Source organism: Lissotriton vulgaris, chromosome 7, assembly GCF_964263255.1.
Source record: "Lissotriton vulgaris chromosome 7, aLisVul1.2, whole genome shotgun sequence".
Lineage (NCBI taxonomy): Eukaryota > Metazoa > Chordata > Amphibia > Caudata > Salamandridae > Lissotriton > Lissotriton vulgaris.
In genome coordinates, this window is record NC_141695.1 from 936,500,171 (window position 1) to 936,772,053 (window position 271,883).

A 271,883-nucleotide genomic window follows, 5' to 3' on the forward strand; every position below is an offset into this window, starting at 1 on the left:
TGGGGAGGGGGGGCAGCCGACCGCAGGGAGGCCCCCCCTGGGCGATTTGGGAGGGGCTGGGGGGGGGGGGTTAGTGGCAGGAGCATCGGCCATTTTAGGGTTGGGCTCTTTCTAGTTGGTAGCCCAAAAGGAGCCCAAGCATAAATGCTTTGGGCTCCTGCTCCCAGCCACCATTTTAGGTTTGGTGACCTGGTGGCTGGGAGCTTAGGCAGGAATTTTTTCTGTATTTAGGTTTTGGCGCTATTTTATTTAACCTTTAGTGTGCATTCATTGAATTTTGACTTACTGCCGTCATGGAGGATTTTAGAGTGTTGGAGGCGCTTTGTTTGCTCTCTGAGGCCAGTAGGATGGACCTGGTCATTTCCGGGGGGCCGGCGCGCCTTTCGCGCCAGGCCTCTGCTGGCGTTGCGGCGGCTGTGTCAGCTTGTACTTCACCTAAGAGGCGTTGGGCGTCCCCGGTAGGTGAGAGGGGCCGGTTCCGTATTCGGAAACCGGCCCAGTCAGCTGTAGGCCGGGGTATGGGCGGGGACGCCGCGGGTATGTCGTCCGTGCATGCGCAGTTTGAGGCGGAGGACTTCTCTTTGAGTGAGGCTGGTGTGGGGAATGTTTCTGAGGCGGCCCGTTCCCGTGCCCCGTTGCCTCTCTGGCTGGCGATAGAAAGCGCGGAGGCCGGAAAGGGAGCAGAAAGCGCTCATTTTCAATTTCGGCGGCAAACCCATTGTCAGAGCGGGGAACCGGCAGCTCATTTCTGTGCGCGCGAGGAGGCGCTTTGGCTTTGGGGTGGGAGTGGAGTGGTTTGGGGTGGGAGGGGAGCAGCAGGGTTTTCTTTAGTTTTCTCCGGTTGAAAAGCGGACTGCAGCGTGGCCGGAGGGCATGGGAGGCATAAATGTTATGAGGCAAGAGATTGTGTTAGGGTCAGGATGATCACATTTTGCTAATGTAGATGATTGTGGCACACAATATATGGAAGGGATAGAGGATGAATTGGAAGATGAGGGTAATGTAGGTCCCCCCGTTGTTATTTCCACCCCCAGCATATTTTAAGGGGGGTGTTTTGTCGGCTTTAAAGGTGATGGCGAATGGGCTCAAGTGGTAGGAGGTGGGTTGGCAAAGAAGAAGTTTTCTGGTTTTAGTGCACGGGACGGGAGTGTGGCATTTAGAGGCACCCGTGGAGAGTGCTGGAAGTTTTTGTTCCAAGTTTATTGTTAAGGGTGAACGGGGACCTGGAGCCGGCAGGCGGTGTTCAGGCGTGGGAGGGTATAGATACTTTTCCCTCTTGGTCGGCAGGATTGCGCTGCCATGGGTTGGTTGAACGGGCTGTTTGCCAGGCACGCCTGGAGAGTTTAAAGGATGTCAGGGGTCCGGTGGAGAGGCAACAAGAGGAGAGTGGCGTTCCTACAGGGGTTAAGAGTGGTGTTCCAGCTTCAGCAGTGGTAGTAGCCATGTTAGAATGGAGTGATGACGAGGTAGGAGGTGGTTATCCCCCGGTGGTAGGTACTGGCAGGGCTGTGCAGTTTGGTCGAGTAAGACGGCGGCGGGTTCGATGATTTCCAGTTGACAGGGGTCCAAGGCAGCTTTTGCTTTTAGGGAACCCAGCACACCAGTCCAAATTTTTTTTTCCAGGATACAGATCGCGCAGCGCAGCAGACTCGGTAGGACGCGGTTCGGCACAATTGCGCCGAGGTGAAGGGAGGGCAGAGCCTTGCGCGACACTTTCCATACCACGAGGGATCCCGTCGCGGTCAGCGCACGAAGGTCCGGCGCGACCTCTCTGGCCCCAACGAATAGCAGGTCTAGGTGGTCTACCTTACCGTCGGCTATGGAGCTTCAGAGTCAACGCTTGGGGGAGTACCGGCGGGTACAGTCAGCTCACCCGCCAAAGGAACGCCAAGTGTACATGACGGACAGTATTGTTGATGCGGGTGTTGGTAAGAGCCGTGAGGTTGCATTTGATAATGATGGGCTTTGTTACAAATAAAGAATGATGAATCAGACAGGAAATACTTTGTAGTAGAAAGGTTTATTCGCAGCACAGAATAAACTGGCAGACCACCATCTGGCCAAGCACCAACTGACAACTCAAGGATTCCATATGGAACTTAGACATAGGGAACATACAAAAGTTCCAAACAAGAAGCACAGAAAACGGACTAAACTGAAAGAGCTATTTACAACAGGCTTCAGTTGGTGGAGCTGAGTTTGCTTGATTATGATGAAGACAGCCCAGAGGAGGGGGAATTGCAGGAGATGGAGGGGGAGGGCCCTCTCACGCTTCTCAGTGTTTTACAGGTTTCAGGAGTGGCATAGCAGCCAAGGATCAGATGAGAGTGCGGCCGCTTGGTGAGGGCTTCTTGGACACAGGAAAGAGTGGAATTATCGGCACGGCGGTCGGAGTCGGCTAGACCAGCCTATTTAGCGCCAGGTGAGAAAGCTCATACACAGGCCAAACCGAAAATGGTGTCTGTGGGGGTTGGGGAGGAGGGGGTCGGGGGGGGGAGTTGGAGGGTAGATTGCTTAAAGGTAAATATGTCAAGGACACAGGAGTGGGCACAGAGGATGGAAATGTGGCCTTGGACAATAAGGTGGAGAGCGGGACAAATACGGATAAAGCAAAGGGGGTTAAAGAGCCACTTGATAGTAACAAATGGAAAATTAAAAAGCTGCCTTACATGGGGGTAACTAAGCCGTTGGGTTCTCATTTAATGTTGCCAACCAAGGAGCTTTTCTAAAAGGGTGAGTATGTTGAGATACTGAAAATCCTGCACAGAGAGGTCAGGTCTAAGGAAGGTTATAAAGAGGAGGAGTATGAATTGGCTAAACGCTCTAAGGTGCCGTTGAATATTGAACATTGGACGGCAGCAATCTTAATATACGAAAGCGTTTATTGTGGGAAATTCCTGAAGCGCAGCGTGTCTATCTTTAAATACATGGATGTGATTCGGAAAGCGCAGATTACTGGAGGAGGTTATGCATGGGCTCAATACGATGAGGAGTTTAGGGCTCGGATGAAATGGGACCCAGAAGCAAAGTGGGGGGAGTTAGATACAGATTTATGGCAGCATACTATGGGAGCGGCTGCAGGCGGCAAGACCATTTTTACAGCTAGCGGTTTGCCGTTAATTTACCCCCCCCCCCCCCCCGCCCCCCTTTCAGGGGAAGCCCACCCTGGGTGGGGTGGGAAGCGGAGCAACTACATAATCTGGAATTTGAGCGTGCTGGGATTTCAATAAAGGATTATGCACTAGGAAGTATTGCAAGTATAGACACGAATGCTCCAGCTGTGGTAGGCACCATCCCCTCGTTACATTTTGGGGGGCCAAACCGCATGGTAGTCAGCAAGGGAATCAGTCAGGGGCAGGTACATCTGGCGCCCCACAGCAGTTTCAAGGGGGTCTGGGAGGTAGAGGGGCGCAGGGCTCTGGGCCAAAGGGCTTCTACGCCAGTTAGGCTATCCAAGCTAGAACAGGCACTTCGGGGGTATGAGGATCTAGGAGTGAAACAGAACCTTTTGGTAGGTTTTCAATATGGTTTTCTTTTAGGTTATCTGGGACCAAGGCAGAGAAGGGGGCTGATAACTTTAAGTCAGCATCTGAACATAGCGGGGTGGTGTGAGAAAAACTGAGCAAAGAAGTGCATGAAGGAAGGATGGCACGCTCTTTTGATGACTGGCCGATCCAGAACTTCATAATATTACATATTGGAGTGGTGCCCAAAGGAGCAAGGGCAATACAGGCTAATTCAGCACTTGTCGTGGCCTGAGGGGTCTTCGGTGAATGATTTAATTGATGAGGAGGCTGCCTCAGTTTCATATTCCTCAGTTGACGTGGCCTTGTCACTGGGGGTGACCGTGGGCGCAACTGCAGAGATGGCAAATGTGATATTAAGTCTGCTTTTCGGTTGCTTACAGTCCATCCAGATGATTGGGATCTTCTGGGTATTCATTTCGAGGGTAAATGGTACGTGGATGAAGCATTACCGATGGGTTGCTCCATGTCATGTGCTCTATTTGAAAGTTTCAGCACCTTTTTGTAATGGTATTTCACGCACCAAACAGGTCATACCTTGGTAACTCACTATTTTGATAATTTTTTCTTTGTTGGTTCCCCGGGCTCCACGGAGTGCCAGACAGCTCTGGACACTTTTCATGGGCACATGGACGATATGGGTGTGCCCTTGGCTCCTGAAAAAACAATGGGACCTGCTACAGTTTTATCCTTTTTGGGTACTGAAATTGATTCAGTAGCAATGCGGGCTCGCTTGCCGGATGACAAAAAGTTGAAAATGCTAGAATTGCTGGTCAGTCTGCTGTCAAAACAGAAGGTGAAGGTTAAGGAGATTCAGGTGTTGTGGGGACATCTTATTTATTTATTTATTATTTATTTATTTTGAAGCTTGTAGAGCGCACAGCTACCTCCGAAGGAAGTGTCCCGGCGCTAAGATTACTGAATTGTCCCCAGGGCAAGAAAACAGAGACAGATCTCATATAGGGTTCTGACCCAGCCAGGTCCTACTGCTTAGTGAACAGCCAAGTCTTGAGTTTACGGCGAAAAACAGGCTCAGCTTCGCAGAACCTGAGGTCAAGAGGGAGGCTGTTCCAGAGCTTGGCGGCAGTGATGGTAAAAGATCTGCCGCCAGTCCGAGAGAGCTTAAATCTGGGCACTATCAACAGGCGCAGGTTGTTAGATCTAAGATGTTTGGCTGATACCGAGATTTTAAGACGCTTTTTCAGATATGACGGGCCAGTATCATGGATAGCCCGGAATGTCAAAGTCAAAATCTTGAATTCAATGCGTCGTAATATTGGAAGCCAATGAAGTTTTTCTCGAAAGGCTCTGACTGAGGTGCGGGCAGGAATATTGCCAATGAGCCGAGCGGCTGCATTTTGCACAATTTGCAGGCGGTCAACAAGGAAAAGTGGGGCACCTGAGTAAAGACTGTTGGCGTAGTCCAAGTGGGAGGTAATGAGAGCATGGACCACAGTTTTACGTGCTGATTGAGGGAGAAAAGGGAGGATCTTAACTTCGCTTGTAGGGTGGTCAGAGCAGGGAAGTCTTTCTGTAGGAGATTGGGTAGAGCTTTGGCGGGTCAACATTTGCCTCACCACCGTGTCTGCTTGTCAGCAGGAGTGTAAGAGGATTGGCGTATGTGGTCCTTTTTTCTAACTTCAGTAATGGTGTGCCCTTGGTCGGGGAGGAGGATGTGCAGTGGGTTGTGTAAATGTTTTCGGAAGCAGCAGGCAATGATGATTTTGGCCTTTATTGGCGAGGTAGGTGGTGGGCAGAAAAGTGGGGAGATTCCGTGGGCTGGCCAAGGAGGCGGACAGGACAGTGACCCCAATGCCGGAACACCTGTGGCATGTAGGCAACGTAGGGTATTACAACTGGTGGTAGGTTTTTTGGCTACGTCTACGCGAGCTGCAATTTCCCTGGCATGGAAGGAATTTTTAGCGCCTGGGGCATGTAGACGAGATGAAGCCTGGTGTCGTTCTGGAGATGTAGTACAGTTCATTCTGGATCTTATAGAGAGAGGCCTGTCTCGGGTGAAGCTAGCAGGTATATCTTTTATGGGGAAACTCTATTTTGGGGCTATTCTTCTTCAGCTGTTGAGGTCGGGAAGAGAATACTTGTAGGTTGGGCCAGGGAGTGTGGAGGTATTCAGTTGTCTCGTTCTCCCCTCTCGTGGCAAAATTTGGCTTGTTTGTTGGAAGTTTTACTCTCGGTTTGCAGGGGTGACTTTGTAGCTTGTTTGTTTGCTGCTCCGATGGCATCTTTTCGAGTCTCGGAGTTATTAGGTACCCAAGCAAAAAGGGAATTTTTTGGCAAGAAGTGTTTTTCTCAGAAGAAGGTGTACACATTTGGCTTTCTAGTTCTAAAACTGATCAGAAAAGGATGGCGAAAAGGGTTTGGTTAGCAGCAAGGACTCCTAAGATTACGTGTCCATTGCGTTTGGCTCATCGCTGGAAGACATTGGGGAGGGGTCAGAGTGCGATCCTGTTTTTCAATACATTAATGGGGCGCCAGTAATAGCATACCAACTACGCATGGTGTTGCGAAAGGCTTTGCAGAAGATTGGGTTGGATGGGAAGCAATATGGAACTCATTCTTTTAGGATTGGAGCAGCGACTGAAACGCATTATAGGGGTTGGTCTCAAGGGGAAATCATGCGGTTAGGGCGCTGGTCGTCAAATTGTTTTCAGCGTTATGTGCAGGGCAACGCGGGGGGCGCATGGGTCATCCTCTTTGCTTGGAGATTCATTGTCTTCTTCTCTTTACAGGTTCTGTGGCTGGGCCCCAGTCTAAGAAGTGTCGGTTTGGGTAGTGGGGCATTCGTGCATCAAACGGGCCCATGTTCAGGCAGCCCAAAGTTATTTTTGAAAAATGTTGTGTTTTTAATGACCAAATGTTTAATATTGTGTGGAAGGGAAAAGGAGGTATGCTTTGGAAGGAACTCATTCCATGTTGAATAAGGAGTTGGTGAAGGGTCTATGTCCGGATATTTTATTGATACACTTGGGTGAGAACGATCTTTGTGGAGTTCAAGGTGTGGTCCTGCTGCGGTATATGGAGAGGGACTTGACTTTAATTAAGGAACAATAGTCTGGTTGCCATGTGCTATGGACTGAATTAGTGCCGCGCAGGGTAGGGGGAGGGGCGGCGAACTCCATAGAGATTAACAGGGCTCGGAAAGAGGTGAACTCTGAGATGTCAAGGTTTTGCCGTCAATGGGGTTTCGGGAGAATGTCACACAGGGATATCCGTTTTGACTCAGTTGAGTTCTTCGGTGTTGATGGTGTGCATTTATCCAGGCGTGGAATGGTTCTTTACTTGCTGGAGGTCAGGGAGTTTGGTTCAGATGCCTGCATGTTCAGAAGTGAGGTTTTTTATAATATTTCCTACTGGGGGGGCATAAAGGGGGGTAGATTTCTCCCCCGCTTTTCTGGGTGGCGGGGTCTAGTTGTTTTTGGGCAGTTTTGGCAGAGGTTTGTTGATTAATGGGTAAGTTGTGTTATCGACAGGGAAAGGATAGGTTGGTCGTTTTTAGTTTGGATTACACGTTTTGGGGGATTGACAGACGTGAAGGGGCAGGCATGGGAGTTGGTTAACAGAGGGCTTGTATTTATAGGTTATAATGGTTGATATGGTAATGTAATGTTTTTGTAATGTTGTATTGTATTGGTGGGGGTGGGGGCGGGGTCATGAACTTTTAGGGGCGGGGCTAGGGATGTTACGTATTTAGTGAGATTTCGTTTTGGGAGGCTTTTTGCCAAGGTTGATTTAATATGTGATGCGCACCTGTTCCTATAAAAGCGGCCTTTTCCACATATTCTATGTCGTGGTCTGCTTCCCCCCCCCTCACCCCTCCCTCCCAAAGGCCAGATAGGAGAGGAGGCCGAGGCTGAGCCCCAACGATCTTGCGCAGAAGGAAACCAGCCCACAGGTGCCTCTGTCTTAATCGCAGCCGCCACATGTGGCCGCCACCGCCACTCTGCCGTGGAGAGGAGAGGAGAATGTCTTCCCAAAACACCAAGGCACCAAGAACCTCCAAGCCCCTAACTGGATCTCGTGGATCACACGGACCGTCTCGCAGACCGCACAGTCTCTGCAGCCCCTTCCGTCTCGCTGCCTCACAGTCTCACTGCAGACCCCGCAGCCACCGAGCCTTGCGCGCCGCCCTACCACAGTGTATACGGGGAAGAAGAGGAGAAAATAAACCCAGAAGCAAATAAGGGATCATCCGTAGAAGGTAGGTAACTTTAACGACCGTGGCACTCCATAAGGCAATCTAACCCTCGATGGGGGAACAGATGGAAATCTCAGGCACAGCGGCTACTCAGCGTGCAGCCGCCATGTTCTCCTGACTCCTCCCCGCTGTTGCATCTCCTCCTTGTACACTCTTGGTGACTGATCCTAAATTGGGGCGGTTCATAAGACCAGTGACACATCTAACCTATTTTGTAATCACTGGGATTATCATAGTTGGCTAAGTACTACTTTTTTTTGCACTACTTTTTTAAAGTGTTACACCCTTGAAATGCTGTCGGCTGATATCAGTGCTGATGGATAGCCCTGTTACTCAATGCCAAAAGCCAGCTCAACTACAGAAGCCAATGGCAGATAGGGGCTGTCCAAAAGCCCCTTTCTTTACCTGAGTGTATGTGCATGGTGTATGTTGTGTGAGTGTGTAACGTCATGACCTCTCGACAGCCCTCTGTAGGCGAGCCAGTCACTCGGTCGGTAGGAGGTGTATACGCAAACGACAAAAGAAGACTTAGTATAGTATAATTATATATCCTGTGGCTCTGAATATAAAAATATATATTGTATTCATCGGCCAACAGCAATTACATGGACACATCATCAACTGGGATATATTTTTAACAAAAAGTTCGGCTTTTCCAGACATACATCACAGTTCAAAACTGTACCTGCTAATTTGCTGACTGCTGCCTGTATTTTAAGCCATGCAAGCACAAACAACCCAGCAAGCAGTGATAAGATATAGGTTATCTAATGGCGTCGAACATTCAGGTAAAACAATTTCCTTGCCTGCCTCTTCCTCCACAAAGCTGCCTCTTCTCTCTGAACTGATGGATGCCTTTTCATTGTTTCAGTAAAAGAAAACATGTTTCCCATCCAAGGACGGAGAACTGTAAACAGCTTTCAGTGATTAGGAAAATGTGATTGCTGCTTGCAACAGCAGCTTGAAGGATAGTGTGCAAAACGGCCTATTCTCGCTGTTTCACCCACGCACCCCACGTTGGAATATACAAAAATACCTCTACCTCCGGTGGCGGCTCTAAGAATATCTGTTTTGCAGCAGGCGTTTAAATAGAATGACATGTAGTTTAAAGGAGACACAAGCGCCAGCACAACGGGACAGCTGGACGGGTCCTGACTGGCAGAACCTCCTTCTGGCGTCTCTCTCTTTCTGTTTTGGGGTCAGTAGTTCTCTTCCTTTTCCTTTTCCTCTAACTCTCTCTTTTCTCTTCTGCTCTATTGCTCACTCACTCTTATTCCCCTTACTTTCTCTTGGTTTGTCTTTTGATAATTCTCTGCTTCTATTTTGCTAACTCTCATACACAGTCTCTGTTTTCTTTCATCGAGTCCCTTCTCTCACCCTCTCTCTCACTCGGTCCTCTTTTTTACTTTCTTTCTCTGCTTCTCTCGGTCTCGCTTTCCATACTGTCCTTTTCTCTGTCTCTATATTTTTCTGTCTTCTCTTTCCTTTCTGTTTGTCTTTCTCTGCCTATCTCTTTCTCGATCTTTCATATATATTTTGTCTCATTTTCTACTCTTTCTCTCCCTTTCATACTGCAAAAATGTTTCGATCTCTCTTTCTACCTAACTCATCCTCTCTTCTTCTTACTCATCTTCTTTTGCGTGTTCTCCCATCCACTCTCCATATCTACCACCTCTTCCCTCTCTTCCTCCCTTTCTTGCTCCCACTTTCTACCCATTCACCCTTTCACTTGTCTCTTCCTCTTCTTCCTTTGAATATCTCATATATCTTCACTCGCTTGTTCTATCCTTTTTTCTTTCTCTTTCAGTCTCGTTCTCTCTCTTTTCCACTTCCTATCGCTATCGTCTTGCGCCATTTCTCTCTCTTTGATCACTTTTCTTTCTTAATCCCTTTTCTACTTTTTTTTCCTCTCCCTCTTTTTCTCTTTCACCTTTTCCATGTCTCTTTCTGCACCCCTCCACTCATTCCTTTCTCGTGAACATTCGCTGTCTCTCTTTCTCTCTCTCCTTCCCGCCATTTTTCTCTATCTGGTGCTCTTTCTATCTGCTGCTCTCTCTCTCATTCTCTACCTGGCTCTCACTATCGTTCTCTTTATCTTTCCCTCTCTGTATTCCAGGGTTGGATTGACCTATCGGGCAATCAGGCACAATCAGGCACTGCCTTATGGACTGATCTGATAGGGCAGTCTCTAGACCGATTTGTTGGCTGTTTGTGGGCCTGTTTTATGGTCCAGTGGGCGGTTTTTACTATTGATTTCCCTGATATTACCGTAAACAATGCTTGCACCAACCACAAATGCATGCAGTCCACCATATTTCGCAAAACATTTAAACAATGGATCTTTACAAGTTCAAAATGAACATGATTTGCCACTGTGGGTTACTTTTTTGCTACCAGATTTGCTAGGTTGTGGGTGCTTTTATTTTGGTGCCTGATCCTATTTTCTGTCCCCGTCCATCTTGCTTTCTTCCCCTCTCTGTCTTCATCTTTCTCCTTTCCTCTTTCTTCAATTCACTCTCAATGTAAAATTCTCTTGCTTTCACTTTATCACTCACTTTTTCTCCTTTGCTTATTTCCCTTTTCCCTCTTTTGCTCTCTTGCTTTCTCCCTCACCCTCTTTTTTCCCACTGTCTCACCTCTCACTCTTTCCCTCTCTCTTCCTTTCTGTCCCTCTTTTTCTTTCGCTCGCTTTTACTCACTCTTTTGTTTTCTTTTTCTCTCTATCTACATTTTGAATCCACTTCCTCATACTCTTTCTGTACCTTTTCCTTTCTCCATTCCTCTTTTTCCTTTTCCTTGTTCCTATTCTTTTTCAATGAATGAATCAATCAACTCGGATTTGTACAGCGCCACAAATCACCTGTGAGGGTATCCAGGCGCTGGGTTCTTGCTGGGATCAGTTGAAGAATCAGGTCTCAAGTCCATTTCTTATTTCAGGGAGAGAGGATGCTGTTTGGGTGTGCATGAGGAGGTCGTTCCAGGACGTGGTGGAGAGGTAGGGAGAAGAAGCGTCCTCTGCTGTTCTTCGGTGGATGCAAGGAGGGTGGGTGAGGGAGGCGGAGCGCAGGTGTCTGGAGATTTTGCGGGAGCTCACGCAGTAGTGGATGTTTGCTGGTCCTTGGTCATGGAGGGCCCTGTAGGAGTTCTCATTTTCTCGCTCATTCTTTCTCATACCCCATCCTACAGCCTTCCTTTTCTCTTTCTTTTCCTCCCTCTCTCATTCCCTCTCTCTCTTACTCTCCTGCTCTCAGCTGGGAGGATCCCTTGTCCCAGGAAGATATTGTGTCAGTAGAACGGCTTTTCTGGACAGGGAGGGCCTGCTCTAGGGCGGTGCGACTTGTGCCACTGCACCGGGTGCTGACTTTGGTGGATGCAGTGTTTTTAAACATATTATGGGTTTAGAAGCACCTGAGGCAGCTGGCTATTGTCAGACAATAATAAAAATGTTAGGATAACTGGTGAATAATAGGGCTGCTGGAGAGAGAAGAGTTTTTTCTAGTGGAACTTTTGATTTAAAGTAGGACAGACGGTTAATACGCCTGCTGCAAAGCATGCATACCATGCAGATCACTGAAGTACATATGTATAAGTTACAGCGCTATGATTTTTTCCCCAGTCTTTCATTATCCCAATGTCTCAAAAAGGTTTAATTGGGGTAGAAATCAATTCTTAATAATAAAGCCAACCAATGTGGCACATTTATTTCTGAGTTTGTGCTTCTCCAGACCAAGCACTATTAAACTATACTGCTTACCAGTATGGATGACATGTGACTCCTACACCTTGTAGTCCTCTGTCGTATGAAACATTTCCTATAGACTGATTTACACAGGCATGATTCATTGTCTCTGTGTAATGTGTATGATGTAAAGTGCTCTGACAGCCTCTAGTGGTATGAGCGGTGCTATAAAACAAAAGAAATGCACGCCAGAATGAGGGATTATGGATACTTGAGGCGCGCTGTTATAGGGTAGTAGTGCGGGAATCCATTGTGAAGAAAGTTATTGGGCGTGCCAACAAACCTTGTCGCACCGGGTGCTGCCAGTACTAAAGCCGGCCTTGTGAACCGGTTTAGTTATGTGGGGTCAGGTTGAGAGGTTCTCCTGAGTATTACAGATTTAGAGCGTCTCCACACACATGCCCACTGATGCCCCTGCTCGATATTTTCAATTTGACTACTGGAACTCAGTTTCTGGTTTTGCATCTAGGTTCGAAAGAGTACCACAGAGCATTAAAATAGTTATAAAGCTGTGTTATCTGTTTTTAAAAAAAATATTTAATAAATGTATTTTCTCGGCTGAACAGGTCTTTCACCATAAGCCTGATCTCGTGCCGACTTTGCCCACAGTCCCACTTTGCCTTTCAGCACTTAGCAGTCAGGAGCTCTCGAACTCACGGGCTTTGGCGCAATCTTCGCAATCCAGATGAAGCGGGTTGTAAGCACACAACTCATAAACATAAGATCCTCTGGAACATTCTTCTGGATGCCGAGATTCGGATTTCTTGGAAAGGATGACGAAGACAAAGAATTGGATGTACTTTTGCAGAGAGCAGCTGAAAGGTTGCTTACAAAAACACAGTGCGCACAAAAAACAAAAAAATGCTATTATAATGACAATATCACAGATAAATGTCAAGTGAGAAGCAAAATATGTCTCTATTCAAACTGAACAAATGAGACGGCATTCTAAGTTCTCGTTGACTTTGGCAATGATGACGGAGTGAATAAAAGAGCGCAACGCTGCCGTAGGAGCTTCCTGGAAGGCGAAGTGATCCTCCTGGAAGTCAATGGGAATTGTCCCAAGTCCCACAAGATTGATCTAGTGACAGTAGTCTGGTAGGTAACCACATTTCCAGCATTGCTAGGCATAGTTATTCTCCTAACCTCATGGCTCAATCTAAGCGTCACTTTGGTACTGAAATTTAAACTAATATCCATCCAAGTAGGATGGTTCCCAAAAAAATGAAACAGCATGCACTCAATTTCCCAAGGGTTGAATCAGTTAAAACGTAAATGCAACAAGGATCTGGTTCTTAGACAAAGTTAAAGGGGGCGCAGGTAATACAGGACAAGTATAAGAATATGTTGTCATTTGGAAAATCCATCAAAAAGAAACAGAGACTCATGTGGGGTTAGAGATAACTCTAAACCGCAAGTGTGCACAATCACTACCTCTATGAGGAGAGGACACCAGTATTGCACCATGTTAAAGAGGAGTATTTGTTTGGATAGTACCATGTAATGTACAGTAGGCAGGGATGCTGCAGAATTCTCCAGTATGTATTGAGAGAAGAAGGCATAAGTCCCAGTGAGGAGGATTTATTGAAATAGATATATAAATTGTATAAAAATATTGTTTACATAAATTCTGCTGAACTGAGTTTAGATGTCCATACGTCCATTTCTTATTTCAGGGAGAGAGGATGCGGTTTGGGTGTGCATGGGGAGGTCGTTCCAGGACGTGGCGGAGAGGTAGGGAGAAGAAGCGTCCTCTGCTGTTCTTCGGTGGATGCAAGGAGGGTGGGTGAGGGAGGCGGAGCGCAGGTGTCTGGAGATTTTGCGGGAGCTCACGCAGTAGTGGATGTTTGCTGGTCCTTGGTCATGGAGGGCCCTGTAGGAGTTCTCATTTTCTCGCTCATTCTTTCTCATAACCCATCCTACAGCCTTCCATTTCTCTTTCTTTTCCTCCCTCTCTCATTCCCTCTCTCTCTTACTCTCCTGCTCTCAGCTGGGAGGATCCCTTGTCCCAGGAAGATAATGTGTCAGTAGAACAGCTTTTCTGGACAGGGAGGGCCTGCTCTAGGGCGGTGCGACTGGTGCCACTGCACCGGGTGCTGACTTTGGTGGATGCAGTGTTTTTAAACATATTATGGGTTTAGAAGCACCTGAGGCAGCTGGCTATTCTCAGACAATAATACAAATTTTACGATAACTGGTGAATAATGGGGCTGCTGGAGAGAGAAGAGAGTTTTTTCTAGTGGAACTTTTGATTTAAAGTAGGACAGCTGGTTAATACACCTGCTGCAATACCATGCAGATCACAGAAGTACATATGTATGAATTACAGCGCTATGATTTTTTCCCCAGTCTTTCATTATCCCAATGTCTCAACAAGCATTGGAAATGCAATAGGTCTCGCAGCATTAGAGTTAGTGCTTTTAGAATTGTTTATGGGTTTTTTTGTAAATCTTTAGCATTTTTGTTTCCTGTAGCCAATGCTAAAGAATTTAAAAAAAAGCCATAAACATTTCTAAAAGCTCTAACTCAAATGCTCCGAGACCTATTGCACTGTGTGAGGGTGAGGGGTTGAGGGTGAGTGAGGGTGAGGGTGAGTGAGGGTGAGTGAGGGTGAGGGTGAGTGAGGGTGAGTGTGAGTGAGGGTGAGAGTGGGTGAGGGTGAGTGAGGGTGAGAGTGGGTGAGGGTGAGTGAGGGTGAGGGTGAGTGAGGGTGAGGGTGAGTGAGGGTGAGTGAGGGTGAGGGTGAGGGTGAGTGAGGGTGAGGGGGTGAGTGAGGGTGAGTGAGGGTGAGTGAGGGTGAGTGAGGGTGAGTGAGGGTGAGTGAGGGTGAGTGAGGGTGAGTGAGGGTGAGTGAGGGTGAGTGAGTGAGGGTGAGTGAGGGTGAGTGAGTGAGGGTGAGTGAGAGTGAGAGTGAGGGGTTGAGGGTGAGTGAGGGTGGGTGAGGGTGAGTGAGGGTGAGTGAGGGTGAGTGAGGGTGAGGGTGAGGGGTTGAGGGTGAGTGAGGGTGAGTGAGGGTGAGTGAGGGTGAGTGAGAGTGAGGGTGAGGGGTTGAGGGTGAGGGGTTGAGGGTGGGTGAGGGTGAGTGAGGGTGAGTGAGGGTGAGGGGTTGAGGGTGAGTGAGGTTTTTTTTTTTTTTTTTAAGGCACAAGCAGGCTCTTTGGAGCAAGTATACTGCATTCCTCTTTCCTATAAACGCTCACACTTTGAAGTTAGCCTAGAGCAAAATAAAAAGGTTCCCATGTAAACACAGCTTGACATTTTACCTCGGTCTTTGAAAACCTAAAAAAACGAAAGTAAAAAACTTAAAAGCGGACTGTTATTCACTGCAAATCGGAATGCCTTTTCTTCCTCAAGTCTAAATCCTTTCAGTCACCAACAATAAATACAACTTTAAAGCTCAAAAGTAACTGTTACACAAGGTCAGGGGAGGGGCGAAGGAAGGCGCCATCGAGGGTAAAAACATAGCCTGCACGAAACATTCGCCTCTTCCTGCATGGGAGTTTTTTTTTTTTTTTTGCTCCAACGCGCAATCCTTTCCCAGCATTTATGTGGAGTTACAAAGGCACATCTGTGTACGTTGGAGGGCCAGCCTGACGTGTTTTCTGCTCTAGCAGCAGCTGCGGTTTCTGAGGAAACGAGGCTGATTTTCGAGTCAGGCTGGGAGCTTTTTTTCCCCTCCTTTCTCCAAGAGCCTACGTGCGGGGGAGGGGAGCGGAGGGAAGGGAGCGAGCGAGCGAGCAAGCTGCATTAAAAAAACTCCACGGCTTCTCAGAAAGGGGAGGGCGGAGAGAGAGAACAGGAGCAGCCTGCTGGGAATTTGCCTCGCGCTTTTCTTTCTCAACGGTTCTTGCGCTGTGTTGCAATCTTTGCTTTAAAAAAACATCCATTGTGGAACCGGTTTATTTATACATGTTCGGCTCGTCTTAGGTTCGCAGATAATGAGAGAAACGACCATTCAAATCAGAAAGAAAAGAGACCCCGCTGGCTCAGATGTATCTAACTACCACCAATGTTCTTTTACTTTTTTTTTTTAAATAACATGCTTTTCCAAAAACAAGACGCAAAAACATCCTTCCCATAAAAGGAGCACCGATTTCTATTGGAAGATATCTGGATTATATGCACACTTGGGTTAAACAACAAGCCTTTCACCGTAACACGGCGGGCAGGGGAGGGGGCGGAGAGGGGAGAGGTGCGACACGGCAGGCAGGGGAGGAGAGTAGGAGGAGGAGGGGGGAGGAGAGTAGGGGAGGCACAGCCTAGCGGCAGGCAGGCAGGGGAGGAGAGGAGGAGGGGGGAGGAGAGTAGGGGAGGCACGGCCTAGCGGCCGTGCAATCAAGTAGTGAGGGGGCGGAGCTGGGGGAGGCTGTGAGAGAGAGTAGGCAAGGCAGGCGGCTGGGGGCATGTGCACGCGCATTTAAGCTCAATGCGCATGCGCATTGAGCTTAAATTTCTCGTGCACTGCAAGGAATCGCCACGATTCCTTGCAGTGTGGATAAAGAGTGGATAAGTGCCAATACTCTCGCCTTGCTCGATGCGCATGCGCATCGACAGGCGAGACCTAAAAAGGGTTAAATTGGGTTAGAAATCAATTCTTATTAATAAAGCCAACCAATGTGGCACATTTATTTCTGAGTTTGTGCTTCTCCAGACCAAGCACTATTAAACTATACTGCTTCCCAGTATGGATGACATGTGACTCCTACACCTTGTACTCCTCAGTTGTATGAAACATTTCCCATAGACTGATTTACACAGGCATGATTCATTGTCTCTGTGTAACGTGTGTGATGTAAAGTGCTCGGACAGCCTCTAGTGGTATGAGCGGTGCTATAAAACAAAAGAAATGCACGCCAGAATGAGGGATTATGGATACTTGAGGCGCGCTGTTATAGGGTAGTAGTGCGGGAATCCATTGTGAAGAAAGTCATTGGGCGCGCCAACAAACCTTGTCGCACCGGGTGCCGCCAGTACTAAAGCCGGCCTTGGGAACCGGTTTAGTTAGGTGGGGTCAGGTTGAGAGGTTCTCCTGATTATTACAGATTTAGAGCGTCTCCACACACATGCCCACTGATGCCCCTGCTCGATATTTTCAATTTGACTACTGGAACTCAGTTTCTGGTTTTGTATCTAGGTTCGAAAGAGTACCACAGAGCATTAAAAAAATAGTTATAAAGCTGTGTTATCTGTTTTAAAAAAAAAATATTTAAAAATGTATTTTCTCGGCTGATCAGGTCTTTCACCATAACCCTGATCACGTGCCGACTTTGCCCACAGTCCCACTTTGCCTTTCAGCACTTAGCGGTCAGGAGCTCTCGGACTCACGGGCTTTGGCGCACTCTTCGCAATCCAGATGAAGCGCATTGTAAGCTCGCAACTCATAAACATAAGATCGTCTGGAACATTCTTCTGGACGCCGAGATTCGGATTTCTTGGAAAGGATGACGAAGACAAAGCACTGGATGTACTTTTGCAGAGAGCAGCTGAGAGGTTGCTTACAATAATACAGTGCGCACAAAAAACAAAAACAATGCTATTATGATGACAATATCACAGATAAATGTCAAGTGAGAAGCAAAATATGTCTATTTCAACTGAACAAATGAGACGGCATTCTAAGTTCTCTTTGACGGTGGCAATGATGAGGGAGTGAATAAGAGAGGGAAACACTGCCTTAGGAGCTTCCTGGAAGTCGAAGTGATCCTCCTGGAAGTCAATGGGATTTGTCCTAAGTCCCACAAGATTGATCTAGTGACAGTAGTCTGGTAGGTAACCACATTTTCAGCATTGCTAGGCATAGTTATTCTCCTAACCTCATGCCTCAATCTAAGCGTCACTTTGGTACTGAAATTTAAACTAATATCCATCCAAGTAGGATGGTTCACAAAAAAATGAAAGAGCATGCACTCAATTTCCCAAGGGTTGAATCAGTTAAAAAGTAAATGCAACAAGGATCTGGTTCTTAGACAAAGTTAAAGGGGGCGCAGGTAATACAGGACAAGTATAAGAATATGTTGTCATTTGGAAAATCCATCAAAAAGAAACAGAGACTCATGTGGGGTTAGAGATAACTCTAAACCGCAAGTGTGCACAATCACTACCTCTATGAGAAGGAGAGGACACCAGTGTTGCACCATGCTAAAGAGGAGTATTTGTTTGGATAGTACCATGTAATGTACAGTAGGCAGGGATGCTGCAGAATTCTCCAGTATGTATTGAGAGAAGAAGGCATAAGTCCCAGTGAGGAGGATTTATTGAAATAGATATATAAATTGTATAAAAATATTGTTTACATAAATTCTGCTCAACTGAGTATAGATGTTCTATTATTAATGCAAAAGGGGCAATATTTGTGAACAATATTTAGGAAACACTACTTTGTAATATATTTAAGCCACGGTATTCAGGTGCCTTAGCCTCTTGAGCAAGCAGTGGTTCTCCAGTTCTAAGAAATAAACACGCTTGACACATCTGCTAAATTCAGACCTTCCTATACCTTACGTTTTCCACTAAAATCAATGAAGCAGAGGAAGTCATCCAACTTCCAGACTACACAGAAAGAGGCAACTTCCCTGCACACACCCAATTGGGTTTCCACTCCAAAGAAGAGGCACTTAAACAATGGGGTAATAACCCTTGATCTGAGGGTTAGTTTTATTAGACCTATTTGAAGCCTTTTATTCAGTGGATGACAAGACACTCCTCCAGTGTCTGGAGGATTTGCTAAATATCTCCAGAACAGCCTGTGAATTGTGTAGGCTGTTTCTAGTAAACTGTACACAACAGAACAAATAAGGCCAATTCACTTCCTCAGGCCGCCGCTCTAGACTGTGGAGTCCCCCAAAGCTCTACTCTGTCACCCGGCTTTTTAATCTACAGATACTTACCCAAAGCACTCTGGGACAGATTTACAAGCCCCTTGCGCCACTTTTGTGTCACTTTTCCCATGTTAAAATTGACGCAAATGTGGCGCAAGGGGCTTGTAAATCTGTCCCTCTAAATTTAAGAGATTGACCTCTATTGTTGAATAGATGCCAATGAGACCCAGTTCTTGACTGACGTCAGTAACTCCGCCAGTGATAACAGCAGGCTGTCTGACTACCTAATGGCAAACAAAAGTTGGCAGAGATTTAATAGGCTATGACTCTGGAAAAAGAGCAAAACATAAATGCTGTTGCTAGAGAAAGAGATTAACATTCCTCTTTCGTTTAACTCACCCTCTGAACTAGGGTTAGCTAATGTGGCACATACCCTAGGGGTGCATTTGGACACAAAGTTCTCATTCACCCCACAGTTGCAGGATGTGGGAAAATATGCCAATTTTCAAGAATATGCCTTTTTCAAAATCTTACCCTCGTGACAACTCAGCACAGCATGCGCTTGTTCGAGCAGTGGTAATATCGAGATTGAAATATGGCATGCATCATACTTAAGACTCTCGAGTAAAACCAAACAGGGTCTGCAAAATATACAATTTAGAGCCATTTGCAACAAATAAGGCCTAAAAAATGATGCGTCTTCCAAGAGGTCTGAACTTGCCTGTCAGACTATGGAACAGCAAAGTCGGCAGAGCCCTATCCCTCGCCGGGAGGTAGTGCTTAGTTTGTAAAAGAATGACTGCCGGTGACAGAACCTCTTCTCACAAGCCTGTGGCCAGTGAAATTAAATGTTGATGTGCCCAATACCAAGGCTGAACAGTCTTTAATCCACCTCAGGCCTCTTTAATCCACTACCAGACATTCCTTTCCCCGTTATCCCACTCTTGCAAGTTCCTGCTCTCTCCCTTTGTCTGGTTTTTCCGTCTTGCTCTGTATTTCCACTTTGCGTGTTTTTTCCTCTTTTGTTCTCAGGAAATCTCTGATGCAGAAAAATAGGTGCTGGCCCCTAAAAATGAGTGCCAGTGAACCCCACTGGCAATCACCAGCTCAAATTAAGCACTGTTTAGAGGGCAGCCAAAGGGAAAGTCCCATAGAGCCTGACAGGCCTCTTGTCCTTCTACCATCCAGTCAAACTTCTATGCTCAGGCCATAAACAGAAACTAAACATTTTGAATTGGCCCCAAACCAATTTGGAAAGCTAATCTATGAAGGTTGTAGAAACAAAGGTTTAAAATTATCTCCAAAAAGAACAGAGGCTTGAAAGCATCTGTGGTCTTTCAAAATAAAACTCAGGCAGCATCTGCTTGAACAATGAGTTTTGGCTTTGACTTCTTGTTCTCTACTGGGCTTCTCTTCCCAACTTCTACAAGAGCTTGGACTATCCAGCTTCCCAACGCTTTGGCTACTCTTTGCCTGCGTGCAAGATCCCACCTCAAGTGAATTGAAGAACCCCAGCAATGGCGAGAAGATCATGCAGTGTAAATATGTATTATATTTGTCCAACCATAATCACTTCAACTTTTCTTAAAATGTAACCTTGAGTGAATTTGCAACTTGTATATATGTAACTCTAACCACTAGTATCTGTAGTAGACTTATGTACTTACTGCCATTCTTAAGTGAATTTAGACTGTATCTGTTTGCATCTTTTATGTAATTCATGTACTCCGAAGTCCTTATGTAATGTGACTGGTTCTATTGTAAAGCGCTCTACACCTTTGGGTAAAGTTCACACTATATAAAAACGCATAAATACATTCCAGAATGTGTAACATTATAATGTAATCAGTGAAATGACACCATCTGGTATCACTGCCCTAAGAAGAGAGATGCATGCAACTTGTGCAGATTTTTGGAGGAGGACATAGGTGATGTATAGGGTTTGATCTGCAGTGGCATCAACCTCTGTATTTCTCAAAACTGCCATCATTTTAACAGAACATTCACATCCTGTGGGTAAGGGCGCCAACCTTTGAAGTTCTATACTACAAACATGTACGATGGTGCGTAGCCAGAAATAAAAGTTTGGAAGATAATAAAATAAAAATGTAAAACCTGTCAAGGTAGTTTCTGCAAAGGTTCAAATCCTTCTTGGCGGACTCAGACTGAGTAAATAGACCTCATTTCAACCAAAATTGACACAAATTATTTGTGCGTCTGGCAAGTTTTCTCTGAATCGCGACACAAGAGGGTGAAGTACTCACTTCAAATTCAGAAAACCTGGTGTTGGACAGGCCTCGTGAAGGGCCCGCTCCCTCCCCCGCATAATAAGGTCCGGGCACCGGCTCTCCCGGTGTCACCAGACGAACCACCCCGGCAACCCACAGAAGCAACCCGCAACCCGTCCACAACGGGACGCCTGCTCCCGAACACCCCGACATCGGCCGGCCCGAGCCGTCATCAGCAGCCTTGCCTCAGCCCAGCCGCCATCTTGGACACTGCACCACGAGGTCGCGTGGCCGCAGCTCGACCCCAACCCTGGGCCTGGCCAGGCCCCGACATCGAGGCACCACCATCCACCCAGGAGGTGAACGGACCACTTGGCAGGTCAATGGGAGAAAGGAGTGTCGATGGCTCTCCCCCGCCAGGTGCCGATCGCCCCCGGCCTCCCTGGGCGCTGGCTCCACCCCCCTGCTAGGTGTCTGGACTCCCTCATCCCGGACCTCCCGACCTCCAAGCGCGAGGGTCCGGACATCAAATGGGACCAGACCTATAACTGGGGCAGCTCCAGAGCAGGAAGGCAGTTGTATCCTGGAGTCGAGAGACACCTTGAAGAACTCATCCTTGACGGACTGCTGGCGCTGCCGCAGCCCTGCCTTATGAATCATCGTTCCTGCCTGCTGGCGCTGGCGCTGCCGCGGCCCTCTGCAGCCTACACCTTCGTCGGGACCTGCTGGCGCTGCCGCGGCCCATCCTTGTGAACCATCGTTCCTGCCTGCTGGCGCTGCCGCGGCCCTCTGCAACCTACACCTTCGTCGGGACCTGCTGGCGCTGCCGCGGCCCATCCTTGTGTGAACCATTGCCTTTGCCTGCTGGCGCTGCCGCGGCCCGACCTTCCAGAACTCCGAGCTCAAGGATTGTGAGCTACCCATCTTGCCACCCCGTACCAGACCGGTACCAAGACTGTCCCGCTACCCTTTCCCCCTCAGAGACTAGAATTAAGAGGACCCTCGTGTCCTGATCTCACTGTATCGCTGATAACCTTGCTTCAAGAATCGTATATAAAGAGTGTTGACCTCATCCTTGTGTGGTGTCCATCTGTGGGGGGGAAGTTACTCGTCTGTACGATCGCAGGAGACGGCCCTCACCGGAGGCCTCTCCCCCTGTCCTCGGCCAACCCTCCGGGTCTCCGTCTAACATTGGTGGCCAGCGGCGCGATCCGAACCAACGCGTAATCGTACAGAGAGTAACTCACCCCACGACTCAACCACAATGACAACAAAAGAGAGCGGAACCACAGAAAAATTCCAGATGGAGAAACTAGAAGAGTACAACCACAGAGAGCTAAAACAATTTTGCATAGAACTAGGCATTGCTACCACCGGACTGAGCACGAAAGAAGTCTTCAAAAAGGCCCTAGAATCTTGGGCGGAGACGGGTACGACCGTACCCCAAAACCAAAACCTCGAGGCGCCAGAAACCAGCACCACTACGACAGAAGGAAGGAGATCGGGTCTCTCCCCGGAGGAGATCCGAAAACGAGAAAAAAGCAGACTCCATGAATTAGAGCTGGCGCGACTTCGGTTGGACGGAGAACTGAAATTGGCGGAACAAAAGATAACATTGGAACACTTGCGGCTCCGAGAGGAGCGGGAAGAGAAGCAAAAACAGAGGGAGTTGGAAGAGAAAAAACTAGCCTACGAACATGAGCGCAATCTAGCAGAAATAGAGCTTCGGAAACAGAATAAAGATCTCGGGGTGCCCGAGCGCCCGAACACTCCTGGCACTACAGACCCTAAAGTCCACATCCCCAAGGATGTCGTCAGAGAATATTATCGGAACGACGATATCCAGCAGTGGTTCAAAGCCTACGAGATAGCCATGACCTCCCACCGGATCTCTCGAAGTGACTGGGGAGCCGGGTTATGGGGGAGGTTCGTCAACGAAGGGCGCGACACCCTGCTGCAACTCCCGGACCATCAGATGACGTCCTATGACCACATGAAGGCCACCCTCCTCACTCGATACAGGCTCACGCCCGAGATGTACCGCCAGTGGTTCCACGACTGCAAACGGATCCCGGGTACAACTTGGGTGGAGTACGTGAACTTTTTCAGCAGAGCATTCGAGGGGTGGATCAAGGGCAGCCAGGTAACCACCTACGAACAACTCTTTAACCTCATTGTGTGGGAGCACCTCTCCAACAATTGCTTCGTCGGGACCTGCTGGCGCTGCCGCGGCCCATCCTTGTGAACCATCGTTCCTGCCTGCTGGCGCTGCCGCGGCCCTCTGCAACCTACACCTTCGTCGGGACCTGCTGGCGCTGCCGCGGCCCATCCTTGTGTGAACCATTGCCTTTGCCTGCTGGCGCTGCCGCGGCCCGACCTTCCAGAACTCCGAGCTCAAGGATTGTGAGCTACCCATCTTGCCACCCCGTACCAGACCGGTACCAAGACTGTCCCGCTACCCTTTCCCCCTCAGAGACTAGAATTAAGAGGACCCTCGTGTCCTGATCTCACTGTATCGCTGATAACCTTGCTTCAAGAATCGTATATAAAGAGTGTTGACCTCATCCTTGTGTGGTGTCCATCTGTGGGGGGGAAGTTACTCGTCTGTACGATCGCAGGAGACGGCCCTCACCGGAGGCCTCTCCCCCTGTCCTCGGCCAACCCTCCGGGTCTCCGTCTAACATTGGTGGCCAGCGGCGCGATCCGAACCAACGCGTAATCGTACAGAGAGTAACTCACCCCACGACTCAACCACAATGACAACAAAAGAGAGCGGAACCACAGAAAAATTCCAGATGGAGAAACTAGAAGAGTACAACCACAGAGAGCTAAAACAATTTTGCATAGAACTAGGCATTGCTACCACCGGACTGAGCACGAAAGAAGTCTTCAAAAAGGCCCTAGAATCTTGGGCGGAGACGGGTACGACCGTACCCCAAAACCAAAACCTCGAGGCGCCAGAAACCAGCACCACTACGACAGAAGGAAGGAGATCGGGTCTCTCCCCGGAGGAGATCCGAAAACGAGAAAAAAGCAGACTCCATGAATTAGAGCTGGCGCGACTTCGGTTGGACGGAGAACTGAAATTGGCGGAACAAAAGATAACATTGGAACACTTGCGGCTCCGAGAGGAGCGGGAAGAGAAGCAAAAACAGAGGGAGTTGGAAGAGAAAAAACTAGCCTACGAACATGAGCGCAATCTAGCAGAAATAGAGCTTCGGAAACAGAATAAAGATCTCGGGGTGCCCGAGCGCCCGAACACTCCTGGCACTACAGACCCTAAAGTCCACATCCCCAAGGATGTCGTCAGAGAATATTATCGGAACGACGATATCCAGCAGTGGTTCAAAGCCTACGAGATAGCCATGACCTCCCACCGGATCTCTCGAAGTGACTGGGGAGCCGGGTTATGGGGGAGGTTCGTCAACGAAGGGCGCGACACCCTGCTGCAACTCCCGGACCATCAGATGACGTCCTATGACCACATGAAGGCCACCCTCCTCACTCGATACAGGCTCACGCCCGAGATGTACCGCCAGTGGTTCCATGACTGCAAACGGATCCCGGGTACAACTTGGGTGGAGTACGTGAACTTTTTCAGCAGAGCATTCGAGGGGTGGATCAAGGGCAGCCAGGTAACCACCTACGAACAACTCTTTAACCTCATTGTGTGGGAGCACCTCTCCAACAATTGCTTCGTCGAGCTCAGGCAGCACCTCCTCGACAGTAAACTGACTGAACCTCGGCAACTCGCCGCAGAAACTGACCGATGGGAAAGCACTCGAATTGCCCGAAACGGGCCCAGCGAGCTAAACAGAACCAACCAAGGTCCCCATCGCCCCCGAGGAGGAGGAGGCCAGGGTCGGGGCAGAGACGCCGTCCCGGCGGCTCCCGCCAACAACACCCCGCCCCCGGCCGGCAGGGGAAACCCCCCGATGCGTCCGGGGTTCCGAGCCAACGTTACTTGCCACCGGTGCCAGCGGACCGGCCACTATGCCAACGACCCTAATTTCCCAAAGAACCAGAATCCTATACCCCGCCAGGTCGCTGCCGCCGCCCTCGGAGAAGAGCAAGCCCCGGAGGAGTATGAAGAATACGAACAGGAACAGCCCGAGTGGGAACCAGCCGCCATGTCCCTGGTCTGCCTAGGGGAAAGAGACATGATTCCGCGGGCTCCCCTACCAGCCAATACGAGAAAATACAGCCAGTGGGTAAACATAAATGGGCGCCGGGCTGAAGCCCTACGCGACACCGGGGCCAGTGTGATGGCAGTCCGCTGTCATCTGGTAACCCCGGAGCAGATCTTGCCAAACGTCCTGTGCCCCGTCCGATCAGCCGACAACTCAGAAAGCCTGTGTCGGATGGCCTGCGTCCCCTTCGAGTGGGGAGGAGTGTCCGGAATGCTGAAGGTGACTGTCCGCGATGATGCCCCAGTGGACTGCCTCCTGGGAAACTACCTCGAAAGTTCCCCCTGGGCAGCCGTCGAAAGGAGAGAGCACCTGGGGATGTTGGGCCTCCCTGAATGGGCCTGCATAACGACCCGGTCCATGGCCGCCCGCGCCATCTCCAGTCCCGAAGAGCCCGAATGGCCGGAACCTACTCCCCCGATCGTCCCGGAGGGAGACACCCTAAGCACCAATCCCCCAGAACAAAACAAAGAAGGGCCCGTTCAACTCCCGGACCTTCCCGAACTGGCCCAGTGGCGTCAAGAGGGTGGTCCCACCCAGGAACAATTCCGACACGAGCAGAAGACCTGTCCCTCCCTCGAGGGACTCAGGTAGCAAGCCCTCGCCCAGAGCGCAGGAGACACCGCAGGGGCCCACTGGATCTATTGGGACAATGACCTGCTCTACAGCGAGCAAAGAATTGCTGAGCTGGGGGCCAGTCGGGTGCTGGTGGTGCCCCTCCGCTTCAGAGACTTCCTTTTGAACTTAGCGCACGATGTCCCCCTTGCTGGACACTTGGGACAAGACAAAACATACAACCGCCTGGTAACACACTTTTACTGGCCCAAAATGCGAAATGATATCTCCAACCACTGCCGGGCCTGCCCCACCTGCCAGGCCAGCGGGAAGAGCGGCCGAAAGATCAAAGCACCCTTGCAACCCTTTCCCGTCGTCACCACCCCGTTCGAACGGGTGGGAATAGACATTGTGGGGCCCCTAGACCCCCGAACGGCCCAGGGGCACCGGTTCATCCTAGTCCTGGTGGACCACGCCACCCGGTATCCCGAGGCCATTCCTCTTCGGACTGTGACAGCACCCGTGGTAGGCCGAGCCCTGATGGGGGATCTTCTCTCGAGTGGGCTTCCCCCGGGAGGTCGTCAGCGACAGGGGCACGAACTTTATCTCAAAGTACATGAGGTCTCTCTGGCAGCCGTGCGGGGTCACCTACCGGTTCACGACCCCTTACCACCCACAAGGAAACGGACTGGTCGAGTGGTTTAACCGCACTCTCAAGGGAATGATCATGGGCCTGGAAGAACCCCTACGTCGCCAATGGGACGTGCTGCTCCCGTGCCTCCTCTTCGCCTATCGAGAAGTTCCCCAGAAATCCCTCGGCTTCAGCCCCTTCGAGCTCCTGTACGGACACCCTGTCCGGGGCCCCCTCAGCCTGGTCAAGGAAGGGTGGGAGATGGCCCCCCAAAAGACCCCTCCGGACGTATATAAGTATCTCCTGACCCTCCGCAACCAGACCCGGCGATTCAGGGAACTCGCCAAAGCCAACCTTGAGGCCAGTCAGGAGGACATGAAGAAATGGTACGATCAACATGCCTCCTCCATCGAGTTCGAACCAGGCCAGCAAGTATGGGTGATGTCTCCAGTCGAACCTTGTGCCCTGCAGGACAAATGGACAGGACCCTTCAAGGTGATAGAGCGCAAGGGCCCTGTCACCTACCTAATAGACATGGAATCCCCCCGGAACCCCCTCTGAGTCCTCCACGCCAACAGACTCAAACCCCACTTCGTGCGCTCAGAACTCAGCCTACTGATGGCAACAGATAGTGGGACGGAAGAAGACTCCGAGCCCCTCCCTGACCTACTGAGGACCCGTGAAAAAGATGGCTCAGTGGAAGGGGTCAGACTCTCCGAGGCCTTGTCCCCGGAACAACGCCAAGACTGTCGGGCTCTCCTGCTACAATTTGCGAACCTGTTCTCCCTCACCCCAGGGGTCCCCCCTGGTGCCTTCACGACGTGGACACTAGGGATAGTCCACCTATTCGACACAGGGCGTACCGAGTGCCAGATCGGGTGCGCACCTGCATCCAGGACGAAGTCTCTAAAATGCTGACCCTAGGAGTGATCGAGCCATCCGACAGCCCCTGGGCCAGCCCAGTCGTACTGGTCCCCAAGGCTGCTGCCCCGGGCGTCGCCCCCGAGCTCCGGTTCTGTGTAGACTATCGGGGCCTGAACGCTGTTACCCGAACCGACGCTCACACCATCCCCCGGGCGGATGAGCTGGTTGACCGCATGGGGGCTGCCCGCTATCTGAGCATCTTCGATCTAACAGCAGGCTACTGGCAGATCGGCCTCACCCCCAGGGCCCAAGAACGATCCGCCTTCTCTACCCCGGATGGCCACTACCACTTCAAAGTGATGCCATTCGGCATGAAAAACGCTCCAGCTACTTTCCAATGACTCGTGAACCAGGTATTGGCGGGCCTCGAAGAATTCAGCGCCGCCTACCTGGACGATATGGCTGTGTACAGTCGTCACTGGACAGACCACCTTCACCACCTCCGAGAAGTCCTGCACGCCCTCCAGCAGGCCGGCCTCACCATCAAAGCCAGCAAATGTCAGATTGGCCAGGGGTCCGTGACCTATCTCGGACACCAAGTGGGTAGCAGTCTGGTGGCCCCCCTTCAGCTCAAGATCGCTGCCATCCAGTCCTGGCAACCTCCTGTCACCCAAATAGAGGTCCGAGCCTTCCTAGGGCTCACCGGATACTACCGGCGGTTTGTAAAGGACTATGGCAGCATTGTGGGGCCCCTCACAGAACTCACATCCAAGAAAAACCCCAAAACCGTCAACTGGACTCCGGACTGTCAAGCGGCCTTCGAGAAGTTGAAGGCCGCCATGTGCACCGCCCCCGTGCTCCAGGCCCCCGACTACAGCCTGGAATTAATCGTCCAGACGGACGCCTCAGATCATGGCATTGGGGCAGTACTCTCTCAACTCAACGCCGAGGGAGTCGATCAACCAGTGGCCTTCATCAGCCGACGCCTGCTGGCACGAGAGCAGCGATGGAGCACCATCGAGCGGGAGGCCTTCGCAGTGGTATGGGCCCTCAAGAAACTCCGGCCCTACCTCTTCGGTACCCATTTCAGGGTACAGACAGACCACCGACCCCTGCAATGGCTGATGCAGATGCGGGGGGAGAACCCAAAACTGTTGCGATGGTCCATCTCCCTGCAGGGGATGGACTTCTCTGTGGAGCATCGTCCAGGCCAAGACCACGCCAACGCAGACGGCCTGTCACGCTTTTTCCACCTCGGCGAGGAGAGTACCCAAGAAGATGGGTGACTCTCCCTGCCTTCAGCTGGGGGGGACGCATGTTGGACAGGCCTCGTGAAGGGCCCGCTCCCTACCCCGCATAATAAGGTCCGGGCACCGGCTCTCCCGGTGTCACCAGAAGAACCACCCCGGCAACCCACAGAAGCAACCCGCAACCCGTCCACAACGGGACGCCTGCTCCCGAACACCCCGACATCGGCCGGCCCGAGCCGTCATCAGCAGCCTTGCCTCGGCCCAGCCGCCATCTTGGACACTGCACCACGAGGTCGCGTGGCCGCAGCTTGACCCCAACCCTGGGCCTGGCCAGGCCCCGACATCGAGGCACCACCATCCACCCAGGAGGTGAACGGACCACTTGGCAGGTCAATGGGAGAAAGGAGTGTCGATAGCTCTCCCCTGCCAGGTGCCGATCGCCCCCGGCCTCCCCGGGCGCTGTCTCCACCCCCCTGCTGGGTGTCTGGACTCCCTCATCCCGGACCTCCCGACCTCCAAGCGCGAGGGTCCGGACATCAAAGGGGACCAGACCTATAACTGGGGCAGCTCCAGAGCAGGAAGGCAGTTGTATCCTGGAGTCGAGAGACACCTTGAAGAACTCATCCTTTATGTACTGCTAGCGCTGCCGCAGTCCTGCCTTGTGAATCATCGTTCCTGCCTGCTGGCGCTGCCACGGCCCTCTGCAACCTACACCTTCGTCAGGACCTGCTGGCGCTGCCGCGGCCCATCCTTGTGAAACATCGTTCCTGCCTGCTGGCGCTGCCGCGGCCCATCCTTGTGTGAACCATTACCTTTGCCTGCTGGCGCTGCCGCAGCCCTTCTCAAGTGAGACTTATCATCCTAGCCTGCTGGCGCTGCCGCAGCCCGACCTTCCAGAACTCCGAGCTCGAGGATTGTGAGCTACCCATCTTGCCACCCCGTACCAGACCGGTACCAAGACTGTCCCGCTACCCTTTCCCCCTCAGAGACTAGAATTAAGAGGACCCTCGTGTCCTGATCTCACTGTATCGCTGATAACCTTGCTTCAAGAATCGTATATAAAGAGTGTGTACGTCTGTACGATCGCAGGAGACGGCCCTCACCGGAGGCCTCTCCCCCTGTCCTCGGCCGACCCTCCGGGTCTCCGTCTAACACCTGGCTACTTCCTGCAAGTGTGTTACCTGCGCAGGATCACCTGGATTTTAACATGAGCAGGAATTTAGGATTTGAAGTGAAGACTTCAACCTCTTGTGTCCCTTTTCAGGGACAGGCCAAGCAAAACCCTAGTAATAGTAATTCTGAGAACCCATTAGGAAACATATTTAAGTAGCTCTATCACAGATAAAATAAAGGATTTAAACTGAAGAAATATAAGTATTCAATGCGCTCTTGAAAGTAAATTTAGTATGAATAATTACTAAGAACTTTCAGATGGGTCCTTTCACGCCTTGAAAAAGCAGGATTTCCCCAAAACACGTGACGTCTGCAGCTGTGTTACAGAATGCGATGAAAGTGTTACATATTATTACTCGATCAGTATTATGATATTATCATTTGACTATTAAAAGAAGATTTTACAGACACGGTTGTTATATACATATAGAGCAAAAATAACATTTGAACCAAAGCTGGAACTGAGTAAATTCATGCACATCAGTGTCCGTATAGAAATAGTTTCCCTGTTTTCTTTGTATTTTGTGAATGCTCTTCGGTAGAGGGGGTGCCCCTTTGCTGTTTGTCATTTTCACTTGTAATTTCGTCATGCGGGGCTCAAATATGGCTTGCCGTGTCACCCTGGACCAGTGAAGCAAAGGGATGCATCACAATAGACATCGCCGTGCGTTGAAAGCGTCATTTGCGCGTGGCTTGCCCATTCTTCATGGAGTCTTCGGTTTAGCTCGCCCCTGGGGTTGGAATGTCCGCGCGGACGCAGCAGGCCTGAGAGGGACATCTGCAGGCCCCTGCCACGACTAAACGGCATTCAAAGGCGCAGGGCCCAGAGGGCACGAGGCAGGGTCACCTCCACGCTGACGGGTCCATCTGTCCGCCCGGGAGGAGCAGATGGACGGTCACATGGACTCAATAGAGCTCTGCCGCGTCTGCTGGAATGCAGCCACGGCCAGAGAGACGGACGCCTTTACGGCCGGGGAGCCCATCTGCCAGCGCCCGGAGCCTAGGGACATAAATACCCGTGCCATCCGCCGCCATACCACCAGAGGCCGCGTGACTCGGCCGCGCGCCCTCAATGGGGGCTTTGATGGCCGAGACGGAGCTGGCCCGTCTGCACCCTCCATTGTGCTCTATTCTGGACGCCTGAATGCGGCCTCTGGGGACACTGACTCCAGTGCAGTCACGGCGCCTTTCAGCCACCGAAGGGCGGACACGCCATTGATCTGTGTCACATAAAACGCAGCAGCGTGACAGCAGTGTGTGTGATCATTTGTGCGCGGGGGTCTGGGCCGCCGAGTGGAAAGCTATGGCAGCCTCACTTGCAAGCGTGGAGCTATTGAATGAGACAAAGCTTTGCCTACAATGCAGAGGACAACACTGACAGCTCATAATGCACACGTCAGAACCAGCGCGAGGTTAATGGCATGCACACAACGTGGCAACAATCTGTTCTGGATTAATATTTAATGTTCCACCATGTCTCAGGGCGCTTTGAAGTGGCCACAAGGCGCAAACCCGCTTTAGAGCAAAAACAGAAAATGAAATACAAACACAATATAAGTCACTGCTCTATGGAAGTCGCCTTTTCAAGGATTGGCGAAAACTCTAATGATGTGACACGGTGACAGGGCAAATAAACATGTATTGGCAGCAATCGCGCTCCGTTGAAGTTCAATGGTTCTGTGCAGCTTCTAGGCTGACTGGTGCTTTCAGAAGGGCGGGCACGGATTGATAGCCATCAAGGGGGAGATGCCTTTTGTGTGAATGGGACATGACCTGATTAAAATTAAAAGTAGTCACATGAATGTTGAAAAGAGGACCACCTGCAGTTACCTCCTTTTAGGAAGTGTGCACTGTACATAGAGAGAAGACCACGCCATTTCAGAGAGAGAGAGATTCTTTTCAAAGTACAATCAACGGGGGTCAACCAGTGACTGGGGATCAATAGGCTGGTGTCCAGCTGTAGCTCTCATACTGCCCCGGATTGCTGGGAGGGAGCATTGGCTGAAGTCTGTGGGGTTATAGACTTCAGCGAGTGATATGTACTTGAAAAATGACACAAGGTTAAGTAAGTGACAGCTGATAACATAATTTCGGATGCCAAAAGTGGTGACAATGAACACAGTGTGACAGACCCCTTTCAGAGAGCCACGGGGCATGCAGGGGCTTCTGGGCCCAACCGTGGTGGTTGATGCATTTTAATCCTGAAGTCAGGGGGCCGTCCTACTATGCAACCCGCTCAACTGGGCCAAGTAGCTCTTCTGCACTTGACTCTCAGTGGTAGCTGTTGTTGCTCAGTCAAGTCTCTCTGGCGAAGGGGTTTGTTCAGCACTGAAACTTTTCTATATTTAACCAGGGTGTGCTCTTTACAGAAACAGCCACTGCCAGTACACAAACACACTATATGTGCTGCACAACATTTCACCTTTCATACTGTACTCCATGCAAGCCCACGTCCACTCAGCAGATGCATTATCCACACATGTACAGCACTACATCGCTCATGCAATGTATTCCTGTTGGCACACGGTACATATACTAACAACACATACACTGCATAGTACTGCTCCATCCTTGATTACTCTTCCCAGGCACACATACAACTAACCCAGAGTCACTACTTCTGCGCTATGCAACACTCCACAACTTAACAGATGTAGGCCAAGGGGGAGTTAGGCACCAGAACTTTTAAAAAAGGTGAGCAAACCTGTAGGCCTCACCTCAATGACATAGGGTAAAAAGGTCCAGTTCAATACTACTGATGACTACCGGTATGCTATCATCACTGTGCTTGTGCTGCTTCACTCTTGGTGAAGGCAGTAGTCTCCCACCACTACGAGATTTGGGCGCTCCTCCTGGTCCAACATGACTGCAATCCATGAGGCAGGCCTAAGTCATGGTGAACATGCATGTTCTGTGCACGCGCATCACAAAAAAATCGGCATTAGTGATCCAGACAACTGTACAGTTGGGTTCGCCGGGTAGAGGTACATTTCTTTACCATGCAGAGTACGTTTCCATCCCAACACAATGCAGAGAGACGTGATCTTTGCACATAGTGCAGGCGATATGAAAGGCACTTGCACCACATTTAAGAGATTAATGCAGAACATTATACAAGAATTCCTACACTGAGGTACGCTGTTGCCTTGGCATGAATTCTGACCATTGCCTAAATTACAATCACTCTTCCACATGGGAAGGTAAGGACTGAAAGTATATGGTGCGTGCGTCAATAATGGGTTCTCACCCAGTAATCCTGAATGGGACACAAATTGGAGTCGACAGCCTAATTGGTAATACATGTAGTGTGAAAATGCGACTCTTTTTCCCTGGACACATTCTGTGTGATGAAACCCAGTGGAATGTATGTGGGAAACATTGTAACAGCCAGAGTTTTGCAGCTTCAATTAGAGTAAAATGTGCAGCGTGATTGTGTAATCTACCACTCTAAGGCCCTGCCTGGGCAATGCTGCACCTGGCAGTATCACTAGTTACGAGATGAGGTAGTACCGCCCCAAACACCGGGCCATTTAAATAGAGGTAGGATAAGGGCAGAGTAGATGAGCCGGGTTATCCTCACCCAGAAGTTGAATTCGTTCATACATGCTATTTTCATGCAAGGACTGTCCCGACTGTGGAGTCTTCCAGTTCATAATTTTCACATATTGTGCAGTGGAACTATTCACATGTACTTGGAGATATTTCTGCTTTCAAAACATTGAGATGACAGAACTTTACCCTTCAGGATCATAACCTTCCTACCAAAATGAATGATCTGATGCCCGAGATAGACAAGGCGGGGGTTTTGAATAGAAAAAACACATGGGGTTTGAAAGGAAGTGGCTATTAGTTATTGAGCACCCCAGTGTACTGCTATTTCACGCTTGATCTTTAATATGCATTTAATACCAATGCTTCAATGTATAGGCAGCAAGGGACTCAAATTAAATTCCTTTGCAGATACTGCTCAGATTTATATATGGGCGACGGCTCGTTGCACACATTTGATGCAATTAAAATCTGTGCAAAAAACCTCATGCTTACCAGACTGAAGTCATTATGTTGGGACCAAAAAATATTTGCATTTCTCCTGGGATAGGTTGTCCCCCTCCCTCGTTGTTTGAAGTTACTTTGAAGTATGCAGAGAGTAAGAACATTGGGATTCATCTGAGAAATGTGCATGAGTCCAACACCCCAAGTTGGTAAAGTCAGCAAGGATGGCTAGTTCAAGGATCATGGAAGATTCTTGACTTTTTTCTAGTGAGTGCACACTTTGGGGGAGATTTACATACTTTTCAAGTAGCGCACTGCAGCAGCAGCTGCAAATGATGTGCTGTGCTACATGAAAAGGACAGAGGAGGAGAGCGCCCTATTTACTAAAATAAGGCACTCTTATCCCCTTTCACTTGCGCAGGCGCTGAAATCAGCTGCTGTGCGCCACAGAGACACCTTTGCACCATGGTGCAAGGGTGTCTCCGTGAGTCTAGAATAGGTTCTGTACTGGAAGGCTACCCTTCCAGTACAAAATACTGTGTTGCGCGGTCATAAATCACACTTCATTCATTCAATTCAAACCTTTTCCCTCTTAGTATGTGCGCTATACAGTGCAGCACACATCTAAAGTTAGAAAAGGATGGGGAAATGAAAGCATTTCTTGCCTACTTGTTGAAAGGGGCACAGTTCACCCCGGTACGCCCCCGTGGCACAAAGTGCGCTATGTGCTGCTTCATGTTACTTTTCCGTTATTTCCAGCACTAACAAGTTCAGCGCTGGAAAGTAAATTGGAAAAAAAAGATTTTGTATCGCTTTGCGTCACTTTTGTGACTCAAACAGCACAAAATCTTCATAAATCTCCCCCAAAGTGCTGTAGGAGGGATAATTACTTAAAAACTTGATTATGTTATTGTCTTACATGGTGGCCACCTGCTCCAGGTGAAATTCTTGCAGCACTTGAAAATGCTTAACATTTGGGATTTGAAAATCTGAACTGGTCTCGTCTTTGATGAATCACAGCTGGCTCTGGAGAAAGCCATGGCCAACCTACTCTGACATGGATTTATGAATGACTCACAGGTGTGATATCTTGAAAATAAACAGGTCCCTCAAAACCAGGTCTCTGAAGCCAGGTAATCTTATGCTTCTTAAAGCTCATCCTTCCTAAACAAGGAGCAAATCACAGGGGACATGTTTTACTTTTCTTCCTTAGAATCCATAAGGTCTGGACTTTCTGCTGATCCTGTCTTTCTGGTATCTTAGTTGTGCGCTTCTTCGGCACTTCGATACTATTTAGTTTGTTGTGTGCATGTTATAAATTAATACAAAAAAATCAAGAATTAAAAAGAAGGATGAAAGGGGTCTTTGAAAGACCATTCTTTAAATGTTTGGCGGAACAAATAATTTTCTGGTGGCAGGATATCCATTGTTCTGGGTCTGGTTGCTTCTTTCTATGGAGGCTGATAAAATGAGTGCCAATGAGTTGGTAACAATAATTACCTCTCAGCAATTATCTTAGCGCCCAAATGCCCCAAGGGTTGGACATGAGCTTTCAGAAATACACATTGTTATTTCTGGACAGATGAATATTTTACTCTAGATACAAGATTATGCTATGTCAAAAACCATTAGTCTTAATCTCAGTTTGCTGAGCTGTTTAGGTCTCGGTTGAGCGAGCAGCTGTTTAACAGACTTGTTGCTAAGACTATACATTGATTGGGTTTTGTGTCCCACCCTTTCAACCAATGGCTTTCTTCAACCAGCTTCTTTCAGCCATTGACCTGAAACTTTGTCAATTCATTCTCGGCTCAGTCTAGGGGTGTAATCATCTCGTACATTTTGCTACTGGCAGTTGGATGGTATTCTTCCACCTCAGTGCTTGCACTGAACTGCAGTAGGGATTACTTTGCAACGATAAATCGATCTGCCCACTCCTGCTAGCTCTCTTGTGTGTCTTGCACTAATTTGCCAATGCTGCATGCGTTAGCACATTAAACCATACCTAATGTCTTTACAATGCTTCTTGATATTGTTTCTACTGCTGTTCGAAAACTGGGAATATTGAGAGTAAATATTTTTTCTGCAACAAAGGAACAATTGGGATAGGTTGTGTTTACATTAGCTGATTTAAAATAGCAGGAAATATCAGCCAATAGAGTGAGTTGCTATAAAAATACATTGTCACCATGATTCTGGCCAGGCAACTCAGAATTTGCCCCACTTGACAAGGTCTGCGGGTAGCATGCAGATCACATGCAAAATGTTACCATCATATGGTAAAAGTATCTCCTTGTTAGTAGTGTTATTTTAGTATTGACAAGTGAAAGCTATGGCTGAGGCTTGAATTATATACATGGTGCTCAGTGCAAGAAACAAGAGGAATCCAGCTGGATCCCAGCTCTGGCAGCTGTTACTGAGCTAGATCCAGAATCCTGGCCGGGCCTAGTGAAAAATTTGAATTTGTACCAGCATAATTTGGCAACACCAGACATATTAAGCAGAGTCCACACGGTGTCCGCCTTCTGGTGGTGAGAGTCCTATATGTTTTTCACTTCCAGAAAGGTCAAAACAAAGGCCTGATTTGAAGGTCCATCACTCCATCTGCTGCTGTTTTGCTCGAGCATCATACTGGACGGCGCTAGCTAGAGCCAAACACCTACATACCAATGCAATGGAGGGATAAAAAGGTACACAGTTGGTTTTTCTTCACATATATTTAAGAGAAATGATTATCTGAAGGCAGGCGTTTGACTTTGTTCAAGCCCTGTATGGAAGAGGCATGTATACACTTATAAGAATGTCAAATATATCTCTCTGCCTGTAAGAGTAATTACAAAAATAAAGATTTGAATAGCACTTACTATTTTCTTAATTTAATTCTATTATAGCGCTACTCATGCTAATGGAAGGTGTCAGAGCGCTTTATATCACAGACACATTATACAGATGCAATAAATCAAACAAGAGTGTAAATCAATGTACAGGAAATGTTATATAAGACATTAGTGCTGCAGGAGTCACATATTGTCCCTGCTGATAGTCATTATATGGTAAGAGAGCATCCTCTGCAGACAACCACAACTTAATTGGGGGTTGCCTGTAATTATAAGACTTTAACACTACCCAAAGAAAACCTTTTTAACAACATTAGAATGATGACAGATTGAGAAAAAAATAAGAATCTAAACCTACACCTTGCTGTTTGCATGCAGCTCCTTGATGCAAGTTCATAGCGCACTGTGCTATAACAGGATTACAGTTTATGGGCTGCAAGTAACAAAAGTCTGTGTCACAACATTTGTAATCTGAACGTTATACAGTGTGATTTGCAGCAGGCACAATTAGCCGCTATGCTACTTTAGAACTCAAAACTGTGAGTAGACAACACACAGAGCTCTCCAGGGAGCGCATTAAGCAGAGTTATGTTGCCTATATTAACTCATGAAGATTGCTGGCGCGCAAAGATGTCTGCAGCAAGTGTCTTATGCCAGAGGATATCGTAACTTGCAGCCTCTTTGTGACCAAGTGAGCCTAGACATGTGTGCCACATTTGTCCTGGTTACCAATTTCTTTGTGATAGAGTTACACAAAAAAAAATATATATATACCGCTCCTCGTCGCACCACAGAGATCGAGACACTAGTAAGCGGGTGCTTCTTCGTGGCGGTGCCCACGTCAATATATACGCTCCAAAACGAAGTCTTCGTTTTCCGACAAAGTAAAGCACTCGGTAGGTATACGGCAGATGACTTATTAGGCCAGCAGCAAAAAAACGCATTTCGGACTTGGTCCTTCGTCAGTGTTTACCACATTATCTTTGAGAAGACATTTTGTACTCGTCACCAGTTCTACAACAGTGATGATGGATAAACAAAAGTGTCAAAGACATTGTTGAAATGGCAGCCATCTTAACACTATAAAGTTCTTATTACAAAACTGTTTGTCATGATGAAAAAAATCGCCATTGAGTTTATCGAATACAGTGAAAATATTTAAACATATATTGTATAGTTCTCAATCAATTATTTGACTATCATACATCAGCTTCATTAATCTGAGGTGAATTAATATCCATATGGCTTTATTATCGTGAGTTATAATGCCAAATATAGGCACTCTACTAATATCACGATAAAATCATGCTGGAAATTATGGTGCCGTATATCTGCATTCCACCAAAACATATACCCGTCAGTAACCTACACTAGATACCGGGTATCCCACCAAACTTCTTACTTCCCATCGAAGCCAACATTGTGCCGTATATCGGCCTATCAAATCACTATATTTTCCTTGACCCACACGTCACCGACTGTTTTTTTAAAGAAAAGACAATAATCTCCACAGTTACAATTTCAAGGTTTAAATAATTACTATACCAAATATTCATCATGATTATTATACAATTACTCAGATACGGCAAAAGCACAAACAAAAATAAAACTGCAACAAAACCAGGACAGATTCAAAGGCTGGAATCATCCCCCACATGGGTTAAACAGCGGGGAAGAACTTGGGGTTCATCTAGGAAGGTGATTTCTCAATTTGATTTTCTTGACTTTGAATCTGTCCTCGTTTTCTAGGTATGTATGATGTATGTATGTATGTATGTATGTATGTATGTATGTATCGCCTATTTGTACCGCGCGTGCTGTCACCCAAAGGGTCCTGGCGCTTTGACTTTTAGAACACAATACGTGATGTTATGCTGTCGTGGCAATTACACTGTCCTAGGAAAGAGAAGTTTTTAAACCTTTTTTGAAGGAGGGAAGATCCTCGACGATTCTCTGAGAAAAAGGTAAAGAATTCCACAGTTTAGCCGCAGTTTTGTTTTTGTTGGTGCATGGTACCGTGAGCAAGACTGTGAATCACTTGAAACGGGTTGGTGGTGGTTTATGGTGTTGATCTGCACTTAATAAATCGTTGAGAAACAAACTCTGCTGGAGTGCGTTGTTTTCCTGTCTAAGGAACCTTTGATGTGCAAATATCGAGGAGGACAAGCCCGTCCTCTGCACCGGCTGTGGGAAAGAGCGCTCTTATAAATATAAATATAAATATATATATATATATATATATATATACATACTTTCAGATTTGCTTTTCATGATTTCCCCCTCTACCGCCACGTGGCTCTACCACCTTTCCGCTACCACACCTCGACCACCAATTTATGGGTGTCTGGGGTAAATGTTTTCTATTTACAGCACGGAGAGTGGCGTTAATTATTCGAACTTTTCACACTTCCTTAAAGATAAAGAGCTGCAGGCTTTCATTTACCTATAGAGATTTTCACTACAACAAATGCACATTATCCAAAAAAGGAACTTACACTTTCAACTTCAAAAATTGCAAGCAAAAAGCTCATAGCAGGGCCACACTTGTGGGGTAAAATCCACCTGAAGGGATACAGGTGTGTGTGTGCGATGAGCAGTGTATCTGTTTTGCGCAGGAGAGAGGGCTCTACAGACTGAAGTCGTGTGATGCTCGATTCTGCGGAGCCCGCTCACCTCAGTTGTTTATTCATGTCCGTATTGCGTAACACAGCTGGGTGTCACAGGCCCTCGCGCACTCCTCCTTCCAGCAAGTGGGAAGGAAGCCAGATCCCAGCTCCGACTCGCACATCTGCAAAGACTCCGGATGCTCGTCCGTGGGTTTCCTGCCGCGTCCTGTTCCTGTGGGTGGAGGTGGGGAGGACCTCTGCAGGAAGAAGAGCACGTGCAGGAAGAAGAGCGCGTGCAGGAAGAAGAGCACGTGCAGGAAGAAGAGCGCGTGTCCCTCGTGTTGCTGCGCTACACTGGAGGATCCGGCGAATGAACCCAGAACACTTGTTTTGTATAAAAGGTCACTTTAATAAAGTCAGGTAATTATCCGTCTTTCCAACTTCCACGAAAGACATAATTTACAACTACAACAACTCGTCCTCTCCGTCTGCGTGCGGTCCACCCTCATCTCCCGCTCTACTTAGATCTAATTTTCGTCTCCACTGTTATATTGTTTGCAGCCTGCCATCTCTTCCGGACCAGTACTGTCGGTGTATCCTTTAAAACACATGCCTAATGTAACTGTTCAGCATTCAACTTGTATTCACCCTGTAACTATTAACATGTCTGATCTCTTCACTGCTGCATCCTCAGCTGCAACCCAGAGTCCCTGGCCTTAACTTACACTCCTACAATGCTCGCGAAAAAGTCCCTTCCAAGCAATCCCTCCCCCACCACTGAGTAAAGAAAAACAGACCTTCACCACACCTCACCAGAAGTAAACTACTAGTTTCCGTGTGGGCTGGTGACGCAGTCAAATTCTTGCTTCATCCACATCATTAGCCGCTCGAGTGGCTGCCCCAATAGGGAACAAGCTGGTATCGACCCTTCAATCATATGCAGGAATTCTTGTAACATTCTGACAGTCACTTGCCATTATCCTATGAACAGAAAATCATCCAGGTAGTGCAAAGACAGAGCCATTACAGACCTCCATCTCAGGCCCAATCTGAAACATGCTAAATCTCTTGAATACTGCACTCAAAACTGCCCGTGCCTCCTAGAATTGTTGGGTCAAGGTAAATCTGTCCACCTACTTGTTCTCCTAACAAACAGGCGTGGTCAACCAAACAGAAGAGGTCGGGTAAACAGGCAAAAGCCTAAATACAGATTTCACTTCACACTTGGCCATCTCTGCAACACAGGTCTACAACAACTCCATCGAAAATACGAAACCATGCAATCCTAACTTCTAGTAAAGTAGTTTATAGATCTACATTCTGATCAGCATAAGTTAGGAAGAATCCTGTATTTCTCCTGTTTCTTATGCCTGACTCTCAATGTTCACAATATTAAGTTTTATATTAACAAATAATCAAATGGGCCACCTCTAAATTAATAAGTTGAGTTTCTCTTTAACTGTTTCAGAGTTCTCCGTCCATCTGTGCGACCGTGGACCAGCAGAGGGTAAGCGAAACACTTCTGTGAAACCCATTTTTAGGAACTCTACACTCAACCTATTTGGGTAATGCGCTAGTCACTGCCATAGATCTTCCAATATAACTGCAGTATTATTTCCTTTCAAAAGCCCACTACATCCTCCGCGTCTACCTCTTTCAAAGTTTTCATTCTCTTTTGCTGGGCACAGTGTAGCACAGCGTGCTCCCTCATGATTTGAGCTGCCATGTTGAAATTTAAATTTTTGCATCATGCAGAATCCTTTATTGTATGACCAACATGTCCTTCTGCTCTGCGCGTTTGCTACACAAGCCCTGCGGGTCGGTCTACTGCACTTGTTTCTGCTCGTCATCTGCTCCTCCCAGTGGCATGTGACCCACAGAGGACACCTCTCTCGTCCCATGAGGCCCTTTTAGTAGGGAGCTATGAGTCAAGGACAGAGCTTCATACTTTATGACTTGAGAGTTCTGAACTAAAAGGTGCTATTTTGTTAGGTAATAAGGTTTTCAGAACAACGTTTTCTAATCTTGCTACTGTTTGTAGCTAGTATTTGGTTTCCACACCAAGGAGGTGCTCTTTGGGTGGTCCTACCAGACTGTCTCAGCCTCCACATTTGTATTGGTCTTTGTACCTCTAGTTGGGTTGTACTGTTGTGCGTGTGTTGGTCTCAATTGCCCCATTGTGTGTCCCTGCATCACTTTGATATGCCATTGATGTTTGTGCGTCTTGTTTTTGGACCCATGTGCTCCTCCCTCCCTTATTTTCAAGTTTTGGCTGTAATGTGGCTCTATAGTAATCTCAACAAGGGTTTTGCTTTCCGACAGTGTCAATCTGTGGGAGTAGACAATGATGAATGAGGTGTGTGACTACTGGATTGTCTTTTGGATGTGGATTACAAGTTGGTGTAGCTTGGTTCATTGGTGATGATCTTGTGTGCTGTCTGGAATGGTGTTGGTTGTGTGTCTTTTTTTAGCCTTATTATTGGATAGCCACTGATTACCACATGTAAGCACTGTGGGTATAATTGGGAATTTGGTGGTAACTGTCAATTCCCCAATTTATGTAGAGAACACAAAAGAAGAAGTTGAATCCACTGGCTGAATTTTCTTCTTCACGGAGTTGATATTGTTGAGAAAATTCAGTCAGTAGAATCTACCCCCTCATATAGTTCCCTCCAGAAAATGGAGAGTTTTCAGTTACCATCAAAATCTAAATCGGGCCGGATATATTCAAGTAGAGTGTTCTAATTTCCAGAAGTGAGACTCAATTTAATCCTTTAGAGCATATGAGGCTAATAAAAGGTGACTAAGAACTCCAAACCACTAGACACACCCACACACAAATAAGATTTAGTTGCCTGCATGTATGCTTCCTTTTTAAGTCTCACCTACAGGCAATTTCAGCTGTTTATCGTCGAAAAGTCTATTGTCCCATACATTTTGTATGCCACCACCCCTATGCTTCTCCATTTTCCTCACCTAACCCTGAACCCACAGCAGTTCGACTTGGAAATTTACTATCATCAAGTGCACTTTACTGTTCTAAAATTCTATGTATGCTGACCCTGTAATTCAAAGTGCTGAATTTAGTTAGAACTGTGCATACCAAGTTTGAAAACTCAAATGAGACAGTCAGTTGGAAGTGTAAACAAAATCTGAATGCATTTTGAATGCAAGTCTTATTTTCAGGGCGCTGATAGCTCAACGAAGAAAAGAGCAATCTCCTTGGGTATTTGCGAAAGCCCAAAACCTCAGTTCTATGGACTCAACACTCTTGAAAAATAGACACTTCAGAAGCCTCGGGCATCTCGTCCACATTTCACTGATGAAATGACGAGGCAAATACTGTACCAGAGCTATACCGAGCCAACATAAGTATGACAATGTCTTCTTGTCCTCCGAAGGTTAAAAAGTTTCTCTGGCTGCAATATTCTTAAAATTCCATTAACTTCAGTGTGCCAAAAGTTACATGGAAGTGACTTATGGGTTTGTTCTTGGCAACCTGGAACGCTGGTGCTGGGGACAGGAATGTGCCCAAAACATGAATTGTGTATGAAGGGAGGCATTGTGTCTTAAAACACTAACATCGTAAGAAAAGCTTTCAGTCTCTTCCAGGTTTCAAACTAAGGACTGTCCATGGTAAGATCAGCCAAGAGTGAGCGTGATGGGGTCAGACTCCCCAGTTGTTGATTTTGTACCCATGCGGTCATCTTGCTCTCTTTATGACCTGTCAGGCACATGTTGTCTATACTGTCTCTTCTTTATTGGTTTTAATTTCCAAAGAACATAGTTCACTGCGTTTTTGCTCCGGAGACACTTCAAAGCAGTGACAAAAACTCCAAACGTGTTCAGCACTAGCACAAAATAAAATTGATCAATACATGTAGTCGAGGTTCTGATATATGGTGCTTCTCAGAGGAAAATAATTGGACACCATAGCCTCTAATAATCAAATTAATATACGAGTGAAGAATGTGGAACAAGGGGATTCAATGAAAACTAGGATGATGAAAAGGAACTGTGCAGACTGCAGGTTGGCAAAACAATTCTGACAAATGTCGCAGTTAATATCACCATGACAAACCTATCGAAGTAATTTTCTTAAAAGCCTGACCTTCTAAATTGCAGAGATCAATACGTGCCCCCACACAGGAGATCTGTGCACTCCCCATTGCTTATACCCAGCCTCCTTCCAATTGCTGTTATTTCCCCAAGGTGCTTTCACACACTCGCCTCTGACAAAGTTACCACCTTTCTTTCCCCTCTAAATATATATATATATTTTAAACAAAAATTCTCTCGGTCTGTGAACCTGATGTCTTTGCCTTGGCCCCATAATCACACATTTCCTCGATTCTTTTCTTTCTGACGCATACCACTTCTCATGTGGCCACCAATTAGATTTGGTCTCATCTGGTGTGGTCACTTCCACAAATGCAATGAAAGAAAGAGCTTCTCTGCTACGCTGTTTTATATCGATTTTAATTTGGCAAGTTTGTGTGTTCCAAGTTTTTTATTTACCAAACTGATTTTTATATTTTGTAGGCAACACTGTCAGATCTTTGGTGCTTTTTTAGTCTTTTCATTTCAAATCTGGGTTTCAATACAAGGTCCTGTATTATTCTTTTTTTTAAATACGATTCGTCAGATTGTTCCTCAAATCTGTCAACCTCATGAAGCTGGTACACCCACACACAAAGAGGGGAGAAGGTTATCTTTTTTTTTTTTAATGTAAAGCACCCATTCCACCAGTAGTTACTAGAACTGAAAGGCACTACTTATTGAGCACATTATGCAACTGCAGGAGTCTGCTCCTCAGTGCTAGGTAATTCAATGGTGGAAATGGGCTGGCGGCCTATGCTGTGGTGGGTGAAAGCAAAATGTAAATCACACCAGGGCAGACCAATGGATGATGAGGGCTGATTGAAAGCCCCTGTATGCCTAGTATACATATTTTTTATTAACAATGAAATATCTTAGATAATGCCAGACCTAAAATAAAAGCTGTGTTTATAAACTGTATACTGTAATGAGTTTTCAAGCTGAAAGGCCAGCAGCCACCATCTGAAAATGTATATATTTTTTAATCTGGCTATGCATGATCCATTTTGTTCACAGTTCTTCAGCCTAGCCATATTGGCACAAAGCAATGAAAGAGTGAATGGGTACCACATGACCGGGTTTTACACGTTATATTTGGAGGCATGAGTCTCAAATGTGATTTCTACGATGTGGGACATCCTGTTGCCGGTTCTCATGCTCTGTTAAGAAACCTTTGTTCTGACATGCTATAATAATCTCTCCTTGAACAGAAGGGTTATCTGTGTGTGGTCTCTTTTCCGGTTTTTCATTTGTTTACTGTGAAAATATGCAGGATAGCGATAAGAAACGTGACCCAGATATCCCCAGGGGATCACAGAGGTCAGACAAAATCATTAGAAAGAATTGGAAGAAAGAAGTCCCCTGGAGAAACCAGTTTTTAAGAGGACCAGCTTAACACTTAAAACATATAATGACTTCCTATTGGCAGCTGGCATGGAGAAAATATTAAAACCAATTTAGCAGTGGAGAGCTAGTGAACGTGAACAAACTCGCCGGAATATAATGTAAGGAGTGGTTAGGGCAAAAATGGTTTAGAAGGTGTTTTTGTAAAGTGCTAACACTTTCTCCTCTGCCCACCCATTAAAGGTACTTAGGGCCTCATGTATGAGACGCCTGTGCTACATTTGCACCATGCAATGTGGTACCTGTAGGACACGAACATGTAAGTCTGATTTCTGAAGCCATGCAAAGCCACTTTTGCGTGGCCTCAAAATTCTGGAGTAACGCAATACAGTGCAAATCATTGCGTTTCAATACTCTGCCATGGGAAGGCATTCCATGGGTGTTGCCTGTGTGTTCCCAAGGAACTCCCATGGATTTTGACACATCTCCAAATCTGTGGATGCACCAAAAACATACACCTTCCCAGGGGGTGCCCCTTCCTGCACAAAAACAGTCCGGCACCCAACAAAGGCACCCTTGCACCAAGATGCAAGGATGCGTACGTTGGCGGTAGGCTGCTGAAAGGGAGCCAGCGCAAAGGAAAGGACAGGAAAGCGCTGTGTTGCCTCAAATATGGCACATTTATGCCCTTTCCCTGTCACTGTGTGACTTCTTCATAAAGGCGGGCCTTAGTTCTTTGTTTTGGGGTCTCCCAGACATCACGTAGCTCATTAGTTTGAGTGGTGAAAGCGATGGCTTATGATCTGTTTACCGTGGGAATTGGGTATGAGCTTTGCTCTGATTTTTGGAATGTTTAGCTCTTTGCCGATCCCACACCAGGTTAATGGGACTTGGGGGGCCCAGAATACTCTTCTCCCTGCACACAAAGTGCAGCTAAATATTATTTGAAAGAAGGTGTAGTAGTTGGTACATAGTTTAATATTTATGCTTTAGAGGTCAGTTCACAATCTCACACCAGGCCATTCATCGCCCTGTGTGTCTGGGTGAGGAGTTTGAGGATGATTTGGGCTTAACCCGGAAGCGAACAGGAATTCTTTTCTTGCCATTTGTGATGACTCTGGCTACATGATGCACAATATTTTTAGGTGGGGCGAATAATTTGTTCAATAAATTCTCAAACCGCACATTACAGAAGACCAGTTTTGGTATGACCATGGTGTTTGGTCTTGGCAAGGTTTTTGTCTGTAGCCAATGTGTTTCAGCAGTGCTCCGACAGATTCTATAGTGATTATGTGTCATGGTCTGGTAGTGTCCCGTTTTGAATGGGACCCTGCAAGTAAACTCTATAAGTAGTTCAATTGATATATTTATTTTATTTTTTATCTAGGCTCAGGAACTTGTCACCAGTTCATCATTTTAATGGAGAAAAGGAAGGTGCTGATGTGCTTTAGAATCGAAATTGCACATTCCATCTGAGCTCGTCTACAGTGAACCTTTACTATGAACACTGGAGCAGACCTTGTGCTTCGAAAGAGTAAGATCATTCCTACATCATTCCCAGCGAACACTTAGAATCCGAAAATTCCTAGTCGTGCTCACTGGTTATCTTTAATACATTAAAACTATTTCGGTGGATTTGATTATAAACATGTGAGGATATTACTTAGCCTCTTCAACTACTCCATTTCTAAAGATAATGAATAATCTATGCAACAGTAAAGATAAGAGATGAGGTAATCATTCAAATTCCTAGCTAATTTCATATCCGAATTGCCCAGTTATATATGAACATACACTAAACCAGAAATTGTTCTACCACAATAATCCTATGATGCCAAACAACATCCATCTTTAAAAAGAAGAAAAAAACAACAACAAAGGTGCAAACTACCTCCATAAGATTCCCAATCACTATCTTAGTATACACAAAGGAATTTGTGGATTACACAAGGTAAACAGTGAGACACAACTAACGTTTGGAGATGTATTCAACTGCATGAATGTCCTTGTAGCCCATGTAATTCGCTCTTGAGAAACAGTTTGGAAAAAATACAAATTTAAACATCAAGAAAGGAAGCAAATTACACACCACAACGAATTCAGAAGAAAACATTTTATTATTTTTTTTCAAAGAAAAAAGCAATATAAATATTAGAGTATAAAACTTGCGTGTAACACAATGACATTGGTCTATATGGATATAGGAAGGATATAAGCATATATATAATATATAAGTATATTTCAGTATTAGACACATTTAAAGGACAGGTGCGTATCATTTCACGTACATGTATATCACAAAACACAAAGAAAAGATACAGATGAATAGAAATACTGATGTCCACAAGTTAGTACTCGGAGAAAAAAACAGCAGAGCTTACTACACAACAATTTCTACGCTATGTACCAAATGCATTTCTTGTTAAAAAAGGAAAAATGGTTTACTAAGGTGATTTACTGCTAAAAGTTTCACTTGACTACCTGGTGTAAAAACCTTACAAGCGGGTGTAAATGGATTCTACTACAGTCACCAGGGACGAGAAGGTTGAAGGGGGTGGGGTGATCAAAACAGGTTATTCCCTGGGAGAAGATCCTGCTTTATTTCTACATGTCACAAAATGAGACAGCAATCGCATAGTGGAGCAGAGATTAGTGCACACTTCCATAGGCTGGGCTGCCCAAGAGCGGGGACAGCAACTCTGGCAAATTGTAAAGAATTCAATCTAAAAATGGATCACGGAAGTCAATGATCCTTGCCAAGCAACTGGCTCTTGTAGAGTCTCTATGATGTATCGGCCGGCCTATCTCCCCCTTTCCCTTCCCTTTATTTGCAGTTAAAAGGACTGTTGCGACCTAACGTATCTTCTATTTCCTTCACTTTGATTTACCTTCTGGGGTGGGGCATCTTGCTCTCTACAAATTTCCATGAGAGTTTGGCTTTCAATGAAGATGAGCAAGCAAGAGAGTGAAGAGCTATATCACACACAACACACTCAATTACCAGCAGCAGCGTCATCATCATCATCATGCTATCCGGTGTGCTTTGATGTCACCTGGAGTTGTAGCTATCACGTTTTTTATGCTTTTCCTGAATCTGCTGCTGTTTGCCTGATGTTGCAACACAGGAGGCATAGAGTTCTGGAGTTTCAAAGCTAGCACCAAGATGCATAAGCCTATTCCCATGGAGTATTTGAACCTCGGACTAGCTATCAGCCAGAAGACCTGGTCTATGAGCTATTATGGATGTAAAAATCACTGCCTCTTGCAAGGCCTGTTTGACACAGGTCACAAAGAAGATCAGTAGCGTATGGTGTATTTGAAAAAGTTAGATCCCTTCTAATCGAAAGAAATACATACAATAATGACAATTTAGAGGCTTCAAAATATGGTTCAAATTCCAGCTACCAACAGACTACTACTTGCTAGCTGTCAACATGTAATCATGACTGTTTTTTTAAGTTGATGCTCAACAACCTACAAGACAGGTCCAATATTTGTGACCAGTGTTGGCTCATCATCCATTAAACTGGTTATTGAATTAAAACAAAATTCAAAGAATGCTTAACAACATTTAATACACCCCACTATTGTCACATTTACCCCCTCCCACCCCACATCTTTTTAAATACACCCTCCATGGCTTGCCCTTTTTCATCAGTACTAAAGAAGCTTGCTTACCTGGCCGGCTATTTACAGGGGTTTAGAAATCCCATGCGCTTTTCTTACATGCAACGACAGCCCTAGGTTTCGTTGGGTGGGGGTTGGCTTCCCTATGGCTGACTTCATGTGACTATTATGCATGCAGTTTCATGTGCACAAAGGTGAAGCACACACACCAATTCCATTCAGAGAACGTAGACTGGGAATTATTCCCATATAGGTAAAGGAACCCAACCAATATCGTGTTTCTATTTTCCAAAGGATCCTTCTCATTGACTACCACAGGGGAATCAAAATTCCTACACTTTGCATCCTGGGAAAACAACATCAAAAGTACAGTATTAGAAATACATACTGCAGAGGACTGATGCCAAGTTTGCTCTTGTGTTTTCTACAACCACTACTTACATTTTTACATTTACATTTATTTCTCGTTTGAATTCTTTCTGCTTATAGCTTTACCATCTTGTAATCACACGTATGTGATGTCATCTATTCGCTTATGCGTCCACTAACGTTGGCACTTTGTCTTCTAAGAAAACTGTGTCAACTTATACACTTTTTTTGTCATCCCACTATAATCATGCAGTTAAGAGCCATTATGCCTAACAACAATCAAGGAGCAACAAAGTTTGGCTCATCTCCTTATATCCAATAATAATGGCTTTCGTGATTATTCACGGCGAGGTCCCATCCCTACCCAAAAGCTCACAATTCAAATTTTGGAATGTGGAATGATCAAACGCTCATAAATTATAAATAATCAATTATAACCTTATTTACACTGGCCACAGCTCCCAAACATGCGTGCGGATGTATCACTGACCATCCTTGGAGGAAATGGAATTCAAACAGTTTTGCAAAAAAAGATTTTACACTCTTGCATACTACAATACCCGAATGTTAGTAGAAAATAGTAGTTAATATTAACAGGGCACTTGTTTCATTGTTCCAGATATATTTTAGTTTTTCCGACATGAGGTCTAATAGAAAATTCACTAATAGTTCTATCGATGAGATACATTCTTGTTTCTGCCTACTATGAATTCCAAACATGACATTCAGCATACATCCTGGGATTTGGCTTGGGTGGTTGGGGAGGGACTAGTGCTGGGAGGATTTTGCCCTGTTGATTTAAGCTGCCCTTCTTTTGACCTCGATTTTACTTTTTTTCTTTCTTTCCAGATTTCTTCTTGTTGCCTCCGGAAGAGGCGGATGACTTCCCATCACGTTTCCCAGCGGCATTGGTGAGCGTGGCAGTGCTTCCGGGAATGTAGACATTCTGCCGGTAGTCAGGGACGTGCTGAAGGGTGAACTGTGGTCCATATCTAGCACTGAGGCCCATTGTACCTGCTCCTCCAAGGGTAGAGTTACCATCAGCAGCTTCTACAAAGTGAACAAAAAGAAAAAGAAATTGTTGAAACCCAGAGTTACAGGACTGTGTGGAGACTTCAAATGCTTACTACACCCATTCCTCGTTTGCTAGAATAGAACACTGTACAATTTGATTTGTAATCTTTAATGCTAGCATACATTTTTAAATGTTATTATTAACAGTTTCCATTCATTTAAATCATTTTGTGAAAAGAGAACTAAAGGAAATATTAACTTTCGTTTTCAAAGGTCTGATGACATCACAATACTAATTAATACTGAGCTCGTGTCCATTCACTGCACATCCTCAATGTAGAAATTGCCCCACAGAACTGAATGGTCACCCATCCGCAATTCTTTAAACACTGCTTTCCTCAATCCCTTTTGCTGAACATCGTCTGCTGGAACACTGCTGCAATAAGGCATCCTCCCACATTTGCTTTTGAAGAACTACTACATACTCGCTCAAGTAGTTTCATGTGTTCTATTAAAAGAGAATTCCTCAAATCAGGCGTTGACCGGTTTTGTCATTGCTCACTTATCAACACTTTTCTTGTTTTCAGAGTGGCACCACATAGGAAGGGGCATGGACACTTAAGCTTTTTCTTTTTATTAAGATAACAAACGTATTAGTGTAAAGTGCATTAAGGCAAGAGAAAATAACTTGAGGGAGGAGAGACACACAACATTGAAAAGAAGCAGCATCTAATCTTCGTACACAGAGAAAACATGTCTCCAGTCTAATGTCAGAATAATGGATAATTTTTGTTTACAATGCGCAGCAGGTCCCACAACAGTTGACAGTCATGCTGCAACATAAAGAAGAATTCTTTGTATGATTTTCCCGACAGGGTGTGAACAGATTACTTTACACTGGGTAAAAAAGAGTTTCCAGGCTATTAGGTAACACCATGACTTCATCTACATATTGTATATCAATCTTCATTCCTGCCCTTGCCTGAAGATTTCAAGGTGTTTCCAAGAAATAATGTTTTGCTGATTAAATTATTGATAAATGCCAGGTGTCTCTGAAGCAAAGACCCTTGTTTAATGTTAATAACAAAGTGAAAGAAACTCCTTGAATTTTTAAAAAGTATTTTATGGATCAATCTGCCAAATATGTTCAAAGTTCTATGAAAATGTTTGAAACACACGTTGTACACTGTAATGCTGCTATTTAATTGTTTTTTCAGAACCAGTTTACATATTTACTGCTGAAGAATCACAGCTTATGCATAATGTTGACTGGAAATTAAACAGTTCTGTGTCTTTCCTGCTTCTGTACCCTGATGTCAAACTCCTTTGACACCACACAGTTAAATCCCCTTAATGGATGAAATTAAGGAGCCTTTCTTAAATGTTCAAACGCACACATAGCCTCTTGGGCAGTTTTATCACTTCTTATGCAAATTCTGCATTCAAAATATTTGATCAAATCCTACACATAGCTATGCAGTCATCGAAACGTGTTCTATTTGGGATTGTGAGGTAAACATGAATGAATCAGCCACCTTTCTATCAACTATAACTTGCACATCCTTGTATTTTCTTTTGGAAAATAAAAGGAATTAGCTGCAAAACCTCTTCACTCTACTCAAAGAATATAAAAAAATGTCTTAAAAATAGATGAGTGGTGGGGATCCCTTTATTTCATATACTGAGCCCTTACTAAGAAAATAAACCCAGGGGTCATTAAAAAGTGCTAAAAGGCGGAAGCCATAAAAATACTCCTCAAACCTGATCATATAATTTACTTGAAAGCTGTGTCTAAACAATGCAAAATGATTTAGGGGATCCCATTCAATTATAACTTGGTTTATTTTCTGGAAAATGCTGATGGGTTGTCTTTTAGCATTTAAAAAATAAATAATATGAACTGCTATTCAGTTGATGCCTAGTCTTTGTTAGACTACAACAAACACGCCCCACCTTCCACATGCTCCTACCTATGTTTGACGGCATAGGGACACATTAGTTCCATTATTCAAAATATTTGTGCGGTGCTAAAATTGTGCTTTTAAGACTCCGATCCTGAAGCACGAGAGAAATTGATTTTTTTATTGGCATTTGAACTTTTAACCATTTTACTTTTTATCCTCAGTAAGAATTCTAACTGTCAAATGACTTGAAGAAAAAGAAAATCACGCTATAAAACATTTTACGGGAGATATTATGTTACAGAAAAGCTCACATATTCCCCAATACAGAATTTTCATAAATACCTTCATGTCTGGAAACCATTTGTCACTCATGCTCAAATGGAAAATAGTTGTAACCTTAGCTCATTTCGCGTAAAACATCTCCTGCCTATGAAGGAAGTTTGGCTCAGTGCTTGCGTTCTCTTTTGTACAGTTCTGGGAATTAAACAGGAGACTTTGCTACAGGAGACCCTAACAATTATTAGGAATTTAACCAGCACAATATTTTTCAACAGAATTTTTTCAATTTGGTTGGGTTGGAGAGAGAGAGTATTGAAATATAAAGGAATACCAAGTGATTTAAAGATGAGGGGAACAAATAGTTCAATGTAGGGTGATCTTTTTATACCTCTGGAGCCAAGCACATAAAGTGCCTCTAGGTTACATTGCATTGCAACATTCCACCTGAAGTGTAACAGCAGGCACCCCGGACCACATTTACTAAACTTTGACATAATGCAGGGAACCAAGCAAAGATGCTGCGCTGTGTTCCAAAAAGGGAAAAGATCAGAAATGCGCCAAGCTTACAAAGATATGGAGCATTTCTGCACTCTCCTTGCGCTGACTATATGGGCCCCAGTCTAAGAATGTTCAGCATACACCGTACACACATTTTAATTGAGGTCTTCCCTATAGATCACATTTCTATCATATGCTTTGCAGTTCTCAAACTTAAGTGAAAAGTCACTTGTAGAAGTTGTAACAAATAATCAGTGCCACTGTGGTACGCTTATATGAAATTACATAATGAATTACATCGTTTAAAGTTACAATTAGGGGCGAGAAACACGGTTTTTACTGACTGCACACAGCAGTAATGTTATGGTCCAAAACTGTGGAAACTTCTAGCGGGAGTGAAAAAGTAAATTTGGAAATAACGTGTGTTCTGTTTTCCATACATTGTTCAACTTGGCTCTCTCACCTCTTCCTGGCAGTATATATTTTGACAGATGGCTCAAGTCAAGCAGGCCGGATGGGAGGCTGCCAACTATAGAATGTTTTCTATCAAGTAAAGTGGTAGGGAGTTCAACTCGAGGAAATAAACACGTCTGCCATGCTTTTCTAAGAGGAAACTCCGACATCATTGCCTTTCCCATTCCAAGACAAGTGTGAATGAATGTTGCAAACAGAAGTCTAACATCTAATCACCACAGTGAACCCCACAGTCAGCAGCCATGCACTGCTGGACGCCACTGAAAAAATCAAAATGTAACTCATTTTTATGTTTCCTTTAAAGTCCACACAATACACCTAGTGACCAATCAGCGTAGAAGAGATGAGCGGATTCTGCTGGAGCATCTCCCGACACTTCTAGATATGACAGACGCTGAGCACTGTCAACACACCACCTTCCCACTGAGAAAGCCTCTCCTTCCTTGTGGCTAGGGGTTGAGATTAGTAATTATATACTTACCCTGTGATGTAATGGTAGGTTGATTTAGTGGCTGCATTATTATTTTTGGTGAATATTGTTAACCCTGATACAGTGACATACAACCTCCTAAACTTAGTTGTCATAGTGGACCGTGCTACATAAAGAATACAATAGTATTTGTGAACTGACCATTTGCTGAAGCCAGAATCATCGCCTGAAGCCTCTCGGTCTCGAACTGGTTGTTTGGCCATCCGCCTGCTTCTTCTGAATTCTGAGAGCTGAGGAAGTAAAAAGGGGCAACGCATGAGAAAACAGTCTGTTTGGAAGAGACAAGGAGTGCTGACTAAAGAAACAGACAAACAAAAACTTTGCGCAAATGTGGTACTGAAGCAAATATCCGATGTTAATGGCTCTTGATGGAAATTTACAGTGATTTAGTAGCAAGTGAGAAATGTGCCAATTTTGGAGAATATTCGAAACCAAGTGCCTCACTTAAATCTACGTGCTTTCTGGATTAAATGCAGCATCCGGAGTCTAAGGAGGAATTTCCTCCTATGAAATACATGGTGGCAGAAATTCTGCTGGAGAATTCTCTACCGTCATCATTAACTTTAGTAAGAAACACTATAAATCCAGAGGGAAAAGCATTTCCTTCAGAAACTGGAGGTTTGGGAACTACCACTTAATTGTAAATCCGACCATATGTCACCTGAATGCTTGAGAACTACATCAGGCAACATACATGAATATTTGCCCTAGAATCCCTAATAAGCCCTATCTCAGGTGTGTGGTACTTGCTTTAAACACTTATAAACTGGAGGGGATGAGAAAGAAGAGAATGTGACAAAAATCTAAAAAACACTTCCATTTAAATACATTAGACCAAACAACGCACAAGCCTGCCCTTTTCTCACACAATTTTTTTTACAACTCAAACAAAAGTTAGAGGTAGGCAAAACAGTTCACTTTAAGAATGTAAAATTCTAATGAGTTTTCTCGGATAACCCAGGATCAGAAAACAGCATAATCTTCACATTCCCACACTTTCATGGTTCAGAAACGGCATATGCCTTTTCAAGTAAACATATTGGCACTAGTATTAACATAGGTTAACCAATTAGGTTGCCCGGAATGTCGAAAAAAGGAAACAACTTTACACTGAATGCCTATCACAGGGAAGGTCAAGTAGAGCGATTGATCTGTGAGAGTTTATATGGCTAGACAAATGGTTCCATATTTTCATTCATGAGGTGGTGAGGCCCCATTCCTGCCCATACAAAGTCATTTCTAAACTGATTTACAATGGTCAGAACGAGTCAAAACCCTGCTCCCACATATTTATTGCTTTGTTAGGAAAAACATTGTTTTATTGAATTTTCTTGAAGTCCAAGGCACATTCACATAAGCATTGTTAATGCATGCTGAATTTCCACCTTCTTTCTATTAATCTTTAACCTCTTTACTTACAGCCTCAATAAACAGGACGGTGTGTTCTTCCATTTCACACCCTGGAAGCACACTTCCGTACCACACCGTCCTTGACGGGTAAATCTGCAAGAGTTTTAGGGTGCGAAACTATATGTATGGGGTAGATTAAACCAAATACCTGTGGATGCTTATCTACTATTTAGTGCCAAATTGTCCAGAAATGCCTACAAACCCCAACCCTGAATTTGTGATTGTAAAAATTGTAACATACTGGCAAAATATCTATATTCTCCTTGTAGTTTTGCATTTGCTGAAGCGGATATTAAGAATCACAACTGATACATCGGAAGAGCAGAGTATCCAGCACAAACCTATGAGGGCTTCCCTTTGACACAAGCACAAGGCATAGCCTCTTTCTTTAGTAAAGCAGTCACTTGTTATAGGCAGTGTACGCGAATTAGGACTGATGACGTTTAGCTCATTGCTCACGCGGAGCATGACAGCAGGTCAATTTCATGAGACGTCAAATAATTGTTAAGTGATCTTTTGAGAGAATGTCTGTGCTAATGGAAAATTCTGGACTGAAAACACCTACAGTTTCTAGGTATTTGGACAGTAGGCGACGTTGTCCACAGCTACCCTTTGGAATGGCAGCTTGATTTAGGAAACTAAAGCAGGAGGCTGACGGCCAAAGCCTGGTCAATTTGTCCTCAGGGGTGGCAATTAAATCGAATCAGAAATTAAGGAAACAAGAGCAGTATACCCAGAGACCCACGGGTAGTGGTTTCACACTAAACTGCTTTTACAAGTTAAACTTAGTGCATGCCAGTAAAAACGAATTCACATTTTTGACTAGTCTGACAAAAATAGGTCAAATGCGGGCAATGGATTTTCAGCCCAGCTCAGCATGCCACACAGGATAATTGTGAGCATGTTTCGCAAGCTTGATATTTTAGAAAAAGTGTACTTATACCACAGACCTCACAGCACTGCACAAATATGATGCAATTTATCGCTGGAATACACAGCGTGCTGCAGGGTCTCTTCAGTGAGGAGGTTTTAGACATTTTATAAACTTCAGGTAACTTTGGTCTCACCACATGGAAACCAGAAGCATAGGTCAATGTCTTGCTACCTGATCTCCGAAAGTTTAAACACCTACTTTGATGCACTTACATTTTCAGATATGTAGTTTCATGTGGGAAGCTTATTATTTATTTATTTATAAAGTTTTATATAGCGCAAACTTGATCCCGAAGGATATCAGAGCGCTTTACAATAGAACAAACATTATTTTAGGTCCCACTGCAGACAGATTCATCCGGCTGTCATGGCGAAGTGACTGCGGGCTTTACTGGAAGGGATTCCTTCAACGTTGATGGACATCACAACCTTACAAATGTGAGAGCATTTGCAAACATTTGCAAGACACATCCGTACCCTGGATAGGGTCAAAGATTTACTTGCATCAACAGCAGGGCAGAACAAACTCTAGGTTGCAATACTATGCAGTAGTCTCTCTTTGTAACAATATGCAGTAGTCTATCAGTGTAATAATATGCAGTATACCAAGTGTCCTGTGCACACGAAAGAGGCACGAAGCTCCCAGGCGAGAACCAGAATGAGAAGGCTCCCCAAGTGGAGCAATGTACCAAGACAGAGTGGTCCCCCCGAAGAAAAGGCCCCAATTGCTCTGCATAGAAAATCAGTACACACAAGAGCACAAAAGCCGACACGTGTTTCGTCACACCATGTACGGGTAGTGACTCATCAGGGCTGTACTGGGGCAGTCTATTGAGGAAGCGCACCAGCGTAAGAGAATATTTGCCAGTCAAGAAACACCGAAGGAGGCGATCCTCGCTACGGGTGGGTGCGAGAGTGAAAAGATTCACTTATGCTGCTCAGGGACGGGTACGTCCTGGTAGTGGAGCTAATCTCTATGGAGGCACGGGTCGTGCGGAATCAGCGGTCTGCATCCATGCAGAACAATTAAAACCCTCTGTTCAAAAAGACCACTCCGCCCCAGTACACCACTCCACCTAAAGAACCCTCCCACTCCGGCCGAGAACTTCGCACCTCCTCCGCGTGCACAGGACACTTGTTACATTGTACTAGACCAGAGATCTTTAAGACAATTTGTTAATATCACCTTTGGGTTCAGGTAAAATATATCCTGCTAGGAGGCATGATGGATCAATACACAGCCCTCAGATATCAGACTCAAACCGACTCTTTTCCGAAAATACCACTTAAAAACCTCATCTCACATAAAACATTCAACACATCATCGCCAAGCAGAGGCAAATAAGAAGACCCAACTCCCTTCTTCACAACATTAACCAAAATAACGAAGCAAAAACCACCACATACAAGAACCTCAAATAGAACAAAAAGAAATGGTATGTGCTAATAGTATGCAATTACAAAAATCTGTCTCCTTGACCAACGCTATCGCCTATCATTTTTCATAGCAATGGCAGGTCAAAATAGCACATAATGGGAGCACGCTGTCCCATTAGTATACATGACCAGAGCCTCATCCAATCTTTTGTCGAAGTGCTAAAAAGAGTAAAGTCTCTTACATGAGCAAAGGTCTCCTCTTAACCCATGGATACGCTTAAATGACCAGGCACCCCTGTAAACCCTACTTTAAATTCCTCTCCAGACAGTAGCGTGTACTCAACCTTCACTTAAATAGCAAGTACTACTTACTTCCCTTAGCAGTAGCAGTAGTACATCAGCGGACTCACTCCCCTAACACCAATAACGGATATTTGCACTTTCTGCAACAATTGCAAACAAGCAGGATAACATTCTGTAACGCCCCTCACAGTAGCACTGAGCCAATCTCATTTAGTAGTAGCAGTTACTCACTTCCTATTTCAATACAGACAGGACAACATTTTCCTAATCCAAACACTAAACCACGGTGGAGCAGGTGTCAGTCTACTGTTGCGTTGGTATTTTCTCAAGCCAGTACTCCTGCTACAGTGTACTTTGAATTGAACGGCCTGACCGGTCTGATTGTGCACCAGACCGACAGATATTCTCAATTTCTCTTTCTATCCACTATTCCTTCTCACTACCAGTCCCCTCAATGTTTTACCCTCTGCCATGAGCTATTCCCTCATGCAGTGCACCTCATTTTTATCTCCTTCCATAACTTACTTCTGTCTTAGGGGTTTCTGTTGGTGCCTCTCCAGCCCTCATTTTCCTGTTCATCTGACCGCATATCTAATGTCCATTGCACACTACTGCTCCTCCAGCAAATATGGACTGGATATTTGGGGGAAGCTCAGTCTATTCACAGTGCTCCTCCCTCATTCCCTTTTCCCTGTCCCTTTTTGCTTCCCAGCACACTGAGTTGGTTCAAGGGGCTGGATCAGTGCTTTGCAAGGAATCAATATACAAAACTTTGCCTCCAACAGCATTCCACTGGTCCCAGGAAAGGCTTTCCAAATTTCAACAAAAACAACCGTTTAAGAGAGGGTCTCAGGGCATATTTATAGACCCAAACATAGACATAACCCCCAAGGGATATACTTTTAACAACAAACAAATGCCCATGGGTCTGTAGAGTCAACTTTAGTATCCTGTTCCAAGACACAACTAACTAGTGAAAAATGTATGTGCTCCCGTGTCAACTAGAGGCACAGCATGATATCACCAGGGTATAAAAAGTAACCATCAGTTCCTGTTCGGTACCGCCCTGGTCATCATATGGGTTCTCCTTACACCAAAGAGAAAATGCTCGCAACCACTAGATATTTAAAGTGGTTGCCGCCACACCATTGAGAATAGTAATTAGGAGTGGGGAGTACCAGGACAAAATGTGTTAGGGTAACTGACATGCAGTGCGTGAAATGAGTGAGTGTGAAAAACTGAAGTGTATAAAATTGGAGAGAAGAGAAAAGAAACATTTCCAAATTCTATAAACAGTGCAGAATATCAGCAGATTCATCAAATAACTGCTCCTTTTAAGTCATAGGTCAACATATTTCAGCAACCATCGATACGCGAATCGATGGACGCATAGAGACGCCTTGGAATGGTCCTGTCGTAGAATGAGACGATTTGTGGGGCTTATCATAGCCATTTATGACGACTGAAGGATTAGTTTAGAGGCACTACACCATAACAGGACAAACACTTTGACATTTTAGTAAAGCACCTTTAGTATGGTACCAACGAAGATTTTGTGGATTAGATATGAATTCTACACTAAGCATCTCTGCAGTAATACTTGCAGATTCTTGTCCCGTAACGATATTGAGCCGGATTACTCACATAGGCGGACCGTTTTATTCGATCACCTACAATAAGAACCTAGGCACTTGTTGTTGCTTGACGAATCTCTATCCCAACATCACCGACCTTGGAAGAATCTTGGAACCACACTACTTCTTATTCTTGTGTGCGCTCTTACTTGGAATAAGCCTTGAGGAAGTGACTTGGTGTCACGAAACACGTGTCGGCTGTTGTGTATTCGGATCAAGACAATGAGGACAGAGTCACCAACCAAATATCTTTTGTTTGAATGTTATAAAAGCATATAGTTAGTCCCCATGTTGATCCTTATTATGAACTTAGATGCTCTAAATGATTGTTTATAATAAAGATTCACTGTTTTTTTAACTTCAATTTGTCTGTGGCCAGTGGCATTATTAGCATAAATGGTACAATCCAATATGACCAACCCAAAATAGGATTTATTACTTTTGAGTGCCGGGTTATGAGAATAATTGCATGAATGGTTAGGTGATGGATCAGGAGCTGAGATTGGCCCTGATGATAGGTAAGGGCACTAGGGGTTCTGGGGCGCAGGGACAGGACACACAGAATGGGCTAGTTGTTGGATATAAGGGCGAAAGGGGAACATACACAGCATGAGGGAAAGGGTGAAAGGTTAAAGGAGCAGGACCAGACAGGAGGGCAAGTGGACAGAGCAAAAGAAAGTAAGGAAGTTAACATTAAAAAATTGCCCAATATGGGGGTGACAAAGCCCTTGGGAGCACACAATGTTGGTAACCAAGAAGAGTATATGGAAGCGGGAGTATGTTATGATTTTGAAATTGCTACATCAAGAACTGTGGGTCAAAAGAAGAATTTGAATTGTCAAAATGGCCTAAAGTGCCATCGACAATAGAGAATTGGACGGTGACTTTCTTAATTTTCACTGGTGTATACTGCAAAAAATACCCAGAGAGGTGTGTGTGTCATTATTCAAATATATGGATGTGATCAGAAAAGTGCAGCTCACGAATGATGGTTATGCTTGGTCACATTAAAATGAGGAATTTCATGCATGCTTAGGATGGGATCCATAGGCAAAATTGGGAGAACTAATAAGGACTTATAACAGACAATTGGTTCGGAAAAGACTTGAAAGGCCAAATTTACAGCAAGTGGGCTTTCTTTGGTGTACCGGACCTTTCAAACCTGCCCCACCCATGGGGCGTGGGGGAAAGAGGGTGTACCAGGGAACATGCAGAGATTGTAACTAAGGCTTCTGTACAAGAGAATATTGCAGAGTCTGGCATGAGTGCTCCAATGCATGGACAGACACACCCTCGTGCAGTACATCGGGGCTGGAGCCAGTGGCAGTAGACAGGGTAATGGACCCAACACAACAGCGACTACAGCGGGCAGCAAGAGAATCAGACAGCATGTGAGGACATGGGGCATATGACAATATGGACAAAGGTACAGACGCCAATTAAAGTACACTGTTTGGATAATTGGTTGGCTCACTACCCAAACAGGGAGAATGCAAAATTGTTAAGCAAGGTTTTTGGGAGGGTTTCAGGCTGGGGTACGACGGTCCGAGGTCCAGTAGGTGGGCAGAAAATGTATGGCCAGCGCAGTCACAAACAGGTGGTGCACAGGAAACTACTAAAATAGGTCCAGGAGGAAGGAATGGCAGGACCATTTAATAAATGACCTAAGGCAGATTTGGTCATGTCACCCATTGGTTTAGTACCGAAAATACAGAAGGGTTATTTTTGCCTCGTATAGCACTTGCCTTCGTCGGAAGGATCTTCCGTTAATGATTTTGTATCGGACAAGGTCACTTTCATATCCTATTCATTGGTGGACATGGCCAGGACTTTGGTGGAACAGGGAGGTAAAGGGGCACAGATAGTGAAGTGCTACATTAAGTCAGCTTTCAGGCTGTTGCGGGTACACCCGAAGGACTTTCAGATGTTTGGAATACAGTTTGACAGGAAGTGATATGTCGACAAAGCTTTACCCATGGGGTGTTGCATCTCTTTTGCCCTTTTGGAGAGTTTCAGCACATTCCTACAGTGGGCAGATGGGCAAGGAAACGGTGATGCATTATCTTGATGATTTCTTCCTGGTGGGTCAACCCGATTCAATGAACTGTCAACAGCAGTTGGCAAGTTTTCATGAGCTCATGGGTGAACTATGAGTGCTGCTAGCTCCAGACAACAGACACAAGGGCCAAGCACAGTTCTTTCATTTCTTGGTATTGAACTGGATGTATTCAGTATCCATGGAAACGTGCCTCCAGCTTGACAAGAAACTGCATATGCAAATGTTGCTGGACAGTAGGTTGGCAAAGCTTAAGGGGACTGTTAAAGAAGTACCAGTTCTGTTAGGCCACTTAAACTTTGCTTGTAGTGAGGACAGGGAGGGGCTTTTGCAGGAGACTGAACAGGTACTTACCTGGGCTCTTGCTGCCACACCACCACATGCAATTGTCTGCAGGCACAAAAGAAGATTTACATATGTGGTGCAGGTTTCTGGAGGATTTCAATGGCATACCAATGATGGCCCCAAAGGATTGCAAATGGGAGGTGCAGTTATATTCTGATGCTGCAGGGGTCATCGATATCGGGCTGTACTGGAGGGGTGGCTGGCAAAGTGGAAGTATAGGGCAGGAGCATCCCTTTCTTAGAAATGTTCCCTCTAGTGGTATCAGTGACACTCTGGGGACACACAAAAAGATGTTTAGAATCAACACTATGGCTGTGGTACATGTGGTGAACAAACAATCTGCAAGAAATGAACAGGTGCTTTGGCTGCTGCATGTATTTGTCATGGGCTGTTTGAGACATGATCTAGCATTTAACGTGAGACATGTGCCAGTGGGGGGCAATGCTATTGCAGCTGCTTTGTCTTGTTCACAGTGGCAGATGTTCCACGGGCTGGCCATGGAGGCGGACAAAGTCAAGACGCCTGTGCTGGTGGACATGTGGACCAAAGGTGAGAAAGAATGCTTCAGTTGGTGGTAGGGTCTCCTGTGGAATGCAAAAGAAAATCGTATATACAGGCTTGGCAGGAGTTTCTATCTACTGGGGCCAGACAGAGGTTGGAGGTTTGGGGTAGGGAGGAAGATGTTCAGCTTATTCAAGCATTGATCGAAAAGGGCCAATCTCGGATCATGATTACAGGGAAGCAAGCCGGGATTGCCATCATGGGCAAGCTTTTTCGGGGCTATGTGCCATATGTAGGGGAACTGGGGTGACGGATGCTCGAAGGATCAGCGGGGGAAACAGGCAGTCGTCATGGGTCAAGAGTCCATTGTCTAGGGACCATTTCGGCAAAATATAAGGAGTTTTGCAAGCGATGAGCAGGGAGACTGTTTTGTTTTCAACATTGATATCTTGGGTGTTCTTTGGGGTGTTTAGGGTGTGTGAGCTATTGGGGAGGAAAGGAGTACCAGGGTTGAAATGGGCAGATGTGGGGGCGTGCGAGTGGACCAGTATAGAGTTGCGCTTTTGTCAATCTAAGACAGATCAACCATCCAAAGGGTAGACAGTGGTTTTACAGACGCTGTGGGCCTGTGCCCAGTACAGTGGGGAGCGAACCTGAAGGTGATTGATTAGTGGTGCCAAGCAAGGCAAATATTTTTTTTCACAAGAATGGAGAAAAGGTGACCTCTTTTCAGTTGCTGTGGGCAATGCGAAATGCACTGGCACCGCTGGGGGAAGGCCCGGGGGACTACTGGACTCACTCTTTTAGATTTGGGGTGGCCATGGATGCAGCCCAGTAGGGTTTGGGTAGGGGCAGCATCATTCAGTTGGGGCAGTGGTTGTCTGAGTGCTTCTGTCGGTATGTACGGCTGTGGAATCAAGGGCACTGATGAAGACGGCAATATGGTTTTCTCTGACATCTGTTCTTTTTAGGTGCAGTTGCTGTGCCGGAAGCGGTCAAATTATCTATTTGGATCATAGGACATATGTTTTTAAAATGAGCCAAAAGGCATGAAATCCATAAAGGTCAAGGTGTGAATCTCGGCATTGACAACAGTTTATTTAAAGTTGCGTGGCACAGAAGGTGGCATGAGAAGTTGCAATGTTTAAACATTATTGAAGCAGCAAATGCCTGCATGTTCTAGTTCTACACTTAGGGGAAAATGACTGTGGTATGTAAAGTATTAGCATGGTACATGATGGAAATCAGGTGGCGGTGGTCTGGATGCTTCGTCCTGGGGATGGGATTTATCCAGAGGACGCAGTGGAAGGGGGCCTCGTAGCCCTCTGTCATTGATAAGGTCAGTCGTAAAATTAATAATGATATGCAAGTTTTTTTGTAGGGATGAAGGTTTTGGTCGAGTAGAACATCCAGAGTTGAAATAAGAAGCTGCGGATTTCTTTTGGGGAGATGGGGTTCACGTGTCGCACTACTGGATGGAGCTTTATTTGACGCAATTGAGGGAATCACTGGACAGAACACTGAACATTAAAAGGTACAATAGCTTTTCCTAATGGAGGTTCAAAAAAGTCTGGGAGAAGGGGGGACCTTTTCTGAGTGGCAGTCACTTTTGACTTGGTTACAGATCAAGATGAGGGTTGTGAAAAAAGGTAAATCAGGACAATGGGGTGGTGTCTGGAAAGTTACACCGGAAGAAAGCAACACATTCAAAGTTGAGATTTAGGATACTTCGATATAGATGTTAATAGAAGTAGGTTAAAGGTTAAGGGAGTTAAAGGTCAACCGTTAAATACAGTGTAGAATTTATACAATTACAAGGAAAAGATGTAAGGCGTGGGGGTAAGTGAACGTAGGTGACGAATTGTATAGTGAGGTTTTATTTTGTACGGTGAAGGCCTAGGTTTATTCTTGATGTGCACCAGTCTTCAATAAAGCGGCCATTTCCACACAGTAGAGAGAATATGGCCTGTGCTGCTCCCCTTTGGCCTAAAGCCAGCATGATGTGGCACGTGCTTTTGCATCTACATTTCACGCAGCCTTATTTGACACTGCATGAGTGGCTGCAAGTGCAATCTCCAGAAACAGACGGATTTTCCACCCTGCCTCACATTTACCCAGCAACTGGGTCACGGCCAGATTAAACGGGTAAAGCAGGGCACATGGACATGCTCCGTCGTTACTGGATGGCAATGGCTTTGGAGCTATTAAAAGCCCGCTCTGAGCTGGTTTTCAACGAATGAGGTAACAGCACTTATCACTGCCTGTAGCATGTGCACGAACCTGAAGTGAGGTCTTCCATTCTCTAAAATTGCGCCTGCCCATAATCACTTTCTGGTAAACACAGCAGCCTGTGTGTCCCTGCCTGGCGCAGACTGTGGGGAGGATGAGACAGAGCTGGAAAGGTCCTGCTGGAATTGTTCGTGGCAATGAGACGCCTGGTTCGGTTTTCCTAATACAAGAGGCTGTATCTCCCCAGCCCGGTGCCCGCCTCCTCCGATCTTCTTTTCGCTGACTGACCGACCTTTTTGTTGGCTGCCTGAGTCAGACTGACTGCTTGGTTTTCAGAAACAATGAAGCCATTCGGCCTTCTTCTGAATGTGTCTGCTTTTTGTGTCATTGCTCTGGAAACTGTTGTGTGCGAATCCCAACACTAAAGTACTGTCTTCATCTCCTCGACCCAAAGATACATCCACTTATTGATATACTTATCAAATGCTTATTTTCGGTAGCATTGCCTTTTATTTGTTATGTTTACTGCTTTCATATTTTTCATTTTTTATGTTTAGAGCCTCTTTGAAAAATTTCCATTTTAAGCACGAGGACAAACATGTTAAGGGAAATGTGCTCACTCCAAATGCATTTAGCAAAGAGTGACTAAAATGATCTATTTTAGCAAATCGGTGCTTTCATTTTGCATTTGACTACTGAGGCGGCTGTTGTTGCAGGTCACAATGCTGTTCAATATGCATTTTTCTCGGCACCATCCTTTAAGAGACTGCATCTGTGCTCTACTGAAAACAGGAGCCATGTTTGCAAGGTAGACACTCAATCTGTTGCCTTCTTCCAACAGGAATCATCACACAAAATGTTGCCTCCGAACAAAAATTAAAAAATAAGTAACAATTGTGATAACCGATTTTGTTCAGTCAACTGTATCCACATGGCAGTTCTCGTGTGCATGTATTACTTTCTTGCAAGTTAAATGCCCTGCCAGCTTTATTCATCACTTTCTGATTTAATTTGGGAATGATGTTTTGTCACAAATCTACGCAAGAGAATGAGTGAATGGGGATCATAACTAACTCCATGTGAACTTTATTTTCTCACAAAGGGGTCGAGCTGTAGGGCAAATACAAAAATTCTATCCCTCTAGCACGGAGCACACATTCTCAAAGGTTTTGTGGCATGGATAGATTTTGTCAAATGCCTTGAAATAGTGGCGTCTGATGCCACTAGTACATATGTTGAACGTGGCTTCCTTGATACTGAAAGATTGAGGCCACTACCCCGATCTAACACGTTATGGGTTTACTATGAATCTACCTATGATTGAACTGCGCCCTGGTTGTGTTTCGCATGCACAGGAGGCTGTGCGCATAACTGCACACACTGCAAAAATAAAGGGTGAGAGTGCCCCTAGTTCTTTCAATTTCTTAATTAGGATGTTTTATATATTGTGAAACAGGCCTCCCATGGCAGATTCCCAGCAAAGATAATACATGCAATGCCTTGTGTATCCTTTACTGCATATATGGTACATATACTCCAAATAGATTTCAGTTTTGTACTACACACGTCTCTCATATCTGAACGTTAACTAACGTTTGGGAGAAGCTGGTGTTAGTTCAAGACACTGCCAGCTCACTTCACCAGGTGAAGTGTCCGGTGTGCTGGTAGTGCTGGCATGAATTCTTTGCATGCCAACCCAAATAGATTGTATATGGTTATGTGCTCGATCAGTGGCATTATGGTGGCTCTTCGAGGAGCCAAGGAGCAGTACAGTTGCTCTATATACCGCTTATGACTTGATATATCAAAGGTCTTTCTAATTCTATTTTAAGATTGCTGTTGCCGGCAGCCATGGACTTGAGTGTATTGGTTGTCGCAGTTCTGCTTATGGGACTCACAAAGCAGTGTTTCTCCAGTTCCTTTGGTTCTTTTCAAAGGAGGTGCTAGTAATTTGAACTATGTTCTCAGTTACTTTACTATCAGCATAGTGTGAATCTACAAGAATAGATTATTGTACTGTACTTGCCCATGCCATGTTTAGATGCCGACACAATGTGCCTCAATTTGCAAGCCAGCTTGTCGTCACTTTCTTTTCTTTGAAACACCAACAAAGATGTGATCATCTATCACTACCGTAAACCCTGAGTATTTGAACACGAACCTTCCCTGCCTCTCAGAGACTCTTGGACATAAATGATTGTGGGGGTAGATATATACTCAAATACTATTAACAAACATATCTCTTCCAGTGCAGGCGACTCAGCGACATTTCTGAATCGTCCTAGATAAATTAAATAGAACAATGTGAAATCAAGGGTGATGGGTGAGAACTCGCAGCTGGGCCTTCTGTTTCATATGGATTCATCAAGAGAGCAAGGGATCAAGACCGTGATGCTTTTGCTTTTCAGAATTTGTACCACAGAAAGGTAGTTGAAGGAGCACTCATGAATGTTATAAAGTGATCTGAAATTTGATATACAATTCTTACTACAGATAGGGGCAAAGTCATGTAATCAGGGGACAGATACCATGGGGGTGGGGGGAAGGGGTGATGAACGCCATCACTCATGAAAAGTCCCATTGGTTTACCGCAGTGGATGACTTCAGACTAGATGAACAGTGTGGTTGCGGCAGCAGAAGTGATGCTTGGATAAATTATGAGCGAAACATACAGCACACAAAGCAAGCTTTCCTGCCACTATATAAGGCAGAGGAGGCCATTGTAGAGTTGTGCTGTTATTTCCAAAGAGCACTTCTCAATGAGAAGGATAGTGTGAGTTTGGAGACAATCCGGAGATTGGCAAACAAAATTGTTTAAAGGTATGGGCTATGAAAAGTTTAATAAATAGGAGTGCACATTTGAGCAAAGTTGCATAAATGCTGGGATTTAAATATTTGAAACAGACGTTTTTCACCTGACCTTTATTCACAGAAGGACAGCTAAAGATTGTGGCATGAGGGAGAGTAGTCATTTTGAGAAAGGTCTTGTTCATTGAGCTACTTTTCTGTAATAAAAATGCGTCAGACGTCTAGAATAGCCTTGCAGCAGATGTAATCGAGACAAGACAGAAAATGTAAATTCAATAATTGGGGATAGGTCGAGGAGAGCAAAAGCAACAGCCAAAAAGTATGTATGTTGCAAAGAGTAAGCAGACAAAACCAATAATAATTTGTTGCGCTCTACTGATGGAGTGAATCCACAAACATGTGTCTAGAGTCACACATCATAGGCTGCACTAACAAAATGTAAATGTATGTAAATGTATTTGCACTTGTATAGCGCACAGCTACCCACAGTGGGTTTCCCGGTGCTTGCTTAGGGAACCCGTCCTGGTATTCCCCTGTGAGATAACCCCGGCAGGGTATCCACAAGGTGAAAGCCAGGCATCCCGCCGCGAGGGGCCGTTGTGGAGATTAAGCAAGCTATTGCCCAGAGTCGCAGAGTGTGAACCCGTGAGTTGAGAAGGCACCGGAGCGAGAATTATCGAGTCCGTGGAATTTTTGAGCCCAAGACCCGCCGAGGCGGGGAATTGAACCCTGGTCCAGGGCCGATCTCAGCTTCCGGGTCTGCCGCCTCTAACCCCTGAGCCACACTTCTCCACGGTGAAACAAAGGTGAAACATTGAAGACCACTACTAAAGTAAGTGTTCTCGTGCACTGCATTTCCCAAAATGCACTGGGGCAAATTGAGTGTTGGGGTGTGAAGCTGTGTGCTCCCACCCTCGTCCTGTTTGAAAAGGCTTCTATGAGGTACTGAGCAGCCGAGTTTGTGTTGATGCACTCGTGCCCTGTGTATGGTACAGAGACTGGAAAAGACTTTGGACAGCCTTACCAGCACCTCCAAAATGACTTGTTGCTCTCTACCGATGAAGGATGAATCCATAAACATGTGCCTAGAGTTACACAGCACAGGCAGTACCCACAAGGGGTGAAAAATGCTAAACTACTACTAAAGTAATTGCTATCATGCACTGCATTTACCATGGTGCGTTGGGGAAAATTGTGTGCTGGGATATGAGGCAGTGTGCTCCAACCCTACTTCAACCAGAGTGTATGTTGTGAAGTGTAAGCAAATAAAATGGCAGATTGGTAGACCGTGGTCTTTTTTAAGGGGGCTCAGGCACAAACCCGGCAATAGTCTTGCAATGTTAAGACTGTCTTTGCAGCACAGTTACGCCAGTGTACATCGAACCAGAGATGGATGGGTGGACTTTCATCAAGAAGGTGGTATAGGCTTCATGCCCTTTTAACCCTAGGTCCCTCTGCTGTCAATCTAATACAAGTATATACATTGTGGGGTGAGTGCACTGCACGTCGGTCCACTGAACGCTAAAACAACAAACCAGTATCACCCAAACAACCAGTTGGTGACGAGAAAGCAATTACTTTTTTTTTTATTATGGAAGAGCTGATTCTAACAGGAACCGGCACTTTAATGTTGCACCACCATATTAACTTTTGGAAAAGAAGTGAACCACGCAATCACAAAGGCATGGACGGTGAAGACATAATGTATCAGTGCAACAAAATTATATTACACGCCTGGGCTTGATTCTTTGGAATTGCAACCTCAAAACAAGTTACTCATATCCGGAGATGATGTCAGTCCTGTGCTCAGAGTCCGCCTTCCTTGGAATCCCCCAACTATTGTGCTATTATGGGACTCATTGGAACACATCACTGATTCTCACTGCTTTGCCAAAGGCCGTGAATTGCAAGTCGCGGATTGGACCACTGCGTGAAATATGCTGCGGCGGTGAAATGACCCGTGCCTTGCATCCATGGCCACTGCGTCCCAGTGGCTGCTCACTGGTGCATTTTTAAAGATTCTATTAGTAACTATCAATTTTAAAACCTCACACGCTAGAAGCATTTTATAACCGTCAAACTGAACAGGCTTCAAGGCAAATATGAATTATGAATCAGGGGCTGGAGTACGTTTCTAAATTAAAAACGTTGATATGTGCACTTCTTTAGCTGCAGGCAGAACAAGGGGCTAGCAGCAGCAGGCGCGGCATACATCCTCTCCTGCACCACAGTGCCCCTTGCATGTGCTCGGTTAAATGCAGGTGTCACTGAAAGACCTCCAACCAACATCCAAAATAAGCGAGTGTTCAGGCATTGCTCTGACATTATTTAAGAAATAACAGCTTCCGGGTCCTTTATCTTGAATACGCCGCAGGGAGCGGCGGACAAAGCCAGTGATGTAATGATGTGCCACATTATCATGTTCTAGGCACTTTCAGATGCAATACAGAAGATAACTCCAGGATCTCAAGGACTGTAATGAATCGGGTTATTCCACAGCAACAGAAGGACAGGATCGCAAAGGCTTCCCGTTGTGCTATAGTGAGTAAGGCAAGCAAGCGTAAGCTGGGGAGTAAACAAGACTGGGCAGGAGACAGGCTTCCGCAGCCTACTAATGCGAGGAACTGCAAGTTGGAACAGGCCTGTGTAGTTGTAGTCAGTTTGTCGGATATAAAATGCCACTGCCAAGGCAACTACGCTGCTGCATCTGTGGATACATCAAACAGTGAAATCTTTCAAAATGACCAGTGATAGGACTTGCTGGCTTCAATTCTGCGACCACTTGCAGCTCCATAGTCAGTCCTTAGTGAAAAAGAGCTCTGGGCTTCTATGTTCTGGGAGATAACTCTTCCAGGTTCTACACCGGATTTGTACCCTAGGGAAACAACTTTTGCATTGGATTTTCTTCTGCCCCATATATGCAAAACACACAATATTCACCTTGGAAGGTAATAAAGGGAAAACATTGCTTCAAATGCACTCAGTTGCAGAGATCTGGCTCATAGCGGAAAGATTATAATTTCCTACGGAAATAAAGCACCATTTTCTGTGTGAAGGACAGTCACAGAATGCTTAAAATGCTTGTATGTTATAGTAGCTATAGGAGACTCTAGGAAAACACAAGTAATGTAGGCTATGTAATATATATATATATATATATATATATATATATATATATATATATATATATATATATATATATATATCTATCAGCCAGTTAAGCATCTTTAACCGAGGAGCATTAGTGAGCTCAGACAACTTCTTCACCTAGGTAGAGCTTGAATCAAAAGTTCTACAGAGCAGATAGCATTGAAAAGCCTCTTATCACAATGCTTAGCACATGTAAGGTGGATGCATAAGAGGACTGAGGATACAGGATGCGGATAAAAAATATAAATGCCTTTGTTGATACACATGGCTCAATAGCTCTCTCATATACAGAACAGATCCCCGCAGGACATAATCAGGAGAAAACTGAGCGGTTCGCACAGTAAAAGTCACAAGAGTAGAAGAAAATATGCCTTTATCTCACAGGGATCACATATCTGCAATGACATAATCAAAGTACAATACAAAGACTTTTAGCACTAAACTGAAGGCGACCAGTTATTGCATTTGAGGATCATCATCTGACTGCCCAGGTTTGACAAAGTGTAATGTGGACCAAGAAATGAGATTTTGGAAAGAGTGCCTTTTTGAGTCGAAGATGACAATTCTCTCGAATGTCTAAATACATATAGGAGCAAACTCCAACTAAGAAAGTGGTTCATGTGGAATGATCCCGCCCAGGTCTTCATTCTATGTATAACAGATCAGTACACTGGTCGGGGATCCTCAAACACGACCTCCGCCATGTCAACATGCACAGGGGAAACCAAACCCATTCCCATACTCTGCACCCGTGTTGAGGGGCAGCTTTGATGCCATGCCACTACAGACTGCTCAAATTTAAAGGCACGGAAGCGGGTCATCAGTATGGAATGGACAGCTGTTTCCACCGCCTTGAAGAGGTCAACGTGCAGAGAAAAGCATGCTTGTTTTACTTTCAAACACATTCCAGATGGAAATATGCACATGAAGGCTGGTGAGTGCTGGTCAGGCAATTTACCTTTGCAAGGGAGCTGAGACAGGCATGCTGGAGACACAGGGCCATTCTGCACACAATCTATAGATTTTTATAGATTGGTGGGTGTCAGGGTCAAAGGTGCTTTGTAACTGACAATATTCATAGAACATCAAGACCTAGTCGTATTCAACTTCTTTTGGTGCAAGAGTGGAGCGGTTAGGGGGTGAGAATGAAATCTCAACATGGCAAGAAGAGAAACAGTGAAACTACACAGCAAGCATTTAGGGGCAGATGTACCCAGACATTTAGCGATCATAAGCTCTGTAATTTGCTAAATCACAGGATTTTCGACCACTAATTAGCTTTTTGGATATACTAAACCCATTTTGTGATTTGGTACGTGCTTACTATAAAGGAAAATGGGTTTAGAAGGGCATAACGTCTCACTACATGTTTAGGGCATCCCTTCCAAACAATAATTTATTGTGATGTGTATCAATGTTTTGCAACCAAAGTCCGGTTGCAAAACATTGACATTTTACAAAATCCAAACATGGGATGGTAAGCAATTCACACCGAGGAGGTTGGTCAGATTGTGACCGACTACGATTCTAACATTTGTGAACCGACCTACTAGTACATTGGTCCGTTCACGAAATTCAACATATCTCAAAATACTGATTGCAAATTTGCAACAGTATTGGTGACCAGTGTTTTATACATCAGGCCGCTTGGGAAAGAGAAGGGTATGCAAAGAATGTAATATGATTTTATCTACTGACATGCCATTGTGCATTCGGAGCGGTAATCCGAAAAGTTTAACTACATGGAAGACAACCGAGGAGCACGTCAACCGCCGAATTTTTTAAAGGCTTGGATTTACATTTTAAAAAAGTGGCATCTTTGCCAATCATTTACATACTTAAAAGCTAACTCAAGAGGAAACGGCTAGACAATTAAATGCAGTGAACAAGAACTGCATGAATGGCTAATAGACAAACCGACAACTGCTTCAATTTTTTCTTTAGAAATGTTCATTTGATGGGTGCTAGTTAAGGTTAGTGATAATTAAAAGAGACGAGTATCTCTACCGTCAATTATTCAAGGAAGAGTTTCAACATAAAACACAACTTTGCTGGAATGCTCATGCGGCACTAATAATTGGGTTTCTTGCAACAGTGTGAAAAAAACACATAGTTGATACAAGCGTTTTTACCACATAGAACATTTTCTCGCCACTCAGTTAATGAGGTCATCTCCCTCCCATTCTTCTAAACCACAGTCTTGACCAGAGAAACACAAGGAGAACATTATGAGCCGGAAGCATGAATACAACCCATGTGTTTCCGTTTAAGGAAGAGACCAACTCCTCCTACTCACCCGCTAGTGCCCGGCCTCTGTGCCTGAGAGAAGCGCCAGTCTGTGTTGGGTGGAGCTTGTTGGAACGGCTGCGCTTGTTGGAAAGGTTGAGCTTGCTGAAAAAAGAAATTAAAAATGTGTTTAACGTTTGTGTTTTTCCTTTCAGGAGCTGATCATCAGAGTAATATCATTGTAGCAGACAGAAAATTACATTCGTATTAGACATAACAGTCAAAAAACATCTAATGGCCTTGGGAGGAAAAGTACATACTGCAAACATGAAAAACAATGACATTACATTATCATAATCTACAGAACAGGCAGATCCTGCTGCACAATGGGTTACAGGGGAAGAGCCTTTCCAGAGAGTAATGTGCTCTTACAGCTGGAATTATAAAACAATGAGTTGTAAATCTAAGAAGAGAATTATGTGTAGCCTAGGTATTCGATTTCTCAGAAGAAAAAGCACAAGTGTTTGATAAAATGCTAAGATTTTCATATTTTTCTAAATGGCACGTTCCCCACATGGATTTCCGCCCGCAGAAAATGTGCCATGTTTATGGTAAGTCAAAAAGTACATTTTGCACTTTGATTTTTTTTCCACTATAAAGATTTTTTTTTGCACTGTGGCGATATAACTTTTCCTACTCTGTCTTAAGTATGGGACTGCTTTCTGGAATTTTTCACCCGTTGAGCACATGCTAACATTTTGTTGGTGTGCAAGTGTTTCCAGGGTGACAAATTCGCTGCATATTCACAATCTGTTTATCTGGATGAGGCATTTACAAACGTTACTAAAAACCGCCCCAAAAATATATTGGGTAACTATTATGTTACTAATATTTCATCTTGAGGTTACTTTCAGATATGTTAAACATTTGACCTTTTGCTTTGTGCATTATTGTCATCTCACCAGAACTCCTTGATGGCATAATTTGATATCACGGTTTTAAGGTAATTATCTTTGGACATTTCAGTCAGTATTTATCCGTATTTATTATTTGATTTTATAATCTGTTTTATCCAGGTTTGTTTTATGTGAAAAAAATGTATTGCAATTAGAATATTTTCACATTTATTTAGTATATAACAATACATCTATAATTGGAGGCCTGTAATGTTTTTGCAGTACTAACAGGAACAAATAAGGCAAATGTTCACCAACACATGGGCATCGGAGTACCATCCAATGTGCAGCTATTTACATTTCACTAAGGATTTCCCTTCAAATTTTCTCTCTCCATTATGGCAGTCAGCATAGCTTTTAGGATGGCAGCCAGCCATCAAAGAAGAATTACTTTCCACTTTTGTTTTGGAAAAATAAAAACACACAATGAAACTGTTTTATGTCTATATTTATGGGTTTTACGTCAGTAACCAGTGAAAACGGGGAGCATTAAGCATAATACACAAGTTGCTTGTACTCCAATTCGGTCCTCACTTACGACAGGAGCACTATCCGAAATCAGATATAATCATACACACGTATCTACCTGGAATACGAGTACTTCTGAAATATTTGTTCACACGCCTGATTGTTTGTCCTGGGATACAAGCTATGCTAAGACCCATGCTGAATGGAAATATTTACTGACTTTGCCTGGATTTTGGCAGACCTGTTCTTGAATTCACGTTTGGCCCTGGTTTTCTTGCCTAATTTGGCTTCCAGCGATGAGCTGTTTGATGATGGGATGTTCCCTTCACCTGGTTATACTATAGGTCCAGCAGTGTCTTTTACTATACAACCCTTCTTCTTACCAATTGGCGATTCTGCCGATCCTTAGACCTCTATGTGACACTCTGAAAATTTGAATCTGAACATCTTTGCAATTAGACGGTGGCAGTGTTTAATTCCATATTTGTGGGTCGATTTCTGCAAATACTTAACTAGTCGTGGCCTGTATACAGACGGCTTCAAATCCCTTGCTTAAATATTTTGCTGGATAGGAACACAGCCTATGAGCAGTATTCTTCTATGTCCTCTTCAGCCCATGGAGGCATTTGACTCCACTTTCATCCAGTGCCCTGAAAAAGTCCTGCACTAGGACAAAACGCATCAGATGTACTGTGTATCTTTTCTACGCAAAATGAAAATGGAATAAAGAGGAAAAACTGAGGAATCCTTCTCTCGTTGTCTATTGGATATGGACTTTACAAAATGTTCCTATTGATCTATTTTTTTGTGTGGTGCACCTGTGCTTTTGGTTCAAACATGATGCTTGTAAATTTATTTAACATATTGAAAATCACTATTATGGTTTCTGGAAAATTGTATTGCTCTAAGGAAGCTAATTACCAACAGTAAATTAATTTTACTTCTATGAATTCAGAGGTATGTCAAACCTAAGCCTGGAGTAAAACACTACTACTCACAGAGAAAGCTTTGTAATGGATGGTGATGGGACACTTTGCTCATTTTCAGTTTTTTCAGTGGTAGGGGAAAAGTCAAAACTATGCTAGATTGAGCAGCTTGTTTATGTTGAACAAACATGTCTGAATTCCACGTCTAGTTGTGAAAGAATATTGAGCATACTGTAAACCAAAATGAATTGCAGCTGCTCGTTAAATTGTAGGAATGAGGGTGGCATTACCTCTGCGTACTACAGCAAGAGGCATACTGCAGAGCTTTCAATGTTGTCGCTATGATCTCTGTAGTATTAAAAGCCATTATTGAACATGACAGATGCAACAATGAGGTTATAAGTCCCTGTCCATGAGCTGTGCACGCCATGCTCAAAGTAAGGGAGCATGATGGGAGCCGCGGTCAAATTTTCAGACTTTATGGTTATTGATAGGATAAGGGACTCCACTCACACTCGCCTACAGAAATTAACAACAGCTTCACAGCCTTTCCCCAACCGTCCGCTTATATGTAACATCAGTGGGGTGGAAGTGCAAATCCAGTATTTATATGTAGGGGGCAACACAGAGTGGCACATACACGTATGTAAGCCACTTACATTGCTGAGGTCCTTCACAACTAAACGAAGCCAGAAACCCTGCATTTAAAAAGCCCAACCTTGAGCGTTAGGGCAGTGGATGCTATGAGAAGTAAAACTTTGGGTGAGAACTTCCAAAGGGGGTGAGACAATATCTATTTAAAAAAAAACACTAGCATCCAGTCGGAGGTAATGGAGTTTCATTTTATTATGTTACTTTGGCAGACTTCCACCATTACTAGGGACTGTGACTCACCCAAGATCACAAAGGATTTTTTAAAATAACCAGTTTCCATTTAATAAAACTACCTTCTAAATCAGTGTAGCTGCCCCCAGTTATTCGGTTGTATATTAAGCATGCCTGTTCTGAATCACGAGCAGTGACAAATCAGCATAGCAAGTTATTCCTATTTAAAAGTATTCAGGCATTCTATTTTTACTCATGGCCACGAATCATATGAGCAACACTTTCAAAGAAAAAACGAAGCCTGCAGGAAATCCTTTACAGACTATTATAAATTAAGATGTGCCCGAGAAGTCCTGTAGATTGGAGTTACAGCTGTATTGTAGAACTGTGAACCTCAAGGGGTCTCCTTTACTTCCAGCAGACAGTGCCCCAATATGGGGCTCTACAGACCACTGTTTCGACTCTACTCCTTTTCAATGCGTCCATTAGAACACAACGGGCTATTAAACGGAGCGATGTGTTATCGTGCCATGAGCACGTTAATAATAAGCAGATCAATGTGCTGTTTATGGCAGAGTTGGGTGCAGTAGGTTCTTCCATGTTGAACTGCCTGGTGGAGGTCACTGTCTGGGTGGTGGAGACATGGGAAATGAAATTCTGATTTACAAGGAGGAATCTTTCTGGATTGGAGTAGAGATATAGCCAAGGGAAACACCATCTGATGCTTGGTCCTAGCTATGTCTAAGGTGCACCACTCAGATGTGCTCTTCCACTGTAACACCAACTCCAGATGTAGGTTGTAATAAGAGTCTGAGGGGAGCTTTGTTACGTATGAATGGTGGATTGTTTTCATTCCCCTTTAGTTACCAAAGTCTATTGTTGATCCACAATTTGGTTCCACTATGAAGACTGTGGAAACAACATCTAAGCAGAATAAAACAATAGGGCAAGTGGAAAGGTTTTCCGTTTGCAGAATGAAGCTCGTATAAGGTCACAGTGGGGTTGTCACATTGATACTAAGGCCCCAGAACATTGTAATTTGTACTGGCTTTATGTGTGGCTTGGAACCAACCTCAAAGTAACCCCGATGGTCCATGAATGACCTTGAACACTTGCCGAATTATCAATAGAAGTCCCTGCAGATCCACAGCTGCTGCACCTTGAGGTTACCAAATGTGGGTTTGATTTTCAAGACCTGCCACCACAGATCTCAGGTTCAGCATAGGGGCGACATTCTGAAGTGCACTTGCAGGATTTACGGTGCTTCTAGCTACGAAATCCAGGAGAAAGGAGCAGAGGTGTTCCTGGTTTTTTTATGTACAACTCAATTCTTACGATTTACCTACCCATGTGCAGTCTCCCTCATTTTATAGGTCTTACCCTTGTTTTATTGTGCATCAATTAGCACGATAAGAAGAAGATGAAATAAAGTATTTTGTCATGACAGTGGCTACCTTGCTTGTATTACTTTTTAGATGTAAGGACAAACATTGGAGGTCAATGATCCTCTAACTTGACTGCCTAATCTTTGAATTTCTCAGACAAAAAAAGCTGGGAATAAAAGAAGAACTTGATATTGTATCTGAGTTTTTTCCCTACGTATTGTCTATTTTATACTGGTAAGGTAACGACTACTAAATTAGAGTGCAATCTCTGATCCTTGGGGGAAAAATCACAATATTCACCTTGGCACATTTTAAATTAGCACTATTTATTCACAGAAAATAAAAAAATGATTATACACCGCACCTTAATAATCAAACCAGTTGAGTGCTCCGAGTTGAGCATTTTATTGAACCAATACTTAAGTGATGTCAGTTTCTACTGTTGAACTTACTTAATATATAAATGAAATGACTACGTACAAAGGGATTTGAGTGCAGTTGAGAATTGATTTTAAGCTTATAAAGATTAAATAGTCAGGGTCAATTGCGACTCAAATTTAGTGAACGTCAGTGGAAGCTGAGCTAATCTGCATGCAAAAATCTTAGTGGGTGCTCACTAAGGCAGAGTCTCCTGAAGTTGTGGCCTGACTGACTGCTCCTAGTTAGTGCTGCATCAGTTTTGGTAGAGCAGGGACAGCCAGCCCCCTGTTGTACTTTACTTTACTTCCACAACCAAAAATGAAAATGCTGGCTCTTTAATAACCCACGAGCACTACTGACGATTTCAAGATGCGATATCATGTCAACTTTGCTTAATGTAATTATAGATGGCAAAAACATTTTAGAAAACAAATGTACATTAGATTAAAAAAAAGAGCGTCAACATGTAACCAGGTCATTCCCTTTGTGAAGAACAGCTACATCCTGCTTTCTGGCCTTGATAAACCCTCCTGTCAGCAGGATGTGTCCTGTGTTTCCCATCTGTATTGCTCATCTTGCAGAAAACAATATGGCAGCGGTTCAATAAATACTTTGATCATTAGCTGCGAGCCAAGAAGAGGAAACCAGCGGGAGTTCACATGTGTGCGTACAAAGGAGTCAGTGTCCCCTCATAAGCTTATCTACGGGCTGGCCCGCTGCCAGCCGAGCACCACTGTACGTCATTCATTAACAAGCAGCCATTTTGAGCATGGCTCAGTGGCAGGCTGCCACTCTCAGCTTGATTTATGTGTAAGGTCAGGCGGCGTGCAGAGGACAGGTTCCCTGCAGTATGAATGAATAATACTCTATTGACTCCAATGCGAACGATGCGAACATCTCAATGATGGAGTCCTCGTGCAATAGTTAACCGGAAGTAATCGATAGAGCACAATGTGTTGCACTCGTGATTTATAAGCATGCGTGGTAACATAGCAATATTCCACTTTAGTACCAAGGTCAAAAAATGATCATGGTCTCATTAACAACCTCTCTATCCCTTTTCTCTCTGTACCTCACTCTCCAATCTCGTTGTTGCATCTATTTGACACCCAGTGTTTCTCTCGTATTCCCTCTGCCTGCCCTCTGTCTGTCTCTGTTTCTCCATGTCGTGGACCTGTCACGTGACACTTCCGTGGCCCTGACAGATGTCCAGCGGCACTGGCCTGTTTTGATACCTCTCGATCCTCCAGAGACCCCTCATCCGTTGTTTACATTGCTGTGGTATCCACCACATGGTTCTTTCGACTCACCGACGGACAACCTCACTCGCGGCCCTTCCGGTCTCTCCCTCCGCTGGCCGTTTCCTCCCCACCCCCTTTCAGCACCGCACGCTTCCTGGCAAAATCACCAAGGTCGGTCAGAAACAACACGCTTCCTGGCAGCGGCGCATAATTCATGGGCGAGGAATCGGGAACAGTGATTACGGCACCTCGGCTTGCTGAGCTCGGGCTTGAAGCAGAGAAACCTAGGCCAAACCACAATAGCGCTTTTTCCGTTAAATTCCTGTGCGATGGGACTCGAGTCGGCTCACATACTGGAAACATTTCTGCAGGCTGAAAACCAAAATACCTATAGGAAGGCAGGGATAAATGAGCCCTCGCACGGCATCACGCGATAGACTGCCATGATTCTGTTACGGAAGCCTGCAGGGGCCAGCAGAGAGCAGGGCTGGCTTTACACTATCTCAGAACAGATTCTCTAATTACTTACAGGCTGCTTCGTTCCGGTCCGTTATACACCGTTTCTCCTGAAAACGGCATTGCATGGCGTGTTTGGCACTTATAAATGCCCCTTTCCTTTCAAGTTGGGACCTAACACAAGTTTAGACTAAACTTAAGAAACAATGTCGAATGGTGGTGATATGTATATCTGCATGAAAGAAAATGCCTGTATCGGAGTTTTCTTTGTCTGAAAGCCCAAGTGTTGAGCTGGTAAAATACTGAACAGGTTTGGCACATTCACTGATCAAATCTGCGTGCAATCTTTGTTATTTCAAGGTCTATCAAAGGTGTGAACTATGTGGTGCTGCTTCAGCCGTTCCTCTTCTGATGTTTATATAATGTGCATAACCTGTTGGGGCTAATTCGATATTCAGGGGACGGGTGTTGGGCTTGATTTAGCCTTTAATTCTTTTGATGTCGGTAAGATCAATTCCGCTCAGTTGAGTAACTGAGACTTCCAAAAGAAATACCGACAAAATGGCAGCGAGTGGCACTGGCTGGGATGAGATTAAAAAGACAAGGGCCGTAATAACACACACCTCACGGGGAAGGCGTGCGTTTCAAAAACACAGCAACTCTAGGATAGAAACAAAAATACGGAGAACAACAGTAAACAGGTGGGCAGGGAGCGGCAGGCTTGGTGGAAGGTTAGAAAGTCAGATCCCTGCACAGGAGGAGTGACGGGGCTGGGGTTGCTGAGACAATTACTGACAAAAGCAGAGGCCAGACAAACTGTACACTGCAACACGAACCGACACGGACCATAACAAGAGCCGGCCATAAAGGGCTTTTCTTCTGAGAGTGACCACGGAAATACTACTCCTGGGCTCATGCGCTAGTGAGAAAAGCTGCAGTTTTATTATATTAAACATTAAGCATTTTCAGGAACAGAAACGATAAACCGAGACAAAAGCTCACATTTCAGAATTCTAAATCATGTTTGGGCTACAGATGAACTCCTGATCAACAGGAAAGAGCCTTCAGAGTTTACAAAACACAGAGCAGCCCGCCCTGGGCCGCCTCCAGCTCACTCGGTGCCAACCCAGCAGAGAGCGGTTATGCAATAGTTTATTATGTATACAATATGAAAGAACAACTGGCGACGAGTCCCTCGGAGCAAAACTGCTGAGGCACAGATGCTGAGCCGCCCAAACTTCCAGTCTTGTCCTGTTTGGAAGGAGGAGTGAAGTTGCTATCATAATGCACCGAGATGTCAGAGGGTCTTGTGTTCATTGCATGGAAACAATAAGGTTCCTATCGTTTTATAATGCAGAAGGTACTCAAAGCACTACTGACCACAGTTGTAAGAATAGTGATTCTGGGTATTATGGAATTACCAGCTAGTCATCGATTGATCAAAAAGGCAGCTTTTCCTAGTCCAAAATTTAGAGAATCTGGAAAAACACCAGGAATCCAAGAGCCCGAGTCACCCCGCTAGCTCAATGGCTGTTCGAACCGGAGGCCCCACAGGAGGACGAACACTTCAAAGTTTTACTGGAGGGAGAACAATAAATCATAAAAGAGGGCAACTTGGCAGTATCAAACTGAATAAATACACTTTACCCTCTTCTGGCCTTTGGGGACACAGCAGTTCACATGCATTTCAGTACCAAGCAACTCAGCGGTGCCAGGTCTGATCAACCTTATAAAGATGACAAGTTGAGAAAGTCCTTGTAATACAGAAAGCAGATCTCTTAGCAGCAGGCGGGTTAACCCACTGGCTGTTTTAGGAGTGTATTCTTTACTCAACTAAAAGCTGTGCAATTGTGCAGGCAGCGCCTTTAAATTCTGTAGAGCTTTCTACGAGAAATGTCATTCTGGGTGCTATACAAGCTTCACTGCTGGCTTCAACACTGTTTAACACACTCTGCAACAAACATTACGGTTTTAAACCCAGTGTGGTGTATGTGTGTACTTACGTGTACACACACATTTATTTATATATATCTCCAAGTTTGTTGATTCGTTAATAGTCTTATAATCTCAAGCCATTTTCAGAGTGCACCTCGATGTTCCTCATAGGTCTGTGCTCCACTTTGAATTCGTTTTGAGGGAGAGGTGGGGAAGATAATTAGAGAGCGAGAGAGAGGTCTTTCTATAGGGAGCAGTGGATTAAACAGTAAAATAAGGCTGCCTACTTACTACACATTAGGGGTTGAGTGTTAGGATTCTGGATTACTGATCTCAAAGAAGACTGATGACTTATGCCAATCTGCGTTATTTACGACTGGTGAAGTAAGGTGCCTACATTTTAAAGTTAAATTATCTCTTTGAATTCTATATCTGTATCTTTGGGACATATAACTTTAAATTATATATTTAAAATCATCTATATGTAGCTTTGTGCCATATAACTGAGAACACAAGAGGGCAGCACCGCTCCTAACAGATAATCAGGTCACACATTTAACCCCATAATTCAATAGAAAACACCCAAAATGAGGGATGTTAAGTTTCAAAACCATTAACATCTTCAAATTCACCAATCTACCAAGGAGACTTTAATCACCTTTGTCCACCAAACCCATTTATTTTAAAGAGATGCCATTAATACGTTAAATAAAAGTTGCACATTTTCCAATGTAACCTGTAAGTCCCACATTTGAAACCTGACAAGGTTATCAGTCTAGCTCGGTCACCCATGTTTCTCAATAGAGTACCATTACACTGGACAATAGTAACACCTGGCATTTACACTGCTTAGTGAGGACATAACATGCATGAAGCGCTATAAAAAAAATCAAGTTATTCTTATAGAGACCTTCACTTGGAAGTTTAAAGATTAGGCAAACTTAGTATTCAACCATCTAAACGTCTACAGTACATTTTACAAATGATAATTAACACACAACTTTTTGACTATCACTTGCTACTGCACCACTGCCGTTTGGTAGCACTATAGATGATGGGGTTAACTTAATTTTACTAAGTGTAAGTTGTTTTGTCCTTTACCTGCAGTGTATTTTACAGACACCTGCTCAGTGGAGACTCCTGGCAGGCAGCACTGCAGAACAGCAACCTACTTAACCAATGATGTGACATTCTTGTAAACAAACAAAGAGGCACTCTAAACTCCAGTAAGGGAGTTCCTTGCGTATGCTTCGCAGCTGGCATAACCTCCTCCACACAAAGCAACACACAATAGGAATAAAAGATTGCCCATGATCAATCACATTCAAAAACCAGTTTTTCATCTCTTTTCATGCATTCAAACCCTAGACTCTAGGCACAAAGCAGCAGGTGCTGCTGCGGAGAGGTTCAGGGCGGAACACCCACTCACAGCTTCAATAGGCCTTACCCGCACTATCATGTTCTAAGACTGCACCTCTTTCAACGCGCATTATTCAACCCAAGAAAGGTCTGGAGTCTCACTGTGTTTGAGTCAGCTGACACGGACGTACTTATTTCACCTGAGATTCATGTAACCCATGTATCGCACATCCAGAAACCAACAAGTAGAGGTGAGTTATATTTGCCAGACACATTTAACAGTGAATAAATCTCAACACTGTGAAATTTATAAACCCAACATTATAAAGTTTAAAATAGGGGTATGTAATACCTTCACTATAACATGCAATCTTAGTTAGGGACCTCATAGGACTCAACAAGTACCTCCTATTGTTGTGTGACCTGCAGCTCAAATGTTTGAATCTTGAGATAAGGGGCATAGGGTATCAGGTTTTTAATCAATCTAAGTTTCATTTAAAAGAGTCAATTGAGTTGAACATTATAGCCCAATGCAGAGGGCTACCACTGTTATAGTTCCTCTTTCTGAGTCCGAGCGGCAACAACCATTAAAGCCAGAGGCAGAAGGGCTATAACGCTATCACAGTATTCCAACCAACCAAGGGTAGAATTTTCTAAAATAAACAGGCAAAAATAAAGTGATAAAATAACATTGTGCTGTTGGAGCAGAATGTATACACCTTAATTGCCTCCAGTGGAGCTCCCCACATAGCATTGTTTTAATAAGGCCTATAAGCAAAGGCGCTGTTATTCTGATAATAGGACAGCTATTACGATTGCTCAACAGAACAGGTACTACAAATGGTGCAGAACAACCATGACAGGTACTACAAATGGTGCAGAACAACCACAGAGCCCCACTGTGAAAATGCATCCCATTGAAAGAACCGGCAATATGTAAGAAGGGAAAAGTGAGAAGGAGGATGCATTAACTAAGAGGCATGCAGTTATGTACTTTCATAGCCTGGGGGAATTTTAGACTATGGAGCCAGTCAATACCGCTAGTTATTATCCTTTTCTCTCCTCAAGTTCCCCACTGAAGACTCAGCCTATAACTCATGTGAGGACAAACAGCTAACATGCATTGGCATTTAAGAAGAATAATGTCACACTGCAACATTCACTGGGAAGTTGAGAATTAAGCAGACAACCTGATTCCTTAGAATGCAATCAGTAACTACCAGCTCAGGGCCTACTCTGAAGTCTCTCTCAAACACAGACAACATCTTATCACTGTGAAAGTACAGAGGGAGAGAAGGGAATGTATAAAGGAGATGGGAAGTACGGAAGGGCTAACGGGCGGATACTCAACTGAATTATGTTCCCAAATAGCAGGCATAAGCAGAGACGACAGACAAAAACAAAATAAATTGTATTAAATAATGCTACATTATTAAGCATAATTCGCCTTATGCTCCGTGCTATTGTGTGGGGCAATCTTAAAAACATTATCAGTACCTAAAATTCCATAAGCATTGACCTTTCTACTTATCAGATCAAGCCCTCCCTGTAAATACAGTCATTTAAAATGCACATCGCTGTATGATATATAGAGCAACTTGAAACCTTTCCAGTGGTTAGTCACCCGGCATAAACGTTGGGCAGCCATTTTAAGGTGCCAAATCCAGGCGCACATAGCAAATGCTCCCTGAGTAATGCAAGTCACCATGTGCACTTAAGTTATATTGTACTGTGTGTGGGACCTGCAGAGTGGCAGCAGGATACATTATGTTGCATCAGAAGAAAGGAATGCTGAGAGCTCCATTGAAGACAATAGGGTGGCCCGGGGCAATGAACAGCGGTACAGACATTCTGCTACAGCATTCCAATATTCGTCTTACAGTTTCTCCCTTTTTAATTTAGAACACATTACCTTCAGTGGATGGAATATTCCAATATGGCATAATAGCCCTTGAGCCTTTCCTAGGTCTGCTGAAGTCCCTCACCCTGGTTATGACACAGGTAGGGGGCCTTGAAGAACTGCTACCACCACCTACAGTGGGCTAGAATGCTATAAAAGGACATTAGCATTGTGTTCAGGGCACATCTACCATCTCTATGTTCTCACAGTGCCTTTGGAAACTCGGCGCCCTTTCCTCACGGTTCTCGATTGACCGCTTAGGTTTATTCTTGAGATGAAAGCAGTCACCATGACATTTAAAAATTAAACCAAAAAAGAGTTTTGAAGCTTTGTACTTAAATAGAAAAAGGTACAGTTAACCCTAGGGAAAGCAAACACTATCTGAGATTTTCAGGGCTCTTAACATCAAAGCCTTGTATTACTTTAATCGCAATCCGGAAAGCGGTGAAGGTCGGTTTGGGAATGTTGGCGTTGAACTCGGTTTAAGATCAGATGAAGAGGTCAGTGCGATTTCAAACACACTCATGTTTATTTACGACTTTTCATATATCTTGCCTTGGCAACAAAGAGCCATGAGAACCGCCGCTGCCTCGATCTGGGGAGTGTATGAATAAAGTAAATACTCCTTTGTAAAACAATATTTACAAGGCCGTCTTTTGTTCCCCGTGCAGCTGCTGCTCTGCAATGCAAATGAGTCAGTCACTGCAGTGAGACCAGGTGCAGTGTGCAGCTGGCTGATGGCGAGGGGCAGCCTTTTGGCTTCATGCTAAAAACGGAAGTATTCGGGCTCTTTACTGCACTAAAGATGGCGGCTGAAAACACCAACACAGCCGCGTAATGGCGGTTAGGAAAACTTAATGCCAGGTAGGACAGCTCTGCTATATATTGACACGGGTCAGAAAGCAAAGGCAAACACATTCTACCCTCAAGGGCCAGATGCTCAACATCTACTTGTGGAAATGGATTGCGCAGCCACTGTTCTCAGGGTCGCAGCTCAGAGACTCTGGAGAGAGTGGGGTTGCCAGCTGCTGAGCTACTAAAGAAACACATGAAACTTTAATGTACATAGCGCATATAAAAAAACACAAAAAAACAAAGGACTGGAGCTTGCTGAAGTCAAATGGGTGACCATTGCTAACAACTCGCCCCACGCCACAACTGTAATTTTCATTCTGTTGTGTTTTAGAAACAACAGTTCCGAGCATTCTGGGACTTGTAGTTTTCCTTTTCTCATTAAAAGCACTGACCTATAAAATAAATGCAGCAAAGCTAATGTTGTTGGCCCACGAGTCAGGGCTGGGTGAAAGTCATCCAAAAGAGACAAAGTGGGTAGATAGCCCTGCAGATACTGGCCGCATCAAGATACATATATAACTGCGCACTCCAAACTGGGGTGCTCGGTTACTGGCCACGGAGGGTGGGTGGTGGGGTGGATAGACTAGGGTGTATGTAAACAGGCCTTGTGTGATTTATCAAGCCTCACCTACTCAAGAGGATTCACAGCTAAAGAAACTGCACATTTACACAATTCTGCTACACAATAAACGAGAGGCCAAAGAATTCACCACCGTACAGAAATAGAGCACATGCAGAATGGTACATGTTCATAGAAGACATTGGTAATTCTTTTGACCAGAGCTCATTCACTTTGGAAATCTGAAAAGCGTAATCACAGAAACACCCAGTAGACCCCACTACAAAATCAATCAGGGAAGATTGTTTTCAACCTTTCGGTTCCCACAAATAATATATGTAAAACCTTAAACAAAAAGAACATAATCCCTGTCGGCTACCTACTGCTTTGTCTTAAAAGCATCTTCCACATAATCAGTTTAGCGCTGTATTTCTGCGGGTCGAAGGGGTGTGGGAAATGTTCACCGCAGGCACATTACCTGCCCGCCAATCCTCTGGGAACAGGTTGAGGTAAAGATTTCGGCACCAAAAGCTTTCATTACAGCACAATCTGACCACCGTTTTGTGAACGAGGCCCCTACAATGCTGTTGTCAATCAATGTGTTCTCAGCAGAAGTAGAAAATTGTTACTTGCAGAATCGTAGGCACCGCTGAGAGCAAATTATACCGCGCAGAGGGTCAGAGGTGCAGTTACACAGGATAAAACCATCTATTTCATGTTTGACTCTTCCAACTGGCTTATGGGGGATTTCCGAATTTAAAGGTGTGCTAATGCAAATGGCGACTGCTGCCACTCAGTTACTCTCTTACCTGCTCCTACAGCAATCTCCTTCAGATTAGAATGAGTACAGCAGGACGCCTTATCCTGGCAGAGACCTCCCTTCAAGGCACTACCTTGAAATATCATTCCATTTTTGCATCCTGTTCTCTTTCCTCTAAAATTACCCTACATAAATCACATTTCTACAAGAACTCAAGTTTTAATCTGCGGGGGTTGTACGTGTGGGTGAAATGAAGGTAGATGCTTAAGGGCGAATTTTTGGGATTCACTGCGGGAAAATGGGCAACCTATTTTTTACTGGTTACGACAATGGGCTTTCAATACCTCTAAATATTGAAGGTTTCGTTGATTTCTGCTAAAAAAAGAGGTGTTTTCATATAGAATTTAATTCAACAGTGGTGCCTTTTTCGAAGCACTATAAATATTCGGCTTTAGTATTATCCAAAGTAATGGTGCTCAATTTATGAGCCTATGAACTTGGAAAGATGCACAGCGGAGTTAGCCCTGTGTAGGTTCAACCAAGTGCCCATATGCTATACATAGATGTCAGCTGAAAATTCTTCACTTGTTGAACTATTTTGTTACCAAATGTATGTGGGTATTTAGTGTAGTTTAGTAATTTGGTCTTAAAATGGGAAGTAACCCCAAGTTTCCCATTCCAGTATTTTACGAGGGTCATTGGGTGAATCTCCATTGTTTTTTCTTTTGGTAAACAACGCTATAAGATGGACATAGAAGCTGTTTAATGAAAGCAGCAATACATTCAATGTGATTGTTCATTCATTAATGCACTGAAGAGCGAATTTGAGGGTTGTAGATCAAGTAACAGCATGAATGGACTTAAATAGCGCTTTCCACCGATATTGTCACCTGCTTTGGTTAAAAACTAGCATGTTATTGAATCATTGATTCAATAACATGCTAGCTGCACCTCAGAGGTCCTCACACACCACACAGTAACACTTCCACGTAGGATCAAAAACAAGGACTACTCGCTTCAAGAGTCACAGCCTACACGGCGTAGCTTGCTGTCCATGAAGGCAAGTGCTTCAGTGCCGCACCTGGGTTAGTAATGCACTTTTAGAAATACAGCAATAGAGTACAATCGAACACCCACCAATAATGAATGCTGAATTTTTCCATGAGCTCCAGATCAATGGAGATTACAAAGCAAACCATTCTGACAACACTATCCAAGTATTTTGATACTTTCAATCTTCGCTTCTCATACACTGATTGAACGATGGAAAACAATAATGGTTCTAGGTTCACATGAACTACAAATGATACGTGAACCTTCATCCACATACACCGACTAAAAATGTAAAGCCGTTACTAGTTTACCCCATGCAAGCTTTCATAAATAATTGCACAGGGACCAATGTTCTCGTATGCTTAGTGGGCATGCTCCTATGCAAATGAAGTAATGAGATCCTTGGAAATTACAGGTGCAGGACCAATGATCAAGGATTACATAATGAAGTATTGGCAGCGTGCTAGTGTCTGGAGTATTCTGGAATATGAATGGACCGATTCGCAACATGTGATTTAAAGAGGCGTTGTTTGATCAAGGACTGCACATTGGATAGTAATTAGATGTGCTGTATTGCACATAGTGCACGTTACAAAACTATGTCTGGCTATGCACTATGCAGATATGTTGGAGGCACAAGTCTGTGCATAAACCTCGGAAGGCAAGTAACTTTCGGTATACTTGTATACAATTACTCACAAACACGCTAAACTTCGTGCACCTCTCTTTCAGAAATGGGTCCAGATACAAATGTATCAGAGATGGGATTTGGCGATTCATTTGGTAACTGAGGAAACAGTTTTACCAGCTTCTCCAATTAACACTTTTGGGCGTATTTAGCATATAATACCCTAAACCCAGATGTAATCCCAGGCTTAAGTAGTAATGCTACTGTACTGTAAGTTACAGTAAAGTGTTGCTGCACATTTCTCCACATTTGTATGAATTTGGTTGACTCGTGGTCCTAGATGCGTCTCGTCTCATTGCATTTTGTTTTGGAAACCACCCATTTTACAAGTTAAAACACAGATTTTGCTTCTGCGCTGTTCTGCTTCTACAAGGTGAGCGATGGACTCACCCTGTTTGGACTCCAGTAAAGCTTTTGATGTCACCACAACAAAGACGCGAAAACAGGTTAAGTGGGATCGTGGTAAAATCATGTTGGGGCTTGGCTGGATACATGGAAAAGCACTTTATTGGGAGGCGCTAATGCTAAAGGAAGGTGTGTGGCTCCTAAGACTTGCCTTTGCTGTCTGGCCTTTCATACAGGCATGGCAGAAGGAACCATTGGCTCATCGACCTGGCGAAGAGTTTAAGTCCGCAATGCATGCCGGACACTCTAAAGCCTTCCCGTAGCCACACAAGCAGGCTCATTGCTCATCCCTTGGACCCGGCCCATGGCAGCCCACCTGATCTGCCCACCATTCTCTTCCCGACACAACAAAAGTGCCTTGAGGAAGCCTAGAAGAACAAAACGTTCTTTACAAAAACTATGAATACATAAATCGAACCTCTGCGGGATAAAACAAGAATCAGTTAATTCCTTACATGTGTATGCTTTTTTTTTTGCTTAGGGGTTTTGATTAGTGCTAACATGCCATCATCCTGTTGTCCCTTTAAGGGATTATGAGGCTCGGCAATCAAAAGAAGTTCAATTAAAAATACTGAGGGTCAGGACATATAGTCAACCACAGAATACAGCGCCGTCATTGTGAACAAAAAAAGCAGCAGGCTGACTTGAGGTCTTGCATCTGACTCATCTCCAACGCGATACCTAATTATAAAGACATGCACCAAATGACGTCAGATGCAAACACCAGAAACATGAAATGCGCCCCTTGACTGAAGGACCCTCCGAGGCCTTTAATTTTAGCTGGTTGTCATCGAATTTTTAACTTAGTTTGCTTTCTAGGGTCTTTAGTAACTGCTTTTCTTTGGTGAATGGAAGATCTCGCCAGGTGAGGTGTACCTGTCGCAGATGACTGAAGAATCTGTTATCAAACTGCTATCTAAGCCTGTGGTATAAACACGATTCAGAACACTCAGCTAAACAGTTACACATATAGAATGTAGCGCCTTGGGCCTCTCATGGGGTATGGAAAGCGCTATATGAATACAATTACAATACAATAAAGGTTCCTGGGACAGGACTCAAAGTGGCCTGTAGCTCCAGAGGGCTAAAGACAGATTAGAGATGGGTCAGGGCAGTTGGCAAACGGTGCCAGAATTATACTTTAACTCCTATGAGGAGACAGCCGAGCCAAATAATTTATACATTAGAAAGAAGGGGGGTGATTGCCACCTGAAACAGACATTTACGTTCCTTAAAAGCAATAACCACAGAGCAGGAGGCACGGCTGTGAGAAATCCCAGCCCTAGAGGGTATGCAGCCGGCCTGGAGTGGAGCAGTTCAAGAGTAACATAATATTTCTTTATGGCAGAAGTAATGTATACATGGATTTGGCTCAGAGCCGCAGTGTGCGAGACAATTTGACAAACCAGTGAAAAGAGTGCAGGCGCCGTGAGCTGAAACTGCCTGCAAAATAGGAAAAAAGCTGGAGGCAAGATGGGGAAAAAGCCAGAGGAAAGATTTGTATGTATTAGGGCGGTCGCACGTCTGGTAGGGGCGTTATGTTTAAAGAAAGCAGGGGCAAGAGAGGGTCTGCAGTGCTTATGGTAACACATTGGCATGCTACGTATATCACTTAGGGCAGAGAGCGGCCTGGCAGGGTCTGTGATGTTTAGGACACAAAGTGGGCAGGAGGAGGCGGATGTGCTTGTAGACGTCAGCAGCTTTGCGAGCTCCTCTGCTCTTTCGACAGAGAGTGGCCTGCTAGTGTCTGCGGTGCTTATGGTGGGCAGGTAGCCAGGATACATAAAACATGTTTTCAGTTCTAGTCCTTATGCAGTTACGCTCCATGCTGCCACATGTCCATCTTCAGACCTAACCTATGAGAACTCATCCTCAGGATGTAAACTGAGACCGGGAAAACAGACAAGCCACCTACTCTTAACGTATGTTGTGGCAGGCGAAACTCTCCCACAATGCTCTGCTATGGTACCCCAAACTACCCTAAAGGGACTAGCAGGCGGGTCTTCGTAGCCACAACACACTGTAAAAAAGGGCAAAAGCAGGTCCAGGACCGGTGCTCCAAAGAATCACGTATAATCACTAAGGGGTAACTGTTCAATAAGGCAAGAGACGACCTATTCTGGTTGTGCATTAGGGAAAAAGGAAGTGTAGTCTCCAGGAATGCAGTCCCAGTCGTGTTATGGTTTCCAACCCCTTTCTGAAAATGGAGTGGCCTAGTCGGCATGTCCCGCGGTCACGAAGAAGAATACAAGTCACCTCCTTCTCGGCAGCCCAATACCTGCCCTTCCACTCGTATCCGAGATCACAATTTATCAAATGAATCAGTCGCCGCACCAACACCGTGTGATTCACGGTGTTGAATGCGGCCGACAGATCAAGGAGAACAAGGATGGCCCTCCCCCCAATCAACTACTGTCCGAATCCCCTCAGCTGCAGATTCAGTAGAGTGTCTGGGGCGAAAGCTGTGCTGGGATGGGTCCAGTAACCTATTATTGTCCAGATATTCCGTTAGAGTTTTATTAATTGATTTTTCCAGGATCTTGACTACCAATGGCAGACCTGAGATTGGCCGGTAGTTTCTACATTCAGTAGGCTCCAGGGTGGGCTTCTTCAAAATTGGCCTAATACTAGCTGTCTTCCAAGCTACAGGGTAAATGCCGCATGGCTTCAGTGAACAATGAATATTAAGCATTGGCAAAACTAAAAAGCTTGTCATTCTTTCGGCTTTGCCAATGCTTATTTTGTTTGTGAATTGTTATTTTTTTTTTGCATGAAGACTCTTGCAACTAGCGGTCTAATAACAGTGTTGGGGAAACTGTTGGAATCTCACCTAAGTAAAACATGAGCACACATTGCACCAGTAGTCCCAGGCACTGAAAGGCGCAAATGATTGCGCGGATGTGCCCATCGTGCAAGATCAGAGTGCTATCACTCATACTCAGGTAAGCCAATGACCGAAGTAGGCTGACCCTTTGTCCCCATTCTGTATGCTGTGGTGGGAAGAAACAAATGTGAATGACAATATAGCAGACCAATGGATGAAGAGGGGAGACAGAAATCCCTTATTTGGAAGTATGTATAGCATAACTTTTGTTTTTAATTAAAAGCAAACGCTCTTACTTAACAAAACACCTTTACATATGGGCATCAACTTATTTAAAACATTTTCAACTTTGACAAGGTGTAGTGAAATAGAGAATAGAAGAAAATGACAGTGCTTAATGGGCTTTCGTTAGGACAAAAATATTTAGAATTAAATTATAACTCCACGCTTTTGTATTACTAATCGTGGCCAAATCATAAACTAAATCTTTAACAACTTTCTCAAGAAAGCCTAAATCTAAGACCCAGATAATTCAGGTGACCCATTACAGCAAAAAGCGCTGGTCCTCTTGTAACTGATATTCAAATATCACAGTTTGGTAGAGCTGCAGCAGTGAAAGCGTGAGGGTGGGAGACTGAGTGAGTGAATGCTGAATGAGGGAATATGTAAGGAAGAAAGAGTGAGTGAGAGAGAGAAAAGGAGTGAACGCGCTTCGAGACAGTGAGTGCTTAAGTGTGTGCAGAAGCATAGATGCCGATTTAGAATAGTCCCTGCGCAACCCCTGTGCCAAAACATTGAGTCACTCCATTCCTTCAACAGCAACAAGTGGAAAATAACCAGGTTGAGAAATACTTAACAATATGGAATGAATTCAAGGCCAAGTTTGTAAAAACAAAGAGCGTGAACGCCAGCATTCTTCCAGGCAGTGTCCTGGCCCTGCTAAGCAGCAGACCCTCTGATTACAAAGAGCTCCAGCCGGCACATTCAGTCCTCCAAGAAGAAGATTAATTCCTTGGAGAAGCAAACACTGCTTTTCGCAAGAGCCCCCTCCCCTGAAAGGCTCTTTTCCTTTCTCTCCCTAAACCTGCTTCATACTTCTTCAGTCCTTCAAAAATTCCCAGTCATGAAAAAAGTTTAATTGGCCTACGGTTGTTAACAGGTTCCATAGTAAAGGTTTCAACAGGCCTTCGTACAATTTGTGACAATGTACCAGTTAAAATAATTAGTAAAGGTACTGTGCTGTAGTTAGTTAGGTCTTTGCATTAGCTGTTCTTACTAGTACGACTTGTCATCTCGAGGGTGTGTACTGGTGACGCACGGAATCAGCCGCCAAACAGTCCTAGCATTTCAACATTTCAAAGAAGAAAGCGACCATGAATCGGAGGGTTAGAGAAGCATCTAAGAAAAGTTCTGCTTCCGAATAAATAATGTGCTAACAAAAATAAAGCCAACCATCCACATACAACCACATCACACATTTATGAACAAAGACTCTGGCGGTGCTATCAACCTAAATTAAACCACGCAGCTGAAAGTTAGGACTAAATACGCAGGATTTCACAGTATATACTTAATAGCTGGTAGTCAAGCTGTGCTTTTAAGGTATATTGAAATTGCTGGTCTTCTGATCGCCCAAGTATACAATGAAAGGACTATCAAGCCCGGACATTTTACAAAGGTGACATGTTTTGGTGCTGTAGTGAGTCTCTCAAGAGCTGTTGTGAAGGTTCCCTCCCGTGCATACATAGCAGACTGCCCGGAGAACACTTACAGCCCAGCTTTTTACTGAGGACTTCTAAGGGGTGTCTGCAAGCACGACCATAGTGCGTCATCGAGGTTGTTACACCGACTCGTGGCAAGGAGGCTTCCTTTTCAAATGGGGACTAACAACCTGCTTTCATGACAAAGTTTCAATATACAGGCAAATTGGTGCTTCTGTTTTTTTATTCACGTGATGAAATAGTGAAGACAGAGTAGAAGCTAGTCCCCCTTGCCTGTGTGACCACCTTCAGCGAGCACTTTGGGATTGGGCCCCATGTGCGGCAAGAGCTACACAAGTACTTCGAGAGAGAGAAGGCAGAAAATAAACACTATGTTCATAGAGACCAACAATGTCTTGTTTTTTCAGCATCCAGTGACATCTCCGGTTTTATCTTGATTGTCCTACAGCTTTCTTGTGCCCCTTTGTCTGTGATACGTTCTTCTGCCTCGGTTCTGTGCTGCTTCTCAGTTTTAGATGGCTCCCTTGCACAGAGATGCCAGTCCCAAGCAGGTTCCACCCCTGACCTCCCTGTACACGCGTGAATATTCCCAGATGAAGCTCTCACTGTGGTCCTCCCACAGTTCCCCGCTGGACTTACACCCTGATACCGAGATGACGCTAGAAGTTGGACCCTCTGCGTTGGGATAAAGGTGCTTGACGAACAGAGGGGCCCACCCATCTCCCCAGTCACCTTCAAATGAACAATCTTTATCCCCCACAAATACCCTAGAAGCTCTTACAGGCCATTCACAGATTCCTGGCAATGTTATATGAGGGGATCTGCTCTGCTACTATGCGTTTCCTGGGAAACAAAGACTGCAGGCTGGTGGTGCAGATTACAATTTACAGGGCTACCATCACAAATTCGACTTCTTTGTGTGCTACCTTTATTTGGTGAAAACGTGTTTAAATGCACGCGTTTAAATGCACGCTCTTCTTTTAAAATATGGAGATTTGATATGATGTGTGTGTGTGTAAAGCACTTTTTCTGCTGAAACAAGTCACAGCTACCTACTGCACACATACTCAATACTTCCCCTACACCCAGGGCTTTAACTGGGCCGGGTCCGGCCGGTGCTCAGCACTGGCAGTTCTAAAAAAACAGGTCCCGATCGGGCTCTCCATTTTTGCCCTCATCCTCAGGGTGAATTTTTTTCTTAACTCTGCAGCAGTACCGCCTTTCACTGCCTTTGCTGTAACATCACAGAGGCTCGTTATAGCTCTTTCAGTGTCTCAATTTCAGAATTGAAGCATTTTTAATGTCTTGTACAACAAAGCCAAAGATGTTGCTTATTTAGCTTATGCAACTAAACACCTTTGACAAAGCTAATACTCCGGACTTGTTCTATGTGGAATGCTACATGTTGTATTATATATCTGTATGTATTGACAGAAGCAGCACATTTACTAGTCTGGCTTCCCACTAGGCTAAGCACAGATTTTTAGCTTGGATTTTTTAAAGCTAGGCATTTAATTTCATTGGCATGCCGCTCTGAGAGACCCCCCTTCACCCCCCACAGTTTTTTCATCCCACTTACAGCCCTGCCTACACCACACACCTATATGCCCACCCATAGCCTACCACCCACAGCGACACACTAAGTCCACCCACTCATTGATGATTTTCGGGGTTCTTCACTTCTTATTTTTTTAATCCTGCTCTTTGATGCCAAGATGAGGCCCGCTGCAGATTTGATTGCAGTTGGTACAGAATAGGGACACTAAAGCAATCAGCCATGATAAAAAGGATTTGTAAAGCCAACATGAGCCCCATAAGCAGCTTTATGCTTTCTCGAAAGTACACTCTGCAAAATGGCAACCTCAATCAAAAAAGCTATTTACAAAGAGGGCCAAAAACTCATGCGAGTACATATATGCATTTCATTATCAGAAAGAGGGGTGTGCTGGTGGGTACAGACACCCATATAAAATTCCAGAGACCACAGTAATACTAGCTTAGAACATTATAGTTTATAATGAACCTGGGTGGGGGATGGATTTTCCATTTCTTGTTGCCAGCTGTCACGACTGTGGGCTCCAAAGCATTAATAATGAAGCATTTAGACAGACAAGAGACTGCATGAATCAGAATCCCCGAAGCATTTTAAGATCTTGGCAGGAGAACAGCGCCATCAGCACATAGCAGCAGGGGGATCGGCTGTCCCCGAAGCCTCACCTGCCTCGATTCATGTCCTTTATCATGAATATCATTCATCGGAGGTTGAATTAGGAGCACGATTGAGTTACTGGCCTCTTGTTTTTCATATACCTGGTTAAATAGCTCAGAGGGTTGCATACCGACTGCAGAGACCTACATGCAATTCCCAGGCTTTGATACGGTCAATGTTTCACCCGCCTCCCATCCTTCTTTCGATAAAATTAGCAGAATAATGTGGGGGTAATAAAAGTCACGTACGGTTCAAGAGACAATAATTGGCAATTGGTGATACATTAGATCAATTTGGCAAATAAAAGATGTTGAATAGTTAAGGTGGGTCTAAAGCGCACTGGCAGCGATGACATTTTGATGGGTCGGTTACACAACAACAAAACAACGGTCAAAGCTATAGAACACACACGCCTTTTCAGGCATACATCACTTATGGTGTAGAGTGAAATATTTGGGAAGAGCTGTATCCCTCATCTAGATTACTGAGAGAATAACACGGGGGGGTGTGGGGGCACCTTGCTCGTGAATTGTGTCTCTAGAACAAATATTGCATCCAAAGCAGATGGGCGGCACTACCATCACAGAAGGCAGAGATGAGGAAGGGCCCAATAATAGGAGAGACCACAGAACCTGGATCTGCTGCATGTATGCTCAACACGCAGCATGCGGTCTACATTCCCTTTGTCGACTTTTCATCTTTCCTCTAAACCCCAGCGACCCAAAAGCCGAAAAGGTATCCTGTACACCACTACTTCAATAATGACACGCGGAGAAGCATCCTCGGTCAGGAACCATCATCCCGGCCTTGTCTGTGCACTGCTAGAGCCATACCTGGGACTCCCTCTACTAGTGAAAGGTGAGCCCAATAACTCTAGGCATTTATCTGTGCAAAAAAAGGCGTCTGACACTGTATAAAACAGATAGAGGTATAGATGACTGACTAAAGGGAGCTGTTTTTCCCCTATGTGAACGACCCAGGCCATGTCCACTTAATCCACATTGTTCAATCATCACTTGTAGGAGAGCTGGCTCTTGGAGCAAGGCATTCTCCATACCCCTCGGCCTACTGAATCACATGCTGCTTTTTAATCTATAAAGCACAGGTAGAGGCAGGGCACACTGCCGTTTAATGAGAGGCGGACGCAAATAATCGGTTCTTAAACCCTCACCGAATAATCTGGTGTAATCGCATGGACTCGGTTTTTCACCAGCTGTTATTGTTTTTCTTCACCCTACTGTTAATAGTTTACTCCTCATGCCATTGTTTTAAATCCTTTCAATAAAACAGTTCCATACGCTCAGTGTTTCACCAACGCTATTCGGTCAAATGTGCCATAGCATCGTGCACGTGGTCTCGCCTCACACCGATGTTGGTGACTATTGCTTCTTTCACAATCAATTCTCAGTCCACAAAGGGCATTAGTGGTGGCGCTTATCGATTTGTGGAGTAAGTCAGCCTGTCTGAGGACCCTCTCACTCACGCTGAACCGTGACCAACAGGTCTGTGGAATGATGGACATCTGTAAGTTGGACTATCTAGATTCAACCTCTGCCCAGCAAAACGAAGAGTAAAATCTCTGAAGCCCCAAGTGAAGGTGCACTGCATAACACAAGGGAAAATATTGTACAATGACATTACATGGCACAATGCAACACTACGTAAGCCACAGAGGTAATTAACGCTATACTCTAACAATAGAGGTTACTACCGACCAAATCAACAGTCTTTTATTTTATATGTTGAATTAAGACTGTTTCCAACTCCTAAGTCTGTGCAACACTCCACTGCCATGCTTATTCCCATCTGCCAATGACGGAGTCACTGTGAATGATGGGAGAGGTGTGGCGCAGCAGACAGGGCGGCTGACTCCGGAGTGAGGCTCACGGTTCGATCCCTGGCGCCGGCGGCAGCTCAACACCATGCAACTCTGGCCAATAGCTCGCTTAATCTCCCCGACGGCCCCCAGTGCCTTGAGACCCTTAGGGGTGATTAGTTTGCGCTTTACAAATACTGGGTTATTATTTATTATTGACAATTTTTTGTGAGGTTATTACAGGCAGATCTAGAGTTGCTGCCATGGAAGATGAAAGAAAGTTCACTATGCCAGCATCCTGTGCAGGGGTAAACTTTATTTATGGTTGGTAATACCTATAAAGTAGATTTACAAAACAATTCAGATCTAAACACTCAGTTCTAGTTTTGAGAAACTGATGAGGGTAAGAGTTACGGTAAGCAAGTCATCTCTTATCAGCCGAAGTTCATGTGCATTTTACAGCAACAAGGTCTCAGAGACCTGGCAAATGGAATACTTTCTTCCCAGCATCTTCAGCAAAGTAACAACGGCCATGGCCAGCTACCTTCTTCAAGCAGGGAAAAGAAGGGGCCAGAGGAAGGACGTTTTCTCCTACCAATTGCAACCTTAATATCAACAGCCTGAAATACAACAGGACCTGCCAGCAAGACTCAATGACAGTGAGTATGGTTTGCAACAACCAAGTGACCGCCAAGGGCCCAAAACATTTTAATCCATTTTCTTTTGGAGTATTATTTGCAGTTTTATTTCCCCTCCCTTCTACTTGTACCTTCCCCATTGCATATATTTTTCTAAATCTTTATGATCCGCTCAATGCACTTCTTGCTATGATAATGCCAATATTCTGAACTAATTTTAGCATTTATTTGCTGTACACAAAAAATCCAATGTTTCAGATAAATATGCACGAGGCCATGCAGGGGATGAAAGGTCTGCTGTACAACATGACATTATTTATAAAGGGCTCTTCTGCAGCCATCTCAGCCAATTCCTTCCTAACAAATATATATAGTCACCAACACACCAATTAGATTTGCCACAATGAGCAATCAAGAATTCGTTGTATGGTCACCTGATCTGGCAGTGCAGCAATGAACACATTACCAACCCCCCCCCCCCCATCTTGATAGAGCCCATCGACTCCTCTTGCTGCCCTGCACCATCTTCAGAACCAGCAGCATCATTTATACACCCATCATGACGAGCACTGTTGCCTATCGGGCGGACAAGCTCACCATCAAAAGTGGCTCTTGGTGCACCTGCAGCAGGACATTATCAGACTGGAGACAACAACAAAAAAAAAAAATAGCGAAAAAAAAAGGAAAAACATCCTTCTCAATCTACACACCAGGGATTTGAATCAACATTCCTGGATCCAACATAACAGCTTCACCCCTGCTCCAGTTCAGGGGAGACATGAAGACAACTTTTTAAAGAACTCTACATCATGATGCAGTAACGGTGCACTTCTTCTGGAACTCAGCCAATTCTTCTATCATTCATTCATTACACTTTTCCCTTGTGGCTAGATTCACACTATACAAATACCACCTCCATGACTTCTCTCGGAGGGTTTACTATGTGGAATGACATGTATCACCACGACTGGTGTTCCAAGGTCCACTGGAGAGCCAGACGAGTCCCAAGTGTCAATATGCTTGGCCGATTTATTGATGATAACATATAAAGGGACGCAGGTTGAATGTCTGAAGCTGGGCAGTTATTTAAGTTTTTCAACTCAAAGGGAGGTTCATCTCAGCTAGAAATGGCCATTTTATCAGCTTGATTTTTGCTTTATGCTGGCAGCTTTTTTCTCAAAGTGACAGACCTCGGGTTTAAAAGTATGTGTTTACTCTTTTTTTCACTTGTGTAGTTTGGCCCATACCATAGTTGGAAGTACTAAAGAGATCCTGCAGCAGCACACACTGAACAGCAATAACAACCACAGAAAGATAGATACACAATGCCACCGAACCGGAATGTAATGACCATATCATGTATTAATCAGGAATGCTTTCCACCCACAGATGAACTCCTTTAATGTGGCTAACTTTATAAATAGAAATCTATATGCAACTTCAAATCTTCCGATTTCCACCTGCTCTCTTTCGCCATGAATTTGAAAATGAGGAACAACATTTGTATTTTTTGCAATGGCATATAGTGTCCTATTGACTTTCCTTGTCTTTTGGTGGTTAAATGCTGCAGAAGTGTAGAATCAAACGTTTCGCTTTTCAAATTAGAAGAGGTTTTAGAGAGAAAAGTTTGAATGTGACACAATCGCCTGTGTGATCCTGAAGACTAGTGTGCCATTCCATATTTGTATTCATTATTTCAATCGGAAAAATATTATCAATACCTGAAATAGCAGAATCCATTGCCTACAAAAACTCCAACCGCAAAACCATTTAGAAGTAATGATGACGGCTGGGACGCCGCAAGAGTTGAATATATGGGCCAGCAGCAACCTGCAAAAATGAATTACACCTTGCAGCGAGTGTCATGCCACCACACCTTCCCCGAGGTCCAGATCCAAGGGTGGAGGAAGATGCCTGGCTTATCTGGCCCCCTCCCGTCCCCCAATGCAAAGTCAAAAATCATGGTTACTTCTTCACTATAACAGAGCCACTTATTTGCATGCCAAATAACTGATTTTGTGATGTGCAATATATTATATATAATCTCAGCCAGCTATCTATTTCCAAGAAAAACAGAAATAACTAGAGTTTTATATATGGTTTGTTGCCACGTTTCTGTGGATCTGTATCAAAGTGACAACAGATTTCACTGTTACTTAAGGCAGCCAAAGCAAATGAGACGGAGGCGAAGAGACAGAGAGAGAGAGTAAGAATGGAGAAAACCGGGAAACACAGAAAAAGCGAGAGGGGAGGGAGTGATAGAGAGAAAGAGTATGAGCTGGGAAAGATTCATGGTAGACATACAGCAAGGGAGTAATGATGTTGGAGAGAAAGAACATGGAGTTCCTATGGGCTCTGCAGAAGTAACAGTGAGAGGCAGAAAATGAGAAACACACGCATGGGGGCTTATTTACACGCTCCTTGCGCCACAGGTGGGTCACTTTACATATGGGATAAAGTGATGTTCGGGCTGCTCAAGGGGCTTGTAAATAAGCCCCATACTCTCATTCGGAGTGCTGCGGTAATTAGGAAGCTGGCACCATACACAGTGACTACTGATACCAAACAATGCCATATTTATGAGGTGCAGTATTAAATTGCAATTCGGAATCCCATACCTGGGAATGAGGGCTAATGTGATAGTACTGCATGTTTTACCCAATTCTCAGCTGCATAATCCAGAAGACTGCTGTATTTCCCATCACAAATTACAGTGTGTTTTATGTCATCTTTACGCACGTGTGGGGGCAGCGCAGTATTTCTGAACTACTTGTAATCCGTATTAGAACGAGGGCCACGTTAGCGATGCAGGGAAATCCCTCACACTACAATGCACATCACAGACACAGACTGAGGTTAGGGCAAAAAATAACTGTTCCTCTCAGGAAACCCACAACCGCCTTTACGACTAGTGTCAACAGGCCAAGTTATTGGCAAAGTAATTATAAACGAACATTGAAAGATGCTCCTATAGGGCCCTATATTCATAACCTTAACCGTACAGGCAAACACACTCATCGATTTCTGAACAATTAATGTAAAAAACATCAAGCTAATCCATTTAGGCGATTTAGTTCCTGTTCATATTTCACATGTTCTATTTAATCTTGCAATTCCGGGGAGTATTGGCTATTTCCAGGATGTTGCTGTTCTGCGTTTTTTTGTGTGTGCAGCACATGAACCTTCTATACTGCATACCTCAACTTAGTCAACTCTAAGCTTTTATAACAGGCACAACAGAGATGTTTGGAGTTGAAGCTGAAGGCAGTGTCTGCCAGTGGATCAGAACGGGGCTCAGAATACATGGTCATCCAATCCTTGGCCTCTGAGCCGGATTTGGTTTGTGAAAGAAGTACACAGTTGTCAACATATTGACAAGGCGAAAGTAAAAGAAAATGCGGTGCTTACAGGTGTGGGTTGTGTTTGAGGGGTGGTGAAGTGAAGATGCTAGAAAGTGCATTCAGGAGAGAGCGAAAAGAGTGATGAAGGGGTAAGAGATTAATTGTAAGATATGCAGATGGACGAGATGTGGAAAGAAAAAGGGTGCAAATGTCAAGCGTAGCTTGAATTTATCAGGAGGGATTGACAGACAGAAGACCACGACCCCTCCCACAGGTCTCAATAATGTTTATTCACAGCAGTGATGCAACAATAGCCCCTGCGGTAAGGGGGCCCAGAGCTCCAGGGGGCCCCCTACGGCACTGTGCATGGGCAGCAGGCTTGAATTGGCCCGGAGTGTGGGGGGGCCCTTCATGTAACTTGCATAGGGGAAGTTTCGTTACACCATGATTTACAGTCTCACAATTTCAGAACTAAAAAACGTAATATTTATTATCAACAACAAAATCCTTGTTGGTACTCATTATCGTAAGCAGCTAACAACCAGTGACAAATCCAATAGTCCTGTCTGGTTTTAGGTGTATGTCAAGTGCTGTGTTATAAAGCTCTGCTGGATGCAATAACAGAAAGGAACCAAAATACTGATGAGGTGGCAGCAGTGCTTAATTCGAGCCAATACTTTCCGGTGCTCAGCACTGGCACTTAATTAGTTTCCAGTGCTCAGCATCTACTTTACAATGCCATACGTAGAACAGTCCACTACATGGAGACACTGCTCATCCAATTTAGAGATAAGCATAACAACAGTTGTTTAGGAATTTGTATTTACATGCGAGAGAGATGGTTAGTAGTTGTTTTGGCAGCAATGACAGAGGGCGAAGGGTGGTGCAAGTTGCTGTGGCCTCCTGGTCAGAGCCCTGGCACTTAATATTTTACAAATTAAGCACTGGTAATCACAGAAATCCAGCTTGGTGTTTAAACCACGTCCCTTTTAGAGACCCACACTTTTTTCATCTCACTTAAAACCCTGACGTCAAGAACCACTGCATGGCGTTCCATTGGACAATTACTGCAGGCACTTACTAAGTCATTGAGGACGCGGTGTCGCAGGAGCCCCCGCAGTGTTCTGCCTCGTATGCTCCTCTGAATAAGCGTGGGGTTCCCTCCGTCCCAGACTGTCCTTACAATCCCTCATCCCCTCCCCCAGCCAGCCCTGGCTCTCGGCCTAAAAAAAGCCTACCTCGGATTCATTCAAGCGAACCTCCCGTGAATACATCTGAGAGACCCTGACAGCACGCGCACTGCTACATCTCTGTCTGATTACTAAGTTGGCCAGTGAAAGACATCACCACGTCCACAGAATTCCAAATTTCCAGCTCAATTTAGCCTTCAAAATACAAAGCCAATGCCGGTGCCTTTTATTTACTATCAAGTTCGTAGAGCGTGAGAGGTGCATGGCGGGTGGGAGAGGGAGTCTGATAAGATGGCAGAGTGCCAGGAAGTAGGGGGAGGGGCGAGGGTATAGAGAGTAGAAAGAAAACGGAATCATTAACAATATGCAAGTGAGGCTCAGATGTGGCTTTACCTACAGGGGGATGTGGAGACTTCCTGAAAGCCTTGCTGCTTATGAAAAGCCAGCAGGTCTGGAGAAGGGTCACACACATGTTAAATGAACATCACTGCCTAAGCTCCTCTGCATTTCACGGATATTGGTCCATTGTGACGGTCTCGTACAAGGCTCACGTGAAAGGTGACTGACTGTCTCAGCCTCAGCCCTAGCTTCATTTTTGAGGAATCAGTCCAAAGTTGCCTAATCAGATGCTGAACTAGGGTAGTAACCACGCTACACTGGTATGATGTAAACCAAGTAGGTTTATTCGGAAGTAAGTTAACAGGTGGTAAAAGTCTTGTAGATGGTAATTCACAGGTAACTCACAGCCTATTTACAACCCCACCAAGAGCAGCCTGCTAGCTGCTCAGCCTCTCTGACCAACTGTCACACCACACCCAGTCACCCAGGCATTCTAGTAAAGGTCCACTCACCAATATTCCATACAGAGTAGACACACACAGGCTGAGCAGCTAAAGTGAAGAAACATAGGGAATGAAAAATCATGTGAGAATACTACAGCTAGCCTAGAGCAGATTATTAAACAGCCCTGAACACTTCCACTTCTGGCATAACATTCTTTTTCATAGCCATCCCCACCCAAAACACCAGAGCCACGGTGCTCCGGTGCTCATGACGAACTCAGCTCGTCTTGGCCCGTGGAACGCTCAGGTGGGGGAGAATTCCCCCGCTGTGCTGAACGTTCCACGGAGCCAATGCACCTGTGACGAGTTCAGCTCGTCATGAGCATGCGGGGGCTATGCGCCCCCCCCCCCCCCCTGCCCCCAGCACAGCGGGGGAATAACCCCCGCAGCGAAGGGGTTAACTTAAGAAAAACAGTTCCCCCTCTTTTTTTGAGAAAGACAACTGTCCTGGAACTGTCTTCTGTGCTGTGAAACCAAAGGCGGGGCTGACAGCTAAACAAGTAGAGGTGGGCAAAAAATTCCGCTCTGCCAGCTGAGTTTGGAGGTCTGCTCACTCCGCGGAGTTCTAGCAAAACTCGGCCAACTAGCGCGTTGCAGAGTTTTTTCCTTGGGCGCAGCTCACCATTGTTAAATTGGCTTGCGTGAGCTAGAATTAGAGTGATTTTTGGGCCCTGGGACACCTCCCAGAGATATTTCTCAATAAAGGAGGTTACTGCAGGCTGCAACCATTCAGGTTGAGAAAGCTGCCAGAGTAGAAAATCTACTTAAGCGGTAGGAAGAAGAAGTGCGCTCTACCGCACCATGTGATGCCATTCTCACTGATTTTACAGTGCTGAACAAGCTCCTGGCGCTAAAAATCAGGGTGAGCAGCACGATGTGCCAAATTTCACCCACTCACCGAACTCTGCAGAATCATATGAAGCTTTTATGTAACTTCACGAATTTCGCAGAGTGAAACTCCACAACCTCTGCCCTCCCATTGAAACAAGCCTGCCTGCCAGGGTGCCTGCTAACATCAAAGAAATGTAAATGTGTACAACTAGTTAATCTGATAAATGTAAAGGGTGCTTGGAAGTTGGTATTGGCTTTAATGGATGGAATTGCTTGAAGATTCCTGATGACACGGATTTGTATTTTTGAGTGGTATTGCAAGGGAGTTACCAGATGAGCGGTGAAGTGTGTGCTTTTAAAGGGCAGTTATAAAAACTGCATTATGTACAATCTGAATATTACTAAAATCTGTAGTTTGGAAGCACTTTATCTTACACCATTTTGAGCATTGTGTAGCAGTTTATCTTATACTGTGTGCAATAGAAGTTTAAAATAATGACTTACATATTCACAGTGCTTTCTGTTTCAGACTGGGATCTCGTAGCACTAAACAAACAAGTACAGCATCAATCAAGTTTCAATTCTGTGGCTCCCTGGTTACAAACATAGACCTCACCTCTGCAGTGAATTAACTAATAGAGGTTTCGTAATATACACAGTGTATTTCCCACTGAGTAACTAAACTTGCCGTATTTTATATGAAGGTGAAAGATCAAAAAATGTACAGAATATTTTGTTTTTTTAGCCACACATTTGATCACATGTGCATGCTCATTCGCCCGACCCCCACTGCGCACAGCATCACAGTTCCCTTTTTGTGATGCACTGCAACCACTGTCACCCCCTCAAACTCTGACAAAATAGCCAACACTCTCATAGACTCCCCCAATCATTCACCACCTAGACACCACAACAGCCTCTCACAAAATCCTAATAGATCGCAAAGCACCTCACAATGCCCTCAACAGGCTTTGATATGACACAAAACACACCCTTGCAAGGGCTCTCATAGAGCTTTGGAAAAAATATTCACATGGATTGCAACAGGCGTGCATGCAGCTGTCAAAAAGGCTCACCAGAAAGTGACAGAGTTCCAAGACCACAAGTGACCTTACTTAGCCCACAAACCTCACAGTGCCCAAGAGACCCTCATATAGCTTTCATTCAACAGTGTGTAGCCTCCAAGACAACTTTATATAACACCCAACACACCCCACAGGGCCCAGAGGCTGCAATGCAACCAATGACTATATGCTAAACCATGTTAGCCCTTACCTCCAACTTCAAATATAATCTTATCCATGCTTCTGTATGGATCTCATATGCACAACACACACTCACATAAATAAATGGAGATAATAGTATCCATGATACTTTAACCGAATCAGCTAAGTTTGAACTCTTCCAATAAAAACAAAAGAAGAACTGATGACACTTCAACATTAACTGAAGTGAGAGGACCAGGTAAGAAGCCCAGCATCCAGCCTTGATCAACGCAGATCATCACCTCACTCTCAAGGTTCCCAGAGGAGGCCAGCAGCACTCAGAAGTGAACACTGATGTGCCACAAATATCCGTTAAGGCTTCCAACAGCTCCCAAGAGAACCAGCTTGGAGGACCAACAAACAAATCCTGCAATCTCAGGAGCATTAATGGCTGTTAAGTGTCCGGAGAATGTCAGGCTTTCATTGCATTCTTCTTACAGAAGGACCAGCAAAGCTCCTTGACACCCATCTGAGCAGTCTGATCACTAATACAATGTGAGCAGTGTTGTGTAAATGGGCAGACAACCCGAGGAGCTATGGCCACATGGAAACAGAGTGCAAGGAACTCGAAGCACAAGAGCGGGCTTCATGAGCTTCTAATGGGGGTACATTGACAGTGTGGGAGGAAATCAACTGCAACAACAAGGTGAAGCATGGAATGCTTGAATTAGACGGGCCTTTGTCAAGAGTGGCACGGTGGGTGAAAAACGATGGACTGGAATGCAACCCGAGGGATTTCCTGTGGCTGAGACTAATTTAAGCATTCCATCCATCACCTTATTGCAGGGTGTGCGAGGAGGCACACAGAATGGCACAATGAGGAGCTCTGGGTACAAAGGTTAGTGTTATTAGCTCTTAATATGCGCACAATGTGAAAAAGATGGGGCAGAAATGCAAACACTGTGAGAAGCTTGGATCACATGGAAAGAGAGCGAGTAGCGTGACATACAAAGATAATGAAAGCAGAATGTACACAAGAACAATGTGAAGAGCCTGTGGCGCACGGCAAAACATGTAACATTTGGGCCTAAAGACAAACAGCGCAAGAAGATTGGGATACATCAACAGGCAGCGTGATGAAGCTGGGGCACTAGGAACACATGAAGTGTTTTTAAGTTGCATTAGGACCCACAGCAAGACAGTGTGAGAAGCAGTGAGCACGTGAACTGACAGAATGCGTATACTGGGTAAATGCACATTGCGAGGAGCCTGGAGGACGCAGACAAATATTATGAGAAGCTTCCACTGCCAGAGGATTTCCATCCAGAGTACTAAATCTGCCACTATTTGTACACCCACTGGCCGAGAGTTCAAAGGCTCACACTGCACACACTATGAAAAGTACTTTATTGATGTATTTCTTCCCTTTCAATCTGTACATTGAAGTGGTCCCACTAGATGGTAACTGCTTGATGAAATAATTATAAAAATACAATTAATGTTGTGTCTCATTACGAATATCGCTAACACAATCGATTCATCAGTTTCAGCCTGGAGTCACAAACTAAAGATCCAAAGTCATTGGGGCCCATTCAAAGAATAGTTTAAAAGTTTTAAATCCATGAGTAGTGGTTTGCATCCGACAATTACTATCTTCTTCTATTATTGTCATTATCACATTTACCTTTATTCTCTACCTGCAACTATTTTCCAGGTGGAGAAATTGCTACTTCTACAACCATAGGAAAGGTGACTGTGATCGGACTACTGTTCAATTGCATTGCTGCAATTAATCCAAATTTTTAGAAGTATATTTATGTGCGCAACTGAAGTGTAAAATAATGTGGGGAATGGTGATTTATGACGACATAGGTAAAACTTTGTCAGTGTTAACCAACTTTCCAAATGACTATCCCTTTTCTCTCCCCTATGCTCCAAACTCAAAACTGCAGTAAATCTGCCATGAATGTGGACCTTCCTGAGCAGATATTAGAATTTGTGGTCAAGCCCAATCTATGGATATTATAAAGACTTGGTAACAATGGGTACTTCAGACAATCGTGATGCCAAGCCAAAATGAAAAAAGACACAAGTGTGCACGATTGGTCACATATCATTCCTAAAACCCGTCTCCAGTCAGATACGGTCTCCTTGATTTTGTACTAACCTCTATAATTCCCTAGTTTATTAGTCTGGTCCCATTTCAGGCCTGCAACACTCTCAAAACAAAAGTCAATTTAACAATTATGGGCACTTTTTGCACCAGGTGTATTAAAAAAAAGGGGGTCTGGTACTCTTGCAGAAGCACTGTGTACAACAGCCATTTTGTGGGATCACAAAGATAGACCAACTTCTTTGAAGGCCTATAGATTTGTTGCAGCACCCCGCACTTACACTTCACATTCTGCTGTGTGACATCTAGGCCTAGCCCACTAAATACTGTGTCAATGACATTGTGAAGCAAACTGCATGCCCACTGGCCTGCATCTTGTGGCCTTTTTTGTCCATCTAAGCTACGCCTGGTGCTCAGCATGCCCAGGTCTGGATGAAGCCCACACACACTGGAAACTCCTGTTATGTTGCATCACTCGCACATTTAATACAGGCCCACGGTCTATGTGACGTATAACAATATGCATGAACAGAAGCATCCCTGATTTGTTTTTGTTTTTTGCTAAACATTATATGAGATTTGCACAGGTCGTCACTAATGCGACAGAAGACTGATGATAAGCAAAGGTACAACCAATGTTTAACATGTGTCTCTTCCTCGAGGAAGATACCTTAATTCGTAACAGTATGCACCACAACAAATCTCAAATTTTTTACATAATTAGCCTACAAAGGAATCTACATAACAATCTTCTTAAGATATCTGGAGTCTGGTCAAGTGAACCAGGGCTTGGTTTACCTGTACAAAAACTCACTAGCACATCAGAGGCCCCGTTATACAGGCTGAAGCTTCCAAAGAGAAAACTTCACACACAGTCTACACCTGCTGCTTTGTGGCCTGAACCATACATCAAGGATGGAAATACTTCTCGCCTGGCCAAAATCATTGCCAGGTCACAGTGAATCCCTGCACAGTATAGGCAGAGGTCTCAATGCCGGAGAAGCCTGGGGCACTTTGCATGAGCCAGGTATGAGACATCTTCACGATGACATTCATTTCACTCACCGGCCATAGCCTACATAGCAAGCCTTGGCAAAGCCAATAGGTTTCGCCTATACGACATTTATTGGTTTTTCATTTTTCTTTACGTGTTTATATAGCACTACAAGCTACGGATTGGTTGTGTGGAAGTGTGTGGGTTTAACGATCACTGTGGGCATGTTGTGTGTATGTGCGAGCTTGTGAGTGATTGCATTTTCAGTGCGTCAGTGCAAGTCAGGAGAATCTGGATAGGATTGAGCCTGTGACAGAGTGCGAGATTGCTGGAAGTCTGACTGTTGTGTGTTTGGAAGTGTGTGCCTGTGGGTGGAAGTGTGTGAGCATTTGTGCCCAAGTGTGAGTGACAGTGTTGGAGTCTTTTGGCGAGTGCAGAGGGCTGCATGCAAGGGATTCAAATTTCTTTCGAAGAAAAGCTGTCTTGGTTTATACAGAATTACCCTATTTTATAGGGTTACTGGGCTTGCCACGTCTTCTCCCCCATCATAAGGGGAATCCTCAGCCAGTTCCGCTTCTTTTCACGGAAAGCCTTGTCCAATGTTGGATTTTGCATCATTTCAGTGTTAAACGTAAAAACTGCAAAAACCAGAATGCAATGCCCGCTTACTCAGAGGTTCTGACTGGCTGAAAGTGTCATACATGACAAGATCATTGAGCAGATAACTTTACTGCATGCCTTCGAAGGAGGGGTGGAGGGGGAGAGCAGCACTCACATGCTGCATGAATTACAAATTCCCTCTGCTCCCATATTTGCCTGGTCTCTCATCCATAACGCTGCCCGGCCGCATTTATCCTGCACTGAGGCCAGGCTGCTCCGCTTCGAACTGAGAGCTTCTCCTACCCATTCACCTTTGCACAGACAGGCAGTCAGGAGCATGCAGTCTATTTATTGTTGCTCCTCCTCCCATGCAAGCAGAGCGCTTCTAGGTCCGAGAACAGAAGTTTCGGTGGAGCTCCGAGTCAGGGACAACTATATACGCGTCACTGCCTGGAAATATCTTAACTTATGAAAGCGGCTAGAGCTTTAAATAACTGTTGTTCATTATACTGAACATATACATAGGGATGGACAGTTCAACAAATTAACAGGGAGAGAAAGCAGAGCGAAGGGTTTGAATCAGCTCTTGGGGCCCCGTGCACGAGCCAAGCCCTGAAAATGCTTACTGTGTAAATCACACAACAAAGGACATGTAAAATAGGTATGAGGTAACCTTCAACATGTAAGTAATAATAAAAAATCGCAGATGGGTTTGGGTGGGTGAAGCAAGCTGGGTGAAGAGGGTGGGAAACACGTTAAGACAGGAGAGGGGTTGGATGAAAATAGCAATCCTGAGGGAGGAAGGAGAAGGCCTGAAAACAGTGTGGTGAGTTGGGAGGGGACTGTAGAGACGCACTCAATAAGAGTCATGTCGAGAATTAACAAAAGAGGGCCTGCGGCCACTGGAGGAGTGCTAGCCACTGGAAGCAGTACTTGGTCCAGGCTCCACAGCAGGACAGAGAAGACTCTAAGCCCAGGAGGTAGATGGAGGCAAGGAGGAGGCCCTGACCACTAGAAAGCAAGAAAATGAGTGATGCAAGAGCCAGCCAATGTTAAATAAAGTGACGTAGAAGCCACGTGGGACTCAGTCAATGGGAAGTAAAAGTAAATAATGGGTGGGCTTTAGGCCCCTTTTAAGATTTTTTTTTTTTACTAAAAGATAGCGCAAGCGCAGTTCAGGTGAAGCCTATAAACCAAAACACATGCATAAAGCACCCTTCAATAAGTGACACGTTGAGCTTGTAAATCCACTTACTTTCCATTCTTCACATGTGGCAAGTTACACGCATACAACAGTCAAAATAAAACAAACATTAAATCTATGTTTGCGAGCAGACAAAACTCAACCACATTCAGTATCGAGAAGTACAGCGTAGCTTGAACTCTTGTGACTAATCTTTTTAACAGATAAACACAGAGCAGATGCCATGACAGTGTAAACAATGTATCACTGCTATGGAATGCATGCTGTAGGAAAACAAAAAACGAATGAATTAATCTATAACTGATAGACCAGGAAACCCCCTTAAGTCGCATTCTTAAAGAGCATTCTTCTATTCCAAACATTCTTCTTGGCTGATCATGTCATACTGCCACCCAGCAATCACCCCTCATTCTGTGATGATGCTAATGGAAAGCCCCAAGAGTGGAAGAGATGCGAAAAGGCTTTCAAAATCCATTTAAAGATACCAATTCTACATCTATTGTTTGTTCCTTCTGTGATAACTTGCAATAGGTATCCACCTGCATCTACTCACAATTAGCACAATCACTGGGGCAAGTGGCCAGCACCAACCCGTGGAAGGGAAGGGCTTTTTCAGAGTCTCAAAAATGTCACATATATAGTGTAACTTACAATTGATTTATAACTGCATTTGCATACAATTAGCATCTACACGTCTACCTTCTACCACAGTAAGGACAACACATTTGAAATGATGGTCTACAAAATAAAGTCCACATCTATCCATTTACCAATAGAATACACACCAGAATTGATACACAAGTATCTGAAGTGTGAAAGTAAAGTTGAACTGAGGCAGACCCACTTTTTAGCATCAGTGGTATCAAGCATCTGCCCAGCTTAATCTTGCGAATGCAAAAGTGGCTTTCTCAATCAAGGCAGACATCCTCGAAGATGTTACACATGTTTGTACTGAAGCACCAAGGGGCCAAGTAATTGGTACAGGTCTTCTGTGTAGAGTGTGTCTGTGGGTTTCCGCACAAGAGGAAGCTCAAAGGGGGGAGTCTGAGGACATGCCCTGGTTCAATAAGAAACTCAAGTATAGAGGGGGGAGTGTTGCAAATGAGTTCAAAGGGATCAGTGAGTCAAATTTATCAGTATTTGATATCTAGTTTGAGTTTGAGTTTAAAATTACTTGTAAAGCGCGCATACACCAGCGGTTTCTTGGCGCTACAGCTGACAAGATCCGGGGCTAGAAGACAGGGGAAGCTGCTGGGGATTTAGTTAAAGGACTTAGTGAACAGGTGGGCCTTGAGGTGTTTACGGAATTGTGGGTACAGAGTGATGGTGCGGAGTTCAAGGGGGAGGGAGTTCCACAGGATCGGGGCAGGGGTGGCAAATTTCGAGCCTCCCCACTTCTTTCTCCGATAGCGAGGGATGGTGAGGAGGGACTGGGAGGATGAGCGTAGTTCCCTGGTGGGAACGTAGGGGGTGATCTCAGAAGAGATGAATGCGGGTGCCAAGCCCAATCGAGCCAAGAAGGTGATGGAGGCGAGCTTGAATTGGACCCGAGCTCGCACGGGAGCCAGTGTAAGGATTTCAAGAGGGGGGAGGAGTGGTGAAATTTCGGAAGATTGAAGACCAGGCGGGCCGCCTGGTTTTGGATCTGCTGCAAACGCCGTAGACTATATGCAGGAATACCTGCATATAAGGCGTTGCCGTAATCCAGGCGGGACACCACCATGGCCAAGATGATAAGTTTGAGGGCAGAGAAAGTAAAGAAACGGGACACCCTGCGAATAGTGCGCAATGAAAGGAAAGAGGAAGATACCACAGAGCTAACCTGGGAGTGAAGGGTGAGTTGAGAATTGAGTTTTATGCCGAGGGTTTTGACAGAGGTAGTGGGTGCAGGAGAGGGGCCAAGTGAAGGGGGCCAGAAAAGAGAAGACCAGGGGCTGGATGACCCACCCGTCAACACAAGCTCAGTGTTATCGGGGTTGAGTTTCAGGTGATTGTGGTTCATCCAGTCCCGGATGTGGAGCATGACAGTTTGGAAGTTAAGAACAGAAGAGGGGGAAGACGACAGGTTGAAGACAAGCTGGAGGTCATCCACATAATTAAATACGGCGACCTCCATTTGTTGAAGAGAAAAGATAAGAGGGGCGACATAAAGATTAAACAGGAGGGGGGAGAGGGAGGAACCCTGGGGGACCCCGCACTGAACTTTCCGGACGTCCGCTGTAAAGTCACCGAGGCGGACGGCCTGGGTGCGGTCACTCAGGAAGGAGGATAGCCAGACCAGAGCAGTCCCCTGATCCCCGCCGCCCTGACACGGGAAAGTAAGATGGTATGATCCACCGTGTCAAAGGCGGCTGAGAGATCGAGGAGCACAAGGGCCTGGCGCGGATTGGTATCCATACCCTCCCTGAGGTTGTCCAGGACCGAAATGACAACGGACTCCGTGGAGTGTGCGGGGCGGAAGCCGGCCTGGCGGGGGGCAAGAGCTCCGTGCATCTCCACAAAGGAGCTCAGAGCGCAGGTGACATGGCGCTCGAGCACCTCAGCCAAAAAAGGCAAAAGGGAGATGGGGCGGAAATTGGCAGGGACAGAAGGATCTGCCCCGGGTTTTTTAAGAATCGGCACAATAACCGCGGACTTCAAGGGGGTGGGTACTACACCTTGGGCCAGGGAGCTGTTGAGGAGATGAAGGGGGGGGGTCTGGGCAGGTGACAAAGATATGGCGGAGGATGTGAGCAGGACAGGGGTCAAGTGGAGAGCCAGATTTGACCAAGGGTACCAAGGAAGTCAGAGCTTCCTTGGATATGGGAGGGAGGGTGGCGAGTTCTCCCTTGGGAGGGGGACATTGGGGGTCAACAAAGGAGGGAGAAGGGGGCGGGATGTTGGCTTTAATGGTAGTGATTTTGTGAATAAAGTAGTTATTGAGGGAATGGCAGAGTTCTTCGGACGGGGCGGGCCTAAGGGTTGTTCTGTCTGAGGACGCCAGGTTATGAACAATCGTAAATATCTCCTTGGACTGGTTTTCTGCAGCAAGGATTTTGGAGGAGAAGTAGGTGGTTTTGGCCTCCAAGATGTCTTTTTTATACTGGGTAAGGATGTTAGTGTACTCCAGTCTTAGAATGGGGCAATAGCTTCTCCTCCAAGCCCGCTCCGCGCGACGTACTGTAAGCTTGGTGGCCTTAAGCTCTGCGTTGAACCACCGGTTGGCATCCTTATCGCGCTTGGAGGTAATGCGTTTGAGCGGGGCAACAGAATCACTACCAGCGGAGAGCCACTGATCTATGGCCTCGACCTGGGAAAGGGTGGAAAGGCCCTGCAGGGAAGGGAGGGAGGTGGTAAGAAGGGAAGAGAGATCTTCCAGGTTAGCTCGGCCCCATGCTCGGACCCAAATATTTTTGGGGCGAGGGGGCTTGGCTGGGGGATGAATGGCAGGGAAAATGAAATCAAGTGGTGGTCGGACCATGTGCAAGGCGAAATAGAGAGGGATTCCACAGGACAATTCAGGGACCAGATCTGGTCAAGCATGTGACCTTTGATGTGGGTGGGGGAGTGAACATGGGGTGTGAAATTGAGGGATAGGAGGGTTTCAGAAAATTCCTTTGAGGACGAACATTCAGCTGGGTCAGAAGGCCAGAAGTTGAAGTCGCCAAGAAGTAGAATAGAAGAATTGTTGACTTGATCTAATCACTGCAAAGACGCATTGAGTAAATACATTGGTGATAACCAATTCACTAACTTAATCAATGGAATCTTTACACAATGCCTCATACATTTTTTTAGTCAGGGATTGGCTAACAGTCAAGGCCCAGGCAGTTGCTTTGAACATGCACATCTCACTGAGTAAACACCGGCCATGCAGCTACAAACACTGCTGTATGACTTCTAATCAATACCCATGTGTCTCTCCCTACAATAACTCTGCAAATGATAGTACCTTGCTGCATAAAATGCTATAAATAGAACTATTTATTTTGAAGGAAAACATGCCAATGGCTTAAGAGGAGTGTGGAGGCTTGTGTGCAATGCCCTCTCTCAAGGATCATTTTGAAACGGGGAGGCGTCATGTGCCCTCCAGGCCGTCAGCATATTCAGTATCACTCGCACCAGTGTCTGCTGACTGTGTATTCCGTCTGATATGGTCAAGAAATGGTTCGGGCTAAGAAACTGAATCCACTTCACACACCCATCCAGAATAGGACTTACGTAATGAACTGTGGTTGGGACATTCGGTTTGCTTATTCCCTTACTTAGCAGGATTTGTACTGAAATGAAAGTTCTTGTACATCAAATATTGTGAAACATTTAGTTTAGTTATTGAAGACCTCTGTACTTATAGACGTTAGAAACAAGTGGTATAGTCCATGAAGTGCAATAACCATAATCATGTGTCATTCATGCGTGGGGTAAAAGGTGGTACATCTTGTGTACATCACAAAATTGACAGACATGTAAAATGAAGTGACCAGGTTATGGACTGATCCGATGCTATACCAGGAGGTTTGAATACCAGCCTATCAAATTTAAAGAAACAATACGCCATTGGCACATAAATGCATCCCACCCTTATTCACACCTTGGAGTCTCGATTGGGATTCAATGCCAATATCCTTTGCTAGTTCTCCTTTTGCCTTTCCAGCTGGCACCAGTTTGCTCACATGGTCACCTGCAGGTAACAAAGGATTCCCATCACCCGCGGAGGAGTACAGGCTCCATAACGTCGGTTTCATCTTCAACCTTTACATGGAGCCACGTGTTGCTCTAATCACAGACAAAAGCATCAGGATTAGCCACTATGCGGATGATAAACAACTCTACTTGAACATCTCCGCTGCATCAGACATTGAATGCCTCAAACACTGCTTGCACATCATATGAGCCTAAATGGCCCATCTGTAGCTTAACCCAACCAAGATAAAGTTTATTTGCCAAGAACAAGATCAAGCACAAATCCAGCTCAATAATATGAACCTTGACAGCTTCGAACCTCAACCTCCACCGAATACAGAGTGCCTTTGATTCACCCTGAACACCAACCTCACCCTCATTAAACATATTGCCAACCCCCCCGCTACCCCCCTCCCCCTCTGCTCTTTGAAGAACACTACATCACAAAGCATTAACAGTCTACAACCCAGCTTCCTCACCTCCGATTTGTTGACTTTGTTCGCCTTTGACCATGTGAATTGCTCCGCTACCTTTTAACTAGGTTTACAGTACAGAAATACCATATACATGCATACAGAGATTGCACCGTGCTGTGAATGAGTATCTCCCATTCATACCAGTCTATCAAATGCAATGGCTTGTTGTCGGGTCTCTTCCTCCACAGCCCCTTATAGGCCACTATGGGCCAGATTTATTGTAGTGTTGTGTTGCCCTCGAGTCGTGCATGTTGTCGCAAGCGCTACGCAGTACTAAAGTTCTATTTATCAAGCAATGCAAGGCCACATGGAGTGGCCCTTCGTGGCTTGGTATATCTCTAGTACCACAAGGCAGAACAAGTCACCGACTTGCATTACTCTGCCATAGGAAGGTGGTCCATGGGAGGAGCGTGGGTGTTCCCACGCATCCACCCATAGATTATGGTGCACTCCCAAATTTACCCAGACTGGTAAACCTGGCAATGCGTCATAATGCTACACCTCCCAGGGGAGGCTCCCCAAGGAGAAATATCTTTATTTCTCCTGGTTGTTTCCTCTTTTTAAGTGTTTAAGTTTCTAAGTTAGTCTGTATCTACCTTGCATTAGGTAAGTCACACAAATAATTATTACTGTCACCTTAGAATCCAGGACAGAACCTGATTTGTTAAATTTAAAAAAAACTCTAAAACTCTAAAAGCATATTAAATACAGATCACATGACACCGCAGCCAAACTAGTAGAACTTTCCATTCCATCAATAATTTGTCTAAGGCTTATTCTAAAAATCTTTAACAAAGGGGGCTACCTCCAAATGACAAAAATTGGCCTATTTTTCCAAACATAAGGCAGTGGTTTGGAGCCAGTTAGTGAAACTATAAGTCCATACACATTACACTGACGTGCCCGAGAAGCTGCTCTATTCAAAATGGCTGCCTTCTGCAATAAAAGCCAACCCAGACAGTGATTCTTAGGATTGTACATTCCATGGTTGAAACAAGAAAGAAATCAATTGGTGACATAGCACACCTGTGATAGAGACAGGTACAAATTACATATATCTTACCCCATCACATGGAGTGAGTAGCGTGCTGACCGACTGATCAGAGTTATTTACACTTTCCCCTGTTGCAGAATGACTGAAAGGTCTTACAAACATGAAATCACTCTGCTCAGAAACTGGAGTGAGACACGATCTATAGCAGCGAGTATCGGAGCCCAATCCTGTCCCACCAACTTCTATAAACTTAAGGTAGCCTTCAGGATTAATGTGTCCAGGTAAATGCGTGGCTTGCTGTTTATGTGCGTCTCTGGAATCATTTGTGCTTTTACAGCAAAAAGCACAACCAGGGCTTCCATTACCTGGCCTGAGACATCTTACAAACAAGACAGCGATCATTACTAAGGATACCAGAGAAATGGCCGCCAATGAGGTAATCAGGTAAAGGGTTAAATCTGAAGATTTGTGGGAAGTTCTTGGAAGGTCTCTAATCTTTGATGATTCTTGCAAAGTATTGTCCTCCAATGACACCTCCAAAGTTACTGATGTTGACATTGATGGATTTCCATTGTCTTTCACAACAATTACAATCCGCTGTGCAAACATTTCCAAATCTTTGATGGTTCCTGCAATTCTAATTTCCCCTGAGCGGGGTTCCACTTTGAATGGACTCTTATCCGTGTTTGGTTGAAGATGGTAGGACAGCCAGGCATTGTGACCACTATCTGCATCCACTGCTACAATTTTTGTCACCAGATATCCAGTTTCGGCTGCACGAGGAATAGTCTGATGGATCAGGGTCCCTTTCTCTACTGGGGGATACATGACCTTGGGTGAGTTGTCATTTTCATCCTGCACAAACACATGGACTGTAGCAGTGCTGGACAAGGGCGGCGTCCCGGAATCCTTAGCTTCCACCAATATTACGAATACTTTGTCTTGTTCATAATCCAAAGACCGCAAGGTGTATATAGAGCCATTTTCAGAGTTGATATGAAAATAGGTAGGCTGGGAGAAGTCTTGGACCAGAATCATGTAGGAGACCTTGGAATTATCTCCCTTGTCAGGGTCTGAAGCAGAAACAGACCCTATCAAAGACCCAGGAAGATTGTTTTCTCGAACAAAAACTGTGTATGAAGACTTAGGGAAGGTTGGAGCATTGTCGTTCTCATCTGAAATATTCAGAGAAATGTATTTACGAGTAGACCTTGGGGGCGTCCCAGAGTCTGCTGCTTCAATAGTGATGTTAAAGGAAGATTGTTTCTCTCGGTCCAGAGCTCCATCCGTGACCAGTGAATAATGGTCTCTGAAAGATGACAACAGTTGAAATGGAAGATCCTTTTGGATTTGTAGATTGACTTGCCCATATTTTCCAGAATCGTTGTCCTTGACGCTGATCAGGGCTATCACTGTTCCGGATGGAGCATCTTCCTGAATGGGACTAGACACCGAGGTCAGTATGATCTCCGGGCTGTTATCATTGACGTCAACAAGCTCCACCTTGATGTGGCAAAGCCCCTCCATCTTGGGGAAACCCCGGTCTCTAACTCTGACAACAATGTCATAGGCACTGGACTCCTCAAAATCCATCTCACCCTTGGTGCGGATCTCTCCCGTTTCAGGATCTAAACTGAAGAGGTTCGGGATTTTTTCTGGAGTATTCTGGGTAGTTTTGTAGGCGTAGTCTATCTCCCCATTGGGGCCCTCATCTAAGTCCGTGACATTCAGCCTTATGACCAGGGTCCCTGCTGGCAGGTTCTCTTCCAGAGAGATCTTGGAGAAGGAGGGGTCACACACGGGGGCGTTGTCATTGGCATCTATGACAGTGACCACGATGCTGGCAGTCCCCGACCTCACAGGCACCCCACCATCGTAGGCTGTTAAAACTAAATGGTGGGCCGCCACCTGCTCTCGGTCCAGAGGCTTCTCCAGCACAATCTCCGGCATCTTGACACCATCGTCACGTGCTCTGGTCCTGAGCGTGAAATACTCACTGGCGCTCAGCTCGTAGGTGGAGACGGCGTTTGTGCCCACATCCGGGTCCTCGGCAATCTCCAGCGGCATCTTGGAGCCGGGATTGGCCAGCTCGCTGATCTCCAAAAGAATGTCATTCTTGGGGAACCGGGGCGCGTTGTCGTTGACGTCCAGCAGCTCCACCTCCACCCTCAGCAGGCTCAACGGGTTCTCCAGCACCAGCTGGACGTGCAGCAGGCAGGCGGCCTCGGCCCCGCACAGCTCCTCGCGGTCCATCTTCTCTTGCACCAGCAGCGCGCCGCTGGCCAGGTCCACCTGGAAGAAGTGGCGGCCGCCCTCGGTGACCACCCGCAGCCGGCGCGCCGCCAGCCCCGGCAGCGCCAGCCCCAGGTCCTTGGCCACGCTGCCCACCAGTGCCCCGGGCTCCTGGCCCTCCCGGATGGAGTAGCGCGTCTGTCCGGCCGCCGGCTGCAGCAGGGAGAGGGAAGAGACGATGAGCAGGAGCGGCCGCGGCGGCAGAGCCCGCTTCCTTCCCCTGCAATCCATGGCGGAGGAGCCCCCTCTCAGCCGATGCTGGTGCTGCGTCCTCCCCGCGCCGAGCGCAGCTGGCCAGCCGTGCAGGGCACAATCTCCTGCTTTCCGATGCCCACAATCCTCTATGATTATTATTGTTATTTTTTTTTTTTTTTACGGAAGCCCTGAATCCGTAGTAAACTGAGGTTTGTGTCACCGCGATGAGAGGGGAAGGGGGAGGGGTGAGGGTGTCTCTCTCAGTCAGTGCAGCCGCTCATTGGCAAGCAGCAGTGTGGAAACCCGGCCAATAATTGCCACAGACAATTCATTTCTTAAAGCTGCAGGGACAGCCCTTTCTTCTCCCCCCACGCGAGCACGGAATCTCGGCACGGTACAGCCCGGCTACCTGCCCACGACTGATTGTAAGAGAAACTGAAAGCAATCTCAGGGTGAAATGCTTAGCTCCTTGTGAATATCAGCAAGCAACTACCAACCACGTGTGAATAATGCCGATGGACAATATCAATTACCATAAGCTCCAAAGCATCTCACATGTAGATGGAACCACACCAGAGACTCGCTAAATATATCTGCTCTTAAAACAGATTCTATACTTAGCAGACAATGTCAATGATGGAGACTTTTTTTCACAGCTGAAATGATAGCATGGTTCACACCGAGATGAGCTCATGTCAATGAATGAAGGGATCTGGGAGTGTGGGCTAGAAAGCAGAGTGTGCTTGGGTGGCAGGTAGCATGCCCTTTGCCTGCATGTTCAGAGAGCTAGCCTCATTGGGCGTGCTGGAGCAGCTTGGCTCTGGGAGCTGTGCGCTAGGGGGGCAGCTGGGTGGACCCGTGGAGGTCTTCATGAACATGAACTCGCTGATGTCGGACACCGGTGAGATACAGGATCGACAAGGGGCGGATGGGACATTCCCTGTAGAGCTCACTTGAACCCCTATCACAGCATGCCCCAAACTGTGGTGCAGCTGTACATGCTCCAAGAACCGTTTTGTTGGGTCTATGGGCTTTTTGGGCTTCTCTAAGCAACAATAGGAATTCGCCCGGTTCCCAGCGCACCGTATTCCAAGTGCCACCAGTCCAATCAATGCAATAACAGATATGATTGTCAAAGAAATGATCAGATAAATTGTTAATGTTGGGATGTTCTCAGTCTGAGTGGGCACATCATGTAGCCCCTGGAAGACCTCCAGACCATTATCTTCCACCGATACCAGAACGGTAACAGAGGTGGACAGAGAAGGCTCTCCAGAATCCTTAATCACAAGAAGAAGTTCCTGTATGGGAGCATCTTGCTCTTGGAGAACACGTGTTGTCCTGATCTCACCAGTCCTCAAACCAACAGTAAACAATTTCGGGTCTGTGGCCTTGAGCAAGTGGTAGGACACCCAGGCATTGCGGCCGGCATCAGGATCCACTGCTGTTATCTTGGTCACCAACTTCTTTGCCCCAATTGATCGAGGCATTTGACAACGTATATCTGCATCCTTACTCAAAGTGGGATATAGGATGATAGGGACGTTGTCATTCTGGTCCAAAATGAACACATGCACAGTGGTCATACTGGTGAGAGGTGGTGAGCCAGCATCTGCGACTTCAACTCGGAATTGGAAATAGCTAATCTTTTCATAGTCAAAGGGGAGCTCTGCATAGACTTGGCCATTCCTGGAGTTGATATAGACAGGAAATGCAGAAGTATCAGTATTCTCACCAGGCCCTCTGAGGATCGAATATGAAAGGAGGGCATTCTGGCCTAGGTCAGGGTCAAGTGCAGACACAGTGCACAGAAGCTCCCCCACTTTGTTATTCTCCTTCAAGAACACTTCATAAGAAGGACGAATGAACTCTGGGGGACTATCATTAACATCTGACAACATAACTGAAAGCTGGCGCTCCACCTTCAAGGGAGGGTTCCCCATGTCTGTGGCAGTAATGGAAAAATTATAGCGAGAAACACTTTCTCGGTCTAGTTGGCTATTAGTGATCAGTGAATACTGGTGTTCAAAATCCTTTCTTATTGTGAAGGGGAGGTTACTGGGTAAATAGCAATTGACCATCCCATTTTTTCCAGAATCCCTATCATTAATATTTATAACAGCGAATACTGTGCCTGGAGGGGAGTCTTCAGTGATTGATTTGGCTAAGGACACCAAGGTGATCTCTGGCCTATTGTCATTGACATCAATGACCTCAACCGTGACTGTGCAATGTTCTTCCATTATGGGAGAGCCGTTATCTTTGGCCTCTATGTCAATCTCATAAAGCTGGACTTCTTCATAATCCAAATCTCCTATAATTCGGATTTCTCCTGTTTGGCCATTAATTGTAAACACACTACTAAGTGCATCTGAGTTATGGGTACTGAAGGAGTATTCAATTTCTCCATTTGGCCCTTCATCCAGGTCAGTGGCATTGAGCTGGATTACCAAGGTGCCCTTCGCAATGTTCTCCACCAAACTTGCTCGGTAGGAAGGTTTGTCAAAGACAGGGTGGTTGTCATTGGCGTCCAGGACATTGACCGTGATATTCAAGGTGCTCGTCCTCCGCGGTGCTCCCCCATCTTCCGCTGTGAGCACAAGATGGTGGACGGCCCTCTGCTCCCTGTCCAGGGCCCGCTCCAGCACCAGCTCGGGGAACTTGTTGCCGTCTGCACGCGTCTTCACCTTGAGGGAGAAGTTCTCGTTGGTGCTCAGGTGATAGGTCTGCAGGGAGTTGGAGCCGGTATCTGGATCCTGCGCGTTCTGGATCAGGAAACGCGCACCAGGGGAGGCCAGCTCATTGACATTCAGGGTAAACTCGCTGCTCTGGAAGCGGGGCGGGTTGTCGTTGACATCCAGGATCTCCACCTCGATGCTGTACACCTCCACCGGGTTCTCGATGGCCAGCTTGAGGTTGAGCAGGCACTGGGAGCTCTGCCCACAGAGCTGCTCCCGGTCAATCCTGTCGTTGACTGTGATCACGCCTGTGTTCACATTGACAGAGAAGTACTGCGAGTCGGAGTCCGACAGCACCTGCAGGTGGGCGGCCGTCAGCTTGGCCACGTCTGTCCCCAGGTCCTTGGCAATGTTGCCCACGAAGGCGCCTCGCTTCAGCTCCTCGGGGATGGAGTAATGAATCTGTGCCTCGCAGAAGCCGTAGAGCATGCAGAAGGGAAGCAGCCGTAGTGCTGCAGCCATCACAGCAGCCCGGGTCCCCGGCTCCGGCAGCATCCCGCCGCCCCCTGCATCCGCAGACGGCAAAGATGGAACCCGGTCCAATTAGAGGCAAGCCGGGCTGCGCGGCTGAGAGGGGGAAAGGGAAAATACAATCAGACGGTGTGCAGTGTGGGGTTTTTCTCGCAGGCAGATGCTGAGGTGTCTCTGGCTGGCAACAGACGGGGGAGAGGAGGAGGGAAATATTTTGCTGATCGCCGATAGCTACTCATTGGCTGTTGGAGCCTTCTCTTTTAACCAATCTCCATTGGAAATGCTAGAAATACATACACCATTACAACCGAGCCCGGCATTCTGGTTTCTAGGACACAATATACACCGCGATCGCCCGCACACGGCGTTTACCTGCTGCGCACGTGACTGCATGGAGGGTTGCTGCGCACGTGACTGCAAGGGGGGTGCTGCGCGGTGCAGCCTCGGCTCAGACAGCGCAGAGAGGGCAGCGCCGCACTCAACGCGGGCACAGAGCCCGGTGCAACTGCAGCATTAGATGGCACGGTGGTAAACTCCTCACACAATGAACGACTAACAGCTGCCCAAAAGCCAGTGATTAATTACCCCGATGCTCTTGATTTGAAGGTAAACTATGTAATCTATGAGGAGAGTCCAGTGACGCTGCTGCTTTTCATTTTCAAATAAACATCTCTGCCTTTCCAGTTAGGTTATGATGCTAAATAAACATATTTGTATTAGTAGCATTGCTAAGGTGTGCTGTGTATTCTCAACCACATTGCACACATCATAAAATACCCTTTTTTCATAGTCAACAATGATTTCGCGGTGACACCCCTTTTTGGGAGCAGCAGCACAGGTACATAAGGTGATGTCTAGAATCACACAATGGGTATTTGGAAAAGTCGCGATTCGAACGTCGACTTCCTGGATTGGGCAGCTGCAATTTAGCCCCTAGACCACTCCCTTCCATACTTGTGCATTCCTCGTTGACACCTGAAGTGTGGCTGTGCACCGTTTCAGTGGTGTATTGGCACTCTAGAATTTGTTTGCCATGACTTAAGTGTTAATCCTGTGGTATGAAGAATATACCCCATTGCAAATTCAAACAAATACATGTGGCGTCGAAGCCAAATAGCTAGGTATGGTGTGCTGCGTTTGTTCCTTCCATGTGTAAACTACAGACACAAATATACTATTCTACCCGACGTGATGCTCTTCACTAGAATCTCATATCAAGTCAGTTTTTCCATATTCCTATTGGATATAAATATGGTTAGGGTTCTTGGGACCAGATGTGCAAAGCCCTTTTGCAGTCACAGAAGTACTTTTACGAATCAAGCCCTTCCAACATGTAAAACAGCCTTTATAACCACGACAGAACAGCTAATAAGAGGGGACGCGAAATTTGATTCAGAAAGACATGTATCAATAGCTTGCGACCCTTATTGCAGTCATAGATCATTGATCAGTCACTGGCCCCGAGTAGGGATGGTAAATGGAATTGAGTTGCAAAGAGGAAACCTCCCGTCTTGTAATGGAAATGCAGTGACGCGGGTCTGCAGTCCCACATTCACATCAAATTATATAAAAGAAGTTGAAAGTTGCAATTTGGCTAATCAATATACATTAGTCCGGTTTGGAGGCCTCCGGGAAAGGGAGAACTGGTGATGCGATCTAATAGTACATACGTTGCATTGCACATTCCATGACTGTTTAAACTGCAGATCATGGTTTGTAAATAGGTATTTGTCCATCAGGCCCTTGATATAGAGTACGGTCTCATTGTGCACTCACGCATGTCCACACCAGCAGCACATTGCGCAAACCAGCATTATGTGGCCTATTAGAAAGAAAACGCTGCCTGCACCTGCAGCGGTGCACACGGATACTGCTTGCTCCTCTGTGCAGGATCACACATTAAGCAGCCAGGCCATGGAGCAGTCCTGCAAGGATACACTGCAGCCCCCTTTAAGAAGAGGCCTGAGAACACCACAATGTGGGTGTAGTCATGGACTGCAACGTCCTATGAGGATGGGTGCACTTTGAAAAAGCAACCTCCATCGTGGGGACTCGCAAGCATCCCTTGCTAGGCGGGTGTGCTATGCAAATCGCGTGGTGCCATACTGGCTGCATCAGGAGTTGGCACACATGCATGCCCCATCAGATTTCGGGATGAGGCCTATGGTCCTCATCGTTTGCAGGGCTGCTTATGACCACTCCTTCGCTTTGGAAGGCTTAATAGAGACTGTACATGCCCCCAACCACGTTCCTAAACAGGGAGGTTGCAAAATATCTGCCATGTCAGGGCTTTGGAACATTCACTACATTCCTCCAGGACCCGTGTGTCTTGGAGCCTAGTTCTGTGATGAAAGTATACATGGGACAAAGGTCTTCTCCTTCCACTAAGGCATGCTCCCGCCCGTTCAAATAATCGACCTTCCCATCTTTCATGAGCAGATGACGTAAGAGCAGCCATAGACTGAGGTGGTAAGCTTGAGAACTCACACGAGGGCTGAGGCAGAGTCGAGGCTGGGCTCGAATCCTGAGAGCGAAGATATAAGCAAATCCACCAAAACTATTTCCACGCACATTACGCTGCATATGTCATTTAAACTATGAGAATACCGACTGTTGCCATTTTTTTGAGTTATTTAAATTAGATTAATTCACGGTAATCAATTATTAATGTATTTTCATATAGCACACCCTCTGCACTAAATCACTCCTGGTGTTTTAAAATGCACCACTTAGGAAAAATAAGCGTTGGCAAAGCCAATAGTTCTGGCATGGACTGCCAGCATTTTAGCGTTGTCAATGCTTTTATTGTTTTGTCATGGTTGTTGTAGAATTTTATTTCGGATTAACTGCCAGGCCCTCAATTTATACCAAAAAATAGCTAAAAGCAAAACATGTTTTGTCTCTTAAGGCACACATTGCCAGAGTATTGTCTGACACTGAAGGCGATATTTTGTGTGCAGATGCGCTCTTTGTGAAAGAGTAGAATGTAATCACTTGCAGTGAATTTGGCCAATGGCTGAAGTGGGCTGACCCACTGCACCATGCTGTATCCTGTTGTGTATGGAATAAAAATGTAATTACAGAACACCAGGCCTATGGATGAAGAGGGCTGTCTGAAAGCTCCTACAAGTATAATATATATATGTAATTTTCATAAAAATCAAAGTGTTGACTAACCCCAGACTGAAAATGAATGAGGCCGGCTACCTTTAAGTGATTCACCCAGGATTCCACCAAGCTTGATTTCCCAGTCTGTAGGCTGCAATTCATCCCACAAGTGTTATTTCACCCAGTCTCTAAAACACAAAAGGTAAATGCTTTGCACAAAGTTGTGTTTCAAGAACTACATTAGGACACTGTTTTCAACAAAGCTATCTTGCCAAGTCCACCAACCATACAGTAATTCACCTGACAATTTAGCAATGAATGTCTACAGTTGTTTGATAAATGATGGGGTGGGGCGGTTATAAACAATTGTGTGTGTATAAAAAAACTGATTTTCAGACATTTTGGCTAACTTCAAAGGACCCTTATTCCTAGGAGATACCCAGACATCAACTTTAGTGTTCTTTATTGACATCAGTGGTGTCTGATGAGACAAAAGAGATACACAGGTGTTATTTTTGGATTCAAGGGGGTTAAAATTGTTGTTGTACTTTTTGAAGGATGAGACCAACTGACTAGGACTTGTAAAGTCCAGAAAACTCCAGTACTTTTCCCCATCTAAAATGAGAGGGTAAATCTGTCCCTCTCCTCCATGAAGCTATCCGGCTGAGATACACAAAGCTTTCCGCCAGAGCAGCTTCCTCTGGAAACTCACCTACCATGTGGACTATAACTGAAAAAAGAAAAAGCATGCTGGGAGCAGGACCAGGCTGCCCAACCCACCAACACCTTCCACCTCTAGGCTGTCTGCGAGGAATAATGAAATACACATTTCACTCCTCAGAAATTTGAAAAGACTGCTTTAAACTAGTTGACTAGCAAACAAAAATGTTGCCACATAACGGGACCAGACAGTCCGCTCACCTCAGAACAAATATCCTGCCTAAACATCTACGTTAACTATAACTTTGTGGCTAGAAACAAATCATAAACATTTTTTTAAAAGCGTTTGTTTACTTTTGTGAATCAGGCCCTCTGGCTGCACTTTCATCTCTATTGAGAATGCAAGGCCCGTGTTGCATTGTATATGACATGAGCTTCACCTCGCCAGCTAGCCAATGACTTCTTGCAAAACCACTGGGGAGGGGCCAAGACACCCAGCTTTCCACCGCAGACATAGCAAACAAAATCCGATTCAACTGTGAACACATGAAGTCTCCCCTCTGCACTGCTAAGTGGCACCTACAACTTATAGAATCTAGAAAACTGCTCAACATGCTGTACGTAGTTTCTGTTAATAAGTTTGTCAAAACAAACATGGCCCATAACTAAAAGGAGACAAAGTATGAAATAATGAACTAATTAAGGAAGGAATACAACCATGTAAATACCGCAAGCATATGTCGAATGCCTGTGGGTGCTAAAGAGAAAGGTGTCTGAGCAGAGACATTGGAGGAGGATTGTAAATCTCTAATTTGTTACAGAAATTGTGAGAGTTTCTTCCAGTGCTTTGAGACAAGACGTGTGAAGCTATATATACCGAAGCTAGGACTAAGGGCTCTGACGTGTGAAGCTATATATACCGAAGCTAGGACTAAGGGCTCTGACGTCTGAAGCTATATATACCGAAGCTAGGACTAAGGGCCCTGACTGGCAAATGCTAAAGTATTTTGGAGGAACCCAAAATTCTTGTGGACTGGGACTAGAGCGCTTCATGCACATATAATGCCCCGAAAGCGGCTACTGGTGAAATGTTACATCCATAGTGTGTGGCTCATAGGTGAGGTAATGATGTTTATTTTCTTTGATAAGTTGAACTGGGTGCTTTTACTCATAACATTTCCCTGCTGCTGGCTGGGACAATGTTTGTCTGAAAAGACACACACATTCTTCGTCTCGTAAACGGACACTACCAGTTGAAAAATCAAAGTAAAGCATCTAATTGTGTCGCACTCCCAAATCCTAGTTCAGGATGAAACAATGCCACGTAGCTCTGTCTAGTTGGTGTAAACTCGGTTGTATCCAGGTAGTGATTCTTTTAGAGCATGCACACAATTGCACTGGCGTGGTGTTAGCCACAAGAGAGGTGATAAATGAGATCAACACAGCAACACACCATAGAAATCACACGGAGAGTTACAGGTCCATGGAATGGTATTCATGCACCCTGCTGCGTACTCCGCTGCGGCGGACATTTCGCCACCTGCATGGCATAGGATAGAGCAATAACCTGGCAGATGCAGGTGAGAAACTGTGTGGGGAAAGAACCACGTGGCCCCATAAAGAATAAAAAAACAGTTAGGGCCTCCTCATCATTAAAAGGAAAATAAGGAGGTAGATCACCAAGCCCAGGTACACATCTGTGTCACGCTCTCGCAACTCTATCACATGAGGCCACACAGAAGGCGGCAAACAAAAATTACATTTTCAACACAAATTGAGAATATGATGGAGGTATTAAGGCAGACACCAATATTAGAGTGCGTTGGTGTAAATTTCAGCAAATCTAATGAAACCGGCCTGAGACGCTTAGCTCTGCTGCAGTGACCAGACTTTTTCAAATTTAAATTACACTGTGATTTCAGTGGAATCAGAGAGACACTTTAAGAATCTGATTTGTGCACATACTACCATGCAGCAGCCTCCCTAGTTTTCAGGGGGGTGAGATGTTTTTCCATTGCCAATGTTAATATGCGAAGAGAAACAGGTAATGCAATGTAAATAGGTCCTTATGAGAGCGCGGCTACTCCACAGGGTGTCCCGCGCTGGAAGACCTCGAGACAGACAGTTGGCACTATAGCAGGATGGGGAAGGCAGAAATCTATTGCAGGAATAGACAAGTCAAAGCCCTGGCATGGCTCTCACTCACAATTCATGCAAATGCGATCGAGACATTTCAGGGCCAGATTATTGTCTGGAACGAGACTTAATCATCCTTTCCCTTAACCCCTCCCCTGCTGGTGACGGAACCACTCCGTCATCAGCCGCGGTCGCGCTGTGCTGATGACGGAGCGGTTCCGTCACGGCCCGCTCGGCATGCCTGCGTGGCGCGGATTCTGAGCGTTCCATTGAGCGGGTGGGGCCGTGACGGAACCGCTCCATCATGAGCACAGCACAACCGCGGCTGGTGACGGAGCGGTTTCGTCACCAGCATGGGCGCGCCGCGCGCCCCCCGCCCCCTTAGCACTGCGGCTGAATAGCCGCCGCAGTGAAGGGGTTAAGATCCACTAACTTGTAAATGAATGGTTTGCATTTACATTGCAAGCACCCCAAGTGCCAATAGTACAGGGGTTCACAATTTTCATTCTATGGGTATAGGGTTCCTAATCCTATCCAAAGCATGTGTTGCCTATGGTGCCCAACCAATCAAAAAATGTACTTGTCCCACCTCCATTTCGGCACCCTTCCACAAATAGTAGCTTTGTTGACCTCATTCAAAGCATTCTTATATCTTTTACCAGGATTGCCTGCATTGATTTTGGAATTCTACAGACTAATGACTTTACCAACAGGGCTGTATGCCCTTTTAAAAGGTGTCCCCTGCGCAAACAATGAAAATGCGCTGCATTACCATGAATGATAGTGAAAAACAGAGCGGCTGCATTAATGCCGCTCTGTGTTTTCATAGTGCAGACAGAAACCTGCCTGCATTTTGAAAGGGGATTAGAGATCCCCTTGCAGGCAGGTGCAGTCAGTGACTGCACCCATTTTCAAGGGGATGTCTGGAGGGGTCTATAGGATCTACTTCCCCGCCCCCCAGAGGGGTGCTCTCAGAGGGGGCACTGGCAGTGCTCCTCCTGAGAGCTTCTTTGCCTTAGCGCCCACGTCTATAGTACGGCAATGGCGCAGAGGCAAAGGGATTCCCTCATTTGCATGGGGCACGCCCAATGCAAATGAGGGACCGTCCCCTGAGGACAGCACTGGCAGTTTATGTTCACCAGTGCTATCAGTATTACAGAAGGGGTGGCGCACAAGCGTTTGTGGCACATTCTGGAATACCAAAGTGTAATGCTATGCAAGGTTGGTCTATATATAATAGGGGTAGCATTTTCTTGTTATACACAAGATGTGATGTTACAAATGGATTTTTAAAGGTTTTATGTAGAATCATCTGTTCCATCACATTTACTTTAATTTCTCGCATAAATACACAAATGCGTCTTGCTAATCGACAGTGCCACCTCACCTGCACTCTCCGTTTTCGGTCAACACTATTGCTTTCACGCTAATATAGATCAATACTCCATCCCCGTCTATTTTAGAAAATTAGAAAATTCACACACTACTTGGTTAGGCTTGATATTCCCTGCTGCTTATGACAAAGTTGATCACTTTACTCTGCGGGTTACACTTTATTATTCTACATGTTTCGATCAACACAACCTTACTGGCTTCAGTTGCTGTATTTTCTTCCAGGTTACTTCTAAAAGGTACAATTTTTTTTTGCTTTACTCTATATCAGAATATCAAACTAATTGCCTACTATTGAATCTGTAAACTACTTCAACCTGAATCCTTCCGACATTAGGACATTGTACCTCTCGGTTGCCTCACACCTATCCACTCCTCTACCCACTCAGTCTCTCCCCCATTCCACATCCCCTCTTCAGGTGATGCCACAAACGTGCTTCCAAATTAGATGTAAATTTGATTAACTCCTCATGTTCTATAGTTTCAAGCTTTAGCGCTATTGAGAAATATGCATTGAGAAATATGCCCTTTTGTTGTCCTTTCACATCACCTAAGCTCTTGATTCTAATTTTTTGCTTCTCTGATCATGATTGTTGATTCTCCTTTCCTTGGTTTGGTAAAAGTCCCGCTTAGTAGTGGCACTGGCTATGGACCCGCTGAGGGCCCACCCAGGTACGCGCTCTGTGCATTTTGCAGTGTTCTAAAGGGGTCTAGAGGCCATGTCGAACGCTTTTTGGCTTAAAAAAATGGGATCACTAGCACAAAGAAGCCTACAGCTCAAAATGTTAAGGTTCAGAATGTGAACCCCATTAAAGCAGAGATGGAAAGAAAGAGCATCCCTGGAGTTATTGGACCACCACAGCACGTACTCAGTATACTTTTTCTAATTGTCATACAAGACAGCGGTCGTAAAGTGGATAACCAGTCACCCACTCTATATAATGAATTCTTTGAAAACAGTCTTTTAATAATGCGATTAGAATTTTCTCCTAATTTCCCAATTGTTGCCAAGTTCTCTCAACTCTCAAGATAATGCTTTGTAACCTTTATATATATATTTCCACTATTTATGTGGCCTTGCACTTCTGTTCATGTCATACATGGTGCCCATTATGCCACTACCCGTGAACCATACTCAACTAATCTACAATCATGGGCAGCTACTTCTTGATTGCAAATAATGAAGTCCAGATTACAACTTGCATCATTAAGTTGAAATAAGATCAATGCTCACATTTGTGGATTGAAAAAAATATGTACACGTCCCTTCAAGATCAAACCTTTTAGAAAGTCAATTATAGGAAAACTCTTCTAACTCGGGGTATAATCAAAGCACATTTGCGAGCATACTAGTAAACATATATCCACAGAATTTGCAACCTGGTGCCATTACATCACAAAATGGACATCTACAACACCTTTCTAATATAGCCCTTGTATGTGTGTGTGTATATATGTATATATTGCTATATCGGAGTGAGGAACTATGTACTACGCACATTGAGCAGTATCCACGGAGTAGTTCTTCACAGCTAAATTTAATTGTATGAAAAACATTTTTGGGGCAAATTAAATGGAACCTCTTAATGCTTGAGCTGTGTACGATTGTTGCCTTGGAGGAGTTACAGTCAATAGTTTCATGTGACAGTATTATATGGCTGCATATTTTCAGAGCCCAATATTAGACAGGACAGCCATATCAGGGAGGACAAGGAGTGTATTTCAAATAAATAATTTATATGAAGCCTGTTTTTTAATGCATCTCTTTGCAGTCTTATTAAGCTCTGGAAGACACTTCTCTCAAATGTATTGTTGTCTCAATCCACCTGCACAAGAATCTTCTCTTCTAGTTCTTGCATGATGATTTGAAATGTTGTGAGACATAGGAGAGCACGAATTTCGAGCGCTGGTAAAAATTAATGATTGCACACGATTTTGAAGTGTTGATATTGTGTTTTTAAAACTTGTAATTGCACTCACCCATTTACATGTAAAGCGCACCTGATCCCCGGTCCACCGCCAAAAGTTTGGTTTGAGTGGAGGGACGGCGCCACGTCCACCACAGAGGAAGTGATTGCAACTTCCAGGGCACAACCAATCAGCGACCTGCAGCTGACTCCGCCCCTGCCTATATTAATCATGTGTCCTCGGCCGCGCAGCGGGCGCGCGCAGCGGGCATGCCTCTGTCGCGCCGAAGTCAAGCCAAAGTCCTGCTCGTCTGCGCCCGTCCGCGACCAGACGTGGCCAGTGGCCAAAACTCTTGGCTCCTCTAATTATCCCCATCATACCTACTCTAAAGAGGCTCTTTTGGCATGTATTCCACCTACATGCTCCAAAGGTAAACTCATAAATTGTATACATACCCCTCTCACATGCTCGGAATGCAATCTCTGTCTTCTTTCCCTACCCTCTGAAATTGACGTAGAAACTGCCGACTTCCCACCGATGCGGCACTTACCAACTCCTACTCAATCCTTAATCGACCACTCTTTTATCAGTCTAAATTGTAGGTCACTACCTAAACATAAAAGGGATATTTTTGACCTACTCACAACATCGCAACCCACTGCACTTTTCCTTACTGAGACCTGGCTGACTAATAGCTCTGGTCCAGACATAGCAACTGCACTACCAGCTAACTATAGTTATATTAGCAAAAACAGAGCACATAAAGAGGGAGGCGGTATCGCCATTATTTTCCAAAACTCCTATACATGTCAATGGACAGATCTTGACATCCCTAATTGTGAATCTGGACTCTTTAAGCTCAGGCTATCTCCAAAATTCACGCTTTCTGGTGCTTTAATATACCATGCCCCTGGCACTGCCAGCGCCTGGGCCACCACTTTTCCTGAACTTATTGCACCATTTATATTAGAGGCAACACATTTTTTGATAGTCGGTGACCTAAACATTCATTTAAATGACACCTCTAATCACACCAGCACCAATTTCATATCAGATCTATCTGCCCTAAGTCTCACCCTTCATAATGAAGGCCCAACCGACAAGGCAGGCAATCTACTTGATCCAATCTTTTTCAATCAAGACAATATCGTCTGTAAACCATCGAAACCTATTCCCTGGTCTGACCACTATCAAGTGGAATTTATAATCGCAATACCACAACAAACCCTTTCTTGTAAAGCTCCATCTGGTCCCAGGGTAACAAGGAACTGGAAAAAGTTGGATACTACTAAACTAAATACTCATTTAAATGATACCAGACCATTCAACACTATAACAAACATAGGAGACGCTACAGCTATCCAAAACTGGCTTAGTTCGGCCATCAACATATGCCTTCCACAGAAAAATAAAAAACAAATTCCATTTCATTCCCCAGCTCCCTGGTTTACAGATGAACTTAGACTGGAAAAAACGGCCTGTAAAAATCTAGAGAGCAGATGGCGCGCCCACTATGATCCTGCACAAAAATCATTATACAAAGCAGCCCTTTTGAAATATCATGCCAACTGTGCATCAGCTAGAGCTGAATTTACTAAAACAAAAATTGGAAACGGTCAAAATAGGCCTAAACCACTTTTTAAAATAGTTCAGGAACTTTCTGGGTCATCCTGCCAACCCAAAGCTCCATCCCTGAACACTGCACAGTGTAACGCTCTGGCGGAATTATTTAGGAATAAAATTGAAAAAATCTATGAGGAATTCAAAATTCCAACCAATTCTCCATCAGTTTTAAACCCCACGGTAAGCCTGTCCAAATCTGAAGAACCACACTCTTCTCTAGATGCTCACCCCCAGCACCTAGTAAATTGGGTCCCCCTTACCCTACTTTCACTACAAGAAATTATAACAACTATTAAATCAGGTTCACCCCTCGACCCTTTCCCCCCTCAAATCCTCCGTTCACTCGACACTCATTCCCTTACGCTCATCTTAGAACTTCTTAACACTTCCTTGAGAGAGGCTGTAGTCCCTAAAGCATGGAAACATGCTATGTTCTCACCTCTTCTTAAAAAAGCCAATGCTGATCCAAACGACCCTTCCAACTTCCGCCCAATCTCGCTGTTACCTTTATTTTCCAAAATCCTTGAGAAACATATTGTTTCCTAACTCACCCATTTCACAGAATCCAATCACCTCCTTCACACATCCCAATCCGGTTTTAGGGCAGGTTTTTCAACTGAATCTACCCTTCTCTGGGTCTCTGAAACCATATGCCGGCAAGTTGATGATGGGGAGACCGTGGCACTTATATTACTCGACCTTAGTGCCGCGTTTGACATGGTCTCCCACACCATCCTCCTCAACACCTTGCGGACCTATGGCATCACGGGACCGGCCTTGGCATGGCTTAAAAGTTTTCTCTGAGAGAACTTTTCAAGTCTTCTCTGCTACATCCTCCTCCAAACCCCACCACCAACCTTATGGAGTTCCCCAGGGCTCAATACTCAGCCCCTTACTATTCAATCTATATGTCAGTCCCCTTGCCAGCTTAGCCGAACAATCTGGGTTGTCGATCTACTCTTATGCTGACGACACCCAGATTGTTTATTCACTCTCGGCAAATGCAGATTCCAACCCGTCCTCCCTCCACTCTGGCCTTAACAACATTGCCAACTGGATGTTTGAGAAAAAGTTAAAACTCAACGGAGGAAAAACGGAACTACTGCTGTTTGGAAAACAAACCTCCTTGTGGGGCCCACAACATTGGCCATCCCAGATGGGACCCACACCCACCCCTTCTAAATCCGCTCGCAATCTGGGCATAATTTTTGATGAAAACCTGTCCATGAAACAACAAGCTGTTAGAGTGGCCGCCACGTGTTTTACCATACTCAAGTGGCTTAAGAAAATCAAGTGGATGCTCCCACAAAACACACTAAAAACCGTAGTCCAAGCCCTAATTACATCTAGGCTGGACTACGGCAACATATTATACCTGGGAGCATGCAAGGATGTTACAAAGAAACTGCAAACAGTACAAAATGAAGCTGCGAGACTGATATGTATGTTACCAAAAAGATCCCCTACGTCATCTTGTCTCCGGAGTCTCCATTGGCTCCGTATTGAACAACAAGCAAAATTTAAAGCTCTATGCTTTATGCATAGAATCAAGGCTGGTAAGGCTCCTGCCTATTAGAGCTCTCTGGTCCAGCAATACACCCCCCCTAGAACCCTACGTTCCTCGACCCAACATAAGTTCCAGGTACCTAGGATAAATCGAGTCAGACAGGGAGGTCGCTCCTTCTCCTATCTGGCCCCCACATTGTGGAACTCCCTTCCAATTCATCTTCGCACAAGTGAATGCTATTTGCAATTCCGTAAGAATCTGAAAACATGGTTGTTCAACCAATAACTCGATTTTCATTAACTCACTATCCCTCCTTATTACTTGTTTCAGTTTCACTTTAGCGCCGGGAAACCTTAGGGTAGCTGTTGCGCTCTACAAAAATAAATATAGTAATAATAATAATAATACACCCAACCTTTTTAACTCCTTCCCTTATCCATCTGTTTCTAAAATATGTTTTAACTGTTCCTAACCATCTGTAATAAACACATGCACATTTAAGAATTTCAAATGAAACCCCCCCTCAGATACAGTTCTCAGTCTGTCCTATTGTGCTTTTTGACCTCAACACACACTTCACTCCACACTGAAAAGAACCTCCACACTTAGGTAGACATCCATAACCCATTGCAATTGAAAAATGTCAAACATACTCCACTGCACCTCGCATCTGAATGCCAACAAACGAAATTTACAGAAACTTGAAACCATATGGCGCGACCAAAATGAGACTAAACATTGAGTAACCTACCAGCAATGCTTAACAACCTTACCCTGCCATACTCTGTCTAGGTACGCATTCAAATCACTGAATATATAATAATCAACAACCATATTACGCTTCTTAAAATGAACCTGCTGTGATCAAACCCTGCTTCCATCACCTAGCGTTAATTCATGGACTCTTGAGGCCTTTACATCTATCATCATGTACTTCATCAATAACTCTATTCCCTCTGATACATTCCTTTCCTACATCACTAGGAGAATCCTAGTAAGCGTGGAAATAAATCAGTCTCAAAAGCAACAATGCGGAATGGTTGATTTTTAATCTGCCAAGAAGAGCACATGCCACCCCCCTGCTACAACAGCTCCCTATCAAGCAGAGGGTCAGGTTCAAGGGCCTGTGCATCGTACATAAAACACAGTATGGAGTGGCGCCCAATAACCTCAAAGACCATTTGAAGCCTTATGTGCCCGGACGATGTCTCTGGTCATCGGAGTCTAGCTTGTTGGCCTGTCTGTGCTTTAATAGAGCTACCTAGGAAAGGGGGGGAGCTGGTTTTCTTAGTTTTGATTCTCCAGCTCTGGAACGAACTACCGGATAGTATGCGCAGGGAAGCCACATGAACTTCCGTTCATGAGGAAACTCAAGACCATTTTGTTCACTGAGGCATTTGGATAAGTTCACCCTAATTTGTGCTGAGTCCAGCAGGAATAAATGATTCCTGGGTTCTTGGTCTATGCTGCAAGCGCTTAGAGACCTCTTGGTGATTTGGTGCTCTATGAATATAAACTAACATAACATAACATGTCTTCCAACTCGAACAATCTGGGATTTTCTCTGCTATGGTGCAGAGACTGCCACCGGACAGGTAATTCATGATGCTCTAACAAACATGGTTTATGCTGGACCTGGTCTCTTGGTGCTTTTTAACCCTTGGATACCGTTGACCTTTAAAGTCTTACTTGAAACCCTGAATTTACAAAAGGGAATAACAAACATCCTCATTAGGTTCCCCTCAAACCTATTTGGCCGAAAACAACTGTACAGATGGAATTATGTATACTCTGTCTTAATGTTCAACCTATACAAGATGCTACTTATTAACTACACAGACAAAAACACAGTTATTCCCCAGAAATCTAAAGACCCCCTGCATACACCTTGAAATATAATTGAATAACATGCTTTAGCTTACATTCTGCTGGATGTCATGTATACCTTGATGTTGGCAGCAGGTTTCAATCTCAACCTAACCAACACGGAGGTTGTCCTTCTTAAGGGAAGAACCATGAAGTCTCTTATCTATGTGTCTCAAAAATATAAACTCAGATAACCTTCCCCAAGTATCTCATTGTCTGCTAAATCCTAGGCTGTCACATTCAGTGTACTTTCTCGCTCACGGACCACATTAAAAATAAAAAATAAAAAAATATATTTTTTTTAAAACAGCAAAGTTCCAGCTTACTGTGAAATATCAAATCATTCTTCCTTCCTACAAGCTTCTTGCCCAGGCGTCTGCCCCTTATAATGCACCCACTAATACCACTATGGTGGCCCCATCCCAGAATGGACCACCTTAAACCTATATCCCCCGGCAATCTGGCAAGACTCTTGGAATCTCTTATGGCAACCATGTACAAACATAATGCCATCCCTTAATCTGTAGCCAAGGAAATCTCTGTAAAAACCGAATGTCTATACCTAATGTTATCAATGTGTAGCTCACCCAAGGTTCCTACTCAGGAACCCAAGTAGTAAATTTCCCCTGGTTGAAAAACCCAACCAATAATCAGATGACCTTGCAGGTTAGCTTTGACTGCTCATCTGACACTGCTTGGAAAGATCTTTGATAAAGCGGTCATCAACCATCAGCGTATGTTTATCAGCATTAATCTGTTTCGTTCTATATTTAGACTGTAGGATCGTCGTAGGACAACTGTTTGATAACGCAATATAGATGCATAACAATAAGAACCTTTGCCACCTTGTCCTTGACAACCAATTGGTAGCCTTTCACACAATTGACTTTTGGATTCTACATGACACCTTAAGTTTCCAAAAGAGCTTCATTGCCATCATCCTACAATGACTTGTGTCATACCCCTAAAACTCAACCCAGAAAGCCCATAGGGGTTTCACCAGAACGTAAAGTTTTCTGTGACATCCTTGGAGGCTCTGTCTTTTTGACACTGATCTTTGACTCAGGATTTTTGATCGCTAACAAGGATGTCAAAAATCACCAGTACGCAGAGGACTTGCAACTTTAATAGATGGTCTTATCTGGCTATGATACTGATTTCTTAAAGGAATCCCTTGCTATGATCCATGTCTGGATGTCCGAGTCCTAACTCAAACTTAATCCTTGAAAGATGGACATTTACTGGAAACAACAGTTACAGGGTTGACTTGCTGAGATGGAACTTGACAACTCAACTTCTCCACTTGTTAAAAGAATCATCCCTGAGCTTCTTCTTTGACAACAACTATAATTTCAAAGTTCAGACTGTGCACCTGGAATCAACTGCTCCTGCTCCATGGAGTGATTATTTGCTTACTGGAGAGTTTAGAACTGCCACCCAGGCTCTGGTCAAGTCCCATATGAAAGAAGGAGATGGTATGCATAACGATGCGCTGGAGAAGCACGATTCCACTGAAGAGCATCCTTTCACTGCTTCGGTAAGGAACTAAGCATCCGACTCTTTAAACAACAACTCATCACAGTGTAACCATAAGATATCTGGTCCACCCCTGACAAGACCCCATTTCCATATCGCCCTTCATTACACCATACTCTAACCCACAAGTCAAAGTCAAAAGTCAAATGGTCTTTATTCGGATATAAAATATCCATAAAAGTACAAATCATCACTGCCAATATACATATAACATACAATCATTAACATCAATAAAAATAAAAAGAATTAAAAACGGGATACGACAATCTTACAGTCAATATATAGCATAAAAGCAATGTGCAAGGCGTAGCAATAAAGTGCAAATTAGCGCAAATTTAAACCCTCAATAAGTTCCAAAAATCTAGCAGCATTATTGTGCAAAGATCGCAAATTTGTAAACTTTTAAGCTATGTGCAAAAGTAAGCAATTGTAAACATCCGACTAAGTGCAATATAAGCCATCACATATATGCTAGATCCAAATCATAGAGCAATTACAGGTGTATAAAATAGTTTACGGTGCATTCATGGAAGCTCGTGAATGTACCACTGCTCGCAGAAAGGAGCTCACTCGAAGAATCATGTCATCACAACCCAACTGCAGTAATTCCGGACATGCCAAGGCATAATCAAAAATCACATTTACCTTAAAATAGGGGATTAAATATTGTTTTGTGTATCTTACATAAAATTTGCAAGAAAACAGAAAATTTAACATTCTTTGTTTACAGCCAATGCCACATGAGCAGCATGTCTCCTCCAAGTTACTAATAAAGCCAATCAGGAAACAGATTAGATATTTTATACTGTTATCCCTGAGGCGAAAAAGCAAACTCCTATTCCATCTTCCAATATTTTCCCTATGGTAATCCTGTGACATATAATGATTGTTACTTAATGACCTCAGGATGGGAAGATATCTAATAATTGAAGATTTACAAAACTCGTTTTTTCCTCTTTCTTCGCAATATACATCATATAGTTCCCCCTCTCACTACCTTTAAATTTATACCGTCTGCAGTTAAGGGAAGATGAAAGGTATGTTCTAACTGAACGCTCGTTAAACTATTTTGCACTGCTTTAAGCCAAGATATACCTTTGCCTCCATCACATTTGAGGCAATCTGTGATAATTTCTTGGGTTAAAATCGCAGCTGGGTTTCGCCATATCTTTAGCCAAAATAAAGCAGGTCGCGATTTAACAAAATCCTCCACATAATGCAAGTTTAGTTCTTTATAGCATATGAAGGTGGGTGATGAAATTTGAGCCCCTAGATTCTTTCTACAGAATCTATTTTCCTCCATTTGTATTCCATTACAATTTACGTGCCCCCATACTTCGGCGCCATAAGTCGCCGTAGGCAGGCATTGGGTTTTATAGATCTGTAATAATTGTATCACCACTTCAGCCTTCTTGGGCTGTCGCAGGCTAATGATGGAATTAACTGCCTTACCAAGTTTATTTCTACCTTGGGCTATATGAGAGTGCCATGATCCTGAGTCAGAAAAAACTAAAGCCAGGTAAGGGAAAGTGTTGGTGCTTTTTAAAAGATCACATCCCGACATTATGTGCTTAATGTGATGCTTTTTGGCCCACAAGACATTATGTAGGATTTTTTAAAATTAGTGCAAAGTCCCAGGTCCAACTCTAACCACAGCTCAGCGACCCCCTTGCTGCCAGATCCTCAGTGAAAGCCTCACCCAAGAATTCTCCCCCTCCCAAGTGTAAACCCTCCACCACCTTATCTCAGAACTCTTTTAGTAGGTTTTGCTGAAAAGGTTACAAGGAAAAAACCAAAACAGATTAATCACAGTGGGAACATTTCAACACGCCTTGGAACTCTGATATGGGATTATGTCACAGCGCCTCTGATCTCTCCTTCCCTTTATCTCTCAGATAGGATAGCTCTGGGTTTAAAAGTGCATGGATATGATAAGACATGTTTGTGGAGAGTAGGGAAAAGATTAAAGATATAAAGAAACCTGCTTGCAACAAGTCTACATGGCAACATTACTGTACCACTAACCTCTTCTCCAGGTCTGCTGACTTATGAAAAGAGTAGAAATGCAACTAGAACCACTGACTAGTTGTAAGAGAATTTTAAAAAGGATGTAGTTACCCCAGTTCTAAGCAGAGGGACAGGGTTGGCACAAGGAGACAGAAAGAAACACAGTCCCTGCAGTCTAATATCAAGAGGGCAAAAATACCTCATCATGGGCCAAGTGTCTATGTCAGGATATCATTGCATCTTGCACAAGTGTCAATTATGAAAGACCACCTAATCTAGCATTCTAGATTAGGTGGTCTCTCATACTGGACACTTGTGCGAGATGCAATGATATCCTGACAGACACTTGGCCCATTGTGAGGTATTTTTGCCCTCCTGATATTAGACTGCAGGGGCTTGGTTTCTTTTCGTCTTCTAGTAGTAAGAGAAACCAATAATTCCAAAATCTGTCCTGGTCATGACCTCTATCATGATATAGATTGAATATGATCTCACCTTCTCCGGCTCCTTTAAACCGTGTACAGCTGATAGGAATGCATCTTCCTCATTCAATATGCTCTTCAGCTGTGGAAAATCCAATGGTTTCATGAAAGTGAAATCACTTCTTTCTGAGATTGGAGAGAAGCATGTTCTATAGAAATCCCTCTGTGTCTTGCGCTTGCTCAAACTGACCTCCAAATATTTCATGGTGCCATCTGAGTTGAGTTGGAGAGACGACTGAAAGGGTTTTGAGTATTTTCTGGAAGCTGCTGTGGTAGAACAACATAGGAGACTACAAGTGTCCTGTCTCCTGAGACATACAGCTAAGACTATAATGAAAGTAACTACAGATATTAGGGTAATTGCCACAAGGGAGATTACTAAATATTTAGTCATTTCAGAATTATCGCCATTCTGTATGTGAAAATCGTGTGATATAGGCATTTCTTCATATGTCTTTTCCTCTGTTGATAAAATAATTGTAACCGTAGTTGACAAAGATGGCTGCCCATTGTCCTGTATTAAAAGGATAAGGGTGTGCTCACGGTCATCAAGGTCTTTAAATTCTTTTACACTTCTGATTTCTCCACTATGCGTTGCCACTCGAAACAAGGAGGTATCTGTTGGTTTCAAAAGACTATAGGAAAGCCAGGCATTATGGCCAGAATCTGCATCCACTGCTGTCAATTTGCTGACCAAGTATCCTTTAGGCACATGCTTTGGGATTTTCTGTTTCACGTAAGGCTCGTTGGATGCCACTGGATACAAAAGTGAAGGTGAATTGTCATTCTGGTCCACAATAAACACATGGACAGAAACATTGGAGCTCAACTTTGGAGACCCTGCATCTTCTACCTTGATTGTTATATGTAAAACTTGCAACAATTCATAATCAAAAGAGCGCTGGGCGTATATATTTCCAGTCAAGGAATTTATGTACACGAAGGAGGTGATTGGGGATCCTTCAATGTGACTCTCTATGATGGAGAATGTAAGAAGGGAATTCTCGCCCTCGTCTGGGTCAGAAGCAGAGACTGTACACAGCAAGTAGCCTGGACCATTGTTCTCTGCCACATGGGCATTGTACAGAGGCTGCAAGAAGTGAGGTGGGTTATCATTTACGTCTGACACATTGACATGAATTGTTGTCTGAGCTTGCAAAGGAGGTGATCCCATGTCTGTAGCGACTACTTTGATGGTATATTGGCCGATATGTTCTCGATCGAGCACGCCATCTGTGACCAGTGAATAATGGTTTCCAAAGGACTTGAATGTGAATGGCACATTTGGCGATATTTCCAGCCTCACTTCTCCATTGGAGCCAGAATCCTGATCCCTAACCCTGAAAAACCCTACAGCAGTGCCAGTGGGAATGTTTTCTGGAACTGAAAATGTGTTTGACTTCATTATAATCTCTGGTGCATTATCATTTGCGTCTTCTATTTTCACGTGAAGGATACATTGTCCCACCATCACAGGCACCCCCTTGTCCTTGGCTTGAATGGATAACTCATATAAATTAGCTTCCTCATAATCAACAGCATTTTTTAGTGCAATCTCCCCAGTAAGGGGGTCAAGACTGAACAAATGTTGCATTGACTCCAACATATGGTCTTCAAAAGAATATTCAATTTCTCCATTGGGACCCTGGTCGATATCAGTAGCATTGAGTTTAATTAGCACAGAATGCACTGGAAGGTTTTCGTGCACGCTGACAGTATAGGTGGAGTGATCGAATGTGGGGGCGTTGTCGTTGATATCCAGGACAATCACGGTTATTTGGGTACTCCCTGATTTAGCTGGACGCCCACCATCAATCGCAGTCAGCACCAAAGAGTGGTTCTCTTGCTCTTCTCGGTCCAGAACTTTCTCTAGGACCAGTTCTGGAATAAGTTTACCGCCACTGCGGCGACTCACAGTTAGTGAAAAGTAGGGGTTAGGTTTCAGGGTGTAATCACTGACAGTATTGCTGCCCACATCCGGGTCTTGGGCACTCTCCAGAAGAAATCTCGTGCCTCGGGGCACTATGAGCTCAATAATCTTCAAAACGCGATTTTCGGTAAGAAAGCTGGGGGCGTTGTCATTTATATCCAGAATCTTCACCTCAACCCGGAAGAGCTCCAGGGGGCTCTCGATAATAACTTCCTCGAACAGGACACACCTCGCGCTGGGTCCACACAGGCTCTCTCGGTCTATCCTCTCTTTTACAACTAGAACGCCGCTTCCCTGGCTCAGTGCAAAATAGCGCCTGTCGGTCTTGTATCCCAGAGCCAGTTTACGCTGAGAAGTTGCCAGGGGGTCCAATCCCAGATCCCGAGCCAAATCCCCCACTAAGGTGCCGGGCTCGGACTCCTCCGCCACCGAGTAGCGAAGCTGGCCAGAGACCAGCCTCGTGCTGCAGAGGGAGAGGAGGCACAGTACTTGCCAAGTGCGCCTCCGCCCGCCGCCCGCGGGCTCCATTTCCAGCCGCACCTGTCCCACAGTGCTCTGCGGCTGCGTGGGTCACGCTCTCCAGCTTCACGGCCGGGCAAGGGTTGAACTTCAGTTGCTTGGACAGGTCTGCAAATAAACTCCGTGTTTTTTTTCCGAGTCCTGGTTTTCAGCGTGCTTGAGAGGAGAAGAGCGCAGTGGTCACGTGGGAGGTGCCAAAGAGGCGCTGTCAGATCCAGTCGTCTGCTCAGCCTGTGATTGGGCAAGGCCACTGCTCTCTTATCCAATTACGACTCCTTCTACTGAATGATTAAAGTGTCAGCTGCAGAATACTGAAACAGGACTGCAGATTTAAATCCCATGCTGCGCAGTCACTGTAGATTACTGTAGAAACCTCCCTCCGTCATGTTACCAGAGCACAGAGACGACGGGCTCTTGGGATCACAATCACATATGAGCATTACTTGTAGCAAAAATATCATACATAAAACTCTGACAATATTAAAATGGAGTTAGAAAGTGGTCTTACTTCGAATTGACCAACTCTGGGGTATGCTACGGTACACTGAATGCGCGATTCACTCTGGTTGATATACACGGGAGTTCATACTGGAGTAAATTAAAGAGGTAGATTAGAAAATTGGCATGCCGGCTGCACATCCTCATATGCACACATTACACTAAATGAACTCATATAAAAGGTCATTTTCAATAGTATCAATGTAATCATAGTAATACCAGGTTTGCCACACTAAAAAGTTAATTAATTTTGTTGAAGGCTTCTCAAATTAAATACCACGCTTTTGCACAACACAGTTACAAAGTTGGATAAATCTGCTTCGGTGAAAGAAAAAAAATCCGAAGCTTTAACAACTTAACAATTGGAAATATTTAAAATGTTTTGGCATGTCATCAATACTGAAAAATAAAATGTATAGTTACGCCTGAGACTTTGAACATGTAACTTTGCTTTATGTTGCTGTGAATTACACAGGTCGAACGCTAGGGGTCGCCATTAACTCACTCTACACTAGAAAAAGTTAAGGGCCATTTCCCCTCGAGTTTCCAATCCTCTGCAATTATTACAGACACCCTACACACGACTTCCACTCACGTTTAACACTGGCATGCTTAACTGCGGTGTACAAAGTTAGAAACACGACAATGATAGGTATATGCACTGCTCACCTGCTTACGTTCCCGAAATCCTCCGAAGCAGGACAGGAATGTATCATGGGATAATTGAGCAGAGACACACCCAGGGGTCTTAATAGGTACAATTTTTTTTTTGTGACTCTGAAGATATCCGAAATAATTAGTTATGTCGTTGTTTTGGCTTCATCAGTTATTGACAGGAAAGGTTTGGTCTGGGCTATTCGTCAAAGTCTTGGCAAGTGGCTTGATTTGGAGAGCAACACACCCGGATGTTGTGGCTTGTTTCCCATCTTGTGCGTTTCGATGATAAAACAACAAAAGTGCGAGTGTGCCGAGGAGCAAACGCTCCGTCTGAGCGGGAGTTAAGCCTGTCCTTTCCGGATATAAAAATGAAGACTGGCCAGTCAGAGCGGATTTTCCGCTATCCCTGGCCTCTCCTGCAGGTGGCAGTCGATGGCTTCAATTCTTCCTCGCCTGAACAGATGTTTTTCCGAACACTAGTGGGAAGGAAACGACGAGATTCGAAATGCGGATGGCCCAAGTCCACCGCCTCTCCCACCTGGTGATCAAGAAACCCAAAGGCGCGGTGCAAGGTGGGAGGCCCCGAATAAATAACACAGAAGGATTGTCATTATGTTCTACTGTTGTGACAAAAGAGGACTTTTGAGCTGAGCGAGAGAGGGTGAGGGTTGTCCACACGAACACTGCCGAGCAGTAGCGAACATTCATCTGCCGCGGATCACTGTGCGGATACTGAGCTCATCTCAGTAGAAGCGGCGGCTGGAGGGCTCGAGTGGAGCACACCTGCAGTGAGTACACACTGTTACTAACAACAACCACAGAGATGATACACAGCAAAGGCCATCCTTCGGGATGTACTCGTTGAAGACAGCATAGAAAAGATGAGTTGGTTTCCATTCATAGCAGACTTTTCCAGGCGGTTCTCTTTCTCTGCCTTTCTTTGAGGTGGTCTCATGTTGGTTACCACCTGCAGGGGGTCCACAGAGAAACATGCCACCTGACAAAACCCTCCTCTGTTGACGGTGTTTGTTTTTAATCTTTTGCAATTCAAACATAGTAATGCCACGTTTTCAGTTGGATTGCTTCACTCCTACCAGAATCTCTACCTTTGAGGTGTAAAAGTCCCAGAGAGTTTTTGGGGTGCTAAATGTACCCCTGATAGTGGTGGGAGGATCTTTGGAATGCACAGCCCCGGCTTTTGTTTACATCGGGCGCGTGGCGACTGTTGTAAACCCTGGTCTTTAGCAGAACTTGTGTAACACACGGGCTGGTTCAAGTCTATATGTCTCTGGCATGTACCTCACCAGCGGGAGGGGTGTGGGCATACAAGCACCCCGCGCACCCCTCTGCTCGACATTCGAAGCGTCGGAATACAATCTCATCAAAAGTGGACTCTCGCCAAACTCGGTGGTTTTCAGTTTAACCACCCAGTATATAAAGTGGTTTTATAATAGAAAAGCTTTTAAGTGGACTGGTTTACCAGACGCACACCGACACCAAGAACCAGCACAGCAGGTGGTCCTATTCTAACAAGGATTCGCTTACTCTCCTGAGGATCATTCACAGTCAGTTTTGAGGGAAGGCGGTCAGGTTTAGGACACCCTCACTCATTGGTATTTGCCTGGGTCCACTTCACGTTTTGACACCTGGACAGTTACTACGTGTAGTGTGCATGACACCTCTGGTGTTTCCCAGGAACGGAGCTGTCTCTAGCCATCTTCTCCTTCACAGTCTGGCATCCGATCTCCACATTAAAGTCTTAGTACCATAGTCTGACCTCCACGCTGGGCCTCAGTCTATACTCCAGAACAGCGGTGGCGTCCAACCCCAGATGGGGCCCACAGCGCATGGACCTTGTCCACTGCTGGGGCTGCTGAACAGAGATGCAAGGAAGAGGTCCTTTTTATCTGCATCCCCTCCAAGAAGGCATGAGACCAACCAATAGGCTTCCTGCGAGGATCCGCACCAGTGAAGTTTTTCCTCTAACTCAAGATGGCCGGCACAGGCCCCTCCCCAGAGCGCTGAGACCAGCCACTGGGCCCATCTGCCCGCAGCCTCCTCCTTGGAAGTACTAATCACTTTACAAGGGGGAGGAGCCTAGACCCTGCTCTGCTTATTGCACCAAGCAGGTTGGATGACGCTCCACTATCTCTCAGCCAAGGAGGAGACCTCTACCCAAGACATTGGCAGCCATTTGTATATTTAGGACACATGCTTAATATCTGTCTCGCTAACAATACCCTGTAATATTCCAATGACACCATGGACATTTAAAGTCAGTACCTGACCATATACATTCAATACACGTCTTAGACGAATACACACTACAATAAGGCATATTTAGAAAGTACACTACACTCAAATTCACACTTAAGTCAGCTCACATTGCCGTCTACGACTAACCCCGGCAGTTGTTGACTAACAGGAGGCTACAGTCTCTGCCAGGAAGTAAAAGGTACAAAAATGCATTTGAAACATTCCCTACAGCAGCACCAACATAGGCCTCACTTTAATACAATCCTCACAGCACGATGTCTTATATCACAACATCTTGCAATACATTCTGGAGAAGAACGTCCGTCTCATGCCTGTAGCCAGCCTGACGGAGAAACTGAAACCAGTTTCTGGCCGCATCCCTAAGTGGCTGATCATGCCAACTATACGCCGTAATGCACACCAAGCTACAGCAGAACGCGAATCAGGAGTATAAAACTGTTTGAACGAATATACACAGATGGGCCTCTTCCAAAATCTCATGAGTGATGTTTGCTGTCAATGTGGGACAAATGGGCTGGATGACGTCATGACATTCAAGTTTCACTGCTTAAACACACAGCTACTCTCACCAAGTTCAGACAATCATGAGCGGACACGGATGAGTGAATAAGGCTGGGCCTCTCCTAAAAGCCTGACTGTGCCTGGGCAGCAGGGAGCATGCCCTTGGCTTCCATGCCCAAGGCGCTGGCTTCAGTGGGGGCACTGGAGCAGCTGGGCTCGGGCAGTGGGGCCGCAGGGGGGCAGCCGGCAGGGCCCGCGGAGGATTTCATGAACATAAACTCGCTGATGTCGGACACAGGTGAGATGCACGACCTACAGGGAGCCGACGGGACATTTCCGGTCGAGCTCACCTGCACCCCTATCACCGCGTGCCCCAGGCTGTGGTGCAACTGGACGTGCTCGATGAAAGGCGTGCTCTGGCCAATGGGCCGCCTCTGCTTTTTCAAGCAACACCCGCCACAATTACCCGCTTTCTTGTTACCCGAGCAGCCTATTCCGAGGCTCACCAAGCCGATAAAAGCGATCACAGATATGATCGCTAGGGAAATGATCAGATAGACAGTTAAACTAGGGAACTTCTCTTTCTGAGGGGGGGCGTCATACAAGCCCTGGAAGACCTCCAGGCCCGTGTCTTCCACGGCTACGAGTACCGTGACCGAGGTGGAGAGGGGCGGCTCCCCCGAGTCTTTAATCATGATGACCAGTTCCTGCAGGGGGGCGTCCTGGTCGTGGAGGGCACGGGTCGTCCTGATCTCCCCTGTCCTCAGGCTGACGCTGAACAGCTTGGCATCCGTGGCCTGGAGCAGGTGGTAGGACACCCAGGCGTTGCGGCCTGCATCCGGGTCCACCGCCGTGATCTTGGTCACCAGCTTCTTTGCTCCCGTCGAGCGCGGGATTCTGCAGCGAATATCCGAATCCTTGCCCACACTGGGCGACAGGATGATGGGCACGTTGTCGTTCAGGTCGAGAATGAACACGTGCACAGTGGTCCTGCGCGTGAGCGGCGGTGAGCCGGAATCTGTGACTTCCACCTTGAACCGGAAGTAGCTAATCTTTTCATAGTCAAACGGGAGCTCGGCGTAGACCAGCCCGTTCATGGAGTTGATATAGACCGGGAAGGCGGTGGTGTCCGCGTTGTCGCCAGGGCCCCGCAAAATCGAGTATGAAAGGAGCGCGTTCTGGCCCAGGTCTGGGTCCAGGGCGGACACCGTGCACAGCAGCTCCCCCACTTTGTTGTTCTCCTTGAGAAACACCTCATAGGAAGGCCGGACGAACTGCGGGGGGTTGTCGTTGACGTCAGACACGACCACCGAGAGCTGCTTCTCCACCGACAGGGGAGGGTTGCCCAGGTCGGTGGCGGTGATGGTGAAGTTGTACTGGGGGATGCTCTCCCGGTCCAGCTGGTTCTTGGTGATGAGCGAGTACTGGTGCTCGGAGTCCTTGCGCAGCATGAAGGGGAGGTGGCTCGAGAGGTAGCAGTGCACCTTGCCATTTTGGCCGGAGTCCTTGTCTTTGATGTAGATCACGGCCACCACGGTGCCAGGAGTGGAGTCCTCGGCTATAGACATGGCGAAGGATGCCAGCGTGATCTCGGGCCTGTTGTCGTTCACGTCCACGATCTCCACCAGGACGGTGCAGTGCTCCTCCATGGGCGGGGAGCCCCTGTCCTTGGCCTCGATGTCGATCTCGTACAGGCTCACGTCCTCAAAGTCGAGATTCCTGGCCACCCGGATCTCCCCAGTCTGGCTGTTGATGGTGAAGATGCTGAGCAGGTCGTCCGAGTTGTGGCTCCCGAAGGAGTACTCCACCTCCCCGTTGGGGCCTTCGTCGGAGTCCGTGGCGTTCAGGGTGATGACCAGGACCCCCTTGGAGGCGTTCTCCACCAGGCGGGCGGTGTAGGACGGCTTGTCAAACACCGGGTGGTTGTCATTGAAATCCAGGACATTGACGGTGATGTTCAGCGTGCTGGACCTGCGAGCAAAGCCGCCATCTTCCGCTGTGAGCACAAGATGGTGGACGGCCCTCTGCTCCCTGTCCAGGGCCCGCTCCAGCACCAGCTCGGGGAACTTGTTGCCGTCCGCGCGAGTCTTCACCTTGAGGGAGAAGTTCTCGTTGGGGCTCAGGTGATAGGTCTGCAGGGAGTTGGAGCCGGTATCCGGATCCTGCGCGTTCTGCACCTGAAAGCGGACGCCAGGGGACGCTAGTTCATTGACATTCAGGGTAAACTCGCTGCTCTGAAAGCGGGGCGGGTTGTCGTTGACATCTAGGATCTCCACCTCGATGCTGTACACCTCCACCGGGTTCTCGATGGCCAGCTTGAGGTTGAGCAGGCACTGGGAGCTCTGGCCACAGAGCTGCTCCCGGTCAATCCTGTCGTTGACAGTGATCACGCCTGTGTTCACATTGACAGAGAAGTACTGCGAGTCGGAGTCCGACAGCACCTGCAGGTGGGCGGCCGTCAGCTTGGCCACGTCTGTCCCCAGGTCCTTGGCAATGTTGCCCACGAAGGCGCCTCGCTTCAGCTCCTCGGGGATGGAGTAATGAATCTGTGCCTCGCAGAAGCCGTAGAGCATGCAGAAGGGAAGCAGCCGTAGTGCTGCAGCCATCACAGCAGCCCGGGTCCCCGGCTCCGGCAGCATCCCGCCGCCCCCTGCATCCGCAGACTGCAAAGATGGAAACCGGTCCAATTAGAGGCAAGCCGGGCTGCGCGGCTGAGAGGGGGAAAGGGAAAATACAATCAGACGGTGTGCAGTGTGGGGTGTGGGGTTTTTCTCGCAGGCAGATGCTGAGGTGTCTCTGGCTGGCAACAGACGGGGGAGAGGAGGAGGGAAATATTTTGCTGATCGCCGATAGCTACTCATTGGCTTCTGGAGCCTTCTCTTTTAACCAATCGCGTGTGGTTCTGCTAGGTCTACCAACACAAGTAGAGCAGAGCCCGACTTGCTGGGTTCTAACACACGGAGAGCAGAGCCTGTCATACAGCGCACGGAAGTGAAACCTTCATTTCCCTCCCGCCTCCAGCAGCACTTCAAAAGCACAGAGCACGCAGCCGCGTTGTGAAAGGCATTTCTCGAGCACTGGAAGCTAGCATTAAAGTGCAATGTTATGGTCAGCATTTCTTTGCTACCACTTTGCTTAATATGTTTAAAAGATGCTTGCATTTAAATTGCCGTCAAAATACTGGTTAAACAAACGTGATTTTAATTTTTATGAGCTGGAAAAACCACACAATCTACAATCCAGTTAGAATGCAATTTGCCCTTCTATGGTTATCTATGTTTCTCTAGCTCGCACACGCATCTTACCTTCATGTACTTTTAACCTCGGTTCTTTGCAAATGCCGATACTGCCAAATGACTTTTCCAATTACATTAGTTGACCATATACCCACATATTTCATTTTACAGCTCTACATGAAATCAAATATCTGCATGGCTTCTCAATATGCTAACATTTTGGCTGAACATATATTTTCCTATTTGACACAAGAGAGCAATGCACATGCAATTCCCAATGACCATATAATAATAATAGATAACCTGGTGGCAGTATTTCTCATCATTCCCTCACAGCATCTCTTATAGTGTAAACCACATGTGATCGCAGCGGACATGTTTTTAAGCATTATTCATGGCCAGGCAAGCACGGTCTCACCTGTTGAAGATCCCTCGGTCTAGCAGTGCCAAACAGCAGTGTATCTGACGCATTCACCATGTCCTTCAGCTGTGGGAAGTTCAGTGGTCTCAAAACATCGAAATCCTTGGCCTCTGGGCCTAGAGAAGCACGCGTCCTGTGATTCTGCTTTGGCGTTTCTGCGGGACCCAAGCTGACCTCCATATACTTGACGGCCATGCCATCTTCATTTAGGGGAAGAGCCAATTGTGGATGGCTGGGATATGACCCAGGCTGCTTCCTTCCTGGGCAGCAGAGAAAGGTGAGGTTGGCTCCTTTTCTAAACCACTTGGCACACAGCACCATGAAAGTGACAAAGGCAATCAGGATGATTACCAGGAGAGAGATAATTAGATATTGGGTCATTTGGGGTTTGTGATCTATGTGTGGGAATAATGAGTGAGTCATGGGACCCTTCTCGTGCACGCCATCCCCAAATGATAAAACCACTGTAACAGTGGTCGACAGGGGTGGCTGGCCAGAGTCCTTGATTAGGATGACAACACTCTGCTCAGAGGCATCGCTGTCAGTAAACTGACGAATAGTTCGAATTTCCCCTGTGTATGGCGTTATCCGAAACAAAGAGCTATTCGTAGATTGGAGAATCGAGTAGGAGAGCCAAGCATTGTATCCAGAGTCTGGATCCACTGCAGTCACTTTACTGACCAGGTATCCGCCAGGTACAGATCGAGGGATTTTCTGGTCTGCAATTCGCTCTTTGGAAGTTACTGGATATAAAATGGAGGGAGGATTGTCGTTCTGGTCTAGAACAAAGATGCGAACAGAGGTATTGCTCCTGAGCTTTGGGGAACCAGCATCTTCCACCATCATAGAAATGTGCAAAACCTGGAGGATTTCATAGTCAAAGGACTGCCTTGCATAAATGTCCCCACTTTGTGGATTTATGTAAATATGTGAAGAGGTAAAGGGGCCAGGAGGGTGACTTTCTATAACAGAATAAGATAGATGTGAATTGTCAGCTTCATCCAGATCAGAAGCAGAAACGGAGCATAAAAATGTGTGAGGCTCATTGTTTTCTTGTACATAGGCCTCGTAGTTCAGCTGAGAGAAAAGAGGGGGGTTATCATTAACATCCGAAATATTTAGGGTGATTGTTGATCGGGTTTGCAATGGAGGGGTCCCCAGATCCCTGGCAGTCAATTCAATGGAATACTGAGAAACTACTTCTCTGTCCAAGACCCCGGAAGTGACGAGAGAGTGGTGGTTTTCAAACGCTCTGATCTGGAATGGCAGGTTTGGGGGGATTTCTAAGCGAATCTCTCCATTGCGACCCGAGTCCTGGTCTGTGACCCGGAAGAGCCCCACAGCAGTGCCCACCGGGGTGTTCTCCGGCACAGAGGGTGCCAGTGACTTCACCAGAAGGACTGGCGCGTTGTCATTGGCGTCTTCTATGGTCACGTGGACAGCGCAGCGCCCCTCCAGTTCAGGCACCCCGTGGTCCCTGGCCCTCACTGAAATTTCATAGAAGCTGGTCTCTTCGAAATCTACCGGACCTCGGACTCGAATCTCCCCGGTGTGCGGGTCGAGGTAGAACAGGCCGTCCACCGCCCCCGGGGTGTGCTCGTCGAACGTGTACTCTATCTCCCCATCCGGACCCCCATCTCGGTCTGTGGCGTGGAGTGTGACGAGCAGCGCGTTCACGGGGCCGTTTTCAGGCAGGCTGGCCCTGTAGACTGCATGCTCAAAGGCGGGGGCGTTGTCATTGACGTCCAGTACCAGGACGGTGATGTTGGTTCTTCCGGACTTCGGTGGGTCGCCCCCGTCTAGGGCCGTTAGGATCAGGTGATGCTCGGCTCGCTCTTCTCGGTCTAGGATTGCATCTAGGACCAGCTCCGGGAGCAGGGCCCCGTCCTTGCGCCGCCTCGTGCTCAGAGAGAAGTCCGGGCTTGGATCGAGCCGGTACTCCTGGATGCTGTTGGCGCCCACATCCGGGTCCTGGGCGCTCTCGAGAGGGAACCGCGCACCTGGCATCGTCACTAGCTCTGTGACCCTCACAACGTGACGTGCGCTGGGAAAGCGGGGTGCGTGGTCATTCTCATCCAGCACCTCCACCTCCAGGCGGAAGAGCTCCAGGGGGCTGTCCACCATCAGCTCGGCGGACAGCAGGCAGCGCCCCGCGGAGCCGCACAGGCTCTCCCGGTCTATGGGTTCACTCACCAGCAAGGAGCCATTCCCAGGGTCCAGGGCAAAGTGCTTCCTGCCTGCCAGGGACCCAAGTCTCAGCCTGCGCCCTGAAATGTCCCCCAGGGCCAAGCCGAGATCCAGGGCCACGTTCCCCACGACTGTCCCCGGCTCTGCCTCCTCCAGCACCGAGTACCGGAGCTGAGCACAGACCCCGCCCCAGAGGGAGAGGAGGCACAGGACCTGCCACCGCCAAGCCCGCTCGGTGACTCCGTGCCCCATTTCCAGAATATGCGGAGGGAATCTTTACTATTTGGTCGTCATACGTTGTAGACTTCAGAAACGCGCCTGCTAGCACCGGAAGGCAGCCCAACGAGGCCACGCAGAGCGGGGCAGCACAAGCCGGTTACTTGCCATCTCCAAGGACGCTTAGTGGCCTTTGGCCCCATGACCAAGGCGGTTGTCCCTAAATGCGTTTTTTTCCTTCGTATTTTAAGTGCAGCAAAGAGCTGGGGTGTCAGTACCGGAGCTGCGAAACCGGTCCTGGCGCCCGGGGAGCTGTAGGCGCCTCCCCGCTGTCCAAGGTGCTGCCAGGTGGGAGAGGCAGGGCAGGGCCGTAAACAGCACACCAGCAGATGTGATCACAGCCAGGCCTTGGATTGGAGGACAGCCTGGTACCTCTCGGCCAATGAGGGCTCGCTATTGTCCACGCTTGAAACACCTGCCAAACTTTACCAACTCAGTCCTCCTACACTGTCAAGATTTGCAGTTTCAGCTGCTAGAGCCGCGCATGCGTGCCACTGAAACACACCATGGCAGCGCACCAGAGGAACGTGCAACTCGGCTGCAATGCTTTCATCTGCAGTCATGTTAGAGTTAAAATGCATGCACGGTCACACCACACACTGCTTCTTTTGCCGAGCAATAACCTTTCCGTTTTCAATCTTCTAGCCCAGTTTATGCAGCCCCGAGAGAGCAGCAGCTGGCGCCGACTCAAACCTCATGTTTGTAAATACGTTTAACACTGCAAACATGTGCAGCCAGGCGGAGGAGGCGCTTTAAGGAGGGGCGCCCTGCGAGTCAGGAGTCTAATAATGCAGTGTGCACATGTCACAACATATTTGCTTTAATTACTGATCAGCTGCATCGATGGGTGCCTGAAGCAACTTTCATACACTTCTTTAAACGTCTCAACAAATACGTCTACACGCGGCCAGGCTGACTAATGTGATCTTATATGACTGGATAGTTTAACTTGCTTTAAATATCACTCATCTCCTGTGGTCACAGGCACCGTGTTAATGCCTGGTAGAGACTGACCTACATTCCTATATGAATATATGGGTCATCGCAGTGGCTATTGATCACAGCTCGCCAATATGCCATATTCATAGCAGCATTAATGATCCTGGCTGGCAGTTAGGTGCTGCCTCAAGATAGTCACAGCACTCTGCCACGACCTGCCAATCTCTAACGGGGGAGGGGGAGGGAGGAAAACCATTCTACCTCTGTGAATGGCTACTGACAGCCCCCAGTGGATTGTTGGAGTCCAGAGGCCTTCTGCATGCCACGGAGCTCAGAGGCTTGCTGTCTGACTTTGCATACGTTCAGAAGCACTGGTTCGGTGACCCTTCAAGAACCCCAACCAATTTCAGGTGCCACCCCCCTTTAGAACAAGGGATTGACGGGACACGCCAGAGAGATCTCAGCCACCTGAACAACCTAGGCAGCAATATACGGAGCTTATGGACCCCTCTTTAAGATTTAACAGACAAAGACAGTCCGGGAGAAGACCTTTTAGGGTCGCCCATTTCCCCGCAGTGGCCCAGAGCTCTGCAGAGGAGCCCATGTGCTGCCATCCTGGAAGTGCCTTAGATCGGACACTACCCCAGAATGCCAAAATAGGCAAATGTTCTGGAAAATTGCAAAAAAAGATGGAACAACATGTACACACAACCGGGAACTCTCATTTATGGTGCGCTTTGCACTTTAAAAGCAATTTTTTTTCCTAGCAGGAACACGGTTTTCTCTATGGCCACCTCATTATGAAACATAGGGACCCACCATTTCCCACCTTATAAACATTCTTTTGAGTGCTAATTGAAGGAATATTATCGCATATGCATCCAGGATAGCAACGCCATGAAGATCTTTGTAAATACCAGTAAGTTGCAAACTTGAGTGCACTTCTAATTTTTTTTTTATTTAAGCTGGACAAATAAAACGCTCCTAGAGTATATCCTTCCTCCTCTAACCCAGACCTACTCATGCGGAAAAGTTCATCAAGCAGGTGTGCATTTTTCATATGTGCAATGAGATTTGGTCTTGTGAAAATACTCGTATAGGATTTTCATGTGGTAAGACACTTTTTGTGCAAATGGTTTGAGAGACTCAGACGCTACAACTCCATGACCTCATCAGTTCGAACTGCTCCTCTAGACGCAAGGTCTGATGGGCACATGCCTGCGCAGTACTGTGAATTCATGTTAACCATGTGTGCACTTTTAGTGTGTGTGTGGGTTGTGACTGTGGGGAATGGGTTTCAACGGGTGTGTGTGTTTATAAAAGGGAGGGCGTCTGGGTCATCGTAAGCAATATTCAGAGATATTCAAGTTAAATGGTTACATGTCCCAGCATCAAGGTCAAGAATATCAACATGCACATGTCCACTTCCAACATATCAGCATTAAGCATATAAGAGGAAGTATTGATTTACTACTCTTAACTCAGTTTGACAATATGTTGTTAGTCAACACTGCGGAGAGGATATAAATGCAGGGCCATATTAAAACTTCGATTTCATGGAAGCTCGCATTTAAGCAAGGACCAAACCCTCTTTGGAGGAAAAGTTCACTTCAAAACTCAAACACCTATTCACACAATTAGGCCGCTGCTACCGCTGGAAAAACAAACCCGCTCTAACCAGATATAAACCACTGACCCATTTCTGTGGGCTACAGGTCATAGAAGACTTTGAATAAAAACTCCGGTATGTTCAAATATAGGCACCATCTCGAAAAATGGCATACCCACTTCTTGGTGGCAAAATGGGTTAACTTCCAATAAAGCTCTCTGTGATCTATTTGGTGACAGCACTAAGACGTTCAAGTATGAAACTGCTTTTTGTTTTATAAGAGATGTTAAATGATCATAGAGACAGTATTATGTGTATTAGAACAACGAAGTAGCTCTGCACAGAACCTACAGAGATTTGTAATTGGCTTTATGCACATGCTGAAGATTTCACGAAGAAGTCTACAGTTCATCACTAAGTAGACGCTTTCAATAACTTGAAAAATCAATGCCATTTTCTCTAGCTTCGGCTGCAAGAGGAAAACATTCCTGGCCTACAAACCCAACCCATGCACGCAGCTCCTCATAAAACTACACAAGACGTAGGGTATTTGGGTGGGAAGATTTAGGTTGTCACACATCAAGTAGGGAGAGCATTGTTCTTTTACACGAAGACTTTTCTCCTGTCGTCCTTTATTCACTAAGATTAGAGCTTAACATGGAATTACTGCTGCCATGGGCAACCAGTGAAGGCTTCTCAGAATAGGTTTTAACAGCGCGCATCCATTTGCCTGACAACCACCTGGAAATGCAGACTTGGTTTATAACGGGAAGGTTCCTGGAAGACAGAGAAATACTATTGAACACATTCTATTTAGAGCATGTAAGAATCGGGCAGTCTGTAAAGTGCCTTTCTAGAAAGATGCACTTAAAACAATGCTGGGTTTTCCTTCAATTCAGTCATGAAAAGCACACTATATGAGCATTTTTGAGAAACTTGAAGTAAACACACACTCTTCAACTCCCACAACATCGCCTGGCTAATATCCTGCCTCACATTTTCCATGTGTAGACACAGTAAATAATGGGTGTTACCAGTGCTTGAAATGGAAAAATATAAGTGCAGGTACTCTGTGACAGAGTACCTGCTTGTTTCTGAGAAGTGGCGGTACTCTTCAATTAAAAGTATTACGTCTCTCTTGAGAAGTGCCGGTAATCTCCCTCTCAAAATAAAACAGTGCTAGTACTCAGCACGAGGCAGTGGCGGCCCATTTAGAGCACTGAGCATTCTAGAACTTTAATGGTCCTCAAATCAGCAACCTCAGGAGCATGGAATGTTCAGATGGCCTTTCGGGAACTGAAATGTTGATCTTCAGGTCAATGCACATCTCAGCAGCGAGTGTTTAAATCTAAGAGCCCTATTTACGCTCTGTTTCTTCTGCTGCTTACCTCACGTGTGAGCAGGGTACCAAAATCAGAGCATGAGTTAACACAGGACAACTCAAGGGCAGCACATGCCATTCTGGCTACCACCACTTTATGTGTAGTTTGTGCATCTCTGTACCCAAGAAGTGCAGTTTGTGCATCTCTTTACCCAAGAAGAGTCAATGTCTAGCCACTGAGAAAAATATAGTAAACTGTTCTTCGTTGGTCACTAGTGCAAGACCACAGGCACTAAATAAAAGCAGCATGTCAGCCCAAGCTTTGGGTGGAGAACATCTGTCTCAGTCCCACTTTATAACAAGTGGTACACGAGTTTAGCTGCAGCAAATTGCAAGTTCTTTGTTAAGGGTAAAATATGCCTACCTATTACGTATAAAAAAAACACACACACACACACACACACACTTGAAACGCTCTAGAGCTGTGTCCATTGCAAAGTGGGAGTAAACCACTAAAGAGGCACTTATATAGTGTAAAGCACTAATATGACACAGACTAGTATGATCGGCCAATGCAAATATTTCTTTTTGTAATGGTGTAATTGAATATGCCATTACTTTAACCCCTTCCATGCTGGTGACGAACCCCAGCCGTCATGCACTACAGTGCTCGTGTGCTGATGACGGCTGGGGTTCGTCATGGCCCGCCCGTGTTCGGCCAGCGGCCGCACACGGGAAAAAAAGCGGCCGCATCGAAGGGGTTAAAAGAAAGTATAAGATGGCAATGGTATGAAAATATAGGCACAGACTTTAATTCATGATCGGCTGTGTCACTTTGGCAGAGTACCTTAGTGCTCTTGTTCGGCCAAACTAGACCAGAAAACAGATTAACATATATAAATTCTAAAATGAAATTACTTAGGAAGTTGTAAATCATCTTAATAAAAACAACATAACTCACTTCTACGTTACTCAGAAGCTAATAATGTACTTTATAGCAGTGTCTTGAGTGGTGCACACTGACTACAGCATGCCATTTAATCATTCTTTTTTCCTCCCCACTTGATTTACACTGGAGACATCTACTGCCACCAACAGATTTTTAATTGGCAAATCCAACAAGATGAGGGTGAACTATAACCTACATTTAAAAAGTACCATAGTAATTAACACCCCACCAGGGCTTTAAGTGGGATGAGAAAACGGGGGGATAGGGGGAGGGAGGGGTCTCACAAAGAGGCGTGGCTTAAAAACATGGAATCTAAAAATTTGTGCAAAGCATCGCGTGCTGCCAGAGATGCATTTTGCTGTTTCTGTAATTGCATCCAGATATATGCTACAACAAGTAACTTCATACCTACAACAAGCCACGACTATTGGCTTTGTCAATGGTTGTTAGTTGCATAAGATAAATAAGCAGCAACTGTGCCATGTATATAATATTGGAAAAGCTTTCACATAAAGCCCTGGTGACACCACAATAATGTTGCTGCTCCTGAGTTTCAAAAAGAGAAGGGAAATCCAGAGAGAAAATGACTCTTTAAAGGATGTCCCTTCCCCTACAAAGCTTACCTGGCATGACGTCATGCCGTAACTTCTCCACAGTGAGAAGTGACAGTGTGAGCATGCGCACATGATGTGCCTGCTGTCATTGCAGTCCGGAAAAAAACGGACTGCTTGTGCCAAGGCACAAAACAGAGCCCAATAAAGACCCGTTTCGAGGCCACCTTTATAAAACTGCCGGTGCTCAGACCCGGTGAGACCCAGCCCACTTAAAGCCCTGCACCCCTCCTCACCATAGACATAACTGGGGTGCTTTTCCACCCCTCAACATGGAAATCAACCTTCAGAGCTGCTACTTATGAACACCCCCTCCCCTGGCAATACTTGCCTCGGTTCGAGAAAGTTGTAGCTCTTTCTCTCAAGTCACTTTCCCTCTTACATCAAGTAGATTAATTTCTTACTTAAAAGAAAAATACAACTGAAACCCTGCAAAGTGGATTAACGTCTTCTCCATGCAGGTAACTAAACTATGTGGCTTATATAGCATGCATCTAGTTACAAAGCATGGGCGTGATGAATAACAGTGCGGCAGAGGGGTATGATGGGCGAGTGTGGATACAGAACTGAGAGCAGGGCTTTACAGTGGAGATGGAAAGGATGCTGGCATGAGAGGGCCAGCAAGGCCACTGCACCCTCCAATAAACAGTAACATAAGAACAACATTTGCCATTCAACTCCAACCATGGATTCATTAACAAACTGCCCCAGTCCTATTAATCTGACTAAGATGGGTCCACTCAGCCTTTCATCCTTCTGAGGTTGATGTAACGAGTACCATTTAGTTGGGTAACAAACATCTGTTATTCAGCGTCAAGATACCCTTGGGTGAACATGCGTTTACAAATACACATGTTATGTAAGGGAAAGACCTGGACAGATGTCTCTTCAATTCCAAACCACCACCAATTCCTCCAAAACAAATCTGCTCATCCGCTAATACATGTGTATAACGTGGCTACCCCCCTCTCTCTAGGATTTTCAACCACCACATGGATCCCTTTCCTGCCCATCAACCAAATAGGTCCCCATCTATCAGAATACGAACAGCCAACTCTTTACATCAAAGTGGTGTTAGTGGTTGACATTCATAACCGAAAATCCAGCCTTTTCAGCATAACATCCTGGATGTTATTTTCCACCTCTTACTTAACCTAATGAAAACAGAAATGATTACCCTCTTCCAATAGCAAATCAACCTCAAAATCAACTCTGGACAAATAACCTCGTCATGGTTTGCTTCTGTGAAGACATTGTGACAGCACAGAGGGAAGGGAGAGGCATCACCATTAAGACTTGCAGTATTTAGACTTCTCAAATATGTGTTCAACTGAGGCCTACCCAGATGTTAATTGTCTTGAATTCTAATATACATAAAGGCCTGCTGTCCAAATTGTCAGGAGTTAATAATAATGAATTGTTTTTGAACTATTTGAAGAGGAATCACAAGTTAGGTGACATTTCTAAATGTATCACATTATTGACATCTCTATCTTGGAAACAGCCCTCTGCAGATCCTTCTGGACCTCATGGCATAGGTGAGCCACAGAAGCGCTAACAGACCTCCAACTGCTACAAACATTTCATTAACATCTGGCACCATGTGTCAGAGATACATCATAAAAGTCAGTTTTTTCTAGATCTATCATGGTCATGATATTTAGGTTTGACAATACTCATCTTCTGAGATTCTCATTTGCATCAGCCGGCCTAGTTCCAATTAGTCCAGACAGAGACTGAATTTCCTGAATGTTCTAAGAATCATAATCTTTAAACCCCCATACATGCTAACAGACGCAATTTAGGCAGGAGACTCCCGACTTTTGAAACAAAAAATGACTATTTTAGCTGTCTCTCGCATTGCATTGGTTTCAGTAGAAGTCAATGGGGAAAAATACATTCCCAACGTTTTTATTTTTTTTCAAAATCACCCACTTTCCTGGTCTAAAATGTTGACATGTATGCAACCCAGCCAAATTTCTTTCCAACTCAGGAAGCACCGCTGGTAAAACTAGTAGCCTTCAAAAATCATCTGTGTAAACAGAAATGTGGCTAAATTGGAACAGATTCTGCCTTCCTCTACTCACCAAATATAAAGTCTCACATACAGGGCTAAATGCTTAATATCCTGTTGCATTTTCCCAATAACAAAGCAACATATACTCCGTGTTTTCGAATGTGGACTCCTTCAATGAGGAAATCTCTGTGTGCTGCACTAAAATGTTGTTTTCCTGGTGCAGTGTTACACACCTTGAAGGTGGTAGCCATCTTAAGCGTTTCAGAAGGATAAAAGGATTAATGAAAGACACTAGACAAATAACTGACTGTTTCCCATCACTTCGTTCCTGGACAATGCCAACTGCAATATTATTATGCTTATTATTCATTCAAGTACCATGGGGCTGACTTTGACCCTGACCTACAAGATTTTTTTTTAAAAAAAGTTAGAGATCTCTAAAACGCTTCACATTCTAAAATTATCCACCACAAGGCTTTTCATTCAAGCAAATGGTCTGCCATGAGTATTACAATTGTTTTATTCTCTACCTTAATGGTTACTCATTTTACGGACTTCAGAACGATGCACAGGACTGGTCATGCCCCGAAGCTAAGAGGTGTCTACCGGTCACGGAATCTCACAATTACCTCTTTGCGTGGTGCTTATCCAACCATGCCCAGAGTTGAACATGTGATCCGCAGGCTACAGATTCTTCCACACACTCACTGACTTACTAAGATACGTTAAGGCACTCAGGGTACACTCGGAAATACCTTGAAATATTCACAACCTGTGGTTATGAAGGATGCCTAGTCCAAATATTCATTCCAACTTAGCGGGTTGGTAGTAGAAGGCCCCTTTAGCTGTGGGCTGCAATTGTCCATAGAAATACATTACCAAAACATCCTGGTTAGTTATATAACTGCACCATTCTTAGTCTAAGCCAACCTTTTATCTTGAAATAAATATGTTCAAATCTATTTTCTTGGTATTCATATTAGTGTGCGTTTATTCAACTATCCATTCAATTTTAAGAACTTACGTGAATAGCTCCCTTGGTTTATATCCATCATGCCCATATGTATTTCGGGAAATACATTTTGCCAAAGGGCTCAAAAGGTGCAAATTATCTCAAAATGTTGGTACAGTTTCATGCCCCAAAGTCAATAGTATTATGTAAATCAATGAAAATCCCTAGGGCTTTGAGACTGCAGGATCATAAATGCAATCATCCTGAAGGCGAAAACTAAGATCTAAGATCAGAAAAAATCCCCAAAATGCATTGGGGGATTTTGGACTTCAGAAAATCAGATGAATGGCTGAATAAACATACACTTATGAAAATAGCAAGAAATCACATTTGAACAATTGATTTCAATATGAAAGATTGGCCTACATAACTTAAGATATGATAGGAGGTATTTATAAAGAGCACTATCAGTCAAGACGGAGCATCATAGCGCTAGCTCAGCAACAAAAATAATAAAGCATCAGCTAACAGAAGACTGTAAATGTAAATTGATACTTGTATAGCGCACTACTCACCCGCAAGGGTCTCAAGGCGCTTGTACGAATACCGCTGTGGAACCAGTCCTGGCTTTCCCTGTGAGGCGTCCACTCCTGGGCACCCCCAGGGTAGAGGCCAGGCATCCTTAGCGTTATTGGGGCCGTTGTGGAGATTAAGCAAGCTATTGCCCAGAGTTGCAGAGTGGGACTCCTTGATTAGAATAGGCACCGAGGCGAGCATTATCAGGTCCGTGGAATTTTGAGCCCAAGACCCGCCAAGCGGGGAATTGAACCCTAGTCCCGGGCTAGACCTCTGCATCAGGGTCTGCCGCTCTAACCATTGAGCCACACTTCTCCACTGTAGTATTCCAACCCGAAGGAAGTAAAGTGAAACCTTAAAATCAGTCGGTCAGATGCCTGCAGGAATCGTTGGCGGGAGAGAAAAGCCAGGATTTGAGAAGTTTGCTGAATTCTGTTTCAGTGTTGGTAAATCTGAGTGGGACAGGAAGCCGATTCCAGATTTTGGACCCCAGTACAGCAAGAGATCTGCCACCATTTGTTTTGCATTTGAAAACAGGAATGACTATCAAATATAGGTTAGAAGATCTCAAGGTTTTTCAAGGCTTGAAATGTTTATAACACTCCCAAAGATAGAAAAGGCTGGAAAGGTTGAAGGCTCTGAAGAGCAAAGTCAGTCTCAAAAAGAATCCGCTTGTGGACCGGAAGCCAATTCAGTTTCTTTAATCCCTGAGAAACTGAGCTATTGCGTGTGAGTTTTAAAACTAGTCTGACTGCAGAATTTTTGACCACTTGAAGTTGATGTACTAGATGCTTAAAAATTCCAAAACATAAGCTATTACAGTGCAAGAACTACAGTTTTCCTTGCTGTCAGAGGAAGGCATTCAAAGAATTTCTGTAATAATGTGGTCAGGGAAAAACAAGTACAAGAGACAGGTAATACTTGAGTGAAAAAAAAGAGTGAGCAAACAAATTTGACACCTAGATTGTGAGCCACTTTGATAGTGGAGTGGTGTGGCTCACTGGTTAGAGGCGGCAGACCTGGAAGCAGAGGACGGCCCGGGACCAGGGTTCAATTCCCAGGACCAGGGTTCAATTCCGGACGTGGCAGGGTCGTGAACCAGGGTCAGCGGACTCGATAATTCTCGCCTCGGTGCCTACTCATACCAGGGATCACACTCAACTCTGGGCATTAGCTTGGCTCATCTCCACAACGGCCCCCCACAAACGCCGGGGATGCCTGGTTTCACCTTGGAGATACCCAGGAGGGAAGATCTCACAGGGAAAGCCAGGACGGGTTCCCCAGGGGTCTATAGTGCCAGGACGCCTCCGGGTAGCAGTGCGCTTTACAAGACACACACATTTACATTTGAGAGGGAGGAGACAGGAAATGGTCAGGTCACTCAAACTGAGGAGAACATAATGTGTGAATGAATATGTTTATTTGTTTCAGTTAATAAAAATTGTTACAAAATTGTGCACGTTATAGGAGAAAATAAATTATCCAGACCTTATAAAACAAATATCTATCTTGTTGGTATTACATTTCAGGAAATTAAGTTCCATCCAATGGATGGTACTTTAAAAAGAGTTTTAAAAATTGAGCTCAGAGCCAGAAGAATTTTTATCTAAAGACAAAACCAACTGGGTATTGTCAACATATGATGTAGACAGGATATCAAAAGAATCGATAGGAGACATTAGAGGAGATAGGTAAACTCTGAAAATGGTCGGATTCAATGCTGAGCCTTGAAGAGCACCAACATTCGAAGTTTTTTTGTGTGAGAAAAACTGACCAATAGATATAACCTTGTTTCCTGTTCTCAAGAAACGACTGTAACCAGGTCAGGGTCTGTCTGCAGATACCAACTTCTCAGTGTAGCTGGAGAAAAATGAAGTGAGCTATGGTGTCAAATGCTGCGGACAGATCAGAAGAATCAAAATAGCATTCCGACCTTTGTCCAACGTAAATTTGATCGTCTAAGAGACTTCTAGCAGTGTTGTCTCGGTGTAGTGCAGAGGCCTGATTGAAAAGGGTGAAAGCTGCCAGAATTTTCAGGGAAATCCATTAACTAGTCTAGACCAAATATTCTAGCATCTTAGCTGGGGTAGGAAGAAGCAGGTTGGGTGTAAAATTAAATAAGGATTTTTGGTTAGGCAATTGCATTTTTTTCATAGTGGTTTGACCACAGCCAGTTTCCCTGACACTGGAACCAGAGGTGAGGGAAACATTCATAATGTAATTGTTATCAGGATTAATAACTTCAGGAGCTTCTTGAAGGACTGTGGGAGGACAGGGGTCTAAAGGGGAACCCGATTTGCAGCACAGAAGAGCTCACTCTGACTGCTAGAGAAAAGTGTCCTGAAAGGCGGCCAAACAGTCTTCGATGGTAGTGAGCCCTGTCCAGGACCTGGAGGGATAAGTACCCTGCTGAGATGCTTATTTAAACTCCCCTGGATGAGAAGACTGTTTTCTTCAAAGTAATTTGAAAGATTAGAACACAGAGTTTGAGGAAGAAGGAGATCTCTTCAAAAGGATTTGGGATTAAGGAAGGACTTCACAATCAAACATTTTCTTAGGGTCATTATACTCGGGTTCAATCTGAGAGGTGAATAACAGTTTCTTAGCCTCTTTAATAGGAGTATGGTACATTTCCAAAACCGCTATGTAAATGAGCTTGTCACCAAGGCTGTATTGAGACCTCCAATTTCTTTCAAACTGTCTACAAACCAGCTTCTCCTTGGTCAGGGATGCTCTAAACCAAGACACGGTATTAACTACGCAGTTCAGGCCAGGCTTAGTTAGGGGGGCAAGTTTGTCTATGGCATCCTGGATCCAGAAATTATATAGCTTAAGGTCCTTAGACCACTCTCCCGTCGGATGAGGAGGAGAGTGGTCCAACTATTCTAGAGCCTGAGGGGTCTCGGGGAAAAGCATGGGATGATTAGTAAAAACAAATGTTTTTTAAATAAGGTCAAGTGAGTGGTTGGCTGTTTGAGTTAGACCTGTCACACAGAGCTGTGTGGTAGTATGTACCTAACCGGGGTGTTTGGTCAGTTATTTCTATGAATAATGTAGTGAGGTGAGCAGTGCAAAGGGCTCCAGGGCTGCAGTGCTTGAGGCACCATGAAGCCCAGGCTGCTAGTTTACCCAAATCAGCCCTAGTTTATAAACCTTGAAGCCAAATGTAAAACACATGGCTTGCCTTAGAGTTTCAGAGCTTTTTGGCGGTCAATTCCTGCCCTAGTATTGTCAACAGAATTCAGCGCTGACTGCTTGTGAGCTACCAAGAGCCAGACAAGACATGGGCACGTCCATATCATTTTTGGTACAAGATCCTGGTTAGAACACTTCTGGTCACTTAAATATAAAATTGTACCAATTCATTTTTGAGAGCACAGCAATTCTATGTTATTACTAGTACTGATATGCAAGTCATTTAAACAATTCTAAAGTACTCGTGGTATGCACTATGCGTATGTCCCATTCTGTTTTTTTGTTTAAAAGACAGAAAAATAGAAATGGCACAGCTGATTTTTCTGGGTACTCTTAAAATAACTTGTGGATTTGTAAAGCGCATGTTCACCCCAAAGGGGTATCTTGGTGCCGAATTTCAGATGTTCATTGTTACCCAACGGTACTCATTTTATCGACCTCATTTGGATGAAAGGCTGAGTGGACCCGCAGGGATATGAACCTGTGACCATGAGGTCTGCTGTTTGGCAGATTGACTCTTGGCGAGTCTGTGGTGCCCAACAGAGAGGTATCCATCTTGTGAATCACATTAACTGAATATCTCTGAAAAACACACCTCTACACCATGACTGAGGCACGACGTGTTCCCATGAGCATCTGTCTGGCAGGGCATGAACATGGCCAAACACCATCCCTTGATTGGGTTTCGGGAGAGTGACCCTGAAGCACACTTCACAGTCTCCCTGAGCACCAGGAAAATGAGTGGTCCAGCAATGGACCAGCATCCAATGCTCTGGACCATAATTTCTTGCTTGGGGACTGTGACATTTTTGTAACCTTGCCCATCTTTGCCTAGATTACAATCCTAAGGTTACGAGTTTGCCCTGAAAACCGATGTACCGTCACACGAGGGGCCCCTCTGCTTAGTCTATCCTGTAGTGCTATGCTACAACCTCAGTCTGAGCTTGAGATATTGAAATCCAATGTTTCAGTGAGTTTGGAACCTCAGTAGACAATTCAGACCGTTCATGTTCATGCTGCCACCAACAGTGAACTTTTGTGTTCATTACTAATGGTTTCCAAGATGTGGCATATCAAAGTTTCTTCTTTCCCAATTCCTAGTCAGTTGCTAGCCTTGTTTTCAGTGATACTATATTCACGAATTTTTTATCCACGAGCGGTATGTGTGCATCATAATGTCCAACTGTATCCAGTTGAAATATTGGTAAATGAACAAATGATTCAACCATAATCATATTTAAATTACCATTTGAGTTGACAATCCAATCAAGGCCTTGCTTCTGAAAAGAACCTAATATGGATTGAAGTCTGGTTTTAAAATCACATTAGGGACCAGAGACCCGTTTGTATACACTAAATTAAAGGGATGGTATATCTTGGTTCTCTTAACCCCCCAATCCCCTTTAACTGTGTACGGCTTGTTTTCGGTTTACAAACTATAATAGTACACGCCTATACAGGTAGTGCGATTAATATTATTATTATTATTATTATTATAAGTAGGGGGGGAATGAGTAGGAGTAACAGGAGGAGCAGCTTATTTTGCTGCTGCTTTTAATAGTTGATGTAGAGGTGAAGTATGGGTATTATTAAAATAATTAAAATTAGCACTACAGCAACAGGATTGTTATTACAATATGAAGAACCATTTCTGGAAAAGATATGCATCATATTGAATTTAACATTTTCATGTAGCAAGCTAAAGGCAGAATAAAAAGGTGTGTATTCGACATTTAAATTCTATTTTGTGGTACAACTGCATCAGGCTGCTCATACTACAACCAATGAAAATGTCACTATTCATGAGTCATTAACGTGATGCGTCATTGTTATTCAGACTTATAAAGCGCACTGTAACCCTACAGGCATTCTGGCACTGCGATACATATGCACTGTCACCATAGTTCCAGAAGGAGCATGTTGCTATGCTAAGGCTGCGCTCTAGGAAATAGCCAGGTTTTATAATTTCCTTCTGAAGGACTAAATCCTTTCCCGAAGCGCTGTAATAACAGTTGTTGGTGTTACCCAATCCAGGAATTCCTAATTTGCCTTGTCACAAACAAATATATCATCTAGCTAATTGCGCATGGGTATTCAGGGTGGCTATAACCATGGACAAGTATAGGCTAATGAGGGAAATGCTGGGGTAATGGGAAGGAAAAGACACACAGCAACCTTGCATGTAATGTTTTTTGAAGATGTTAAATACCAACATTATTTATAACTGAGCATACAGCATACTTAAGTCTGTTTATATTAAACCCTACTCTGTTGGACAAGTGCAGCACACTGTAGTCTAGTGGCACTAAACCTCTGCAAATCATAGCAGACCATGATCCTGTTTAGCTCTCGCCTATCAGTCCCTTTTGGCTCAATAGTCACTCTTATTTTACTTTATAGTCATTGGCTTTCCTTGTCCATCTTTTGTTTTTACTCCCATTCCTCCCCGAGAGATCACAGCCTCTTGGATCACCCTTCTCACTGGATTAGTTGTATACAGGGCACATGTCCTAAAAAAAGGAAATGGGGGGGGAGGGGGAGCTACTGCTTCCAACAAAGATCGTGTTGCTACTTGCAGTTCATAAATTGTAACCTTTCTAATATAGCACAGTGAGCTATGAAGAACATGTGACTCCTACACGTTGTAACCCTCACTGTCTTATGTAACATATCCTGTACATTCATCTACACACACTTGATTGTCTGTATAATGTGTACGTGTGATGTAAAGTGTTCTAGCACCCTGCATTGGAATGAGCAGGGCTATAACACTAAAAAAGAAATAAAACAAAATATTGGTATTCACATTGTCATATGTTTAACTACTGGGACAGACCAACACATTGGACATTCTTACAGTACATACACAGCTCTTACATACAGGGACTGAAAAAAATGCCAAAAGCATGCCTCTCTTAAGAAGTTGTGAAGTAATAAGCTGTGTACCTTTATTTCCGGTCCATTGCATTTGCGTCTAGGTGAGGGCTCCAGATAGCTCCCAGCCAGTCTACTCCAACAAAAAGAGGCCTGGTGGGCCCTTAAGTTCTTCCTTTGGTTTAGACCCAAAAAAAGAATTTTAAATAGGAGCCCCTGCCTGCATGTTGCAGCTGAGAATTAAAGCAGGCAAAGTGCAGGCACTGCTAAATGTGTTCTGCGATTTTAGCATATTTCTGTGAGGCCTAACTTTTTGGCGGGGTAGACGGCGTCCACCCTGTGAAGAGTGTGTAGAACCTGTCCACCCATGACTTGTGCCCTGATTGTATCCTTGCGCTGCTCACATTAACGAAAGTACTCTTTTCTTCAAGTTTCAGCCCTTCATAGGAGTGCATGTGTTTTCTAGGATGCATGCATATGTATATATTATTTTTTTCACTAAAAAACAACGGTTACAGGGATGTTATAATTTGGTTCAGATTTTACACACACCACCATAGAAATTCAGTGGTTAGTTATACTTATTTTAAGAAACTATAACTGGAGTCCTAAGGTAACTGTAACTTGCGCATCTGCTATGCACAGTTTTTACATTGGAAATGTTACAGTGACAATATCAATGATGTCATAAAGAGGTCATGATTGATGTGGAATAATTAGTAGTGCATGGCGAGGGCGCGAGTTATAGTTACCTTAGGGAATGAGTTATAGTTTCTTGAAATAAGTATAACTATAGCTGCTGAATTTCTATGCTTTTGTTTGTGTAAAATCTGAACCTAACAAAGTCCCTCTATCCTATTTTTGGGAACATCTATCTAAGTGTTTTTATGCTATTTCCTAACTATATCATCCCTGTAACCTTTGTTTTTTTGAGTGAATTTCTATGTTTTTTTAAACCTAAAACAATATTTAATTACCATACGTTAATCGAACAGCCACTGAGCATGGCCTGCTGTCAACCCCCTCACATGCAGCCAACCTCACGCTGCATGTAATAGGGGGGTTGGCCAGAAGGCCTAGCCCTGTGGCCAACCTCCCAAAGACAGTCAACTTGTGGATCCCGGCCTGGGTTGTATGCGTGTGGGTGGGTGGGTTTGTGAGTGTGTATGCCAGTGCTTGTGTGGGTGTGCAAGTCAGGGTGTGGGTGTGACAGCGCTTTTGTGCATGTGAGTGGCTGTATGGGAGATTTTGTGAGCCTGTAAGTGGCTGTGTGGGCCTGTGAGTGGGTGTGTGAGAGTTTATGAGTGGGTGTGTGATTGGCTGTATGGGTCTGGAATGGAATGGAATGAGGATTTGTAAAGCACGTTGGCTACCCAGGGGTGTCCCAGCGCTGAGAGGGTCTAAGAGTGTCTATGGGTCTATGAGTGGGTGAGCAAGTGTTTATGTGTGTATGTGAGTGGCTGCACAGATCTGCGAGTGGGTGTGTGAGTGGCTGTATCAGTGGTTTTGTGCGAGTAGCTGCGTGACTATGGAGTAGGTGTGCGAGTAATAGTATGGGGGTGTGAGTCGGTCTGTGAATGGGTATAGTTTTTCATTGCCCTCTGGATCCGCTGATTCACACTGGGCCGTGTATAGCTGCATGATGGATCAGTGGATCCTCTGGAGAGTAAAAATAAATGTTTTTGAGCAATTCACTGACCCCCTCTATCACACTCATGGGGACAGGGTACCTCTATTATGACCCCTTCTATCAGTTTTCACTGTTCTAGTCAGGCCCCGGGACCAGGTCCCGAAATATATAAAATGATGACTGCAACTTTCCTCTCACGTTGCGGCCAGCCAATCATGGCATTGCTAGTGGTGCGTGGATCTGTGGTGGACTTGCGTCTCTAGATATTTATAAACCATTTTTCCTTAAAGTATTCCAAAACTAGTGAACAGACTTACACCACATTACAAACAGTGATCTTTCTGGTTCAATATCTAGCTTTCCTGTCAAATTTAAGATAATACCATACAGCGGGGTGTGGGCTGTAGTCGCGTCTAATATCCCTAATATCCCTATGGGAAACTGCATGCGGAAACATTTTGGGACACCCCCCTTTTTTTGGGGGCTCCCGCTTGACGACTCAACTTGAAACTTTGAAGTTAGCAGCTGAAGTGAGTGCCAAACTAGTTTTGAAAACTGAAGATTTGTCAAATGGCACCAAATGTATTAGCAGAACAAAAAATGCTTTGTGTACGAAAACTAGGTCCTGACTACATACTGGCTATTGCCACTACGTGTGTACACACACACAAACACCTTCATAGTCACATTTTGAATGAGATCTGAAAGCCTATGTATGCATCGTGGTATATATGCAAGATTGCCTCCTACAATAAGTTTTAATATATACTCAAGACTAAGGGAGGACCATACATGTCCAGGATCGAGTACGAGAAGCACTATAAAGTGAAGGTCACTGTGGACAAGTGTATTCACATCACCACAGCTGCCCCCTTGGGTACTGTTCCTTTACTCAAAGCCTCATTAAGAAACCACTACAGCCTATGCACTGGGTTTATCTCGCCCCATGTTACTAGAAAGAGACACCTGTGGGAAGCACCACCGTCAACTAGGCAGAGCCACAGAATTACATTTTTGAAATCAAACGTTAGACAGGCTCGTCACCTCAGAAATGTGGAGGGTGGGTGGGTGGGAGGCTGGGGTGGTAAGGCACTGGCTCCGAGAAGCTGCAACACGTGCATCCAGCCCACATACATCACTGTGGGGTCTACTGGGAACTGCTGCTGGCGAGGATGCCATGTGTACCCCTGAGCGGCTTCAAAGGCATCTCCAAGATGCACCACGAGCCAGTGCCCGTCCTACATGTGGAATGTCCCTCGACGTGGCTGTCAAGAAATTATTTAATTTCACACTTCCATGAATGCAAATGTCCCCAGAGCGAGAACCAACCAGTAAACAGAGCGTGGGCAGAGCACGCACATCAAAGGGCTCTTGTTCACACGCAAAGCTGTGGCCGCAGCCCTCGATTAGCCGCCTTGTTCCAAGCGCTCTTTTCTTCTCTGAGGCGATCGCTCCAGCTGGTGTTCAGAAAGTGGGGCGAGCCCGTGTCTATTTTCTACCCACACCAACCCTCCCTATCCTGTTTTCCAAACCCCCTCCCACCTGTCTTTGCTTTCTCGGCTAATGAACATCAGTTCAGCTGGGGCGAAATGAAATTGGACTTCGACATAGAGGCTCGCGTCTCGAAGTTTCAGATGGAGTTTTTTTCCTGGTTCTTTGAGGACTTCAGCAAGAAACTCTAGCTCGGCCGGTCAGAAATGGCCCCTGTCAGCCCGTGCACAGAGCCTGACAGAGCTCCAGGTGTGCGCTGTACCTCAGCTAGCTGACTCGGGCATGCCCTGCTCCGGAAGGACGTATCCGAGAACCGAAAGCACAGCTCGCTGATTAGATGAGTCAAATCGGTCCTGTCCCAACAAATAAACGGACACGCCCATCCACCAGCACAGCCTTTGATGAAATGTATCAGTAGGGTCTTCTAATACATATGTTCCTCAGACATACATACTCTCATATAGACTTCAGCGAAGTGCAAAACAGCAACACAGGTGTACCCTGAGAGGCTAACACGTGCATGCACCCCAGAAGCATCGTATAGGGGAACGGGATATGCGTTGATGCCCCAGACCGCTCTACTCCTTCCATGAAAAAACAAGTACTAGAGCGCAATGTTGCTTTAAACTAGCGTTCGCACACCCACGTACAGTATTTGCTGTCTAGTTATTCACAGTCTATGCACGCAGAAGGCTCACCTTTCACCTGCGCCCCCTCCCGACACACAAGAGCACAAACAGCAATCCCGGCATGTCTAAATCTTATGGCTAGAGCATTATTTCGCTTGCACGAGGCCGCACGTGACCAACAAGCAGGACTTGCTTCCGGCGTGTTCTCACGCACACTATAAACCAAAAAGCCGGAAGTCTGGCTTAAGGCCCCCTTCACCCTGCTCTCATCGGTTCCGCATCAGAGGCCGTGAGGGCATTGTTAAGCAGGTCTCTCCAAGAACCGAGGGACGGTCGTGGCAGTGCTGCGTGTACACGTTGTAAACATGCATTGATCATGTATTGACCACAACGCTCTTACCATGGGTTTACAACGCGCACTTTCGAGGTGAAATGACACCCACGCGTTCACCTCTGGCCTCTGCTGTCAATACACGCCTCAATAATTCACTCGGCCACTCCCCTTCCTGCAACTCGCAGGAAGTGACATCCTGTCCCCACCATCCAGCATCAACTGGCCTTGAAACCTGCTCACACCACCTAAGTCAGAACCTCCCAGCGTCCAGGATGTGCAGCTACGGGGTGCAGTGGGGGTGTGCCCACAGAGGCCATGCTCTTTGCCACAACCTCACGTGGGTACATGGGACTAAAGAGGTACCGGGACCTCTTTCACCGCCATCTTTTCAGGTGTGATTGAAAGGATGGCAGGGGTGCTTTGATGCTCCCTCCGGCCCTGGCTTTAACACACACGCATTAGTGTGAGTGGCCACCTGCTACAGGTTACGACGTTCTGACGTGATGGCAGCGTGAGACATGATGTCATCACTCGGGCGTGAGCTCACCCACGAGGAAAGGGTATCAAGCGAATGCGATGCATCCTAACACGTGTCTTTAAATGACAGTATATGGCATATGAAAGAATTTAAATCCTCAAAAACAACTGCTTAAATCCCAGCAGAGCAGACCGGCTTAATCCCATTTTCAGCACAATCGTACGGCCACAGTACACCGTAAGCAGCTTTACAAGATGAAACATCTGTATGGCCGTGCATGCAATCTTACTTAAGCTGACATGCAAAACATTGCGTAAAGGTAAAGTGTATTTTTAAATGAATCCGCCCCGAAAACAAGCCCAAATATAACACACAAACAACAAAAAAGTGTTAGCCGGCCATCATGTATTTTACTATTTCTATTAACAACAATAACTTTGTCAATCAAAAACACTAACGCACTCCACATCTGATCAGATGATATTTTGGGAAAAGTGCTGGTGGAAATTAAAGTGTAATACAACAACTGCACATTGTATTGACTAGAGGGTTATAAAGTCTATGCATACTGCAGGTGTGTGAATGTTTTAGGGGACCAACCAAAGCACACAGGACATTGTGCATCAGCTTGCAAGAACACACAGCTCCGAGTGTCAACAAGTCATTACCAACACTTTCTTCTGCCAGGGGTTGCTAAGGCACTATACAAGCGCGCGATATTTGTTGGACCAGTGACACTGGCCTAGAACAGGGGGCGCGCTTCGACCCAGTGGGTACAATCATATTTTTGACACAACAAGGGCAGGTTACCATCTCACCTGGCTGGGCTCGTTTGACCCATCTAGATCAGAGACATAAGACTCCGTTTCATTCACTAATTCTCGGAGCTCAGGAAAGTTCAGGGGTCGCATAAATGTGAACTCACTTGTGTCCGATTCGGGGGGCAGATAGGTCCCGTAGCGCTGAGCGAGGGGGTCACTCGGCCTCACATTGACATCCACAAACCTCAGGGTGCCATCGGGGTTCAGGGTAAGGGTGGGGTGGTACTGCTTCTGGAAGTCTGCCGGCTGCGGCTTCTCGGGGCAGCAGCAGCCGCCAGAGCCCACCGTGCTGTCCTTGAAGAAGCACTTGGCCGACAGGGCTATGAAGGTCAACAGAGCCAGCACACTCACGGCCACCAAAGACACGATCAAGTAGAGCGTCATATCCGATTTACCCCTGGGGTTGATCTGGAAGTCGCGAGACTTGGGGCTCTCTTCCCGGATGCTGTCTTCCAGGGACAGCAGCATGGTGACGGTGGTGGACAGCGGCGGGTCCCCGTTGTCCTTGACTAGGATGAGGATTCTCTGGGTGAGGTTATCTCGCTCTTGGAAGCCCCTGGCAGCCCGCAGCTCCCCGGTGTAGGGGGATATCCGGAAGAGAGAGGGGTCGGTGCACTGCAGGAGGCTGTAGGAGAGCCAGGCGTTGTGGCCCGAGTCCGCGTCCACCGCCGTCACCTTGCTGACCAGGAACCCCACGGGGAAAGAGGGCCGGATGCTCTGGTCGAGTGTGAGCTCGCTGGAGGGCACGGGGTACATCACCACAGGGGGGTTGTCGTTCTGGTCCTGGATATAGATGACCACGGACACATTGGATCCAAGTTTCGGGCTCCCAGCATCCTCTGCGACCACAGTCACCTGCAGAATCTGGATGCTCTCGTAGTCGAAGGAGCGCTGGGCGAAGATGTCGCCCGTGTTGGAGCTGATGTAGATGAAGGAGGAGACGGGGGAGCCCTCCAGGTGCCGCTCGGCTATGGAGTAGGTGATGCGCGCGTTGTCCCCCTGGTCCGGGTCCGAGGCGGACACGGTGCACAGCAGGGCGCCAGGCTCGTTGTTCTCCTGGATCTGGGCGCTGAAGGAGGGCTGCGAGAACCGCGGGGGGTTGTCATTGACATCTGAAATGTTCACGACCACCGTCTTCTGTGTGCGCAGAGGGGGGCTCCCCAGGTCTGTGACCACCAGCTCCAGGGTGTACTGAGACACGCTCTCCCGGTCCAGGGCCTCCCCCGTCACCAGCGAGTAGTGGTTGCCCAAGGACTTCACCCTGAAGGCAGGGTGGGAGATTTCCAGACGCACCTGCCCGTTCTGCCCGGAGTCCCGGTCCCGCACCCGGAAGACCCCCACCGCCGTGCCCACAGGGGTGTTTTCCGGCACCGAGGTGGCCAGGGAGGTCAGCAGCAGCTCGGGGGCGTTGTCGTTGACGTCCTCCACGCTCACCTGCACCAGGCAGCGCCCCTCCATCTCCGGGACCCCCCTATCCCGGGCCCTGACGTGAATGTCATACACACCCGACTCCTCGAAGTCCAGGCTGCCCTCCAGGCGGATGTGGCCCGTCAGAGGCTCCAGGGAGAAGAGGCCGCGCGTCGCGCCGGAGGTGTGCTCTTCGTAGGAGTACTCGACGTCCCCATTCAACCCTTCATCCGGGTCCGTGGCGTTTAGCTGGATCAGCAGGGTGCCGGCCGGCGTGTTCTCTCTCACACTCACTTTGTACACGGGCTGCTCGAAGGAGGGCGCGTTGTCATTGATGTCTAGGACCACCACCGACACCCGGGCAGTCCCCGACCTGGCTGGCGCGCCCCCGTCGAAGGCAACCAGGGTCAGCTCGTGCTGCTCGTGGCTCTCCCTGTCCAGAGCCTTCTCCAGCACCAGCTCTGGCAGGAGTTTGCCGTCTTTCAGCTTCTTGACATTCAGAGAGAAGTACTGGTTAGAGTTCAGGGCGTAGCCGCTGACCGCGTTGGTGCCCACGTCCGGGTCGTGCGCGCTCTCCAGGGGGACCCTGGAGCCCACCACCGCAGACTCGTAGATGCGCACGGCGCGCTCGGCGCTGGGGAAGCTGGGGGAATTGTCGTTCACGTCCAAAATCTCGACCTCCAGGCGGAAGAGCTCCAGGGGGCTTTCAATGAGCACCTCCCCGGTGAGCAGGCAGCTGGCGCTGGAGCCGCACAGGCGCTCCCGGTCCACCTTCTCCTTCACAAGCACTTCAGCCCTGCCCAGGTCCAGCGCAAAGTACTGCCTGTTGCTCTCTGTGCTCAGCCTCAGCCGGCGCTCGGAGGCGGCGGCCGCGTCCAGCCCCAGCTCTCGGGCCACGTTCCCCACCACTGTCCCCGGCTCTGCCTCCTCCACCACCGAGAAGCGAATCTGCCCGGAGCCCCAGCCCCAGAGAGAGGTGAAGCAAGCCACTTGCCACCACCACACCAGCAGACACCTCCGGGGCTCCATGCTACGAGAATCCACCGCTTAGATCTCTTCTGGGGGGCAGGCGGAGTCCACTTCCAGGCAGGGTAGGTCCCAAAGTGCAGGTCCCAGCTCCCAAACAAGTGCCACCGTCCCCGAGCGCTCCAGAGCCACTTCAAAGTAGGCACCGCTTGAACAGCTCTCTGCCTGCGAGCTGGGGAGGGGGCGGAGGCTGACTCACGCAGCTCCAGGGGGAGGAAAGCAAGCGGGGGGGAACAAGCAGATCCCCTCGCAGCATTTCAACTCATTGGCCACGAGATCCTCCTACGGCCAGCCAGTGGCAGCACCACCTACGCGCGCAGAGATGCACAGCCTGTGCGCACCAGTGTGTGCACGAGGACCGTGCCAAGCGCTCGACAGTTTGTGTACAGACGTGGGCTGGAAACGCCAGCAGAGGAAGCAAAACCCAGCTTCGCCAAGAATACCCTGGCAATTAGCATTCACTTTACATAAGGCGCCTGCTTGTGCTTGGTAAGAGGCGCACGTGCGCGCGCATAAGTGAACTATTGTCAGCGGGATCAGAGGCTTCACGGCCGGAACAATGGGCTAAAAACACCTCTGCGCCGTCTCCTCTCCGGCTCTCGCCCTCTTTCTTTCCACTGCTGCACATCATGGCCGATTTAACTAGTCATCTCATTTCCACACCTCTCTCAGTTCTGCCAACCTTCCAGTTCAGCTCTCTCCTTTTTCTCACGTCTCTCCCTGTTTCGGCCTCCCTTCTCTCTCCACCTTTTTATATTCTGAAGACAATAACTTCAGCAGAGTCCTCAAACTACATTCGCATGTGTGCGGCTTTCCTGGATAAACACTTAGTGCAGATACCGTCGCCCCCTCCTACAAGCAGACAACTCCAGCCCGTCGCTCCCCACTGACCTCGGGCCGGTCACGGGCTCCCGGACGCTGCCTACAACCCACCGCGTGTAAAGAGACCGCACCTATCCAGCCCTCCGTGCAAAGCATCTGCCATCACTACAATTCTACTCCACACTACCCCGCGCGGCAGCAGCAGATACTGTCACCCCGTGCAAGATGATCGAAATTACAGCCAAGGTATTAGATTGCACTACGCCCCTTGGGCAGTGTACAGGGTCTCAACGAGTCCCACTGGAGATGGAAGGACCTCTCCACCCCCAAATATTGTATTCATGTATCAACTGTCACTGGGTCTACCCCCCCTCCGCTCCCCCCCCAAAAAAAAATGTTTGCACTTTACCTAAAAATTAAGACTTAACTTTGTGGAAACGCGTAGACAGTGTGCACATCAAAGTGGAAATTAACAGTGAACAATTTAAACAGGATTTTGTTTTTCCGGCATTTTTAGAGAATTTACAGAGAATTACCTGGATTCAGGGAACCTACAACTATACCTGGCGCGGGGCACCACTGGGGATGCTTTTCTCAGCTGTGGGGAGAGGGGGCTGCAAGGGGAAAATGCGAGATGCTAGGACCCCCTTAAATGTGGCGAATTAAAGTAAAGGCATGGTGGAAGAGAAGTGCGAAAGGTCACAGTTACATACACAAGGGATATGTACTCAGTACAAAAACAAAGTAAGCATGCTAATAAAAACGTTCGCTACTGGAGTCCATAGACGGTGGTTGGTGACCTCTAGTGAGAGCAGGTCTTCACAACACTAGATGGCACCGCGCGCACAGACCCTATTCTACAGCATCCCAGTGCAGCCTCGTGCACCGCACCACAGGTCCTATTCTACAGTATCCCAGTGCAGCCTCGTGCACCGCACCACAGGTTCTACAGTATCCCAGTGCAGCCTCGTGCCCCGCGCGCACAGACCCTATTCTACAGCGCGAGCTGAGTATCGGCAAGCGCGCACTTAGGACCCGGCCCCCCGGCCCCCGCCCCCCTACCTGATCCAGTTAGGGGCGGCCGGTCTGCCCCAATGGGCGACCGGCCGCGGATCACTTCCAGGGCCAGGAGGACGCATTTCCGGTGCGACAGTGGGCGGAGCCTGGCGACCTATTTAGGTGCTTGGGGCAGGGACCCCGGCCTTTCCTTCCTCTGTCGCACCGGATCGTGGCAGTCTCCCCGATGCGTCCTCCATCCTTTTAGCCCTTAGTATAATTTTTAAACTCCCACCAACCCGTCCCTTTAGCTCAGTGGATTGGAGGGGCGTGTTGCGGTAGAAAGACCTTGGAACAGTACAATTGCCCGACGGAATGGACGGGAGTCCGCCTTGCGTACTCCCTAGGCTAGCACTGAGGGGGGAGACGGTAAGCTCCCCGCTGTGAAATAGGACCCCGGCTGGGGAGGCTAGGGCGACAGGTTACGAGCCTCCTGGGTCCCTGGTCAGCCTGGTGGTCGTAGGGTGGGTCCCCAGAGAAGGCGGACAAGGATCAGTGGTTGGGGGGCCCACTCCTCATGGGTCGCAGGTGGGTTGCACCTCGCGTGGATGCACGGCATGGAAGAGGGGAGCCGGAAGCCCCCTCCCTTAGTGTTGGAAGATTAGAACCTTAATCTGGCGAAAGAAGATCAGCAAGTCAAGAATAAAATTGTGTTGATAACTGCATTTAATGTAATTTAATGAATTTTGAAATGCCTTGTCATGTTTATGAAATGTCAAATATTAAACATGGCCGTTTTTTGACACCCACACAAATCTCTGTCGTTGATTATCATGTGGGTTGTCAGGTTATAAGGAGGGAGCGGGGAGCATGCTGGGGGATCCGGGTCCTATATTCTACAGTATCCCAGTGCAGCCTCGTGCGCCGCGTGCACAGACCCTATTCTACAGTATCCCAGTGCAGCCTCGTGCACCGCACCACAGGTCCTATTCTACAGTATCCCAGTGCAGCCTCGTGCACCGCACCACAGGCCCTATTCTACAGTATCCCAGTGCAGCCTCGTGCACCGCACCACAGGCCCTATCCTACAGTATCCCAGTGCAGCCTTGTGCACCGCACGCACAGACCCTATTCTACAGTATCCCAGTGCAGCCTCGTGCACCGCACCACAGGTCCTATTCTACAGTATCCCAGTGCAGCCTCGTGCACCGCACCACAGGTCCTATTTTACAGTATCCCAGTGCAGCCTCGTGCCCCGCGCGCACAGACCCTATTCTACAGTACCCCAGTGCAGCCTCGTGCACCGCGCGCACAGACCATATTCTACAGTATCCCAGTGCAGCCTCGTGCGCCGCGCGCACAGACCCTACTCTACAGTATCCCAGTGCAGCCCCGCGCGCACAGACCCTATTTTGCACCGCGCGCACACCAAGACTCTCTTTGGAATGGTGGTCCTCGTTCCCGCCATCAAGTCACAATAACAGACCGTCAAAAGTCACGAGGGTCATAATGAGGAATATATTTGATGGCGCATTCTAATAGCATTGCTCCCAGGAACACATTCATTAAGTGATCTGTAGTTACACTAAGAATATAGTTATGCATTTGGTATTAAAGCGTGGACACGGTTATTGACAACACTGAAATATACAAATGACCGTTTATGTTTGCAAATGGCTACCATTTGCTCAGGTTACCTTACTAAATGGTCATCTCTTCAACAATGTTTGGAGAAAAAAAAAAGTTGTGTGGTGGCCTCGTTTTGGATGAACTGTGCTGTCCTAGTGCCAAGAAGCCCGTGACCCCATTAGATTGCACTACGCCCCTTGGGCAGGGTCTCAACGAGTCCCACTGGAGATGGAAGGACCTCTCCACCCCCAAATATTGTATTCATGTATCAACTGTCACTGGGTCTACCCCCCCCCCCCCCCAAAAAAATGTTTGCACTTTACCTAAAAATTAAGACTTAACTTTGTGGAAACGCGTAGACAGTGTGCACATCAAAGTGGAAATTAACAGTGAACAATTTAAACAGGATTTTGTTTTTCTGGCATTTTTAGAGAATTTATAGAGAATTACCTGGATTCAGGGAACCTACAAATATACCTGGCGCGGGGCACCACTGGGGATGCTTTTCTCAGCTGTGGGGAGAGGGGGCTGCAAGGGGAAAATGCGAGATGCTAGGACCCCCTTAAATGTGGCGAATTAAAGTAAAGGCATGGTGGAAGAGAAGTGCGAAAGGTCACGGTTACATACACAAGGGATATGTACTCAGTACAAAAACAAAGAAAGCATGCTAATAAAAACGTTCGCTACTGGAGTCCATAGACGGTGGTTGGTGACCTCTGGTGAGAGCAGGTCTTCACAACACTAGATGGCACCGCGCACAGACCCTATTCTACAGTATCCCAGTGCAGCCTCGTGCACCGCACCACAGGTCCTATTCTACAGTATCCCAGTGCAGCCTCGTGCACCGCACCACAGGTCCTAGTGCAGCCTCGTGCACCGCACCACAGGTGCAGCCTCGTGCACCGGACCACAGGTCCTATTCTACAGTATCCCAGTGCAGTCTCGTGCCCCGCGCGCACAGACCCTATTCTACAGTATTCCAGTGCAGCCTCGTGCCCCGCGCGCACAGACCCTATTCTACAGTATTCCAGTGCAGCCTCGTGCACACAGACCCTATTCTACAGTATCCCAGTGCAGCCTCGTGCGCCTCGTGCACAGACCCTATTCTACAGTATCGCAGTGCAGCCTCGTGCACCGCACCACAGGTCCTATTCTACAGTATCCCAGTGCAGCCTCGTGCACCGCACCACAGGTCCTATTCTACAGTATCCCAGTGCAGCCTCGTGCACCGCACCACAGGTCATATTCTACAGTATCCCAGTGCAGCCTCGTGCACCGCACCACAGGCCCTATTCTACAGTATCCCAGTGCAGCCTCGTGCACCGCACCACAGGCCCCATCCTACAGTATCCCAGTGCAGCCTTGTGCACCGCACGCAGACCCTATTCTACAGTATCCCAGTGCAGCCTCGTGCACCGCACCACAGGTCCTATTCTACAGTATCCCAGTGCAGCCTCGTGCCCCGCGCGCACAGACCCTATTCTACAGTACCCCAGTGCAGCCTCGTGCACCGCGCGCACAGACCCTATTCTACAGTATCCCAGTGCAGCCTCGTGCGCCGCGCGCACAGGCCCTATTCTACAGTATCCCAGTGCAGCCTCGTGCACCGCGCGCACAGACCATATTCTACAGTACCCCAGTGCAGCCTCGTGCACCGCGCACAGACCCTATTCTACAGTATCCCAGTGCAGCCTCGTGCACCGCACCACAGGTCATATTCTACAGTATCCCAGTGCAGCCTCGTGCACCGCACCACAGGTCCTATTTTACAGTATCCCAGTGCAGCCTCGTGCCCCGCGCGCACAGACCCTATTCTACAGTATCCCAGTGCAGCCTCGTGCACCGCACCACAGGTCCTATTCTACAGTATCCCTGTGCAGCCTCGTGCACCATGCGCACACCAAGACTCTCTTTGGAATGGTGGTCCTCGTTCCCGCCATCAAGTCACAATAACAGACCGTCAAAAGTCACGAGGGTCATAATGAGGAATATATTTGATGGCGCATTCTAATAGCATTGCTCCCAGGAACACATTCATTAAGTGATCTGTAGTTACACTTAGAATATAGTTATGCATTTGGTATTAAAGCGTGGACACGGCTATTGACAACACTGAAATATACAAATGACCGTTTATGTTTGCAAATGTCTACCATTTGCTCAGGTTACCTTACTAAATGGTCATCTCTTCAACAATGTTTGGAAAAAAAGTTGTGTGGTGGCCTCGTTTTGGATGAACTGTGCTGTCCTAGTGCCAAGAAGCCCGTGACCCCATGGTCGGTCTTATGCATACCTGCACTCACTCCTTATACTCAGTTAACTGCTGTCCATCTCCAATTTAAATCCAGAGTTGCGGTCACCAAAATAACAGAAAACCACGACAAACAGCCACAGTATATGGTATGTCACGTCTATCTTACATGCCTGAATCTTAGCAGACATTTGTAAATATAGAACCATGCTGCCACAGTTGAAACATTTCATAACAGTAACTCGATGCCTGGCTGATCTAATTCCGTTTAACCCATTAGCGCCATTAACACTGGGCGATGATTCTTCGACATTACAATATGGGGTTAATGTTGATAGAGGGTACAGGTGGCCCCCCTTATCTTTGACGGTGGTGGTGTTTGTAGGCCCCCGGTGGCTTGTTTACCGCGATTAGAATCCCATAGTGCTCCGTGCAGCGCCCCCAGTTGTTACGTCAGATGACGACCTAACCCTTCCCACCCCTTTACATTTGGAGTATTATCTGCAGAGCTTAATGGGTAACTTTGCACACTGAAACATATATTACTCATTATGTGGGGTCTGCGTTGATTCTGCGCGTTATTGTGAAACAGACCTACAAACTGACCAGGGTCCCTACACATTGGGGCCCCTGTCTCACTTGAACGGGTTTGCGCGTGAGTTTGCATTCACCTGCAGGCGCAACGCTGCCTTCCCGGGGGACTCTCCCATTGTCGGGTTTAGGAACACTGGTAGTGTGAAACAAGCCAACAATAAGCCATGTCATGTGACGCCTGTGTTGTGTACAGCAGGTGCTTGGCCCGGCTCCTGCACACTGCTGAGCCGCACAGCGCCACTCTGAAGGGAAAACCGAAAGCAGAGCTGCAGCTTTAAAACGTGAGCGCAGAGCGTCACATACAATGACAACAGAGCCCACGCTGCCAGGCAGCCCCGGCCCTCTACACTGCCATACACCAGGCGCCGCCCCACGAGGGGGCTCGGTGCACATTCCATTCTAGGACCCGCAGGCGGCGCAAGCCTCGCCCGACCTCCGCACTTTAACATTATGCGTATTGAGGTATGACAGCCCCAAATCAGAAACCCACCCGAGGGGTGATCGGGCGGTAAAGCCAAACCACAGCTATGGTCTTTGGCGTGTTACATTCATGCAGAGAATCGAGCGACAGATATTTGGAGCGTCCCACCATTCAATTGCTATGCTTGCCAATAAGACATGAAGGGGGGGGGGGGGGGGGGGGGGAGCGATCGCGTGAGCTGTAGGGCGGGTGGGAGTGGGCATATCTGCCGGCTCACAGTTATTTTGCCCGGACACATAACCCGGCCGGAGTCCTGGCAGCATTTGTGTTTTTCCTGCTCCCGAGCTAGGTAATCTTCCTCGAGAAACACCGCCGCACAAATTAAATGCATCTCGCCTCCTGCCGAGATTTAGGGGATGTTATTTCATTCGTGACATTACTGCGATGCTGCTGAAACACAAATATGTAACCGATGCCAAGTCCCGCACTACTCTACACGGGATGAATTAAGCTGTGAAGCCTGACAGTCTCGGCGTTAAAATAGAAAAAATACCTAGGAACGTCTATCCCAGCACTCGGGAGTCTTGTCATTCTTATGCACGCAGGCGCCAGCCATGTTTGCAGTCACACGCCTTTCAGGCACCTCGGAAACCAGAATAAGAAGCCAGCGCAGCTCAGAAAGACGCGAGCCTGGAGCAGCATGCAGCGCGGAGCCAGTGGGAGGACGAAACCGAAAGTGAAAGCAAGGCAGCGCGTTAAACGGGACAGACGATTGGCTCACGTGCCTACTAAAATACGCCCCTTGCACTTAAAGCAACAGAAACACATGGCCGCTGTGTATCAGCAGTGTCTGTGTGAGCCAAAAGCGGCATCTCATATCACAGCTACAGCTAAAACACCACTGCATTACAGTACAGAAGTTTACAGTGTGACACGCTGTAGGCAGGTCTACGTTTCACAGTCATGAACACGGCAAGTGCAAGACGGAAATCACACTCAACTTTTTTGGGCGAATTACAATGCAGCACGAGCAGTGACACATTTCAAGTTAGATACATTGTAATCTCTGCCAAGATTAGTGATTACACACCTGCGTGCACATCATCTCTACGGTAGCGCTCTATAATTATATTCTGTGAGTGTTATAAACCCCTTCAAAATAAAAACGCGCAACCACACGCAATAAACGTCAAAGATCAAGTGTGCGTGGTGACACCACCCAATAGGATTATTACTAGGCAAAGCTTCACTTACAATCAGAAGAACACATACATATATCTGTCACTACCGCAATTACTAAAATATTAACAACCCGATTAACTTCAAAGTGTACAAATTAAAAAATTCTTCAAACAGCACAATTTTATTGAACTACTGATACAGGTTTCTGAGTGCTTCCACTTGCATACACTTATTCCAATTAATAATACAGGTAAAAGATACAGATTGAATGTGACCTGTTAGAAAATATTTTTGACTGCGGGACTGTAACGCAATACATGTACCCAACAAATCTTCATGTAGGGGAAATGTGCATTATTTTAATCAGCTGTGTTGATTAACTTGCTACTGAATCTCACCTGGTTGATCTCGTTTAACCTCTCCATACCGGACCCAAATGGATCCATTTCGTTCACAGTATCTCTGAGTTCCGGAAATTGCAGGGGTTTCATGAAGGTAAAACTTCCTTGGGATACACAGGTCCTGTAGCCCTGATTCAGGGGGTCGGAGGGTCTCACGCTGACCTCTGCGTAACACAATGACCCATCCGCATTCATCTGAAGAGTGTGGTGGGGCTGTTTGGAGAAATCCCAAGGTTGTGATGGCTCGATGCAACAACACAAAGAGGTGACGCGGTTTCCTCCCATAATGCACCTCGCTGACAGGATGATGAAAGTGACCAGGCACAGAACACTGATGGCCACCAGGGATATGATGAGGTACAAGGTCATGTCAGTGTCTTCCATTGGAGTTTTATGGTAATCATGGGATGTGGGCTTGTCCACGCTGACGTCATCCTCTGGTGACAGCAGGATGGTCACTGTAGTGGACAGCTGCGGCTCCCCATTGTCCTTGGCTAGAATAAGAAGCTTATGGGTGAGGTTCTCGGTCTCTTGAGGCCTCCTGACCGCCCGCAGCTCTCCAGTGTGGGGAGATATTCGAAATAGAGACGGATCCGGACCTTGCAGGAGCGCATACGAGACCCAGGCATTGTGACCAGAGTCCGCGTCCACTGCTGTGACTTTAGTCACCAAGTAACCCACCGGGATCACCCGAGGAATCCTCTGCTCCACGGTGGCCTCTCTGGAGGGCACAGGGAACACGATCACCGGGGCATTATCATTTTGATCCAGAATGTAAATGAAAACAGAGACGTTGGAGCTGAGCTTTGGAGAACCCGCGTCTTCTGCAATAACATTAATGTGTAACACCTGCACGTGCTCATAATCGAAGGAGCGCTGGGCGTAGATGCTTCCGGTGTTGGAGCTGATATAGAGGAAGGACGAGGCCGGGGAGCCCTCTATCCGCTCCTCTGCTATGGAGTACGTGATGCGAGAGTTCTCTCCCTCATCGGCATCGGAGGCGGACACAGTGCAGAGCAAAGTGCCGGGTTCGTTGTTCTCCCTGATGGAGGCATCGAGGAAAGGACTCGGAAACTGCGGGGGGTTATCATTGACGTCTGAAATGTTGAGGAGGATTGTTTTCCGTGAGCGCAAAGGAGGGGACCCTAAATCTGTAACCATCAGTTCAATAGAATATTGAGGGTTGATTTCTCGGTCCAGAGCCCCGTCTGTGATCAATGAGTAATGTTTATCAAACGATTTTATCGTAAATGGAAGATCGGTTGATACTTCGACCTGGACTTTACCATTCAGTCCGGAATCTCTATCTCGCACTCTGAACACACCCACTGCTGTCCCAATGGGGGTAGTCTCTGGAACTGAATGTGCCAGAGAGGTTATGATAACCTCTGGGAAATTGTCATTTTCATCTTCAATTTCGACTTGAATAAGACAGTGACCTTCCAGCTGTGGTGTCCCTCTGTCTGCGGCCTGAGCATGAATTTCATATAAGTTACTTTCTTCAAAGTCCACATCTCCTTGTAGCCAAATTTCTCCAGTGTGGGAGTCCAGATGGAACAAGGAACTAACTTCTTCTGAAGTTTGCTCATCAAAGGAGTATTCAACGTCTCCATTGAGTCCTTCGTCGCTGTCAGTGGCGCTGAGAGTGATCAGTGATATCTTCACTGGGGCGTTCTCTCTTAGTTTCACTTTGTACACAGACTGGTTGAAGACGGGCGCGTTGTCGTTCACATCCAGGACAGTCACAGTTATCCGGGCTGTCCCGGATCTGGGGGGGCTGCCTCCATCCACGGCCGTGAGGGTCAGCTCGTGCTGCCCCTGGCTCTCTCGGTCCAGAGCCTTCTCAAGGACCAGCGATGGAAGGAGCTTCCCGTCTCGGAGACGTTTTACGTTCAGTGTAAAGTGTTCATTCGGATTCAGCCTGTAATCGGTGACTGCATTCTTTCCAACGTCTGGGTCTGTAGCTCCCTCTAGTGGAAATCTGGTTCCCGGAATGGCCAGTACTTCTGTGATATGCAGAACGCGGTCAGCTGTGGGGAAGGTGGGCGCGTTGTCATTGACATCCAGCACCTCCACCTCCAGCCGGAAGAGCTCCAGGGGGTCTTCAATTACCACTTCCGCCGCCAGGGTGCAGCCGGGGCTGCCCCCGCACAGGCTCTCCCGGTCGATCTTCTCCCTCACAGCCAGGGCTCCGCTCTCCAGGTTGAGGGTGAAATGCCCCGCGCTGCCCTCGGAGCTCAGCCTCAGCCGGCGCCCAGACACTGCGGCCGCCTCCAGCCCCAGGTCCCGGGCCACGTTCCCCACGACTGTCCCCGGCTCTGCCTCCTCCAGCACCGAGTACCGGAGCTGAGCACAGACCCCGCCCCAGAGGGAGACGAGGCACAGGACTTGCCACAGCTGCTGGGAACTCCGGGGGTTCATCCTGACAGTGAACTATCCAATGGCTGTTTCTGGAGCCTCCTTGTAGTGTCAGTTGTAAACAGTGCAGAAGCTTGGACTCTGAAGTGAAGGGCAGGACGTGTTTATCAGCCAGAGTGTAGAGCCGGGTCTGCAGCGGTTCAGCAGCTGCAAGTGTGAGCAGGAGGGGGGAGTTTGTTGATGCAAAGCTTCTGGAGGAGGAGATGAGAAAGGATCTAGTGTCAGCGAACAGCTCATTGGCTAAAGTGCCCTTCACGTCCATTCAGATAAAACGCCTTCTTAAAGGTGTAAATACTCTAGGAAGCAGGTTTGCAAAATTGCTAAGTGCACCATTTCGTCACGTTCCCATTCAAGTGTGATATGGAAAAAACGTTCTAGTGTAATCTTCGAGGTGATATCGAAAGTGAAAACATAATTTTAAGTTGACAGCGCTCCTGGTATATACTAAACCCAAATCACATATGTTAAAACACTTAGCTTGAAAAGTGGAACATTTAAGATTATGAAACGTGCTTTCAAATCAGATCAGTGTATTGATAAGAGCTAGAAGCAACAGAAATATTATTGTATAAAAACACAGACCAAACATCGGAAGGACGCAGCATAGGAAAGCAGTCTGAGGACTAAGTAGGGGGTGAATAATACATTAAGGAAGGGCTTGTGCACCATCAACAGTAACAGCACATACTGAAAGAAATACAGTGCAAAACCTAAAGAAGGGTAAAGGTCATTCCTGTTCACATTGAGTCACAAATAAAATAACAGATAACGGGAGAGCACGAGGAATTAGGCAAGTCGGAATGAAATGGCGAGCCCATACATTATTTAAGAGAACAGACATCAGTTTCCTAGAATTTAACTAACAGTTTAGAAAAAGCAAGAAGCACATCCACGAATAAAGTACATTGACAAGTTTTCCACTCTTGCATCCATCCAACCAGTGCTGTGCCTATAGACTCATGCCCCGCCCCTTCCCGAAGAGAAGGGGGGGGTCTATGGTGACGTCATATACTCATTGGGCCCCTTCCTCCCACAGCAGTTCTTCCACTACTCCAAAAACACAAACCATGCTCGCTAGTCCCGGGCTACTCCTGTGTTTCTGGCACCGCTCAACGAGATTGTGTTAAACAATGGTTCGCCTGACCCATTAAGTAAGTACCATGGGTGGCTTTCTATGGTACGAACATTTTTTTCCGACAAAAGCACGGTAAACTAGAAAGACATGCGTTGTGATATACAAACGCACAACAACACAACACGCTTTTCTGAAGGCAAGTTCACTGGAGAGGCCAGCGGGACCTGTTAGACTCTTCAGAAGCAGAGGCATCGGCTCGGCACGCACCGCCAAAATACACAGACACACAACGCTCTCACATTCAACGAGCCTCCAGCCAGCACACATTTGATCAGATCTTGCAACACTGCCACCGTTCACAACAATCGACCAGGACACGTAGCAGGTGTAATGGGCGGCCGGCTTAGAACCCGTTAAAAGGCTCAAAACTGCTTATCTGACCCCCGGTTGTAACACACACTGGGGGTCCCTTTCAGCTATGATTGGGGTTACTAGGCGAGGTTCACGGCCGCAATGACCAGAGGGTGGCCTGAACGCATGTTTGTCATTGAAAACAGGTGCACGTTTACCACACTAGAGACCAGAATTGTGGAAGGACTCCCTGCGAATGCGGATTTACAAGGGGGACTTTGTAGCCATGTTTCCCCACGCATCCCGCGCTCTAACTCGACCTATAGTCCAGTTGTGAACAAGGAAACAAAGCAGCGGGGCGCATAAGCAAAGAAACCTTGTATTCTCCATCGCGGCCCTCTGGTTCTACTCCGTGTCTTAATACAACACTCTTAATATAGGGGCCGCTACTTTGGCAGTAGAGGCGGGGTTGTCATCCAATGCTGTGAAAAGAGTGGGCCGCTGGTCATCCAACTGTTACAGGCGTTATGTTAGGCCTGAATTACTTTGACTTCCATCGGTGCCATGCCCATGCTTGACCTTTCTATTTCTTTTCCAATTATTAGTATGCCAAGGAAGGTGGTGTGGGTGTTGGGTCACTCGTTCGTGCGGCGGGCAGCAGTGCGATTGCAACAGCGGCGAGTGCGGAAACCACCTAGTCTGGATGGCATCGAATTCTTGTGGCACGGTGTGGGAGGAATGCGCATCCGGCACCTGCGGCGGCTCGTGGATGACATCCGAGAACGTGAGGGACAGAAGTCCCCTGATTTACTCATCATCCACTTGGGCGGCAAGGATATGGTGGACAGAGGACGCCTAGCGGTCAAGGAAGCACTGCTCACTGAATTTGCATGGCTGGGGAGGACCTTCCCGCAGGCCAGGATAGTGTGGTCCTGCATGATCCCACGACAGTGGTGGGGCAAGGATATTCGGGCAAGGACCATCAATGTGTCAGTACGACGTCTAAATGGGGAGCTTGCAAAGTTGTGCTCAGTGAAGGGCCGCTTGCTGCATCTTCCGCACAAGATGATCTCAGGACCAATCATGTTTCACCAGGACGGAGTTCACTTATCTGACATTGGCACAGACACTTGGATCAATGGAATATGGTCTTTTGTACAGAACTTGGCCGGTTGGGGGAAGGGCGACGGACCCTTGGGCCCTAGTCTCCCTTGTGGCGGAGAAGAGACATTTGAACACTAATAGATTGCCAGAATGGACGGGAGTCCGCCTTGGGCACTCCCTATGCCAGCACTGAGGGGAGAGAAGGTAAGCTCTCCGCAGGGGGATGGAGACCACTGGCTGGGGAGGCTAGGGCGACAGGTACGAGCCTCCGATGCAGCCTGGTGGATGAGAGGTGGGGCCCTGGAAATGCCGGACAAGGACCCGAGGGCTGGGGCCCATCGCTCAAGAGACACAGGTGCGCGGCACCTGGTGTGGCCATCTTTCCTGGGGGGAGGCGAACCAGAGGGCCCCTTGGTGCTGGGGGAAAGAAGATGAAGTTATGAGCAATGAGAATTTGAATGATGCTTTAGGCAAGCTGATGAAGATGTTTTTAATAAAGTGATAAATGTTGCTCATAATTTTAATAATTTTAATGTTTGAATAATCTTACGTCATGTTTATGAAATGCTATTAAACATGGCCTTTTTTACACCCACCACTTCTCTCAAGGTGAATATTCTTTGGTGGGTGAGCGGGCGTGGAGCATGCTGGGGGATCCGGGTCCTATGCAAAGGGCGAGGCTAGACGAGCCCGCCTCTAGGGCCCGGCCCCCCGGCCCACGCCGCGCCCTCATTGGAGGGAGCTCCTGGACGGTAGCCCTATGGGCGACCGGCCAGGGGAAGTACTTCCGGGTCATGCAGGTGACGCACGTCCGGTGGGGGCGTGGGGCAGAGGCCATGACCTATTTAGGTCAAGACCACGCTGCCCTCGGCCTCTTTCCCCGCCAGCACCGGACCTGCTCACACCCCCGCGACCCATTGCTGCCAGTCACCTGGCGATTAATTTCTGTATTCTCCCGCCCACCCGTCCCCTTAAGGCAGTAGTTAGAAGAGTGTGTTGCGGAGAAGAGACATTTGAACACTAATAGATTGCCAGAATGGACGGGAGTCCGCCTTGGGCACTCCCTATGCCAGCACTGAGGGGAGAGAAGGTAAGCTCTCCGCAGGGGGATGGAGACCACTGGCTGGGGAGGCTAGGGCGACAGGTACGAGCCTCCGATGCAGCCTGGTGGATGAGAGGTGGGGCCCTGGAAATGCCGGACAAGGACCCGAGGGCTGGGGCCCATCGCTCAAGAGACACAGGTGCGCGGCACCTGGTGTGGCCATCTTTCCTGGGGGGAGGCGAACCAGAGGGCCCCTTGGTGCTGGGGGAAAGAAGATGAAGTTATGAGCAATGAGAATTTGAATGATGCTTTAGGCAAGCTGATGAAGATGTTTTTAATAAAGTGATAAATGTTGCTCATAATTTTAATAATTTTAATGTTTGAATAATCTTACGTCATGTTTATGAAATGCTATTAAACATGGCCTTTTTTACACCCACCACTTCTCTCAAGGTGAATATTCTTTGGTGGGTGAGCGGGCGTGGAGCATGCTGGGGGATCCGGGTCCTAGAGACCAGAATTGTGGAAGGACTCCCTGCGAATGCGGATTTACAAGGGGGACTTTGTAGCCATGTTTCCCCACGCATCCCGCGCTCTAACTCGACCTATAGTCCAGTTGTGAACAAGGAAACAAAGCAGCGGGGCGCATAAGCAAAGAAACCTTGTATTCTCCATCGCGGCCCTCTGGTTCTACTCCGTGTCTTAATACAACACTCTTAATACAAAAGTGAGACCCGGTCATCTCGCGGGAAGTGAGTGCCGCGGCCAAACCAACCAAACTAGGCCCGAGGGACCACGCGTCACTGCATTCTAATGCTGTAGGGGCCCGAGACAGCCAGCGAGAGGAGGAAAGGGAAAATGAAAGCAGGACAGCTAATGAAACTCAGCAGCTGATTGGACCCGGCCCTCTATGTGTCATATGTTACCTCACCACATGCAATGCACTTTAACCATCAGAAACGAGTGCTATCGGCCTGTCCCAAAATAAAAACAAAACACCAGAGTAAAGGCGAGTCGTGGCAAACACCCCTAACGACATAACACAATATGAACAAGTGATAAACGTTTTCCTTTATAACCTGAAGTGGATATTCATGGCAATGAAAAAAAGTCCGTATACATATATACCAAGTAAAGTATTTTTAAATATTACGATTGCTTCGAGATGTTAAAGGAAGAAAGGGTAGTCAAGCACAGGCACAACCTCCTGCCCCCAAAATGAGTATACAATGATTCAGAGTGCTTCGGCATACACAGACGTTAACAAAATACTAATACCAAGAAAAAAGTAGGTTCCAAGTGCGATGGGTCAGAGAATAATGTTAGTTCTAGGAGACATGTGTACTATGAATTAACATTGGGAATCCATATAGCATGCGACTGCAAAACAAAGTTAAGGTTAATCACGAATGTTACTACTGCATCTCACCTGGTTGACCTCGCCTAACCTCTCCTCATGGGAGTCAAACGGATCCTGTTCCTTCGTGGTCTCTCTGAGTTCTGGAAAATGCGGGGGTCTCCTGAAGGAAAAATCACTAACTTGGGACAAACAAGTCATGTAGCCCTGGTTCAGCGGGTCGCCTGGCCTCAGGTGGACATCTGCGTAGGTCAATGACCCATCAGCATTTATTTGGAGCGCTGGGTAGGGCTGTTTGGAGAAATCCCAGGGCTGAGGTTTCTCGGTGCAGCAACAAAAAGGTAAGATCCGGTTTCCACCCACGATGCACCTCGCTGACAGGATGATGAAAGTGACCAGGCACAGAACACTGATGGCCACCAGGGATATGATGAGGTACAAGGTCATGTCAGGGTCCTCCATTGGAGTTTTATGGTAATCATGGGATGTGGGCGTGTCCACGCTGACGTCATCCTCTGGTGACAGGAGGATGGTCACAGTGGTGGTCAGCTGCGGCTCCCCATTGTCCTTGGCTAGAATAAGAAGCTTCTGGGTGAGGTTCTCGGTCTCTTGAGGCCTCCTGACCGCCCGCAGCTCTCCCGTGTGGGGAGATATTCGAAATAGAGAGGGGTCCGGACCTTGCAGGAGCGCATACGAGACCCAGGCATTGTGACCAGAGTCCGCGTCCACTGCTGTGACTTTAGTCACCAAGTAACCCACCGGGATCACCCGAGGAATCCTCTGCTCCACGGTGGCCTCTCTGGAGGGCACAGGGAACACGATCACCGGGGCATTATCATTTTGATCCAGAATGTAAATGAAAACAGAGACGTTGGAGCTGAGCTTTGGAGAACCCGCGTCTTCTGCAATAACATTAATGTGTAACACCTGCACGTGCTCATAATCGAAGGAGCGCTGGGCGTAGATGCTTCCGGTGTTGGAGCTGATATAAAGGAAGGACGAGGCCGGGGAGCCCTCTATCCGCTCCTCTGCTATGGAGTACGTGATGCGAGAGTTCTCTCCCTCATCCGCATCGGAGGCGGACACAGTGCAGAGCAAAGTGCCGGGTTCGTTGTTCTCCCTGATGGAGGCATCGAGGAAAGGACTCGGAAACTGCGGGGGGTTATCATTGACGTCTGAAATGTTGAGGAGGATTGTTTTATGTGAGCGCAAAGGAGGGGACCCTAAATCTGTAACCATCAGTTCAATAGAATATTGAGGGTTGATTTCTCGGTCCAGAGCCCCGTCTGTGATTAATGAGTAATGTTTATCAAACGATTTTATCGTAAATGGAAGACCTGCTGATATCTCTACACGGACTTTCCCATTTAGCCCCGCATCCCTATCTCTGACTCTGAACAGACCAACTGCTGTCCCAATGGGGGTGTTTTCTGGGACGGAATTGGCCAAAGACGTTATTACAACTTCCGGGGAGTTGTCATTTTCATCTTCTATTTCGATCTGAATAAGACAGGCTCCTTCCAGCTGTGGCGTGCCCTTGTCCGTGGCTCTGACGTGTATTTCATATAACGTACATTGCTCAAAGTCCACATCTCCTGCTACGCATATTTCTCCAGTTCGGGAGTCTAGATTGAACAAGCTGCTAACTGCATCGGGGGTGTTCTCTTCATAGGAGTATTCCACTTCTCCATTAACTCCTTCGTCACTGTCAGTGGCGCTGAGAGTGATAAGTGTCGTCTTCACTGGGGCGTTCTCTCTTAGTTTCACTTTGTACACAGACTGATTGAAGACGGGCGCGTTGTCGTTGAAATCCAAAACAGTGACAGTTATCCGGGCTGTCCCAGACCTGGGGGGGCTGCCTCCATCCACGGCCGTGAGGGTCAGCTCGTGCTGCCCCAGGTTCTCTCGGTCCAGAGCCTTCTCAAGGACAAGCGATGGAAGGAGCTTCCCGTCTTTGAAACGTTTCACGTTCAGTGTAAAGTGTTCATTCGGATTCAGTCTGTAATCGGTGACCGCGTTCTTCCCAGAGTCTGGGTCTATAGCGCTCTCTAGTGGAAATCGTGTTCCTGGACTCGTTGCTTCAGTCATTTCCACAACGCGGTCAGCGGTGGGGAAGGTGGGCGCGTTGTCATTGACATCCAGCACCTCCACCTCCAGCCGGAAGAGCTCCAGGGGGTCTTCAATCACCACTTCCGCCGTCAGGGTGCAGCCGGGGCTGCCCCCGCACAGGCTCTCCCGGTCGATCTTCTCCCTCACAGCCAGGGCTCCGCTCTCCAGGTTGAGGGTGAAATGCCCCGCGCTGCCCTCGGAGCTCAGCCGCAGCCGGCGCCCAGACACCGCGGCCGCCTCCAGCCCCAGGTCCCGGGCCACGTTCCCCACGACTGTCCCCGGCTCTGCCTCCTCCAGCACCGAGTACCGGAGCTGAGCACAGACCCCGCCCCAGAGGCAGAGAAGGCACAGGACCTGCCACTGCTGCTGAGAGCCCCGGGGGTTCATAATAAATACGTTACAAATAAATCCTTCTTTGGGACTTTTGGATATAGTCACCGGCAACAAAGACCCCGGCTATTGAACGCCTCCAGCCGCTCACCGCGTCCTCAGAGGAGAGAACAGAGCTGCATCCCTTCAGCAGATCGGTCTGGGAGCAGGTTAATGTGAAGCACCAGGATGTGCGAATGGGAGAGGAGAAGGGACGGGATCTAGTATGAACTGCATAGCTTATTGGCTAATGCTTCCTCAGACATTAAACCAATGGACACGCCTTCTTAAAGGTGCAGAGTTGCCTAGAGCTCAGTTGGTAAACCAGTCTTGTTCAGCTGGACCAAGTTTACATTCATTATTTGTGGGAACAAAAAGTCTGCATTGCTCATTAATAGACCTGTGAGCAAACAAGGCTCTACACAGTTAAGTCATTGTAGGTAAATATAGTTATAATAAATGACAAAGTTGTAATTAAGAACTGATAAACTATTGAAGAATACTAGCAATGGTATTTGGATTAGAGGAAATGCCCGCACCAGAACACTTGTTTGAACACAGATTTAAACAAGCAAGTGCTCAATATCAAAATGTCTACAACAATGTAAAACATACCAGATGTAAAGTTAGCTATGAATCCAGAAACAAACAGCTGGCAGAAGCTTAGCAACCAAAATTAAAACTCCAAAATCTACATAGTATTTTGAAAAAATAGAGTGCAGATGGTAATATTAAAGAGCAGCCATTCAAGACCATTTATTGGCGGATGTACGCTACCTTCCGCGTGATGTGTAAAGAAATAGTAAGGGTGGTATATGACACATGTCAGGAAAAGGCACAAGCCCTGGTTTGATGATGATTTTGAAGCTTAATTTTCAGATCTCTAAGCGCAAGTTTGAAACAATTTACAAAATACGAGTTTAAGTTATGGAGCTATGGTTTGTCCACACTGGTTATTCACTCAGATTGAACAATTGATAAAGCCGGGCCTTGTTTACATTTTTAAATGCACGGTTACACGCTGCTAGCCACTTAAGTGACTACAAATTCAGAGCACAAGCAATTCATGAAAAGCTGTGTTATATGGAGGTTTAATTGGTCACTAGGAACGTTTGACTACCTTCTGCTTACCCAGTGAATGCCTGTCATGTAGAACTGCGCGCCCCTCTATGAATGGAAAGAAGTGGGTGTGGCCGGTGACATCATGCATCCTCCTACATACCCTCGAGCCCCTTCCTTCCACGCCACCTCTCTTCTGATCTCCAATTAATCTCTCTTCTGAAACCTCAAGCTGCGCATGTTGCATTTTTACCCTTGAGCAACCAGCACCCACCCTTCGTTTTAAGTAATCCAACCCTCATGCAAATGAACCAACCAAAGGCTGCCATTTTGTAATACCTGTACAAACAATCCATTTCAGTGATATGAGGAGCCTGGTTTATCCTTGGATTCAACTCCTTATCCTAAAACAGTTGGCATGGACGTCTTCCAAATGGAAGAAAAAATGTGTTTGTTAACAGACAAATGTGCCGGCCGTGATTTGGCCTATAGAAGTGTGCTGCAGCGCAAGGTGGCGTGTTACAATAATTATAAAACTGTATTGTACACAGAACAGTTGTGGTTAGAAGGTCTAAGTCACGAACACCCCTTAGCGCAATAACCCAGTGAGGCGGTTAACTTCACACCTTTGTGATCAGCAGAAACGAGCAACATTTTAAACAGACGTCAAACAGCGTTCATTCGACACCCCCCCCGAATGTTTTGTGGACGCAACAGGGAAAAACACCCAGTTTGTCACACGTTTTCCAAGTAGTACCTCTGTAGTGCTTAGTTACAACTGATACACTGGGGCACTTTCCTGTAGCGCATCTTGCGCCGACAGAGATCTGCGACCCACCTCCTGTATTGACAAACTGCCTCATTCCAACACCTGCAACCTACTTCTGTGGAAAGACGATGTAGGATTTTTCAGATGTTGGCCAAATACCTAAACTGGCGGTGAACCCAGCCTGCTGTAACTCACTCACTCCATGTAGTGTAGTTCCTATATTCCCAATAGGCTCTGCGCATTGAAATAACAAACAATAGTTTAGACGTAGGACTGAAGTCGACTAGGTCTCTATTGAATATGTTAGACTTAATTGTGTATGCCAGCTAGCTCAGAGGTCACTAGAAACGTTCTTGAATACACAAGAAGGCATTAGTTTCTGACAACCATATAACATGACAACTTTGTTCCCCAAGAATAAGGAATATATCTCTAGAGTCGCGGAAACAATAGATGGCTATTTCACTCAATCGTACATGCTTCGTTTCACCAGAAGTGCAGAGAAATAGAGAGACGGGCGTTTTCAATAAAAAGGTTATTTATTGAGCAGTCTTCTTTCTCATGCAAGATCAGTGAATTGCTACAATCGGAATACTTGCTACGAAGTAAAGTGCGTACAGTAAAAAGAGTATTTTGAAATAATACTGTAAAAGCATTTATATGGTTTCTAAGCCATAAGATACTTAAAATAGATAAAATACATGCAATAATAAATAATGACTAAAAGTACTCAACTGGTGCATCTAAAATACGCCTACCCCGGTGTACCTAACCTAAGTCTAGTACAAGGGAAGAAGTAAGTGAGGTGTAGCTTGAGTTGAATAGTTTCTGCCAAGAATCTACCCAAGAATTCTCTAAGGGTCTAATCAGCTCCGTACCTTGATTATAGAATGAAGGAGGTCTTGTATCTCTCTCTCAGGTCTCGATCTCCCAGTAACCCGCAAGGGTAGAAGTGAAACACTGGAGCTGTATTTCTCGGCAGGAGAAAAGACAGCGTCTCTCTCAGTGCGTCAGCAGGGAGGGTCAGCTTCCTTCGGCACTCGCATACAGCAGGGCGTCGGGCAAGTAGTTAGTCGATCTGCTCCAAAACCACTGTGTGTCTTGCTAGGGCAGATTTGGGCATATTTATACCTGGAAGGTGCAGAGTTTGACGTAAGGGTGGACATAATAACGTCACTAAGAACTCAAAGTTCTTTACACACTCCAGGAGTTCTGGAACAAATCAATACTGAAGCAGGGGGAATTCCCCGACTGCTGAAGGCTGGTTGTCTTCAAGAACTCGTTGTACTCTGGGAGCTTAGTGGAAGTAGCCATGCCGTATTTGGACTGCATTGGCTGTGTCCAAATATGGTTATGATTCTTATGCCTATATAAGGATATGATAAGTTATACCTATATAAGGGCATGAATCTGGAAAATTACACTAGAGCCCTAGATACGTTACAACACCCCACCATACCACCTGTCGCCCGCTCCACCCTGCTGCTGTGCAACTTCCTCTGGGGATTGCGGGTTCGCCACTCTCCCCAACGCTCACAAAAAGGATCAACAGCTCCAAACTTCAAACGTGCCAGCCTCTAACCCAAGGCGCACTTTATGAAATCCAACAGACCCACCTGCTTCCGCCGAGAGACTCTCGTTCAGCTCTGATGTTCAGACTCGTCCCTTAAATGATCCACGTATCAGCCCCACGAGAGTCCAGCTGCGAAATAACGCGTTACAGGTGAAGACCTAACACTTCCGGTCGAGCGCGTCCCTTGATTTGACATCACATTTGTAAATACCCAAGTTTCTCGTCAGTAACGTGGCTCTGGAGAATCCCCGAGACAGCGGGTGAGCTAAAGAAACAAGCAGCCTCAGCCCCAGTGTTTCTTCCAGCAGCCCTGGGGTCGGGATATGAGCTGAGGGAAAGATGAGCCACGCACAGCCAATGGGAAGAGGAAACCGAAAGTAAAAGCAGGGCTCCTGCTGAAACAGAACACGGGATTGGCTCATGCCCTCCTCCAATTAACAGCAAGGACAGGCCACGCGCGCTTAAACAAATCTATGTTAGATCTCAGTGCGCAGACTTCAGACTGCTAAGTGGAAATGTAGCCAAAGACACAAATGAATCTATCCGCAAACTCTTTCAACAGATCTGACCTGGATGTTACCAGCTATTACCAAATGTAGTCACACATAAGTAAAACAATAAAAGTCTTTTCAAAAATATTAAGTCCGCAGTGGACTAATATTGTAAAATACAACCCACGAGCTCAGGCACCTCATCTGCCCACCTCGATTTGTTACACAGGTACAGAAAGTGTTTCAGTTTCACAATGCACACAGTTTGCAAACCAGAACAGAAAGTTACAATTTCAAAGTACGTTAGTCATTTTTCTCTAATATAATAATAATAATCCACATTTGTAAAGCGCGAACAATCACCCTTTAGGCGATGGGGCCGTCGGGAAGATTAAGCAAGCTATTGCCTAGAGTCAAATGGTGCTGGGCTAATCTGCCGCAAGCGATCAAACCATGATCCCCAGATTCGGGATTCAGTCGCTGTGGCCGCTGCGCCACACCTCTCTCTGGGACAGAAATACATGGAAAATGACGATATATCTCAAATGGATGCATACAAAATTCAATTGTATAAGGCAGATACATCGATTGACTAGAGTCACTAGTGTCTCACCTGGTTGAGCTCATTTAACCTCTCCACACTGGAAACAAATGAACCTGGTTCGTTTCTAGTGTCTCCGAGTTCCTGAAAGTTCAAAGGTTTCATGAAGGTGAAGTCACTAACTTGGGATACACAGGTCCTGTAGCCCTGATTCAGGGGGTCGGAGGGTCTCAGGCTGACCTCTGCGTAACACAATGACCCATCAGCATTCATCTGAAGAGTGTGGTGGGGCTGCTTGGAGAAATCCCAAGGTTGTGATGGCTGGATGCAACAACACAAAGAGGTGACGCGGTTTCCTCGCATAATGCATCTGGCAGAGAGAATGATGAAAGTGACCAGGCACAGAACACTGATGGCCACCAGGGATATGATGAGGTACAAGGTCATGTCAGTGTCCTCCATTGGAGTTTTATGGTAATCATGGGATGTGGGCTTGTCCACGCTGACGTCATCCTCTGGTGACAGGAGGATGGTCACAGTGGTGGACAGCTGCGGCTCCCCATTGTCCTTGGCTAGAATAAGAAGCTTCTGGGTGAGGTTCTCGGTCTCTTGAGGCCTCCTGACCGCCCGCAGCTCTCCAGTGTGGGGAGATATTCGAAATAGAGACGGATCCGGACCTTGCAGGAGAGCATACGAGACCCAGGCATTGTGACCAGAGTCTGCATCCACTGCTGTGACTTTAGTAACCAAGTAACCCACTGGGATCACCCGAGGAATCCTCTGCTCCACGGTGGCCTCTCTGGAGGGCACAGGGAACACTATCACCGGGGCATTATCATTTTGATCCAGAATGTAAATGAAAACAGACACGTTGGAGCGTAGCTTTGGAAAACCTGCGTCTTCTGCAATAACATTAATGTGTAACACCTGCACGTGCTCATAATCGAAGGAGCGCTGGGCGTAGACGCTTCCGGTGTTGGAGCTGATATAAAGGAAGGACGAGGCCGGGGAGCCCTCTATCCGCTCCTCTGCTATGGAGTACGTGATGCGAGAGTTCTCTCCCTCATCCGCATCGGAGGCGGACACAGTGCAGAGCAAAGTGCCGGGTTCGTTGTTCTCCCTGATGGAGGCATCGAGGAAAGGACTCGGAAACTGCGGGGGGTTATCATTGACGTCTGAAATGTTGAGGAGGATTGTTTTCTGTGAGTGCAAAGGAGGGGACCCTAAATCTGTAACTATCAGTTCAATATAATATTGAGGATTGATTTCTCGGTCCAGAGCCCCATCTGTGATCAGAGAGTAATGATTTTTAAACGATTTTATTGTAAATGGAAGATCGGACGATATTTCCACCTGAACTTTCCCATTCAGTCCGGAATCTTTATCTCGGACTCTGAACAGACCCACTGCTGTTCCAATTGGGGTATTTTCTGGGATTGAATTGGCCAACGAGTTTATTACAATCTCTGGAGAGTTGTCGTTTTCATCTTCTATTTCCACCTGAAGAAGACAGTCTCCTTCCAGTTGTGGTGTTCCCTTATCTCTGGCTCTGACGTGAATTTCAAAAACCTTGGATTCTTCAAAGTCCACATCTCCTTCTATACGAATTTCTCCAGTTCGGGAATCCAAGCTGAACAAGTTACTAACTGCAGCTGAAGTGTGCTTCTCAAACGAATACTCAACATCCCCGTTGAGTCCTTCGTCGCTGTCAGTGGCGCTGAGAGTGATCAGTGTCGTCTTCACTGGGGCGTTCTCTCTTAGTTTCACTTTGTACACAGACTGGTTGAAGACGGGCGCGTTGTCGTTCGCATCTAGGACAGTGACAGTTATCCGGGCTGTCCCGGATCTGGGGGGGCTGCCCCCATCCACGGCCGTGAGGGTCAGCTCGTGCTGCCCCTGGCTCTCTCGGTCCAGAGCCTTCTCAAGGACCAGCGATGGAAGGAGCTTCCCGTCTCTGAGACGTTTCACATTCATTGTAAAGTGTTCATTCGGATTCAGTCTGTAATCGGTGACCGCGTTCTTCCCAGAGTCTGGGTCTATAGCGCTCTCTAGTGGAAACCGCGTTCCCAGAGGAGCGGATTCTCCGATCTGCACACCATGATGAGCGGTGGGGAAGGTGGGCGCGTTGTCATTGACATCCAGCACCTCCACCTCCAGCCGGAAGAGCTCCAGGGGGTCTTCAATCACCACTTCCGCCGCCAGGGTGCAGCCGGGGCTGCCCCCGCACAGGCTCTCCCGGTCGATCTTCTCCCGCACAGCCAGGGCTCCGCTCTCCAGGTTAAGGGTGAAATGCCCCGCGCTGCCCTCGGAGCTCAGCCGCAGCCGGCGCCCAGACACCGCGGCCGCCTCCAGCCCCAGGTCCCGGGCCACGTTCCCCACGACTGTCCCCGGCTCTGCCTCCTCCAGCACCGAGTACCGGAGCTGAGCACAGACCCCACCCCAGAGGGAAGCGAGGCACAGAAGCTGCCAGGTCCACAGAGGCAGAGTGATCGCACAGGCCATTCTGAGCAGACAAGTGTGTAATGACCCCTCGGTAGAGCCAGAGCAGACAACGCAGAGGCTCGGGCTGCTGAGCTCGTCCAGTCCTTCACAGCAGCTTCAACGGGGAGGGCTGCTGAGCTCGTCCAGTCCTTCACAGCATCTTCAGAGGCTAAGGCTGCTGAGCTCGTCCAGTCCTTCACAGCAGCTTCAGAGGATAAGGCTGCTGAGCTCGTCCAGTCTTTCACAGCAGCTTCAGCGGGGAGGGGAGGGCAGCTTTGCACCGTCTGAGCCGCTCCCGTGTGTGATCGGGAGGAGGGAACATGAGGATGCAAAGCTACATGGGGTGGAGCTGGATGACAGAACATGAGAGGATCTGGTGCGAACCGCGCAACTCATTGGCTGAAGTCTGTTCGCACTTCCAGCCATTGGCAACACCTTCTTAAAGGCACAGACATGAAGGGTGGTAAATATATGCAGTGATTGCACCACTTGTATAGGGTTTGATATGAATAAACAGTTTCTTATTATGAATATAACGTAACAGACTTGAGGCAAAATATTAATTTAAGATTAGGGACATACAAGTTTGTTGAGAAAACAAATGAAAGCATCTGTACAGATCAATGTTACAACACAGAAAAAGAAACCATTAATAAAGTGCCATTTTAAATGTATATGGGAATACAATAAAAACACATAGACGCTATACCACGAAATCACAAAATAGAGCCAAGGGATTTACTTTCTAATCACAAACGTACAGAGAGAGACCCTGGCCCCCTGTAATCGTCATCAGCCTGTGACAACAAATGAAGGTAGATGCTGCCTTCAGAGCGAAATAACCTCATCACGTTCACGGAGAAAGAGCGAGCACCTGTTTAGAGGCATCTCAAAGTGGACCACTTGCTGTTTTCTTCAATATGAACAGCTTTAAGAACAATAGCGACAAGCACATTTAAAGAGACTCTTGGTAAAAAATAAAAGACACGGAGGAAGCTACAAGGAGCATTATAATTAAAGCACCGTCAGGAGGGAGGAAAAGAAGCGAAAAATACAGAGCCTTTTGAGTTTTTTCAATGCAAGTTTTAAGCAGTTCGTAGCCACAAAGAAACAATTAAGCAAAATCAGTTATATCGACGTCATTATATTTGGCATATATGAAGCCAATACAACTTTGTCATGTAGAGAGGTGGTGCCCTTGGCGTGAATGGACATAAGGCGCCGGTGACATCATGTGACGTAATGTAGCTCATTCCTAACCCTCTATCTCCCATCACCCATCTCAACTGCAACGCTTGTTTTTCCCCTAGACGACCGAACAGTCTACTCATACACAATATAGGAAGAAATAAATTAAGAATCTATCTATCTAAAGTAAGATAACTGCATTGTGACTGAGCTCACCGAACAGGGTGGGATTTGTGTCGTGAAACAACTTTAGGATCCTTAGACTGCAGGAAGGGGGCGCTCTGCACCCACAGTCCAGGGAAACACGGGCACATTAGTATTTAACATTCATCAGCCCTCACAGCGAAAGCAAAGTAACAGCACGCCGACAATAACTTCCACAATTCAATCCAAGTCATCTCCCAGAGGCCTCGAAATCCAGAGCAAAGATGTCCGTACATCGGAAGCTCTAACCCGGCTGAGAGTTAAACTATGAACAAGACCCCATGCGCTCGTGAGAGCGGCTACTCGGCCCTTTGTTTTTCCTTTTATAAATACAAGAGTCTCTCCATAAGAAGAGAAACGTCTCTGCTCATCTCCCAAGACCGGAAGTGCAGCTGCAGAACATGATTCATCGGCTCGAGGGATCTGCATCTCCCCGGGTGCTGATGCTGAGCGCGCGCTGTGGGCAGACATCAGAATAGTGACACAAACACGGAAGGGGGGAGGAAAACGAAAGTGAAAGCACAGCTGTTCGACGCTGGACTGGCTGCTGCCGTCCCAATTCATTTAAAAGCAAGTGCGCTCTTCAAACTTTTTAACAACGAGAGTGACTATTAATTGGCTGCTTCAAAACAAAAAAACACAACTTTGTGCAGAGATTCTTAAGAGGAAAGAAAATGTAGCAAATGAACACAAATGAATACGCGTCCCATATAAACGGAAGTGAACATTATTGGCAAGAGTAGCCTATACTATTACATAAACAGAAAGACGCATTTTAATGCTTGTAAAATATAAAAAATGAATGCAATGAGATATTAAAATAGGACTGAGGAGCAAGTCGGGCATATAATTCTGCGCACACACACCAGTGCAAATTGCCAAGTCCTCGAAAATGCGCAATCTACATACAATTATGCACACAACACAAAAATATACTTTCAAGGTCTGGCAGTCTGCGAGAGATGTGTAGCTCTTGGGCAAACATACAGGGCTTGTGAGTAAACACCAGTAACATACTTGTGCAGTAGGTACCTGTACCTCACCTTGTTGATCTCGTTTAACCTTTCCACACAGGGCACAAATGGATCCAGTTCGTTCAAAGTGTTCTTAAGTTCCGGAAAGCTCGCCGGTGTCATGAAAGTGAAATCACTTTGGGATACACAGGTCCTGTAGCCCTGACTCATGGGATCTCCTGGCCGCGGGGTAACCTCTGCATAGGACAAAGAGCCATCCGGATTTACCTGGAGCGTTGGGTGGGGCAGTTTAGAGACATTAAAGGGTTTGGATCTTTGGATGCAACAACACAAAGAGGTGACGCGGTTTCCTCCCATAATGCATCTGGCAGAGAGAATGATGAAAGTGACCAGGCACAGAACACTGATGGCCACCAGGGATATGATGAGGTACAAGGTCATGTCAGTGTTCTCCATTGGAGTTTTATGGTAATCATGGGATGTGGGCGTGTCCACGCTGACGTCATCCTCTGGTGACAGGAGGATGGTCACAGTGGTGGTCAGCTGCGGCTCCCCATTGTCCTTGGCTAGAATAAGAAGCTTCTGGGTGAGGTTCTCGGTCTCTTGAGGCCTCCTGACAGCCCGCAGCTCTCCAGTGTGGGGAGATATTCGAAAAAGAGACAGATCCGGACCTTGCAGGAGCGCATACGAGACCCAGGCATTGTGACCAGAGTCCGCGTCCACTGCTGTGACTTTAGTAACCAAGTAACCCACCGGGATCACCCGAGGAATCCTCTGCTCCACGGTGGCCTCTCGGGAGGGCACAGGGAACACGATCACCGGGGCATTATCATTTTGATCCAGAATGTAAATGAAAACAGAGACGTTGGAGCTGAGCTTTGGAGAACCCGCGTCTTCTGCAATAACATTAATGTGTAACACCTGCACGTGCTCATAATCGAAGGAGCGCTGGGCGTAGACGCTTCCGGTGTTGGAGCTGATATAAAGGAAGGACGAGGCCGGGGAGCCCTCTATCCGCTCCTCTGCTATGGAGTACGTGATGCGAGAGTTCTCTCCCTCATCCGCATCGGAGGCGGACACAGTGCAGAGCAAAGTGCCGGGTTCGTTGTTCTCCCTGATGGAGGCATCGAGGAAAGGACTCGGAAACTGCGGGGGGTTATCATTGACGTCTGAAATGTTGAGGAGGATTTCTTTTTTTGTCTGCAGAGGGGGGCTCCCCAAATCAGTAACAACCAGCTCGATGACATATTGAGACTTATGTTCCCTGTCAAGCACCCCATCTGTGATCAGAGAGTAATGATTTGCAAACGATTTGATCTTAAATGGAAGGTCCGTTGAAATATGCACGTTAACTTTCCCATTCAGTCCGGAATCTCTATCTCGGACTCTGAACACACCCACTGCTGTTCCAATGGGGGTATTTTCTGGGACTGAATGTGCCAGGGAGGTTATGATAACCTCTGGGGAGTTGTCATTTTCATCTTCTATTTCAACTTGAATAAGACAGTGACCTTCCATCTGCGGTGTCCCCCTGTCTGTCGCTCTCACGTGAATGTTATAGGTTTTCTTTTCTTCAAAGTCCACATCTCCTTTTACATATATTTCTCCACTTCGGGAGTCCAAATGGAACAAGTTACTGATTGCATCCAGGGTGTGCCCTTCATAGGAGTATACAACATCCCCGTTGAGTCCTTCGTCGCTGTCAGTGGCGCTGAGAGTGATCAGTGATGTCTTCACTGGGGCGTTCTCTCTTAGTTTCACTTTGTACACAGACTGGTTGAAGACGGGCGCGTTGTCGTTCACATCAAGGACAGTCACAGTTATCCGGGCTGTCCCGGATCTGGGGGGGCTGCCCCCATCCACGGCCGTGAGGGTCAGCTCGTGCTGCCCCTGGCTCTCTCGGTCCAGAGCCTTCTCGAGGAGCAGCGTGGGAAGCAGTGTCCCGTCCGCGAGACGTTTCACATTCAGTGTAAAGTGTTCATTTGGGTTCAATTTGTAATCGGCGACTGCATTCTTTCCAACATCTGGATCTATGGCTCCCTCTAGTGGAAACCGCGTTCCCAGAGGAGCGGATTCTCCGATCTGCACACCATGATGAGTGGTGGGGAAGGTGGGCGCGTTGTCATTGACATCCAGCACCTCCACCTCCAGCCGGAAGAGCTCCAGGGGGTCTTCAATCACCACTTCCGCCGCCAGGGTGCAGCCGGGGCTGCCCCCGCACAGGCTCTCCCGGTCGATCTTCTCCCGCACAGCCAGGGCTCCGCTCTCCAGGTTAAGGGTGAAATGCCCCGCGCTGCCCTCGGAGCTCAGCCGCAGCCGGCGCCCAGACACCGCGGCCGCCTCCAGCCCCAGGTCCCGGGCCACGTTCCCCACGACTGTCCCCGGCTCTGCCTCCTCCAGCACCGAGTACCGGAGCTGAGCACAGACCCCACCCCAGAGGGAAGCGAGGCACAGGAGCTGCCAGGTCCACAGTGGCAGAGTGATCGCACCGGCCATTCTGAGCAGACAAGTGTGTAGTGTGTAATGACCCCTCGGTAGAGCCAGAGCAGACAACGCAGAGGCTCGGGCTGCTGAGCTCGTCCAGTCCTTCACAGCAGCTTCAGCGGGGAGGGGAGGGCAGCTCTCCACCGTCTGAGCCGCTCCCGTGTGTGATCGGGAGGAGGGAACATGAGGATGTAAAGCTACATGGGGTGGAGCTGGATGACAGAACATGAGAGGATCTGGTGCGAACCGCGCAGCTCATTGGCTAAAGTCTGTTCGCACTTCCAGCCATTGGCAACACCTTCTTAAAGGCACAAACACTTCATGAAGTGTATGCTAAAATGTATGCAGTAGTTTCTTCGTGTGTACATAGTTTTATCTGAAGACAAAGTTGGTTATGTTGAATATAACCTGCTAGAAGTTAGGCAAAATGGGAATTTAAGATCAGAGTGTTGCTGGTTATTGTTCACTCTCCTAAACCAGCCATGTACAATTTAAAGTTGTACTACTGTTGCATGAAATGTGAAAGCTGTATATATTTTATGTCAGGTAAAAGCTAAATTGATAGGACTTGGAATTTCGGCACCCGTTTCTTTTCTAACATTTAAAATGTACAAACTTTTTAAGAGTACTGTTACAAGGTTACCATGGGCTCAAGCGGATTTGTTACAAAAAAAACAATTGGAAATGTAGGCTGTGCATACCAATGTAACAGTATAGATAATAAAAGGCAATGTGTTAGGCCCCCGCTAAATATATGTATGAATACAAAAGCAAACACATCAGAGCCATCACATGCAGCCGAAAACAGAGCAGCAGGAAGTAGTTTATGATCAGAATATTACACAACTGAGACTCAGACTCCTGGCGATTCAGTACTTGTCATCAGCCTGTCACCATTAATGAAAGGCAGATGCTGCTTTCATAGTTTACTGACTTGTTAACCTTCACAAAGAAAGAACCTGTTCAGAGTCACCAACAAAGTGGAACCATTTATTTTGTTTTAGAAGAAGAGCGATCTTTAGATCAACACAATCAAATTAAATTGTACAGTTGGGAAAAATAAGGCACCTGGTGGACACAAGTTCATACCGAGTAGAAACTCAAGCAAGATAGGGGATAGACATGGAAACTAAAAACAGAAAGGCCAATCAGTGTTCTCAATGCAAGTTTTTTAAATTTGGAAACCACAAAGAAAAAAGCAAAAGCAGCTACACCAAGCTTTAATATATTTGGCAGATGTCTATACAGTAATAGCTTGTCAAGTAGAACTGTGGTGACCTCTGTGTGGATGGAGAGATGTGATTGGTGACAAAATGTGACATCATACACGTCCCTCACCCCTTCCTAACCAGAGTTGTTCCTCTACTTCCAAGGTTGCTTTTCGTAGACGAATGAACAGGCTACATCAAAAGCAAAGAAAAGAATGATGGACTGCATTTTGTAAAGTAAGAGAGAGAATAATATATATATATATATATATATATATATATATATATATATATATATATATATATATATATATATATATATACACACACGCACACACAGGCTTCACTGGTAGTGGGTTAAAAGTTCTAATTAATGGATATTTTCCCTTTATAAGCGCACTGCATACCCTCATCATGCAGTAAGCCAACACTGCATTTTGATGGAGTTCACCCCACAGTGGTGGGTCATGGGTCATGTTAAATTTTTATTTATATATATTTAGGGTCATTAGACTCCATGAAGAGGCATCCACAGTCCTGGGAAGAACAAAGGTGTTACGTACATAATTAAGGGGTCACCAAGTGTCGGTGCTGCGACCCTGGCATGCCCCTTGTGACCCCTGGCACTGCCTTTGTGACCCCTAGCGTCAGCAATGGCTAAATCATTTCCACCAACAGAAGCAGCTTGTCCCTTTGGAAGTCGGTGGGGGCTTTACTCTCCTTGCTTTTTTGTCAATTTTTAATTATAATAGTATTTAATTATATTACATTAGTAGCTATTAGTTTAACCCCTTCACTGCGGCGGCTATTGCTAAGGGGGAGGGGGGCGGCGCGGTGCTCCTGTGCTCGTGACGGAACCGCTCCGTCACGAGCCTTGGGTGGGCTGTGCTTGTGATGGAACGGTTCCATCACGGCCCCGCCCGCCTAAGAGAATGCTCAGCGCAGGCGCGGAGTTCGCGCCGCGCAGTCGCGGAGTTCGCGCAGTCGCGGCGAGCGAGCCGTGACGGAACCGTTCCGTCACCAGCACAGCCCACCGGCGGCTCGTGATGGAACGGTTCTGTCACGAGCACACAAGGGGTTAATAAAAAATGGAGTACAAATAGCTGGAATAGCAAAAACAGTTATATCAAGATTAATATATTTGGCAGGTGTCTATTCAATAATAGCTTGTCAAGTAGAACTGTGGTGCCCTCTGCATGGATAGAGAGACGCGACTGGTGACATGACTTAATACACTTTCCTCACCTCTACCTAACCACAGTTCTTCATCTACTTCCCATCACCCACCCCCACTTCCAAGCTCGCTTTTCCTAGACGAATGAACAGGATACATCAGATGCAAAGAAAAGAAGATGGACTGCATTTTGTAAAGTAAGAGAGAATATTATATATATAGGCGCACGTACACATATGGTCTTCACTGGCAGTGGGTAAAAAGTTATAATGGATATCTTCCCTGTATACGTACACTGCAAACCGTTATCATGCGGTAAGAGAACACTGAATTGTGACTGAGTTCACCCCACAGACTTATGTCCTAATGAAAAGAAAAAAAACTTTAGTATCATTAGACTCCATGAAGAGGCTCCCACAGTCCGGGGAAGCACGGACGTCATTTAGGGGTCCCTCCTGTGACCGCTGGCAAGCCCCTTGGGACCCCTGGCACTGCCTTTGTGACCCCTGGCGTCTGCAGTGGCAGGATCAGAAGATCGTCCTTATGGACGTCAGTGGGGACTTCACTCTACTAGCTTTTGTCAATTTTTTTTTTACTAATCTAATAGTGAATAATATTTTTTTTATTCGCTATTAGTTTAATTAAAAAATGGAGTACAAACAGCTGGAATATAACTTTCCCTGGCTGCTGAGGTAAGTAAAAAAAAGTGCTTAAATGTATGTGCGCTTGCAGTTTTGAGTGTGTTTATGTAGGAGAGTGTGTATGTGTGTGCATGTGTGAATGCGTGTTTGTGTAAGCATGTGCACATATGAGTGAAAGTTAAGGTCAACGGGCATGGGAAGTCATTTCCGCCATCTCTTGCATTTTGGTGAATTGACTTCCATGACAGGCGGGGTAGTATTTAACAGTAATCAACCCTCACAGCGCAAGCAAAGGCGTGAATTACTTCCACAGTTCAATTCAAATCATTTACAAGCGGCCTCTAAATCCACAGCAAAGATGTCCGTACACCGGAAGCTCTGACCCGGCTGAAGGTTCAACTACGAACAGGACCCCATACGCCCCGGAGAGCAGCAAGTCGGTCCGATGAATACACGAGTCTCTCCAAGGGAAGAGAAACATCTCTGCATATCTCAGGAGACCTGCAGATCAAGCCTCACCGAGGGACCAGTGTCTCCCTGGTTGCTGATGCGAGCACGCGCTGTGGACAGCCAGGGAATGAATGGAACAAACACGGGAGGGGGAGGAGGGGACGAAAGTGAAAACACAGCTGCTGACAGTGAACCCAATCACTGATTGGTTCGCTGCCCCCTTCATGTAAACGCAAACACGCTCTTCAATGCTTTTAAACAACCCCAGTGACAATTATTTGAAAGAACAGGCAACTCGAGCGCAAATAAAGGAAAAATCAAATTAAGGATTGATTGGAATGTCTATAGAAAGATAACTGCATTGTGACTGAGTTCACGTACAGGGTTTGACTTTGCGCCTGTAACAAAACTTTAGGATCATTAGACTGCAGGAAGGGGGCGCTCGGCACCCACAGTCCGGGGAAGCACACGACGCGTTGGTATTTTACAATAATCAGCCCTCACAGTGCAAGCAAAGTAACAGCACACCGACAATAACTGCCACCGTTCAATCCAAGTCATTTACAAGAGGCCTTGAAATCCACATCGGAGAGACTAACCCGACTGAGAGTTAAACTTTGAACAAGACCCCCTGCGCCCGTGAGAGCTGCAAGTCGGCCCTTTCTTTCTCCTTTTATAAATACACCAGCCTCTCCATAAAAAGAGAAACGTCTCTGCTTATCTCCCAAGACGGGAAGTGCAGCTGCAGAACAAGATTCATCGGCTCGAGGGATCAGTCTCGCCGCGGGTGCTGATGCTGAGCGCGCGCTGGGGACTGCGAGCAGAACCAGCGACACAAAATAGAAGTTGGGAGGAGAACGAAAAGTGAAAGCACAGCTGCTGCTGACGCTGGGTTGGTTCATCTTCCCATTCCATTTAAAAGCAAGGGCGCACTTCAAAACTTTTCAACAAGAGGGACTATTAATTGGCTGCATCGAAATAAGAAACACAACTAAGTGCAAGAGATCCCTAAGAGATAATGTTCCAAATGCCGCAAATCAACGTGCTCATTAATGGACACGCTTACCATGTACCCAGAAGTGGATGTTTTTGGCTAGAGTAGATAATGCTACTACATAAACAGATAAACGTATTTTTTGTATTTGTAAAATGAAAAAAAGTTAGTGCAATGAGATATTGAAATAGGACGTTGGAGCTAAATAGGCATACAACTCTGCCTCACACACAGGTGCAAGTCACCCGAAAATGTTCGAAAATGCACACTACATAAAAGTATGCACACAGCACAACATATAATGTCAAAGTCTGACAGTCTGGGAGAGCTGTGTAGCTCTATGGCAGAAATATACGCTGTGTAAGGAAACACCAGTAACATATTGGTGCAGTGCCTAACTACCTCACCTGGTTGACCTCGTTTAACCTCTCCACAGAGGGCACAAATGGATCCATTTCGTTCACAGTATCTCTGAGTTCCGGAAATTGCAGGGGTTTCATGAAGGTAAAACTTCCTTGGGATACACAGGTCCTGTAGCCCTGATTCAGGGGGTCGGAGGGTCTCACGCTGACCTCTGCGTAACACAATGACCCATCCGCATTCATCTGAAGAGTGTGGTGGGGCTGTTTGGAGAAATCCCAAGGTTGTGATGGCTCGATGCAACAGCACAAAGAGGTGCCACGGTTTCCTCCCATAATGCATCTGGCAGAGAGAATGATGAAAGTGACCAGACACAGAACACTGATGGCCACCAGGGATATGATGAGGTACAAGGTCATGTCAGTGTCCTCCATTGGAGTTTTATGGTAATCATGAGATGTGGGCGTGTCCACGCTGACGTCATCCTCTGGTGACAGGAGGATGGTCACTGTGGTGGACAGCTGCGGCTCCCCATTGTCCTTGGCTAGAATAAGAAGCTTCTGGGTGAGGTTCTCGGTCTCTTGAGGCCTCCTGACCGCCCGCAGCTCTCCAGTGTGGGGAGATATTCGAAATAGAGACGGATCCGGACCTTGCAGGAGCGCGTACGAGACCCAGGCATTGTGACCAGAGTCCGCATCCACTGCTGTGACTTTAGTCACCAAGTAACCCACCGGGATCACCCGAGGAATCCTCTGCTCCACGGTGGCCTCTCTGGAGGGCACAGGGAACACGATCACCGGGGCATTATCATTTTGATCCAGAATGTAAATGAAAACCGACACGTTGGAGCTGAGCTTTGGAGAACCCGCGTCTTCTGCAACAACACTAATGTGTAACACCTGCACGTGCTCATAATCGAAGGAGCGCTGGGCGTAGATGCTTCCGGTGTTGGAGCTGATATAAAGGAAGGACGAGGCCGGGGAGCCCTCTATCCGCTCCTCTGCTATGGAGTACGTGATGCGAGAGTTCTCTCCCTCATCCGCATCGGAGGCGGACACAGTGCAGAGCAAAGTGCCGGGTTCGTTGTTCTCCCTGATGGAGGCATCGAGGAAAGGACTCGGAAACTGCGGGGGGTTATCATTGACGTCTGAAATGTTGAGGGTAATTTCTTTTTTTGTTTGCAGAGGGGGGCTCCCCAAATCAGTAACAACCAGCTCGATGAAATATTGAGACTTGTGTTCCCTGTCAAGCACCCCATCTGTGATCAGAGAGTAATGATTTGCAAACGATTTGATCTTAAATGGAAGGTCCGTTGAAATATCCACGTGAACTTTCCCATTCAGTCCGGAATCCCTATCTCGGACTCTGAACACACCCACTGCTGTCCCAATGGGGGTATTTTCTGGAACTGAATGTGCCAGGGAGGTTATGATAACCTCTGGGGAATTGTCATTTTCATCTTCTATTTCAACTTGAATGAGACAGTGACCTTCCATCTGCGGTGTCCCCCTGTCTGTCGCTCTCACGTGAATGTTATAGGTTTTCTTTTCTTCAAAGTCCACATCTCCTTTTACATATATTTCTCCACTTCGGGAGTCCAAATGGAACAAGTTACTGATCGCATCCAGGGTGTGCTCTTCATAGGAGTATTCCATTTCTCCATTGAGTCCCTCGTCGCTGTCAGTGGCGCTGAGAGTGATCAGTGTCGTCTTCACTGGGGCGTTCTCTCTTAGTTTCACTTTGTACACAGACTGGTTGAAGACGGGCGCATTGTCGTTCACATCCAGGACAGTCACAATTATCCGGGCTGTCCCGGATCTGGGGGGGCTGCCCCCATCCACGGCCGTGAGGGTCAGCTCGTGCTGCCCTTGGCCCTCTCGGTCCAGAGCCTTCTCGAGGACCAGCGTGGGAAGCAGTGTCTCGTCCGCGAGACGTTTCACGTTCAGTGTAAAGTGTTCATTTGGGTTCAGTCTGTAATCAGAGACTGCATTCTTTCCAACATCTGGATCGATGGCTCCCTCTAGTGGAAACCTCGCTCCGGGATGAGCTGCTTCTATAATCTGCACAACGCGCTCAGCGGTGGGGAAGGTGGGCGCGTTGTCATTGACATCCAGCACCTCCACCTCCAGCCGGAAGAGCTCCAGGGGGTCTTCAATCACCACTTCCGCCGCCAGGGTGCAGCCGGGGCTGCCCCCGCACAGGCTCTCCCGGTCGATCTTCTCCCTCACAGCCAGGGCTCCGCTCTCCAGGTTGAGAGTGAAATGCCCCGCGCTGCCCTCGGAGCTCAGCCGCAGCCGGCGCCCAGACACCGCGGCCGCCTCCAGCCCCAGGTCCCGGGCCACGTTCCCCACGACTGTCCCCGGCTCTGCCTCCTCCAGCACCGAGTACCGGAGCTGAGCACAGACCCCGCCCCAGAGGGAGACGAGGCACAGGACCTGCCACTGCCACCGCTGCTGGGAGCCCCGGGGATTCATTGCGCACAGATACACTGCCAGTGATGACGCCTTTGCAGAGCCTGGGCAGACAGTGGAGGGGTGGGGGCCTGGCTGCTGAACACTTCCAGTCCTTCACCACAGATTCCCAGATCTGCTGCGTTTGAGCTGCTCTCTGTGTGTAAGCAGGAGGAGGAGGGAGTATGGTAAGTCTAAGCCTCAAACAGAGGAATAGGAAAGATGGGCGGTCTGGGATCTAGTGCGAGCAGGGCAGCTCATTGGTTAAAGCTTCCTTCCCCTTCGACCAGAAGTTACGCCTTCTTAAAGGCACAGACACCATGGATCGTCTTACATACACATGCAATGAATATTCGTGTTTTATTCCAGGTTTGAGACTTGGAGTTGAGTTAATATCCATGACTTTTGACCATAACATATGAGCAGACATCGTTGTTAACATGGATGTACGTGACTGTACACCATTGTTGGTATATATGACATTTCTTAACCAACATGTAAATCAGTGGCAACAGTATATTAGCTTTTATTGAAAACAGATGGTTAGACACATTTCGGTCAAATTCCAAAGAACCAAAATGCTTTAAACCAATGATTAAATTACTGTTTGGTAGACAAACAAACTCATTGGTAGGGAGAGTTCAGCTGGATTGTGGGGTATATACACCTGCTTACAAAAAATACAACACAACTACCTAAAATAATGCAACTTATATCTTAATGAAACTGTGGAGAGCAAAAGCCACCAGCCTATGGTGGTACCACACAAAAAGGGCTGTAAATATGTATGTCTGGCTACAAGACAGCCCTACATGCCCCTTTCTGCCACAGATGCTCCCAGACCAAAGTGACTGGTAACAGTTTCAAGCTATCAATGAAGGAGTATGGGGTTGACAATAGGGAGACATATCCCTCGTACATTTATATCATCAGTATAATTCAGGGAAGAGAAGATGGAAAATCAACTTTAGAAGCAACCGACTTTCAATTATGTTATTGCTAGAACAATTTAAGACACATATATTTGAAGAAAAACACAGGTAGGTATGTTATATGCTCCGGGGTGACAGCTCCCATACTTCTTTTAAACATTTCGATCTCTGTTTAGCACCATCTAATGATCCTTCTGTATAACTCTTTAGTCACCCTGCAATGCTCACCAGAACTATTACTATTTAGAGATGTATAAAGGTACCGTTATGACCGGCTTATGTTCTGTCCACCTGCTTTCTGCCCAGCTAAGAGGATGAAGTGGACACGCCTTTTTATAACCATTGAGTTCAAGCTTCTTATGCCGTCTGTGACAGCATCCACAAAGTTTTTTTAATTGCTTTCAAAGTCTCTCGTGTACAATATGCCAATTAGTAACTAGTAATTGGTAACGTAATGATTTTGAATAAGTAGAGCGCAGCACATGCCTGGGTATCTGTTAATATTAATTGGCCCACCATTTTCTAAAGATATAAATGACGTTTTAGAGACAATTAAACCAGTGACAATTCACCAACCTTGCACTCCATTTACACTATGCCAACGTGGAAGTACCTTTTGTCCAGCTGTAAAGTTTTAAGCAGCTTGGAGACAGGTTTATAGTGAAATTAAGACACTACTGGACCACTCACCTCTACTTAGGGCTGAAAAGTCAATTAAAATCCCAAGGAGAATCGCAATTTCTACCATATAAGTGTCAGTTCTACGCAACATGGCTCCAAAGCGGCATGGCCATGCCAATCCTGCACAGGCACCATTCCTTAAAGTGACATCAAACATATATTGCCGATTATCAGGATGAAATATTAAGCGATCTGTTTAGACATTAAATGAGAACCATAATCCTAACTCACCTGGTTAGCTCCGGTCAGCTCATTGGAACTGGACAGAAACGGGTCAGCTTCATTCACTAGGTCCCTGAGCTCGGGAAAGTTTAAGGGCCTGGTGAAGGTGAAGTCCCCCCTGTCTGTGACAGGAGATAAATAGGTCATGTAGCGCTGGTTCTGGGGGTCCATTGACCTTAGGCTAACCTGCATGCACCTCAGGGTCCCATCTGCACTCAGCTGAAGGTTTGCATGCGGCAGATTGGGGAAATCCATAGGTTCCGGTCCATCAGGAAAACAGCAGATGGCTGTGCTGTGTTTTTCCTTCATGATACACTTGGCAGACAGAAGAATAAAAGTGGCTAGCACAACCACACTGATGGCCACTAGAGAGATAATGAAATACAGGGTCATGTCAGATTTGTCTTCTAGGGTTTTATGGAAATCCGGAGCTTTACGACCTTGCCCAATGACATTGTCCTGAGGCGAAAGAAGGAAGGTGACAGTAGAGGACAGGGACGGCTCTCCGTTGTCTCTGATTTCCACGAGGAGAGTCTGTGTGAGGTTGTCCTTTTCATGAAAGGCCCTGGCGGCTCTTAATTCTCCTGTGTAAGGAGATATTCGTAAAAGAGAAGGGTCTATGCAGTGTACAATTGAATATGTGAGCCACGCGTTGTGTCCAGAGTCTGCATCTACTGCGGTTACTTTGGTAACCAAGTGGCCCAATGGACATGAAAGCGGGATCTTTAACTCTATGGTGAGATCCCTGGAGGGTGCTGGGTACAGGACCACTGGGCTATTGTCGTTTTGATCCAAAATGAATAAAGAAACAGTCACATTTGAGCTGAGCTTCGGTGAGCCAGCGTCTTCAGCAAGGACTGTAATCTGGACAACTTGAACGCGTTCATAGTCAAAAGCGCGCTGGGCGTAGAGGCTTCCATTCTGCGGGTTGATGTAAATAAAGGAAGAAACTGGCGAGCCATCGACCTCTCTTTCCAGTATGGAGAAGGTAAGGAGTGAATTTTCACCTTCATCTGGATCAGAAGCGGACACAGAACACAGCAAAGAGCCCGGGCTGTTGTTCTCTTGAACAGAGGCCTGGAACCATGGCTGTGAAAAGCTAGGAGGGTTATCATTGACGTCTGACACATTCAGGACAAATGTCTTCTGTGAGTGCAAAGGAGGGGACCCCAGGTCAGTGACAGTCAGCTGGATAGTGTACTGAGAAGTGGATTCGCGGTCTAGGACTCCGTCTGTGACCAATGAATAGTGGCTGTGAAACGATTTAATTTTAAATGGGACATTGGAGATTTCTAAATGCACTTCCCCGTTTTTCCCAGAGTCCCTGTCTTTAACTCTCAGAACGCCCACAGCTGTACCAATGGGAGTGTTTTCCGGCACTGACGTTGACAGGGATGTCAGACGTACTTCCGGGGCATTGTCATTGGCGTCTTCTACTTCCACCTGCACCACACAGGCCCCCTCCAGTCTCGGTGTGCCCCGATCCCTGGCTCTCACGTGGAGCTCATAGGAGCTCGAGACTTCATAGTCCACAACCCCTTGCACTCGAATAACCCCGGCCAGGGACTCCAGAAGGAACAGGCGCTGTATTGCATCCGAAGTGTGATCCCCATAGGAGTATTCGATTTCCCCATTAACGCCCGCATCCGAGTCAGTTGCGTTCAGCGTGATGAGCACGGTGTTTACATCGGCATTCTCTCGGAGTTTTACTTTATAGACAGGCTGGTCGAAGACCGGCGCGTTGTCGTTGTTATCTAAAACAAGGACATGGATCTCAGTGGTGCCAGATCTGGGCGGGTCCCCGCCATCAAAGGCGGTGAGCAGGAGGCGGTGCCCGTCCTGGCTTTCTCGGTCCAGCGCCTTCTCTAGCACCAGCGCGAGGAGGACGCTGCCATCCTTCCTTTTCTTCACACTGAGTGAAAAGTACGGGTTTGCTTCCAGCCTGTAATCCCCAACCGAGTTGATTCCCACGTCTAAATCAATGGCGCGCTCTAGAGGAAACTGCGAGCCAGTCACAGTCAATTCCCCGATCTCCATGACGCGCTCAGGGCTGAGGAAGCTGGGGGAATTGTCATTTATGTCCAGAATCTCCACCTCCAGCCGGAAGAGCTCCAGGGGGTTTTCAACCACCACCTCCTCGGACAGGATGCAGCGGGGGCTGGCCCCACAGAGGCTGTCTCGGTCCATCCTTTCTTTCACCGTCAGGGCTCCGTTCTCTGCTTTCATGGTGAAATACTGCCTGTTGCTCTCGGATCCCAGCCGCAGCCGGCGCCCAGACACCGCGGCCGCCTCCAGCCCCAGGTCCAGGGCCACGTTCCCGATGAAAGCCCCCGGCTCTACCCCCTCCAGCACCGAGTACCGGAGCTGCCCCGCGCAGCAGCCCCAGAGGCACAAGAAACACAGGATTCGCCACCCCCATCCCTGTGCTGAACACCGGGGCTCCATGTCCTGTAAATCCACGCGAGGTTCACTTCCGGTGTCCGGCCCCCTCCTCACCGGTGACAGAGAGGGACAAAGACCCGGCTCGGTTGCTGAGCACGCGCACTCCTTTCAGCAGCTAAAATGCTGCAGCTCTGCAGATGCTCCAAGCCAAAGGAAGGAGGGAGCGCGAGGATCACAGATCCGGGGGAGTGAGGCGAGGGAGAGCGATCCTCGATCCCATCACAACACCGCAGCCCATTGGTTAGCATCCTGCCACTTTAGGCAGCGGGAACGCCCACACACATTGAAAGACACACACAGAGATGCGCTTGCATAGGTGACAGTGTATGCCAACTGCGTTGCTAAGTCCAATTGCAATCCATATGAGATACACAAAAGCCAAAGTAACATCTCCGAACATGTTTAGCACCTAAAACCAGAACATACAACCTGGTCATGCCAAGAAGATGCTTTTTCCATCAATATGGAGAGAATGAAAATAAATCTGAGGAGGATTGAAGGAGACAGCATTCATCCACGAAAGACACCAACACTAGAAAGGGCTTTTAAAATCAGCGCCTTCGTCCTAATCAAGCCATCTCAGTTAAACAGAGTGCTAATGAAATGCAAGTAAGTAGTGCTGTGCACCCCAGAGACCAAAACCTGTTTGCAGTGTGACGTTGTGGACACCCTCCAGCTCTGCGTGGACCTCACTTCTGTGGTGAAATCTGGCGATATAAAGCAAGGAAAATAGTGACAGAAATTGCCTGGCGCCCACCAGTAATTTCTGCAGACTGTTGAGATGTCGTTTTTAATGCCTGACGACCCCCCCCCCCCACTTCTCTGCCAACATAAATATTCAAACTGATGTACAACAAAAACAAAAAACAGAATACCGTTTCTGAATTCATATCTCCCCCTTAGCACTCTCTATCTAGGTGGGCGCAATTCCCCCACATGCTTTATAGCTATGGACCACTGGACTAAAGGCCAGAGCATCGTCTGTGCCCGCGCACACACGTTTGTAACTGTAACTAATGAAAGGTTGTATGAAACCGAGGCTGACATGAACAGCTCCTGTAAGAGCAAGGAGACAAAACAAGGATTGACGGAGAAAAAGTGTCCTTAAACTGTTTAAGCTTTGGGCGAACATATATAGAAACCATACCTGCATTAGGTAAAGTACATGCTCGTCTTGTTTGTGGGCACCAAAGGGAATACTATTACAGTCTATAAAACAGCATGGCTTGGATATCTTCCTGAACAAACTCTAAACCAATAATATGCAGGACAGTCCTTCATAAACACAACAGCCCTCCCATTCCAGAACCGGAAAGTCGGAGAGCAAAGGTAGGCTTGTTGCATTGAATGAATGGAAAAAGTTTCCTCTTCATCAGCGGAGATAACCAATCCCCGTGGCTGTAGTAGTTAGAGAACCTCTGGCTCCCGCACACATTGTGTCCTCAAACCTTTACTAAATAAAAACGTCATCGTTCTGTCTCAGTTATAGGAGGCGCATGTGTACCACTTCTCGAGTCAGTAGAGTGGGCGAATAAACCCCTTGCCTCACCTGAGGGCGCTCCCTGTACTGTTGTGACGGAGGTTTCCTTAAGCTTTGAAAACAACCCCAGGCCAAACGACTTAGTGCCAGGAACCCCTAAAAACTAATGTCACATCTCACACCACACTACACTACACTACACGGAATCTTTCACTTTACTGATGACATGGCAGGTGGCTCACGTGCCACACTAAGTGCGCAAGACACTGATAAAGCAACACAGTAGGCATGCTCTGATCTAGCAGATGACCCCTATAGGTCAGCCATGGTTTTGCATACAGAATATTTGTGTGAACAGTAAAGGGGAGGGTGCAATGCCAGTTTTATTTTCTGAACATGAGGCCTCCTGGACCTGCACCTACAACAGTGGTATAGAGAGCTCCCTCGACCATCTGCTGTCCTTATGACAGGATGCTGATACCAAACAGCAGGAATTTAAGTGGGCTGGGTCCTGCTGGTGTCCAGCACCAGCATTTCTGAAAAGCACGTGCCAAGACGTGTCCCTATCCGCTCTCCATTTTTACCTAAAAGGGGGGAGATGAGAGGGGACTAAAAAAAAGCTTAACTCTCCAATAATACCACCAATCACTGCTTTTGATGTAACTTCGAAGAGACTAATTTTCAGTTTTTTATAGCGCAAACTTAGAGCAAACATGAGCACCAGTTACATTACACAAGCCCATATTCATGTTTTGAATCAAAGGATGTTGGGTCGTGAGCTGTTTTTTCAGCTCGAAATTTGATAGTTCTAGTCTTAGCCACAACCCTGCACACGAGAACGGAAGCATTTTCAATATTATATACAACGAGGTCAAAGGCGTTGCTTCTTCATCTTATGCAATTTACAACCAATGACAAAGCCAATAGTCCTGGCTTGCTGGAGGTGTAATGTTACTTGTGATATATATATATATATGGATGAATGGACAGAAGCAGCAAGTGGGGCAGCAGACTGTTAAGTACAGATGTTTAGCTTAAGTGTTTTAAGCCACGTCCTTAATTACAACGGCCACGCCCCAATGGGAGACCCCGCAGACCCCCGTTTTTCCATCCCACTTAAAGCCACGCCACACGGTATTGTTAATGAATGTACAAGAACTTCTGGTGTAAAAACATTTCTATGACTGAAACCTTCCTCTGACAGCTTTCATTGTCTTGGTAGATAGATATGCGCTATTCACGTCCTCAGACACACTACCTTCCTTGAGTTCTTATTTTGGTTTAACTAAAAGTAAACGAAAAACAATTGTCACGAAGTTCTGGTGTCCAAACCACATTTATGTCAATAAGACACAGTGATCCAATAAATCTATAGATCTACTATCTATGATGTTGGGGTGCGTACTGTCTATCACATAATCATAGACAGTCTTTGGAAGTAAAAACTAATTTACTACATAGTGAGCAGATCAATTGGGCGCTTAATACACACATAATATCCTCCAGATCCTAAAAAAGGAGCCTATGAAATTGGCACACATTTGAACCAAGTTACTAAGCTAGTTCTCTCACCTGGCTGGGATCCTGTAACCCGCCGATTAAGGATGCAAAGTTTTCCGTTTTATTTACAGGGTCCCTCAGTTCTGGAAAGTCCAAGGGTCGCCTAAAGGTGAAACCACTGATGTCCGAACCGGAGGTCAGACACGTCTGGTAGTAGGGCTGATGCTGAGCAGCCCCCGGTCTGACACTCACCTCTGTGTATCTCAGGTTCCCGTCCGACGTCAGCTGGAGCGTGGGGCACGAGTACTTTGAGAAGTCAGTGGACTGGGGCTTTTCAGGGCAGCAGCATAAAGTGGGCGTGTGCGTCTCCTTCATGATGCACTTAGCAGCCAAGATGATGAAGGTCACTAGAGCCAGCACGCTGATGGAAACTAAAGCTAGGATTAAATACAAGGTCATGTCCGATTCGTCTCGGGGGGCTCTGTAGAACTCGTCGGTGCTCGGACTTTGATCGCCGGCCTCGAGTGACAGCAGGATGGTGACTGTGGCGGACAGCGACGGCTCTCCGTGGTCCTGAACTTGGATGAGGAGTTTTTGTGTGAGATTGTCTCCCTCTTGGAAGCCTCTCGCGGCTCGGATTTCTCCCGAATAGGGAGATATCCGAAAGAGAGCGGGGTCCGTGCTTTGCACGATGCTATAGGAGATCCATGCGTTGTGGCCGCAGTCTGCGTCCACTGCTGTGACCTTGGTGGCCAGGTACCCCGCGGGGAAGGGCTGCGGGGCTCTCTGATCCGCAGACACCACTGGATACAGGACCACGGGCACGTTATCGTTTTCATCCTCAATGTAAAGGAAGACGGTGAGGTTGGAGCTAAGCTTCGGGTCCCCGGCATCTTCCGCGAGGACTGTCAAGGCAATCACCTGTACAAGCTCATAATCAAAGGACCGCTCGGCATAGAGGTGTCCGTCGCCCGAGCCGATGTACACACATGAAGAAACGGGGGCGCCGTCGATGCGGCTTTCGAGAAGGGAGTAGGTTATGCGGGCATTCGCCCCCTCGTCCGCGTCAGAAGCGGATACTTTGCCCAGCAGTGCGCCAGGCTTGTTGTTTTCAGTAATAAAGACATCCAGGGCAGGTTGTGTAAACCGCGGAGGGTTGTCATTGACATCGGAAATATTCAGAATAATTGTTTTTCGCGCATATAGGGGAGGCGACCCCAAATCTGTAACAATCAATTCTATTGTATATTGATTAACGTTCTCCCGGTCTAGTGTGCCATCTGTGATGAGTGAATAATGTTTTTTAAATGATTTGATTTGGAATGGGGGGTTAGACAACAGCTCTAACTTAACCTCTCCGTTCTGGCCAGAATCCCGGTCTCTGACTTGGAAAAGCCCCACTGCGGTCCCCACGGGGGTATTTTCGGGTACTGAAGTTGTAAGAGAGGTTACCATTAATTCCGGGGCGTTGTCGTTGACGTCTTCTATTTCCACCTGGACAATGCAGCGCCCTTCCATTTCCGGCACTCCCTTGTCTCTGGCGCGCACGTGTATCTCGTAGAAACGGGCTTCTTCGAAGTCCAAAGGCCCTTCCAATCGAATGAGACCCGCACTTGATTCCAAAAAGAATAAGCTACGAACAGATTCCGAAGAGCGATCGCCGTACAGATATTCAATTTCCCCGTTCACGCCCTCATCAGCGTCACGTGCGTTTAGCTGCATCAGAACTGTGTTTGCAGGGGCGTCCTCTCTCACTTTCACTTTGTACACAGACTGGTTGAAGACGGGCGCGTTGTCATTCACATCCAGGACTAGGACAGTTATCCGGGCTGTCCCGGACCTGGCAGGGCTGCCTCCATCCTCGGCCGTGAGGACCAAGTGGTGCGTGTCCTGGACCTCTCTGTCCAGAGCTCTCTCAAGGACCAGCTCTGGCAGCAGAGAGCCGTCTTTCAGACTGCTCACACTGAGCGAAAAGTAGGAGTTTTTATTCAGTCTGTATTGGCTCACTGAGTTTACACCGACGTCTGGATCTCTGGCGCCCTCCAGTGCAAAGCGAGTTCCCGGCGTGGCCAGCAGCTCTGTAATCCTCAGAAGGCTGTCAGACGCGAGGAAGCTGGGCGAGTTGTCATTTACGTCCATCACCTCCACTTCCAAGCTGAAGAGCTCCAGGGGGGCTTCAATCACCACTTCCTCGGACAGCAGGCAGCGCGGGCTGGCGCCACACAGGATCTCCCGGTCTATCTTCTCAGTCACGGCCAGGTCTCCGCTCTCCAGATTCAGAGTGAAATAGCGACCCCTGGCCTCGGACCCCAGCCGCAGCCGGCGCTCAGAGACCGCAGCAGCCTCCAGCCCCATGTCCAGGGCCACGTTCCCCACCACGGTCCCCGGCGCAGCCTCCTCCAGCACCGAGTACCGAAGCTGCCCGCAGCTCCAGCCACAGAGGGAGACGAAGTACAGCGCTCGCCAGCACCAATCCTGCCCAGAGCGAGCAGCTTTCATCCCTGCTGTGTTAACCCTCCAGATATCAGTGTGAAATGGTCCCTGGCGCAGGCGACAGGAGGCAGACCACAGAGGGCTGTGTCCGGGCTGCCGAGCAAGTCCAATCCTCCGTAAGGCGCTCACAGCCAGCGGTGGGTTTGTTTCAGATGCTCTGCTTTCTGTGTCTGGAGGAAGGGAGGGGGGCTGTGAGTCACAGCTCCAATGGGAGGGGCGCAGGAGGAGACCGAGACCTGATCCAGTCTCAGCTCCGGTGCCCATTGGCTTGGAGATCTCTCATTGCAGCCAGTAGAGCGAGCATTGCTGCTCTTAAAGCTGCAGAACAGCGCAGACGTGTGGTTGTTTCTGCAAACTCTACACGCCATGGAAATATTATAATGTCAAGGCAATGAAAGAGAGCACGGGCTCACGGCTGGCATCATTTCGCATTTTTCTTATGGATAGGCTTAATTATCCCGATACACTTTCATAATAATTGGAAAGTTACAATACCGATTATGTATGACTCTTTAGATTCTCGGGAGACACTGTGAAATGCAAGAATAGCACCATCTTAATGCCAGACGTGGCATACGGAAGGTCAACAAACTATACATGGTTTTAAAGCTGATGGAAACTCTGCTCTCAAGGCAGCCAATGCTGCAGTGTTTTTAGTCGTTTATAATATTCCACTTGTCCTGGATAATTTTTCTTTCAGGTGATAATAGGGTAAACGGCGCCAGGGTTTTCTGCGGATCGGCGTATACAGTTGCCCTAACTGTGAGGTGGAGCACATTTCCGTTTGTACATCGGATGTAAAGAAAAAACTTCCCCTAGAGAGCACAGTTGACACATCACAGCGAGAGAAGTGCTACTAATAATTCATTAGCAAAATACGCCAAGACACAGAGGGTGCCCTCAATGTCAACACGATAAAACACATTCCAATGCACAAATGCTTTATTATATAAGCATTTAATCTAGGACTGTAAAACCACCTCAACGTGCATTTCGTTTGCACTTTGGACGTCTTGCACGTATCTGGGATTTAAACCCCTTCCCTTGAAGATGCTGATCTGGCAGATTCTTCATCATCAAATATAGTTGGTCCGCTCTTTCTATGCACAATGTTCCTCGTATTCAGCAAGTCCAAATGATCCCGTTTTAAATGTAATGAAATGACAATAACGGCGCGTTACACACTCCGTGTAGGGAATGACACTGTGATGACAAGTAGTCTTTATATCGGAGCCGCGGCCGGCGCTGAAACCGCACGGAAACCGCCTTTGCCTACAAGCCTGTGAGACTGTAAAGGAACAGCGCAGGCGCAGCAGGCAGCGTCTATCACTACCCGCCCAAGCTGTGATCCACTGTCTCACTGAAAGGCATTACCCGCTTCTCGCAGCAGCTGCTCTCCGCGGATCCGCAACAGTGCTCTGGCTTTTCAAGTACCAAACAAATCACACGGCGAGCTGTCAACACCAGGAGCTCCCACGAGGGGCTGTCATTTCCGATTCCGCGATGGCTCAATTCACGTCTGCCCTGCAGTGCGCCGCATAACTATGTATCTTCCGGGATGCAGAACGCCAGCTCCCGCCGTTCCTGCAGGATGCTACGCAAGCCTCTGAATGCAGCAAGGAAAGTGAGAATTTACGGAGGCTGACAGGGAAGGAGGATGAGAGCGGACCTCTCGCTGATCTGCCAGAGGCTGGGTGTACAATATACACACCGCTCATTCACAACCAATGGCTGTGCTGCGCGCGGGGCAGGACCCGCCCCGATCCCTCTGTCAACATCAGCCGGAGTCAATGCGGATAGAAGGCGCTCTGCAGTCAGAGCTCTGAGCGCGGACCCGAGCGCAGGCAGTCAGAGCTCACGGAGCTGCTGGACGTGGGCACGAGGTAAACGCAGCCATTTCCTAAAAATGTAGCCTTGCCAAATCGTGCGCTTTAATAAACACTTGCACGCTTTTTTGCATAAAGCTTTAATATGAATTTCTACATTTCAATCCAGCCATACACGAGCCGTAACAGAAGTGACTGCACGGGTAGTGTTACAGACGTAAAGCCAAACACGGAACATGGCAATTGTTGTGGCTGCAGCAGTCATGGTTCTGATGTCTTTGTTTCAAATATTAAAACCGATAAACAAAATAAACCAACAGATCCCTATTGCATCCGATCGCCCTTTTAGGAAGCAAGGGATTACACATGCGAGGAACTGCAAAAGTATACGAGTAAAACGATTGCATTGAAAACCACTATCCGTGTCGCTTACTTCGAAGGGAAGCAGCTGGTTTACGTTATGATGTTACGTTTAATTCCTCCGCCATTTATCGCCACACGAGGGCGCGATTGCCATATCAGCTCACAAAAAGGACAAGAGGAGGAGGAACAATGCGAATTGTTCGTCAGGCGGCTTTTGAGATACTAGTCTAGAGGCATATTCGAAAGTGGTGCGACATTATAGTGTCTGCTCCTATATAATAATACATTGAAGAGTTGGGTGGGTGTTGAGGTGCATAGATCCGCGCGATCACCAGCACAAAACGACACCCAGTAATCTGCTACAATAATTTCACTTTTGCTTCAATATTAATACAGAAACAAAGGACAGACACGTGGTTTTAAGAGGCACGGCCCAGGGTCATAAAGAGCAGCACTGGCGTAACGAAACTTGAGGGGGCCTCCCTGCAAGGCACGTGGAGGGCCCCCCTCCGGTCTCAATCAGGAGCTCTGCAGCCAGAGTGCTGTGCCGAGGGGGCCCCCTTAAGCTTGGGGCTTCGGGGCCTGTGTTAAACCCCTGAGGAGCAGCATCCTCAGATTACCCTACAGCTGTCACCCTAGCACCGAGGCTGTCCGCACCCATCTTAGCGCTTGTAGCAGTGACCGCCAGTCAACGCGCATTAGGCGGGATGCGTGGTCGTCGGCGCTCTATGTGTGCACGCACGTGCACCTCCTCCAGAAACATTGTGGCAGGTAAGAGGGGGGGGGGGGGCTCACTCGGTTTAACTTTTGAAATTACACTTTTTTTAGTTTCCGCAGCTCTGGCGCCGAGACACTCGCTGAGTAGGCGTGCACTCTATAACCTCCTCATTCATCCATTTATTCATGAATGCGTTATCGAATAAACACACACCAGGAGAATCCCACTTTAGTTAACACCGAGATGCATTTCATAGAAAAACATGCAACACAGACAATTTGAACTAAATATGATGGGTTCAATTGCTGGCCTCAGGATTACACAGGAGTTAGTCGTACATGTTTTCTAGGTCCGAAGAGCAACGACTTAAACACAAACATCCCGCTGTAAACTTGTTGTGATCGCTTCTCTATTAAGCAATGTGTAGGTACCAACCAGCCCCCTGAAGTGGCACATATTTAGAAAACGTGTATTATAACACAACAAATACACACATCAACAGAGCATCCGAGTGCAGGCGCAAGATTGCACATTCTGCTGCCCGCTTTTTTTGTTTCCAGAACGTTCCCAAATTCTTATCAATCTACGAGGTATTCCATGTGAGGCAGCGCCAGCATATACCTCTGCATCGGAGCTAATATGCTATAACACGTGTGCACATGGTAATATACCAGCCGTCATGTAAAATAGTGTGCGTTTCCACACACTCAATTATTAAAATATTGCACCCCAGGTGTTTATAAAACAGTCCAAAAATTCAGTGCATTCAAAATGATATATATATAAAAAACTGAAACATTTAAGCATGTACCTTTTTATAGAGCCCGGACCCCCCAGCATGTCCCCGCCTCAACCTCATGCAACCCACAAACATCTAACCAGTCTGAGAGTGTGGGTAAAAACGGCCATGTTTAATCTTCCAAAACATTCATAAACATGACAAGATCATTATTAAAATTCACATTTCAGAATTCAGAACTTTTCATTTTATTATGTACAAATATAACTGTTCATAACCACCGGTTATGCAATAACTACTTCCTCCAGCACCAAGGGGCCCTCTGGCTCGCATCTGCACACTGAGAACCACGCAAGGCGCAATCCACCTGCGTCCTTGAGCGGTGAGCCCCCAGCCCATGATCCTTGTACGTCATATACAGGGGCCCACCCCTCTACCACCAGGCTGCCAAGGAGGTTTGTGTGACCTGGCACCCTTGCCTCCCCAGCCGGTGTCCCCATTCTCCCTGCGGAGAGCTTACCGTCTCTTCCCTCAGTGCTGGTCTCGGGAGTATGTAAGTGGGCCTCCCGTTACCCCCCCTGCAAATCAATGTTCTGTGGCCTCTTTTCCGCCACACGCCCTCTAGCTCACCGTAGAACCATTAATTACAGGGACGTGTGGGTGGGAGATTCCAACTATATCCCTGGTCAGGTGGGTGTCCGGACAGGAAAAAAGAGAGGGCGAGCAGTTGTGACCCTGGGGCTAAATAGCCCCCTAGGCTCCGCCCCCTACTACTGGGCTCCCGCCGGAAGTACGTCATAGACGACCCGGAAGGACTTACTTTCAGTCCAGTAGCCAACCGGGCTACTGGACTGACTAAGGGGGGTGTGGCAGGGATACGGGAGGCCGGGCCATAAGGGCGCGCTTGTCAAGATCCTGCGCTTTTCACAGAGCCCGGACCCCCCATGATGTCCCCCGCCCCAACCCCTTGCAACCCACAAACAACTAACCAGTCTGAGAATGTGGGTAAAAACGGCTATGTTTAATCTTCCAAAACATTCATAAACATGACAAGATCATTATTAAAATTCACATTTCAGAATTCTGAACTTTGCATTTTATTATGTACAAATATATTAACTGTTCATTGCCACCGGTTATGCAATAACTACTTCCTCCAGCACCAAGGGGCCCTCTAGCTCGCATCTCCAAACTGAGAACCACGCAAGGCACAACCCACCTCCGTCCTTGAGCAGTGAGCCCCCAGCCCAAGATCCTTGTCCGTCATATCCAGGGGCCCACCCCTCTACCACCAGGCTGCCAAGGAGGCTCGTGTGACCTGGCACCCTTGCCTCCCCGGCCGGGGTCCCCATTCTCCCTGTGGAGAGCTTACAGTTTCTCACCTCAGTGCTGGCCTCAGGAGTATGTAAGCAGGGCTCCCGTTACCCCCCCCCCTGCAAATCAATGTTCTGTGGCCTCTTTTCCGCCACCAGGGTGACCAGGGCCCACAGGTCCTTCACCCTCCCCACCCGCAAACAAGTTCTGCACAAACAACCAAATCCCTTTGATCCACACATCTGTGCCAATGTCTGACAAATGTATGCCATCATGATGAAACATCAAGTTCCCTGAGATCAGTCTATGTGGAATGTGACACAAGCGGCCTGGTCAATTCCCTGTTGAGGCGCCTCACCGATACGTTCAGAGCCCGAGTTCTAACTCCAGTTCCCTATGTTCGGCGAGGTATCATACATGACCAAGCAATGCGAGCGTTAGGAAAAGCTCTTCCTATCCAGGAAAACTCTGTCGGTAAGGCTTCTCTGACTGCCATGCGTCCCAATTCCACCATGTCGTTACTGCCCAAGTGCAGCACCACCAAACCCGGGGACTGATGTCCCTCGTGCTTGCTTGTTTCCTTAATTAGCCGCCGCAACTGCCGAATTTGCAGGCTGCCGATGCCACACCATAGGAACGATGTCCCTTTCAAACCTGGTGGTTTTGACACCCGCTTCTGCCGTAGTTGCACTGTGGCCCGCCGCACGAACGAGTGTCCCAACACCCACACCACCTTTGAGGACATACTAATAATAGGAAGAGAAATGTAAACGTCAGCATTGTCATGACACCAAAACATCATTCCGTTGTCTCACAGCAATTCCGGCCGCACAGAACGCTTAAAACAGGCAGATGACCAGCGCCCTACGCTTTTGACCGCTTCGGCTGCTAAGCCGGCGCCTGCCGCCAACGTTGTCGCCCCAATCCTGAATGAATGTGAGGAATACCCGCTAGTATCCAGGCCCAAATGGAACAGTGCACGCTTAAAGATTGTCCTGAATTGGAACTGCAACAGGCATTAACCTTGTTCATGTATGAACAGTGCCTGAATAGGCCCTGCCGGCCGCAGCGCCATGTATGCCCCTATCCTGGCCACTGGGCAAATCTCTGCCCCAGGAGCGGGGGACAAGTGGATCGTGGTCCCCTTGCCTAAAGGGTCTGTCTTGGATCTTCTCAGAACCACCACCAAGCCCCCGGCGACCAAGTTTGTATCCGGCCTCTGGAGCCCAACAGTGTGGTCTGGTTAAGAGGTTCCCATCAGTTAGTTCCCCTAGCTGGAATGCCCCATAAAATGCTAGGGTAAAAGCAGCGCCAAACAAGATGCTCTCATAGTAAGATAAGCATACTGACCGCAGCACTCCCAGAATGTCCCCTAAGGTTTGTAAGTCTAAGGGCCTCCTCCAATCTTTCTTAACACCTTCTAGCCTAGCCCATCCTGACAGAGCTCTCCTTACTATGAAAGCTGCGCCGGGGTCGCTCTGACCTGCCAGTTTGACAAAGAAGCCTATTGCCATCACATGTGCCCTTGCATAGGAAGCCGGCCTCCCCATATCCTGCAAAGCTAGCAAGAATTTGCAGACCGCCCCTGATAAAAAAAAGCGCCGCCTGGCTTGTGTGCTTAGCAAATGTCCTGTATGCTTGAAAGTGTTGGTGATTAGTCCTCCAAGTGCGCTTGCTCAGTGAGGCTCCCACCAGCCCAGCTAGGCCGGGGCTCCAATCCTCCACAGAGATGTCGGGAAAAAAGTAATCTGCTTCTCCGCCTACGGTTGATACCTTCGGAAATCCTGTAACTTGGAGCGAGACAAAGCATCAGCAGCCAGGTTCTCAACACCTGGGATATGTGCTGCTCTGAAGAGCAGATTGAGCTTTAAACAAGCCAAGACTAAATGCTTTAACAATCTCAAAACGTGTTTGCAAGTAGCTCCCTGCCTGTTAATAGCTTCTACCACAGCCATGTTATCTGACCAAAAGATGACAGACTTGTTTCTAAAGGATTCTGCCCAAACTTCCACTGCCACTACAATCAGGAATAACTCCAAAAAGGCTATGTTTTTAGTCAGGCCCATCTCGTGCCAGGATGCTGGCCAGTCACCCCTGCACCAGAGAGACCCCAACACTGCTCCAAAACCAATGCTTCCTGCCGAATCAGTGAGCAGGCCCAAATCTGTGCTAGATATAGCGGGCTCAGGCCAAATCACCTAACCATTGAATTTTTTCAGGAAGCTGCGCCAAATCCTCAAATCCTCCCTCACCTCAGCCTTTAGCCGGACGAGATGGTGTTTCGGTGTCAAGCCTACCATAGCGCGCGCGATTGATCTCGAAAATGGGCGCCCCATCGGGATGATCCTCAGGGCAAAGTTTAACTGGCCCACCAAAACCTGTAGCTGGTGCAGCGTGACTTTGGGACCCGCCAGCGCCGCCTCTATTGCTTGTGAGAAGGCCTGCACTTTGTCCCATGGCAACCTACATTCTCCCTCCACAGTGCCTATCTCAATGCCCAAGAAAGACAAGCTAGTCGGTGGCCCCACTGTCTTACCAGGGGCTAAAAGAACCCCAAATTCTTCAAACATCTCAACTAGCTTGCTCAAGGCTTGACCACACTTACTTGATGCTGGGGGACCCATGATCATGAAATCATCTAGGCAGTGTACCATGTCCTTGTGCCCTGTTCTGAAGACAAAGACCCTCTGTAGCATGGAGCTGAACATCTCAAAGTACTTACATGAGACCTCACAGCTCATTGGCATACACCTGTCATAATAAAATTGGGAATTCAGCTGAAAACCTAGCAAATGATAGTCCTCAGGGTGTACCGGCAAGAGCCTGAAGGCGGATTCAATGTCAGTCTTAGCCATAAGGGCCTTGGGCCCTAAATCGCGCAGCCCGTGGAGTGCTGAGTCAAAGGAAGAATATGTAACTGATCACATGGAAGGATCAATAGCCTCATTCACTGACGCACCCTTTGGCACTGACAAGTTGTGAATCATCCTGAATTGGCCAGGCTCCTTCTTAGGGACCACTCCCAGAGGTGAACAGACAAAACCTGGCATGGGGGGGGGGGGGGGGGGGGGGGGGGGATGGTCCAGCCACCCGCCCCAGCGCCCTCTCTTTCTCTACCTTTTGTGAAACTACTGAGGGGTGCCTACGTGCTGACAACAAATTATTGCAATAGTCAACTGGGGGTACCCCGTACGCTGGAATGTGGAACCCATTAGAGAACCCCTCAAATAAAGTCCTGGCTACCCTCCTGTCAGGGTACTGATTTAGCCTGGAAATCAGCTTCCCCAAATCCACTGGCGTGGGTAACTTACTGCTGGGGAGGGGGCTTGGGCTCTCTACCTTTCTCTTTGGATTTCTTAATGCATTTGAACTCAGAATGGGAGGAGTGGCCGCAGTATGCACATGCGTGTTTGAACTTACATGCACCCTGGGGCCAGGTGCAAGTCTTCCGGTTAAAAGCCCAACACGTCCCTCTTTTGTCCCCAGTACCCCCTTGGGAAGTCCGAAAGGGCTGTTTCATGGGCGGTTTATTGTTGACACTCTCTAACCATACATTTACTTCTGTCTGGTCCCAACCCATGACAGGATCATCAACCTTGGCCCATCTAAAGTCCCTATCATAATCCAACCAGGCACCGCCCTCCATACATTGTTTGTGCTTTCAAAATCTTATTGGCATAACATATCAAGGGGATGGCCAATTCCGGCTTCTTCTCCAACATCACAATGGAAAATACATTAAAACCAAACAACCAATTAGTGATGGATTCCTCTACCCTTGGTTTCCTATCACTAAAAGAGCCTTCCTTGCCATCCTTCTCTTTAGACTCTACCTCTCTTCTCCTAGGTCTAATTAAGGAGAATATATCCACAAATTCGCCTTTTCAAATCTTTTCCTTCGTTTACGACATAACATGCGCCACCAACTTACCACGCTTGGATAACACAGACTCATGGCCCCCAATTGGTTTACACCCCTTATCTAATTCTTTGCCTCCTGCCTCCCCTGCTTTACCTGCAGAGGACCCTGCTGTCGCTGGTTGCACGGGGGCCGCTTGATCCACCGCCTGGGGAGGTGTGCTCAAAACCTTCTCGGGCGCGTTGCCCAAGAGGACCACCTGTTTATTCAGCACCTCCCCGGCGCCTGTAGCTGGGGCCCATGGTGCTACAGTCGCGCTGACTCTGAGCATGCCCAATTGTGCCAAAAGCGTGGCTACCGTGGACAGTATGGTGGCTGTGCCCGCGTGATCACCCTCTAATGTAGACCCAGCCTGAACAGAGGAGGCAGGAATTACCCCCGCTTGTGCCGCCCCCTGTGTGATGGGCACTACCAATGGGGCCACCTCTGGTACTATGGGAGTCAGGGGATTAGGAGCCGGCGCCAAGGCCTTTAAAGCCCCTCGAATCTCAGCCAAGATCGCGTCCACGTCATCCCGCCCATCTGCTGGTGGTATGCTGACTGGCTGCTGGGGCTGTGGTGAGACGCTGGGCGCAGGCACTGCAGGACTAGCCGGTATGGGAACCACTGGGACTGTATTGGGCACTGGCGCTGCCGGCACAGAGGGTATGGGAACCACAGGAACTGCAACTGGGTGTACTAGTGGCACTGGAAGCCCCGAATCCAGCAAGCTTGGTACTGGTGTTGAAGGGGCACTAGGCCCGGCATTACTGGGGGATATGTGTGGGGGTGAGTCATCTGTAAACCTTAGGCCCCTTCCCCTTCTTATTCACCCATGGCCTTTTAACTAGAGGACGGAAGGCTGCTTTAGGAGGGACTATGGCTCGCCGTGGTCGTGCCCCAGGGATTGGCTCAGCTACCTCTTCACTATCCGACACTGGCTCCTCACCCCCTTGTTCCTCTCCACTATCCTCATCATCCCCGCCCAATTTTGCCAGCAGCAGCTTCAATAGCTGCGCAATTTCTGATTCTCCTTCTTTACGTTTATGGTTGCGCTTGGGTGGCATTATGACCCCTTTGTGAATTGCACTGCTGCTTCTGCCCAGTTGCTTACTCCGCTGCAATGCCGCCCACTCCAATTTATGTAGTCCTACTGATTGAGCCTAGCACATTCAGTGGAAACCTGCCTCTCCAGCCCTCCCAAATACTCTGCCGGCTTGCCTGCCCTTCCAACCACCACCTTGTGTGTACAATTGCACCAACCTTTTCAATGATGAGCGCTGAAAGCGATCGCAATCCCGGGCGCTTTTACCACTACGCCCCTGTATCCCTGCTGCCAGCGCACTCGCTCCAATACCGCCAAGCAGAAAGGGGAACCGATTAATTCCTGTATGTCCACTGCAAGCGCGCTTGCACCAAAACCGCCAATGCCCGATGCGCGGCCAACTCTGCCTCCAAGCACCGCGAGAACAGACGGCAAAAAGGGGTCGCGGTCGATCAGCAAAGCGCGCCTGCCCCGGAAAGAGACCTCCCCGCGAGCACACCCGTGATCCCGAACACGCGCACGAATGCTAGCGCACCACGCACCAGCAAACAATAAATACCAATTCTATCAGGCTCACCACCCGCCTCTGCACTCCTGTAATTTTCTCCCCATGCAACTGAACTTAGCTTATGCGCTCCGCTAAACTAGAGCACCTCGCGGGCCCCGAACCCCAGTCTCCCGCCCAAACCGCCAAGAGCCGAAACCCCTCGGGAAGCCCCAGACCCTCTGCGAGCACCCTGACTACAAAGTTACATGGACGCTACCCACAGAATGAAGGGTAACGCACGCGGTGTGGAGAAACGGGTCACCCTGCAACCTCTCTCCGCAAGCCCCCACACCTCACCTCGACTTCTGCGACGACCTAGCAGCCCGAGACCATAACGCAAAACCGCCGCCTCGCCGCAATCCCGACGTAATGACCAGGGATCCGATGCGGACCACGACGGAAGTTCGCCACGCGGTCCTGAGGTCGAAACGGCAGCCCAGGATCCGAGATTCCAACTATATCCCTGGTCAGGTGGGTGTCCGGACAGGAAAAAGAGAGGGCTAGCAGCGGCCTGATTCTTGTCTTCTCCTGTAAGATACCTTCTGACAGTGGTGAGTTTTTGGATACCGAGGCAGTAGCCTCATTACTCCATATTCATTTAGAATTTTGTAGTCGCTGTTTAGGTTATCTTATTGGTGTGTGACGCTTTGTCACAGTTGAGGTTGTATCACATGGTCAGCTCAGTGATGGGCCGCGGGTAGCGGTCAGTAGTGTTTGCAGAATTGTCAGCATGTTTCCTCAGAGAGTCTCGTCTTTGTCCGTCTAGAACCTTCTGTTAGTGTTGAGATTTGGGTGTCTGCCGCGGCGATTATGCCATCAGGCAGTGAGCGGGTTTTAGTTGCTTGCCGAGGCTACAATGCCATCAGGGCAGCGGTGAGTTTTGCGTATCTGCCGGCGTTTGCCTTCAGGCAGTGATGAGTTTTTGGATGCTGCGTTGCTGTTGCAGTTTCACAAGGTTAGCGCTTCAATGGGACGCGGGTAGCGGTCAAATGGGTTTGTAGAGATATCTGCAAGTTTCCTGATCAGTGGGTTTTCTTTTTGATCCAGTCCATTGTAGAACGTCCTGTTGAGTGTGAGGAGATGGTCGTCCAACATCTCGATGCCTAGGTCTCTGTGGAGGTCTACTGTCCGTGTGAACATGGGAGCACCTGCTGCAATCCGGAAGGCCTTACTCTGTAGTTTTTGTAGGTCCTTCCGTAGCTGTGGGCGGCAGCCACTCCAAACTGGTGAAGCGTATGTCATAGTTGGTCGAATTATTGCAGTGATCACTCGCACCTTGCTCTGCATGGGCATCGACTTAGTCTTCTAGAGGGCTAGCAGTTGTGACCCTGGGGCTAAATAGCCCCCTAGGCTCCGCCCCCCCCCACTACTGGGCTCCAGCTGGAAGTACGTCATAGATGACCCGGAAGAACTTACTTTCAGTCCAGTAGCCAACAAGGCTACTGGACTGACTAAGGGGGGTGTGGCGGGGATCGGGGAGGCCAGGCCCTAAGGGCGCGCTTGTCAAGACCCCGCACTTTTCAAAGATATCACTTTAAGCCAGGCAGGCCGAGCGGGATTTATGAGAGGATTAGAAGGTTGGAAAGGTGAAAAGAAGCAATACTCGCGCAACTTTGAGAGGGGTAGCGAATGCCTCAGTATTTCGGTCAGATGTCACCGGGACCTTTGTATATTTTCTGTACCTCGTGATTCTCTGGTACACATGTGCCAATAAGCACACAAGCTCCCCTGCAGCGCCACTGAAGTCACCCCGCAGAGACACACAGGCCTCGGAGGAGAGGCGACGAAAGGATTCAGGAAGGCCGAGAGGAGGAAGAGGGTTCAACCGAGGCTGGACAGGGTGCCCAGAGACAGACAGCAACAACCGAGACATCCCGCAAACCTATAAGAGAACTACGGCTCTGTATAGACATAGATGCACAGAGTTATTTAAATGATACCACTAGCAACGCACAAGAGAGACATTGTGGCATTACGTATAATTAAATGCAACTTTTCCACGCACTACCACCTGTGTCCATTAATGTGCTTTCAGCCAGGGGCTGCTGGCAGAGTAGAGAGGCCCAGTCTCAAGGTGAACGACCCTTGCACGGAACAAGGTAGAAGCAGGGTAAAGCCGTCCAATAGGGGAACCAATCTTTAGGTTTAACAGCAGGCAGGAACGATGGGAGCGCACGGTACACTGTGCAGTACCCAAGATACCTTTTCTATGGGCACGGTGGGTCTAAAGTAACCACAGTGCAAAGCACTTTACCTCAAACGTCCTCAGGGGGAAATACATTGAAACAGCAGAGATGGGAATTAAAACACCACACACTGGGTAAGTAACAAGTCCCTTAATCTAAATTATATTATAAACAACCTTTATATAAACAACCTTTATTCAAAACTACTACACAAGCCCTCACCATACACATTCCCCACAAAGCCCTCTCCCCACCATTCTTTATTTACTTGACCACTTCAGTGCCTTAGGACATGAAGACGACATCGGCGCTGGTTCCAAGCTAGCCAGTAACTGAATCTTTATGACATTAAGAACCTGAAATAGAAATTCAGTCTCAGTTTATCTGCCTGCGCCCATAAATGTGTATAACTTCAGCGGTTCTTTAAAGCATGGATAATGAATGAGTAAATGCGAACGTAGGTAAACAAGCTTAATAAACTATAACAAGCATTTACAATGCAATGGTTTTGCCTTTGTTAAAGTTAGAGCTATTGGCATTGCTCTTGACATTACTTTTATTTATGTTTTTTTAACATAAATAAATGGCATTGTCATTTACAATGCCACTAGCTTTATCTCGCAAATGACACACACAAACACCCACAGAGAGCCCCCCCACACACACACCCACACAGAGCCTCCCACACACACAGCTACAGAGCCCCCCACACACACAGCCACACAGAGCCCCCCCACACACAGCCACACAAAGCCCCCCACACACACAGCCACGCAAAGCCCCCCCAAGTATAAGGTACTTAAAATGAGTAATTTTGTCAAAATGACACGTCATGTGTAAGATTATAATGTGTTATTATGCATGCTCTGTGTGTGCGCCTGGTATTGTTTGGCATTAAGATGTGATACAAAGTGACGCTTGGTTAGTACGTCTTACTTTGTTTTAAGCCCATGGGATTTTTGCTGTCCTCCCCGATGCCCCATCACTGCATTTTGCCCTCTTTGTATAAATTAACCTGAGTTTGGTGCTTTGTGATGCAAGGCCTTTTTGGGGCTACACTTGCCTCAGCTTTGGAGACACAAAGACTTTTAGAGCGAGTAGGTGAATGGACACTCCTGTATGCTCCACTTTGACTCATGCAACAGCCACACAGAAACAAATAGTAAATCTGGGACTGGCACTATGTGGAGGTAGTAAGTAGCACTGCTAGTGATGGTTAGATTTTGTTTAATGCCCCCTATTGTAATAACAAGAGCATGATAGACTAGTCTTACCCAAAAGGTCTAAGTACTCTTTAGGAGAAAAACATGGAACCTAACATCCTTAATACAGGTAAGAAACAAAAAAAATCCTCCTCAGTAGGTATGCTCAGCATCCCTCCAGTGATTTCTCTCTCACCCACACTTGTGAGCCTTGAACTTGGTTTACAGCTTTGCCTTCCTTGCTCCTCTCATGTACACCTGGGTGCATTTGTGAGGGTCCTGGAAGTAATCAGGTGCCTTGAAATAGGTTTCGGAGAGGAGTCTGGCATCCTGAAGCCAAATGACAGACTAGGAGCATAAGATTCCTCGTGCCCCCCTCCCACATGCACAGTGTCTCACTGTGTTTTTAAGCTGGATCCAAGCTGAATCCTAGAGCTAAGCAGGTTTTGTTAAGTTTTATGTTATGCAGATTTCTAGAGTGCACTATCACAGAGAAAGTATCCTGGCACTGAGCAAGTGCAAGTCTAGTCAGATCTCGGGCCTAGTGGGACTCCTTGCAAAGGCACATCTCATGGATGAGTGGAGGTGTAAGGAAGCACGCACCTTATACTGTAGAAATAATCGATACATATCCTTTTTGGAAGTCTCAGCGAAGTCAACTGTGATCTTTGTTGTATTCTATATCAATATTAGTGAGTTTAGTCCTGATGAAAGCTCCGATACTTTTTTCAGAATGCTGAAACATGTTGACCTACTTTGATGACATGAGGAGTCTAAGTTCAGAACCATGTGTTTTTTTATCATGCAGAAGAGGGGCGTCAACCTGTTTGTTACCATTTGTTTTACCTGTATTGTTGAAGTGGATTCACCGAGTCACAGTTACGGAGAGTAGCTGTAGTTGGGAGAGGGGCATGGCAGGGTTGGTGGACACCTACCTTCTTTCACTGGTTGACAAACCTCTCTCTGTGTTAACACAAAGAGAGGCGAACAAGACCCTGTGAGTTTGTTAATGAGGCTGGAAATGTGCCTTATTGAGGTTCAACCACCCTTTACCCTCATCTTAAACCACACCCTCACTGTGCTTCTTAGGTTGTCGTGCATTCGACATCGCCACTCTCTCCAATCTTCAGACATACATTAGGGAAGTGGTGGGATCTTGGAACAGGTACAGAACAGGATTGCCCTCCCATAGCAGTGCACTACGGAGCCCCTCAAGGGTCACAGCTCTCACCACTATTTAACTTCCATGGTCTACCACTTCGCAAGCTTTTCCAGACGCCAGATTTCTAATTTCATCGCTGTGCTGATGACACCCAGGTGGTGATCCACTTATTATAAAGTCCTGAGCAAAATCTAGCAGCTGTCAGGGATAATTTCCAGGAAATTCAGGCCTGAATGAATGCCAATGTGCTTAGTTTAAATGAAAACAAGACATAAACCCTGCTTTTGGGAACTGTTACCTCTCTGAGGGAGATAAGTCCCCTTCGGTGCATTTATATATGCAACAGGACCATCAATCCAAGAGGGGGAGTAAAAACTCCAGAAATGAGCATGTCCAAACAGGTGAAGGCCATCCCTGCCTACACAACACAAGCTAAGAGAATACAACACACGCTTTTTTTCTGTAATCACATTATGTTTCTGTAAAGACATTAAATCATAACTTAATGTCAACCTTCAGAAGATGCTTTGTTACACTACATATTTCATAGAAGGTGCTGCCTACAACTCAGTGCCTTCTTAAAACTGAAGCAGCATGCTTGGCAAGCCTTCGCCTGAAATGTGTGATCTTTTGTTTGGTTTCTGCTGAACGCAGTCTATTTTGATTTTAAGGGATATGAGAAGTTCTGGCATAGATTTGAGCTCTGTCTGTCGTGAAACGTGTATACGGGGTACACAGAGACAGATAAACAAAATTAACAAGCAATTGCATGTTGTGCACCATGGTCAAGGAAAGAAAAGGTGCAATTACATGGCTGTAATGACAGAGATCGATGAGTACATAAAGAAGAAAAAAGTTGTGGAAAAGTACTATGCTTGTTTTTTAAGGCAGAGGGACCGGCACCATTATGCTTCCCCGTACGGCCCTAAACGAAAAATAAATGAAAATAAAATGTTTTAAAATAATAGAAAGGAGGTGATGACCCTGGGGGCTGGTGGGAGGCAATACAGGAGAAGGGGGAGCAATGGGGAGTGGACAGGGAAAGGAAAATCAGCACACAAGGGAGACAGCTGGAAAACACATCAACTCTCATGGAGTGCTTAGGCAAAAAGAAAAAAATATTTCCCTAAAAATGAGCAGTTGACGGACAGACATCAGCAAACCAGAGACATGGTAAAGAGGATATACTCCTGGGGAGATAGACACGCTTGGATAAAGGAAAGTGCAAGCTAATGAATAAGAAGCGTACAATGATAACACTAATAAAACCAACCAACCACAAGCAATAGAGTGGGTCATTAGCCACTGTAGGTTCTTGGTATGCCCACAATAGGTCCAGACAAGTTGTGGTGCAAGGGGAAACCTGAATGGGTAAGTAAGTCACAGAGACAGGCAGGTTGAACACCCAGGATAGAAAAACTCACAAAGACGCTGACACTGACAGACAGCACACAGTGAAACAGGCAGGCTGACAGCTAGACAGGACACACACCGGCGGAGTGAGCCAAGGACGGGCACGAGAGATAGAAACAAACAGACTGACATAGAGGCTGCCAGAGTGACGCAAGGACTAACATGAAGTACACAGCCAAACACATACATGACACAAACAGACAGACAAGACATGCAGGGCCGACAGGACATGAAGAGGCAGAAAGGCCAGAGACACACCAGTGTACAACTGCACTGAGCAGCCTGCAGGAGGATCGCCTTTCTGGAACTGTATTGAATCCAAGCAGCCAAGGGTTAATCCAATCCATCCCAGACCTGACACGTTAGTGAAGGGAAAATGGCCCCAGCACATGGAACAGCCTGGAGATGGGGAAGGCGGCCATTGTCCCAGGGGGCAGAGGTCACGGCCTCAGCTGGCTGCAGGAGGAAGTTGAAGGTTAGGCAGCTGAACTAAAACCAAAAGAATCCTGGGAAAGCCCCTCGCCCTCCACCCCAAGCCATGTGAACCCCCACCACCCCCACAGGCCAAGACTGCTAGGAGCAGGCCGGAGCTCACGTCTTTCCACCCCCACCACTCCCACAGGCAAAGACTGCAAGGAAGCAGGCCAGAGCTCACGTGTGTCCACCCCCACAGGTAAAGACTGCTAGGAGCAGGCCAGAGCTCACGTGTGTCCACCCCCACAGGTAAAGACTGCTAGGAGCAGGCCAGAGCTCACGTGTGTCCACCCCTCCCCCCACTCTTACAGGCCATGTACCACACCCACCCCCACAGGCCAAGAATGCTAGGAGCAGGCCAGAGCTCACGTCTATCCACCGCCAAGATGTGAGCTTTGGATGGAGGCGCTATCACCCACCCCAGTCCATATATCTGGTGTGAGCGTCGGCAGGAGGAGCTAGAGGAATCCCAAAGACCTACCGTTGAGGCCACCTCCCCACCCCGCACAGCCCAGAGCAGTGCTCTGGGGGTGTTGTCCCCAGAGCACTAACAGAGAAGTACCTGCCTCATCACTTACCCTCCCTCCCCAGATGAGGGTACAGAGCAGTGACATCAAGAGCAGTGCAGCCCCAGACTAGTGGCAGAACCCCCACCCCCGCCCGGTGCACGCATTCCAAATGTGCCCCAGTGGAGCATTTACCGCCATACTTCTTGTCCTGGGCCGCCGTCCTGGTGGGGGCTCCTTGCGACGGCGGCAATCTGTTGGGCACTTCTCCGGTCTCCCTCTTCAGCATGGGAGACAGGCAACGTCCTCCTCTTCTTCCGGGGCTCCCTCCAGGCAGGCCACGGGAGCCCCGCGTGGGCCGCCATACTTCTTCTCCTGGGCCGCCGTCTTCCTTCTTCCCCCGGGCTGCGGGGGCGGGCACTTCCGGCCGGCCGCGCTAGGATTGGCCGGCCGGCTAGTCACTTCTGGGTCGCCGCGGGCAGCGCGGCGGCCCGTCTCTAGCTCAGGCAGGCGGGCGGCGAAGTTTCCAGAGGAGTGGGCTCCCTCGCGGATCACTCGGAGCGGAGATGGGCGGGGGCTCTCGACCAGCAGTGACGTCCACGCTAACAGGAGCAGGAAGGCAGGTGCCGGCAATGCTGGACCAGATTCGGGGGCGTTCCCGGCTTTTGGCTGACGTCGCGTGACGTAGCCAAAAGCCAAAAATTCTCGGGAACGCCCCAGAATCTGGTCTGGCATTGACGGACAGGCCCGCCTTCCAATGGCTAGCCTCCATTTATGGAGCTAGCCAATGAAAGACGGAGGCTGTTCCTGTCTCCCGTATAGATCTCAAGAGGTTTTCGCCTGCGCGAAAAAGATGCGCAGAGCGCATCTTTTCGCCAGGCAAAACCTAAAAAGGGAATACTAGAAATGAGAACGGTTTTCGGGGATGGCTGGCCACCGTTACTGCTTTGCTCACTTGAAAATGAAAGCCTCTGTAGTATCATTAAGAAAGTCGAAATCCAAGACTTTTTCATGTAGATTTATTAATTAGCAGGATAAATGGAATAGAGCCCCACAGGGAGCAGCCTCCCTGCTGCTCAGCCCATACACAGGCAGCCCAACATTCCACATACCAACATTCTCTCACGCATTCCTTCTGGCTGAGCAGCAGGGTACCACAGCCTCAGCTCAGGGGAACCTTTCGGTTTTCCTAAAGATGAATATTGCAAAGGTCTGAAGGACAGAACGCTGGGAACAATTTTAACCGGGGTGTTGGTGAACAGGTGACTCCATAAGGGCAATTGGCAGATCCATTATTAATTCCATTCCATAAGAAACACTGCAATGTGGGTGGAGATGAAACATGTAGCACCTGCTTTCGAGAGAGAGAGTTGCAATGCCAATTATGACCATCCCAATACTCCTTCTCACGTTTGTTACATAATAAATACATTGTTTTTCTACAAAATGTTCCAGTAACAACTGTTTGCAAACCAGAAGACAATGTTTGCAATGAAGGCAGCAGAAAAGAATCAGCAACAAACCCTGCCAGAAATATATACTAGGGTCCTACAAGAGGATCCCCAAATTCATAAACGGGTGACAACAAATAGTATCAGAGCCAGATACACATAGGAACTATTTTGAATGTCTTTATTTATCAACCATTTTATCACAGATATTTTTTTGAATTTCAAAATTATTTGTTTAGAATGAATAGACATTACACATGTTAAAATATATACAATTTCAATGAGGATTAGGGTCCCACACACACCAGAACTCAATTTCCACTATCTTACATTCAACATTTCTTACAAACATTCATACACAACATTCACAGAAAGTACATCAATGCCAATGAGTGCAATCAAGATGGACAATATTACTCTGACAAAAGGACAAAGCGGGGCAGGAAGAGGATGGAAAAGGTCATCTAAAACAGATGAAGTTCTGCCACCAGCAGGAACTACGCCAACGTGCGTTTCGGTGTAAGGTCCAGATCAGGCCGCACCTTCGTCAGGGCGAAGAGGTGCCCCAAGTTGGGGTCAACACCACAGGAATACCAATTACTAATTCCTACCGACCAAGGGGAGTAGGAAGTAAGGCTTGATCACGGACTCCTATTTCAGGCATTCAATAAGGGTCAGTGCAGGCAAGATTCTCAAAGTTTCTTTAGAACTGCTCACCTCCTCTGAGTGAGATCTAGAGAAAGGCGGGGCCTTAATAGGCTTCCAGAATTTCAGTGGTGAACCCGCTTGTAATTTCAGAGATCCATAGAATTAGGTCATAACGATAGGTCTCAAAGGCTGCAGCTGTCGCAGATAGGTAGCGCAATAGCGGGTCCGGCCAGCTTAGTGCGGGATAGAAATCTTCTCCAGATAGGGATTGGGTAGTCAGAGTCTCAAGAAGTGATGCGGTCGATATGGATTCTGTTGCAAGCTCCGACGGCTCTCGCTACCGGCACACCATGAAGTTCTGAACATTCAATTTAAAGATTAATTAAAAAATATAGTGAGCCCTATGAGGGTAGGACATTTTCCATTGTACCCAACCTATGAAAAGAGAACAGAAAACACAAACTACGTCACTCCCTGCTTTGTTCTAATTATCAAAGCAGTGGGTGAAGCAGGCTTGCCATCTGTGGAACTTGTTCTTCCACATAACCTCTAGTTATGGATCAATAAAACAAAAACATCTGTGCGCTTGCATCACTTAAACACAAGTCTTCCTTCTCTCACAAAAGATGGAAACGAATCAAGGAAAACAAAATGCCAGATACTCTGCTCCCTGATGTAACCAAGAGAAAACAAGGACACATTCCTGAGAACTATGTCAACTATGGTAAAGGTAACTTGTAAAAAAAATTAACATATGTGTCTTGGGAAAAGGGCCGGTAAAAAGGAAGTGGAAATACAATTCTAAAAGATTTTGTAAGTAGTGTGGATGTGTACGTCACCACGGCATAGCTAACACATTTAATTAGAAATAGGTTGCACACCTGGGCTCAAACCCTAAATCTCTTGTAGTAAAGCGACTGCATTAGGCTTTCTCCAATGTTTGGAGTAGAGTTCTGACTTTAATTGGATTCACAAAGCTCCCAGAAAGTATTCCGCAAAGCACAGAATAGTAGTAGGTTTTCAGGAGCAACCCTCGCGCTCAATACTACGGCTGGATATCCACAGGCTGAAAATCCACCAATTCAATACTGTCAAAATGTGGTTTTGCATGTTTATTTTTTTTTGTATTTCTGAACCGCCAGCATATTCTTGCTGATGGATAAGCCCTCCTTGAGCGCCTTTTAGAATTTGGGGGATTTGCTTATACATTCGCAGTCTGAAAACTCAGTTATTGTTGCACTTAACAATGAATGGACATAGCTACAAGCCAGTGGAGGCAAGCAAGTACATATGTTGAAATACTTATTACCAAGCAGATCAGTACAGAGGTCAATCTATCAGGTATGTGAGTCAGTGCCCCAGCAGGTGACTGATGTTATCAGCTCAATTCCTGGGTATTCTACTGTTCAATTCCTGGGTAGCTTCTACTGTTCAATTCCTGGGTAGCTTCTACTGCAAACTTCTACTGGTTGCAGCAGACAGGCACAAAAACCTGAAGAAACATGTGATATCCCGCATAGAACAATGATTTAACATCAGACCAAGGAAGGCGCCAAGTGGCAGAAACAAGATTCAACTCTTACAAGTGTCTCTGCCTCACACAATACTGATACATTTGAGAAACTTAGTTTACACATGAATCAGGTGCTATAGCTACCCTTAAATTAACTAAATGAGTAGCAATTCTACACACAGTAGTACTTGCTTTTGCTATATAAAACGAATTTCCCATAGCAACCCAAGAATACGGAGTATAGCACTACAGATTATAGCCGCAAAGGCTAAAAACTTAATATTACGATCTATACTACTATTATAAAGAGAGAACTGTGTCCTTTGAGCCAGGCAAACTCGAAAAGTACACCACCAATCCAAACACCCAAGACATCTTTGAAAACCTCAGGGCAAGCAGAAGGACATAGGCTATATAAAAAGAAAAAATATACCTTCTTTAAAAAATTTAGGAATAAAAAAAAGTAGTCCCTTGCAAGTAGCTCCGGCCGCGACGTGCGTGATGACATTGGGAGCGCGGGGAGGAGCGGCGTTCAGGAGCAAGAGGAAGAGCAGCAGACATGAGCGAGGGGAGGAGCTGCGGACAGGCGGGGAGCAGCGGCGAGCGGCGGACAAGCGGTGAGGAGCGTCGAGAAGCGGAGGAGCAGTGGAGTGGTAAACTCAGCAGCGCGGGGAGGAGCGCGGGCTGAGGTAAGTGAAGCAGCCGAGGGACGGGCGGGGGCCATGAGTGCTTGCAAGCCTTTTACTCAAAGTCGGGACGTCTAGGGAAACAGCAGACAAGAGCCGCGGGTGCGCACCGAGGGACGGGCGGGGGCCATGAGTGCTCGTAAGCCTTTTCCTCAAAGTCGGGACGTCGGGGGAAACAGCGGACACGAGCGTGGGCAGAATCGGCCAGGACCAACAAAACCGGAGCAAGGAACCACTGTAAGGACGCTCTGCTGCTCTCGGCCGCTCTGCTGCGCCTCTCCTGCTGCGATGCTGCCCCCAGCCCCCTTCTGCCCCGGGCAACGCCGGGGCGGGCTGCTAGTTAGCTATAAAGTCAGTCTTTGAAAAGAGAAGAGTTAGTTGTGGCCTGGATAAAACCTTCCTATCTTGAGACCATGGGTCCCAACCTCTACACAACAAAAAATTGATTTCCAAAAGTTCTTCTGTGTTTCCATTTCAGGAGCTCGGGCGAAGATTTTAAAATTTCTTTTAGATTTTTGGACCTAGTGAATGCAAATAACTGTCTCATGTTGAACAATCCTTGAAAGTCGGGTTCATTCTCTAGGAGAACCAATGCGATTGATAATGTTTTTAATCTTCTGTGTGCTTGTGCTGAATTTCGACACAAACACGTGTCTCTCCTTCCCCTCTTGATTTTTGTTTTAATAAATCCAGTGGCAGGATTCATGTAAGCATCAGCATGGATGTTCAGTGTTTGTTTTTGTCTTTAGCACACGGGTGCGGTGGAAGTTTTTCACACACACTGTTGGTATTCCCCCATGATACTCAAAGCATGACACTACGTAGTGATGTTCACAATATTCGTAAAATATGTCTGGATTTCTCCGGCCAGGAGAGGTTACTGATGGATGTATTGCATTGTTTTCTAGAAATCACAAGCTCCTGATGAAAGGTCAAGCATGACCCGAAATGCATTGAGCTCCTGTAATGGAAACACAGAAGAACTTTTGGAAATCAATTTTTTGTTGTGCAAATGCATGAGAAATGAAATGTAATTCAGAGTTTTTGTGATGAGGATGAGTTTAATTTTACAAGAGTACATTTTGGTGTCGAAATAAAATGCACAGAATGTTATGAATTACCAGTGATTATTTGCATATATTGTGTGAAATTTAACAAAGGTATATCCTTAGGCTACAGTGCGTAGAGGTTGGGACCCATGGTCTCAAGATAGGGAGGTTTAAGTAGAGGCACTGGGAAGACAACCGTGTTACCTCTGCAGCACGCTGATGAATTTATGATTTATAGTTTGAAGAGTGATTTAAAAGATTTAGAATAATCATTAAGAAAAGGATGGGCATCTCCGTTTATTTTTCAAGTTTCTGGAAAAAACCTTAACAGGTAAATGTACTGGAAATGACTTGTGGTGACTGTCGGTAATAATATATTAGATGGGTACAAAAGCAACTGGCATTGATGATCTGATTGAACTAGAAATCTAGGTGACTTTGTGCCTAAACAGGCTTCCCAAATTTGAAATTACTTGCAGGTGTGAATGTAATACATTAGTGGATAGCATAGATAGTGGATTATGGCACTGTCCCCTAAATATAAACTGTTGGGACAGTAAAGTCTTCTGCATGGCTAAAAGACGTGTACCTTGCCCTCAGTGCCCAACTGTACTGTCGTCTGGATCTCTAATACTGATTTGTTTGTCACAGGCAAACAGATCAGGCATGTGCGCCATAACATAGACCTGTCTCATGGTTTTTAATCTTGCTGGACTGGAAGGGGTGCCCCCAGCGCTACCCTCATAGTGGTGGAAGGCTACCGCCTTCACCAAGTGTTAAGTAGCTCATGAGCGGTGATGACAGCATACCGTGGAGTGATCAGTAAGAGAGAATAGGTTGTTGTTATCCTGTGTCACTGGAGTGAGGCCTACAGGCCCACTCAGTGTTTTTTTTAAGTTCAGCTGCTGTGTGCTTAACTCACCCGTGGCCTATACCAGTTGGATGCAGAGAGCTGCCTATTGCTGGAGTGGTGGCTCTGTGCTGGATGTATGTGTGCCTGGGAAGGTTACCGTACAAGGCTAGAGCAGTGCTATGTAGTACAAGCATAGTTTGTGCATGTATTGAATGTATGTATGCATGTGAGGAATACAGTACCGAGTTGTAGCGCTGTGAAGTGCGTATGTAATGAAAGCATGTGCTGGGTGTGTGTGTGTGTGCTTACCATACATGAAGTGTTGTGCAGCACATGCACAGCTAGCGTGTGCGCTAGCAAGGTGTTCATTTTGCAAATGGCACTACGTGGCACAACATAGAAAGGGTACAGTACTGAGCAGTGCGCCCAGAGTAATTGTGTGTGCTGAATGCATGTGCACTTGTGGAGGCACTATACATGGTGGTGACAGTAGTGGACAATATGTGTGCTGTGTATGTACAATGAGTGCAAGTGTGCCTGCAATTGTGCATTACATGGAGGACCCTGTGTTGCATTTTGGGAAGCCCAGGCTGCCTGGTGAAGACACGAGGAGTAGAGGAATCACCTCCAGACAGATTTAAGGATAGCTGCATTCCTGTGAGCCGGGTGGGACACAGTGGAGCAAGGGAGAGAGAGAGACTCTCCCTGTTCACTTTTAAAAAGGATGCTCTCGGTGATAGATCACAAGGAAGGGGCCTGGACACATCTCGGGAAGGAGACCCAGACCCGAAATAGAAATAAAGTATAAGAAAGGGAGGTTGAGACCCTAAAATTTGTCGTCTGCCAAGCAGATAGATGGGCTGTGTGAGGTGGGGAAGCTCTGCAAGACTTCTACCTGTGACCATGACTGGAGGCCCTGGCCGGCTAGTCTCCCTGCTGGGTGAGAAGACATCCAACCCTGCAACATGGAGCTCCAGCACCTGCTGCTTAACAAGACCAGTGTGCTTTGTGAGGAAGGAGTGTGTTCGAAGGAGCCCTACCGGGAGGATTCCCTGTGTGAGGTATAAGGAGACTCCTGTGCACTGATCGGGTCAATCGCTGCAATCCGGTTGGAAACCAGAAGATTTAACCCCTCCCACAATGAGAGAAAAATTGACTTACACACCTAAGAAAGCTGGGACCATCTCTGATCACAGAGGAAGCCGGAAGCACTGCTCGTGACAGAGCCTGCGCCAGTCCATGAGCAGCCCAAGTTCTCTGATCACGACCAAAGCTTTAAAGTGCCCATGGTCAATCCTGTGCTTCAGCAGCGGGTAAAACTTGAATCAGGCCTGTTGGGCCCAGAGTAACTTGTTGCTGTAGGTGCTGCTGCACCATAGACACTTTTGACTACTTCCTAAGAGACAAAGGGGGACTCTTGAGTACGGCCTGCTAGTGAGCATTCCCTGGATGCGGCCAGCCGTGAATGGGGAATAACCACGATCACACTGCAAGGAAGAGGGTGGGACATGGACTTGCCAGAGAAACACTGGAGCCCTGGCCTCAATGGGATTGTGGTGTTGCTTACAAATGGCGTTAAATCTTTGAATTTGTAGAGTTAGAAACAAAATACTACTTTTTCATACAAACAAATATTTGAATGGACAGTGCCTTATTGACAATGCTGAGTGCACTCTGAGATATGAACCATGTTCACTAACCTGTATCTACACTCCACTCCCAGGGAGCCTTTGACTGTTCATCCACACCTACCAATAAGAGTTAAGTGCTGAAGGAGTACTTGGGCCAGTTGCTCAGGATCAATAGTAGTTCGGGCCTCAGGACATTTGGAGGAAAAGGCATCAACCACAATTATTTGGCCCAGTAGCCCCTGCATGCTTTGTGGCCCTCTGAAAGCGATTCTGACATATATACCAGGCAAAACATATTGGTTAGTGCTCTGCAGCCTCAACAGGGACCACATTTATACCAACAGCCAATACACCTTTGGAGTTGTCCATGACTTTGTACAGCTCTGGGCAATGACAGGGTTCCTCACTTTAGCAGGCCAACAGATTCATACGCACCCTTGCAACAAGATGTGCCAACAACTCTGGTGCTGTCACTTCAAATTACTTAATTGTACAAAGTGCTGAGGAAAGTCATCACACCGGTTATTTGTGATACCAGAAATATTTTTATTTGTAGACACATTTTGGGGTTAAAAATACATTGTTGTTGCTTTGTCAGCATTTCTGTACTGTGGCAGTAGTTGAATAGTAGTTAGTGACTTGGTTGCTTCATTTTAAGTGAAAAGCATGATTTTTTTTAATACTACAAAAACATTGTTTTATTAGTGATACTGATACACATTAGATGTGAGCTAGCCAACACATTAACAGGGAGAGACAGTCAGACCTGAGCCAAGGATCTGGCTTGACGCTAAGAGCCTGTGACTGAGCTACACCATAAAAAATGTGGTATGTCAATTGTGCAACAAACATCATATACAAATATGATGAAGTATCTTCCAAATAGTGTATTTCTTTAACATGCTGAAAAGTTTTGCCTTGGTACATCAGATTGTATCATTGCATTGAGAGGCATTTATTAACAATGCTAGTTTAAAAACAATTAGTTCTGAAAAGTCAGGCTTCCACAAGCATCGATGAACTAAGAGGCAAGCCAGTTGTCATATTTACCCTATATGTGGTCTAGATTCCTATTAAGGAAAGAGCACCGTTATAGTCTATTAAATCCATCACAAGATATGTGTTTGGACAGCACACACCCTGAACTCACATATTTCGAAGCACGCTGACACAGACAATTAATAAAAATGAGGCACAGTAAAATACAATATTTTCCTAGGATTACAGAATAGGTTCAAGCGAGGATGATGTGGTTGATCCCAGGTTTTTTGGTTGCACATTTCACATTTCAGACACTAGATAGGTGTCTCTTTTTCTTTCCACTTTTAAAGAATTGATTAACATTTTGGGCACAATTAAGAGTGTGGCGATCCATTGGACCGCTGAACCTGTGGTGGCAGTCCCTCGACCGCCAGACTGGGGGTCTACCCGCCGTATTATGACTACGGCGGTGGGATGAACGCTGCTGCCGCCAGGAACCTTGATACCATGGTGGTGGCACAGCTATCAGAGGCCACAATATACTGGTGGTGCAGCTGCTGCACCGCCAAGAGTATTACGAGTTTCCTCACTGCCACGATTTTCATGGAGGTGAGCCCACCATGAAATGTGTGGTGGTGAGGAAACAAAGTTGGCCCTACAGGGTCCCCTGTTGCTTCAGGGCAAGGAGATGCATGCAAGGGGGCACATGGTGTGCCCCCCATGTGTGCATGCACCCCCTGTTCCTGCATGGCATTACTTCCCAGTCCATGCCGTGCAGGAACAGGCTTTGGTAGTCCCTCTGCGCGGCCTTTCTAAACCTCCCGGATGAGCCTTAGAACGGCAGCGCCGCAGGACCACCAGAGGACCGTCCGCCAGACCAAGAAAAAACTCCTAAACTGGCGGGCGGTCAGCAGTCGACTTGGGCGGTGTGGAAGTGGGTGGAAGCATGGTGGCCTGCTCCCACACTGCCAAAGTTGTCATTAGGCCCTTTGCCTTTAATATTTTGCTTTGGGCTCACGGATCCAAGAGGCTATCAAGCTAAGGCAGAGCCAGGCCCCTGACTCACGCCTTCGGCGGCTCACCCACCTGCAATACACAGCTATGGTTACTTATTAGAAAACAGATATCCAGACTTCTTATTGGGACCAACATAAGCCCCTATTTTTAACTATGTATCATTAAAGCTTTCTTAACGTTGCTAGCATTTTTAAAAATAACTACCCATTTCTCCTCTTTTCTTCTTATGCCGCCACCAGCACAAATCCATCCCCACTTTATTACCTACTAACTAGTTACATTTTACCTTCATGAAAAGTCATAAGTAACTGCATCCACCAGGAGCAAACTCCAAACACATGCTCTATTGAGTCTGCTTATCAACTGCCAAATCCTGTTGAACGATGGTTTGATTTTTAACCACTACGTAGACGATAACACTTGTTTGTTCAGATTCTCATGTTTACTTTTGCCCTCAATGACTTTCCTTAAAATAGTTTGACATTTTATTTTCCATTCATGTATTTTCTTCATAGTTTTGTAGTAATTAGTATACTTTTTTCAAGACTTTGATTAAAATGTTTCTTTTTAGTCTTTTAATTGTATCGATTTTAGTTGTTGATTCTGGCATCTCCCAGATACCTCTTTTAAAGTAAACCATCTTACATTTAATTCACCATATAGAAGAGAGAGTGAGATAAAGATACTGTTCATGTGTCTGTTTTGTACCATTCTGTAGCCTTCCTCCCCTAAGCATGTGGTTGGGTTCATGCAGTGCAATAAACATATATAAAGTATGAAGCCTCTCTCTCACCTCGGATTGCCAGGCTGGTTTGAAACAAACTATTGATTGCTTGTTATCCAACCCTGGGTAGGAGCCAATGCCTTACTAAGCAGTGTCTATGTGCACTATCTGACTGGTCTTAACCAGTCATGAATGAAGTGCGTGTGTTTATATTTTCAGACACTCCGGTAATGCAAAACATGAGAATCGGTATTTTTAGACAAATGGAATGCCTCTAGAAGAGCTATAACGGGAGAGGCACTGCAAGTTAAAAAGAACAGTAGATGCAGGTTAGCTTTTTTAAATTACTTTTTATACAAGCCTAATATTCTTCATGCACAATTAAGGCACTTCTAAATCAAAAGCTTTATGGGTTATGATCATTGTTACCTCGACTCTCGAGTGAGTTTGAGTAACGGCTGCTAAGCACATGTGCAAGCAAGATGGGAAGCAGAATAATTTTAACCCACGTTTGTGAAAATGAATATTCTTTCCTCTCCTCTATTCTAACTTGTTGCCGTTTTCTTTTCGAGATCTCAGAAAGGCAACACTTCTGAAAGGCGAGCTGTTTGTACGACATTCTAAGAAGCAAAACAGACAGATGAAGGAACCGGACCCTAAAAGTATGTTTCTTTATCCAGACAGAACAGACCATTGCAATCCTCCCAACGTGATTTAACAGAACATCAAAATTATCTGCTATGTACTAAACAGATTTGCATGGTGAAGAGAGATTTCAATCTCAATGGCCTTCCAACAACAAGAGACTAATTTACTGATCATCAAACAGACACACAGTTTGCAAGACAAAGACAAGCATTGGCAAAGTCAAAAGCTCTTGCGTTTAGCTACCAGGCTTCTGGCATGGTCAGTGCTTGGCTTGTCATGAAACTTGTATTTAAAAAAATGACGAGGGAGTGGTCAATTTCTTACTAACAAAAAAAAACATTAGCCAAATTGCAGACATGTTTTTTTTTTTTATAAAAAACATTGCCCTTGTAGTCCCTGGCACTGAACAGAAGTACTTTGTGTGTGGATATGCTCCCTTTGAAATAGCATAATACTGCTACACACAGCGAAACAGTGAAGTTAGCGAACGGTTGAGGTGGACTGCCCCACATAGCATGCTGTAATGGGTGGGAGAAAAATGTGAATAGCAGAACAGAGTAATTGAAAGGGTCTGTTCTATAAATAGATATTCATATAGTTTTTGTAGAATCAATGTATTTAGCTAATGCCAAACATAATAATGTTGGTGGTCATTCTGAGGCAAAGGAAAACATATTTCATCAGATTTGTATTATAAAAAATGGGTAATCTCGGACTTCACATTCATTCACACATTACAGCAAAAACAGACCCTAGTCAAATGCATGAAATGCACAATCTGCCATGTGTGCTGCAATGTCGTCTAATTCCTCCTTGTGATAAACCACTCTTGTTGCTATGACCCGTAAGCTTCTAAACATCATCAGCATCAGAGCAGCCGTACTGCATGCAACCCATAAAATAAATGCTCTCCTCATTATCATACTGATCCTTCCTACAGATTTTGTATGTATTTCTATCTTAATGAGCAGAAGTTGATAGTATCATAATGTACCTGTTCATAAGGCAGGAATAGTAGGCCATGGTAGTATTATTCACATGCGTTGGCAGAGCTCCACAGGGTTGGAGTATGAACTGCACATGTGCATGGTACAAAGGGACCAAAACCAAATTAAGAACAAGAATGTATTTTCCAGCTTCTGTGCGTTTGGGAGTGCAACCGGCATTATAGTTTGTGGTCCAAGAGCAGAGCTTTTCTGTCTGGAGGCCCAGACTCTACAGTGATTTTTTTACTTGTCTTCCTTGAAGCGTTACACTTGATTTCAGTTAAACCTACAAAACCACTTTTCTGCATGCAGCACCCAATAATTTTGTAATGTATTAAAGTCTTTCACCACTTCCTTCGTAGTTTAAAAAAATAAATAATACAGTATATTTCCAGAAATACGCTTAGCAAAATGATAACTCATTCAACACCTATATTCAATTGATCAGACCACTCTTAATATTGTTATTCTAATGATAACTATACTCGAATATCCAAGACAGCTGTGCACCCTAAGCATTAGCACAATTACTTTAAAATGTGCACTTTCCAAATGTATTCATCTTACATAATAACGCATCTTCATTACACTCTGTCCATGAAATGGATTCATGAGATTGCATTTCACGAGTGTCCCCATTCTGACTGGAGTATGAATCTCTGCATAGACAATGACAAGCACCAAACGCCTGATGTCACATCGAATCATCATAACAATTATGTCACCCATGAACTTTCAAAAGAGCACCCGCAGCATTGAGGCAATGCCAAATGAAAGCAACACGTAAACATTGTTTGGTTTGTAAAGATAAGCCGGTAAATGCAGCCTTGCGCAAAAATAACAATTATTGTACTCACGAAATGTGTCTTTTTCCTGTATTTGTATTGTAAACAGACTGAAGAAGGGATGTCACATGATTTATTGCGAGTAGAAAAGACATAGGTGAACATATTTGACTTTATCAGAACTACATGTACTTTATACTTTCTTCTTCTGATGGTAAAGAATAATCAAGTCACCATAATTCACCATCTGAGTTAAACAATGGAGAATAACATGCACAAACAGTTGGTACACTCCATCGTTGCCACAATTGTCTGTGCTTATAAAGAGCAGTATTTCTCAACGTCTTGTGATGCATTCCAAGCAACTTGTGCTCTCGCGGAGGGCTCAATAGGAGGCCTTTCAATAAATTCTTCTGTAAATTTCCGTGTTTATGTTTATATTTCTCCCCAAAGGGTGGTAACATATGGAATCCATGTGTTCTTAATGTGCATGAATGAACATGGACAGGATTTCCTAGAAGTGGAGCGGGATGCTTGTTAGGACTTAAGAGCCCCATTATTCTGATAAAGCACATTAGCATAGTGGATTAGCATAATTACCTAGAAAAGATTCCAATAAGCAGTGTGCACAATACAGATCATCCATTCATTAAAAAATGCCACAGCTCTAGGTTTAGGCCTATCATCCAGCATTTTAAAACCTCTGTGCTAGCACTGTAAACTTTAAAGGCAAATGGCGCTGTTTGTCGACGCTGCATCACTTCCACATGAAAGAATCAGCTCCGAAGGCAGTAGGACAGCCCCAGCTTCACTCTCATTATTAACCTCATTTAGAACTGCTGAGATGGACAATCAATTACCATCCCATCACAAAGAGTGCACAGCCGCAGGGAACCCCATCCAATCTCCAGCTCAATTGAATGGTCCGCTAGCATCTTTCTTCTTTGTCTGGCAGTGTGCACAGCAGCTTACCTACAGGACTCGTCCGCTATTATTATGTAGGGCAACTACGCGGACTGCTCTGCTACCATTCCAGGCTTTGTTTATTTTCCTGTGATATTCCTTCATAGGCTGACATGGTTAACCTCGCCACTCATGTATGTTTGGCAGATTGTTACTTTAAGTAGTGTGATATGCCGAAGCTTGAAACCCAGAAGCAGCAAGGAACTTGCATGCTTGTATGCCACGGCCTAATGTTTCTGAAGCAGCTCCATTTTCAATTGATTCCAGAAATTATTTCTGCAACTGATGAAATATTTTTTCGTTTAATACCATATTTACGTTGTTTCAAACGGTACCCACATACTGCCTTTCTCCGTCTTCAGAGCGTCATGCAATACACAAGGATGCAGTTGCATTGGATATAAAAGTATCAACAATATGCAAAACCTTTAGTGTGCATCACATCTACTTGATTTTGGGCCAGGCCTATTGGTGAGGGATTGTTTACACGCTTATGATGCTTTTCAATTGGAAAGCAATGTGAGGCTGGGCACGCCATTCATCTGATTTATAGACGGTTTTCATTTTTTTTTTCTCACGCTCACTGGCTCTCTCTTACTCTGTTTTTCTCTCTCCTTTTACTCTGTTGGATGTATTCTGTCTCTCTCATGGTGGAGTTGTTTCTCTCTCCTTGCCCACATCTTTCAGTCTTTGCCGCTTCTAAGACCCACCCTCAGGTTTGTTATGGCTTAGCTGAGCCAGGCCTGCACCTGAATTGTTCTCCTCTTCCCTGCTGCGATTCACAGGTGCACATGCAACCTTTAGGATGGGGCATCCACTCGGGAGAATCCAGGAGGACCTTAGCTGCTAGCCCCCCCCACCCCCCACCTCACCCTAGAAAGCCAAAGAAACAAGTATTCTGTCTTGAATCTAGAAGGACGAACATCGGCGCCTGCAACTCTACTGAGAAAGTTCCACGTGCATGATCCACGGCACAAATACTAATTATTACCAGTCAGCTGTGGAGAAAGCTATAGAAATGGAAGATGCCCCTATCCCTTAGCTTAGAGGCTGCCCACTAACAGACTACCACAGGACAAGGTCACATTTCCAGGCATAACCCTGCATGTCTTTGTGACTTCCCAAAAACGAGTAAAGCTACGGAAATCTTAGGCATAAACCTACAGCTTGTAAATGTACCTATTTGTATAAAACTGGCCCTACCTGCCTATCGAGCCTCTCATGCTGCGATATATTTGGTGAAATAATTAGACATCCACTAATTTTCCCGGTGGGTGTGTGCATTTGCTTTGCCACCTAGGGAAATGTGTCTTTTGTAACCAATAACTGCAAAAACATACCGTCCTATTCAAATGCATTGCCGCTTCAGCGGAAACGCACTGTGGAAAACAGCTATTGCACGCAATTGGACACTGGACATGTGAGAAGGGTAAGAACTGTGTGAAAATTCACAAGCCTTTTGATGGCTTGCTGAATCAGCAGTTGGTGAGATAGCAGCTTGCTGGATAAACAGGAAGCGACTGCACATTTATTCCTACAAAGACAGCACACTAGTGACACACTCTCCTAATGTCAGACACATGACCCTGTGCAAAGCAGTTTTAAGGTTACCATAGCCTTAATCCATCATAAAACACAATATGAGTCCAGCTAAGGTTAGAGCTCTGAAGTACATGCAGGCAAATGCTTGCAAGTTGAATATGACAATACCAGACCCACAGGCCTGGACAGTACAGAATACATCTCTGTGGCTATATATCAGTTCCAGGTGAATTGTGCAAATCCCAAGCAACACGTTACCATCGCATAGCTCAATGATGCATGCAAAAACTGTTCATTATCTTCATCTAGTTACAAGTACTCAATTAACTGATCAATGACTGATCACAGATCACACACACGTCAATTTGTTCTGTATCCTATGTAATCGAAGTTATATTGCCAAAAGTCAGTGGTATTGATTTAATTGACCTCACAAGAGTAAAAAGCCGAGTACACCATATTGCATATCACCTGGAACATTTTGGCGCAACCCATATCGCTGCAGCATGCACAAATCCTATTGAGCTATCTTTGTGGCAGTTATCAACATCTTTGAATAAAACTCCCATCATAGTAACAATAATGTTGTCCTCATCTTTATTTTCCAGACAGAGTCTGATGGCTGACACAAAAAAAAGAAGATTTGAATTGATTCACATTTCCCTCAGTGGGCAGGGCCCTTGCTTACTGTTAGGAAACAAAACACAATCACAAGAACTCCCAATACCAATCTTTGCAAAAGCACCAGATTAATACACGCCAATTGATCATTCAAGACTTTTAACACGATGCACCATCTGAAGGGCAATGTCCAAGCTGTGGCCAGGCGGCCATTGAGAGACATTTACATTTCTACAATATAAACACACACTTTAGTATAGTTTCCACTGTGCATTTCACAGCAGTATTTGGTGAGGCAATTGTAGGTGAATTAGGAAGGGGACAAAGGAAAAATGCAAATGTTCAGTCTCAGTGTATTTTAAGCAAGAGTTATAGAGAGATTCACAGTATGACTGAGAGCCCTTGCAAGTCAAAATGACCTATGCAAATCGGACAATGGACACACATGACTTGGTATGCATTCAAGTTCAATATTCTCAACTTTCTTTTTGAAAGATTACCATGCAACTGAGGAACTCATCTAGATCACAATACTGCACAGCATAGAGCAGACTCTTTGCTCCATTCACCCAGGCAGCGACACAGCACCTTGACTCAAAACAAATTTCATTTCTCATTATAGTGACAACGCACACACCACGTTTTAACTCATATTCTGCGCCTTTCAGAATTTCGCTGTGATGGGAAAGAGGGTCGTTGTTGAGGACAAGGGGTACACGGGTGGGGTACTGCACACGATTAATAATTTCACCAGAGTTTGAAAGGATCACATTACCTCAAGCGGGCTTGGGAGTCTGTTGTTGTCTTTCAGTAACTGGTTATACAAGCTGGGATCCCCTAATTTCAGGGTGTTTTGCTGACTTCCGAGTGGGCTTGGTGAGCCCCTCATCTTGTATATGGTGTCAGTCTTGCGCGAGTCTGTTGTCAGATACACCTGATGGTACAGGTTGTGAGGCGGAAGCCCACCCCGGACCGCATCCACATAGTGCAGGGTCTCGCTTGCCCTGTAAAGGGTGCTCCGGGAGTTGGTATACAGATCCCTGGTCTTTTTCCACTTGTAAAGTTTGACCACCCCCACAGTAAAGAGGGTGATAATAAAGAGTGCGGAAACCACAACCACTGCTATGATTAAATAAAACGTCAAATTGTTTTTCTGATGCTTTTTAGCAGCCACATTTCCATCCTGGGCCATGGCTTCTGCAGATGTGTCTGTCATTGATATTGTGAGTGTGACAGTGGACGACAGCGCGGGCTGCCCATTGTCCCTTACTGCAATGACCAATGTCTGCCTAGATAGATCGTTTTCCAGAACCTCTCGAGTAGTCCGTATCTCCCCACTGTGAAGCCCTATCTTAAAAAGGCTCGAGTCTATGGCCTTGTCGAGCGAATACGAGATCCAGGCATTGTGTCCCGTATCAGCATCCCAGGCCACAACTTTAGTCACCACACTCCCAGCACTTATCGACCTAGGTACAGAATCCACTTGTGCAGAGTTTGAGTTTGGGCGAGGGTACAAAACTAAGGGGGCATTGTCATTGGTATCCACAACAAACACATTTATAGGGATGTCCGTGGCTAAAGATGGGCTGCCCCCGTCGTGCACGCGGACTGTCATTTTATATTCCCTGGTTCCTTCGTGATCTAAGGAAGCAAGAACAAAAATGGTGCCATTCTCAGAATTAATAGAGAAATATCGCAGAATAACATCCCCAGCATTACCATTTTGAAGAATGGAGTAGGAGAGACGGCCATTTTGGTCGACATCCGGGTCAGAGGCGCTGACATTGAATATTGGAACCCCAGGGACATTGTTCTCTGTCACATACACATCGTAGGACGGCTGGGTGGATGCTGGCGGGTTGTCATTGACATCAGACACCTGCACCTGAATCCTCCTTTCTGCTGAAAGCGGAGGGGTCCCCGAGTCAGTGGCAGTGATGGTTATGTTATACTCGGAGACCAGTTCCCTGTCAAGGCCTGCCTGTGTCTCCAAGGTGAAGTAATTTTTTATGGAGGAACTTAAAACGAAAGGGATGTTTGGGGGAATAACACAGTTCACCAACCCATTGTCACCAGAATCCAAGTCAGTGACGCTCAGTAGTGCAACCACCGTCCCTTTGAGCGCATTTTCCGGCACTGGGCTATACAGAGATGTGACGGTAATCTCCGGCGTGTTGTCATTCGCATCAATTATTGACACAAATACTTTGCAATGGGCCACCTGCGGATTCGTGCCTCTGTCTTTTGCCTGTATGTATATCTCATAATCCTTCCGTTGCTCATAGTCCAGCTGCCCTTTGACCTTCAGTTCCCCGGTGACAGAATCCAGCGCGAACAGTTCCCGCACTTTGGCCGGGGTGTGGCTGCTGAACGAATACACTATTTCCCCGTTGGATCCTTGGTCCAAATCTACTGCTTGAACTTTGACAATCAGGGCGCCCGTGGGCGTGTTTTCCACAATGTTGGCCCTGTAGAGCGTCTGGTTGAAGGTGGGGGCGTTGTCATTGGCGTCCTGCACGTGCACGAGGATCTGCACGCTGGCAGACCGGGCCGGGCTCCCCCCGTCCACCCCGGTGAGGGTCAGGCTCAGGTCCTCCTCCCCCTCCCTGTCCAGCCCCTTCTCCAGGACGAGCTCGGCATACTTGGTGCCGTCGCCCCCCGTCTGGACACTGAGGGTGAAGTGCGCGTTGGGGCTCAGCCTGTAGGTCTGCACCGAGTTGACCCCCACATCGGGGTCCTGTGCGCTCTCGAGCGGGAAGCGCGCTCCGGGGGCCACGGACTCGCTGATGTCCAGCCGCAGGTCCCCGGCCAGGAAGGCGGGGTCGTTGTCGTTGATGTCCTGCAGCTCCACCACGGCGCTGTACAGCTCCAGGGGGTTCTCGGCCACCACCTCCAGGGGGAGCAGGCAGGGCGCGGCCGGGCCGCACAGCGCCTCGCGGTCCATCCTCTCGTTCACATACAGCGCCCCGCTCTCCAGGTCCACCTCCAGGTAGCGCCGGCCCCCTCCGGCGGGCACCACCCGCAGCCGGCGCTCTGCCAGCCCCCGCAACTCCAGGCCCAGGTCTGACACCAGGTTCCCCACGCGGGCCCCCCTCTGCGCCTCCTCGGGTACGGCGTAGCGGACGAGCGCGGAGCCCCCGCCGAGGAGCCCCAGGAGCAGCGGGAGGAAGAGCACTGGGCCCCCGAGGCCGGCTCGGCCGGGGCAGGGGGTCATCTCAGAGTGCGTGGCGGGCCCTGTGCTCCGCTGCTGCCTCGGTGGTCTCACGGGGTGGAGGTTCTGGCACAGGGGCGCATCTCAGAGTTGATGGCGGGCTCCGGTACCTCCGAGCTGTTGTCTCACGGGGTGGCCCGTCTAGCACAGGGGCGCATCTCAGAGTTGATGGCGGGCTCCGGTACCTTTGCTTGCAGCTGTTGCCTCAGGGGGTGGCCCGTCCAGCACAGGGTGGCATCTCTGTGTGGGTGCCCTCTGCCCCGCTACCGCGCCAGGCCGGCTCCGTTACCTCACAGGGTGGTCGGTCTGTCCAGCACAGCGGGTCATCTCGGAGCTCGTGTTCCTCAGCTGCCCGCCCAGGACGGAGGTCTGATACCTCTCAGGGCTCGTCTCGGGCTGTGTGGCGGCTCCTCTCTTCTGCCTGTTGCCTCACAGAGTGGTCCGTCCTGCACGGAGTTTGTTGCGCGCTCCCGCGATGCGCTCTGTGGCGCGTTCTCTCTCAGGGCGGCCGGACGGCCCGGCACCGGGCTCGTCTTGGGCTCCTCTGCTGCCTGTTGCCTCACAGGGCTCGTCCGGGGTATGAAGCGGGCTTTCCTGCCTGTTGCCTCACAGGGTTGTCCGTCCGGAGCTGTTTGCGCGCTCCGTGGCTGGGCGGAGCGCCTCAGGGAGGCGCCGCTGGTCCTCCGAGTTCTTGGCGGGCTCCTCTGCTTGGGACGGGTGGTGTTATCTCACGGGGCACCCCGGAAGGGAGGGCACGCTGGAGCCGCAGTGCTGGAGGGTGGACATGGCTCGGCCGGGAAGCTGTGACTCACCCCTCTGAGGCTTCAAACTCCCGTGCCCGCCTCGCTCGCTCGCTCACTCATCAGAGGGGACCGGATGGCGCTGCTCGGGCGGCAGCAGTGCGTGTGAGGAACAGCGGCGCGCACCGTCCCCAGCCACAACTGCATCAAGTATGCGAGGGAGCGCGCGGCCAGCGCCAGTGGTGCGCCCTGCCAGCACATGTGCACTGCATCCAGCGAGTTCCAAGAGCACATCTGCTGCGCTGCCCGGACGCAGCTCTGCTTAACGTCCCCAAAAGTGATTTTTAAAACACAAAGTTGTATTAATAGTCTCTGCAAAACATATTGAGATATTATACTTTATTGTTTAAATCTTGAAACTGTATAGAGGCACCAATCGTGCACTTCTGGATAACACGGATTTTTTTTCTTCAAAGCAGCAGTGTTTGTGTTGCAGCTACGGTGCAATTTGACCGAAAACCCCTTATTAAATCATTCGCCTCAGAGGGAACGAACAATAGCAGATCAGTGGGCCGCCATGTTGCCAATTATAGCATCACAGCAAAGGAAATCCGATCTCACCCCGGCTTAGAGCCTGCTGCCCGCCCTGTGCAGGGCGCCGGTCAAGGCCGCATAGATATGCGAGCCCCCCGCTGCTCTGAAGCCTCGCCCTCCGTTGTTGAAGGAACCACCAGGCTGCAAGAGCTTCCCTGGCACTGGGTGTGCGTGAGAGCCCGGGTGGGGGAGGGGCGATGCTGGGGTGAGCCGGGAGGTCTGCCCTGGAACGGTTTAGCATTCACAGCGCGAGCACTTGTGGATTTATTCGAGGCTGATTAATGTACGTGCATTTGGTTGGCCAATTGGCTCGCCTATAAGAAACCATCCAAAGAGACATAATGTATACATTAGTCAGTGAAAGCTGTATTAATTAAATCAGCGCTGCCCGTGCTAGACGCAGGAGCATCAGTGGGACGTGCCCGGAGAGCGCGAGGTTGTTTTTAGAAGAGCATAATCTCCCGGTCGCGCAGTGAAAGATGTGCGACCAAAATGCCGTGGTACCTGTAAGGGACCCTGTGGGAAGGGGGACCTGTTCTGCAGGTGAACGCGCCACCTTTACGTGTATAAAAGCCGAGAAGTGGTCACTCGTGCCCATTCAGCCATTGGCCTCTCTGCTGAGAGCAACACGCAAGGCTCATGCAGATAGAAGCCAATGAAACGGACACTTGCGCATCAAAGCATGCCAATGAGGACAGTAGCCCATTCCACCTACAACACTTTGCCACTGCCAGGGGGCTGCGGTGTTGAGAGAAGAGTCCCCATGCTCAGTACCAGATCTTAGGGTCAGTTACTATGAAACAAGTGCATTCACCGGTTATTTCTAGGCGCAGCACGAAATGCACATAGCCAGGATGCTTGCATGAGCAGCTGCTATAGATAACAGCGCCGGGAGTCCAGGCGCGTGGCCTAAAGCAATTCAAAGTTTTACAAGGAAGCGAAGGAATGGCGCCGACAGCAAGGAGAGCCATGTAGAAGACCGCAGGGGCGCGGAAGGGGGGATACGAGGGCTCGTCCTCAATGGGGAGGTGGTCGGGGGCGCAGACTCAAACAACTTTAAATATTGCGCTATTGGCTCTAGGCAGAATTGCGCGTATTCCCCCAAAAGCTCGAAGTGGTCCCAGCCACTCTCTGCTCTCGAGAGGCCCGTGTCTGCGGGGTTCACCACACCAGACTCTTCACTTTAGACCCTCAGACATGCGATCCGGGCATGTGCGAGGGGCTCACGGTGGAATGTGAGGCTCAACTCCGGCATCAAAGGAAGGGCACCAGGGCGCGCGCCATCACCGACAGCTCTGGAAATACATCTGTGACTAAAAGGACTCCGGCAACTGTGGGGCTCAGAGCCAGCACACGGGGGTCCGTCCACGCCCGTTCAGCGTCTTCCCAGAAGCATCAATGCGTCATGGACGCTGCGCTCTGCTGCCCTGTATCTTTCGGGGTGATACGGACTCGGCGAGGGAGGGGTCCGTACCTGCCCCCAATGCAAGGTCCCTTCAAGCACGGACCCATCGCCCGCGCCCTTCACCCCCCCCGCCGCAGCCTCTTAATCCAAGGCCACGGTCAATAAATCATTCAGGATTGTTTTGCCCTCCTCCAAGTAACCATTTCTTACGGTCGTTTGATGCCCACGGAGAATCACAGGGCACTGCCAGCCAAAGTGCAGTGCCCTCGAAATAGCACCAAAGCGACGGGCTCTACAGACTACACAGCCACCCCCTTCAATGATCCACTGGTCAAACCTGGATGTCTCACCTGAACACACATATGTGGTCGAGCACATCTCTTATTGCTCTATATCACAATGCTATTGATTTTTATAGAACATAAAATAACCTTTATTGCGAATATCACTTTAGCTTCTTCTGCCGCTGTTCGACTTTATACCAGAACTGGAAAAGTCAAGAAAAACAGCAAAACACGAACATTACAGGTCGTTTTGTGTACAATCGGTGTATAGCAGGTCAGGATGCACTTTAAACGCATCTGGCACAATCACTGTATTCATGCTCCATATATGGAAACGCGTTGGATTATGGGAAGAAGGCAGCTTGGCTTTTGCACCACGAACACTGGACCGGGCGCGGATTAACGCGTGAAACCCTCGTCAAGGGTCTGTCGAGGCTCATCCCCGCAGTCTGCACTTTTCGTTCTGAAATACTTTCAACTGATTTCCATGTGTGAACCGACGCGAGACTGCATCCTTAGAGCCGGCTCCATCCCCGCAGCATCCGGGTTGTGCCTTTTCCATACCTTCTGTGCTTTGTGAAGCCCTCGCAGTGTGGGCAGACGTCATTTCCCTGGGGGCGGGGCTCAGCTGAGTGAATTGAGATGCAGTGAAATGCTATCCATGCACCCTTCTCACACACACGAAAATCAATACAAACGATCACACGAGGCCCGGAATAACTGCGGCGCGAGACTCGTTGAACAAGCGAAGACGTCTTATCAATGAAAGTAACATCCCATAATTCATATGGACTCTGAAAGAGAGGCATGATTGTGGCACTTGGTGAATTGCGTGCATTGAGGCCTACTCACTTCGAGGACACCTTTGCCACTGTGCACGCTGGCGGTGAGGCACACAACCTACCTGTTTCTGTGACAGGAGCAGGCACTTTAGGACCGCTGGCACATGTGTGTGACATAAGGGAGAGGAAGATGAGAAAGGAAAAGCCCCAAAGGCCATTTATTTGGGGTCGTGAATCTAATTAAGATGTCTTAAGGCTGGAGGCTTACAGGCGAAACCTTTATATTTCGCATGAAGCTTTGCTCAGAAAAAATGGGGCATATTTACAAGCCCCTTATGCCGCCAGTGCGTCACTTTTAACGCAGGAAAAAGTGACGTACGGGCGTAAGGAGCTTATAGATAAGCCCTTATGTCTTTTGCTGCATAGTTGGCTGTCAAATTGTGCCACAAATCTGTTCAATGGTGGGTACATAATTATGTGGAGAAACCCGAGAGATAAACCCTTTCCACTCTGTCGTGACCGAGGACACAGTACGAAAAATGATGGACAGAATGTTTAACATTGTCAAACATTCACCCCTAATCACAGATCTGAGTTTAATCCATCGTTATTTTGCTCACACCATTCCAGTTTTGACCCACCCAACCATATGCAAATCAGCCTTGACCCTGTACCCAATAGCAACAGTCCAGCCCGAACTAACAGGCCAGGTCTTCCCTGGACCAGGAACCAAGCATCTGGGACCGGTTTCGGGGCATCACCCCTCATCAACCAGGCTAGCTTGAAGCTGGTGGAGTAGCGAGCATGGGGTCCATGTCTGGGCTTACTTAGGGTGAAAAATCAACACAACAAAAAAAAATGGGACGCAATGTTGAACATTGTCAAACATTAACTCCAGTCACAGATCTGGGTTTAATCCATCCATATTTTGCTCACCACCCCATTTCAGACCCAGCCATATTCAAATTAGCCATGACCCTGTGCCCCATGGAACAGTTCAGCTCGAACTGCCAGGCCAGCTTGAAACTGGTGGTATAGCGAGCACAGGACCCACGTCTGGGCATGCCCTTCCCACTTAGGGTGGGAATGCAAAAAAAAAAAACAACAAAACGAGGGAGAGAGGATGCACTCATACCCTCCCCGTGAAAGTTCATACAAAGCGCCCACACTGAGGGATTTAAGGTTCCTCTTATTCAGTGTACCTATGCTTCACATATTTTACAATTAATTAACATGCACATGGTTTCTTTGCTGCTGCTCCTATCACGATCTGCTTTCAGCACTGCACAATTACTTGGCTGCTCTGCCATTCCATCTGAGCTTTCCATCTGTTCAGAAAAGAATGACTCAAGATTTTACTGCTCTCTGCATTGCACATTGTCACTTTACAGCAAAATGACATTTCAACTTGGAAGTACAGTGAATGACGTGGAAAGCGGCAAGGGCTATGTGTGCAACGCAAGCTTGGCTCCAGTCTCATGCAATGGGCAGGGAAGACATGAACATAGCACTGAGCGGCCTCGCCCCTTCCCCGCATGACCAGGAGTGGAAGTGGCTGAAGATGGGTTGACAGAAGGGCCTGAACCCCTGTGAAGGGCTCTGCGCTTCTGGAACAGGTCAATTTTTACAACACACTGGATGGTCTAGCTAAAGCAATGCAGTCCATGTACGTAACCACAGACATTTTCTGATGCTATACATGTTCAATGGGTCATGGGAGGATGGGCGAGGCTCGGTGGCTATGGGTAGGGGATTGATATGGTTTGATGGGAGTGCTGGGTGGGGAGTTCGGCTCTAGGAGTAGGCGTTTCTTAAGCATACCATGCAAGGACAATGTATGTTCCAGTCTACTGAACACATCTGAGCTGCAAATTTGCCTCCTAGCTTATTATGTTTAAAGTATTGCTTCAGTGCAAGTCGCTTCACATTGCAGAAGCAGTGCAGTCTTTTGCAGGACGGGTGAACTGCGCTGCATTCACAAAAACCTTAAGAGAAGGGACCGAACATGTTTGAATTTGTTTTTAAGGTTTATCGAGTGCCCTTTCACGTGAAGGTTTCAAGGCACTTATCAATGCTAAGCCAGAGCAGGGCTAAAACTCAGCACATCTTTGAGCAAGAGAACGCAATGCTTTTAAAGGCTCCCTAAATTTCAAAAGGTTGCATTCTTAGTGAAGGGCCACATGGAACCGACTCCAATGAATGACAGCCGCCACTGAAAGAACCCTACCTCCCATGATAACTGTTTTAACTTTGGGGACTTGTAGAAGGCACTGATCGTAAATGGCTGAGAAAGAAAATACCATTGAAAATACCTTTAAAGTGGTGTCTGTCGATTATTATTATTCAAGGCCTTGTGTCCATGGACTTGGTCACAATTCTCTGCTATATAGGCAGCCAATGAAGCCATGTTAATGCGGGGGTTCCATGATCTCGTTTCAGCAGCTACAAATTTATTTTAGCCACTACATTTAAAGTCAAATGGAGTTTAAATATGGAGCCTGCAGGGATCTGTAGATAAAGTGCAGTGGGGTATGCAATAGAACAGCATTTATGAAATTCATAAAAAAGGATTCTTTCCAACACTAGAGAACTGTTAAGTAACATTACAAGTACTAACCACCACAGTGCTGATTTGGACTCAGACAAGTGTGAAGCTTGATTCTAAGATTATGTAGAGGGGGCTGGTTTGGGTAGGACCCTAACTTTGTGGGCCAAAAAGGAGATTGCCAAAATGTAGTCCAGAGATGTGCCAGAATCTCAGTTTCATCCCTGCTGACTTTCAGATGACTACAACTTCCCTAATTTTTGACCACTCACAGTCAACCGTGCAGTTTTTCTGAGCTGAATTGCAAGACATTTGAGATCTTAAAAGTGATGTAAATGTAAATGTGGGTGTACTTGTAAAGCGCACTTTGACTCCAAGGAGTATCCTGGCGCTGAAGAACGCTGGGGAACCCGTCCTGGTTTTCCCTGTGAGATGGTCCCTTTCTGGGTAACTCCAAGGTGAAACCAGGCATCCCCGGCGTCTGTGGGGGGCCGTTGTAGAGATGAGGCAAGCTTAATGCCCAGAGTTGCCAAGTGTGTTCCCTGGTTAGAGTAGGCACTGAGGCGAGAATTATCGAGTCCGTTTGACCCTGGTCCACGACCCTGCCGCGTCGGGAATTGAACCCTGGTCCCGGGCCGTCCTCTGCTCCTGGGTCTGCCGCCTCTAACCAGTGAGCCACACCACTCCACTATGTCTGTTGTTGGCATACGTAAAGTGCATGGAACTAAAATATAAGACATTGGGCTTTAGTTGATTGGGGAGAGGACACAGTTCAAATGATAATCCTAATCCTGGTCAGGGTGAACTACAAATGTCCCTAAAGAAACCTGTGCTTAACCTGTTTGTTTGGCGCAAAGCAGTCAGATTTAACTCTGAGGCAAGGTGTAAAGTATGTGTGCAGTACTAAAACAGTAATAAAATATACATGCAAAACAATAAAAATCCCAAGACAAATCAGAAAAATAGAGCATATTTTATTAAAACACAATGACACCAAAAAGATGAAAACAACAATACGAGGAATCTTGGTTTTTAAAGAATTAAGTAAAAATAGCTCCAAGACGCACAAAGTGCCAATAATAGTCAATGGTCGGTAGAACAGGACCCAGACACATTTTGACACCGACCATGAGGGAAGCAGGTCACATACACTAACTAGGTTTGTCTTGGTCAAAGGTTTTACCTTCTGACTTTAGTCCTGTAAATCCATATTCACAGCAAGACTACAGCTCTAAAGCCACACACTTTTAAAGGCCCCAGGACCTCAGGACCTCAGGGGAGGCCCTTAGAGTCGCAGGGTGGCAGTTAGAGGCCACAGCAGTAGGGCCTAGTCCTGTTCAGCAGGGCAGTTGCAGGGAAAGGGTCTCTTTATGACTTGCTTGTGTCACTGTAGTCCAAATAGGTGGTCAGCCTTATGACCCTTGTTTGCCAGTTCTTTGTTCAGGTGCTAGAGGGAGAGCAGGTCTACTCTTCAAGGCTCTTCTCAGGTCATAGACTGCAGGCTCAGTTGTCTTCCGTTTTTCCACAGGTCCAGAAGGGATCTGAGGAGGGTACTGGTGATGCCACAATTAAGCGCAGTGCCATCCTGTGGGTGAGGAAAACGTCTGGCTGCTTCATAACCAATGGAGCAAAAGTTCCCAGGGGGACAGTACCCACTATTGCAGCACTTCCTGTGTGGTTTCCTGTAAACTATCCCACAGTACCCTGCTCTACCCAAATCGAACATTGGAGAATCTTTCTTCCCATAGTCAGAGCTCCCAGTGCCCCCCCAAAGGCGTGGCTATGATAATGGACAAACCCTCCAACATGGTCACTATAAACCAGCTGTAGGGCAGCCTTCCCACCCCACTGGGTTTGTAGACAAGCTGACTAGTATGACAAAGGGAGGAAGACAGGTGTGAGCTGCATCTGCTAGTGACAGGGTAAGCACTCTTTGAAGATCAGGAAAGGACTGGGCCCAACCCCCCTGACCACTCCCCTCAAGCAAGAACAAAACATCTCCCCATTCAAGTGCTTTGTCCAGAAGAGGAGGGTGTATCTGCAGTACAAGAGCTAGGGGAGGAAAATGGACACCCAAGAGTGAGGTCACCAGCCCTGTCCAGGGCTGAAAGCAGTGTCTAACTTCAGCCTGACTCCTGCCAAGTTGGAGGACAGGAAGGAGGCAGGGGTCCTCAAATTACAGCTCGCTACCCTAGCCGTGGAGGAGAAAAGGCTAGCCTTGGCCTTGAAGGAGAAGAAGGTCCTGCTGGCCCATGAGGACCAGCGAGAACTGGACCTGAGAGCAAAAAGGGCTTCTGAGTGCAGTGAAGTTGGTCGCAGTTAAGTACATAGGAGGAGTAAAAGAGTCCACATCCTCAAAGATCTTCTGCTTAGCTAAATAGCAGAGGTGACATTGAAAAGTGGTTTGCAGCATATGCGGTGGCCCTGCATATGTTTAGAGTCTGAGAGCAACCCACATCTCACCACAGAGGATACATTCACCAGTAATGTGACACTGTTAGAAAGGGACATTTGGCTTATGCAGGAAAATGGCAATTTTCTAAAAGCGTTATTTTCAAAATAGCAGCATAAATTCAGACTATTAAATTGGATTAGAAATTACTGTTGAAATAAGTTTCTGATTAATTTTTCTAGCTGATCCCAAACCACACTGCCTGCCTTATGGGCATTTAGGGCCTACCTTAGGGGACTTGTAGGTATTAAAAAGAAGTTTAGGCCTGGCAAAAGCTTTATCTTGCAAGATTAAAATGGCAGTTTAAAATTGCAGACCCAGGCCTTGGATACAGGTTTTATAGTGTTACTGCAGTTGGTAACACAACGAGTGCTGAAACCTACTTGTAGAATTTACTTTACAGGTCCTAGGTATATGTAGTACCGCATATTAGAGCCTAATAAGTACATTAAATGTGTAATTAGATGTATGTCAATATATATATATATATGTTTAGAAGGTGAGCACTAGTGGTGTATCACTGGCTTGCAAGGGTAAAGTGCAGAGCCCAGGGCCAGTAAAAATTAGTTCTGCAAAAGGAACACAAAAATCTGTGGTGACCCAGTAGAATGGGCGAAACTCAAACACAAATAATTGGGTGAAGAATGCCAGGGGGAGTAGCTAGAAATTAAACTATAAGGTGGACAAAATAGAGCTATGTGGCACTAACAATAAATCTGCTGTAGAGTTAGTTAGAAAGAGGATACAACTTTTTGAGAGTGGGGAGTTGGAAAGTCTTGGAACAAAGCTAGACCCTTAATGTGGACATTAACATCACTAATTCATGATATCTCGAACCATATCATGGCTGAATAGATTTAATTATATGAGGGTTGCAGGGAAGCCGGAGTCTGAAATACCCTGCAATTGTCTAGGATCAAAACCACCACCATATTTGAACGAGTCAGGTGAAAACCAGCCAAAACAGTTGGATGACTGAATTAACCTCAACAAATTCTGGAGCAGATTACACCCCACTCTCTATAAGCAATTTTGAAACATAAGGCAACTGGGAGATGGTCCAATAATTGATGAGAATTGCTGGGTCTTAAGTTGTTTTTAGGATAGGTACTTCAGTCACACATTTGAATTTACTGGACAAGTTTTCGAAGATTAGAGAAATATTAATGATGTTTTTCACAGCAACCCTTTGACTTTATGGAACTAGGCTGGATGGCCTGCTGGTTCCTAACCACTGAAGCAAGGCCATCCTCAGTGAGAAACCTGAAGTCTACAAGACTGGACTCTGAATTCAGAATTCCCAGCCAGAACAACTGGACCAGATTATACAATACTACCTTTCTGACAGTTAAGAGTAGATGTAGGAGAGATAATCTGACTTAAGCAGTTGACAGGTTTGCACAAGCTGCTTTGGTGCCTTTAGAATGGTAAATTAAGCCGCTGTTCAATTAGGATCAGAAACAAATCTACCAGTATAACATGTTGCTTACGCCTTTTAAATAGATACTCTACAGTTATGAATATCAATTTCCCAGTCTTTGGTATTAGAAGGTGAATGTCTTTTGCCTCCAGAATTCTAAGCTCCCATGTTCATTCCTAATGGCCCCTTTTCAGAAATGAACCAATTACTATTATTCTTGCATCTTTCTGAGGAACTGCAGCCTCCATTGCCCAGTCTCCTATTTGGCAAATACCAAGGCTGTTTATTCTGCTTCTACCACCTCTTGCCTCTTTCTTCCACCGCCCCACATTTCCTATCCTCTTCCATTTTTTTAATTCCGGCTTTCTCTCTTTCTCACTTGTTTATATCTTTCTCTTTGTGCTTATTTCTCCCTTCTCTGCCTTGCTCTCTCTTTCTCTCTCTCTCTTGCTTGTGGCAGTGCTTAATTTGAGGCAGTGGTTGCTGGTGGGGACAATTGGCACTCACTTACTTTTGGGGACCAACACTTATTTGTCCACATCAGACATATACAGAAAGTGGTGGAAACATACACAAATCCGAAAGACAGAGAAAGAGAAAGGTGGATATCCGTCACTGAGATGGATAGCAGGAACCTGCAAGCATGAGATAAAGAGGCAGGAAGTGTCTGGTAGTGGATTAAAGAAGAGGATTTAAGACTACCAGCATTGGTATTCAGGGTGTCAACATTTAATAGCACCAGACATGGGCTTCTGAGCAGAGCTCCAGGCACCAGCACACTTTCTTTTACAAACTAAGCACTTGCTCTGGGTCAACGCCTCCTGACGAAAAGCAAGTCATGGTCTCTTCAAAAGAGTGTCAGTGCCCACCACCTGTATTCACTCAAACAAATTAGCACATCATAGGAGTCGACATTATGGTAGACAGGATGAAAATCTTTCACATTTTGATAATGATATTGGCTCAAACAGGCTTGATCAGCCAATGAAAAGCAGGTGTTCTGGCAAATTAAAGCTTAAATAATACACAGTGCCTCCTGATATAGGAAAGTCTAGGCACTCTTGGAAGACATATCAGTTCTCGTTTGTCATCTGATTTAGGTTTATATATTTTTTGTTTTCACAACAGTTTTATTTATCAGGGACTTGTGGCTATCCAAGGGTGCAGTCAGTTGCACGTAACAGTGCTCTATCGGTATTAACTCTGAATTTGATTCTTTTGCTCCTAAAAGTAGATCTCAATCGGTAATTCAGAAGGTGGAAGTAAACAGACCACTCTAGTGCCTTGAAACACTTAGCATCTCCAGCAAAATCAAGGAAGAACACGTGTTGAGATTGTACATCCCATACTCTGTGGAACTGCACAGCAAGGGAACACAGAGGTGTTGACATTGGAATCACCCTCCTGGTTCAAACCGGCCTTGAAATGAAACATTTTCTAGAGTGACAACTAGGCAGCAACTGGACCTCTTGGCCGATTTGGGAAGGCAGGGATTGATTGGAGGGAAGGAATGAGAGGAGTGGTTAGGTAAAGGGCACAGTAGAGAACAGGGAAATCGCCAACGGATTGGACTAAACTGACAATCCTCTACAAAGCTGGACATCCAGAACAAGACTGAAACAGAGCAATAGAAGCTGCTGAGAGAAACTCTCCTTGCAAGAAGAACACAACAAAGTAACTCAAAGGAAGGGCCTTAATTAAGCACCCCTAGAAGAATGTTCTCAAGGCCCACACTTATCTGGACAATGATATACTGGTCTCTTAATAAGGACAGAAGAATGCCTCAATAAATTCAAAGCGCTCTGCATGCTGATCTCTCATCATCATAACTATTGTCATACACCCTGACTACTATCAATCAAGCAAATAACAGAAGCAAACCACTTGTAGAAGCCAACAATCTAGTTCCAGAACCATCAATCCTTTCATTAGTTAACAAATGCATCATTATCAATCACTTTCTCACAGAGATGAAATGAACAAAAACAAATAGCACATTTACAACATCCACATTATCACCCAGCCCCTATGGCTCTATCTCTAAATGGATAACTTTCAACATACCCTTGCACAGTAACCTCTCCTTTAATCTGTACTTTCACAAATGCCACCTCTTATGAAGATGCTATGCAACCATCAATGATTGTCAAATATCTTCAAGGATGTTCCCTCACACCCTTGATAAATATTCCCAATACCTCCCATGACAAATAATGCTTTCTAGATGACCGCAAGGCAGGACAGATCCCCCTTGCTGAATAATCTAACCATGGATCCAGATGTACATGCCAATGTCTGCATCATCATCTAGAGAAATAGAGAGAAATGATCCCCACGCCAAGTGCTGACTGACCTTTCTGCAGTCTTCAACACATTACACATCAGAAGAATGCTGGAGCTTTTATAATAAACTCCACCAACTATTCACCTCCTACCTTACTAAGTACAACCAACTCACACACACAGGAAATGCAAGATTCCAGAACCCCTCCACCCTGTTGAGGACTCATGGTCCCCATCTTCTCACCCATCATTTTCAACCTCTACATGGAACTCCCTCTAATCCATGGTCACCAAAACAACATAAAGGTCTAGCACTGTGCCAGCAACACTCAATTCTACCTGAAACTCTCTTCAACTGACAACATTCAGTAACTCAAATACTGCATGAACCTCAACCAGAGGTCAATCTATCCAACATTCAACTGGAACAAGATTGAATTCCTATTTTCATCAGAGACAGACAACCATAGATTCAATCCTCCTTCTCGGACATGAATCAGGATGACATCCACCCCAGCTCACAGACAATGTAAAATACTTAGATTCACCCTCAGAACAGACGCTCAAAAAAGATCACCAGAAACCCAAGGCACCATGGTACAAGATCTCCAAGAAAAATAAACCATTACTTCCCGCCGCCCGTTTCATAACAACAATTCAAGACTTGATTCTCTACCACTTGGAAAGAGGCATTTCCTCTAAGACTGTGTCAATTTCCTCCAAAACAGTGATTTGGCACACTTGAAAGGCAGACTACAAATAGCAGCATGTCTCATGTAGGGTCCAAAAAGGTGTAACCACATCTCCCTAAAGCTGAAGGAACTGTACTGGTAATATTGAAGACCAGTTGCACCACCCAGTGGCCCATCAGAAACAACATTCTGAAAAACCTACCCAAGAAATGAACTACCTTATATCAACAGAAACATACCAGAAGGCAGGGC

General features: G+C 46.6%; 5 protein-coding genes and 3 pseudogenes across 5 annotated transcripts; 1 reads left to right on the plus strand and 7 right to left on the minus strand.

The window, feature by feature from the left end:
* Positions 1 to 46,158: 46,158 nt before the first annotated feature.
* On the minus strand, positions 46,159 to 212,141 carry LOC147702706 (uncharacterized). Its single transcript, XM_086929434.1, has 7 exons — positions 209,580 to 212,141; positions 207,378 to 207,450; positions 202,286 to 204,902; positions 197,447 to 199,970; positions 71,758 to 71,852; positions 52,857 to 52,945; positions 46,159 to 49,106 (listed from the first exon to the last, which is right to left on the minus strand). Exons 1-7 carry the CDS (start codon positions 212,004 to 212,006, stop codon positions 48,883 to 48,885), a joined length of 8,049 nt encoding a protein of 2,682 aa, XP_086785560.1. The 5' UTR covers positions 212,007 to 212,141; the 3' UTR covers positions 46,159 to 48,882.
* Positions 118,184 to 121,385, minus strand: LOC147702707 (protocadherin gamma-C4-like). Its single transcript, XM_086931366.1, has one exon. The coding sequence runs from the start codon at positions 121,256 to 121,258 to the stop codon at positions 118,751 to 118,753; it is 2,508 nt and encodes an 835-aa protein (XP_086787492.1). The 5' UTR covers positions 121,259 to 121,385; the 3' UTR covers positions 118,184 to 118,750.
* On the minus strand, positions 145,257 to 148,594 carry LOC147702708 (protocadherin gamma-C4 pseudogene; annotated as a pseudogene).
* Positions 187,525 to 188,202, plus strand: LOC147702709 (uncharacterized). The gene has a single exon (XM_086928400.1). The coding sequence runs from the start codon at positions 187,525 to 187,527 to the stop codon at positions 188,200 to 188,202; it is 678 nt and encodes a 225-aa protein (XP_086784526.1).
* A 1,676-nt stretch (positions 212,142 to 213,817) lies between the features above and the next one.
* LOC147702710 (protocadherin gamma-C5 pseudogene) lies at positions 213,818 to 216,262 on the minus strand (annotated as a pseudogene).
* Positions 216,263 to 219,293: 3,031 nt separating this feature from the next.
* Positions 219,294 to 221,738, minus strand: LOC147702711 (protocadherin gamma-C5-like). Its single transcript, XM_086929435.1, has one exon. It carries the CDS (start codon positions 221,736 to 221,738, stop codon positions 219,294 to 219,296), a length of 2,445 nt encoding a protein of 814 aa, XP_086785561.1.
* An 8,261-nt stretch (positions 221,739 to 229,999) lies between these two features.
* On the minus strand, positions 230,000 to 230,882 carry LOC147702712 (uncharacterized; annotated as a pseudogene).
* Positions 230,883 to 255,989: 25,107 nt separating this feature from the next.
* Positions 255,990 to 258,437, minus strand: LOC147702713 (protocadherin gamma-C3-like). Its single transcript, XM_086929436.1, has one exon. The coding sequence runs from the start codon at positions 258,435 to 258,437 to the stop codon at positions 255,990 to 255,992; it is 2,448 nt and encodes an 815-aa protein (XP_086785562.1).
* Between the last annotated feature and the right edge of the window lie 13,446 nt (positions 258,438 to 271,883).

What these genes read in the sequence shown, in the direction of transcription:
- LOC147702707 (XM_086931366.1), bottom strand. Translation starts at nt 121,258, where the DNA reads ATGCTGCCGGAGCCGGGGACCCGGGCTGCTGTGATGGCTGCAGCACTA.
- LOC147702709 (XM_086928400.1), top strand. Translation starts at nt 187,525, where the DNA reads ATGCCCATGCTTGACCTTTCTATTTCTTTTCCAATTATTAGTATGCCA.
- LOC147702706 (XM_086929434.1), bottom strand. Translation starts at nt 212,006, where the DNA reads ATGAATCCCCGGGGCTCCCAGCAGCGGTGGCAGTGGCAGGTCCTGTGC. An exon ending in GGTTAAACGAGGTCAACCAG is followed by an intron (nt 207,451 to 209,579) that starts GTGAGGTAGTTA and finishes TCTTTTCATTAG; the next exon opens with GACATAAGTCTGTGGGGTGA. An exon ending in CAGAGGCCGGGCACTAGCGG is followed by an intron (nt 52,946 to 71,757) that starts GTGAGTAGGAGG and finishes TTACTTCCTCAG; the next exon opens with CTCTCAGAATTCAGAAGAAG.
- LOC147702711 (XM_086929435.1), bottom strand. Translation starts at nt 221,738, where the DNA reads ATGAAAGCTGCTCGCTCTGGGCAGGATTGGTGCTGGCGAGCGCTGTAC.
- LOC147702713 (XM_086929436.1), bottom strand. Translation starts at nt 258,437, where the DNA reads ATGACCCCCTGCCCCGGCCGAGCCGGCCTCGGGGGCCCAGTGCTCTTC.